Genomic DNA, 237,868 nt, shown 5'->3' with positions numbered 1-237,868 from the left:
GGAAGGGCAAAGTAACCTGGTGGTAGAGCACCTGCTTTGCATGTCAAGGCCCCAGAATCAATCCTCAACATCTTCAGGCATGTCCTGTCTGAAACCCCAGAGAGTTACTGCCAGTCACTATAGACAATACTGAGCTGCTTAGAGCAGTGGTCTGACTGGGTGTAAATCACCTTCCAATGAATAGCCCTCCTGAGGAGGCTTACCTATTGCCATCTTTGTGCTCTGTTTGCTCTTTTCTGTTAACTTGGGCCTTACTGATCTCCTAGACATTGGAACCTCCCATCCACAGAACCTCTTATCTTTCCAGAATTCAAGCGCAGTTTGCTAGCCTAGCCCTCAACCAGTGCACCCCTGCATTAGAACATCAATCCTTGTGTTCAACATCAGTCCAGAGCTTTCCGCCTTCTGGGAGACGATTTATAATGAAATGAAAAAGGTATTTAAATATACCTTCCAGAAGAAACCAGAGGCTTTTCTCCTGGGCATGGTCGGCCAATTGGTGCGAAGGGAGGATAGAACTTTTTTTTATGTACGCCACAACAGCAGCAAGAATACTCATCGCAAAGTATTGGAAGACACAAGAATTACCCACCCGAGAAGAATGGCAGATGAAAGTGATGGACTATATGGAACTGGCTGAGATGACTGGCAGAATCCGGGACCAAGGAGAAGAGTCGGTGGAAAAAGATTGGAAAAAATTTAAAGTATATCTTCAAAAATATTGTAAAATCAAGGACTGTTAGAAAGATGTTGGAAAAAGAAAATTAGGTGGTTTTGGTGAAATGATATAAAGGATTAAGTAAAAATGAGTTGATGAAATTGACGAAAGAGAAGACGTTAAATTATAATATATTAAATTAAATTATTTAAATGAAAATAAGGTTGGAAGGATTTGCTGAAATAACGATTTGAACTAGCATACAAAATTGGGAGGTGTGAGGAGGTCGAGGAAATAAGTAAAGGAAGAAAGTTATGTAAAGGTTTAATCTGTTTTTTTCTTTTTCTAAGTGAATGTATATTTATTTATATTTAATTTTCTTTTTTTCTTTGTTGTTGTTGTATTCTTTTTTTTGTATTTTGTATTGTTCTTTTTTCTTTTTGTAACTTTTAAACTCCGAATAAATATTTTTTTTTTAAAAAAAAAAAAAGTCCAGAGCTTTCCCAGCCTCTCGTGATTCAGGTGTTATGGAGAAGTAGAGCTGTGTGTAGAGCTTTTTATCTACATAAAAAGAAAAAGAAAAGTAACAACATCCAACAAAATTTCCTAAAAGTTGCATGAAAACAAAACACAACAGTATAACACAAATAAAACTGAGCATTGTAAAATAGAATTCCACCATTGCAAGGAGGCTTGCTTTCGTAGATGGACAATGTTGGGTGCAACCTGTGATTTCTTTTACTTTAATATCATTATTATTTTACTATTGTGTTATTATTTTACTAGATTCAGGTAGGTAGCCATATTGGTCTGACACAGTCAATATATATATAAAAAATTAAAATAAAAAATTGTCCAGTAGCACCTTAGAGACCAACTAAGTTTGTTCTTGGTATAAGCTTTTGTGTGCATGCACACTTCTTCATATTCACTGAAACAGAAATCAATATTTTACTATTTGTTGTAAGCCTCTCAGAGAGAAAAAAAAAATCCAAAAAAATAGTGAATGATATATAGATAGGTTTATAAGTGCATTTTGACAACCTGGTATCAGTTCCAGAGCAAATGACGTAGATTTAGTTCAGAATTTCATCAGGAAGTTATACTTCACATGAAGTTATGCCTGACAGTTATTCCATCATAAGTGAGTCCAGAGACAAATGGCTGAGAAAGAAATCTCCAAGTGAAAGAGATCAAGATGTGGTTAAATAAAAGTCATAGTCATATGGGTAATAAATCCACAGGAGAAACATAATAAACATTTCAGGTCAGAACTTGCCAATTCATAATCCATGTGTGCAAATGGTAAGTCAGTTTTAAGGGTTTGACGGTGGTGAAAACTGCTTGAATATGGGCAAATGTACTTCCCAATCCTTATTAAAATTTCTCATTAAAATCTCTCACCATGCCACCCAACATTTGACTTAGGAAACACCATAGAGGAGCACTTGAACCAATTTTAGAAGGATGTGCAACTGAAATGTCTTTGTTCTGGAGGGTTATGGAGAAATCAACTAGGAAAACTGCAGAAACTAATGGGCCAAATACCCCAAAACATTTTTGTGTGATGATTCATCCTGATGAATGTGGGCAACTTTGGTGTGGAGTTGAATTGTAAGAATTAGGGTGGTCAGACCTTTAAATTTGAAGTGTTCTTTTTCTTCCTTTTTACAACAACAACAACAACAACGTTGCTGCTGTTTTGACCAGCAGCTTAGTTGTGGTCCTAGGGCATAATCCCTCAAGAGAATGATCAGTGCTGGATTTACATATAAGCTAAACAAGCTATAACTCAGGGTCTCACTCTCTTGGGCCCCCCCCCAAAAAAAATAAAGAAAAAAACCCTGGATGTACATTTCCAAAATATAAGATAAAAAACAAATAAAATAAAACCTACACACAACAACAGTATTTTGTATTGTGTTGTGTTGGCTCCTATGATGTAAGTAATGGGCCCCACCTGCTTAATAGCATATATTCAACACAAAAAACAGCAACAGTAGCTTCAGTAGCTTAGGACCTCATCAGAGAGCCAGCGTGGTGTAGTGGTTAAGAGTGGTAGACTCGTAATCTGGTAAACCAGGTTCGCATCTCTGCTCCTCCACATGCAGCTGCTAGGTGACCTTGGGCTAGAATCATAGAATCATAGAGTTGGAAGAGACCACAAGGGCCATCGAGTCCAACCCCCTGCCAAGCAGGAAACTTCTCTGAAGTCTCTCAGCCCCACTCACCTCACAGAGTGTTTGTTTGTGTTTGTGTTTGTTGTGTTTGTTGTGGGGGAGGAAGGGAAAGAAGAATGTTAGCCACTTTGAGACTCCTTCGGGTAGTGATAAAGGGGGATATCAAATCCAAACTCTTCTTCTTCAAACCTAAATCCGGCCCTGGGAATGATGCTACATAGTGGGAGAAATGTTGACTGTCCTCTATTGGCCAATACAGGGATTATTTTTGCCCCACTACCCCCAGCAGAAATTCATCTGAAATCTTCAATTTTGACATTCAGGTGTCTCTTGAAGACTTTTTTTTTATGCATGCCAGCCTATGAAGCTATTTGAAGCTTCTTCTTCTTTGACTAACCAGTCATTTCTGTTATAGTTTTGTACAGTTTTAAACCAATTAATCACAACACATCCAACCTTTGCTGGCAGGAATGCACTTTACCTGACTCTCTGGTAAACAAGTGGTGTGTTTTCCCCCCTTTTGGGAAAAAAAGTGTTTCAAACAATTACAGTGGTACCTCGGGTTACATACGCTTCAGGTTACATACACTTCAAGTTACAGACTCCGCTAACCCAGAAATAGTGCTTCAGGTTAAGAACGTTGCTTCAGGATGAGAACAGAATTGTGCTCTGGCGGCGTGGCGGCAGCAGGAGGCCCCATTAGTTAAAGTGGTCTTCTGGTTAATAACAGTTTCAGGTTAAGAACAGACCTCCGGAATGAATTAAGTACTTAACCCGAGGTACCACTGTAATCAAATGATGGGACAGTCACTAAAACCAAAAACAAAAAATAGCCCTACTCTCTTATTTTACTCCTCAGATTAAGAACATAACCTGTAAAGACTTCATCCTCCATTTATTAGTTGCAACTGGATTAGAGATTGCAAAAAAATGGAAAACTTCAAATGCAAATCTTTTTGAAGCCTGGATTTCCCAATTATGTGTTTATAGAGAAACATCATATTTATGGACAGATTAACCATTTCACAAAAGGAATATTGATCAGGGAAGGGGGAAGGCTCACACCTTCTATACAATCTGGTATCCTTTTTATTGACTTGGTTAAGACAACTGAACGTGATTTTCACTCTTCATCAAACATGATTTCAGCCTTCATCGACTCATAGGACCTTATGGAGAAGCACTTTCATTTGATTGCCTTTCTTGGAATGTCTGAAACCACAACCATCAGCTGCTATTATTCTTTATTTTCTGTACAACCATTAAACTCTGTTTTCCATGCATGGGTATGCTTTGCTACTTGAAATTAAAAATCAATTTTAAAAGGGTGGAAAGGAGGAAAAGAATATGAGGGCCAGAGAAAGAGATTCCCAGGCTATAATGACTCACATATTTCTCCATTATAAGATTTAGACAGACTTGAAACAAGTGACAGCATAATTAATCAGTCATGCCTGTTCACCTAATTAGTGAATACAAAGAAGGCCAAACACACAGAATATACACTTATTTTTGCATGGTTAATCTAGTTTTAAAAATTGGGAGGGTATCAAATGAAATCCTATTAGGATAAAATATCAGAGTGGTTGGCATCTAGACTCTTTCATAGAAAGCAATAACTGCCTCTTGTGTAGGTTTAAACCTTGAGAACTTTTAACTGGGTCACCAATTTTCATACAGCAGTGTGTATTTTGGATCCCTACTCTGCCAGATGTATTAAAAACTGAAGTACTAGCATAGTGTTTAGGATTAACAAAATCCTGCTACTCGCTGATGATCAAGATGCTGGGTGGAAATTAAATGAACCTCAATAGCTTCCAAACCAGGAAAATCAGCCTTGTTATATAATTTCTTCTGCCAATACTCACTGTCTGTAGATTTACAGTGTTAGATGGGATTGGAAGGATTATCTAGAAGTGGCAATATCTCATAGGTTTACATTTCAACATATATGCACAAATTTATTCTTATCCAACCCCTCTTGTCTTATTTATTTATCTACCTACCTACCTAATTTCCTGCTTATACATCAGAAGTTTCCTATCCATGCCCACACCTGGTAATACTGCAGCTTAGGTGCACTCAGTCAACCCACTGGGTCCCCTTCAATATATCTAGCAAGGAAATTCCACACCTCTATGCAGATTCATGCCTGCATTTCCATGCATCTCTCTGCCAATCAGACTGTTTTCATTGTCAATCTTGACAGTGATGAACACCTGCTGTGGGGCAGTGGGGAAAGGAGGCCCACATTCAGTCACTCCAAATCCTATGCATTTCATTCCATTTGCTCAACTACTGTGAAGTTTGTTCTAGTACTGATCTATTGTGTATATTACTTTGTTTGTACATGTCAATTCACCCACTCTCAGAAATCTCAGTGAGGATGGGGCCATGTGGAATCATGTCAGTGGGCGGGGGATGGGGGGACGGACAACATTCCTTTCTCTTTTGGGAAGGAAGTTCCAATAAACCAGATCCAATCTTTGATCAGGGGAATGGAGAATAAGAAATACGTTGCTTATGGGGCTGAAGAAGAAACTGATTGCCATAGCCTTCCCTTGTTCCACAAGAGGCTTTGCCAGTGAGGAGGGCTTCCAAGCATTATTTTTAGTGTCTCTCCTGAGATTTTCTCCTGTGTGTTTCTTCTCCTTCTTCTTGATCATTCTCCATCAATTAAGAAGAAGAGAAATGGCATTTGAAAATGATCAAAGGGAACATTTTGACGAACTTCTTATGGGTGTGGTGTGTGCGTGTGTTTTATTTACCTTACCTTTGAGGTGGCTGAGGGGTGTTTGTGGGTACCCTTCATTCCACAAATCAGCTCATCTGTGGTCTGCACTGCAGCCTTCCCAGATGTCCATGCTTCAATCAAAGCCCAGGGGAAGTTATCACTAGGTAACTCCTCACATTGAGATTTTTCAGATCACAGAGTGCAGGCAGCCAGGAAGGCTGCAAGTGCTGGGGAAAGATTTACTGGGAACAAAATGAAATACTGTACACATAATCCTCAGCCACCACACAACAATAAGGTGAGCTTAAAACCTCACACCCACAGAAGTTCTAAAGTAGCCTAGGAATTCACTAACAATTTTTTTAAAAAATTAAGCCTGTTTCTCCAAGGAAAAAAAACTTTCAAGAAACTGTAGGACAGATTTTGGCACAGCACTATTCAGCATAGCAGAAAGCAAACTCAATGTTAATGAGTCTCCACATAGGACCCCACCTTTAAAAGAGCAGGTGTAGTGTATCGTGACTTCTCAGGAAAGGTGTTCATGTATATATGTTGCCAGTGAAACCAGTTAGCCCAAAACACTTAAATATGCTCTTCTTTCACCTTCATTTTGAGACAAGAGTTTTATTCATTGGCCTGTTCTACTAGATAAAAATGGCTGATGGGGTTGTAACCATTTGGAGAAATCATCTATTTAGACAAATTATCCTTGGTGAGATATGCATATGACAACCCTCCTGGTTCAGAAGGTAGCTGAGGTTAGAAATGAATACATCTTGGTTTGTGTCTGTATCTTTCTCATTCTTTCCTGACTTAAGTTCAGCTTTCCAGACTTATGTTCAGCTTGCAACAATTTCACATCAGTTTGCTTTTAAAAATAAAAGATAAAAAAGTCCTCGTGAAATATACAAATTTTTGTATGCAATTTTGCCTAATGTACACATGTCGGCATACATTTCCCCCCTTTTCTGTTATTTTCCTAACATCATTTCCCCTAATTTATGAATCTTTAGGTGTACTCCCCCCTAATGCATTCATTTTTGTATACATTTGTTGCCCGGAGAATTGCATTGCAAAATTCAGAGAAGTGCAAATTTCAAAGGGTAGTTGCATTTTGGTTCACATGTGGTTTTGGGAAATGCGAATTCCCATTAGGTTCACATAGAAATGTGAATGGAACCAATTTTTCCCCCATTCTTAGCCTAGTGATAGAAAGTTATACTAGCCTATCTGGTTAGTCTTTTTTCAAAAAAAAATATATCAGTGTTACAGTTCACATATCATGATCACAGTAATACCCCCATCAGAAGTGATTAAAGTGCAACTGCTTAAAACCCAACCATCAGCATGTGGTGTCCACTCCAATTAGCAATAGCTGATGCTTCTGCCTTCCAGTGGAGAGAAATGAGTTTGTGTGTGGGTCTTTTGTTGAAACACCCAGACAAAAACCAGACAGCTTCAGCCAGCAGATCTATACAAAGATTAGACCCTCAGTAGTAAATCCAGTTTAGAAAGACCCAAGTTTGGATAGCATCTCTGTGTACATTACCAAGGTATTTTCCCGCAGTGCCTCTTTAGGTTTGTATTGTTAAGAGTAAACATGGGCTATCATCTGCCTGAGAAAAGCGGGACTTTGATGACTGATCAAATGGAACCAGCAGCTCTTGATGTTACTGGTGCCACATATCAATTGAGCTCTGTAATATTAAAATCAGCTCCTAAATGCACTAAAAGGGACACCATCAATTTCCTGTAAAAATTGTAATTTTCCTTTTTAAAAAGTTTATCATTATTCCTAAAACCCAGTCTCTTTGAGTTATGTTATTTTATCCTGAGTAGGTGATGATCAAGACTGGCCTAAAATAGGTATCTTTTTGAATCCGGTCTCCTAGTAAATATCAGAATTGATTGTTTCATTTTTATGCTTTGCACCAGGCAACTAGAAAGCAGTGTGGAATGAAACAACAACAACAACAACAACAACAACAACAACAACAACGGACACTCTCCACCCTTTTAGCAAACTCTACAGCATGACCATAGCCAGGGAAGACAAAAGCTGTATTGCAGCACCATTGGGAGGGCATCACATTGCCTATTCCTGAGTTACAAGCCCCATACTATTCGCCAACACATCAAAAAGAATGAATATGCAGTCAAGAGATCACTGTTTTAACATTGGGAATTACAATTAGGTCTTTAAAACTGTAAAAGCATGACAGGTGGAATTTGGAAAGGGGAAAAAACCTATTTCCTTCCATGTATATCAGCCTTGGCATCCACTGTGAAGCATGGAGAACTGTTTATATGTCTTCAGGATCTCATCTGCATAGACTATAATATTATAAAGAAGGGCTGGAGCTCAGTGGAGCATCTGCTTTGTATGCAGAAAGTCCTAGGTTCAATCCCTGGCATCTTCAGGTAGGGCTGGGAGATACCCCTGTCTGAAACCCTGGAAAGCCATTGCCAGCCAGTGTACTGACAGGCCAATGGCCTGATTCGGTATAAGACAGTTTCCTCTGTTCTTATGGTCTTTTCCATTTAGCAGCAAGAAAGGGAAAGGGGCTAATCTCTTTGAGACTGTCTGCTTCATCAGCAAAGTCTCTCTTCCTTATCAACACAATTACTTTGGACACTTTGAGGCCAAGCTGGAGATGGATCACCCCATTGTGCTTCCAACTTTTGCAGAGGCAGAGGGCAGCAACTGGGACAAAAACCTAAAGCTATTACTCTGAGCCATAACCTTAAAAGTGAAGCTGCGGATAATAATGGAAGATAAATACATGCTCTGTATGAAAATTGAAAGGCAAAATTCACATTGGGCGAACATTGTGGCAGTAGACCAAAAATGATGGGGGTGGGTGGTCTTCCTTAAGTAACTTATTACTTAGAACAAGTGGGTTGCATTTGTATTATTTTGAAGCAATTTGAATTGTTTCTCACGTTCAACCTTTTGAATTATGGCTTTTGATGGATAGCATCCCTCATTTTTGGATGGCAATACTAGGATCCATCACAGGAGGGAGAGAACGGGGCATTGGCATGTAAACGTTGTGGTAAGGAATGTGGTAAGCGTAGGTCAACAGAAAGTTTCAAAAAATATACCTTTCAGCCAGACTGCTGTAAAGCCTTGCTTTTATAGCTACCCAGAATGCTGTGGAGGAAACTGGAAAAAATTGTGAATTATCACTTAATTGGGCAAGTTTTCAGCTACTGATTTGTGATGTTATCTGATCCCCTGTGCAGCTATGGAATAGATACTGCAAAGCTGCTTAATTCTGCTGGGAATTGCAACAATACTTTCTGGCTTCTCGAATATGCTTCTGCTTGCTAAGATTCTGTACTCCAGTGCTGCTATATCAACTGAGAAACTGACTTTGTCTGCTCTGCCTAGTAGTGTTTGCACCTTGGTGGAACTCTCTGGTTCAAGATCATTCTTGACGGGTTGGGAGTTAATGGTGATAGGCACTATAGGCAAGCAGTCTCTTGCAAATCCCATCACTACATTATTCCCAAGAGACTGGGAAAGACCCCAAAACACTTGAATAGGGATGGGTTTTAACTCAGCGATGAGCATTTGAAGGCGCACTCATGTCTGTTGAGAAAGCAGACGCAGTGTCCTCAGTGTGGCTTAATTCCAGGTAAGGATGCCTAGGATTGTGGACTCAGCCTGAGAGCAGCCATTGCTGTACTTAATCTGCTTATTGCCATGCAGTTCAGTTTCTGAAAACTGCAGTGCTTACAACACAGGCATGCCTTCAGCTGTATGCATACCATGTCTGGCCAGATGAGGAAGTCAGCATTCTGACTGGGGATGAACTAAGAGAGATGCACTTCATGTTCACAGGGATACACAAATATTTACTTACTTACTAACTAACTAACTAACTAAGTAAGTAACTTATTTTCTATACTACCCTTCATCTGAGGTTCACAGGTAAGGTACCCCCTGCCCGTACGGGCCAGTCTTGACAGACTCTAGGGTTGTGCGCTCATCTCACTCTAGAGGCCGGGAGCCAGCACTGTCCGCAGACACTTCCGGGTCACGTGGCCAGCGTGACGAAGCTGCTCCGGCGAACCGGCACCAGCGCAGCACACGGAAACGCCGTTTACCTTCCCGCTATAAAGCGGTACCTATTTATCTACTTGCACTTAAGAGTGCTTTCGAACTGTTAGGTGGGCAGGAGCTGGGACCGGAAGACAGGAGCTCACCCCACCGCAGGGATTTGAACCACTGACCATGCGATCGGCAAGTCCTAGGCGCTGAGATTTTACCCACAGCGCCACCCGCGTTCCGTATGAGGTTCACAGGGCGATTTGCAATATAAAAACACAAAAATATGTACCATAGTAACAACAAAAATAACACACACCCCACACAGTTCAAAAGGCCATAGATTGTTTAATTAGCCAATAATTGCTACCTATTGCAGTTAGCTAAATTATTATAGTAAAACTAGAGAGAAAGAAATATTCGTTTTAAGTGTCAGACATGATGCAAACACAGATCCACCACAAACATTACTTCGTTTAATATGAAAGATCAATCATTTTACAAGACTGTAATTAATGTGTGGACACATGAAGCTGAAAACTGTGTAGTAGAGTACAAGGTGCTTAGTGCTAAATGCCAATGTGCAATGATGACGTAGGCCTTTTGCTAATTCCTGGGCAAAACCATATTCTTCCTCATTGTTCTGAAGAGCCAGCCTGCTGCTACGAACTGAAGCACCTAAAAAGGTAGCAAAAGTTGGAGAAAATGCCCATGGTATTATTAATATTTGTAATACATTCTGTAACAGCAGGTCCCAGGGCAGGTTACAACAATTGAAAAGTCAGAATTAAGAAGACACAAAAGAGATTACATTCACAGGAATAGGGTGGGTCCTGAAAACATACATCTCAGGTGTCAAAGGCCAGGTTAAAGAGGTGTGTATTCAGCATTTGCCAAAAGCTATATAGTGAAGGGATGTGGGTGGTGCTGTGGCTTAAACCACAGAGCCTAGGACTTGCTGATCAGAAGGTTGGCTGTTCGAATCCCTGTGACGGGGTGAGCTCCCGTTGCTCAGTCCCAGCTCCTGCCAACCTAGCAGTTCGAAAGCACATCAAAGTGCAAGTAGATTAATAGGTACCACTCCGGTGGGAAGGTAAACAGCGTTTCCGTGTGCTGCTCTGGTTTGCCAGAAGCAGCTTAGTCATGCTGGCCACATGACCCGGAAGCTGTACACTGGCTCCCTCGGCCAATAAAGCAAGATGAACGCCGCAACCCCAGAGTCGGCCACGACTGGACCTAATGGTCAGGGGTCCCTTTACCTTTACCTTATATAGTGAAGAAGCCAAATGTACTTCTGTGGGGAGTGAATTCCACAACTCAGGGCTGCCACAATGCCCAATGCTGAGGGTGGTGGAACTACCAAAAGAGGCCCCTCTGAGGTCTGTAGGGAAGGAGGCCATCTCTCAGATATTTGGGGCCTAAGTCATTTAAGACTTTAAATATTAGCATGAGCACCTTGATTTGGACCTGGAAACAAACTGGCAGTTAATGCAGTCATTGTATTTTGGACCAGCTGAAGTTTCTGGGTCATCTTTAAGCCCTATGTTGAGAACAAACCACTGAAGGTCTCTTCACATTCAGCTTGTTTTAGACTCAGTATGGAGTCCCAACTCTCTGTAATATGTACCTATTTCATACACATGACTGGAATTTTTGTCCACGTGTGGTGTAATACAATTTTGTACCCACATGTGAAAAATGAAATAAAATAGCCACCATCTATTGTGAAGGTAATGTGGGACACACACCTTACTTAAGTGTCCTGTAAAAAACAAGTCACTGTCATTTAACAAAAAAAAACACTTACGTCTACTGTTAGCAGTCCAGTATTGATTGAAAGTAATAGCCATGTATTTTCTTCATACCACGTCTTAATATCTTCTTCGCAACCCTGAGGGAAAAAGTGATATTTAAATGAACGTATAGACATACTTCTGAAGTCGAACGCCTTGTGAGTTGAACGTTTTGGCTCCCGAACACTGCAAACACAGAAATGTGCTTTCCATTTTGTGAACGTTCTTTGGAATCCGAACATCCGACACAGCTTCTGATTGGCTACAGGAGCTTCCTGCAACCAATCGGAAGCCGCGCCTTGGTTTCTGAACGTTTTGGAAGTCGAACGGACTTCCAGAATGGATTCCATTCAACTTCCGAGGTACGACTGTAACTGTTTATTTCTCAAGTTACACTCAATTATTATCTTTTACCTAAGATTCAACAATTTTTGGGGGGTGGGGGAAATGCCAAAGAGCAAATGTATTCCGTCACTTACTAGAGGAATGGAGAATGCTCATGTATAGGGTGAGAATGTGTGTATCCTGTATGTGGACTTCTCATAGGCATCTTTTAGGCTATCATAGGAAACAGGATGCTGGCTAGAATTAGGTAATCTGCTTTTTATTCTTGGTTAACAGTTTTCAAATATGAACCTTCCCAGATACAGAGCATGGATGGGAAAGCGTGTTCTCATTAATAGAGAGCCCGTGTTGCGGTGGGGTCTGGAAGGCCATCCCTCTGTTCCTGGGCTTTGGATGACCATCTGCAGTGATTGGTCAGTTGGGTTGTTGGGCAAATTTTGGTGTTGCCATTTAGGGGGTTGGACCAAAGGTTATAAAATGAAGTCACGCAGCTCTGACTAGGCACTTTTGCTGTGTGCATCGGATCACTCGCCCACTCTCCCTAATTTTAGGAATCTTGGTTGACCTTGCTAAGCCTGTCATGGGGTCGCCTGCTTTTGGGGCAGGGGCCTGATAGGAATTTTGTCCAATTGGCTGATTGGCTGGTACCATTTGGTTTTTGCCTATTGCATAGCAAATCGTCACAACTTGTAAGGTTGCGGTTAGGCATTGGTTAAAAAATTGGTTGGTGGAGGGGTAAGGATTGGCTGTGCCTGCCCCTCCAATGCTGCTGCAGAAAGGGAATTCCATTAAAGGAATCCAGGGGCTTACCATTCTTTCGTCCGTACCCCTGAAGGGGGCTTAGGGCCGCCCAAGCCCCAGGGAGCATGGGGGAGGGGGAGGGTCTGGTGCCCGTCTCCATGCTCTCCCCAATATTGTTTTCCCTTACTGGCTTTTGCTGGAATCTGGAAGTCAGTTCTGTCCCTAGGCGTGGGGACAGATAGTCCTAACCAATGCCTAAGCAACCACTCACATTTATGTATTTTAATAAATTTATGGCCAAAAGTATGCCAAAAACCTTAAACAAAAATTATGTGTGAAGTGTGAATCATTTGGGGGTGGATTGGAGGACCTCAACACACAAAACTCCAGCCAGGGGTCCCAGTTTGGCCAGGGGTTCCAATTTGGCCTGCCCTACACTTGACAGCATAAGACATCAGCTTTGGGCATGTACAGCTGCAGCTGTAAAGGAACAATCCATATTAATACAGAAGATTCCAAATACAGCCAGCCCCTGCTGCAAGTAGTGTTTGCTTTCATCAGAAGCAGCAGCTAGCATTCCAAGCACACATAAGAAATTTTTCAAATTCTACTGGGAGTACAGAAACATGCCTTACAATACATTGTACTCTTACCCTAGTATATGTTGCATTTTTCAGTGCATCACAAAACCACTTCTTCATGTTAGATGTTGTGCAAGAACATGGTACTTGATTTGCATGTTCTTTATTCTTATTCCATTTCCAGTCTGTGGAGTTGTATCGCCCACAACAGTGGAGCTGGAGAAGGAGAAAAGTCCTCAGTGTTATGAGTAAGTCATGTCAAGTTGCATGATAAAGTAGTAAAGTAAAATCAACAATGAAGCCCTGTTGTTAACACAGGAGTTTCTTCTTACTTCCCCAAGTGATGAGAAAATCAGAGCACTGCTATGGGGTTTAATTTCCTATAGATATGAGGAAGGAGAGGAAGAAACAGTGAAAGGTCATGCATGCACCAGAGACTTTGCACTTCCTGTGTAATCTATGTCTTTAAATTTTTTACAAACAGCTTATTGGAAGAAAGCAGCTTCCTATAAGCAGGCAGCATAATGGCTAATCTAACTTTAGAGTCCCAAAGAATTGCACCTCAGTAATGCTTCAGATTTCTTAGCCAGCTTCAGCTAAAAATTCCATTCAGTAACGTATGCTAAATGACCTTTGAAGGAAGCACTGCAGGATTTAGGCATTTCATCTGATACAGAAAACAATGTGCTTGTTTGGTCTTCTACCACTATGACTTACCATACTCTGAATATTATTCAAAATAGTCCACTGATGTTCCTTTGCAGATAGATGTTTATTACCATAGTTAGAAATAAGCTCATCCATCTGAACTCTCCACAAGTCATTGGCCTGTTTACAAATAGTGTTAATAATTCCATTAGTGTGTCATCATTTTTTCTTCACTTTTAAGAAAATTGCAGTCATCTGCTATGGTCAATCAGTGGCATTCTAAAACATTTAAAGTGGAGTCCATTGTTCATTACATACAGTTAAAAAGAGCCTGGGATGGAGCTAGACTGCCATTGATTTCAATGTTTCTAGCTCCTTAGAAGTATATCTTTCTGAACTAAGGCTCTGTTCAGAAGGATGAGCTGAGCAAGCAGCACTTCCAATGCAGTCCCCTTGATATCCTTTGCTCTTGACAAAAGGTGATCACACACTGAATACTGAGAGTGGAAGGGACGAAAAAAAAATCATCTTTCTTCCATAGGATAGGAAGTTCACCTGCTGTTTAGAGAATGAGTGCATAAGAGTGCATCTGCACAGGACTCCATTTTATCCCTCACTTATAGAGGAACAGTGTTGTATGGGAATATAGATCCATAATACCTATACTCCAAAGTGGGAGTGCCGCTGTGATCTATCTGCTTGGTCTCTTTGGTATGAGCTTCAGGCTGCAACACTTTCTGACTCAACGAAGGTAGGTTGAAAGTCAGTTTGCAGCCTCTCCAAGGAAAGTTCATCACATGGAAGCTCCTCAAGTGACAACACTGAGCCTACAAGATGCATGGACTCCTGCTGATGGAAAGCCAACTGCGCACAGCTCTCAGCACACAGAAGGAATATGTTTGTCACATGCCAGAACCACAAAAAAATTCAGGTGGTTTTCCGTTGTGGTCAAAGAGCTGAACCCTGCACAGTGATGCCAGTGCTCATGACTGGCTCATTAGAGACAGGAAGCAAATATACACAGAGCTCAAGCAGCCACCACTTGCCCTCATGATGGTATAAGTCAATGAATATCTAGACAAAGAAGTTTTTGTATGCAGACAGACTTTCAGTTCTACTCATGCTCATTGTATCCTACAGTTCTCAAGGGAAATAAAAATAAACATGAATCGAAGAGCGCAGCCCTGCATGCAGCTGTTCTAGAATGAGGGTTCCAGAGCTTTCACATTTTGGAAAACCCTCCCTCTGCTTTCATCTTGTTGTCTAATGTCTGTATATTTTTCACATCCCCTTTTTAGCCGCTAGTCTGCTTCCCCCAAGGGCAGGCTGTGTCTAGGCTGCCGACACCCTTCCTGCCAGCAAGGAGACTACTGAAAAGAAGAAAGCAAAAAAGGGTGGGGGGTTAAAATAAAGTGACCCAGTCTCAAAGTAGCCACCAGGCAAGGGAAACAGAATCAACAAAGTGCATGTGACTTGCATGTTGAAAGGCCAAAACTTGAGGACTGTTAAAATACCTATTTAAAAATAGAAACAGATGACACAGCTTTCTGTAAGCCACAGTTTGTGTATATACCCTAAGTGCATACACCATAACAGAAGGGCTAAGCTATTGCACATGTCAGTCTTTATATCTTAACAACAAGCATTCACAAGTGATAGGTACAATCCAGCTAGAGTCAAGCCCCTTTTGGGTTACTGTCCCATTAAAGAACTTTGCTCATGTTGCCAGCCTTCTCTGTGTGTACATTTGACAGCAAATGCTCAGTAAACTTTGGGTACCTCCTCCTCCACCTCCCTGATGTGGCCCAAAGGAAAGCAGAGCAATATGTTTGGCACCAGCATGGCTGCAGGAGTTGCCGGAAGAAGGTGTGCAAGGAACCATCCAACTGGCTTAGGGACTCCACTTCAGATTTGTGTAGGGTTTACTCCTTAGCCTTTTCTTCTCCTGAAGATATCCCAAAAGGCCATGGAGGTTTAGGATCAGAGTTTTCCTTCTCTTAGATGGGCTACCTTCCTAGGTTGGTGAGCCCCATCTGCATACCTTCCAATATTTCTCTAATGAAAACAGGGACGTTCCATTCCATAATGAAAATTTTTACTATTTATGCCCCACACATCTTGCTCCAGCCTCTCTGGGCAGCTTCCAACATATATATAAACATAATAAAACATTAAACATTTTTTAAAAAATCCCCATACAGGATTGCCTTCAGATGGCTTGGGGGTCGGATAGCTCCATACCCTCCAACATTTCTCCAGTGAAAACAGGAGAACGTCCTAAGGAATAGCGGGACATTCCAGAATCAAATCAGAAACTGAGACAATTTCTCTAAATCAGGGACGTCCCTGAAAAATAGAGACACTTGGAAGGTCTGCATCTGCCCCTCACTTCCCTCTACAGCACATGCAGAAACCACCATCTTGACCACTCTTAGTCAGAAGTGGAGCTAGCTGCTCTGGCACCCAGAGCAGCACACATGCTGTGCACCCGGGGGAAGGGCAAGCATCTCAGGGGGGCACCGCATGCGGCAATAGGCGAACGTCCTAGGGGCAATCCGCACAGCGATTTTGTCACCCCCCCTCATGGATTATACCTGGGTTGGACTGCCCCCACCGCAACCCCCTTCCTCCGCCACTGCTCTTAGTTGCATCCATTCAATCTGCTGGAGCCTGTCTTTGCATGCAGGAGAAACCACAAAATCACTAAGGATTTGAGGCCCATTGGCTATCCTCACTTGGTTCATCCAGTCAGTCAAAGCCATTCCTGGGGTGTGGCCACTGTCAAATGCTGACAGCTTCCAGGAGCCACAGGTGAGAGCTGAGTGTAGGGTGGACAAACTACCCAAAGGTGGACAAACTACCCCAAAAGCAGCATGGTGTGTCCCCCAATAGAGATACTATCTCTCCCATCATACCCCCATAGGTATATACATATACACGGTATAAATGGTGCAAATAAATAAATAAGCAATCTTTCTCTATGTTAAAGTTTCTTTTTCAGATACATGCATACTCTTGAGACAAGTAAATGATGTGGAATGCTTGGAATCCCTCTGCATGATCATGTGTAGGATGGTTCCAGGGCACTGTGCACTTGGCCACAATATACTTTTGGGTAAATAATAGGTACATACCATTTCCTTTCCTGTATATAGAACCCCAAGTATTGCCATTTGGATAACAAGGACAAGGACAAGAAGACCCATGTACTGAAAATAAAAATAGACGTATTACTAGGAAAGCGGCACAAAATGGCATTAATAAACTCTGTGTGATTAATGTAGAGAGGAATTTCAGTTACTAGAAATGTTGGTACCTGCAAGAAGAATTTATGTGTATTATAGGAATGAGTCATCATTGTAAAACATACTAGCTTTATAGCTGAGCACCAGCTGCTGAGTGATGAATTGCGCTATCATGTTAGGAATGTAGAAAGAATATAGGAAGCTGCCTTATGGTGAGTCAACCCCTTGGCCCATCTAGCTCAGAATTATCTACATCGACTGGTAGTGCATCTCCTGAGAACTTTCCCAGTTCAACATGGAGATGCTGGGAAATGGAGATGAAACTTTCCACATGCTCTACCACTAAGCTATCGCATTCCAATTGGAAATTCAGATTTCAAGATACCATATCCTGTGTACATGCTGAGGGATGCATTTTGCCTTTCCCCAAGCATGTATATATTTACAATGCAATGCAATGACTTCATTTGTCAATGAGTGTGTTCTGAACCCAAATCTTAGCCTGGCAGCAAAGAAAGAGAACCTTATTCTTGACTGAGTAAATGTTGTGTAGTGAAAAGCAAAGCAGTAGTATGAGCATCTCCATAAGATATCCTAGCACCTTGGTACATACATTCATTTCTTTACAGAGATTTTGTATAGTATTAAAAATGCTTCCACAAAGAAACAATCTTCCCTTCCAGCTAGAAATCTGGGCAGAGCCTTTGTTTTCTAACCAAGCTGTTTAAAGGTCTTGAATGAAGTTTACCTCCACTGAACACCCTTTTGGACACACATAGTTTCTTGTGTCATCGTTAGATATGTTGTTGTTTTGTAGAGTCCAAGGCATGACCAGATAAACTGAAACAATAAGTTGCTCTTTTGCAAAATGTTTGTAATACAACAATTGTTCAGTTGTTACTCATTTGTTGCACAGGTTCCAGGTGTTTTCTCTCACATCTGCTTCAGAGAAATCAAATTTCTCTAATGCTCAAATTACAATATTGTGTAGAAAATGTAATAAATTGAGGAAGTCATTGTGATTTAGAATGCTGTAACCTAGCTGCATGAATATTATGGACACCCACTGAATAGATCCCATTAAATCACAGATGACAAGCAATATAACTTTTTTGTTACCTTTAAAGGCTACATAGCAGAGACAGATTTAGGGGAGTGTTTTAGCAGTTCAGCTGCACTGGATGCTGAGCCTCAGGGGTGCCAGGGGATGCCTCAGCTATTATTTAGAATGGAGTAAAAGAAGCAGGGGGAGAATTTTGGCATCGCACAGGGCACCACTGAAATTTGAGACCCCAACGTTTGCCACTGTGCATAGCCCCTTACCAACACACTCATTTGCTGCAATACTCTTCAAAATCCCTCCTCTGGGTGAACCTGCCCACTTAGATAAGGAAAGAAGCAAGCGTAAGGGCCTTCTCTGTGGTGGCACCCCATTTTTGAAACTCTCTTCCTTTGAAGGCTCATTTGGCTTCTTTGTTACTCTCTTTTTTAATGCCAAAGACATTTTTTATCTTCTCCACGTTTTAAATATTTATTTAATTATTTGATTAGGATTCTGAATCACTTCTGATTTTACACACACACACACACACACACACACACACACACACACACAACATCCTAATCAACGGGGGGGGGGGGAAATCATATATACAAAAGATTAAAAACAGTTTCATAATGTAAAAATGATTTTAAATCCAAGATAGACTGGAATCAAAAGCTCCACTTAACAGACTTGATGAGATATTTGATGAGATTTTAGTACTGATCTTAGCATCTGACTTCCCTCCCAACAAGTCCAGAATTTACCTGGTGAAGAAGGGACTTGCATTGTAGATGAATATCTGACCAGTTCCAAGACAAATTCAGTGGGAGCTATTGCCAAAGTGAAATTGGCATGCAGCATCTCTAGACTTTGACCTGAGTCAGTTTTTGCTCCTTTTCTGTACATTACTCCTCTGCAGGCTAAGCACTCAACCTCTCTGTGCTGGAACACTTGAAATACAGTATTCTATTAAGGATATATCCCTGTGTACATGCAGTAAGATCCCATCAATTATTGTGCATTTTGTATCACTCTATCAACTTTGGGATGCAGAACAATCTCAAAGGTTAAACCACTTCGAGGATTGTTGTGGAGAAAGCTAAGTGTGTGTTGCAAGCAACAACTTTGTGCTAAGGATTTTCACAAGTTATACTTACCACAGCTACTAAACACCTGTTTCCTCGAATGCTTCCTAAGTATCCCAAGAGTCCAATAAAAACAATGATGGATCCAACAGCAAGCAGCATATGAGAAACAGAATCTGCCACTGAATGTTCACCTGTGGATACTAAAAAAATTGTAAAAATTTATTTTGTACTTTTAAATTCTTAATATGTGACACTTAAAACAAAATGTCTATAGCCATAAGTGAATATGTGAAATTGCTTATATGAGACTCTGAAACAGGGAAAATTGCTTACATAGACTGACCTGTGCAAGAACATCCTTTCCTGATACAGGGGTACCTCGGGTTAAGAACTTAATTCATTCTGGAGGTCTGTTCTTAACCTGAAACTGTTCTTAACCTGAGGTACCATTTTCGCTAATGGGGCCTCCCACTGCCACTGTGCTGCCAGAGCACAATTTCTGTTCTCATCCTGAAGCAAAGTTCTTAACCTGAGGTACTATTTCTGGGTTAGCGGAGTCTGTAACCTGAAGTGTCTGTAATCTGAGGTACCACTGTATTAGGTTATTCATTCTAGAGATATCTATCCTAGTTTGCTGTCTGTGAGAAAATAAATCTTACTTTCATGAATTCTTGGATATATATATTTTTAAAGCCTATACATGTTTACTAATAGTAGTCATACTTGTTGTTGTTGTTTAGTCGTTTAGTAGTGTCTGACTCTTCGTGACCCCATGGACCAGAGCATGCCAGGCACTCCTGTCTTCCACTGCCTCCCACAGTTTGGTCAAACTCATGTTAGTAGCTTCAAGAACACTGTCCAACCACTAGTAGTTACACCACTGAAACCCTAAACCTACCTGGAGGCAATTCTTGTATAGATGAGGGCAAACAAGCTGATCTTAACTCCAGGCAAGATAATGCTGTGGGTTGGGAGATTCCAGCTCAAGAAGGATTACTGCTATTTCTAGATAGTGCCCCCCCCAAAAAAAATTCAATGTCTGCAGTTTGGGGATGCTCTTGCATTGGTGCTGGTTGGGGAAGCCCAGGTAGCATCAATACCAGATATGTGTTTTTGCAGCTTTGGTTGGTATACCAACTGCAGCCACAGTGTTCCATTCTCTAATTGCATTCAGAGTAGTACTTTATGTAGGACTGCCTTTAAAGATGGTCCAAACTCCAACTAGTTCAAAATTCAACTGCCAAAGCCCTGAGAGGTAACTATTTCTCTGTGAAGCTGTCAACTCCACCCTGCTATTAGTTACATGATCACTTATCCCAAGATGAAAGAGAAATAAATCAAGACTATGTCATCTTGCCAGGCTTCGGAACTGAACTCTCAGTGACCCAATTCATTCTTTGAAGCTGGGAAAAACAAAACAAAAAAGCACCGAGGTTGGACAACTCAATGGTATTTATCCTATGATGATAACATAAATGTACCCTATACAGTGCAGCAGAGTAGTATGTCAGCAGCCAGTTCATATGATAAAAGTGTATTTGAAGTCATGACTCATTGCTACATCAAAACCATTATTTTTAAAGGGTTTGGAAACATTGATAAAGTAAGCAAAATTTTGGTCTCTAAAACAAGCCTAAACCGAATCTATTAAGATGGAGCCACGATAGGGAATCCGTTAGAGGACAACCATGATACCTACCCAAAAAAGCTGATTATACTGCATATTGTGTAATCGCAATTATCTAATTTTGTAAAAACAATGTTTATATTCCATCTTGCTATAGGGCAAAGTGCAATCAACCACCAGTTGTTGCAATTAACTTACAATATCACACCATCACTCTAAATTAGAAGCCAGGTGTAAAAGAGTGAAGTGCATTTTAGAAGTTATGAATTGTGGTAGAACACACACACACACAAATGAATGTGCCATCTGGGCATCTATTGCGTTGGGGATGTGCCATTCCAGTCCACTTGAGTTTGATACCTCTGCCCTACCCTGTGTATATTAGCTATAATATAACTAGCTATCAAATAGCCAGAGTTTGTCTTTGGCAGAACTCCCTACTATCAGCCCATTACTACTATTTATTATAGCCCATATAACTGTGTTCTAGATAATACTGACCCTGCAGTAAGAGTCAGTGTACACACTATTGCTGCTTTGTTTGGGGCACCATAAATAGCACTCTTCTCAATTGCTGCAGTGGCACTGAGAAAATTATCTGGTACTTGTGATGAGTTGAGCCAAATAGCTTGCAATATGAAGTGATATAAAACAGCCTCCACACAGTGGCTGTAACATGTGCACCAGTTTGAATGATGGTTTTTTCTTTTCAGAATGACTGAATTGATTTCTACCTAAATGCTGGAAAAGCAAACCATTCACAATGTTGGATGGTTGGTATATTGAAGCCAATGGGGCTAAGTTAGTATAAATCCAGGTATTACAGCTTTACAATTTTCTAGTTCAAGCCATCTGCTTTCTTTCAAGTTTGTATAATGAAGGGCATCATAACATGACAGCAAGACTGATATTTTTGATTCCTGGTTTTGTACAATAAATGTTCTATGGCAATGCTGCCATCTTGTGGGAAGTCAACATTTTAATGGTTAAATAGAATACAGTACGCTTTCCTTTAAAGGTTAGAGAAAGTTCTGGGCAGGTGCTTATACTTACGCAAAAGTCTGAAAAACCTGTTTCTGTCTAGCGATATCCAAAGACCAAAAGTCACAAGCAGAAGACCTAACACCTGAAAGCAATACATAATGGCAGTTTGTATCTGAATTATGCTACAGAACTTACAGTTAATGTTTAATTCCTGTCTAACAGTACATGAAAACTTCTTACCAAGAAAATTCCATTGAGGATGTTTAAGAAGTATTTTAGTATGAAGAGTTTTTCACTTCTTCTCATTTTGCTCTTCATTTAAATGGCACCTGGAAACAATGGTTGCACATTGTGATATTTATATAAAACTGAAATGCGTATTTCACATTAGTTTCAAATGTATATTGCCAGTAAAATGTATCCATGTTTTCTAACACAGAAAATATTTAAGGACATAAAGGCTTCTGCAGTCCACTTTTCTGTCTTTCTTACTGACAGGTCAAGCAGAATTAACAGATACACATTTCCCCTGTGTCACTCTCCCAACAAAGGCCATTATACAGTGTGATCAAAGCAGTTTCTGTGCCAGAACAAGACCTAAACCTCAACTGAAAATCTAGGCACAGGTCTAGGATTTCCAGAGTTTTTCCTTCTTCTACCACTTTCCCTGGGGAAATCCACATTTTACCACAAAATCAGAGCAAATGGCAACCAGGTTTTCTGGTTATTGCCCTTTGTTCCAAATTAGGAGTAAAATGTGGGTTTTCCCAGGGAAAGCATAGGGCAGGGGTGGGGTGGGGGGACTCTGCTTGGACACTGACCTAGAAATCCTGCACCTGTGCCTAGAAAGCATGTTCTAGGAGCAAATCAGTTCTAGGATTAACTCTTTGTGTAAGCTCTTGCAACATTATAGAGAGTTGGAAGAAAGGAGCAACTTGGTGTAAGATTGTATTTGGAATAGCAGATTCTTCCAGTGAGGATCTTAAGGATTTTATTTATTTAATGTTACATGCTGTTGGATTGTAAGTGGTTTACAAAATATATTTAAAAAAATCAAAATATCAAAAAACAAAACAAAAACCACCCAACAGGTATTTAAACTATTGAAAAGATTGAAATTCAACAGTAGCTAGAAATGGATAAAGCACACGTAATTTCTGCATGTCTGGATATGATTGGCTTAACAAAAATGTTTTAAGCAAATCAAACTGGGTGGATGCATGAATAATTGTGGGTTTAAAAAATTGTATCCTTTTGTATGACACCCAGAGAGCTTGTTCTATAAGACATCTGACAGATATTAGTAATAAGTAAAACAAATAGGAAACTTCTGGCACCACTTATCTCATAATACACACAGCACAATATTATTTTCCTCTCACCTCTAAGGAAGCAAACCCACAATATAGTTCTTCGCAGATACTCCAATTTTAATGTTAATTCCAAATTCCACTGTTTAGATTTGCCACACAGTATGCTGTGTTGATAAGGATTTACTTCCTTGTTACTGAGGTTACTATTTACATGTCTTTGTAAATGATGTTTAGTTTGTTTGACACTTCCATTACACTTAATTTGCTTTCAAGAACCATTCTCTTTCTTTCTCTCCTTTCTGCAATTTAAAAAACAACAACTTAGAGACGAGTTAAGGTGCTTACAAATCCAGTGATGTGCCCAAACCATAGAAATGGCAAGTTTAGTCACTTGGGCTTAATTTCTACCTCTCGTAAATATATAGAATCCAGAGTCTCCCATAGTGCACTCACTTATAACATACCTTGCACATGAAGCCCAACCTCAAAAAAACACACTAGTGAGACTGCTATATTAGGGGGAAAGGTAAGAAAACAATGTTTATTGGATTCAGTTCAGTTCTCATATACATAACTTCATACATATTTTCCAAGGCCTCTTAAGAAAGCTTTTAAAAAAATAAAATAAAAAATCAAAATGTTTTATTGTTGTACTCTCTGTAAATGTTATCCTAGTCTTCGGAATGTTTTGAAATTGATACTTTGCTGAAATATAATTTAGGGGGAAAACTTAATAACCCTTGGGTGATATTACTTAAGAAATATCATGAAGCAAGAGCATTCAGTAATGACACACTAGAATAACCTAATGAAAGGAACAAAAAGGCCTCCCACTCTTTGCCATTTGAACTCTTGGCCATGAAAATCACATGAAACCTCAGAATAAATTATTGCAATTTTATCGAAGTTAGCACTGTATTCACCTCTGTGTGAGTGATATTGCTTTGTCAGTGACGAAGCCTTCAGTGCCATTTTACGTAGTTTCTAATGAGGGCAGATGATTTTGCTCTCACATAATAATAATAATAATAATAATAATAATTTATTATTTTAACCCCGCCCATCTGGCTGGGTTTCCCCAGCCACTCTGGGCAGCTTCCAACAAGGATGAAAAATACACTAAAATGTCACATATTAAAAACTTCCTTGAACAGGGCTGCCTTCAGATGTCTTCTGAATGTCAGGTAGTTGTTTATTGCTTTGACATCTGATGGGAGGGCATTCCACAGGGTGGGCGCCACTACCGAGAAGGCCCTCTGCCTGGTTCCCTGTAACCTGACCTCTCGCGGTGAGGGAACCACCAGAAGGCCCTCGGAGCTGGACCTCAGTGTCCGGGCAGAACGATGGGGGAGGAGACGCTCCTTCAGGTATACTGGACCGAGGCCATTTAGGGCTTTAAAGGTCAGCACCAACACTTTGAATTGTGCTCGGAAACGTACATAGCCTATAAGGAGAATTTCTGAAGTGAGGAGACTTGGATTTTTCATAATTTAACACCCTTCCTGATTTGGCTCCCTTCCTAACTCACATAGGTACTCTCATGTGGCTGAGAGTACCACATGCTCCCAGAGGTGTCCCATGTCTAGAAACAGAGCTTTTAGCTAAAATTAGAGAAGTGCTTAGCATCATGATGTTTACATGCCTACTAAAATGTAGAATCACAGAATTGTAGAGTTGGAAGGGCCAAATGGCCGTGCAGGAATCCAATGCAGGAATCACAGCTACATTCTTCTGATATTTAGTTGGAATCTCCTTTATTGTTATTTGAAGCCATAGGTTCGGGTCCTACTCTCCGGAGCAGAAGAAAACAAGCTTGCTCAACCTTCCATGTTAGATATTTAAAGATGGCCATCGTAGCCCCTCTCCATCTCCCCTTATCCAGGCTAAACATACCTAACACCCTCAACTGTTCCTCATATGGCTTGGTTTCCAGACCCTTGAGGCAAACTAAGGCCCAGGAGCCAGATCTGGCACAATCGCCTTCTCAATGTGGCCCGCGGACGGTCTGGCAATCAGCATTTTTTACATGAGTAGAATATATCCTTTTATTTAAAATGCATCTCTGGGTTATTTGTGGGGCCTGCCTGGTGTTTTTACATGAGTAGAATGCAGTGGCGTAGCGTGGGGGGTGCAGGGGGGGCCGGCCGCACCGGGTGCAACTTCTGCGGTTAGGGCAAATCCACGGGTTAGGGGGCGCAAATCCACGGGTTAGGGGGCGCAAATTACTTGCCTTGCCCCGGGTGCTGACAACCCACGCTACGCCACTGGTAGAATGTGTGCTTTTATTTAAAATGCATGTTTGCATTATTTGTGGGGCATAGGAATTTGTTCATATTTTTTTCCCAAAATATAGTCCAGCCCCCCTACAAGGTCTGAGGGACAGTGGACTGGCGGCCCCCTGCTGAAAAAGTTTGCTGACCGCTGCCCTTGAGCATCTTGGTCACCATCCTCTGCCCATGTCCAGCTTTTCTGTTTTGGTTTGGGGCTTTCCCTGAGGTGTGACTGAGTCACTTGTAAAATATTCATTGTACGCCCGTTGAAAGGGTTTTGTTTTCAGACTTTGTGGGAAAGTTTTTTGTTTTGTGGTTGGAATCTGTAGAAATTGATTGCTTTTTCAGGACTTCAAAGTACACTTTTCGTATTTTGCTTCATTGTTACCTTTTTGTACCGCTTCTATGGGCTTCGGGCTGCAAATCTTTTACACATTTGTTAAAACAAATAAATAGGTTTCATAGCCCTGTATTGCACCACTGTTGCATGTTTGGAGGGAGGAGGTTCCTAAAGGACCAACGAGGCTGCCTAGCATTTTAATTTTTTTCCAGGAGCTGTGCCACGAAGAAAAACAAGCCAAAGCGATGAATAAAATCGTCCTTCTCCCTAGCTACAGGCCAGCGTCTTGCATTTCCACGCACCCTAAGTGCAGCGGGCTCCTCTGCATCCCAGCGCCCTCCTCCCAGGGCATTCAAAAACCCATTGTTCCCTCCTGGGGGCTCCGATTGCAAGTCAATTATTTTCGAACTTTCTCGGCTTCCGTAGCTAGGACGTCCTCCTGCGTGCCGTTCGCGGTTGCCATGGCTACACTTCCTGTAACATTGAGGTTAGCCGCTCTAAGCTCTCGGGTTCTGAAGCAGGTCAGTGCTCAGCGGCGGGGAGAAGCGGGAGGGATGAAGCGGTCTTCGGCGCCGAGAGCAGGGACGGATCCCCTCTCCTGACAAGACAGGCGGGGAGGAACCCGTTTCGATCGCTAAGCTAGAGCGGGGCGGCCGTTGAGCGAGGGCGATGCCTAGAACTACAACTCCCAGCGTGCAACGGGGCGCTGCCCGCTCAAGGCTTAATGCTTTGCTTACCCCAATGCACTCTGGGACGTGTAGTCCAAGTGCTCTGAGGGCTTGGAGGGCACGTGTCGCTTGAAAGCTTGAGGCCGTCTATTTCTTTCTTTTTAACGACTTAAGTTGCTTCTCTTTGGAGCCAAGACGTGCCATTGCATTAGTGCGCAGCGAGTGTGCCTCAAACTTGGATATATCCTGAGAGTTGTGTGTACTGTATTGGGTAGATTTATTATTTGTTGGTGGGTATAACGTTCTGATTTTTTAAGGGAGTAACCTGTCATTTCTCTTTCATTTCTCTGTAAAATGCCACGTTACTTCATTAGGGCCATGTAGATAAACAACTAATAATTGCCATTATTAGTAAATTGTCCCTGTAAAAGATTAAGGACAGTTAACCCACAAGTGGGTTGTGGTTTTGTTTTGTTTTTAAACCGTCTCCCTATTACTATATATATATATAGCAATCCCTGAGTGTATATAAATAAGTAAAAGCAGGCACATTGTATCCCCATTTTTATTACCCTTGCGAAGTGTTGCTTTTGAAAAGTGGTTGGCCAACAGAAATACATTAGCTACAATTGTTATCAAGCCACAATGGTCTTTATGCATGGGACAAGGAAATGAACCAGTCAGGAGGCAGCACAGTTAATGACAGTGACAACTAGACAAAGGTAGGCAATGTAATGTCTCCACAACTTAAACCTCAGCGACTGCGTACCTGGCCCTTTCCTCATACTGTCAAGATCACTAGTTATACTTCCACCTTTACTTGAGATGGATAGCATGCCATATTATTTTAGAATGGTCTTAAACAACAACATAATGTTAACCGTAGAACTAACAGTTCGGCAGCACACGCATTTCTTTTCTTTTTGTCTTTTCCATGTTACAGTAAAAGGAATGGAGGAAGATGATGATGATCGACAAATTGAAGAAGAAATAGAACTTGAATTAAGCAAAATCAGTTTTTCATCCTATGAAATAGATGATCCTGATCTTGATCCTGATTTATCAGCAGAAGCTTCAAGTGACAGCGAACCAGTAAGTATTCCACAGGACTTGGTGGCATAACAGTGATCTTTCTGCATACTTGACAAACTTGGCATATACAATATACAGAGTTCTGGCAGATTGATATATTTACTAGTTTGGTTGATAATATATGCCATGGAGGGTACCATGTGGATGGCTTGTTTCTTAGTATCCTAGACCCTAAAGAAACTTGCATATAAGTTCTACAGTAACATATTATAACATAAATGTAGTCCCCCTGTTTGTAACCAGCATCTAATTCTCGGGGGGACTCCATCAGAGGGCTAAAGGTTTTTCACTGCTTTTAAGTGAATAACTGCTTTTAAGTGAATTAGCAGAAAGGTAATATGTAATAAATAAATAGGATTTGAGACTGCAGCACTTGTATTCCAATACTTCTACCTTACATAGTTCCACCTAGGGTTATAACTTAGCTGCAAACAAGCCTAATGTGAAAATAACACAGAATTTAATTTAAAATGTATATTAGATTTCAGATGAGCTACCAGAATCAGTTATCCAGTATTTGAATTTTGTGAAGAGGAGTAGCCACAATGCAGAAAAGCTCATTTTGCAAGATTTGGAAAATGATGAAATATCAAGTAAGTGAGTTAGTCAGTTTGTTCTGCTACTGGTGTACAAGTAAGATGCTTATGTTTTACAAGAGAAACTACAGCACTCAAACGTTTTTAGAATTATTTGTAACTGAAAAGTAAGTTAGCAGTATTCAAAATATTTAAATAGACAAATGTTAATACTCATTTTGGGTAGCAGTGGCTGTTTATCACTGTTATTGAGATTTTTTGTAAATATTAACAGGAAAATACCTGGGAGTGCAAATTTAGGAGATTGATAGAAACCCTTGTTTAACATTGGGCCTGCCACAAATTATGCTTTGATTATTAAGATATCCTAAGCATGATTTGTATAAAACACTTTCCTATTCCTTTCATTGGAATTTTAATGAGTCTTTTAAAGGTACAATAAGCAAGCCTGAACTTGTATGGAACTTATTTTTAGTGTCGGATGTGTAATGATCCAACCTAAAAAAAAATCCTGCCAATTTGGAAAGAAGTACTATCTTATTTATATATGTGCTAGTAGGATGTCTCACTGAAATGAGTTAGTTGAAGCTTTAAACAGTAACTTTTTCTGCAGTGTCTAAATTATAATTTCTTTATTTGCAGGTGATATATACAAGGTAGTTCCTAATAATGCTTCAGAATGCTTGGCTGAGTTGGCTTCTGAATATAATGAAGATCCAGAAGAATTAAAGAAAAGGGTATTCTCTCTATATATATTTACTAGGGCTACTGCTACTGCTCATTCCACTTGCCAAACATTCCTACAATCTGTGATATGTTGTGGGATCAGTGGTGTGCTGTGGGCTTGGCTTCAGTTTATGCAACGAGATGATGTGGACAAGATGTTCCTTCAGAATGGGAGTCAGCAACTTCCGGACCATGTGAAATAGCTCCACTGGCCAGCTGCTAGGGGGTGCAATGCAGGCTGCAAAATGTGCCTTAGTCTATCCACCAAACTGGCTTCTGTACTGGGTACGGAAAATGGATGTCAGCCCTCTCACTCACCTGCATGAATTTCCTGTTCAACTTTGGCTAACATGCTTATATACATGTTATTTAATAATAATCTGGTTATTATCTAAGATAGGTATGGGGAACCTTTGGAACGTGTTGCTGAACTACAGCTCCCACCAGTCCCAGCAAGCATGGCCAAGGGTCAGGCGACTTGTAGGCCAGCAACATCTGAGGGCCAAAGGTTCCCCATAACCTGATTTGAAAAAACCTTCGTATTTACCATTCTCTCTCTTTTTTTTTTTTTTAAAAAAAAAATCCAGTTCAAATATAAGGAAATAGTTTTAAATAGTTTTTTTTTTAATCCACCGTGTGTGTGTGTTTGTGTGTGTGTGTATTCTTATTTCTTTTTCCCCCTTGCACTAATACGTAGTTCAAATATATGTTTCCAGAAAAAACTGTTCCTAGTGACATTCTTTTTAGAAACTGGCTAGTTATGACAAAAATAAAATTTCATATGTAGAAAAAAATTCAGGATCTGATTAGATTTTGGCAGTAGAGAGCAATAACAATATAGCAGAAAATGTGACACATGTAGAGATAAGCTTACATTGATTGTCATAACAGAAATAATTTGATATGCTTGGTGGTTCCTCTAAACTTCCTTTAAAATTATATTTTGAATATATCTCTGATAAAATACAAACTGTAATACAAATACAAACCTATTGTTGGGTAGGAGGCTTGTCTCATATTTTGCTTGTGGTAATATGCATGTTGAAGTAGACTTCTATGCAGACATCCCTAATTCAATAAGAAGTCTTAAATGCAAGCTAGTGCTGTATTGCATTCACATTTCCTTTCACCAATCTAGCTGTGGTTGTAAACACAAACACCCATTCGAAAATCGGTGATATTTCTGATTAGCAGCTTAGGAGGGAAAGTAGAATCATAGAATCATAGAATCATAGAGTTGGAAGAGACCACAAGGGCCATCAAGTCCAACCCCCTGCCAAGCAGGAAACACCATCAGAGCACTCCTGACATATGGTTGTCAAGCCTCTGCTTAAAGACCTCCAAAGAAGGAGACTCCACCACACTCCTTGGCAGCAAATTCCACTGTCGAACAGCTCTTACTGTCAGGAAGTTCTTCCTAATGTTTAGGTGGAATCTTCTTTCTTGTAGTTTGGAACCATTGCTCCGTGTCCGCTTCTCTGGAGCAGCAGAAAACAACCTTTCTCCCTCCTCTATGTGACATCCTTTTATATATTTGAACATGGCTATCATATCACCCCTTAACCTCCTCTTCTCCAGGCTAAACATGCCCAGCTCCCTTAGCCGTTCCTCATAAGGCATCGTTTCCAGGCCTTTTACCATTTTGGTTGCCCTTCTCTGGACACGTTCCAGTTTGTCAGTGTCCTTCTTGAACTGTGGTGCCCAGAACTGGACACAGTACTCCAGGTGAGGTCTGACCAGAGCAGAATACAGTGGCACTATTACTTCCCTTGATCTAGATGCTATACTCCTATTGATGCAGCCCAGAATTGCATTGGCTTTTTTAGCTGCCACGTCACACTGTTGGCTGTAAAGGATTTTTAATTCAGTTCTCCTCATTAAACAACTGAATAGTAAGATTGCTGCTCTTACAACAAGACTCTGCACACACCAAGTTGGATTGTGGCCAATACAAGTGCTCCTAAACTTTTCATCCATAACAAATAACATCTGTTCATTACCCATAGTTCTCCTATTATATCTCTTGCAATTTTGAACGATGACTAGCATAGAACATAACTGCTTCTGTATATAGTTTGATAATTCCAAGCTCTACTACACTATCATGAAAATATTTGTTGCTGTGTAGGTATTATCTGAAATAGAAGATGAAGATGAAGAACAACAGATCAATGTAACTTCTGATAATACAATAGAGGCCAATGATAATGGAGACATTGCTTCCAGTGAAATTTCTGATAGATATTCTTTGACAGGTAAACAATCTTGTAAGATAGTGACTCACAGAGAATCACTCATCTTCATGACTTAGCCCAGGTCTCTCAGATCAATATTGTTTAGCCAGAGATTGTTTAGCTAGTTATTTTCCATACATGGTATGTTCTACATCTGCATAATGTGAGCTATATTGTTGGTGATGTTGAAGATGAAGCAACCTCCTCTAGTGCAGAATGTTAAAATAGATTATCACAGGCAGAAAAAAAAATCATACACCCTGTTTTTATGGTATAGTGCAAATTCTTAAAACCACCAGGAGCTGGCAACACAGTTTTATGGGGGGGGGGGGGCAATAGTATCAATGATTCCAAGTTCTCATGCCTGCATTCTTCTAGATGATGGTGGCACAGACCTTAGCTTTACTTTCCAAGAAGTTGAAGAAAGATGCAAGCGAGAATATGAGCTCTGGGAACAAAAGCAAAATGAACTTGAAAATGAAAGAATAAAACAATTGAAAATTAAGAAGTGCATGGAAGAAACGCAAAATGAAGAAGAGGAAAAAAGGAGGCAACTACGGCAGGAGGAACTGGAGGCTGAAAGAATGAAGTTAGAAATGTTCCATGCGGTAATATTTTAATGTAGATAATGGGCATATTTAAAACCTGTGGGTCGTATCTTTTATTTATTTAGTATATATTGTTTTTAGACTGAAATGAATTTGAACCCATTAAAAAACAATAAACATCAGAAAAAATAAAATATAAAACATACATTAATGAAATACATTAAATTTAATACATTAAATCATGCAAATATGGCATAATAATTCAAACATATATGTGCCCTGTGTAGCTAACCTAAAGGTGAAGGGACCCCTGAGCATTAGGTCCAGTCGTGACTGATTCTGGGGTTGCGGCGCTCATCTCGCTTTATTGGCCGAGGGAGCCGGCGTACAGCTTCCGGGTCATGTGGCCAGCATGACTAAGCTGCTTCTGGCAAACCAGAGCAGCGCATGGAAATGCCGTTTACCTTCCCACCGGAGTGGTACCTGTTTATCTACTTGCACTTTAAGGTGCTTTCGAACTGCTAGGTTGGCAGGAGCAGGGACCGAGCAACGGGAGCTCACCCCGTCAAGGGGATTCGAACCACCAACCTTCTGATCGGCAAGTCCTAGGCTCAGCGGTTTAACCCACAGTGCTACCCGCATCCCTGTAGATACAGCTTCAATAAAAGAACTGATTCTTCATAATATGCTAGTCATTGATAAGTTCTGACATGCTTTTCACTGACATTGATATATATATTATACTTCAAATGTTACAGGAAAAGAATTATACTGTAGCAATCAGCTCCTTTAGGGTACAAAGAGGGCCTTATTTCTCTTTGGTGCTAAACATGGTGCTAAGGGTGTGTTCAGAAACATTGCTTTATTGTTTATTATAAGAATACCAACAATCAAAAGACCAGTATGATTTTCTAGAAGAACAGAGTTTAGTAAATGTTTCAGCTTTTGTCATTTTTATAATTTTCCAGCCTTTTCTGTTACTTTTTTACATGCACCTTCTCTGTCATTCTTATATTGAACATTAATAAATTACATTGGTGCTAACATTGATGATCTATATTATGTACAGCAACAACAGGCAGTGATGGAAAAGGAGCTGATGAAAGAGGAGAAGTCTTGGAAAGAACAAATGAGACAGCATGAGGTAATTTACATACAAGAATGTTGACAATTTTTATAAGATTGTAGCATCGTAGTTTATGTATAGGAAAATAATCCTCAGCCCACATGTCATGCCCAAACCATCATAGGGTAGACTTAATGAAATTAATGCATCTAAGATAGTCATGTCTATTAACTTTAATAAGTCTACTTTGATTCTTGGCCCCATAACCATGGGTGCCTGGGGCCATGGGTGCCATGTAGCTTGAATGGCCCTGGCACTGAAATTTGAGGGTGCCTGGCCCCCCTCATTGGGAATTTTGTGGGTGCTTGGGCACCCAGGGCCCCAGGGAGTTGGCACCTATGATACTATCATTGAATATCACCCCAAGTTTATTCTTTCAGGATAGCAACATGCTTTTACTACACCTCCTGGGACAATTACAAATAGTTCTTTTCATATTATTATTATAACAGAGCCAATATAATAGCAATGCACTGAACAATAAATGAAACACAGTTCAATATATATGTTACAAATTGATTGACGTCACCTCCCTCTGACCTGCCTGTTTTAATATGCCTATTTAATATGCAACCTATTTAATATAGAGCCATTAATATCAATATTTCTGTTTTGTATGATTTGTATGTCATAATTTTGGTATTTCTTACAAATGCTTACTTTTTTGTTTGGGCTTAGGAATTGATTAATAACTTACAGATACAAATAGAAGAAGAAAAGAAGGCATTTGAAGAACAACAAGCTATGGAAAGACAACACTTGTCAGAACTGCAGAATATGGCTGCTGTAAAAATCCAAGCTACCTTTAGAGCCTTCTTGGTGTACAAAAAATATTCCCCTGTCTTGAAAGAAAGGAAAAAGGAACTAGAAAAAGAAAGAAAATTGCAAGAAGCGATGCAAAGGGAAAGAAAAGAAAAGCAGGAAAGATTGATGAAGAGGGCCCTAGAGAAGAAGGAACAAGAGGAGAAAGAAAGAAAGAGATGGGAAGAAAAAGAGAGGCAAGAACTTGAGGAAAAGATGAAGAGGCATCAAGAATATGAAAAGAAGAAAGAAATTTTGAGACTTCAGCGAGAACAACTAATATTGGAAGAACTGAAAAGGACAGAAAAAGGCCACCTAGAATTTATGATAGAAAAGAAAATGGAGTCTGAAAATGTGGATAAAGAAAAACTGTTGGCTAAAAACAGAAAAATAATTAAAGAAGTCAAAGAAGATGATGAAACTGAAAAATCAGAAAGGCAAATGAAACTGGACAATATTGATAATGTTACAAAAATAACAAAGAAATTTAAAGCAAAAGAACAGGTAGAAGAAAGGAAGGAAGAAGAAACTGCCAAAATAAAAAGGGGAATGGGCCCCCCAAATACAGAGAAGGCTTTAGAAATAGCATATAAGGAGGAAGAAATCAAAAAGGTAAAAGAAGAGGAGGAAGAACAGGTAGAAGAAAGGAAGGAAGAAGAAACTGCCAAAATAAAAAGGGGAATGGGCCTTCCAAATACAGAGAAGACTTTAGAAATAGCAAATAAGGAGGAAGAAATCAAAAAGGTAAAAGAACAGGAGGAAGCTAAATATGGAAGAATGAAACTAATTGAGGAAAAGCAACAGAAAGTTGAAACACAGGAAAAAGAGTATGAGAAAAAGAAACAAGATGAAATACATGAAATAATGCATGTAGGAAATGATGACAGATACCGTTTTTTGACAACTGTGGAATTTCAGGAAAATGGTAATACAAATGCTCTCAGTAGTGAAACTATTACAATAGTTAATCAGGAAGACAGCAGGCATAGCAGTTGCATCAGCATGGATGTTCAGCTAGATTCTGGAGGCGCTGGACAGATAGATGGGTCTTCTGCATCTGAAAATATTAAAATAGAGCTTGCTTTAAAAGGAATTCATGAGGAAGTCACTAGTCGTTGGGCCAGATGTGAGAATTCAGTCAATTCTTTTGAGCAACCACTCGTGCCTTCAGATTCTATTGAAAAGAAGAGGTTAGCATGGATGAAAGGATGTAAATCCTGGTCTAGAATTTATAGAGAACACCAGGGGAAGAAAATAGTTGAAAGAAGCAGGCCACGGAAATGCTCCTCTGGTCTGATGCCTCCTCTGAGTGCTGCCATGATAATGCAGGCTGGCCCTTGGAATTCTCTGCAACAGGTGAGTAAAAGTTGCAAGTTCAAAACTGTCATACAAGTGTCTTGTGAATCCTTTTAGTGCTTATGTATCACGAGCTATTCGTAGGTTCTTAGTGCTGACATAACATTCCCCTCAGAGGAAGTAAGAAGTGGAATCATAAAGTTTGCCAAAATGCTTGAATAATTTACTGACTTTTATAGAAACTCTTTCCCACATTCCTTGTTCACTGTGTGCTCTAGTTCTGTTGATGCAAAGGGTTGGGTGGGGACCATGGAAGTATTGTGCAGTTAGGCAACCTGATCACAACCTTCCAAGAGACTTTACACCTCTTACACAGCCTGCAGAGTAGTGGATGAGCAAGACGAGAGTTACAGTAGCATAGAACAATTGTTGAATTGTTGGCACAAAGAAGTATATCTTTCCATTGTGGTGTGTTGGATGTCATGAATTGTTTTCTATCCCCACCCCCTGATATGATTTTGGATTTTTCCAAACTTTTTTGTTTTGAGCTAGAAACAATATTTTGGATGGTTTGAAATCACAGTTTATATAATGCATTGCAAATATATTTCAAATGTTGCAAGAGTATAAACTTTTTCTTATTGAATGTGTATAGGTGACCACAGTTACCTTTCAAGATTTGCCGGGCTGTAGCCTCTCCACGTTGTCACAGTGTTCAAAGCTACAATTTTTGAGTCTCAGACGTTGTGGATTGCTTTCTTTGGAAGGACTCAGCAACTGCAAAGATCTAAAATACATAGATGCAGAGGTACTATGTATTTTTTTTGAAGTGGAAATTATTTCAAAAGGTGCTGTTACACATTCACGCCACATACAATAAGAACATAAGAGCCCTAGGGGATCAAATCAAAGGTCTAGCTAGTCCAGCATAATATTTTCAAATAGCAACCTTCATATGGATATCTTTCACCTTGCTAGTAACCAGCCTGGTCAGGGAGGCTGCTTATCAGCAGGGTGGTGAATACACTGACAGCATCCCAGATCTGTCTGTCTAGTCTAACACAGATGCAGTGCCTCTAAGCCCATCCTCAAATCAATAGGTTTTCTGGTAAAAGATTATATTTCTATGGACAATGCCAACACCAACACCTTTGACCATCTAGACTGGTCTGGTGCTGTACCAAGAAACCAGATGTGCACAGCTGAATTACCCCATGCCCACCCAGTTTATGCATGTGAGTCGCAGTAATACATGTCAGGTCATCCCCTTCTAGGTCAAATCAGGGATGAACATAATTTAGTTACAGACTGTGATGGGATGATGAGCTGCTTGTGCGTAAAAGCTTAGTCCCTCAGGGTTTGCTCAGCTTAGCAAAACTCTGTCTTTAGCGGAGCCCTTAAGCATGGCTCCCACAGTCGCTGGCAGAATCCGACAGTGGGCGTTTGCGGAATCTCTTTCAACATAAAAGCTCCTTAACGGAAACGCGTCTTCTGGACTCTCGGCGTGACAGTTTCCGGCGAGGTGTGGGTGTCCCTATAGGAGGTCCTGAAACCTCCTCACTGTTTTCGCTGGAAGTGTCCCAGAGCCCTTCTTCCGACTCCCTTTCCCTCGGAGCTCCTTCTCTCCCCCTGCTGGTTCCTTCCTCTGCTGTTAAGTCTCTCCTAACCTCCTTGAGCCCTTCCACCACCTGCTCTGATGGCAGTTCCCTGACACAGACTGACCTGGCAAATAGAGGACTAAGTGGCTAGCCCCATCAAAAACTGCTAGAGGAGCTGAAAAGGGCCAAACATCTAGATCTCCATCCCAGGTGGTAATCAGTTCCTCCACTCAAATATTCTCTTGCCTACAATGAATGGAATTGAAGCAGTTTTACTGTAACTGCCTGCCAAAGGCTCATCCAGACACGTCTTAACAGCTTCACCCAATAACCCTATGTACAGCACAAAGTTTAGGGGCACAGATGATAAACTAAAGCTCACAAGTAAGTGTATCCCATGTGGTAGACAGAATATAGTAATCTCATAAGTACACTCCTTTACCTCTCACCCAGGGGAACCTATGGAAACCAACCTCCCTCCCAATTCAGCCTGGCTTGAACTGATTTTTGTATCAGTTTTAATCAGGATCGGAGGCAATAGCTGCAATCCTAAACACTTACCTGGCAACAAATCTCATTCAATTTATTGAGCATTCTAAGTAGACATGAATAGGATTGTACTGTTAATTATTTTTAGTTCATTCAAAAAAAAGTAAGAAAACTTAATATTTGTTTGGTTTGTTTACAGGAAAACAATATTAAAGGGATTAATTGTGAGAATCTTGAAAATCTCTGCATTCTAATTCTGAACAAAAATGACATTTCATCCCTTCATGGTTTATATGGCTGCACTAATCTTTGGAATCTTGAACTTTCCTACAATAAAATCACTCGAATTGGTAAGGGACTGACTATTTCCATTGATAAATAGTAGAACTGCAACCATTAGTAGGTAAATAAATGTTCTTAATAAGTTATTTTTATGTGATTAACAATAAACGCGTCTGTTAATTGGTTTGGGTTAGTAGAATCTGTGGTCTGCTCTTTTTAAAAATATGGTGGTTGTCTCAGCACTGAGAGTCAGATCATAGGTGGGCAGTCTTGTGGTTCCTAGTTACACTTCAGTACAAGTAAACAACTTTCATTTACCAGGGAAAGTAAATAGGTGTCCATCTGCATATTCCCTGGTGCACTCACTGTCTGTGGTGGGGAGCAGATTATATATAAATGGCCAGTCTTGCTGATTAACTTGTTTCAAGGTAAAGTAAACAAGAAAGCTCACAGAAATTTGCGGACATAGTTGAAGGAAGACCTGTCTTCCGTTTGGCGCACTGTTGATCCCAATGTCTGCTCTCCTCCTTCCCTCTCAGTGCATCTCATGCTGCAATCTGCTTGGTTGTCTCATAGATTTCAAGTGGAGCATTGGAGAAGATTTTGCTCTTGTTTTCATAGTTTCAACCAGGGTTCCTTTTGTTGACCATGCTAGACAAAGAAACAAAATCCAGGCTGTAGTGTACTTGAGTATGGTTAGTAAAATAAGGTACATATCTGATTTGTGGTTCATTTAATGAAGTAACATATTAGGAAACTGGATTTCAAAACCTGAGGATTCAACTGATGAATCAGCAATGAAACATGCACTTGGCTGAATAAAAGCAAAAGCTGCCTTGGCTATCTTACTGTGCTAAAAAATAAAAGTAGCCAAAAAAATCCCCATGAGCAAATAAGATGTCTGCACATAATAAACAAAGGGGAGTATGAACCAAAGAACGACATTATAATTTATTTTATATTTCCAAAACTTGCTATTAGTCTCCATGTTATGCAAAATAGTGTCAAGGTAGCTGAATGAATGCTTCTTTCCAGTAAAGCCTCTTTATATGATGTCATACCAAAGTTTCTGCATCCCCCCCAAAAGGTTACAACATTGAAAATGAAAGGTTAAGAAGCTATTTTACTTCTAGTATATAAATCTTGTATATAAATATTAATTTAAATGTGAATATTTATAATGTCAATGCACCCAATCCAGTTGGTTATGTTTTAGATTGCTAAATTTTCTATATTAAAGTGACAGATTTCTTAGGCACAAGCTTCTGCTTGGAATAGTGACTGTTGGTGTTCATTAAATCTCAAAGATCAGTAATCCAAGGTAAACCAACAAGGTGGACTGATTGGTAGCAGAAATGCTGGAATCTGTGTTCAATCTGTCTTCGGTGCCAGTAGTACTGTAAAGGATTACTTGTTTCAGATGGATTTCCTGAGGTAGAATATCAGAAAGATTAATGTGAGAGTGACATAATATGAATTGATGAGTCTTGGATATGAAGACTACAGGGCCAATGAGGCAAAAGCCTCCTGTCCTGTCTGTATATACAATGAAAGCACTGTGCTTACCCGTAAATGAGATGAGTTTGAATGAGAAAGTAGATGTTCAAGAAAACCACTTGGAGCCTGCTTTTCTGTCCTCATCAACTGCTTGGGGGAGGTCTGGTTTGTAAGCTGCATTTCATGTTACACAATCACATATTGATAGTTTTTTTTTTTTTAAAAAAAAAAACACCTTATGGAATTACACAAAGATAGACTTGTGTTTTTAAAGATTTCCCCCTCCCTTTCCATCTCTGAGTCCTGCAGAGTTTCCCTAGGTAGATTTGGAAGTTGCAGTGCAGCAACCCCACCCCAGTCCTTATTACATTCCGTTCAAATGATTCTGTGGCTGTTTCTTTAAAATGAGGCTTAAATTGCTGTCACTTACCTGGTAGTAAGTCCCTTGAGTATAGTAGGACTTCCTTTTGAGTAAACATGCAGTGAATTGCACTGTTGGTATATAACATTTTAGTCCTTAGTGTCTCTTTTGCTTTCCACATCATGTAAAACTAAATGCAGAGAGAGTACATAGTTTAAACTCAGTTGATAAAATAAGGGTGTGTGTTTTTTAATTTATAAAAAATTGTATTGCATTCTATGAATACTGACTGCTCATTATCAGAATAATTTAAACTAGTTCTGGATTTACAAATATGCCCTGAGTTGGATACTTTCTGAATTTTTGTTACTCTTCCTCTGTCTTCATGGTTTTATAATAATTTGAAAACTAATAAAAATAAACTAAAAAGAAAGAAAGTCTAGGTTATTGATAATTTTGAAATCAGAAACATATTCCTTTTGGAACCAGCTTCAGTTAGTAAATATAAAAACTTTGTTACCTTCCGAGTTACGCAGAACCCTTAAAACAAAGCATCACATATTATTATACCAATAGAGACTAAGCTATTAAAAAAGCTGGGGGATTTAATAGATTTAATAACAACTTAACAAATCAAAGATAGCACAAAGATAATCTCAGTGTCATTGGTTCAATCCCCACATTGACCAAAGGATTCCTGCATTGCATGGGGTAGATGATCCTCGTGGTCCCTTCCAACTCTACAGGGCATCAGAAACAGGAAAGTATGCTATTTTATTTTTTTGAAGTGTTAGTCATTCCACACCTTCTTCAGTACCTGCAAACCATTCCTCTCCCCATGCCCCCCAAAAAGACGAGGCCAAACTACACATGTCACAAAATGTATAATTGGAAAACTTGTCAGATAGTGTGTACACATGCTCTTTTTTAAATTAATAGCAGGCAAGGAGCCTATGGGAAGGAAATGCTTAACCCTTCCCTCCCTACTGTTACTTCTGACACGCATACACCAATTATTAGCCCCAGGAAAAGAAATTCCTGTTTTCATTTTTAATAAAACACTGTGATGTGATTACTAATGGAACACAGGAGTGGGCGGGGAAGCATTGCTACCACTTACCAGGTAAGCAGGTGAATCCAGGACTGCACTGGCACACAGTCAGAACTAATCCAGTATTTCCTCTGGTGTGCCCACACAATTCTAACGCTTTCCACCCCCCCTGCATCACATGACACCATTCCAATAAATAGCAGCAAGGATGAGCACAACCACAACAGCCACTCCTGATGAAACATTTAGTTTAACCCCTTACAATGTGATTTGAGTGATCCTAAGATTTATTTTAAAAATTAACAGATAATGCACCAAGCAAGAGTTCAACCTGTTATTAGATATACTGTTATTATCAGTCCGCTGCTTTATGCCAGCAGGAGGGGATGATAACTGGACTTTCCTAAGGAAAAAAATGAATCCAAAGTGACAAGTCTAAATAACTCTTTTATATTCCATAAATCCACTAGGTGGTGCAGGTTAGCTTTCCAGATTATTTAACAGCAGATTCCAAACTGCTGTCTTGCAATGTTGCATTTAAATTTAGAAGTATATTTAAAATTATTTTTTAGTAATTGAGGAATGGTACCCAAATCCGTCCTAGTGGAAATCATATTTAAACCAGTAGTTTAGTCTGATTCTTAGTTTTAAAAAATCTGAGAAAAGTTAGTTCATTTAATGCAGAACTTGTGACATTTTAACAGTACAGTCTAATGGGTATCTGTTGAATTCACCACAATTTACTTTCAAGTGAGTAAATGCAGGATTGGTACTCAGTGTAGAGGCATTTGGTTATAGATAGTAGGATATTTGCTTCTGATTGCTATATTAATATTGGATCTATTTTTTCATGTCAGCAGATATATTTGTCGGTATTTTAAACTGAAATTCAAGGCATAGTTCCTGGTTTGAAACTTGGACCTCAGTCCAAATAAGCTTTCAGTAAACTTTTCAGCCTCGCAATTCCCAGAGCTGATGAGCCTATTTGTAGTTCAAGCTTAAGAACATCTTGTGACTTGGCAGTAGGAACAGCTATAGTAAAAGCAAGATGTCTCCACGGCACACATAGTTCTCTGCTACACATGCAAATTTCTTTGTTAGATCATGTCCCTAATTCTAACAAAAAAATCATTTTGAATAATGGATAATCAAAGTGTTATATGGAACCATATGTGGCAACATTTGTATTAGTGCATATTGCAGGCATGCACTATGGATTTTTTAGTCCATAAAACAGTCGGACTTCAAATAGAAAGGTTAGCGTACTGACTTTAGCTTCCTTCTCTGTCTCCATCAGTGTTTTGCAGACAAAAAGCAAGCAGTGAGCACATATGCCATGTCACAAAAAGTCGTTTTCATTTCAAAACAAAAAAACTTTGTACGTTATAGCTAGGTTTGCCATACATCAGGAATTTCCCAGACATAGACAGGATTTGGTCGTCGGAAACGGTGCCCAGGTGCCCAGCACAAAAGAATCATCAGAAAATAAATATCTTCCCTGCCTCCACCCTACAGATTTCTTAACAGTATCTGTTATTCACTGTTCTGTGCTTTTCCCACTCTGCTTTTTGTCTAATTAAAGTTGAAATTCACTCCCACAAGATGTAGTGATGGCCACCAACTTGAATGCCTTTAAAAGATGAGATGATTTTATGAAAGGATTGCTAACAACAATAGCTATGTGCACTGAGGTCTTGCTTATGGGCTTCCTGTAAGCATCCAGTGGGCAACTGTGAAAGCAGAACCCTGAGCTAGAGGGGCATTCAAATGGATCCAGCAGTCTCTTATTATGTTTTCACATCATATTTCTATAATGTAAGGGTGCACAAACAACATGCACACAGCTAACTTAACTGAATGTCATTCTCTAATTGGACCCACCAGGTGAGATGCTGCAGGTAGTTACTAGAGAAAGTGCCTTTTCTTTGGTAGTGTCCTGACCTGGACAATTCTTTTGCAACCTGACTTAGCACCTTTCTTTTTTTAAAAAAAAATACTTTTTTTATTTGATTTTTAAAAATATAAACACACAATGAACATCAATTCAGAATCCAAATACTGAGATTACTCTGAATCTCCTGACTTTCCCCCATCCCTTCCATGGGTCCCAATAAAAATAATTACAACTGCATATCAATATTTGGCTTAGCACCTTTCTTAATGTCACTCCAGCACTAGGCAAAGGCCATTTTATCAGTCCTGCTTTTATTTTCATTTTTTTTGTCATGTGATTGTATGTTGCTCTTATATAGTTTATTGTTAATATGTCTTTTAATTTTATGTATTTTAGATGTAATTTAAGCGTTCTGTATTTTTGATCATGCAAGCTTCCTTGAGAATTTGTTGAATGGAAATACAACATAAATATTCAGCAAAGAAATAAATCCACTTCCCTTCAAACAAAGAATACGGGGTGTTTATGAATGGTTTATGAATGCTACATGGTTTTAACAAATGGAGAATAAAATACAAAATGTGCTGATGGGAAGCTATTATGACTTGTTACTGATTTCAAAAATAAGTAAGATTTTGATAAACAATCATATTATGGACTAGATATGTTAATGCCTTCTCATGCTTAGTAACTGTTTAGTATGATGATGGAAACAGAGGCAACATACTTGTTTTTTATGTATATAATATAAGCCTGTTGTACTTCTCATTCCTTAAGTCAAAACCAATGTATCTTTTTATTTCAATGCTTTGAAATATTGTAACTGTACGTTTTAGGTGGATTGGAGTCATTGAAAAATCTTCAGCGACTTGTTATTGATCACAATCAATTGATCAGCACCAAAGGACTATCTCATACTCCTACTCTAGTGTATATAGATTGTTCCTTTAATCATCTTACTCATATTGATGGCATTGAAAATTGTGGCCTTCTTCAAATTCTGAAATTACAAGGGAATAACTTCAATGAGGTAAAAAGACCTACCACACCTTGGCTGTTATCCAATTAAAGAAGTCTTACAGAGCAATTCTAGGCATGGGGGAAAGTCTGCGGTAGAGGAATTGTTGTTTTCTAGGCTCATGCCAGGCACCCCGATTTTCTCTTTTTTGCTTTTTCATTTTTCTCTTTCCGTTGCTTTAAATGAGAAGAAAAATAGCTGTGCCAGTTTTAAGCTTGGTATAGTTTTTTTAAAAAACTTAAGAAGACCCATTCAGGGATCAGACCAAAGACACAGTTGTATTCTTACAGTGGCCAACCAGATGACTACATGTTCTTCTGAGGAGAATCTGCTGGATTGTTACGTGGTAGCAATTCAACAGTGAGCTTTCTCTGGTATAGCAGTCACCTCTAAATATCCTGTGCACTGTTCCCAAGACATCTCTGGTAGCAGATCTCCACCCATGGATTGCTCTATCCACTTGGTGGAAGGTCTGAAGCATCTAACACTATTAGTTGATTATATTTGCAGATGAGAAAAACCAGTAGTTCTGAATAAAAAGCACACTTTTGGGTTTCTAAAGATGTATTTATGTGCCTCAGCATACATTATTTTACATAATATATTCCTTCATGTTCAATAGAGAAGGTGCATTGCCTCTTCTAAGATGACACTTGGAGTACCCCATTCTTATCAATGCATAAGGTTTTGTTTCATCATCCTGAGAGGGAATCACATAGCGTCACGCCTTTACCTGTTTTATAAGACTTCAAATTTCATCTTATTTCTGAAATAATGTGTTGGGAAAGGAGTGTTGGGCAGATCCATGCACACACACACCTGTATGCACATGTATGGTACACAGAATCATATCCCCCCATTGCTGCTGTTGAATGGTCACTATATACATTAGTGAGTATACATTTCAGTTTTTTAAAGGAACATCAGAGACTGAAGCACCTTTATTTAATTTTGGTCCCATTTATATATATATTCTCTACCTGTGTGTGTTTGTAACATCATCAACTGTTTATTTGCATGCCATTTCCCCACAAAATTGTGCTCAAAGTGACTCACAGCATATTAAATGAACAATATTTCAAAAACCTATTAAGAACTTATGCTGCAGTAACTGCAAATAGGATTGCAGCCTTAGTCATTTTAGTATGATAGCCAATGTGCTGTAATAATATGTTAATATGCTATTGATTTATGTTTAGTTCCCCAGCCTGGAAAATCATGTTTTGCTAAGAGAATTATACTTGGAAGACAACAGCATCTCAACAATGGAAAAGCTTTCTACATATTGGCTGCCTTTGCTACAGATACTTTTTATCTCACAAAACAGGTAAAACTAATAACATTATATATATTTTTTTTGGGGGGGTGGATTACAGGGGTACCTTGGGTTAAGAACTTAATTCGTTCTGGAGGTCTGTTCTTAACCTGAAACTGTTCTTAACCTGAAGCACCACTTTAGCTAATGAGGCCTCCCGCTGCGCTGCTGCCGCGCGATTTCTGTTCTCATCCTGAAGCAAAGTTCTTAACCTGAGGTACTATTTCTGGGTTAGCAGAGTCTGTAAGCTGAAGCGTCTGTAACCCGAGGTACCACTGTATAAAGTTCAGACCCTTTTAAAACTGGAAATACAAGGAATCAAGTCTGGGTCCTTCTACATACAAAGCATACAGCCATGGGCCTTTCATACATATTGAACCCTGTTGTGTGACTTCTCTCTTTCCCCTCCCTTTGCTGCTGTATATTGCAGTTGACAGCTGGTGAAGTGCTTCCTGTTGTGTGGAAGGAAGCACTCTGTCATAATAGCTGAGTGGATATTTGGCTGACATTTCTAGCAGGAAAAGCTTCCCGTACCTCTGCTGTATGTGTCAACATCTTTAACATAAATCGTTTGGGCAAAAGTGAGAATGAGGATGAAGTGGATAGGCATGACTATAAATATAGCTGAAATGGATGACAATATCAGCAGAATGGATGATTAAAGTAGTAAAAAATGTAGTAGTTCAGTAGTTGATATTTGTAGTTTCTTTACCAATGTGGCCATGTTCTAAGCAGCTCCATATGCTTTTGCTATGGCATAAGTGATTGGATGTTCTGTACAGAAGGACTGAATGTAATGAAGTAAGCTGTTGAAAGAAAAGCTGTTCCTTTGCTTTTATCCTGCAGCTGATGCAGTTGTATGATTTCTTCTTAAGAGTGTGCAGTGAGTGTCATTTCCTTTTTGTTGACTGCTGGAAGCCCCTATGAATGTTAGGATTGTGAATCCATATATTCCTTAAGAATAAAGCTCCAGTAGGAAAGTCTAATTTGCAACTAATAGATGATAACAGGTCTTTAGTTTATAATAGGAATAATTGATTTTTAAAGGTAAACATGGATGCCTAATAAAGTTTTAGGAGACAAAATACTGATAGGTGACTCGTAATATTTTTTTAAAGCATTGCACGTATTAAAAATTAGAACAGTATGTTTATCTGGATGACTGCCCCTGTTAAAAGAATGAAGTACATTATATCTGCATGATGTGAGAAGAACATATTTTCATATTTCAAAGCTGTCCTTATTTATCTGTGCCTCAAGTCCCTATCAGGGGAAAAGCTGGGATAAAAATATATAATAACAATAATAATATTTCCATATGTACCATATATTTATTAAGCAGAATACCTTCCCCCCTTTTCAAAGTAGTTGTCCATCAAGTTTTATAAGTTGTATCATGTAGGAATTTCTGTGGTTAAGAGAGCAAGAGCACCCCTCTCCTGTTCCTTCCCTCTCGGGCTCTCAATACTTTTCCCTACCCTTCTATTTCAGCACCAACCATGGTTAGCTCAGGAGAGGGAGCTTCAAATTAAGCATTTGAAAACTGATTCTAACTGTGATTTCAAACTCTGTTTTGGCTAATGCTGAAAAGAGAAGGCATAATTAGAAAAGAAGGGGGACCGAGAAGCATATGAGGTTGAGAAGGGAAGGAAGTGTGCAAGTCTGAGGAGTTCTCCAGATCTCTGAACCATTGTTAAGAGATTGGGGAGCATTCTTCTTCTTTGGTGATCACTCATAGCCGAGTAAGATGGTCTTCCATGAACACAGTTTTAACAGTGAGTCCGTAAGTGACTGTGGAGGCCAATTCTGGATCCACATGTCCTTCCACAGCAGGGACAAGCTATAGCAAATGCATTTAAAACAAGACTAAACCCTAACAAATTAGACATACATGTGAAAGACCCATTTATCCAGCTGGGAAAGTCTGACGGTACAAAAATGTCTCCAGTTGTTTCCAGAAAGTGCAGATAGTGGGCACCTGTCAGTAAGGCTATTTCACAAAACAGGGGAAACCATAGTAAAAATCCTTCTCCGAGTTACTGTGGAGTTGACTTCTGAGATCTTTGGAAGTTGCAAAAAAAAAAAAAGTCCCCTGCAGACCATATCAATCTATTGGTTGTATAAGGGATAAGATGGTCTCTCAAGTAACCTGGCCTGAGCTTCATAGGGCCTTATATTTTCAGTACCCACACCTTGACCTGATAACAGATTGGCAGCTAGTGCAAATCCCCCAAGCAGGGTGTTATAAATTGGTGGTAGTTTGCCCCCATAAGCAACCTAGCTGCTACACTCTGCACCAGCTGCAACCTCTGGATCACTCCTAAGACTTGCCTCTTTTAAGTACCATTGACTGTTTAAGAAATATTCAGTGGAGTCTTATATATGTTTACTCAAAAGGAAGACCCATTGAGTTTAATGGGACTTACAGTATTCCCAAGTAAGTGGGCATGGGATCACAGCCTCAAACATATGTTTAAACTTCTCCTTGAATTTTTACTTAAAATGCCTTTGCTTTGTCTGAATCATGACCCAAGCAAATATTTTACAAGATGCACTATGTAATGATCAAGTATCATTTTATTTTATTACTTTTTATCAATATGAAGTGCTGCCTTTTTCTTTTAACACTTGTGCATCTTTAATTCAGCAAAAGTGGCTATTTTATTTTGAATAATAAACAAGATAAGTCAGTTGCATAACACAGAAGAAAAATCTGTGAGCATCCATAAAAAAACCTATCTGCTTTGCAGAGAAGTGCACTAAATGGATTTTGACAAAATGTGTGTATATTTAGTGTGTATATTTTGGAGTATACACTTCAGCACTTTGCTGCTTCTCCTCCCCGACCCCCACTACCACATGCATTTAACTTTCAAGTTTGTTTCAGTTTTGCTTTCTTCATATAAGTCTCCCAGACTGTCTTTGTCCTGCCTTTGCAACTGTTTGGCTTTAAATGATACCAGAAAAAGGAAGCTATTGGACTTAAAAAAAATATCTTTTACTTCTGTGTCGTCTTTGTAATTTATATCCTTTTAATGCCCAGGGCTAGTGGGACAAGGTCAAGTGGTATTAAGTTTTCTGTAATGTCCTTTGTCTTTCTGGTTTGAATTTTCTAAAAAGAAAAAGAAAAAAAAAAGACAAAGACCGCCAGTGAAAAGGAAGCTATAGAATGACAGACTGAAAAAAGGATTTGCCTTGTATAGTACAGGACAAGAATTTTAGATCTGAATGGCAAGTAAGACATCCAGTTCTCTAAATTATGACACCCTAAATGCCATTATTAACAAGCAACATAAGATGTATTGCATACAGAGTTCTTCTACATCTATGATTTTACTGTGTGCTCTGTTCTCATTCCGTTAGAGCATTTTAAAAGTTAGCAGTATACTGCCCAGAGATTTGGTGGGGTTTCCAACTCAGAGTAGATTCATTGAAGTTAAAGGACATGACTATCTTAGCTTCATTAATTCCAACTGGTCTACTCTGAGTAAGACTTAGCTGATAAGAACAGGAGACACCATTAAACCACAGTCTAACTTTTCTATTGCCAAAGCATTTCAAACAGACTAACTTCTGTAACCCAGGATGGCCACAATTTGAGCTTTTAGTGATCAAAATGTTTGTCAACTCTGTGTTCCGGAAAATGTTTAGCTGTTGCTTTGACCCATTACTGTGAAACTTCCACCAAAAATTGCAAAGCTGCTGGCTTGCAGCCTTCAACTCTAAATACTATGGTCAATAATCCTCCTTCTGTTAGTATAACAAGAAAGCCTTTCTCTCATGCAGTAATGAGACAAATAAAAGAAAGGCAATACGTATATTTTTAAATGGAATAACATCTTGGAAATTTAATGGCTGCAAGGTTGTGTTGTCATGCATTTAAGAATCTTTTGCATGGGAAGCAGTTTCTGAGAACTTCAGGTGCTGCTTGAGTTAAATATACTATAAAACAAACAGATGGTGCAAGGCGCAATATGTCTACAATTACAAATCTCTTTGGGTAGGGTTCTTTCTTTTTAATACCAAGCTTTCCTTAAAGCAGTAAATATCTGTATGAGGAGGTTCAGAGTGTCTCTAAGCTACAAGGGTGGGTGTTCTTGCTTTTATATTTAGCTGTGGGGTGGGGGGAGGAATCTTAAGAAAAAAGTAGGAATAAGTGTGCCAAATAGATTGCATATAATCAATGTATGCATCATTTATTTCTCATCCTAATAATTAAGATAAGAGTGCAGTATCTCCACTGCACTGATTGGAAGAGATCACCTTTGTTCTGTCCCAAGAGCAGCATCCACTAAAGGGGATTATGTGGAAACTAAACCTTCCACAGAACTGCTTGTTCTTCTCTAAGGAAGTTCATTTCATTACTTTTGAAAACCATAGTTCTTATGGTATTTCCTGAAGCCTGATAAATGTTATCTGTTATTACATGGAAAACTGTTACAATTACCTTCTAGCACCTTGGATAACTAACAGGCAGTTTGCTACCAAATGATACAAAAATATTTGGGTTTTGAAGGTATAGTTCTGTAATACCTGTTCCATCTTTTTCACTCCCATGGTTAAGATAGTTTTGCATTGACTTTCTATTAAAATGTTGGGTTTTTTTCTTTCAGTTTGACTCAACTTGCACCTCTTTTTTCGTGTGTGTCTTTGGAAAAGCTAGATATCAGTAACAACTGTTTATTAGGTGAGTTTAAAAGATAAATGGGAGGGACATTTGTTATCATGAGTTTCAGATGCTGCATTGTAAAATATAAGTCAACCCGATTGTTGACACATATACAGAGGGAGCTATAAAATGCCTATATTGTTTGTTGCACTGCTCTTAAGCATGGAGTTTAGAGCTGGTATACAAATTTTCTGTACTCCCAGAATCACATTGTCTCTTCACCAACACAAATCTTTGCTATGCTTAACCATGGCTGAGGCTGAGGTGCTGAGTAGTGCTGAGAGTTTCCTCTTGTGCAGGATTGAAACCCAGATATAACCCTGGTTAAGAGTAAATCCTGCTTAGCTTGAATAATACTTAATGGTGGTGCTGACAGAAGCCTTTATATGGTTAATGACAATGGAAAAGTAGAGAGCAAGTGGGCAATTCCAAGGTCTTCTCTTCAGCCATTAATCATAGATAGTTTATCTAAGTAATACTTAAATACGTATTACTACATAATTGACAACAGTTCAAATTAAAACGCCATTGGTTGTTTTTTAATAGCATCTACAACTTCTGTGTGTTCATTCTGATTTAGAGTCTTACTTTGATAAGGCAATCAAAATTACTTTGTATCCTTATATTGCTGTAATTATATATTTTTACTTTATATTAAGCCTTGGTTGGTTTAGTTTCTATGCCTTCATGTAGTAGCCAAGGGATTTTGAATTTGGTGAGTGACAACTGTCCTTAGCCAAGAAAAAAGACTAGTCGGGCATCTACCAATATAACAAAGATAAACAGCATACCAAATAGCATTCATGCAAATCCAGTGTTCAGGTAAATCAAAAGAAAAAAGAGCAATAAATTTCAGAGTGACTAAATGAACAAATGAAATTTGTCCAAATTAGGACCCTATAACAATCCAATATGGTGAACATAATCTATGCTGCAATGATTGGGTGGGGTGAAATGGGTTGGCATTTAGTGATGACATTTAATAATCTCTGGAACGATGAACTTGATTTAATTAATTTTCTTTGAATTTGACAATTATTTGAAAATAATTTGTTTTGATCCCAACAGCAATAAAAGAATTATTCCATTTATTTTATTTGCACTTTTCTTAACAAATGCAGATCTTAACAGTGTCATTCAGTGGCTTACTGGTTGTGATAGCCTAACAGAATTATCCTTGCAAGGAAATCCACTTCTTCAAGAAGAGAACTGGAGGTAACCAGATGAGAGTAAGAGATTGTGACAAGTGCTGAGTATCAATATGATCAATATGGTGGCTGAGATTTTGTTCTTTTTTCTTCCTCTAGGGTGGCCAGCTATGCCTTTAACCAAATAATAGTGAAATGTACTTTTGGGGAGCTGTTTCACTTCCTCTCTCCTTTTCTTCCTTCTTCCAAAGGTTTTATAGAAGCAACATACATCACAGATGAAAGGGAATGTGAAAACAAAACCATGATTGTCTCTTGTTCTGAAAAAAAGATTTGCCAATACTTATGATTACAATCATTATTTGCACAGACAAGAAGTCAAGTTAATTACAATTAATTCCTAGTGCTTTCTGTGGGTCTTGACTAACTTGTTCCACTGATTTCAACAGGACCTTAATTCAACTCACTTAGGCTGCAAGCCTGTGCAGACTTTTACGCAGGAGTTAATCTCATTGAACTCCGTTAGTCTGGATCCTTCAGTGCCAAGAAGTATACTGCCTCTGAAACTGGAGGTATTACATAGTGAGGATGGCTATTAGTCTTATCCTCTATGAATTTGCCTAAGCCGATTTTGTAGCCATCCAAGTTGGTGGTCTCCTCTTTCTCCAGTCGGTGGGGGACTTGGGCTCTCAAATTCCAGTGTTTCCCTATGCAACACTGCCTAAAATTTGGTACCCCCTGCCTCTCAAACTTGGTTCTACATTGTTGTTGCAGCACCCAATACAGCTCTGCATCCAGTGCTGCCAAACTGCTCACACTAACCTAAAACTACCTCTGCTGTAGTTCACCAAGAGGCAAAACTAACAACAACAAACCCTGCACATAATAACAGCACTGACAGGGTAGATCAGCATCTCATTAGGAAGCATCTTCTGAGCTTTGCTCAGAACATTGGATGAATGAGATGGCATCAGAGGGTTGCTCTTTGGAGCTCTCTCAGCAACCCAGGGTCAGATTCATAGCATCTAATCCAGGAATCTAGTGAAACATCAGACTTTCATAAATACAGTATCCCATCTCCTCAAAATCAATGCTATTAAAACTATATCCACTTCAAACATCCATTTTATTTAATTTATTTGCTTCTCCCTGGTGTCCTTACAAAAAAAAAAGTCATGTTCATTTTGGACTTCAAGTAGCTCAACAAATAGATCTGTAAAAGGGTATTTCCTGTTTCTTGGAAGTACAATTGCTATTGTATATGATGGTAGCTCTTTCTCCAATACTGATACTTGTTTATGTAGGTGATTTGCTAGGTGATTTCCAGTCTAATTTAAAATGCCTATCAAATTGGGTTCATGTGGAAGCAGACAATGATAACCAAGCTATACTGTTCATTTCCATTCTTAGTAATGATTTGTATGTCATTCTACCTTGTATAAAATTTTCTTTTGGTTTTCAAATAATTGTAAGATATCTCTAAAGCTAGAATGGTCTCCTTCCTTTTTTTCACATTCCTTTCTATGCTTGTTTTGGTTATGCTTTCAGATTCTTTTCAATCATCTCTTTTCCGCATGGAACTTGGCTGACTCACTTTGGAAAACCCATTTTTCTAAAAATGGATCAGCTCAGCTGAAAGTCATATTACACATATATGCAAACACACACAGAGAGAGACGAACTTCATTCCTTACAAAGTTGGAAACCCACAAAAATTTGGATCATGCTAGAAGTGTTTAGATCAGAGGATCAGGGAGATCCAACTTTTGAATAAACACAATATATCGGTCAGCTATTAACTGTTGTATGTAATTAGGTAACAGGCAAGGAGGGTACCATGAGCCCGAGATCCATTCCTGATCTCACCATGAGTACTGGTTCTAAAGAGCAGACCCTTGTTCTAAACATGTTTTATATGACAGGTGCAGATGAGGCAACATATATGCAGAAAAATGTAGAAATTGACTAGCACAGCATTACTTGTGAATATGTATTTATATTCTTGCATGATGAAGATAACTGGTACTGTAATTGTAAAAGACAAAGTAATTTTACTAAAGTAGTGCATGTTATATGACAACATAACTGTCTTACCATTTGTAGCTATATTGTTTTTAATGGTTGATATTACATATAATTAATTGCTGCTCCATGCAAGCCCAGTTTTAAAAATCCTTGAAATTCCTGAGCCATCAAGGTCCCCCGACGTTATTTGACCAACTGAGCTTTCATAATTGGACAAGAGATTAATTTATCTAACGGGATACTATAAAGTATGGATTTGTTGAATTCAGCATTCACTATAACTTCAGGCAATATGTTTCAGTGAACTTTACATAACCCCTTGATACCAACAAAGGAATTAGTTGTAAAATTTCCCAATAGGTTTCCTACTTTCATGTCCAGCCAGTGATAACACTGAGGAAGCTGAAGTACTAAGAAATCACTTTTTAGAAATTAAACCCTGTGATCAGTTTGAGCACTCCTAGGGGGAAAGTGCTTCATTGCAGTAATGATTAATAGAACCTCTTAAGTGACAGAATATTCACCAGGAAGTTTTCACTAAATGAAATATTGATTCAGCCGCCACTAGGAGAAACCCAGCTGGAAAAACTAGTGTTAAGATCCCATGGCTCTAAGAAACCTTACTTTCCAACATTAATCAACTTGATATGGCATCTTTTCAATATATCATTATTCAACATTGTTTCTAATAGACCTGCACATGCAGTGTGGACTTATCAGTTTAGTGCTATCACCTAATACTATTGCACAACAACAAAAAAGAAACATTTTGCTGTTGTTGTAGCTGTGCTGTTATTTATAGAAGCAAGGAATATGAGCCAGCCAAAATTAAGTGGTTTTAGTTCATTGTTTTTCCTTGGGAATCTGTCCATCAGGTTGATGGTATATTTCAGTTAAGAAAGTGTTCAACATATACTGATTGGCTAGATTGAGTCTAAATTTGGTGATATTGTAATTGTTTATAAAGAATATGGCTTGAATAGCTATTATTTGTAGTTACTTTTATGCTGGCCTGGGGGATCCTATAAGTTTGTCCCTACCATAAAATTCCCCTTCATGGATCACTGCCTTGCCGTGGCGAAGGGGCTTGAATAACTCAGAGAAGCTATGAGTTATGCCGTGCAGGGCCACCCAAGATGGACAGGTCATAGTGGAGAGTTTTGACCAAACGTGATCCACCTGGAGCAGGAACTGGCAAGCCACTCCAGTATCCCTGCCAAGAAAACTCCATGGACAAAGACAACAGGCATATAAAAGTTATGACGCTGGAAGACGAGCCCCTCAGGTCGGAAGGCATCCAACATGCTACTGAGGAAGAGCGGAGGACAAGTACAAGTAGATTCAGAGCTGATGAAGCGGCTGGGCCAAAGCCGAAAGGACGCCCAGTTGCGGATATGCCTGGAAGCGAAAGGAAAGTCCAATGCTGTAAAGAAAAATATTGCATAGGAACCTGGAATGTAAGAACCATGAACCTGGGTAAGTTGGATGTGGTCAAAAATGAGATGGCAAGAATAAATATTGACATTCTGGGCATCAGTGAACTAAAATGGACAGGAATGGGCGAATTCAGTTTGGATGACCATCATATCTACTACTGTGGGCAAGAATCCCGTAAAAGAAATGGAGTGGCTCTCATAGTCAACACAAGAGTGGCGAAAGCTGTACTGGGATGCAATCTCAAAAATGATAGAATGATCTCAATACGAATCCAAGTTTATGCACCAACCACTGGTGCTGAAGAAACTGAAATTGACCAATTCTATGAAGACTTACATAGAATTGAAGACTTATAGAAGTGACACCAAAGAAGGATTGGAATTATAGGGGATTGGAATGCTAAAGTAGGGAGTCAAGAGATAAAAGGAACAACTGGCAAGTTTGGCCTTGGAGTTCAAAACAAAGCAGGGCAAAGGCTAATAGAGTTCTGCCAAGAGAACAAGCTGGTCATCACAAACACTCTTTTCCAACAACACAAGAGACGACTCTACACATGGACATCACCAGATGGGCAGCATCAAAATCAGATTGACTATATTCTCTGCAGCCAAAGATGGAGAAGCTCTATACAGTCAGCAAAAACAAGACCTGGAGCTGACTGTGGCTCAGATCATCAGCTTCTTATAGCAAAATTCAAGCTTAAACTGAAGAAAGTAGGAAAAACCACTAGGCCCGTAAAATACAATCTAAGTCAAATCCCTTATGAATACACAGTGGAAGTGAGGAACAGGTTTAAGGATTTAGATTTGGTGGACAGAGTACCTGAAGAACTATGGATGGAGGCTCGTAACATTATATAGGAGGCAGCAACTAAAACCATCCCAATGAAAAAGAAATGCAAGAAAGCAAAGTGGCTGTCCAACGAGGCCTTACAAATAGCGGGGGAGAGAAGGCAAGCAAAATGTGAGGGAGATAGTGAAAGATACAGGAAATTGAATGCAGATTTCCAAAAAATAGCAAGGAGAGACAAGAAGGCCTTCTTAAACGAGCAATGCAAAGAAATAGAAGAAAACAATAGAATGGGAAAAACCAGAGATCTGTTCAAGAAAATTGGAGATATGAAAGGAACATTTCGTACAAAGATTACCATAATAAAGGACAAAAGTGGTAAGGACCTAACAGAAGCAGAAGACATCAAGAAGAGGTGGCAAGAATACACAGAGGAATTATACCAGAAAGATATGGATGTCTCGTACACCCCAGGTAGTGTGGTTGCTGACCTTGAGCCAGACATCCTGGAGAATGAAGTCAAATGGGCCTTAGAAAGCATTGCTAATAACAAGGCCAGTGGAAGTGATGATATTCCAGCTGAACTATTAAAAAGTTTAAATGATGATGCTGTTAAGGTGCTGCACTCAATATGCCAGCAAATTTGGAAAACTCAGCAGTGGCCAGAGGATTGGAGAAGATCAGTCTACATCCCAATCCCAAAGAAGGGCAGTGCCAAAGAATGCTCCAACTACCACACAATTGCACTCATTTCACACGCTAGCAAGGTTATGCTTAAAATTCTACAAGGCAGGCTTAAGCAGTATGTGGACCGAGAACTCCCAGAAGTGCAAGCTGGATTTCGAAGAGGCAGAGGAACCAGAGACCAAATTGCAAACATGCGCTGGATTATGGAGAAAGCTAGAGAGTTCCAGAAAGACATCTACTTCTGCTTCATTGACTATACAAAAGCCTTTGATTGTGTTGACCACAGCAAACTATGGCAAGTTCTTAAAGAAATGGGAGTGCCTGATCACCTCATCTGTCTCCTGAGAAATCTCTATGTGGGACAAGAAGCTACAGTTAGAACTGGATATGGAACAACTGATTGGTTCAAAATTGGGAAAGGAGTACGGCAAGGCTGTATATTGTCTCCCTGCCTATTCAACTTATATGCAGAATTCATCATGCGAAAGGCTGAGCTGGATGAATCCCTAGCCGGAATTAAGATCGCTGGAAGAAATATCAACAACCTCAGATATGCAGATGACACAACCTTGATGGCAGAAAGTGAGGAAGAATTAAAGAACCTTTTATTGAGGGTGAAAGAGGAGAGCGCAAAATATGGTCTGAAGCTCAATATCAAAAAAACGAAGATCATGGCCACTGGTCCCATCACCTCCTGGCAAATAGAAGGGGAAGAAATGGAGGCAGTGAGAGATTTTACTTTCTTGGGCTCCCTGATCACTGCAGATGGTGACAGCAGTCACGAAATTAAAAGACGCCTGCTCCTTGGGAGAAAGACGATGGCAAACCTAGACAGCATCCTAAAAAGCAGAGACATCACCTTGCCAACAAAGGTCCGTATAGTTAAAGCCATGGTTTTCCCAGTAGTGATGTATGGAAGTGAGAGCTGGACTATAAGGAAGGCTGATCGCCGAAGAATTGATGCTTTTGAATTATGGTGCTGGAGGAGACTCTTGAGAGTCCCATGGACTGCAAGAAGATCAAACACATCCATTCTTAAGGAAATCAGCCCTGAGTGCTCACTGGAAGGACAGATCGTGAAGCTGAGGCTCCAATACTTTGGCCGCCTCATGAGAAGAGAAGACTCCCTGGAAAAGACCCTGATGTTGGGAAAGATGGAGGGCACAAGGAGAAGGGGACGACAGAGGACGAGATGGTTGGACAGTGTTCTCGAAGCTACAAACATGAGTCTGACCAAACTGTGGGAGGCAGTGGAAGACAGGAGTGCCTGGCGTGCTCTGGCCAATGGGGTCACGAAGAGTCGGACATGACTAAACGACTAAACAACAACCATAAAATTACTGTGCTTCCAGAATTCCTGATTTGGAATCCCCAGTACATATAAGGAGCTCCCAAACAAGCAAGGGCTTCTTTATTTGCCTTAGGTCATCATGAGCATACCATCCAACATGTTGAGGTGAAAAACTGGTACACTGTATTCCAGGGCCATGCTCCTGCGTGAGTCAAGTGACCTGCACGAGATCGCGCGCCCCCCCAAAGTGACCACCATGCTCTCCCATAAAACAAATTTAAAATTCCAGCCCATGTATAAGAAAAAAGTGAGGCATGTACCTGTTGTCTGTTCTTCTCAGTTGACCTTCTTGAAACTACAGAGGGGCAATTTCAATTAGGGAAGTATCATAGCAGGGAAGCAGCCCACAAGAGAAAGAAAAAGATAGCGATTCACATATATTTTTCTCCCCTCAGTTGGATTTTTTGAAGCTTCAAGGGTGAAATTTCAACTGAGGAAGCAGCAAGGGGGAAGTAGGAGAGTTTAACACTCCCTTTCCCCAGTATCATCACCTAATCCAACTTGCGCAACCCCATAACTACTTTTCTGGTTGTTTTTGTTTTAAATGTCAGGAGACCCAAACTTAACTCTCCCACATCTAATCCCTTGTATTGAGCTGCTGCCTGGTTTGGCTCAGAACTTTATATATATGGTCCAATAATCAAATGAAGTGCATTGTTTCATCTTTAAAGTATCACAAAATGTTTTATTGTCTTTCAAGTAAATAGTTATGTAGTTAAACAAGAAAATGCATCTTCCTAACCATCATCCTTACAGCAGAGATGATAATAAACTGTGTTTATTCTAGCACTAACATAGCTTTCTTTCATCTTAAAAGGCACTCTTTACTTAAAGTTCTTCCCAGTTTGAATGTGCTTAATGATGAAAACATAAAATCTGATGCAGAAAATGCAGATGAAAGAATGATGAAAAAAGCACAGCCAGGAAGCTTTGCAGCATTTTGTCAAGCTCAGATTCAAAAAATTGATTTAGTCAGCAAAAAAGCCACAACTAGGTTAATGTAAGTATATTCAGCATTTTGATATGCCTTTCTGTGCTCCTAAATATGAGAATATGAATACATCAGAATCACATTAAGGTGAAAAGTTGCTAAAATATCTATTTCAGTTTTTCTTTTACTTAATTAATTCATGCCTTGTGACACCTTTTAAAAAACAACAGTCTCAAAATGTACCAGATGGATTTAGCTCTTCCTCAAGGCTTCATAAAACAAAGCCACTAGTAAGGTTTTTAAACTAACCAGATGCTTTACTGTCCCATTAAACTAATGGGCCTAAAAACAGCTTAATTGTGGCTAGATTGCACTCACTGTGTTTAAGACTTTATCAGTTGTTTTATGACATTACTTTGCATTGCAAGGATGCTATCTACTATTGTAGACATATATGCATGAGGAAATTAGTACTGTATTGTCAAAGACCGTGTCTTTACTTAAGTAGTCTTCTGTAGGTATGAAGTGCCCATGTGCTCTTACCATGTGTGCAGTGTTACTCCTTTCCTTGCATGCCTCACCACATGGATTAAGTGTCTGAACAGAGCCTAAAGTGTGCACCTCACTCAGGAGAAGCACATGAGTTCTTATTTGAAGCGCTGTAAAACAAAGTGGGAAAGTGTTTGCTTAGAAGACTTGAGACACATTTGCTAAATCTTTCCTGCACTAGACTGTTCCTTATTGTAAAGAAAAGGTAATAGGCAGAATTTCAGTTGTGTGATGTTGTCAGCAATGGTAATCTGGTCATAGGAGAATAGCATACAATTCTGAAGTGATGAGGTAAAATTCTGAATGAAAAGAAATGGGTGTGATTTATAATGGAAAGGGGGGAAGTTGTCTGGTTAAGGTAGACCACTTGTGTCTTATCTATCAGTTAACTGTTCTTCTTTTACATTATGAAAAATGCTGAGACATATTTTAATTTCTGAAATGGGCCAGCATTATTTATTTAATTTTCATATGTGTGCTTCTGAAAAGAATCCACAGAGACTAACAACAAAACTGAATAGACATGCATGGGACTGCACTGTAAAACAATCAAAACAACAATAATGAGAACCGTAATAAAAATAGTGCCATTCCACAAAGAAAATGGAATCCATAGAAAGCCGCCATTATAATGAGTTAGACTACTTGACCATGTAGCTCAGTATTGATGACCTGTGACTTTCTAGAGTTTCAGACAGCATTCTTCCTCACCTCTACCTGCAGATTCCAAGAATTGAACTTGGAACACTTTACATGAAAAACATGTGCTTTGCTACTGAGTTCTCATCTTTCTCTAATTTCCTGATGGTGTGGTATATTTTTTCTAAATATGGAAAACAAAATTCAGATAATAAAATCACACATGACCCCCCCTTCTATGTGTGCCTAAACCGATCTCTGTTTCATGTAAATTAAGTGTCATGTAGCATGATCCTATGTTTAAATGAAATAAGCCCTCAGGTCGTGCTGCAGGGCTTGTTCCCAGATAAGAGTGCCTAAGATTGCAGCCTTAATGCAACATGCCTAACGAACAGCATAAAAACTAAGCAAGCTTCTTGTCTGTTTGACATCTCACTAAGTTATGAGGCCCTGTAGGTATGACCTCAAGTATGTAAACTGCCAAAGGTAATCATTGCTAGGTTTCCTAATCCATGTTTCATACACTAGAGCTGCTCAATTAAATTGTGTTGTTCCTGCTTTCAAATTCACTATGCCTAGCCTACCCATGTTTAAGAATTATGTGCTTAAAAAAAAATTAATTACTCTGTCTGTCAGTTAATCTTTTCACACTTAGTTGTAAGTAGCTATGCTAAAATGCACTTCCGTTTCAGTGTTTTGGCTTTCAACAGGCTCTTGTACAGATGCCTGGAAATAAAAGACACTAATGGAAGTTGAAACCCTTTTAAACAGTTACTAGTTTAAACAGATGAAAATGGCATAAAAGCTTATAAAAGGAAATATAACTGAAGAAATATAAACATTAAAACTCTTTATGGAGTTAAAGGCCTTTTGCAAACTAGACTGGAACAATAATGATATTAAAGTATATGTCAATTTATATAGCATTACATTATGCTTCTTTGAATATGTACTTGTCACATCTTTTACTTTTCCTTATACAATACATATTATCTTTTTTAAAAAACAAACAAATCCAAAATGCTTTTGTTTGTGAAGCAAGATAATATCTCACCATCTTTCAAGTAAAAAAGCACAACATAGTAAACAATATTCAACTTTAAAGTTTGTCAGAATTTCCATAGGTATAATAAAAAATATCAAGTTCACTTAAAGTAATATTGCTTCTTTACATAATGATATAATTAATGTTGAATAATATGTATATTAAGCTGAAATGTTAGAATCCAGCATCACCTCTTGTCTTATTCTTGAATGGTGATGCGAATCATTCTCTCAGAACTATTTTGTATGGCAAAATTACCTGAAAGCTATATCCAGCCCTCAAGAGCTTTGGTTCTTAGCAATCCTAGAACATTACAAAAATTGAACCTGGGGTACTTTACATTAGAAACAACTAAAACTAGGTTTGTAATTCTAGAGATTCACTTGAGTGAAACCAGCTTTATAGTCGCTACATTACTGTATCACTCAGTAATGTATTCTGCAATACATTGGAAAGTAGAGAAGGCAGCAGAAGTGCTCCCTAGATAAGAAAAGATTGACTGATGAAATATTCTGTGTTAAAGCACCTTCTGCCACATTTGGGATGTTTTTAGTTGAAATTGCATCACTTAATATGTTTTCTAATACACATTCTAGTGAATTTTACAACTGTAATGCAAACTGACTTTAATTTCAAAGTAACATCCCACGTCTGGCCCCTTATAGAGTTCTTCTGTTTGACAGATAAACCTACTCCATTTTCCATCTCTAGTCTTAAAAGGCAGAGATAAGTGGAACAATACCATATCCTATTAACTGTTTATGAAAATCTGTATACTACCACAGACATTTTTTGCAACAGTGTTCCAAAAATAATAATACCGAATTGTTTCGGTTAATGCTTGATCTTGATAAAATAAAGAATAAATCACTGCTCCGTGTTTTCCAAAGGCAGAGTCTTTTTGGTTGTGCCGCAGCCTTTATGGAATTCTCTCCTAAAGGTAGCCTGACTGGCCCAATCTTTTATCACTGTTTGGCAGACATTTGGAAGCTAGCTTTGCAAATCCAAAGTTGCTACTGATTTTGCTTTGCACAGGAAGGAGATATAAAATGCTTTTAGTTTATTCTTGTCTGCTGATTTTATATAATTTATGTGATTCTCTTTTCCTGGTTATTTTAGTTTTTATATTTGTGTTTCTTATTTGTAAGCCACCACATTGGCTCCTTCAGACAAAAAGTGAAAGGTATATAAATAACTAATTAACAGGTATGGTGTTTTTTGAGGGGAGGGATAAACAGGCACAGTGACACATTATACCTTATTAAGACCAACCCAAGATTACATGTCATTAATTTGACATGTACAAATGCAAAGAGTAATATTCTAGCCGCTTTGGTGAAATAGTGCTATATGCACATTTAAAACCTACAATTTCAAAATCAAAGTATATGTTTTTAAGTTTTATAGAATAGATGCTACCCTGTGTATTAGAATATTTCACATATTTCTATCAGGAAGCTTAATTCTGTGAAATTTCTCAGGTCTTCAGATGTTTCTGTTTATGGCTTTAATCTCTAACTAAAGGACAATTTGTATCTATTGGCCCCATTGAGGGTCTCAGCAGGTCATACGTCCAGCTTGGACAGAAATTGTTCCAAACTGGCATTTGCGCCTGATATTGTTGTTGGGCTTTTGCTCTCCCCAGGGAGGCTTTTTCCCTTACCTTTGGCTAATTAGACAATCTCTGGTCTTTGAAACTGCAGGGAAGTTATTATTTTTGTTTCTTATGGGGCAGCATAACTAAAATGGGGAAAAGTTTGATGAGTCATTATTTTAGAACCAATAGATGCTTTTTAACATTTTCCCCTCCCAAAGTGAATTCTCTGCAGATGCTGTACAGCTCCAGTGTTGGTATCTTAAGAAGCTGATGAAGCTAAGTAGCGAGCACCGTTACGCACATGAATATGGAGTTCTAAACGCTACTGAAGGAGAGGAACCAGGAAAACAGACAGATCCTTTGAACCAAGAAGCCATTAACATCACAGAGCAAAATAACTTCGGTATAAGTGGTGTAAAACAAAATAAGCAGGACTCATTCATTATGGCTGAAAGACGGAGTGCTCCTAGCCACACTCAGGCTATGTCCGTTAACTCTTTCGTGAAAGTGTCTGGAATGGGGGAAAATGGAGAACACAGACAAGAGGACATTTTTCAATATTCCCGTAATCACAATGAGGAAAGCAAAGATAACGTATTAATCAGTCTACAGAGAAACAGCATGGAAAGCAATGAAGGAAATGAAGGAAATTCTCTTCAACATTTTGACAGTTCACAAAAGTAAGATTCAAAGGTCAAAACACTTTATTATGGAAACATAACCATAGCACTATGTAATCTTAATGTGGATAAGGGCATGACTGATTCCATGTACCAGATGATCTTTCAGAAATAATCATAATTCTAAAAAGTGACTGTCCAAACTTATTTCCCCCTCAGTTTATATATTTTTCCCTTAATAGATAATAAAAAATACTTTTGCTCCAGTACTCAGTAAATAATTAGGAAGGATTGTTATGTCTATTTTACCAGCACAACATTTTGATCTGTAAGCACAGAAGCAACTACCCTGAGCTAGGGCATCACTTCAGGGTCCTTGCTTCTGCATAGGACACAGCCATCTATTTTTTGTTGTAGATAGTCATTTCAGAAAATCACTGAAAATCCCAAAGGTGGGTATGTGTGCATGTGTCACTGCTGGTAGTGTCCCCTTCAAATGCTGTGCTAAAGATTTTGCAGAAATATGGGGCTAGTTTTGTATGGAAAACTGATGCACCTGAGAGATGATAATAAGCTGTTTCAGTATGGTCTCCTCAAAGTTTCAGAATAATAGGATGTACTTGCTCAGCTAAGAACACCTTCATAACTACATTGCTGTGTGATTATCTATGACTTACATTAAATAACAGATATTCATATCTATAGAATCTGGTTGCCTGTAAATCAACTTGGATTTCCTTTCAGAATCTTGTTTAACATTCTCTTCATTCTAGTTTGTAGGTTGCTTATCTGATAATCAGTTCACCTTAAATCAGCCTAGACTTATTCTCTCACAGGTTATCTTTAGAACTGTCAAAAGTTATATGCTATTTTATGTGAAATGGGTGAAGCGAAGTATCATTTTAAATGATAGTGTTAAATAGTGTTAAACTAAGCAAAGTAAGTATTTTACAGATATATGAACAACATATTCCGCCTCAAACATTCCATTATTGAAAGCATACCCAAATAGTAATCTAATGCATTGATTCAGTTGTCAGACAATCTCACTTCTTGTGTGTTTACCATAATAAAACCTGTCCAATTTTGAAATCAGTGGACTTTGAAATGGGTCAGGGATAGGCAGTACTATGGTTGCAATAAACCTTCCCAAGGCTTTTCTCTGAGTTTACACAGACCTGTGTTGTTGCCATGTGGTAACTCATCTATAAACGATTTTTTGTGTGGGAGGGAAAGCAGGGAGCCTTGGTTCCTTTATGTAGGGTAAAATTACAGACCCACTTACCATGTTATGGCTGCTTTAAAATTCCCCATCCTGTGGCTACCACCATATATAGATGTGAACACATGATGAACAGACAATTGTCATGTCCCATAAGAACTTGCAAATTTAGAGAGAAAGATGTGTGGGTCTGCTTGGGACACCCTGCGTCTAGGCAGTGCAGACAAATGTCCATGCAATTAGATCTGCCATACACACAGTTTAGAGTGTTTTTTATTATTTTACCTATAATAAAATATCAGTTTTTGAACTAACTTGTTAAAGTCTAGTTTTTAAGACTAAAACATTAAACTTAAACACCCAGAAGGATATAATGGCTAGTGATATCAAAAATTTCATATTTGATTAGGTTTGCCATACATCAGGAAAATTCCTGACATGTCCTGGTTTTTGGATGCAAGAATAGCATCAGCGGGGAATTGGCAAAGTGCCAGGAAAACCCAGATGTATGCCAATGAGATGAGAAAAGCAGTGAAAACAGCTCAAAAAGCTGTTTTGGGTGGAGGTTTCCCCAAGAAAGCTCGACAATTTGGGTCTATTCCCCAAAAAAGCTGAACAGTTTTGTGGTCTTCCTAACAAAAGCTCAACCTATACCCTATATTTCAAAACTAATTTCATGCAACTGATGGAATGAACTCTCAGTCACTTGTGCTTAATTGTAATTTATTGCTTTAAAAATTATTATTGGAAAAAATACAAAAAAATGTTAAAGCTTGTCTAATTCTGTGATTCTGTACTGTACACTTAGATTTCCTACATTTGCAATGCCTTGATGATGTTTATTATTTGTTTTTATGAGTTGCCTCTTATAATAAATTATTTAGGCACTTTTACAAAATAAATAAGTATAAAATATAGTAGGAATCATTGAATCATAGAACTGCAGAGTTGGAAGTTATCCCAAAGGTCATCTAGTCTAACCCCCTGCAATACAGGGATTTCACCACATGGTCCCCCACCCACTTTGAAACCTTACTGGGCTCTGCTTAGCTTTGCAAATGTGCTAGCAGTTTTATTGCCATATCGCTAATAATAAAAACATACTGCAGTTAAAATATCTGATAAGCTTACAAGAACAAATCAAATAAGAACCAAATCAGGCACTTCCATTTCTATGATTCTGTTAATATTTTGTCAGTAGTTTCTACCTTGCATTGGATTTTTTGTCCAAAACAAAAATATGTATTCTCAGGCTGTACTATAACCTTTATAGGTGGTGTGTGTATGGTAAATTTGTGCAGATGCCACAAATCCTGCCAATTTTTCTTAAAAGCAGTTATTTTTGAGCAGGTTTAAGATGTATAACATAATAAGAGTTCTGTAGTATCATGCTATTAGTCATTCTCCTTCTCAACCTGAAGGGCTCTGCTTGTCTTCATGACTGCTTTCTTTGTTGCTTTTCTAGTCACACCTCATACCATTATGGTAAGCTATATGGTCTTACTGTATCAGTAATCTCTATATGCTTGCTAATACAAAACTACCAGACTTGAGCTGGCTGGTGAAATTTCATTCCTGGGCAAAGAGAAGTCATGTCATTGTGCTTCCGTTTTCCATCTAACTGAACATTGACATATTTGCATTAAGTGATATATGAATAATATGTTGTTGTTAGGACCAAAAAGTGCCATAGAAAAACATCATTCAACGCGCCCCCCCCCCCATTGTGATAATGTGTCTCCAACAAAACAAACCCATCATACATGATATAATTCCCTCCCTTTCCACTACCCTGAAATTTTGTGTGAGTAATTCAGTATGTGCATGTGAAATATAATAGAACAGAATTTCATGTGCCAAATCAGACATAATATCCACCATGCTGACAGGCACATGGCCCAAGGGATTTAAATGTGGCTATTTCTGGTAGAAACAAAATGCTATGTGCACAGAAAGTCCAGTTTTCCATGTGCAAATCTGCTGTTGCAGCCATATGACTGTGGGCATATATTCTTAACTGTGAAATAATTTTCATTTAGAATATCTGACATAACGTAGATTTCCACTCTTATTATAAAAAATTAAATAGAAACCTCATGAAATAAGTGTGGATCATATTATGGCTCTGAACAAAATAATGTTAAAATAGAATGCCTTTGGAATAATCTGGCCATTTTGCCTCATCCTCCCTTTTCGCTCCTGCTGCTCTGCATGAAGAAATCCTCAGCCACCAAATTTCCTTTTCATCCCCATCCCACTCCCAATTTAGAAATAGTTTTGCTCACAGCAGGAAGTGCATAGAACTGGGCTAAATATTTCCTTCTTGATGTTATTCCTTAGTTATTTTGTCAGTCATTGTATCATCTTCAGCTGTTGTTCTTTATTGTTGTTTTCCTAATAATAATAACCATAACAACAATAATAAACAACCATCATTCTCCATATTGTAGTGGTTTAAGCATCAGTCTTTCTCTGTATTCTGTGTTGCATGTAAATGGTGGGTGGTGGGTGGTGGGTGGTGAAACAATTTTTTTAACTTCCAAAATCATTTGCTGTCATTGGCACTGGTTACAACTGCTGAGTACAGTCTGTTATTTTTCTGATATTTCTAGCTTGGCAGCCACAGTTATCCAATCACACTGGCGAAGCTACTGTGCTCGTAAAAAGATAATTTTTTATACGTGGCAACATCTGGCTTCAACTGTGATCCAGTCTTACTGGCGAAGCTACTATACCAGGAAAAAGATTGTCAACCTAAAGAAGGAAGATCACCATGATTCCATGGTCAAGCATAAAGCTGCTACTAAGCTTCAGGTCAGTCTACAGTCTTTGAGAATGGATGCCTAACTCTCTTACATAAGCTTGGACCACCACACAACCTGAAAAAAACATAAAGGCAAATAGAATCAACCTTAAAATATACAATAAAACTAAAAGATACTATAAAATACAGTGGTACCTCGGGTTACAGAGGATTCAGGTTACAGACACTTCAAGTTACAGACTCCACTAACCCAGAAATAGTACCTTGGGTTAAGAACTTTGCTTCAGGATGAGAACATAAATCGTGCTCCGGTGGCACGGCAGCAGCTGGAGGCCCCATTAGTTAAAGTGGTACCTCAGGTTAAGAACAGTTTCAGGTTAAGAATGCACCTCCAGAACGAATTAAGTTCTTAACCAGACGTACCACTCTACAATTTCAATATATATGTTCACATCAGTGGGTGGGGGAGCCCTCTCCTATTGCCTACTAGGGGCTTATATAATGGATCAGTATAGCCCAGGTTGGGTGCTCCTCGGTAGTTCTCCATGGGGGCAACCTGATCTAAGACTAGACATCACTCACAAAGAGAAACACAAAAACAGAAGGAAGTCTTGTAGTCCTTTAACGAGTAAAGCCCTATTCAGGCATATTATACCTATCTTGTTTTCCTCCAATAGGGCTAATATAAGAACTCCGTTATCCCTGATGATTTGTTATGCTGGCTAGGACTGCTGAGAAATGGAGCCCTGTAGAATCTGGAGAGACAGACCCATGAGTTGCCCATTCCTTCTTTAGGGCTAAGTTGTTTCCATTACGTGAAGGGTGGTGGGACTCAAAATAGTGGCTGGGAGCCACATGCCTGATAACTAAATGGTGACTTCATATTCAGTGCTACATGCTGGGGAGAGACAAAAGGTCTCATGTTCAGCCCTCAAGCATCTCCAGTTAGGAACAGGAAAGGTTCCAGTATAAAACACTGGAGAACTGATGCCAGTCAGTATGGACAAGACAGCTAGATGGGCCAATGTGTCTGACTTGGTACAAGGCAGTTTCTTTTTAAGTTTGCAATTGGGAGATCAAATCATGCTTTGTTAAGCTGTTGTTGGACTCCAATTTCCAGAAGCCCTATAACTCAAAGATAGTGGGAGCTGAAGTCCAACAGCATCTGGAAGGTCACTTATTATCCACCCCTGCTTTAGACAATCAAGTTTGCATTACTGGTTACTGGCACTAAATGATTAAAAGGGCTACTTGCACTGATTTAGTTCCACTGAATTTCCGTGACGTTTCACTAGTGTTAAGAGTTTTGTGAATCATTACCTTATGGTGCAAATAAAAATGTCATCCTGCCTTCTAGCCTTAAAACAACCTTTTGAGTATGCTAAGGCTTCTTTTAATCTTTTTTTTGGGGGGGGGCGGGAGATAAATTAATGTTGAAACCAGAACTTCAAAATATCTAAAACCCAGAATGTGTGTGATGGAAATTCAACTGGGTCCTAAAAGTGAAAGAGATATTTGAGTCCTTTTTTTATATTTCCCCCTGGATTCTGAATGTGAACTTTCAGAAGGACCAAAATCAAATGCACAGCCCCAAACTTAGTAAAGCACTACAGCTAAGCAGGACAACAGAATTTCTATTTAAGAGTTTCATTCTTAGTACTATTTAACAATATGTCATGCTACAATTAATATGCCCAAAGTATCATTATTTATATGCTATTTTTATACAGATTTAGGGAGGAGGCAACGGTAGTGCCTATTTTCAGTTATGCAACTAGAATGTTCTCAAATTCAGAGCCACATAATGTGGTTTTATGTTATCTCCTTTATTACAAGCCATTATTTGTTCTCTTATTAGTGGTTCTCTTGATGCCTTTCCTCCCTTTCATTTTTTTTGTGGGTTTGTTTTGTTCTTTGTCCTTTCCCCTCTCATAACTTTCTCCCATAAATTAAATTCTTCCTTTTAAAAAAATAGTCTAGAGATTGCTAGTGAAGGTGAAAATGATTGGCCTAAGTTAATTGCTGATACGTCTGCATACATTGTCAGGTGTAATCAGTGGAAATTTTTATTTAAGTGTGTTTTTATTTTTGTGAAAGTTAACACTTAATTCTTTTTCGTATATCTTCTTCCCCTAAGCTTATAGTAGGTCCTGAAGGGATTGTCAAATAATTAATTAGTTGACCTTGGTTTGTAGTTGAGAGGGTTTTAGGATTCCATTCTGCTTACTCGAGCCAAACCTCCAGAGTATTCTGAGCTCTAGACATATGCTGATATTTAATTTGTCTTGTAGTTTTAAATGTCACATAAAGTTCAAAAAACAGATCATTGAGCTATTACAGAAAAAGAACTACAATGTTTTATCTTCCTAATGGGATAACAGAGAATCTGGATTTGGATTTGATCTATGGCCTCATATAACATGCTTTACATTTTTGTTTAGGCACTCTGGAAAGGTTTCCGTCTGCGAAAGAAACTGGCCAGTGCTTTGGCAGCTGTTAAAACTGATGAAGCTGATGATGACTATAGCGAAATAGATGTGGATGACTTTATGTTTGATGAAGTAAGTAGAGTTGTTTAATATTTAATTTATAATTCTAAGTTATTTGATTGGTGCTAAATTGGTGCAGGTGCTAAAAATATGATTTAAATGTAAGAAGAAATGAATTGGTTTTAAAGTTTTGTCTCCTGGCAAATAACTGGAGAACAAATCTATTTATTTCATCTATTTGTTTTAATTTACTTTTAATTTTCTTTATTTTTATTTGCAAAATGTAGACTCGGCTTTTTGACAAAATCCTTCAAAAAGTGGTTTACATTCTTTTAAAATACAAACCTGTTGGTAATTTTTGAGCTATATTAGTTTCTTGCCCTATAAACTGTTCTATTGCTAGTCATGCTAATATTGTGACTCTTTTCATGGAATGCTGAGCAGTACAGCAAAATACCCATGTGTAAATAGGTATATATAGAAAAGCTGCTATTTTTATCATAAAAATATTTTCTAGCATCTCAGTACTTCAGTTTTGCATGTATATATTCACTGCGGTTTTGAAATTTTAATATTTGGGGTAAGGAGTGCTTCTTAGATGGGTGGCTCTGATACAGCCCCTTTTGTTTATTATTCCATTTTTAGCATATAATTATTTACAAGAAAGGATATATTGAACTATGGTGGATAACAGGTCTGATAGTTGTTTTACAAGCAACAATGATAAAATTAACAAATTCTACTAAACAGACTAAAACAAAGAGGTAATTGAATTCTGAGTCATTTAACTCTCCTGTCTCTTTAGACATGAATGAGTATAATTGCCTTCTAAATTTAATAAGTTTAAGGTGAAAAGAAAGTGGAATCCTGCAAAGTCAGAATATTTATGTGATCAAACAGTAATATGAGAGTTTCAGATGGAATAGATTAAAATTGCTATAAATTATTTCTGATGATGAAGGAGAAATAAAAAACATGGTCCCCGCCCAAAAAAAAAATGTTTAGGGAATTTCTTATTAATACAATAATGATCAACACACTAATATTTCAGTTTTAATATAAACAGAATATTTATGCAATATTGATAATATTTTTCTAGTATAACTAGAATTATAGCTAGTAGCTACAATTGAGTATAAATCAAAAATCAAAAATCAAAAATTCAAAACTACTGCCAGGTCTCTCCCCTTCCCTAAGTGACAACCTTTCCCAGCAACAGACTTAATATGGGTGTTAATTGTATAGTCAATGATAAGAGTGACATTCAAAACTCACAGCTAATTCACAGTGATGGAGTCTGACTAGAGGTAGCAAACAAACGAGTTTGGTTGGATTGCCTGTTCATGTAAAAAACATTGTACAAAGATAATATGATGATAACAATCTCAAAAATCTGGCTACTGATCATGTACACTATTTCCTGCCCTTCACCAGCAGGTTCCATGGTGGGTTGTAAAAACTGAAAATTCAGTACTAAAAGAATGTAAAAGAAAAGACAGTCACAGGAATATGGTGGGGCCTTAAAACACACATATCAGGTGTCAAAGGTCACAGTAAACATCATTCCCCTAAAACTATAAAGTAAAGGTGGCAGTCAAACCTCTGTGTAGAATTCCTGGTCACTGCCACCCAAACTTCTGAGGGAGGCAGAACAAGCAAAAGGACCTCCTCTGCAGATATTAATACCCAAGAGGCTCTCTACAGAATTAACTGTCCTGAATTCCTTTTCTAGACATTAATTTAAAAGACCCTTCAAAGACAGGTTTTTGGGGTTTTTTGTATTTGGATGGGAAAGAAGTTGTACACCTATGACTAGAATTTGAGGGCTTTACTCATGTCTAATTTAGGAGGGTGGGATCTCTGTCCCTTTAGATGGACTCTAACTCACATCAACCTCAACTAGCACGGCCAATGCTCAGGGACAATGGCTGCTGTAGTCCAGCAACATCTGAAGGACCACAAGTTCCCCACCTCTGGCTGAATTACTTTTTTATGCTGTGACTACATTTCATACTAATTATCTATTCCTTAGAGCCATTTTTAAACCAACTCTTTCTCATACTGTGAAATAAGTGGGATAGTTAGGTGCCCAGATATATCCAAGTTATTTCTATATTGGTCCCTAAATTTTAAACCCCTTTCCATTTTAATTCATGTGAATTTTACTTGCAAGATTCAGGCACCTTTTCTACCCATTTGTTGCAATACCAGTGGTTATTTGGGTATCTCTGGTGCCTTTCCTTTTTTCACACTATATCATTGGTGCCCTTTAGACCTTACAATAACAGCTTGGGAAGTGTCTGTTGGATGCTTGAAACCCACTGGGTTTAACCATTTGGCATGTTCTTACCATACAGTGGTTCCCTGGTTGAAATAAGGGGAAATTATCAGAACCTGTTCGGCTCACCTTATACACATGGTAGGATATATTTATACATTGCAGAGGTGCTTTGAGATTAACCCTCAGGAAGCAGCTCCCAAACCTAAGATATTAACTAATTTATTATAATCTCTGCTAAGAGTCTGTGATGACTTGTGCTTCAATTTTATTTCCTTTTCGTACCTCATGATTTCAGCCTCTGAGAAAGGGCCAGCAAAATGTGCTCTTCTTAAGTTTCTCCATCCTGTTGTCTGCCATCAATTACAGAGCATTTAACCCTATTGTAAATCCATCATAACGTATACCCTTGTAAAAAAAACCATGACATTTATGATGTCTTTATACACAATATGAGGTAAACTGGGACCTAGTTAATCTTTTACAGCACACGGCCTTCAGGCTTTATTTTAGCCACTTCCAAAAAATCAGGAACTTGGAGAGTCATTTTCTCACTAGTGTGCTTGGACAGCCATGTGCCAAGAATGCGTTAATTCTGTCAGCATTGACTTCCAAAGTGCTTTCTTTGTGAATAGGAGCCATCAGTGCAGCTGAGATCATACTTGACACATCTATCAGTCCCTTTAAAGGGACCAGTGCAAGGAGTGATGTGTTGATTTTTCACTTTCCTTCTTGTGTAGGAGAAATGTTATTTGAAATAGATCTGGGTATTTTATTCTGTTTTAATATTAAAATTCAGGAAAGCAGTACTAAAAATAAACTAGGGGGGTTTTCTTGTAGTAAAAAGCAGAAGAATGGCAAATGCATGTTTCCCATCAATTTCATCTTTGTGCCTTCTGACCTCCAAAAAAATTCAGAAGCATATTGAATGTCATTTAAGACTGTAATCATAACCCCACTGTCTGAATAGGCATTGTTAGAATTGTGTTGTAAATGTTATCCGGTTTTTATTTGTTTTTATTTGAAACTGCCTTGGTCGCACTGGTTGATGATCTCCGGCGGGCTAGGGACAAAGGTGAGAGCTGTTTCCTAGTTCTGCTGGATCTCTCAGCGGCGTTTGATACCATCGACCATAACATCCTTCTGGACCGTCTTGAGGGGCTGGGAGCTGGGGGCACTGTCATACAGTGGTTCCGCTCCTTCCTCCTGGGCCGTGTTCAGAAAGTGGTGGGGGGGGATGAGTGTTCAGAACCCTGGGCTCTCACTTGTGGGGTGCCTCAGGGTTCTGTCCTCTCCCCCATGCTTTTCAACATCTACATGCAGCCGCTGGGAGAGATCATCAGGAGGTTTGGGTTGGGTGTTCATCAATATGCGGATGATACCCAGCTCTACCTCTCTTTTAAATCAGAACCAGTGAAGGCGGTGAAGGTCCTGTGTGAGTGTCTGGAGGCGGTTGGAGGATGGATGGTGGCTAACAGATTGAGGTTGAATCCTGACAAGACAGAAGTACTGTTTTTGGGGGACAGGAGGCAGGCAGGTGTGGAGAATTCCCTGGTCCTGAATGGGGTAACTGTGTCCCTGAAGGACCAGGTGCGCAGCCTGGGAGTCATTTTGGACTCACAGCTGTCCATGGAAGCACAGGTCAAATCTGTGTCCAGGGCAGCTGTTTACCAGCTCCATCTGGTACGTAGGCTGAGACCCTATCTGCCTGTGGACTGTCTCGCCAGAGTGGTGCATGCTCTGGTTATCTCCCGCTTGGACTACTGCAATGCACTCTACGTGGGGCTACCTTTGAAGGTGACTCGGAAACTACAACTAATCCAGAATGCGGCAGCTAGACTGGTGACTGGGAGCGGCCGCCGAGACCATATAACACCGGTCTTGAAAGACCTACATTGGCTCCCAGTATGTTTCCGAGCACAATTCAAAGTGTTGGTGCTGACCTTTAAAGTCCTAAACGGCCTCGGTCCAGTATACCTGAAGGAGCGTCTCCACCCCCATCATTCTGCCCGGATGCTGAGGTCCAGCGCCGAGGGCCTTCTGGCGGTTCCCTCATTGCGAGAAGCAAAGCTACAGGGAACCAGGCAGAGGGCCTTCTCGGTAGTGGCGCCCGCCCTGTGGAACGCCCTTCCAGCAGATGTCAAAGTGATAAACAACTACCTGACATTCAGAAGACATCTTAAGGCAGCCCTGTTCAGGGAAGTTTTTAACGTGTGATATTTTACTGTATTTTTGGTTTTTATGTAAGCCGCCCAGAGTGGCTGGGGAGGTCCAGCCAGATGGGCGGGGTATAAATAATAAATTATTATTATTATTATTATTATTATTATTATTATTATTGCATCTGGTTAAAGAAAGAATATGTAAGATCTAACAGGTCTTGTTGGGGAGACCGGGATGCTGCAATTTCCCCAAATATATACTGTAAAGGGAAAACACAGCATACAAAACACTGTTGGTTGTGCTTTCAGTTCTTTTTTATTAAAAGAAATACCCTGCACACATAGGCAGATGCATATAGACATTCCCCTGCTTCTTGATGAGCAAGAAGGGAACTTCTATGAGTTTCCAACAACTCTACATACACTGCCTATAGACCGCAGTCATCAGATCACTTCATAGCTTTAAATTAGAGGAGAGACTTGAGATCACATAGGGACAACTTAATTGTCCTTGAAAATGGGATACGTGAAGCTCCTGCTTGTTTGAACCAGAGACTATATTTCTTTTTGCAGGCAGGAACTGCCTTCTCCATGCTAAGAGGGGAGAAGGCCTATTTACCCAGGTTCCTGCAGTTTGACAAGGCAATCAATATGCCTCTGAATTCCAGTTGCTCAGAATTACTAGTGGGAAGAGTGTTACATTGCTTCTCAGGCCCAGATTAAGAGACTCTAAGGACTTAAAGTATTATGGTGCCCCCATATATATCTAATTCAAAATAGAGACAATAATGAACTGTAAAATATATATTTTTTATTTTCCAAAACAAAACAAAAGCTACAGTAAGATGGAAAATAATGTTTATTTTTGTATATTTACATAAATAGTGTTTATTTTTGTTCAGCTGCACCATATGGTTTATGGTAAATCCAGCAATGGAAAATTTCCGTGATGCCCCTCTTCCCTTGATGCCCTAAGCACATGCTTATTTTGCTTAATGGTTAATTCAGCCCTGCTGCTTCTGAGCTTCCTGTAGGCATTTGGCTGAACACTATGAGAACAGGATGCTGGACTAGAGGAGCCATTTCATGATCCATCAAGTCTATTCTTATGTTCAAATAAGGGGTGAACTCCTCATTAGTATTGTGTGTACTTCTGATTCTATAGATTTTAAGAATGTTTCATTCTGTTTTAATTATTGCTTTTTCTATGTTTTAGCCGTTTCTGTTTTAACTGTGAGCCATCTTGAGTCCCTATCAGGGAAAAAGTGGGATATAAATAAATACAGTACCATAATAATAATCATAATTTGATTATTTTCTTCTACATTTTTAGTGTATGTATGTTTTCAGCTCTGTGTACCATATTGTTTTCTTATTTTTGATATAAATCATCCTCCACTGGAAGGAGTCTAGGGTGATGTACAACTAAATAAATAAATGTAAAGATAGTGTCAGCAAATTGGTGAGGTTTTCCCCACTCCTGTCATCAGGAAAATGAGGAATTGGTTATTCTCTTCATGTTTATAAGAAGCCTTTACCTGAGCAGCAAGTTCCCTACACTTGCATTCTCACCTTTTCTCTGTTGATCATGAGTATCTGAAGGAGAATTGTCTTCATGAAGTAGCTAACTCGGCTTTTCATCCCACAAGAAATAGATTTGTCCATAGTTTGGGTAGCTTAGCTCAAGAGTAGCATGAAGATGATGAAATAAGATTATGAACCAGATCAAAAATGCATTTAAGAATGAAGGGAGTACAGTGGCAGAGCTCCTTGGCTGGATAGGTGTATTCAAGAAAGTATGCAATTTATATTACACACAATATTCCTCTCTCCTCCATGGAGCTCAGAGAAGCATATAGGGGATATTATTTGTCTAAGACCACCCAGTGAGTTTTATAGCCATAAAAGCAGGGATTGGACTTTAGACATCTTACATCCTCATCCAACTTATTCTAGCCACACGCAACACTGGCTTTGAGGTTTAGAGTTTGTGAACGTCTAATTGTGAAGAACAGAGCTGTGCTAAATGTGCCTGACATTTGCAAGTTTCAGGTTTGGTGTTTTCGTACCCAAATAGAAAAGGTATATATGTTGGGAGGGTGCCTATGGAAATGTGTGTATATATGTGTGTGTACATGAACACATGGAGATATGGCTAGCTAAGCAAGAACCTGTCATAGTTCCCTAAGGATCATCTAGTCTAACTCCCTTTGATGCAGGAACCACAGTAAACTAACCCCTAACTGATGGCCGTCAAACTTCTGTTTAAAAACCTCCAATGAAAGAGAGTCTACCATATTCAAATGTAATCCATTCCACTGTCAAACAACACTTACAGTCAGAAAGTTCTTCCTAATATTTAGTCAGAATCTCCCTTCTTGCACTTGGAATCCATTGGTTCAGGTCCTACCCTGCAGCAGCAGAAAACCAGCTCGCTCCATTATCCATGTGACAGGGCTTCAGATATTTAAGGCTTGGCCCTCTCTTCTCCAGGCTAAACATACTCAGCTCCCTCAACCATTCCTCATAAGATGTGGTTTCAAGACCTTTTATCGTCTTGGTTGCCCTCCTCTGCACATGTTCCAGCTTATCAATATCCTTCTTAAACTGTGGCACCTAGAACTGGATTGGGTATTCCAGGTAGGGTCTGACCAACACAGAATTGACTAGTACTATTACTTCCCTTGATCTGGACACTGTACTTCTGTTGATGCAGCCTACAGTTGCATTAGCCTTTTTCTTTTGCTGGTACATCACACTGCTGACTCGTGTTAAGCTTATGGTCTACTAAGACCCATAGATCACAAATTACTTTTGATAGTTTTGGTCCAGTTCTTCAATCTGTTAACATCATCTTGAATCGTGCATCTATATTCTGAGGTATTAGCAACCCCTCTCAGTTTCCTATTTAAAGCTTAAATCTCTTTATCTTTGCTGTTGCCTAGCTTGCATCATGAACTGAACTAGAGAAAACCCATATTTTGTTGAAGGAAATCTTTATCAACTATCCTGCAGGCAATATGTGATTCCGTTCTCCAAAACTGCATGGAAAGGGACTCTGTGCAATCAGCATTCATGTAGAAGCCCTCATATGTAGAGGCATACACACACACACACACATACAGAAGACTTGAACTGCTCCTCCATCGTGCTATTTCCAGACTGGCTCCTAGTCACTGGGAGCCGTGTTTTTCAGGATGCATTAAACACACTGACTGACTAAAAAGCTAAGAGGTTTCTGAACTGAGAGGCTAATGTGGGAGTAGAGAATAATTAAGATGGCTGTTTTAATCTACTATGTATTACCTGACTTGATATGCTTGCTTCTGTGTTTTCATAATACTTAATCCATCTGTATATTGTAGCCCGACATTGTTACATACATCTCCACTGTTCTCCTGAAGTCAAATATCCTACTGCATTAAGAAGGAAGCATGTGAAACTGCAAAATAACAACAACAATATATTCTTGTGTCTCAGCACATTTTTCTTTCTGAATTGTGTTCAACAAGGGAAATATTGTTCATGCTGTGAAACTGAGAATGAAGAAAAAGAAAAAAGTACACATAGTACTTTAGGGAAAGTTGAACCATTTCTGTCTAGTTTTTTTTTTTAAATCCAGTCAAATCCAAATCTTTCCCCACTTCCAGAACTAATCTTTGTGATATTCACAATTGTAAATCTCAAGTAGTAAGGCTTGAAAAATCCAAATTTTAAAAAATACTAGTGGCTTCAGAATAACATGGAACTGTATAGCTAAGACTGATGATCCCAAAATCATGTAGCCTTTATTAAAATATGAGCAGTTCTAAAAATCAGTTTAATTTTTGACCAGCATCCAAAATGTAATGTCTTTCAAAATAGGTGAAATATGACTCTGTCCCTTTACTTTTCATTAAGGGGGAAGTAACCTGGTAGTCCCCCTTTTCACCAACATGGGTTGTTCTTAAATAGGTCAATATAGAATTTCGGTAATCCTATCTTCTGGTATCCAAAAGCTCGGATAATCATCTCAGAGAAATAAATGCAACCTAGCAGTAATGCATAAATGGGTGAAAGATGTTGTAGCCACGCCATTTAGAGACTTTTTATGTGGGAGAGAAAGGTGTTGAATCAAAATGAAACATCAAATTTTAGCTGACACAGAAACAGCCTCAGCCCCTAGGGGCAGGTACATACACTCTATGCAGCACACCCAATTTTTGTGGATACACTGGTGTTTCCCACAGCATATGCCTAAAGTGTTTAAAATTTCAAATCTGTCTCTCTCCGCCCCTCCCCCCCCCCGTGAAAGAAGTAACAACATGTTGTTTTGGCATTTTTGATACAGTTGCTGCTAATCTTTCCATATGTGTGCTCCTTCTCAAACCCACCCATCTCACATGTCTTGCTACCCCCAAAAAAGGAAGTGGGTCCACAGCAACAACAAAAAAACAGAAGAGGAAAAAATAATGGTGATAATGATAACCATCATCATAATACTATATAGGAAAAGGAAAATTCAAAATAGAAAATTCTCTGAAACTTTCAATGAACAAAGCACAGTTAATTCCGTACAATGATAGACTACCTGTGCTTTCTCTCTCCTTTTTTCAGGTGATCTTAGTCTGTAATTGATTTTATAATTGCTTCTAGTTTTAAAATACTTTTTGATGCAGTGAATGCCTGTAGTAATTCAAGCAGAGGAGAAATGGGTTACAGGGAGGAGAATGACAATCTCCGTTCTTCCCTTTCTCCCCATGTCCCTGTACTGGGCATCCTACTCTGAGCTGCCTCACTAAAAGGTTACTCCTTGAGAGAAGCAGCATATTGCTAGGATGCTACAAGTCCTTTCAGCCTCAAAATCCCCCAGATTAAGTGTGTTTACACCATGATTTGGCCCCATTGCCTTCCTCCTCCATGTAGAAGTTGGTCCTTGGACCACCTCCTTGGGGACTTGGAGAATATGTTTTGGAAGCAGAAGATACTTAAGGGAAGAGAAAAGGTATGGTGAAGAGAAGAGGCAAGGAGGCAGGGGAAGAGAGGTGAGCTGGATTACTTAGGAGACCTAGGAGAAGGAAAGTGGTATGGAGGCAGCAGGGACTTGAAGAAATGAGACAGAGAAAACTACAGACAGGGGCAAGGGAGCTAAGAAGGAAGCAAGGATCAAGGAAAAGGGTGGTTGGGCAAATGCATCCAGGAACATTTCTGTACAAATTTTCAGCATTTGTCTGGCATGTTCCTATACTGTAATGGCAATTACAGAGAGTGAGAGGACGTTCTGTATGCTTCAATAGTGTGTTTGGTGGTGCAACAGCAACCTTTTACAGGCAGAGTTTGGATGCCAGTTGGAAAGATTAGCTCTGCAATTCCAGATGTTGCAAAAATTCCATTTGCATTTAAAATTTCTGCAGAAGGCAGCTTTCTGTGTTTAATTCTGACTCTGCTGAATAGCACTTTGAAACAATTTAGTCTAGATTATTCCTATTGGAATTATTATGGGGGAAATCAAATGATATAAATTAATACAAAACTTCTTTTTAGCTTCATCATTACTGTCCTACAGGTGACTATTATATTAGAATAGAATGGCTCAGAATCACTGAAAGCAGCATGCAACGCGGTCAAAATGGTGCTTTATAGAAGTTATCAAAACGAAACTGATATTATCCCTGCACTATTGACTTCATTGGTTTGTTGTTGTTTTAAACCAGGCTGTCATAGAGAAAGAATGGCCAGCTTTGGATTCCACCCGCTTCCTTTCACAAACACTGCTATTCTCAGACCAATTGCCCTCGCCAAAGGTAACATGTCACGGAAACTTTCTTCGTATTTGGCCTTTGTTCATTCCTTAAGGATCTCACTACACTTGGTGTGATTAATATTGCAATTTATTGACTGAAAAAACATAATTACTTTAAGAAGCCTCTGACTTCCTCCTCATCCCCAGATGTAATTTTTCATGTTGCTTTTCTTTCATTTGCTTAATTCCCCCCCTTTATTTTTGGATTTCTTTCAACACTTTACTTCACAGTAGCAAAATATATATATATGATGATGTGCCTCAGCTGCACATTTGGCAGTGGATTAAAAATTGCTAGTTGACACAGCGCTTTCAAAAACACTGAAGCCTGCAATATATGGCAACAGCTGAAGATTTTCAGAGCAGCTAAAGATCATTGAACTGTAATGTCTGTTAGCTATTTGATAATCTTTGAAGTTTCAGCTTTCTTTATGTTATGTTTAATTCTCTTTGTTACATGCAATGTGTTTTCAACAATATTTGTACTAGCAATAAGATAGAGAATGGTCATAAATGGCAGACAGTAGTGTTAAATTAAATGCAAGCCTTACACTCTAGTCCTAAGCATGCTTCCTTCAGAGTGATTTCACTGATTTCAAGTAGGATTCCTCTCCAATTAAATGTGTTTAAGTTCAGGGTGCCGGCCATGCTTTCAGGAATGTAGTTTTAATTTGAATTTCAAACTGCTTCCAGATCATAACCTGCTCACGTCTTAGGTACATTGAGGTGGTTAAGTGCATTCCAGATTATTGCAAAATGACTGGATCTTGTTAAAGTCTGTGGCTGTGATCCAACTAAACAAAATGTGTGCATGGGGGAGAGCTGTGCACACAGACGGCTGTTTCTTTGAAGTTTCCACCAAGGATGCTTATGCTGCAACAAAGACCAGCTTTTTGGTTTAAAATGCATCTTCCTTTTGCAAGATGCAGCTGTGGTTGAAACCTCAAACAAACCTCCGACCTCACAGGGTTCTTTCCTGTGCATATAACTTACTTGGGCACAGCCTATGAATGCAGTCTGTGTAAAATAAAAGAAGGATGGTCTGCATGTTGCTATTCTCATGGAATGATACTTTTGTTTGCTAATTTTCCTTGTCCGGTTATAAGTCGACGTGGCTTGTCACATAGGTCTATCATACCATGTAGAGTTTCATTCACCAGTGCTAGATATTCATGAAAGCATCACTCATTCACTGAGAAATCTTTTATGTGAAATTTTTCTATTTCTCTGTATTTTCTATTTCTATATTCTGTTTTCTATTTCTCCATATTTTGCAATGCAGTGTACTTCTAGGACAAATCAAAGGTGCTGAATTTATCTTTTGAAAGCACTTCATGACGTGAGAGCCATATATTTCAGAAGTCATCTCTCCCTATATCTGCACTCATGCCAATTATATTTCTCAGATCAGCCCCTGCATTGTAATTTTTTTCTATGGGGAGTGAGAAACTGTGCTTGAAGCAAAGACTTTACAACAATTGTTCAAAAATCTGTGTTGTCTCAGAAAAAGCATCAAGGCTCTTATTTTGGTTGCCAGATTTTATGACTTGCATCTGTCAAATTCTGAAAGCAAATAGAAGTTGTTTTCTTCAGTCATGTTTTTCTTTGTTTTAGGCCACTTCTAGACTGTTGCTGTTATGTAGATTGGATCCAATTGCATGCTAGCAAATTTAGGTTGCACAATTAAAGTAGATTAAAGTAGACTCCTGTCCCATTTCACCATCTGAGGTCAAATGGAGAAGTCCTCACTCCCACCCATGCTGAAGGCTTGCTTAGCTGTGACTTCTGGATTCCGGTGAGATCTCACCGGAATCCAGAAGTTGCAACTGCTTCTCCTTGTTTGTCTGGTGGCAGCAGTGGGGGGGGGCAACCAGGCCCCCACCTCCATGCCACCATGAGAGAAGTGAGGAGAAGAAGCAGCGGCAAGAACTTGTGAGAGCTCCACGAGATCCCATGAGATTTTGCCAGAAGCTGCTGTTGCCTCACTTCTCGTCTCCTCACTTCTCTTGTGGCGGCAGCAGGGGCGAGAGGTGCCCACAGGAGCACTGCCCCTTGGGATTCCACCACCTGAGACAGCTGCCTTAGTCCACATCATAGAAGGGCTGGTCCTGCTCTTGCACAGCACCCCCCAACCACCACCATCAAAAAAGTGAGAATTTTTGCACTATGGAAAGTGATAGGAAGTTGCACTAGCAAGTGATAGAACCATTGCTTGATGTGACATCATATAACCTCCCCACAAGCTACCAGAATGAATGTGGATGCTGTATAACTTCCCTGCAAATTTTGTGCAAACAAATCAGGATAAATGTTCAATGAGCAGGTCGTTAGAAAACAATCTTAATGTTTTATTATGCATTGAGCATTTATTAATTTTCTTGTAGACTGCATTGAGGCTAAGGAAAACTCTCCTATAAATGTTGATGGCTCTGATTATATAGCACATGCCTTACTTCTGAGTAGGCATGTATACCATTGCTTTATAAATGTGTAGTGTGTTATGTTATTGTCCAAGAGAACTATTTCTTTAAACATTTCTATTCCTCTCCTTAAAAGTATAATGAACCTACAGGATGTGGGGACAATTCACATCATTTAAAGTGGCTTCCACATAAAACTCGGCAGCTTAAGGAAAGACCCAAATTATTCTTGTCAGAAAGCAGTCAGATTAGTAACAGGTAAGTAAATAAATAGCTTTTAATGTTGCTTTCTGTAACTAACCGATTTAATAATCACTGGAAGAGCAATTAGAATCTCTTGTTGCTGTTTTGCTATTTTTAATTCATGTGATTTAAGTATTCAGCACATGTGCTTGGCACTAAAATAACGCAAATCAAATGCAAACAGTAGCTCTTTAATGAGCCAGTGTTTGCTCACTAATTTTTTTTAGAAAGCATAAAATTAAAGTGCTATAAACTGAAGTCATAAAATAAAAAAGTAAAGTATGAAGTAGACATTAAAATGCAGATATCTGCTAGATAAGGGCAGAAGGATTTCTTACAGCTCTGCATTCCTTTGTAGAAATATCTTGAAATACGCTTTGAGTAATTGGAGTGTAAACATTTCATGTGGAAGTCTGACTTTTATTACTCTCCAAGATAAAGTTCCTGGTATATTAAAATAGATTTTATTTCTGGGTTTCAGAAAGCTTAGGTGCTTGGTAGCACTATAAAAAACTGTGGGGACTTACTTCTGTTACTGGGCTAGCTTTCAAGAACTTTTGCTTGTCTTCCTCAGGTCAGAGAAGAGCACTCTCTCACAGCTTTGTGACCTGAAACTCCCCCAAAGGTCATCACAAAGATCAGAAAAAGAAGAAAAAATTTCAGAAGAATGGTATGTTCAGTTTATCATACTTCCACTTTTAATGGCAACTGTATTTATCAGGACTTGCTCATTTAGGTGAAAGCTGTGTTAGTGGCTGTCACAGCTAATCTGAAACATTTGTGCTGGTGTGTCCGGTAACTTTGTACACCATCCTTGGATCATGATGGACACCATGTTAGATTTTCTGAGACTGAATCAGCATAAGTGATGGTAATAAGAACATAATGTGCAGTTGTTGGCAATGAGAATGGTTTTATTGAATCAAGTTTGTCCATAGTAATACATTTATGAAATATGGTTTGTGTATCCCCGAGATCAGTTGCCCGTTCAGCAGCCAGTATTGAATGTAATCTTGAGCAATTATGCACACACTTTTCTTAATTTTAGTGGGCTAACGTTATTGGAACCATATAGAGGTCTACAGCCCATGCCAAGGTCTCCACATATACTTTATTTGTAATATGTGCTTTGCTATTGTATTATAGAGAATCCAAACAGCCCTGCATGTGGTATACACATGTAATTCAACATTTTAGGTCCATCCCCTTCTCACATGTCCTTTGCTGTCCCTGAATTCACCCCTCAGTGTCAAAATGGCCTCAAAGACCAATATTCAATGTGATGTGAGGTCTGCACTGTGATGTGAGGAAAACTGACAACTCTTCTGGGTATGTACAGGAGTGGCTTTCCATGTACCTTCCTGTATATTCAGTAAATGCATATTTCTTGTTGCCTGATGACTAAAAATCACCTTTCTTTTAGGGGTTTTAAAGACATTTCTACTGCACAGTTGATGCTAAAGAGAGCACATAAAATGAAAGCAAAGAAATCTAATAAGCTTGGTAAGTAAACATTCCTGATGAACTATGTGATAGAAGTTACATGTCATAAATAAATCTGGTCTATTGATCTACATCTGGAAAGAGGCCCTCACCTCTTAAAAGCATTGAAGTGTATTGAAAGGTTGACACACCCAAAACTGATTGATGTGCATGGGATTGCTACTTAAGTATCATTGATTTCAAAATAGCTTGCACTTCTATGCACTTATGTGTCAGGTAACAGAATTATTTTGATTTTATCAGCCTTAATTTTGTTTATAATGTAGACATATTCATTTCATATCATCTGGAAATATATGTGGACAATGGTTGCTCTAGATTGTTTATTTAATAAGACAATTCTCAATTTTGTGGATTTTTTAGAAAACATTGAAATGCCAGTAATGTTGACTTCTAATTTCAAGTTATCAATGATGCCACTTTGATATTTGAATGCTATTTGAAACTCCCTTGCAGATGTTTTGATGTATCATCAGTGTTGAATTTTGTGTGGCAAAATCAAGTATGCCTTTAAGAAATGCAATTTAAAATCTTAAGCATGTGCCTGTGACAAAGAAAATGGAGAGAGCCCCCAAAGAGTACATGCAAGTCCAGGGATTCTCATGGCCTCCCACCCTGTTCTATCAAAATATCCAGAATATCTGGTGTCCAGCTGAATTTTTCACATACATACATCTTGGTGGCCTACGTATCATTTGTAATTAATGGAACCCATTAGAGTGTATCATCTTTTCTCCATATGTGGTCTGCTTTATGTTACTTATGATTAATCCATTCCTAAATGGTTGTTTCTTAAAGCATATCAAAGTCTGCTGTCCTGCCTTTTGTTGTATATAAAGGACTTCTTGATGTTCTAATATTAACAAGGTTGGGGAAATGAGTGTTTGTACATTTGCTTTCTAAAAAGTGTTAATTTCACAACTAACTGAGAATATAATCAGTATATAAACAGAGGGCTGATCTGGTATAATGGTTAAGAGCAACAGCATTCCTGACAGATGCCAAGTTCCCAAGAGATGCATGTGCATTAAGATAAACGCATGTGCAATACATATAATACACAGAGTTTTCCCATTGCTAGTAAAGGGTTGAGTAACAGCTCCACCAGGTGGTCAAAGGCTGGGTGAAATTGAGGGAATTAGGCAGCTCCCACAATTCAGTTTGCTCCTGCCTTCATCAAAGAAGTCAGCTCCTTCTCTTTTTCTCCTCAGGCTAGCTTTTTGCCTGTTTACCCCTCCATTTTCCCCCTCTCTGTCTCTGATTGCTCTGGTAATTTTTCACTTTGCCTTTTAGTGACCCTATTTCTTCCTTAGTGCAGCTTTGCAGTCCTTTTTCCCCCTCAGCTCTCTCCAGTCCACCACCACCCTTTTCCTTATTGGAAATTTTCCCACCTGTTTTCTTTTCCGGTTTACTCTGTTCTTTCTATTAAAAGAAAGAAAGAAAAATAAAAAATAAAAAGCCATTCCCTATCCCTTCTGTTGTCTCCTCTCCTTCCCTCCCCATATTCTGGCTGACTATTTTGGAATCAGAGGGTGGATAGTGGCAGGAAGCCTTCTCTTAGCTTCTTTGGTAAGAAGCCTTTTAAGCTACTTCACATCCACCTTCTTACCAGGCATGTGTGTTGTACACTGCTTCAGTGTCTGTAGCCTTTGTACCAGGAGGGGATGGCATCCAACAGCCCTCCTAGTGTGGCCTCTGGCAGCTCTGGCTGTATTGTTATATTGACTTCCCCCATGTTCCTCTCTGCCCGTTGCCCTGGACCATAGACTATGTATTGATAGGCTGCTCGGTAACTCTGCTGTCCATACTCTATGGCTCAAAGCAGCACAATCAGAGAGAAAGGAAAGAGCAGGTGATGACTATTGTCATCTTACTACTCTGATTGTGAGCTTTCCTGGGGCATCTGTAGAAAACAGAATGCTGAACTTAATGGGTCTTTGGATTCATTCAGATTCTTATGCAAATTATAATGTTTGGGTTTGAAGGGACTGCTAAATTCTCCATTTTCTGAAGTCCACCAAATTTGCCTGCCAGTTTAAAGCCCCACAGACCCAAATTATAACCGAATCATACCCCAAGTTTGCTGACATCTGCTATATATTCTCTTTGAAAAGCATTTCTCCATTTCAAGCACAATATGGAGTCGTTGTCTGGGTACATAGTGAGTACTATCCTGAACTCAGATTAGAAAGAAGGCAATCCAGGCTATTTGCATGTTTGTATTCTTTTACAAAGTCTGTCTGTGTTGATGTCTGAAAGTTTGCATGAAGGGAAATTAGGTTCTGGCAAGTGCCCAAGTCTTGTGGCTTTTATCAAAAGGAAGGACTCAGGATTAGCTTTCGATATATGCTGTGCTGTAGACAACTGGTGTCTGAGTACTTTGCTGGACCAGTGCTGTCAGGTAATGGATCAGAGAGGGCTGTTCTGCTTTAATCCATTACAGTTATGAATGTTTATTCAAGCAGTTAAATAAGTTGTGGCCACAGTTTAACCATACCAAATGTGTGCTGTGATTTATTCATCTACTGTGTCCACACCAACTACTTTTCTCTAATATGAGATAATCGGAAAAGTGTGGGCATGATACTGGAACACTTTGCAGCCAAGGAGAACTGGCAGAACGTCAAAAGATTTCCAAGTGTGGAGAATGCACAGTCTTAATTAAGCAGTAGTCCACAATGTAACACTTTGGTTTTAAACTACCCATGGTCACAAAGTGTTATTTGCCATGTCTTGACAAGATAGGAACTGTGTTCCTCATTATACTTTGATTCTTGAAGATGCAGTATTTATCCTCTTAAGCCTGTAATCCTAATCCCTGGCTGGCAGTGGCTGGGCATGATGGAGTAGCACAGTAATCACTGCATCCACAACCCGACTCAGAGTGGAACATGGGGATTTTAAAAAGCCCCTTTCCTACACCAGCACTCAGACTGGTGCTGCAAAGACGCCTAGTTGGAGCCCAGTGCTATCATGTGACTGTAACAAGGCACACTTCATAACTACAGGATCAGGTGTGTTACCTTGCTGCATTTCAGGGTTTTCCACTGGCCACTGTCAGTGGAGGGTGGTGAAGCAAGGCTGGGCTGGGCTGGGCAGAGGAACACTTCCTCTCTATCCAAATGCCTGCCAGCACAGCAATTCACAGATTGGATTGGTCTGTAATTCACAAATACTCTGTCATAGTTCTTCTCCCACACAACCCCCCCCCCCATTTAAACAAAGTTTAACCACTTAAAGCTTTCACTAAAATCAAACAATATATAAATTTTATCAAGGGCTTGTGTCTCGTTTTACATTACAGTGCTAAGCACTTTTTCTAGAGCCAAGCCAACTTATCTTTAATGGCACATCATCCAAATGATAGGGTTTAACATTCTAGTCTACATCATATGTAATTCCAGTTTCTGTTACCAGTGCATAATATAATAAAACACACATTTGCTCCGTAAGAGTAAACCATAGGAATAAAGGCATAGATAGAGTAAACCATAGGAATAAAGGTACAGTTCTGCTGATTTCAATTCCCTACAGGTATTGATCGAGTGGGAAAGGTCCATACAGTTGGCCCCACACACGTAACAATTGTTCACAGACATGTAGTTCTGAACAATGATGGAGACTTTTCCACACCATCGGGTTTTTTTGTGTGTGAAGGGAGCTTAATATGTTTAAATGGAGACACACCATGGGCATCATCCAGGTGTCCTTGTCCATAGGAGTGTGCTACATGTACAGTGCTGTGTATGAAAATCTCCCATTTCCAGATGATTAATGCTGGCAGATGATTGAAGTATCTGTCACGGATGCGTTAACTGAGATTTCTGCATTGCTGGGAGTTGAACTAGATGACCCTTGGGTCCCTTCCAACTCTACGATTCCATAATATATTTGATAGCACTGATCACCTATTGAGATGGGAGGCAGTAAGTGGAATCAGCCACCTTCCCCCTGAGTAGCCCACAAGCAGCAGATAGCACTGACCATCTGTTTGATACTTCCCACACTTCAGGTACTGGATGTAGTGGAAGTTTTTTTTCCCTCCCCAAAATGAGAGATGTTGCCATTGTAGCACCTTTTCATACGGCAAGGGGATGTAGAATTATGATAAATGTAGGGAAGCCTGTTTTCATCGGGTGGATTTGACAAGTAACACACTTTATGCAACACATTATTTGAAAACATTTATTATAGGTCTTCTTTAAAGTTAGCACCAGATTATAGGATGCTTATAATTTCCAATTTTGAAATAGACACCATTATTCAACATCCTCGGCAGTCTCAACAGGTCGGTCTAGTTATAGAATATGTAGGCTGGGCCTACTCAACAGAAAGTGCAGCTTCCAGCTAGAAAATTCAAATATTATTTTAAATATACAGATTTTAATTGGCATTTTGCTTTACCATGGAAACTGGCCCAGAGAATAATTGGGCCATGGAATAATTGTTTAAGATATGTCACACAAATCAAAGTGATTTCCTTTCTCCTTTCTTTTTAACTCTTTAATGTTAGAAATAGTATATTTTCCCTTGATAATGTAAAACCTACATAGATCTCTCTCTCCTCCCCCCCTTAATAAATGGCTAAAAGGCGAATACTTCTTTTAGGGAATGAGTGAGCAAGATCTGACCTTTTGATTTTAACTTGTTCATGTCGTCTAGACCCAGCTGTGCGCCTGGCGTTGTTCAAAAACAATGAAAATAAACATCCCCCTGTGAAACCACCAAAGAAGGCACAGACTGCAAAAACTGGTTACTTTGAAGGTATGCAAAGGAGTTTTGTTTTATGTTTGACTTTTTTCTCAGATCTTTCGAAATTATGAAAGTCATTCAGATGTATGGATCAATTTCCTTAAAATGCTTCTTTTTAGGTTGACAATGACAAACAGTTTAATTCAGATAATGCAGATCTGCTGTCCACCCCCACCCCCTTGAACACACACACACACACACACACACACAGAGAGAGAGAGAGAGAGAGAGAGAGAGAGTACACCCAGGTGGAAATTTTAAACTTCAGTTTATCAGAGAGCCTAACGAAGTGATATCTTCATAGAAAATATATTTCCTTTATTTCTTGAATGTTTGGAATCACAGGAGGCAGGGTGGAATTTAACATCAGCAGCAAGTACACATATGTTATCTGTTAAAAGGGTTGCTAGTTTTGAAAGGGGATGCCCTAGGAAGTGAAACAATTAGAACACTTTTTCATTTTTGTTAAACTGGAATATATCACAGTAGTGAAAAAGTATAAGGAATGAGACTACCAAATACATAGTATGTTTCTTGACTGCTTCTTCTCATTTTGACTGAATTATCAGGGTTAAAATAAATCCTGACACAATAAGGAAGAGAAATAATATATACAAAATTGTATCTGGCTACTAGATATGCAAGGGTTTTTTACGGTATTCATAATCAAATGTGGCTAACTTGTTTTGTTATTTTCATATTGCACACATTTGTGTTTCATATTTTTAGGATTTAAATATTCTTCTTCTAGTAACAGATAGAAATTGTAGTGGGGGACATTTAGTACCTGTACTAAAAAGTCCAATGAATGGATCAGACTAAAACTAATTTTAACTTAGATTTATAATATGCCAAAATAATTATTTTGAGCTGACATCCAGTTCTTGCCTTGCTTCAAATTTTTCATACTTTAGGTTTTGTAGGATGATAGCAGCAAAACTCAGTAGGAGAATAGAGATAGCTGGACAGGCATATTTATCCTGAAGAGTTTAAACAGTGTGTGATATATTTATTTATTTATTTATTTATTTATTGTCTTACATAAATATTGCATTTTTCTCACTTTAAGCTGAAATAAATTTCCAAAGAAGTAATTGAAAATTTGTTTCCTTAAAAGGCTACTCAAAACTTCATGAAAAACTCTTTATCATTGTTTTCCACATATTTACCCTTATTTTTCAGATTCTGTGCACGTTTAGGCCCTGTTGCAAAGCAAGACAGCATGAATTAATTGCTTTGTTTCTTTAAGACAATGCTTGTTTTTTATATTCTAGAAAATAGTATAGTACACAAACTTCTAACTGGGGAATTGACACAACAGGGAAGTATAGAAGCAAATTATTTCCGTAGGTATCTTTCTCTGACAAGGACATAAGAAAGAAAGTGATGCAGGTGGTATCCATGGCTTTAAATCCATATAGTTCCTGTGCACGTGCAGACTTTTGAGTATGCAGAAATAGCAATAGAAGTCAATGCAGCAACTTCAATATAAACTCGTTATACTGTATGGCACAGTATCCTTTTGTCTGGGAGATGCTCTTACCATGGCCATTTTTTTCACATTGTTATGCAGTTTAGTTCAGCATATACAGCTTCTTATGGTAAGCAAACATCATACACATGAAATGCATTGTTCTTTAATGATGGGGAAATGATGGGGGGAAAGACATCTCTGGTGTTTGTTTGTTTTTAATGTATTGTCCAATTAGTGAATTATGAAACATTTTTATAATAGATAGAAAGGATGCTTGTAACCCAATTTATTGGGTCAATGAGATCCTACTTTAATAATAGTCTGTATTGTTTAGATTCTGGTCTGATTTACACTAAGCCAAACCATGGCTTATTATGAAAGAGTGAGTGTGTGAGTACTCAGATTCAAAAACATTACTCCTTCACTCCTCCCCAAGTCCTGCTGCTGTCATGCTGCCTGGAGCTAAACCATGGTTTGGCTTAGCATTACGTCTGAACGTAGGCTTGTGGTTTGTCAAACCACATCAAACCACGAGTTGTCATTCTTGGTTATTATTCGTATTTAGCCTGAGGGAGAAAAATGATGAGCCTAGGTTTGCTTGTCACTAAGGTGAACTATAGCTGCATTCCAGGAAGCATGGCAGCAGCAGAAGTAGCAGCAATTTTTCCACTGTTCATTCGTTCACAATTCACTATAATTTGGCCTACTTTTAAGTGTAAACTGGCCCATTGTATTCTTTATGCAAAGAAATAGAATTTTCATTTCCAAAGTACTTCTCTTCCTCCTCCTTTTCTTTCAAATGTGAGGTCAGTGGTGGTAACCAGAGATGAGGCCTTTTCCATTGTCTCTCTTTGGAATCCCTGGAGCTGCATCTATATCTTGTTGGTGACAGATGAAGACTTTTTTATTCACCTAGGCATTCTTGATCAGTGATCTATCTTAATTTTTTTATTTTATTCCTTTAACTTGTATGGAGACCACTGGTTGTTCTGTTTTTTTAGAAGCTGGATATAAGTATTTAAAATAAACGTAATTATGTTTTAAAAATAAAAAAGCTTATTCTGGATAGGCAAGATTGAAACACAATGGAAGGATCACCTCCTTTATTGTTGGAAAATATATGGAGTATAAAGTAGCAGAAGTGAAGAGAAAAGGTTTTACAACTTTTGTCCTTTGGGGTCAGCAAAGAGGGCTAATTTTGGGGGGAATACTTATTCAGTATATAATGTCAATTACATGTATGAGATCCTACTGTTTAACTAATAACTATGTGTATACATATGCATTATATACGTAATCAGACTTTGATGATGCTGGATATGAAAATGCACCACAACTATGTCATGTACTGCATCTTTTTTACATTTGTTAGAATAGGGGAGGATAATCATTGTAATGAGAAGCACATTGCAACCAACAGTTATAGAAATGAATTTTCTGTGAAGATCTACACAAAGAATTTCTGACAAATCCCAGCCATCTACTGTAACAGCACAGATAGTACTTGAAACAATGCACCAGTGGCTCACTAACAGCTAGAGATAGATGCCAAGTCATACTTTCACAGTCTTGACCTCACATTGATTCAGCTAAAGCTGTTTCAATGTGTATGGTAAGCCAGCAAAACTGCCATATGGGGTGTAGTGCAAAACGTTGTACAGATAATATTAATTATGGGAACGGCATGCTTTTACCATAATACCAGGTTCGTACTGATCTCATATGATGGAACATCGCAGTTTACCATTTCACCAGCACTGTTACTGCCCCATCTGATATTTAACTCCATTCATTGCCGGTACAAGACCCACAGCTAAACTTGGTATCATTGACATGTGGCACAAATATACGGTACCTTTAAAGATATAAAAGCCACTGGATATTTTATATCTCTCTAAGTGATGTACAATATAAAAACAAACAATATCATACAAATAAATGTACAATCTAAAATAAATAAAGTAGCAGTATAAAAGCATGCAAAACCAACAAAAAATAGGAATTTGGGTGATTCAAGTTCACAGACACACATGGAGGGAAAACAATCTATTTTTGAATTCCACTTCTGGCCTGGTTTTGAACTGAAACAGCTTTGGTTGCCTTGGTAGACAATCCAAGCTGGGAACGAGGGGGAATAAGTCCTGGTAGGTTCTCTTGCTCTCATTCAAGACCACTGACCATGATATCCTTCTGGACTGACTGGCAGAGATGTTTTGCAGTGATTCTGGTCTTTTCCCCCAGAAGGTACTGTTGGAGGATTCCTGTTCAGTGTGCCGTATGGTGTCCCTCAAGGATTAATTCTGCCCCCCATGTTGTTCATTGTCTACATGGAACCACTGGGAGAGGTATTCCAAAGATTTGGAGTATATTGTCATCAATATGTAAATGACACACAGTTCTATTTCTCCTTTCATCTAATATGAAGCAGGCTGTTACGGTTCTGAACCCATGATGGGGTGGTATTGGGCTGGATGAAGACTAACAAATTGAAGCTCACTTCGAATAATGGATGTGCTTCTGGTCAGGAGAGAGCTACCCTGGAATAGGGATTCAACCTGCCTTAGATGGCTTGAAAAATCAGGTTTGTTGCTCGAGCAAACTCCTGGATTCAGCTTTATATCTGAATTACCGGTTGGTAGGTGGGCCAGAAGAGCCTTTACTCAGCTTAGGCTGATATACCAGCTGTGCCAGTTCTTGAGGAAATCAAACCTGGCTTCAGATGAAAAACCATGCTTTATACTCTGCGCTCCGTTGAAGAAAGGAAGGATAAAATGGTAATAAATAAACAAGTTGATGTTTTGGTAGTTGTATGCTATGCAGATATTTTAATCTCTCTTGCTTTTAAGTTGAACTATGCAAATATTTAGCCTCCTGATCAGAAAATATAATCATTTTCCTGGGGGACCACAGTTTGCTTGGTATTCTAAAAATTTCAACATTCGTATTTTCAAAACATCTAACCTGTTAATGACTGCACTGTCTTCCACAGGCAGACTTCTGCTTACATGTGGTTTTTAGGATTACATCTGCAGCAGCACTGCATTGCTCTAACAAAGTTTTTGCTTGTTTGTTTTTCACATTCGAGCTTTTAAGAACAACAGATCTGTCCTGCTGGATCAGACCAAAGGATAGGCTACGTGTCCATTCCCAAACATTTAGCTGACCTTGGATTTAGTTTATTTACTTATACTAGCCTCCTGCCAACTGGCACCCTCCAGATCTTTTGGCCTGCAGCTCCCATCAGCCCCTGGCATCTAGAGAGCACCTGGTTGGCAAAGGATGGCTTATACTGCAGTTTCTTGTTAAGACAATCACAGTGCCTTAGGTTCAAGATACAACAGAGAGCAAGAAACCCATTTGCTTTGTTTGCAGTTTGACAGCGAAACAGATTCCCTCAGAAGGTGGTGAGCACTCCATCTTTAGAGGTTTTTCAATAGAGCTTGGATGACCATCTGCCAGGCATTCTTTAGCTGTGATTCCAGCACTGCAGGGGGTTGGACAAGATGACCCTTGGGAACCATTCCAACTCCAAAATCCTAACAGTGTATGATAACTCCTTGGCAAGACATGAGTCTTGCTCTTTAGACAGAAATACCAACAACTGCCCATATTGCCAGTGAGAAGTTACTTAAAAATTTAAAAAGAGTGGAATCTTTAGTACATTTGTACCCAGTGATCTTAAGTACAACAAGATACGGATTGAAGACTTGAAGCAGATCTGAGCTTAGGATTTCTTATAGTGATCTACCCAGGACAGTGGGCATGTAGATCCTAGAACAGGCTTCCTCAACCTCAGCCTCCAGATGTTTTTGGCCTACAACTCCCATGATCCCTAGCTAGCAGGACCAGTGGTCAGAGATGATGGGAATTGTAGTCTCAAAACAACTGGAAGGCCAAGTTTGAGGAAGCCCATGCTAGAACTTTCTCCAGAAAATGAAGGCATTAGAGCAGTGGTTCCAGAACTTTTTCCCCACGTGGACCACTTGAAGATTGCTGAGGGTTTTGGAAGACTATTTACTTACTTACTTACTTACTTACTTACTGTTGTAGCAATTGCTTTTTAAAATATTTATATTTTATTGAAAATTTTCGGGAGAGAAATAAAGTGAAACGGGTGGAGAGAAGTTAAAACAAAATGAAAGAGAAAAGTGCTTGAAACTGTGGTACAATACAATATATGGATATATAGGTAGTATGATTGTTCTAATGAGTATAAACTGTTGTAGCAATTGTAATATGTGTGCTAAATGTTATTTTTATTGCTTCTTTTATTTTCTGTATTGTATTTTATAGTATTACAATTTGAATTCCATAGAATATAATTTAAAATCAATATAAGCAAAAAAGAAGCAATAACAATACAATAAAAAATCAATATGAATATTTAATGTGGACTCAGACTAGCTGAATGAATCTCTTGGTGGTTTGCAGACCACCATTTGGGAACCCCTGCATTGGACTGGCAAAATAAGAATACTGCCCAAAGTCTTGACTTTTTGTTTTGCCTGAACCTTCTGCCTGATGAATGTATATATGATGGCATCTTCTAAATGTAGACCATTGGAATGAGACCATTCTCATGTTTTGTTGTTGTTTAGTCGTTTAGTCGTGTCCGACTCTTCGTGACCCCATGGACCAGAGCACGCCAGGCCCTCCTGTCTTCCACTGCTTCCCGCAGTTTGGTCAGACTCATGTTTGTAGCTTCGAAGACACTATCCAACCATCTCGTCCTCTGTCGTCCCCTTTTCCTTGTGCCCTCCATCTTTCCCAACATCAGGGTCTTTTCCAGGGAGTCTTCTCTTCTCATGAGGTAGCCAAAGTATTGGAGCCTCAGCTTCACGATCTGTCCTTCCAGTGAGCACTCAGGGCTGATTTCCTTAAGAATGGATCGGTTTGTTCTTCTTGCAGTCCATGGGACTCTCAGGAGTCTCCTCCAGCACCATAATTCAAAGGAATCAATTCTTCGGCGATCTGCCTTCTTTATGGTCCAGCTCTCGCTTCCATACATCACTACTGGGAAAACCATAGCTTTTACTATACGGACCTTTGTTGGCAAGGTGATGTCTCTACTTTTTAAGATGCTGTCTAGGTTTGTCATTGCTTTCCTCCCAAGAAGCAGGCGTCTTTTAATTTCGTGACTGCTGTCACCATCTGCAGTGATCAGGGAGCCCAAGAAAGTAAAATCTCTCACTGCCTCCATTTCTTCTCCTTCTATTTGCCAGGAGGTGATGGGACCAGTGGCCATGATCTTCGTTTTTTTGATGTTGAGCTTCAGACCATATTTTGCGCTCTCCTCTTTCACCCTCAATAAAAGCTTCTTTAATTCCTCCTCACTTTCTGCCATCAAGGTTGTGTCATCTGCATATCTGAGGTTGTTGATATTTCTTCCAGCGATCTTAATTCCGGCTAGGGATTCATCCAGCCCAGCCTTTCGCATGATGAATTCTGCATATAAGTTAAATAAGCAGGGAGACAATATACAGCCTTGTCGTACTCCTTTCCCAATTTTGAACCAATCAGTTGTTCCATATCCAGTTCTAACTGTAGCTTCTTGTCCCACATAGAGATTTCTCAGGAGACAGATGAGGTGATCAGGCACTCCCATTTCTTTAAGAGCTTGCCATAGTTTGCTGTGGTTGACACAGTCAAAGGCTTTTGCATAGTCAATGAAGCAGAAGTAGATGTCTTTCTGGAACTCTCTAGCTTTCTCCATAATCCAGTGCATGTTTGCAATTTGGTCTCTGGTTCCTCTGCCTCTTCTAAATCCAGCTTGCACTTCTGGGAGTTCTCGGTCCACATACTGCTTGAGCCTTCCTTGTAGAATTTTAAGCATAACCTTGCTAGCGTGTGAAATGAGTGCAATTGTGCGGTAGTTGGAGCATTCTTTGGCACTGCCCTTCTTTGGGATTGGGATGTAGACTGATCTTCTCCAATCCTCTGGCCACTGCTGAGTTTTCCAAACTTGCTGGCATATTGAGTGTAGCACATTAACAGCATCATCTTTTAAAATTTTAAATAGTTCAGCTGGAATACCATCACTTCCACTGGCCTTGTTATTTGCAGTGCTTTCTAAGGCCCATTTAACTTCACTCTCCAGGATGTCTGGCTCAAGGTCAGCAACCCCACTACCTGGGGTGTACGAGACATCCATATCTTTCTGGTATAATTCTTCTGTTTATTCTTGCCACCTCTTCTTGATGTCTTCTGCTTCTGTTAGGTCCTTACCACTTTTGTCCTTTATTATGGTAATCTTTGAACGAAATGTTCCTTTCATATCTCCAATTTTCTTGAACAGATCTCTGGTTCTTCCCATTCTGTTGTTTTCCTCTATTTCTTTGCATTGCTCATTTAAGAAGGCCTTCTTATCTCTCCTTGCTATTTTTTGGAAATCTGCATTCAATTTCCTGTATCTTTCTCTATCTCCCTCGCATTTTGCTTGCTTTCTCTCCCCCGCTATTTGTAAGGCCTCGTTGGACAGCCACTTTGCTTTCTTGCATTTCCTTTTCATTGGGATGGTTTTCGTTGCTGCCTCCTGTATAATGTTGCGAGCCTCCATCCATAGTTCTTCAGGCACTCTGTCTAGCAGATCTAAATCCTTAAACCTGTTCCTCACTTCCACTGTGTATTCATAAGGGATTTGATTTAGATTGTATCTTACCGGCCCAGTGGTTTTTCCTACTTTCTTCAGTTTAAGCTTGAATTTTGCTATAAGAAGCTGATGATCTGAGCCACAGTCAGCTCCAGGTCTTGTTTTTGCTGACTGTATCGAGCTTCTCCATCTTTGGCTGCAGAGAATATAATCAATCTGATTTCGATGCTGCCCATCTGGTGATGTCCACGTGTAGAGTCGTCTCTTGTGTTGTTGGAAAAGTGTGTTTGTGATGACCAGCTTGTTCTCTTGACAGAACTCTATTAGCCTTTGCCCTGCTTCATTTTGCTCTCCAAGGCCAAACTTGCCAGTTGTTCCTTTTATCTCTTGGTTCCCTACTTTAGCATTCCAATCTCCTATAATGAGAAGAACATCCTTCTTTGGTGTCACTTCTATAAGGTGTTGTAAGTCTTCATAGAATTGGTCAATTTCAGTTTCTTCCGCACCAGTAGTTGGTGCATAAACTTGGATTACTGTTATGTTAAAAGATCTGCCTTGGATTCGTATCGAGATCATTCTATCATTTTTGAGATTGCAACCCAGTACTGCTTTCGCAACTCTTTTGTTGACTATGAGGGCCACTCCATTTCTTTTGCGGGTTTCTTGCCCACAGTAGTAGATATGATGGTCATCCGAACTAAATTCGCCCATTCCCGTCCATTTTAGCTCACTGATGCCCAGGATGTCAATATTTATTCTTGCCATCTCATTTTTGACCACATCCAACTTACCCAGGTTCATGGTTCTTACATTCCAGGTTCCTATGCAATATTTTTCTTTACAGCATTGGACTTTCCTTTCGCTTCCAGGCATATCCGCAACTGAACGTCCTTTCGGCTTTAGCCCAGCCGCTTCATCAGCTCTGGATCTACTTGTACTTGTCCTCCGCTCTTCCCCAGTAGCATGTTGGACGCCTTCTGACCTGAGGGGCTCATCTTCCAGCGTCATAACTTTTATATGCCTGTTGTCTTTGTCCATGGAGTTTTCTTGGCAGGGATACTGGAGTGGCTTGCCGGTTCCTCCTCCAGGTGGATCACGTTTGGTCAAAACTCTCCACTATGACCTGTTCATCTTGGGTGCCCTGCTCGGCATAGTTCATAGCTTCTCTGAGTTCTTCAAGCCCCTTCGCCACGGCAAGGCAGTGATCCATGAAGGGGTCTCATGTTTTACTGAATCTCTAAATCAGATGAAAGGAGCTTGTGCCCTTTAAAATATTCTTGGGTATTTTGTAACATCTTAAAGGAGCTAGGCCACTGTTTTTAGCATTTTTTCTGTGCTATTTATTTGAGCTAAAGCTTTCTGGGCCTGTGTTAGTGCCAAAGGTCAGCCCTGCAACATGCAAAAGCTCAGATAAACTATCTTATACCTCTAAGGAAGCAAAACCAACCCCCACATGTCTGAGATTAGTGCATTTCACCCTTTCTTTTCGTGAAACAGTTTGAGTTTCTCTTGAATTTAGGGCTCCAATCTACCTTCTCTCTTTCTAATAACATTGGCTGAGGCTAGAATTCTAAGCACTCTTGTTGGATTTACAATATAAATATCAGTATCTCTGGACTTTTTCAAAGAATGCTATGGTTGATTTTTTTAAAATATGGAAAGACAAAAAGTATCACTAGTCTAGATTTTACATTATTTTTGGATGTTAGTTTTTTGTTTCATTTTGTATTTTTAGAGAATGTATGAGATGACCCCAGTGACATTTATTCGTGTGATTTGAAAGGAATATATAGCCATATTGGTTTTGTGTCTTTTATAAATCAATAAACATCATTTTATAAAAGTATCATTGGTATCACTTCAAAGAGCAAATAAAGATATTAGGTTGTATCCAACTAAGTTATACTCAGGGAAGACCCATTGAAATCAATGAACCTATTTTAGTTATGTCTGTTAGCTTCAAGTATGTCTGGCATTGGATATTACACATTATGGCTCCTTTCAGCTATTGTTTTCAGACATTAATAACTAGACTTCCTAAACTATTATTTTATCTCCTCCAAAAGCAGAACTTGTTTTTGAATCTTCAAAATCTAATTTTACTTAGAGATGGTTCACAAAATCTATAACATACAATTAACTACTGGAAACTGCAAGAAATGCATTCTTTGTTGATTCCAGATCTGTGTGCCAAATTGCATGAAACTGGCCATCTATAATATTGCAGTGGCAGCATTTCTATAAGGTTTAAGATCTGTGCCATGGAATGTGATGAAAAGTGTTTTTAAAGAAACCTTCCAAGACAGAAGGGAATCTTTTACTCAAGAATCACAGTCCTGTAGCTTTGTTTCTTATTATCTAGTGTGAGCTCACACAACAGAGCCCTGCACATTGAAATATTTTCTCATTTTAAGGAATTAATGGCTCTCCACCAGCCCTTTAACATGTAAAATGAGTAGGCTACTTGTGTCCAGTACATCCAAAAAGAGCCAGGATAAAATAAACATAAGGAGTTAGATATCTTGGAAAAAATCTGTCATGGGTTTGGGTTAATCATCTCCAGAAGAAATTCAACTTGATGCCTGAAATGTAAGACTTCTTGGAGAACGCAGCAAAGCCTGAGGCAGTGTTGATCTGAAGGAGTGCTCTCCATGGGTCAGAGCTGCCTTGCTGGCAGAGTGCAAACCCAGTTCACAACAGCAGTGCTCTCAAAAGTTGTAAGACAGCAGGCACACACTGGAGCTTCAGTTACATAGTTGAAGTTGTCTGCTTTCTCATTGTTTAAAACAAAATTTAAAAATAAAATCTGTGCCTGATTTTCTAATCTGGCCGTGAATAATAAATATATATTCAGATAGCTATTATTAGAGAATAGAAGTGTAGTTTAAGCACCAAGTTCAAAGTGAAGGGATGAAATATCATCATGGTATGCTAGAGGTAATAGTATAAAACTGTATTGTGATTTGAGGAAAAAGTTATTTTAATCAGTGCTCTAATACAATGGTTCCCAACCTTTAGGAGTATGAGGACCCCTTTTTAACCTCCAAAAATGTTTGTGGAGCCCTACATGCTAATTCTTGTAAGTTAAGGCTCTCTGTTTTGGAGTCTCACGCATTTGTCTATAAAACAGGTAATTGTGTCTGGTTGTTTAAAATTTTATGGGACCATTTATTATCTTTATCGGTGATGCAGTTAGTGATCTTAGTACTGCAGTTTTAGGATTACTAGGGTTCTTGCAAAAGCATTTTCATTCCTAAACACTCCCCCACCCCCGCTCTGATCAGGTCAGTGAAGCTTATAGACTCCTGTGTGTTGTTAGGTGCCTGCAGACCTTGGTGACCTTTGCACTTCGTTGCTCTCATGGGCAGGATCCACTTTCCTCAAAGAGGGGAGGACAACTAAATGTCTTAGGCTGTGCAGCACCTCCAACCGGCCCATAAGAGAAATGAAGTCATAAGTCATAAAAAGTCTGTTACAGTGTGTCAGGGGTGAAACTTGGGCAAAAGGTAAATATGGGGAAGAGAAAGGGCTGACCCAAGACTCTCAAAGTACTATAGAGGCTAATGGAAGACCAAGAAGAAAGGGTGACTGCAACAAATATAGGAAGTAGAAGTTGCAGTTTGACTGCACTGAGCCTGCAAAAAACAATGCTAATACAGATGTAGACTGGGAAAGATATCTGCTTAAAAGTCTTGTTGGAAATGGAATGTCTTCCTATGCAGAAAGATTAGATAGATAGATAGATAGATAGATAGATAGATAGATAGATAGATAGACACGCTGTAGTTAGACGATGAATTGGTTGGTTCTTCCTTGTTAGTATTATGATATTTAGCTTTTAAATTCAAAACCAAAATAAATTCGCCTTCTATAGTTCTTTCCTATGTTACTGGCTAGTGACACAGAAGTACTTCCATGTTTGAGAATAAGGAATGGCACATGCAGCCTAATTGTTTTCATATTTACAGGAATATATAAATTTAGTAGGTCTTATTATCTCAACAGTCTACATGAAAATACATCAGAGAAGTCACAGTATTGTTCACATGTACCTTTCTATATTACATTTTCAGATATCAGACTTGGGGAATGCTCCCATACCTCTTATTTTATAATGTGATACTTGGTTTTCAGGTGCATGAACAGTATAAAGATGGTACCTCTCATTGTCCCAGGATCAACTTGCAAGATTGTGTCTGGGAGAATTCATAAGATTAGTTAAATCTGTCTTAATTATAGTAGCATATCAGTCAAGCTAAGACAAAGACTGCTTTCAGGTGTAGTAATGTCCACTGATTGAGCACTTCTATCAGCACTGAAAGCCCAGCATGCATACTTCTGCATTTTGCAATGGCTTCACCATCAAATGCAAGATTGGGCATGCTTACTCAGAAGTAAATCCAGTGTTGCCTTTCCACTTGCAGAATGTTTTTTGATCGAGCAGAAGTGCCTACAAGGGAAGGCATTTTTTGTCAATTTCTAGTGCAGCCCTCTATACTGTTCTATTGTGTTCCAGACAGTTTCCCAGTTGTCTGGAGCTTATTTTCATGTGTGGGGAGGAGACTGTAGCAGAAAGCAGAAAGCTTTCTGCCTACTCTTCTCATATACTAGTAGAGGTCTACTGGATCAAACAGAATGGCAGCATTTGATGTCACCCGCTAAGTCCAGTGAAACTTACTCTCTTAATCAGTCGCCTGCAATCCTAAGTATACTTAAGCCAGAAGTTGCATTTTTAAAAATGAATCATGCTTTTTTATTTTTCAGTAAACAAGCTGCTATGTTCATTGGTAGGAGTGTATGTGGTTTTTCCTGCCACTACAGATCACAGTTTTAAAATTTAAACATTGTAGATCAGGCAATACAGAAGATTTGATTTTGATTGTTTTGAATGTACTTCCTTTTTCACCAATTTGTTCCTCATGGTATGAAGTTCAGTGATTTTTCCATACCCCCACACGAAGAATAGATGGAAGGGAAGGAAGAATGTTAAAATATTTTATACTCCATAAGGCAATCATTTGGAGAAATAAATCGCTGAGTGCTGAAGCATTTCGAATCCTTTTCATCTGACCAGTCGGTGACCTGATAACTATTTCCTGCCCCTAAATAAGGTTGTGACCTAGGTCTTAGAGTGCAAAAGACAGATAATTTTAGTAACAACTTAAATTCAAATAGGTTTGGCTCAGGGGAGAATGTGCAGGGGACAGATGAGGAAGGATAGGGTGTTTGGCAAGAAAGATTGAATAAAGTATTACAATGCTTGGACTTCTTAAATACAAATTCTTAAGTTCTTCTTAAATACAACTACAAATGTCACTGTATTTTTCCTCAGCTCATTCATTGTCTTTTCTTCCTACATTCTGCACAGTCTCAGTGAATGAAGAAATGCTTTGATTAGTCATTTTAAGTCCTTTTTTCCAACATAAAGGTCAGTTATGGAAACTCCTAGAAAACAGCTAGAAAACTGAGGGCCAAAGTAGACGGGACATCATTAATGCAGTTAGCAATTCTTTGAATGGTGAGACACAGGTCCTAATCCAGACCATCATCCTACTGCATGGAATGAGGGTGCTTAACTCCTTTGCCTTACTCTGATCTAGTCTGGATTGGAAACCTGTGCCTGCTATTTGTATTGGAAGAAAAGCTCCTGTTTGTGGTAACTGTTGTTGCTTAGTCATTTAGTCATGTCTGACTCTTTGTGACCCCATGGACCAGAGCACGCCAGGCACTCCTGTCTTCCACTGCCTCCTGCAGTTTGGTCAAACTCATGTTGGTAGCAGATATGTAGGGCCCATGGATGGGACTGTAGCAGGAGCAATGGGTTAAATTCTCATTACCAGCCACACCAGCACATGGGGGTGAGGTCATGTCTGCTATTTACTTTTTAAAACTGTTCACACCCAGTTGCTAATTATGTGAATGGTGTCTTGTCAAGTTTGGCCCCAAATATACATTCATATTTAAGAAAGACATATACTGTAGTTCCCAATAATAGATTGGGAACCCTAGCATTCATATTAACTATTATTTGGCATTCATAAAGAAGCTAAACAGTAGTTTAAAAGTGGAACTTCGCACACTCTTTTAATCTGCACTGTGTGAAGCATGGTTGTGTGGAATGAGAATTTTAATCTGCATTGGAGATTGTGGATATAGAACTATGATGTGGATGCTGCACTAAATCAGTCTGGAATGGAAAGCTATATTCTTGTGTGTAAACTTTAATTATTTCACGTAGAAAGTGTTGGCAGATGGACAGGATATAAATGATGAAAATATATTTTGCAAACACATGTTGGTGTGTACAAATTCTCAAACAGTTCATATATTATTGAGATCTTATTGCTGCCATTGACATGTTGCTGCTGCTGAGGTTGTGTCATTTATCATCCCACTGACTTGGTCTGTGGTCTGTTTTAGATACACTTACCCTGTGACCATGCAGCACAGAAAGAAATGTCTGCCTCCCACTTAAGAACACTTAACTTCCTCCAACATGCTTAAATTGACACATCGTATTTTACATAAACTGGAACATCTTTGTATTCAGCAGTGATCAAACATGGTCAGCATTGTCTTCTTTCGTAGTGCTAATCATCTGTTCAAACACATATGTAAAGCGAATGGTCAGCTGACCATCTGTCAGGGAATGCATTCAGTGTGGCTCATGTTTGGGTACTAGATGCCGTGTCTTTACATGATCCAATCCTGATCTCTTTTGCTAGAACAATCCTTCTATGTAGTCCTCCTACCTTACCTCTTAATATGCTCCTGCCTTAGTACCTACAATAATGTTAAGTGAATGGATTAGGACATGGACAATCCTTATATGGGCATATCATAATGTGATTGACTGCAAGTTTTATGGGGGGGGTCTGATTTTTCTATCCCCTGGATGATAACTATACCATTATGAAGGACTGATTGTCCTAATGAGGTCAGAGAGCTACAGCATTCCCAAAAGGTTGTTTCCTTTTGACATAGTTTTTAATATTGAACACAAGCTAATGCTCTTTCTTTTTGTAACTAATAAAGTTGTGGAACACCCACATATTATAATTCCTTTTGATGATGTGAAATGTTATTTTAAACAAAACACTGTGAGAAGACTGCAAAATTGAAGCCTAGATATTGAAAATGTGGTGCTGTTAAATAAAAGGAACAAAGTCATATACCTTTTACACTTTTCAGTTAATCTGCACAAATAGAAAGTAAGTACACTAGATTTAGAAACTTTTATGAGAAATTGTAGGCATGGTTACAAATGATTCAGATATTTAATAATGGGATTGTACAGCAGTATAACCCCTTGACATTTCTCTAATAAGTGCTAGTGCATGTATTATATCTAATGTACACTTCCCAAATTAAAATTCTTTGCATTGGAAACTATTAACATGTGCAGTCTGCAAACTACTAGCAAGTCATGCCAAATCAAGTAGTTCATTTGCACCTGAACAGCCTTTATGGCCACTATCTACCTACAGATCTTCAACATAAGAATATGCAAATAAAAGGTGTAACTTCTGCCGCTGAACCCTTTTCATTGATTGCCTGTTATATTTTAATTGTGGTTTAACATAATTGTTGTTGTAATTTTTATACTGATCTAAGGTCCTTTGGGGTCAATATAAGGGCAATCTAAAAGCAAAATAAATAGATAAATAACAAAAAAAATCCAAACAAACCAGGGCACTAGCAAGGTCAGCTTTGACTTCCATCACATGTTTAAGGGTGGGGAGGATAAGGAAGACCTGAACTGACTTTGCCTCTCCAATCTGGTGATAAGCACTTTCAACCCTTAGTGTGTACTATCCATTTATTACGGCAGGGATGGGGAACTTGTGGCCCTCCTAGATGTTTTTGGAATCCGTCTCCTGTCAGCCATAGCCAGCATGGTCAATGGTTACAGAAGGCCACAGGTTTCCCATCCCTGTGTTGGGAGATGCACACATGGACCCTGGTCCAACATGAATCATATTATGGCAGGTCTATCACAGCTTTCTAAATTTGAGGGTATCTGACCCAAGATGCAGAGTATCAGATCCAGTTCTGTGTGCAGAACCCTGCTTCCATATGTGGATTGTTTGTGCTACATCAGGCCAACTGTCAATGAGGTCCATCGCAAAATATATTGAGTATATCAACCATGTTTATTGTCCTTTTTCCTCCACATCACTAAAACCTTAACTACAGATACACATTTCTTTTTAAATAGTTGCCTAACAATTGTGCAGATGGTGAACCGTCCATTATAGTAAGGAAATATTTCTTACTGAAGTGAATAAATTAATCACAAATTCATATATTTTGAATTGTTTGCTTGTGTCAAAGTAGAAACAAAGAATATTCATTTTAAAATGTATGATACAGGTAAGAAAATTAAAAAGGAATTAAAGAGAATATATGGTTTATGCTGTCAGCAAAGGTTTCTTGTTTAACCTACAGATGACCTGGCCTTGTTTGTTCAGATGACAGCTCTAAAAGTGTACAGGGAATATTCTCTTGTAATACAATGATTTGCCGCAAGCCCTGACCTCAGTGACTGTCAGGGAGCAGGTCTGAATTGGCCCTTTCTCTGATATCGTGACACTGCTTCTGTTGCCTCGATTGTGACCTCTGATTGAAAGATACCCCTGGGACTTCTATATAATAAGCATGACTCCTGACTCTTAGCCAGGTCTGCTTTCTTAGATTTTTGTCAGACTTTCCTAGTAGTCCAGGCTATATATGCTACAATTTACTTGAGCTGTCACGGTGCTCGGTAACCGGTGCGCTCTTTGAAATTGAGGAGGTTTTAAAATCTGCATTTTGCAAATGGGAATATATCATAGTCATGTAATATATAAACAACTTTCTTGTTAGGTATCCATTGCAAAATGCATATTAAGATTTCAATGTGTGTGTTTGTTTGTTTTTACTTTTTCCTCAAATACTGCATAGAACGCATTACCTGTACCTTTAACAGCAGTCATCCAAGTATTATAGTTCAAATGTTGCTAAATGCATCTTTTTTTTGCATCCATCCCCTCTGGTGCCATGCAAATTATCCAACTTACTCCACTGTCCGTAGTAAATCTTTGAGTATAGTATAGCTAACCACATTGCCTAAGTAGCAAATTACAATGTTTTAGCTACACTGCCACTCATTCATTGTTTAACCTTGTATCATAAAGTGCTTCTTTCTTGCATAATGAAAATGGTTCCATTATGATTTTCTGCAAATTTTTCTCATCATGACTCCTTCTGCTTCCACCATATGTGCTCCAGTTTCACACTGGCTCTTCCACCACAACAGCCAAAGAATGCAAGGCATAAACAATACAAATATGGATGCTCTGGTGTTGTTGCAAATCATAAAACTGGCATGTAAGTGTCATTGGGCCAGTTCAGAGATTCATTCCCTTCTTGCTAGACCATAGCATACCCCCTCCCTTTGCCTCCTGTGGTCTAATGTCTGTTCTCTAACCAGAACCATAAATCTATTCAAACCATCGTAAAGTGACACTAAACAACAGTTCCCTCTTACATAAAGGAAAACTGTAGTTTAAACCAACCAGAATTGGCATGCCAATGAGGGGAGAATGAGGGGGGAGCCCATGTTTCTGGTGATTACTCACAACTTTCTAGGTCCTGATTTATCAAGCTGCACTGCGGTCAGTTTGGCATGAATGCTTTCTTTATCAAAGAAATTATATTTAATAAACAGTTATATTTTAGTCAAGTCTTTATGCTTTTCAACTGGTTCACTTATGCTTTGGCTGTTCCTCCAGGTACAGGAGTCTTTCTGAGCCTTTGGATTGGGTACACTACAACAGGGGCATTATTATGTGTAAAGAAGCAGCTCCCATATTTTTCTGCTTTAATGAGACCCATGATCTCTGAAATTTCAACATGAATATTCATGATCAGGGATCTATCCACAGATAGTATTCAAAAGTTCCCTTACAAGCACACTGCATGTTTCTTGTTTACTTAGGCACAGGAGTGATTCCTGAAAGTGCAAAAATGTGTACCGTTGCAAAATCATTTGCACTACATGCTTTGTACATGAAGTATCCACAATTGTTGTTTTAACTTGTGAATGGCTAACACATGGCCCTTCAGATGCTTTGAATTCTAGCTCCTAGAATTGATCAGGGATGGTCACAGGTTAACTATTCCTGGTTTAATTATACATTAACATATATTGGACTAATGGGAGTAGCTGTTTGTAATAAGCGTAAATGATGTGCATGTATATACCTTATTGTAATTGTCCCTATTTCACAGTATGCCGTAATGACCCTGAAAAATTACTGTATTTTTCTGTCTGTAAGACGTCCTCATGTATAAGACGTGCCCTATTTTGGGGGACTCCGATTTAAGAAAATGGGGGGAGATGTATCTATGTATAAGACACGCCCAAAATTTTGAAGTTATTTTTTAGGGGGGAAACTAGCTTTATACACAGAAAAATAGGGTAATTTAGAAAGTAAAGGTACAATAGAAGAAATACACTGAGTCGATCTGATTTTCCTTTTTATATAAGCACTTTCCTTAATGTATGCTTTGTTTTCTAAGACTTCAGCCTGGTGCAAATCACTATGATCAAAGTATAAGCCACTTACCTTTTTAAGTAAAAATCCAAATTACTATGCATTGCTTTCAGACCACAAATAAGATTGCCATGATACCTGTCTTCCATTTTTCTTAATGCAACCTCAAGCCAGTTTAAACAAAAAAAAACCAAAAAAACCTTGAACATTAGATCTGAATGCTGGCACAGTGTTAGAGAGATCTGAAATTCATCCAGGATGCATGGACTGAATGACTACTTTCTTTATTAATCTTACCCTGGCAGCAGTAGTACTGATGCTTTGTGTGGGAGGTGAATTATACTTATAAATCAGAAAAGTTAAACAGTAGTTGAATTTAGAGCATTTGTTCAGTCTCTAGCATATATGCCCATTTTACTCAACCCCTTTTTCCACAGTCACATTATTTGGTCATTTTATTAACTACTTAAGTTCCATAAAGACTCTCCTCCCTGAAAGAGAGGGGAGTGGTTGTGGGCGGGAGCCTGAACACCGCCCCTAGCAGAGGGCGTAGCCCCCTGCCTCCAGCTCACCTGGCTGGCGCCCCCCCCCCCCCGGTGGCCGTCCAACCAGGTGCCATGGGGGGGCGTGTCCAGCAGCCTTGATGCTGCAGCGTCAGCCTCTCCCCGGCCTCATTTCTCTTTGTCGTCCTGTGCGAGTCACCCACCCTCCACTCCCATTGAGTTAGGGCTTAGGTCATTGGCCTTGCTATGGACCTTAGGTTGGTCGTCCCGGTTGCACGGGGGGCCTGGTAGGAGTTTTTCCATTTGGCATTAGGCTTTTTGGTTTTTTCGCCTACCTCGTAGCAATCGTCACAACTTTTGTGGTATTGGTGGGTAGGTTAGGCATTGGAATAATGTGCTGTGGTGTGTCGAAGTGCTAGGTGTGGCCATCGCCTATGCCTTCAATGTTTAGGGGTATTCCGTTAAAGGAATCTGGCGGTCGTGTATTCTGTCCGATGCCTGCTTGGCGGGAGGCCATGACACGACCCTCGGTGACAGCAGGGGTGAGCCTATAGTTGGATTAGCATCAACAGGTGATGAACCCCTGGTGAATAAACCCACTTGTTTCGCGATCCAATGCCTAAGCCAATACCTTTTCATTGCTGTAATCAATAAAGTTGTGGCCTTTTCTAGCCCATTAACCTTATATCACGTGTCCCTGTGTCTTCTTTTCACGTCGCGGTGGTCGAGTCCTCGAACCACAAAATATTTTTACTACTATAGGTTCATATTTAACTGTTTGTCCTATGTCACAAAATACCAGTACAGTGGTATCTCTGGTTACAAATACCTCGGGTTACAAACACTTTGAGTTACAAACCCCTCTAACCCAGAAGTAGTACCTCGGGTTAAGAACTTTACCTCAGGATAAGAACAGAAATTTCGTGCCAATGGCACGGTGGCAGCAGAAGGTCCCATTAGCTAAAGTGGTACCTCAGGTTAAGAACGGTTTCAGGTTAAGAACTGACCTCCGGAACGAATTAAGTTCGTAACCAGAGGTACCACTGTAGTTAGAATGGTGTTGAACAATGTTTTTTAACCTATATGCTAGAAGAGTTAATTTCATGAGAGAGGCAGCAAAGCAGGCTCTCTTCACTGCTACCATAAGTAGGCATTTGTTGTTGTTGTTGTTGTTTAGTCGTTTAGTCCGACTCTTCATGACCCCATGGACCAGAGCACGCCGGGCACTCCTGTCTTCCACTGCCTCCCGCAGTTTGGTCAAACTCATGCTGGTAGCTTCGAGAACACTATCCAACCATCTCATCCTCTGCCGTCCCCTTCTCCTTGTGCCCTCCATCTTTCCCAACATCAGGGTCTTTTCCAGGGAGTCTTCTCTTCTCATGAGGTGGCCAAAGTATTGGAGCCTCAGCTTCATGATCTGCCCTTCCAGTGAGCACTCAGGGCTGATTTCCTTAAGAATGGATAGGTTTGATCTACTTGCAGTCCATGGGACTCTCAAGAGTCTTCTCCAGCACCATAATTCAAAAGCATCAATTCTTCAGCGATCGTAAGTAGGCATACGTGCACTAAATCAGCTGCACTTTTATTTGTGAACTGGTCTATTTTTCCACGCACAGTTCCCTAGTATGCCAGGGGGCTGAATGTGCTTCGTAGCATCAGAGGGGGTGCTATGGGGCAATTGTGTTGCTAACCCTCTGCATTTCAGCACCATACAGTGAGACAGGGGCCTTGACAGGATCGCCGGCTCTTCACTGGAAAATTTCCAGAAAATTAAAGAATCCATTGAAATCCATAAGACTCTTAGGAGAGTCCATGTTAATTGGTCTCCCACCCCTTGCAGGGGGAAATGGATAGAGTTGCCCTAAAGTTCAACAGGAAGTGGTCTGACCATGACATTGGAGTCGTAGAGCCACCAGCACTCCAATTCCAGACCACCAAATCCAGGGAATGTCCTGTCCTGTGGGTCAGGCCAATGACCACATGAGACATCACTGCATTTTTCTGTGAAAGTGCAGTTTGTACATATTTAAATAGAATATATAAATAATGAAGTCTCAAGCTGGATTGGGGGAAAGTAGCCTTGCAAAGGCATGGGCCTAGAGTTCTCCATCACCATACCAGAGACTGCCTCTGCCAGTTCAGTCAGGGAGGCTACTGGTCAGCTGGCTGTGCAGAACAGAAGCAGCACAGTCAATCTCTTTTGGTCTGGCACCAGGTAAAAACTCCAAAGGCCAGCTGCCAGATGGAGATGTCTCCTGGTGAGTCACTGTAAGAACGGCATTTGATCATTTAGTTTTTGAGATGTAAAATCAAATAGAAAGACTATTACAATTTGGTTTGAAATCTGGATGAACTGTTGTACAGTGTGGTCATGGTCACATCTTAAAATACTAAACTGAAGCAAATGTTCCAAGGGTTTGCCTGTTTAGATAAAATTCATTTAGGGCTGTCATCACCATTGAGCTGTTTAAAATACAGCATGACAGGAAGCTATAAAAGGTAAAGGTAAAGGTACCCCTGCCCGTACGGGCCAGTCTTGACAGACTCTGGGGTTGTGCGCCCATCTCACTTAAGAGGCCAGGGGCCAGCGCTGTCCGGAGACACTTCCGGGTCACGTGGCCAGCGTGACATCGCTGCTCTGGCCAGAGCCAGAGCCGCACACGGAAACGCCGTTTACCTTCCCGCTGGTAAGCGGTCCCTATTTATCTACTTGCACCCGGAGGTGCTTTCGAACTGCTAGGTTGGCAGGCGCTGGGACCGAGCAGCGGGAGCGCACCCCGCCGCAGGGATTCGAACTGCCGACCTTTCGATCAGCAAGCCCTAGGCGCTGAGGCTTTAACCCACAGCGCCACCTGCGTCCCTTCTCCTTGGAAGCTATATTGTTAAATAATTGATATTGTGACAACTATTGACTAACGATTCTGAAGAAGTGTGCATGCACATGAAAGCTTATACCAAGAACAAACTTAGTTGGTCTCTAAGGGGTTAGTGGACTTTTTTTTTTTAATGTATTTCGACTGTGTCAGACCAACACGTCTACCTACCTGAATAACAATTCTTTAGTTAGATAGATTTGCTGGTTAATACCCCAGACTAGTCAGCTGATTGGAGCAAATTGTTATGAGATAGTTGGGAATACATTTGATTGGGATATCAACTAAGAGGAGGGGGCAGAGGGGTGTGTGTGTGTGAACGTGAGACAGAAGGGGAAAGCACGCTGTGAGTTGGCATCTCTGCAAATCTGATGTGGGTTACCAGATCAGCTTTGCCTCCACTTAGGGTTTATTTTTATATTTGTAAATAATTATTTGTAAATAAAGCCAACATTCTAATGATACAATAAGTCTCAGCACTCTCATCAAAAGTAAACCAAGCCCATTTAGCATTGCCTATGCAACTTTTCACCACTGGGGAAGTGGGGAACACAATACAAGATGACTAATATGTAAGCCTGCACATGGGGTATATTATACTTCTAAGCTTGCTAGCTTTTCTTCTTTAGTCAATACAATACAATCCTGTGTATGTTTCCTCAGAAGTAAGTCATTCTAGAGCTTCATTCCAAGTAAGAGTGCATGTGATTGCTGCCTTAAATGTCCGTGTATTTTGTTACTCTGTTAACAAAATGACTGGGAACATTCCCAAAATGTCTTGAGACAGAACAAGCATTGCTATGAAAATGTTATTGCTGGTGGCAAGAGAGAAAAATTAAGAGCAGGCTAAAATACAGAGAATATGGTTTCTTTTTGCTCTAGAGAATCAAAGTGATCACAAAGGGTACTTTCCCATGGCACATAATCATCCCAAGGGATTAAATGCTCCAACAGATCATCCTGATAATACATAGATTTTAGGAAACAGGTGCTGGAGATATGACTTGATTACATTCAGTGCTCTAAGTTCACAGTATGAAAAATCGGGAATGAATTTGGAAGTTCATTCCACCACCTTATACTGAGTGTTTCTACACATCACAAAATCAGCCAGAAGCCTCAGGCTTTTCTGGTCTGAAAAGGCCAGAAACAAGAGGTCTGCACTACGTATAGAGATCTTTAACATATAATATAACATATTCCAATGTGAATTTCTTCTTTCTAAGTTGACTTCTACCAGCTGCTGTGAGTTGGTAAAGTAACTTTTTGAGTGTCTGCTGCATTTCTGAAGCAATGTCTGCACAGGAGATTACCTCACTTCTGTCTGGTACTGTATTTGGTTCACACATGTTTGGATGTGATGCTCTTTTCTTTCTGTTCCTTCTATATTGCAGATTCATCTTTTTTTTGTACATGTACTGAGTTTGACCAGGATTTAGTTTCTGATATCAGAAGCTATCCCCATCTCCCTCCACTTTTTTTTCTTTTACATCTTCGTAGAACTGCAATTGCAACACCTTCTAAATAAGCTCTGTCACCGCAGTCCATCATGTACATTCTACATCCCAAGCCACCCCAATGCAGAGTCCATCTTATTTAGCCATGGCCCAGGTGCACATGAAAAGTAGAAATGATGTCACTCAAGGGCACAAACATAAAATAGGAATAAGCAGAATAGAGTAAGGTCCTGGATCCCTTGAGAATAGCGCAGCATCAGGAGATAGAAGCTCATCAGTAGTAAGGTTGCTGGGTAAAAAGTTAAAGGTAAATGACCCCTGGATAGTTAGATCCAGTCAAAGGCGACTGGAAAGAAGAGGGAGAGGGCCAGGTCTGAGTGCTAACCACACCTTGGAACCAGCTAAGGCTCATAAAATAAAGCTGACCACCAGTAAAAACTCAGAAATGGCACAGTGGGCATATAAGGAGGCAGCAATTCCTGTCCCATCCAGTGTTCATCACAATCAGAGCTTTCTGTTCTGTTACAGTTAGGCTTCTATTAAAACCTGGGTTATTTGTCTTCCTACCCACTATGGCTGAAAGCCTGAAACAAACATAATTACATGCAATTAATTGTGCAATTAACTTCAGGGCATTTCAGTGAAAAGGAAACACAAAAACTATTCAGAAAATAATGTGATAATTTGTGTAATGTTTGTGGATTAAAAAAGAAAGCAGCAAAAAAGTAATGCCACTCATATTTGCTTGCTTCATTTCCATTTCGGACTTCAGGCAAGCATGAGAGTTGTGGCAATCCTCTGCCATCCCTAGGCAGAAGACACAGTTAAACCCCAGCTATTTAGTGCCTCCACTAGGAGGGGACCTGCCCTTTGGAATGTTTTTTGAGGAAATCTTGTGTGGATATAATCAAAGGGAAGGCAATTATAGAAGCTTATTTACATACCTGTTTACTTAACTGGTCTTTTCTAATAGCCCTACTAACCTTCCACAGACACATTTTGTACTTTCTGTTTCTATATGGAGCCTTATTTTGCAAATATTCTGTGTGCTACAACGTACAGAGAAAGGAAGTAAGGGAGAAAATACGGGCTCTGTCTTTTTTTCTGTTTTTACTTACCACCTTATCTGCCCAATCCTATATTATTTATTAAGAAGTCTTTATTAAGAATATTTATTAAGAAGTCTTGTTGAGGCCATTTTGTCTCACTGCCACATAAACCTGCATAGCATTCTGCTGTAAATCAATGCTGTTTGTTTGGCATTTGTTACAACAAAAGGTTAGAACTTGAAAATATCTCTCATCCACAGGTAAGGAAGAAGCATTTGCTTATTGTTCTACAGATAAGATGGAAAGGAACAAAGAACGTACATACCAATGGCTTCATACACAGGTTTGGGATTTTGAAGCAACTAGCCCCAGAAATGAAAAATGGTGAGATCATTGCCTTTAAATTAGATTTTTGGATTGTAATAACACATCATGTAACATGAAACTCATCTTAATTGTCCTAAAACAAATATGCTTTTTTTTGCCAAAGGCTAGATTGCCAAGTTTCAAACACACTCCTGTTGAGAATTAATTTAATAAATTCTGCATCTCATTCTGCCACAAACCTTAGTGAATTGCTATGACATGCCAGCATGAAATATCACTTCATAATATCCATGAATATTTTTTCTGTCAGAAACCCAAATAGTTGTATTTATGAAAAATGCAGGAAAACATATATTTTTCTTGTATTCTTCAAGTTACAGAATGCATTCAAAATCATTGTAATTTAATAGCTAACCAGGTACACTAAATAGTGCACCAATATGTGGAGACATGGCAGATGGTATTTTGAACTAGGCATGGGCTAGAGTGGACAATATATTTTACAGAAATACACAAGGAAAAAGGGAGCAGAAATAATACGAAGCTTTTGATTGTTTTTTTAAAAATATAACAAAATTTCAGGTCTGCACATTTGAGGAAATGCTTCCCTTTAAACTTCAATGATTTATCTTTGTGTAAGTGGTGGTTCTTCAGAAGTCAAAAGAGAGTTTCTCTGAGGATAGTTATCAAGGCTGTCAGGCAGATGATACCTGCAGGTGCGAGGCAATTCTGCCCTCAGATCAGGAAAAAAACAACACTCCTCAGAGTTTTCTTGTCAGTGGGGGGACAGCTGAATGACAAAAAGCATACAGGTGGACTTTTTAAAAATGTTGTCATGATTAATAAAGATGCTAAAGTGCAAGAGACAGGATCCAATTGGTGGAATATCAGAGGAACTAGTACACATAATTGGCATCAGGCCATAGCACAAATTCTGCCCCAGGAAGCAGGTGTGCACTATGATGCAACACTACTGGGATGCAGGTGGCACTGGGTTAAACCACAGAACCTAGGACTTGCTGATCAGAAGGTCAGCGGTTTGAATCCCCGCTACGGGGTCAGCGCCCATTGCTCGGTCCCTGCTCCTGCCAACCTAGCAGTTCAAAAGCACCCCAAAGTGCAAGTAGATAAATAGGTACCGCTCCGGCGGGAAGGTAAACGGCGTTTCCGTGCGCTGCTCTGGTTCGCCAGAAGCGGCTTAGTCATGCTGGTCACATGACCCGGAAGCTGTACGCCAGCTCCCTTGGTCAGTAAAGCAAGATGAGTGCTGCAACCCCAGAGTCGGCCACGACTGGACCTAATGGTCAGGGGTCCCTCTACCTTACTGTCACGCAACATGCTGTCCATAGGCAGCCTGGCAGTCCAAGGTTCTCTGTGCCTCCCAATTTTGGTTTATTGTTATTTAACATCATTTATATCCTACTTACTTGTAATAATAGCTCTAAACAGATCCCTCCCTTCCCTTATTTGCAAGCTATTTGCATTGAGATCAATGGTGCAGTGGACCCAGGGACAAAGTGCCACGATTGATTTCTCAGTAGGGATGTTAATGGCATGATTTTGTAGGGCGCTATCTGCCAATCCCATGCCAAATTGAATTAAACATTGTGAGGAGCTGCTTACCTAACAGCAATGGTAACCACATCAAGTGGAAGTCAGTGACAACAGATACTCCCCAAAATATTCTTATTTGGAACAAGATAGTATATTTCAATTAATTATGTTTAGGACTGAGATGCCAGACAACATTAGAACATCTTAGAAATGAATTTCACTTATATTGAATATTATTTAAAGCAACAATCCTCAAGTAATCATAGAATCACAGAATTGTAGAGTTGGAAGGGACCCTGAGGATCATCTAGTCCAACCCCCTGCAGTGCAGGAATATGCAGCTGTCCCAAACAGGAATCAAACCTGCAACCTTGGTGTTATCAACACCACTCTCCAACCAACGGAACTATCCAGGCTCTCATGATATTCTTCAGAAAAAGATAGAAATTCAATTCATAGTTTAACCTTTTAAACAATATTTTATATAATGATGAGGTTTTTTATATACAGGAGTACCATACTTACCCTTGAAAAATATGTGTTTTTTTAAAACCAGGTGAAAAGAGAAACCCATAAACTATAGTATTTTTAATCTTGAGCTCTGTAAGTTAGCAGAGGGGCCCAGATATTACAATTTAGTTTTTATTTTATTCCCTGGTTTTAATTTTCATAAAAGCATTTAGAGAAGATAAATACAATAGTTTTTTAGAATTAAGGTCAAATGTCATTTATGCAATCTCAGTTGTTTCTAACAACACACTCCTATATATGCCTACTCAGAAGTAAGCCATAGAGTTCAATTGGGCTTGTTTCCAGATAAGTAGGTATACTGTTGCAGTCTAAATCATATTAAATCACTTCTGTAAATGTGTGTGGCACATTAATGGTAATAGCATTTGTTAGGATAATTTAGGTATTATGACTGATCCTACTTACCCTCAACTTGATGGCAAAACATCAACTGGAAAGGAATCAGAAGCCATGTGGTCAAATAACTGATAGACTTATCTAACCAAAACCAAGATTATTGCTATATAATAGACTGCTTGAATAAGATTGAATAATGATAGGTGTAATTTATACTCCTTCAATACACTAGTAAATTCGATAAATTTCTAGCTATTAAAGAACTTGCATTTTGAGAATTTTATCTTAAACTTTCTGGCAATGAATGACTTCCTTATCTGTTTGAGCCAGATTGTTAAAAATAATATTCCTTAAACCCACTGAAAATAAGAGCCAAAATTCTTAATGATATTTAGCTAAACATTTGACGACCTGCAGTTTCTAAGCAGTAGGTGTCATACAGCCCAATGCTAACTATCATAGAATCATGGAATTGTAGAGTTGGAAAGATATGTTTATCCAGAAGTCCTATTGATTACAGTGAAACTTGCCAACAGGTAAATATGTACACTTAAGGACAGGACCTAGTAATTGCCTTAAGCGTTTGTTTTGTATTGTTCTCAAACCGATATTTAGTTGGGGGGGGGGGGTTATACTATTAAAATACGTTTAGCTGTGTTTATGGTATTCATACATTGCCATGAGACAATTGTAAAATGCTCTCCATAAATTGTTTAATAGTGATATTTATGTGTGCCCAAGCAAGCTTTAGGTTTGTCATACAAGACCCCACTTGACACGCCTAGGAAATCACTTTTGAAATAGGGAGGAAGTAGTGTGTTGTGTGGTTTAAATTTGTTGCTCAAAGATAAGGCAAACAGCTCACTTGGTATACCAAAGCCCTTAGAGCAATTGAAATAGTTCATTGGATACTAGCTTTAGTATTCTGATACATTTTATTCTGTTACTGACATATTTGTCATTTTCCATTCACTGTATAGCAAACATTTCTTACCTGAGATAGATCCAGAAGTTATCAAGGGAGGAAGAGTTCAACATGTGGTAAGATGTTTTGTTTTGTTTTGTTTTTACCATGGTAACTGGTTTTTTAAAAATCTGGACATTTTTATTTATATTGTTGTTGTTGTTGTTGTTGTTGTTGTTGTTATCATTACATTTATATGCCACCCTTTATCAAAAGATCTCAGGGCACAACATTAACTCAGTGTACAACATTAAAAAAACGATACCAATTGCAATCCCGTGCATTCTTAACTGGCAGTGAGCCCCACTGAACGCAGTGTGACTTACTTTTGGGTAAATATGCATATGATTGGCCTATAAATGCTTCTGAGATCAGGGTGAGACCTTTCTTTGAATGCTACAGCTGTGTAAAATCAAATCTGCATATATACATAATTCATAAGCCCTTTGCATTTGCCATCTGTCCCTCAATTGTGGGTTATCCCCTTGCATGCGTCATTACCAGTCCGCCAGGAGCTGCACTGGCTTTTGATAAGCTGCCGAGTGCAACGTAAGGTGTTGATTTCAAAAGCCCAGAATGACCAGGAACACAAATACTTAAAGGAGCACCTCTGCAATGCTCAGCAGGGATCAACAGGGAGGCCTTACTTTTAGTCCCACTGTTGTGTGGTGACACAAAGCAAGGCCTTCTCTGTGATGGCAGCCCAACTGTGGAAAATTACAATGAACCCCCTCAGTAACTATTTTTTGGCACCAGCTTAATTTATTCATTAAGACTTTTTGAAGATAAGGGAGAGTGTCTGACTGGCATGAACATTCAGGTTCTTACTAAATTACTGGAAGTATTCTATTGGGGAAAATGTTTTAGCTGCAATTTTAGTTTTTTATTATATTTTACGTGATTGCTTTGTAAACCAGCCTGTGATCTATATAGGTAAAGGGCTGTTTAGAAATAAATGTGAGTTGTGAGCCCTTGTTCCACTTGTTCAATTGCACATTGACTTTCAGCAGTACCTCAGATTTCGAGGTGCAGGGAGAATAGACAATGTACAGTGGTACCTCAGGTTACATACGCTTCAGGTTAGATATGCTTCAGGTTACACACTCCGCTAACCCAGAAATAGTGCTTCAGGTTAAGAACTATGCTTCAGGATGTGAACAGAAATCGGGCTCCGGCGGCGCAGCAGCAGCAGGAGGCCCCATTAGCTAAAGTGGTGCTTCAGGTTAAGAACACTTTCAGGTTAAGAACGGACCTCCGGGACGAATTAAGTACTTAACCTGAGGTACCACTGTGTTAGGGTGGGTGCTGAATCCAGTTGTGTGAACAGCAGAGTACCACTCAAAAATAATTGTGTATGAATAGCAAACTGACTTTACTCAGATGTATGCTACATCCCCTCTGACGAACAACATAATACACTAACAAAATATGTGGGTGGGCTTTGTTCACAGTATAATACAGATTTATCTCTGAATTATGTTTGAGGAATGAATTTTACCCCCAGTCTGAATGACTAGTAACCCAGATTACTTTTTTGTATACGCCCACAAAGAGATCAAGACCTGTTTGATACAGCCAGGCATGTTAATTGGTAGCTTCTGCCTCATGAATATATTAATTTCAAAACATTTATTGAAAATTTGAGATGAGTCCCAGCAGAATAAAAGAATAAAAACCAGCAATAAGTGTTTTAAATAACAATCAGTACAGTAGACTCTGCAGCAGCAGAAACGCAGCACCACAGTGTCCACTTTGTGGCCATAAGCATTCTGCCAGAGGTATGTTTTAGTGCTAGGACTGGGAGAACTCAGATTTCAAACCCTATTATGCCATAAACCTCGCTTAATGACCTTGGGCAGGTCATGCAAACTCTGTCTAACCTAGTTCACATAGTTGTGATGAGGACTAAAGTATCCTACTTTGAGGTCCATGGAAGAAAGGCAGGATGTAAATGTTGCAAATAAAATAAATAAATAGGACACAAGGCCAAAGTATCTCATCAGATAGGTTGTTCTTGGGTTCATCAGCATGGCATCCATGGCCAACAATATGCCCACCAGGACCTCATGTGGTACAATGAAATATTTCCTCAAAAGTCCACAATAATTGATAAAGTATTTTCTCTTTCTGCTCAGTCCCTGTCTGCACTGTCTTGGCCTCTCCTATACACCCTCATAGCAGCCATTTTGTGAGTGGTGCCCACGGCACTTTCTCAAAATTCCAGATTTTCCCACTGGTTCAAAAAGGTTGGTGACTCCTGTTCTACAGCCTCAAAATCATTAAGATAAAAGTATGTCTTCACCTCACATGTGTGCACATGGAGTGGGAACAGCCTTGCATAGCTAGGGCAGTAACTCAGCTAATCTAGCTAATCCCTTTAAGAAACCTGTAGGTCCCAGACTATAAAGGGATTTTAAAAGAGCCACCTTAAATTAAGTCCAGAAGGTGTCTACTCTTTGCAAAGTAGGATGAATATATTCCCAAATGTAAGCTTCTTCCAAGAGATGGGCAATAGAATTCTGCACTAGTTGAAGCTTCTGGTCTATGTTCATGGACAGCCTTCAATGAAGCACACTTCAGCAATACATTTTAGAGATTACAAAAGCATGGATCAGCATGGCAAAACCTCTCTTCTCCAAAAGGGGGCAAGACTATCGCAGATGAAGTGGATAAAACAGATGTTTGTCTAACAGATTGGGAGAACTTAGATCAGGGTCAACTGGCAGTTAGATTTCTGGCAATTAATTGTTGATCAGCAAGGGTCTCCTATTTTTGTTAGGAACAACAGCAACATAATTACTTTTTTCTAGCTAAATTAGGCTGCTGAAATGTGTCCACAAGTTCATAGGCTCAGAGTGTGCTCAGAGGCTCCCTGTTCTTTAATTCCAACTGTCTTCTGCACATGGTTCCAGTTTGTAGGTCTTGGGGTTCTATTAAAAACCAAAACCAAACTAGATCCAAGAAACATGAAGTCTACTCCAGTCTATAAGAGTGGACAAACACTGAATGACTGCATTAATTTGTTCTGCCAAGATCTTGGAATCACCACAGTCATTACAGATACACCAGAAGCTGAGAGCACTTAGTCCATTGAAATAATTGAGAAATAAAGACTGTACTGTATTCTTAGGTCCTCCATCAATGAGATGTAAGTGTATTTTAACTTTCTTGCATATGCACCAACTAATTTCACTAAAAATGTTAGTACATTTATGAATTGTAATTTTGTTTATGTTTTAAACCTTAAATACAGCATTGCATTCACAAATAACACATTTTTAAACTCGGCAAAATTAAATTCGTATGTACATTTCAGTTTCATAGGCTGTGATCCTTACATGGAAATAAATCTAAACATAAATAGTCTTACTTACAAGGATTTATGGTTTATGGACCAGTATTTGTAATGTACAGATATGTGCATTGCTGAAACCATTGAATTAATTTCTCTATTCAATCTCCATTCTAAATCTAAAAACATACTGACATGAAAGAACTTTTTTCTGTTCTATTCTTTTAAATCCATCAATATGTTACATTTTAATATAATTATCTTATGCAAGCTGTACATAAAAACTCTTCTGAAGGTTTAGTTAGGTAGCAAAGATGAAATTACTCAGTGTTTGATTGATATAACTGATACTTGCTCTGGATTAAGCACAAATATGGCAAAAAAATAATCAAATATAACATTTCTGGCTTTCAACTCTGACTTTAAATTATAGACTGCTCAGTAAATGATCTTAAGCTGTTTAAGGTTTCATCAGTTGTCTGCAAGATTTATTTTCTTCAAAATTACTGTACTAAAATGTTGTCTTTTGTTGCTGCACTGATTCTGATCACAAACCACAATTTTAAGATCGCCTCCTATTTACAAAAATGCTTTGACATAGTGCATTTGTTCAGACTGGGCAGCAATAAAGGATTGTGGGATCATTCTGAAGAAGATTGTTTGACAGAGCCGGCTTGTTTATTTGAGAGTAATGTGAGCTGCATTCAGAAAATGTCATATTTTGTTTCTTGATTGTGTACATTCTCTTTCACTGCTTCCAGACAAGCCCTGTAAGGAGAGAAGACACGGATTTAGAGCTTGTTTCCATGACCAGTGGAAGTACTTTGACTCAGAACAAAGAAAAAAATAATCAGCCACACAGACACTCTGCAGGACCTTCAAGTAAGTTGTACTTTCCTTTTAATAATCAGCTAGATAAAGCTTGAATCACCTGACAGGGCTTAGCATCAAATGACACAATCTTAGCAGGACAGTGGTGGTTTAGTCTCTACTTCTGCCCTTATTTTGAACTTATTTAGAACTACCTAAATGTGTGTGTGTATCTGGCATATCCAGAACGAGAAATATGTATGTATGTATGTATGTATGTATGTATGTATGTATATGTATATACATGTGTATATGTATAGACATATACATACATACAGTGCTTTTTCTGGGGGTACACAGGTATGCATACCCCTAAACATTTTGTGAATCTAAGTTTGGCCTTATTGAGGGGCAGTATTTCAATATGAGTAGGAAAATGAGAGTACCCCTAAACATTTGGGGGGGATATCATTGCATATATATATATATATCTAGATGTGTATGAATGGGAGAGTGATTGACAAATTGATTTAAAGAGAGTGTGTATGATAATGTGTGTGCATAAAACCATGTGGAAAATTAGAATCATCAGAGATTTTGTTTAACTAAAACCTATAATTTAGTTACTTATTCCTCTAGGCCCTACCAAACCCTTTGATGTTTCCTGAAGATGGGTATTTGTTTGCCGCTTAAGGCCTAATCCTGAAACCACTTGCTCATTGGTAGCTTTCAGTGAGACAAATGGCATGGTTTCATTCACTTTAGTAGTGCAGCTTTGATTTAAAATGAGAGTCTTCTGTCTTTTAAATTGTTTAATCCATAAGTATTAAATCAGTAATTTGACATGAACAGTTTAGTGTACTTCTTTTTACAGAAGGTGAAGGCAAAAAAAGAGTATAGTATGCAATTAATCCACAAACAGCAGTTAAGCACATACTGCAGTAAGTTTAACACTAAGATTTGCTTTGCTACCATACAAGTTGCAAAGTTTGGGCATACCAAAACTATACCAGTATAGCATCACACTACTTGATGTTATGATTCCTTCATAGAAAATGTCTAGTGGAGTTGGCACAAATGCTTAGGATGAAAGTGTATGTTGAATACAAGAACCAGGCAGCCTTTATTCAGAAACATATATTTAAATAGCACTTTTATAAAGAATTGGTGGACAGGTAGAAATACGTGGTTTACCAGAAAAAGTAATCAGAAATATTTTAGTATTTAAAAACTATAAGAAAAATAAGATTGAGATATAATAATGTTTCAAAGGTACTTATTGGTGAATAAAGCTGAGGTCTGTTGCATTACTATGTTCATTTATATTCTAATTTTTCTAAGAAATCTGGAGAATCAATTTTCAAGCTTAGTGTAATTTTGGCTTAGAGAGTCAATTAGCTGCTTTTGGCATTCAAGAGTTTGTATGCCCCAGTGATTTTTGCTAATATTTTTAATTTGATTCCAAAGATGAATGCTTTTATGAAACTCCTCTTGGTTTCAAAAGAGAATTCTTGCATGGCAACTCTAGACTTCCTTTGTTTTTGTTTTTGTTTTTGGTCTGGGCTATTTCATATTCTAAAAAGTCTAAGACTGCAATCCTCTGCATACTCTCTGGGAAAGCCCAAAGTGGGGCTTGCTTCTGAATGAACATGAGTAAGATTGCAACACATGCAACAGTCATGCTCTGAAACACTTTTTCATAATAATATAAAGGACTACAACACTTTTACATTTTTCCTACCATGGTAAAATAAATAATTACAATAATAAGTAAATCTATTTGAAAATATCATTCATTGACTTGGACCTGAAGAAAGGCACACTCTGCAAACTGAATTGAAAGAAATGCATAAATTAGAAATTCGATGAGTTCCATTATTTGCTTTTTTAAAAGATAAATGATGCATCCTTCTCGGTAAAAGTTCCCTTTGCCAGTGAGGGGGGACAGTTTTTCATTCACTGAAAGATTGTGAGGCCTATGCTTCCCTTCAGCCTAATCCTCTCCTGTGATTATTTCTGTGTGTGTACACATGTCGTGTTAACAGGCTTACAGTTGTTGATCATACATTATCTTTAAAAAATCTTTCACCAATTATCATTGTATGCACATATGATTTAAATATTTAAATAAATGATTTCAGTACAGACCCAAGAAACATTGTTTAAAGAATAAAAATAACAAAACAGTTACTTCAACTCCAACCTGCTAAATTCTGCTTATTTCATATAACTTCAAACTGATGTAAACATTTTGCAGCAAAAGATTTGTTCTGGTCACTGTTGTTAAATAGCTGATTTCCTCTCACACACAACCGTGCTGTATGTGCTGCTAAGTAATACAATATGGTAAAGGATTTGGATAAATTATAAAATACATCACACAGTTCTAGATAGACTGGTGAAAATTCTATGACGTCTTAGCAGACTTTATGGTATGCCGATACACTGATTTGCAAAGTCTCTATTTTTCTTTCTTCCTGCCCCCTCCAATAAAAGTTCCAAATATTTCCTATACTGCATTACTTATCAAAACAGAGTTGTATGTCAACTTTGACATCTGTTAAAGAATAGAGGATTTAGTCGGGGGGGGGGGGCAGAGAGAGAGAGAGAGAGAGAGAGAGCGCAGAATAAATCATTAGCAAAGAAAATAGATTAAAGAGAAGAGAACTTAATGCCTGGGGGAAATGAGCATTTATTCAAATTTAAGAAGTCTTTTCAGCACGCATTTAATTCTGCACCTTAAAAATCTGTCTCAAAATATTATTGAAATTTTGAATAGCTGGGTACAAATAATTTAAATCACCTGAGTGTCTAGCAAACACTTTTTTCATTGTAACGGTCACAAAATTTTACATTGTAATACTAAACACACATGCAGTTTGCCAGGTGCTATAGATTATAAAGGATGCTTCCATCCCAACCCAAATACCTTGGACTTCCCAATTCAGGCAGAAGTATTCCAAGAGCAGACTCAGGTTGTTTCATGCCAGCTCTAGGGAATGCATATGACACAGATGTAGAGCAGCCTGGGTACATTTTGAGGGCACCCTTTTCTATACTGTAAGGCCTCTGCTGTGGCATCTGACTGCTCTTACTGCAACAGAGTCCTTGGAGCATGCAAGGCTCCCACATTCCATGCCTGAAACTTCTGATCTGCTAAAGGGATAATAATATCATTGCCCTCATGTGGCACCAGAAGCCTCAGAACCTTTGCTAGGTCCACCATGTATGCAATTTCTGGAATGGTGCTTCAAGAACATGGTGCTTCTGTTCCAGGAATTCAGCTTCCAGGGTTATGGCTTGCTGCTCCTGTGAAAACATATCAAGGCAGTAATGGTTTATATGCACAAAATATGATGTAGTACTAGGTTGAACTGGGGAAAAAACCAATTCTGTATTTATCTGTTATTGTAATTGTGGTTTTAAAAAGAGTAGCTTTTGTGTATGAATGTGTGGTTGTTGTGGCATTAGTTTGACAAGAACAGGGCTTGTGATCTCAGAAACATTACAGTACAATGAAATATTGGCCTTTTGGTAATAATCATAAGCAGAGAACTCTGTTCTTTTTTGTTTCCTTTTGTCTCCTTCTAACACATTTGTTGACTTTGAAATTAAGGGTTATCCTACATGAAGAACTCTCAAGAAAAACTAGAGATGGGAAGGTTGAGGGCAGTACCAATATGTTTGGTACTGTAAACTTAGCTAGGAGCCATGCAGCAAGTTGAGATTTGTAACAGAATGTTATAGTGTGAAGTGTTCAGAGTCCAAGCCAGCCAGTCTTTCCTTATTCCTGGGTACTATATTCCACTTTCCTTTTTCCCACCCCATCAATTGTGAATCTTATATATTATTAGGCTATTTTGGAGTTTTTCCCCACAGAGGGTTTTTTCTTCTATTTTTCATCCCTGCAAACCTCAGTGCTACACCAAGAATGTTGGTATCTCTCTTTGTTTCCCAGTAGCCCAGTTAAGCTACATAGACATCGGCACTTAAGATTGCTGTTTGATGAAGTAGTGATATGGCTCTGCTGCGGCAAAAGTATTGTGTGTTTCTATGGAGTTCACACAGGAGAATTTACAGATTGGTTTTTCCCAGAGTTCCTCGACTTTCTGTTAACAATGATGTATCAGATAGGAAGATAAAGATCACTAGAAATCATTATTCTCTTGCTATACCTACTTACACCCATATTATGCTTGGTACACAACATACATTTTCTAAATGGCAGAAAGGAATAAGGCAATGATTCCAGAAGACATAACCGTCCACTTAAGAATGTCCTCTTTCTTCTCCATCAAAAATATATTTATAAAAGCAATGCAATAAGAAATTATCCAGCACCTGAATAACGCTGCTGAAGTTATGAGAGGCAATGCCACATCATATATACATACAGTGAAATCTGTTTTTCAAATGCTGGAACTTATGTAGCCAAAATAACACCACAGGGAGGGGAGCAAAATCCTTAAAAGATGGCAAAATGAAGCCCAGTGACTACTGGTGTTTGGTGGGCACATAGCACTAGCTGATGGGTGGAGTAAGGGCACAGAAAACCAGGGTATAAGGGGAATGGAGGAATGTCTGTCTGAAACATGAACAGGAGCATCCCAGGCTGCAACATTATGTTACAAGTCACACTTGCACTTCCCCATGTAGTTCTGTGTGGGATTTTGAAGCTACAGGATACACTGTGGCTGTTAACATCAAATTTAATAATACAGGTTCCTTTACTGAGGATACAGTTTATGAAATAAGTAAGCAGATTGGTGGGTATCTTTTAGGAAAGATAATGCTCATAACATTATTAAATAAAAGTAAACATTTTATTTTATTTATCAAATGAAAATCACATTTTGAAGCTCAAGTCCCTAATACAAAGTTTTAGATACAGCCCAGCAGGATTCCTTTTGTTGTTGTTGTTCTTACCCAAGCCATATTAGAATGAAAGGAAGCTTAGAGCACAGTTGCACTCTTGCACAATTCACATTCATTTCCATGATCTTTTTGAAAGAGATGCTCAGGATAGATTGCATCCTATTGCTATTTAAGTAGTAGTCTTGTAACACTTTTCACCAAATCTCTCGAAGTGCCAAACCACTTCAGAACAATATTTTTATAAATGAAAGCAGACTCAGAGATACAAAGGCTGGGTAGGAAGTAAGGAAGATAAGAAAATAGATTTCATAAAGATAGACAAAGAAATAGTTCATACCCTCATAAAATTTATAAGAGGCAACAACTTAAAATGACAATTATTGGATCAAGGATGTCATACCAAAACAATAGCCCTGAGCAGTTTCTTCAGTCTAAACACAAAATGAGGGACTGACTCTTTCACAAGAAAATTACAGTTTCAAAAACTCTAATGCTGTTCCTCCCACCTACCTTTTCCTCATCACAATTTTCCAACCTTAAAGTTACGCCTCCAGTTAAGGAAGCAGACAAACTCAATAATGTTGCTTTCTCACTTGGCTTAATTAGAAACCTCACCAAAGGCATAACTGGATTAACATCAGTGTTGCTCTTAGAATAGAGTTCCTTATCTGGTTCTTATAATTTTAATGGGGAAAGTTCACTATAAGTCCAGAGTTATTTCTGATTAACCAAACAGCATGGGTTGAATCCAGGCTTGCCTGAAGAAGAGTCTCACTAATTGGGGACTTCCGAGGGTGAAAGGGGAGGAGACAGTTTTCAGCAATTCCTTCTTACTTCTTCAGCCCTCTGCTCCATAGGGATGGGGGGGGGGACTCTGGAACAGTGTGGGCAGTGGCACAGGAGGCTGCAGCAAGGAAGAGATCAGCAAAAATTGGCTCCTGCAGGAGCATCCAGTGAGTGGAAGCATCCACTGGATTAGAGTACCGTTTGTACAAGAAGGAATCCTTCCATTCACATAGGGAAATGTCTAGATGCAACTCAGTCACATAAGATGAACCACATTTATTTTTTTTCCTTAATACTTCTGTTCTAATCTTAAGTGCAACTTCTTGTAATTGGTATAAGTTCTTGTGAAAGCTGTTAAAGAAGCAGGGTTATAGAGTTTACACCAGGCGTCAGCAAACTTTCTCAGCAGGGGGCCGGTCCACTGTCCCTCAGACCTTGAGGGCAGCCAGACTATATTGGGGGGGGAATGAACCAATTCCTTCTCACGCTGCCCTACAGGGGCCTGGGAAGCACCCCCTGGCCTGCCCCAGAGACACCATTCACCTGGGAAGCTTGTAGCCAGGGCTGCTATAACAACCATCCATGCAAGCCTTTGGGAGGCAGAGATGTGAGAGGGCATCAGAGGAGGGAGGGAAGGAAAGAGGGACAGAGACCAGTGTTGCCCACAGCACCCCTGACCATCATTCAAAGCACCCCAGGGTGCCATGGCACACTGGTTGAAAACCTCTGGACTGATCCAAACAGCTCTTCTTAATATTTTTAAAGTCATTGAATTACCTTCATTTATCGGACGAAGCCATATCAGAGGTTTTGGATGATTTTGACTATAAACACATCCATCTAGAGGCCATATCCACGTTTAGTAGCCGTGTTGTATACACTGCAAATGTATAAACAAAACTCATACTGTGAAATATACTTGCAAAAGACTTATGCATCTCAAGGAACTGAAGTTGGCACCAGTTGGTGTGTACTCAAATGGAAAGATGCATATTTTCCTAATTTAATATGTGGAATTACATTAAAATTACACATTCCTTCTAATAGTGAACCTAAGTAGGCAAGTGTCTGTTTGAAAGCATAATGAGACCACCTAAAAGCAAGTGGCTATATCCAACATAGACTCACTAAGAATGATGGGCATGACCAGACATTAATTTTTATGGCTCTACTCTGAGTTGGACTTACTTGGATACAACCCATGATTCTGGTTTTCACATACTTGTCAATTGGGTATGCAAAAGTTTATGTGAAAGGTTTTTGTATAAAAAAGGGGGGGAGCCTGTGAGCTTCCATGACCTGTAGAATGTCGAAAGAATAGTGATGAGAAAAATATGAGCAAGACTTCTAATTGCCTGGAGAGGGAATTCTGGGCTCACATTAAAAATGAAAGACAGAAATTCCTGTCTTTTGCTTTTGGGGGCAGGGCACAGTACAGCTTAATCACAACTATAATGACTCATTTCTGCATTGTTTTCAATGTGCACTCTAATTTCCATTTTGGGAAGTGCTGAATGTCTGCACGAAGCAGAAACTGGGGACGCTGTGTGAAATGCACAATTAGGCTATGTTCACAGTGTGAAGCACTTTTGTAGATAGTGCTTTTTAATTGTACACCTCTTCACATCATTATAATACTAGGCAAAGCAGCCACCACTGTCCATGTTGTCTGTACACACAGGTGGGTATGTATACCAACCAGTACATGTACACCAACACATTGGTGTTATCCACTCCCCTAAATTTGTGTTCCCATGCCTCCTGGCTGTGGGCAGAAATGATGTAATGCCACACTGCAGCTGAGCACATGTTGTTCCATAGTACTTTTTTGAAATTATTTTTGGTCATTCAAAATGCTAGCTGTCCCTAAAAAGAGACTACAGAAACTGATGTACTGATTTATCAATATACAGTCTGTTCCATGGGTGTAGCCAAGGGAGGGCAAGGGGGCAGCTGCCCTGCTCCATCAATCTAAATCAATACAAATCTGAGGTTATACCCATGGTCTGTTCCCTGCTTTTCCTAGTGCATGTAGCTAGACTGGAAAATGTGAATTGGCACAGGCCTTGCAATGTCAGAAAGTCCACCCCAATAGAAGATGACATGAAAAAGCGCTCTCTGTGTACACAGGGAGACAGAAAGCACTTGAGAAGTTCATTCTTGGTACAAAATGGATTATAACCGTTCCAGCAGGATGAGCCTTATATATATGAATGGTGCAAGACAGGAACGATATGTGTGTGCAGCACCCCAAAAATGTACCTGCATCCCGCACAGAATGCACATTATCACAGTGTGGTTGTGGGCAGATGGACTGTGGAATGACGAACGTATCAGTTGAAGCAGATGAAAATGGAAGAAGAGGCTGGAGGAATTAGTCAAATTAAGCTAAGGTTACCCTGGAGGCCAGGAACATTTTGTGGCAAGCGACACACACACATGCAGTGCTATATTCAACCACCAACAGTAGCAGTTATAGAGCAATGAAGCACTCAGATTCAGAATGGGCAGCCAGCCCTCATCCTGAACCCATTACCATGATCACTATATTGTATAGTGGAGGGAAGTGATAAAACTACATCTGACAAGCCCCAGAGAGTGCTATATGGCTCCTGTTTGAGCTGATTGGAGCCCTACGTAGTACTCAGAAATTTCTGAAGGTGTTATTGACAGCTACATAGTTACCATTGAAGACTTAAGATTTGAATAAAAATTCAATATTTAGGTCAGCTTTCCCCATTTCTTATTCAGTGGAGTAAATGGTGACTTCCTCTGTCTTTCCCTTGGTGGAAGTCTGGCTAGCGTATGTTGGGCTGAGAAATTAAAATAGTAACCCGTTGGCCCTATAAATCATCTGGAATTTTCTTCATGTGGTTAAAAAATGCCAGAATCCATAAAAATGATATCTCTGTGCCACTTATGTGTTCATGAAATACGGTATGTGCAAATGACGAAGAAATAATTGGACACAAAAAGGAAACAATGAATATGTAAATTATATGTCTGGACTTTCTCAATTTGATTCTAATATTCCTAAAATACTGTCCCTGCCCATGCTTTTTACAAATCTCAGTTGCGAGATAGCATGTAAATGTGAATGAATTATCATTGCAATTTGTGAATGTGTTAACTATGTGTTTAAAATGTATATGCTTAATCAGAGGCATTCCCTTGTGAAATAGTATTCAGTGCTGATCACATTGTTGTCACTCTGCACATCTCTTATTTCCACCAATGTGGTTAGTGTGATTTCCCGGCCAATGAATGTTTTATCTGCATTTATTCAAAAGAAACACGTGTGTGAGAGCACGCACATATTAAATATCCACAAATTGCCATTGAGATCAAAGTTTTTAATTAGTTAATGGCTTTAAAGTAGCTTAGATTTCCTGCTAAAACTTTTTGAATTAGGAACTAAGTAACAAAATTAGGCATGATGAGAGGCTGCTGTTTTGTTATTATTATTATTATTAAAGATGACTTGAGCAACAGCATTTTAATAGCAATTTCTTCTTGTGTAGAAAAGGAGGCACCTGTGCCTGAAAGATCACCTTTGGGGCCCTCGCATAAAGAGCGGATATCATTTCGAGACCATCCAGTTCAGCTCAGCGGTGGATGGGGAAGTGGCAAAAAGAAGGCAAAAGCTTTGAAATAGTCATTGGACCTTCAGCATTTAAAACATATGGTGAGCCTGTGCATTGCCGTTCTTTTTGGATTCTGCAGCTGGAAAGTTCCTCAGCTCCATGTATGCTGTGTTTTATTTTACGCTGCATGATTTCCCACCTTTTCTTCTTCTTCTTCTTCGGCTAAGTTCTTTTATAAATATCAGAGAAATTACAGTATTTGTATCTGAAATTTATTTTTGCAGTATGGTTTAAAAGCATGTATGGAATTATTATAAAGTGGCTGGTGTGATCCGGTGAACAAATGGATGTATACGTACAATAATGGTTTGTGATTGTGCAGTGGTATGTGACTGAGATAGCCTGATCCACAGTTGGATTTAAGTACATGTGTTTAAACTCGTTTCCTGTACCTCTCAATCAAGCAAAACAAATCAAAATCAAATTGGCCCAAATCTAGGTATTTTGCCTCTCTGTTTTGTAGATTGGAATATGTATCTGTTAAAAAGTAAAATGTGGAATGTCCATCTTATTCCAAATATATTAATAATGTAAATATGTTTTGTGTAAAAATGCATCAGTTCCTTCCCAAGAGTTGCACACCCCGGTGGGGTGAATGAATGCACATTCACAGCACATTAAAATTCAGTAATGTGATATTAAGATCCGTTTCATAATTCCAAATTATGTTTATTATTTTGTGGTACGTTGGCAGTCTTCTTACTTTTCAGGTCTGCTACCCTATTTTCCAGAATTAAAGTACCGTATAACTTTTAACATCGCACAACAATTTTGTCCTAGCCTATTACTTCAGTATCCGTCAAAATCTACCCTTTTGTAGCCTCATGATGGGTCCGTCCCTTCCATGCCACTGATACTAATGTTGTTTGCATTACTTCACTGCATGTATGCTTTTCTTACTGAAGCAATGTTTCAGTTAGCATGGTACAAATTGCTGACAGAATCTGGAGAAACAATTCTTTGGTTTTAAACTCTTCTATTTACTTTGGTGTCATTATATCCCACTGGAGCCTTGACCCACTCAGAAATACTGTTGAAGTAGAAAAGCTAAGACAGAACTCAAGGCTTCAGTCAATAATAATAATAATAAAGATGTATTAGTATGTTGTGGCTGTGTTTAGAATATATTATACATTCCCTGACACAGTAAAGTTCCTATCATGTTGTCTGTTTTCATTAATGTCTTCAAGTTAATATGGTTTGGAAATGTTTCTCTTTGTCTAAGACCACTGTAGGGAAAACCAAAGCAGTATGGACCTCTAATATATTTTATGGCTGGGTTTGCGATAAATAGAAAATTGCACATTCGTCTTGCCAGCTATTTACTGCACACAAAGATTTGGGTATTGAATTACAATCTGTATTTTAATGTCTCATGTCATAATTCATTTTTTTAAATGAAAATGCTGCTAAACAGATGGTTTCAGCTTTCAGACTTACCTGCCCAACACTTGGATTTAAGAAGATGCAGTCCAAAACCATAAGCACACTCACTTGGAAATAAAGTGCAGTGAAAATCAGTTGTGCAAAGTTGCTAGCTGTAAATTCACTGATATCCAAGTATTCTCATTTTAAGACATTTCAGAACTGAGCTGTCCAGATGAAAATCTCAGCAGTGGAATTCTGTTCAGGAAGAATGCCATTTCTACTCTGAAAAGTTTCCCATTAACGGTGTGTGTCTTGTCACATCCACACCATATGTTTAAAGCAGTCTTATACCACTTTAACAATTATGGCTTCTCCCCCAAAAGCCTGGAATCTATAGTTTGTTAAGGATCTCCAATGACTCTCAGCACACTTAACTAACTATAGTTCCCAAGATTCTTTGGGGGAAGCCACAACTATTTTAAGTTGTATGAGATGTGGATGTGACCTTAGAATGGGGAGCCTTGGCAACAAAGCATACAGGATGGCCACAGTCCACTTGCTCAACCTACCTTCCAGGGATGGAAGAAGAAGAAGAGGAGGAGGAGGAGGAGGAGTTTGGATTTGATATCCTGCTTTATCACTACCCTAAGGAGTCTCAAAGCACCTAACAACCTCCTTTCCCTTCCTCCCCCACAAGTTAAAAGAAGACAGGGAGCTATATATATACTGTTTTGAAGTCCTTGGGGAAAGTGTGGAATATAATTTTGATAGATGTCCATCAACAGAAGTGCCCATGAAGAAGCTACTAAATTAAAATGGAAAGAGGTAACCCTCTTTCAGACATTACTTGCTTGAAAGGGGAAAGCATGGGGAAAGACAGTGCATGTTTAACCCCATTCAACAGGCTTCTCACACGAGTAATGCCTGAAGAGAGCTTCAGTGAAGCTGCAATCGTAGAGACACTTAACTGAGAGGAAGGCCCACTGAATTCAGTTGGATTTACTGCTGAGTAGACCATGTTAGGGACGTGGGTGGCACTGTGGTCTAAACCACAGAGCCTAGGGCTTGCCGATCGGAAGGTTGGCGGTTTGAATCCCCGCGACGGAGTGAGCTCCCATTGCTCGGTCCCTTCTCCTGCCAACCTAGTAGTTCAAAAGCATGTCAAAGTGCAAGTAGATAAATAGGTACCGCTCCGGCGGGAAGGTAAATGGTGTTTCCGTGCTCTGCTCTGGTTCACCAGAAAGTGGCTTAGTCATGCTGGCCACATGACCCGGAAGTCATACACCAGCTCCCTCAGCCAGTAAAGCGAGATGAGCGCCGCAACCCCAGAGTCATCCACGACTGGACCTAATGGTCAGGGGTCCCTTTACCTTTAGACCATGTTTAGGATTGCATGCATTATTGCCATACCTTGAGCTGAGCCCCATTTTGGCTATAAGCCTAATTATGTTTCTAAATATGAAAACTGAGCTTCATGTAGGCTGGGACATTGAAAGTCAGTGTCTTTGACTCCAGGTAAAGTTACTTCCAATAAGTTGTTAATTGCATATTGTGTGCCTGTTTCATGAGTGATTACAGTTTGACATGTTTGCTCCTCTGCAGCCTATTTATGGCAATGGCCTTGATTCTCAGTGCAATCCAAACAAAACAACAGCCGTGGGAAGGGGGATAACAGTGGCAGGCAAGCACTTCCCATATGGGAGTGATTGCATGATGCACAGGCATTTGTGTAGTCATGCTAGCGCCCTGTGTTGTGGAACCTCAAATCCCTGGACTTCAGACCGTGTTCAGCAGGTTTCTAGTCCTCATAAGCAAAATTCTCAAGAAACCTATATGAATTGTGAACCACAGAAAGCAAATCACAGCCAAGAAATTATTTCCCTTTTCACTATGCTTACTAGTCTTTGCCTCCTTTTGCCTTCATCATTCCCTATTTAGCAGACTGGAACAGAAATATATATATATATATATATATATATATATATATATATATACGCTTTAACTCCTAATGAAATAATGCTGAGATGTTAAAGTACAAGAACTTGGTAGGACTTACATCAGAGAAAACAACTGAATGGAAATATCTTGCTACCAGAATTGCACAAGAAGCCCAATATCTGTTGCAGAAACATCCTAGACTGGGATCTTCAGCATATGCACTGTGGGGTAGGGAGAGGCAGATGCTGGCTTCAAGTTTTGCCCTGACTCTGCTACTGGTAGGTGAGATGAGCCATCAATATCCTTGCATATAAAACAAAGTGTTTTCTTTGTTACTATGTTATGCATTTTTTGTGTTTTTATATTTAGACCACCCTGTGATCCTCATATGAAGGGCAGTATAGAAATTTAATAATTAATAATCACAGACTTGTCACTCAGAACACATTTTAAGTAGTGCTAAAAGCAGCTGCTCATTCACGTGAAAGTGATCCAAATGAGGTTGTCCGTTACCTTCCATTGCAATTTATTTCCCAAACCAATACAGTTCTGGACACTTGGCTATTTTCTAGTTATAAAATCTATTAGTTCACTACATCTCTGGGAGGAGAAGGGCTGGAAATTGTGTGAGGAAGTTGCCACTGACCTCAGTAGTGGCAGGATACAGTGTAGACACGCACACAATAATCCTTTTTAAATGCATTCCACTCGTGGCGAAAGGCGTTGTTTTCTTTGACCTGCAAAACTAGCCTTAGTACAAAGATTCAGACTCCAAGTACCCTAACACCTTCCCAGAGGCTATAACGCTGGAGGTGGCTGAACTGCCGTTCCGGTTAAGTTCTTAATATTCTCTGCAAATCAGGATTGCTGATCCCAGATCCAGTCTCTCTTCGTTCAGGGCGCTGTTTTATGGGCCTGGCTGGGCTCCGATTTGGCCCCAGGTGGGTCAGCTTCGTCCAGTAGCTGCGTATTCGTGTTTCTAAGGCTTCCTCCCTCCCTCCCTCTCACACACACACGTTATTTGTACCTCGTGTAAATATTAATGAACAATACGGTCTCTTGAACAGGATCCGGCTGAGTCCATTTTAAAGAGGATAGAGATACCAAAACAGGTCCTCCTCTGTGTTGTTCTGTGAAAGCAAATCTAGGCAGCGCTATAAACTTTGTTCGTTTAAATGATTGGGATTCATTCATTGATGAATCTATGTGGCGGTCAATTTCAATTGATAGGTGCAGTTTGTAACTTAGGAGACGTGAGTTTTCAAGACTCACCATTATAGTGGGAATTTCCTTTAGCATCTCAAACCAGGAGAACTTACAAATAATAAGGTTTGGGGATTATGCAAAGTGATATCGGCCCACCCAATACATTCAAAGCACATTTAAAGCATGACCTCCTCCCAAAGAATCCCGGGAAATGTAGTTTTTAAGGCTACTGGGAATTGTAGCTTTGTAAGACAAAGCTGCTTGTTTTGTGACTCCTCTGATCATACAATGAATGCATCCTTCCCTATTTGTTTTTCAACATTATCATCATCATGATAAAACCTCGAATGACAAAGATTCACATCCAAAACCAATAACGCTACACTGTGAACTATGACTATGGGCGCCTTCCCAGGAGCCTGATCCCGAAGCGTCCGGCTGAAATGGCTGGGCCTTCTTCCCAAGGAAATGGGCTTGGAGATCGGAAGCTGAAAGAGCCCTCAAGCCCCCACCCCGTCCCACTCCCTGGGGCTAATGAACTAAATCTGGGCTGCTTGAAATCCGTTGCAAACCTCTGTCCCGCAGCAAGTGCCCCTTTCAGTTCCACGACAGAGGCGCCTCTGGAAACGAAGGACTCTCCAGCTCTGATTTCTAAGGGCACATGCTTCGGATCACGCCGCTTCCAATTACATGTAGTATATCTTGACCTGAAGACATCAAAAAGAGGGGGGGGGGGTCTAATATTGGGAGTATTTGTTTTATTTATTTATTTATGGTTTACTTATCTGGCCCGCCTGCCGAAGCCCAGAGAACTATGCCAAACATATAGCACAGATACGACTTTCCCCAAAATGCAGCCCAGATGTCCAAAAACAATAACAATGAAAGCCAAGTAAAATTACCATCAAATCAGGGCAGAAGAGAGGATCGCGCCCCAGATCTTAAGCGCACTGGGTCTTAAGCGCAATATTCTACCTGCGTTGAAATCGGGGCTCCGATCTACCGCAAGCCGGTTACTGTAGAGGAGCTTGTCAGTGAGAAATCCTTTACCCTAACGGGTCAAACCTCAGTCGTAGGGTCGGGGAGCTTCGAAACCGCCCCGGTCTGCTTTCCACGCCTTGCGTGGAAACTGACCCAGTAACTTTCCCTCCCCCGCTTTGGAGAGCTGAAACCGACCCGAGTGAGACCTCGGCTGCTTTGAAACGGACCGTCGAGGAGCAGTGCCTGCCTGCTGACGAACAGGCCTTTTGATACCACAACAAATCTGAGAGTTTGGGGAGCCACAGGATTGCTTGTTGGGATTTGCTGCCCAAAAATCAACGTGGTTGTATCCCTCTGGCAGTCTGCCGTGCGCGGAAAAGCGAGAACAGCGCGCGGTGCACTCTGGGATGGATGTCTTCTTGTCCCATTGAACTGAATGGTTGTGGGTTATGATTTCCCATCACGGGGAGGGGGAACCGCCTGTTCATGTCAGTGGAAGTTTTTGTTTTGTTTTGTTTGTTTTTTCATACGCACACACACACACACACACACACACACACACCCCACTTAGAGCCCTATCTTCTGAGCATCATTCTACTATTCGGTAAATTCCAATGCGCTCAATAGGACTTGCTCCCAAGTAAGTATGCATAAGCTTATAGAAAGCTTATAGAACACAATCTCCAACGAGCTGAAACAAAACAGAGAGACATATAGCAAAATGGGATGGCTTTTCAACCTGAATAACAAAAATTCCAAGCAAGCCATATTTTTAAAAGGATAAAGAAAACACGGATCCTAAACATCCGGCCACTCCACCTCAGTTTTCCTGTACACATCTTTATTTGGACGCAAATAGGACGATCTTTTTTTAATACGTGTATAAGTACCTGGTCGTGTGAAGCCTGAAGCTGATCAACCTTGCGCAGCTCTCATTCAAGTCCATCGGGCTTGCACAGGAAAAAAACTTTCATAGGATTGGACCTACGCAGTGCAATGTTTACTTAGGAAAAGGAATCCCAGGTAAACATGTATAGGATTGCAGCGTATGTGTGTGCCCCTTTTAATTAAGTTTTAATAGTGTGCATGGTGACAAGTCAGACCCTTTGCAATAAAACCCAGCTCGACATATGAAGTCTCAAGTCAACAATGGAATCCGGGAAGCGCCAATGGTCAAAGAGTTTATCTCGGGTTTATTTTTAGGGAGATAGAGCATCTACTTCCGTCGTTAGAATTCACTGGCTCTTCCGCAGTTGGGGAAAAACAACAACACACTGTCCCGATTTCAAAACGGGGCGTCATTTGTTTCTCTTGCGCTTAGAAAGCGGCCGGAACATTAGGTGCCTGGCTGAGAATATGCTAATGGCCCAGTCGAAACGCTGTTTGGGAACTGGGGAATCAGTTCCATTCAAACCAGGGGCGGCGTGGATGTGGGATGGGTGACAGCAAAGTATTCGGCTTTATTGGGTGAAGCTGAGAGCGGGAGCCAGTGCGCCACTGCTAGCCAGCCCAGCCGACTTTGATCGCAATGGAACTGGCGTCCGAGGGAGCCTGTTTAGGATCTGGGTGTACCTTTCGGACACCTGACTCCCGGGAGGGAGGGGGGAGCTTTGCTTTTGATCAAGGGCTCGAAGCAATGACAGTATAAACAAGCAGAGAGGAAAAAATTCTCTCCTACTGAGCTCGCCCTTTTCCGCACTGGAGGGGATCTACAGCGAAGAAAAAACGACCTCGCCAGACAAACGAAAATATGATCGCATCTGGTACCCCACCTTATTCCTAACACGTTTCCCATGTGATTCAACTTTCCTGTCAATTACGGTTAGAACTGAACGGCCAGACCTGCGCAGACTGTGTGGATTTATTCAGAAATAAGTTCCAGGAAGATCGTGGGCATGACAAGAAGAACCTGTTCCTTAAAATTTTGCGCCGCGCCTAAATGCATTTTATATTAAACTATATTGTATTGTATGTCATCATTATTGGCATTCACTGTTCGACAGGCTCACAATCTATAATAAACAACTCTAGTAGTATAGGGAGGGACATACTTGCAGCAGGTCAGTCCGATCCTGGGCATATTTCACCTGAAACAAGTTTCACCAAGTTGAAAAGGATGTATTGCACTGCACTGCACTGCGTTATGCTGAGTTGCATTCTATTGTATTGTGATTAAGGACTAAAGCTACAGTCCTATGCACACTTACTTTGGAGTAGGTCCCGTAGAAATCAGTTGGCCCCTGAAACAGGAAGTCTCAGCCACGCCGGGTCCCCTCTCTACCAGTACAAATGCAACACATTAAATAACTAACAATTTGCTGCGCTTTTATGACGCTCAAAATCAGAAGCAGTCGCTTTACTGTTGCTAATGACAGGGCCGGCGCTACCGCGCCAACCCCATAAAATCTGTTAAGTCTTCTCCGCGCCACAGCAACAAACTTAAGGGGGTTCAACAAGTTGTCACTTTCTAGCAAGTGTAAACAGGATCGCAAACTTGAAGGAAACACACGACTGCCTTGCAGATTTTAACGCCTTTTCAAAACTTACGTTCCCCGCAAAATCTTGGGATAGTGTTAACTATCCTCTCTCCTGCTTCTAGGGTCCTACCTCACCGAACTGGATTCTGTCCCTGGGCAGTTTTTATTTTAGGATAAAACAGCACGCTCGCTTACAGTGCTAAAGAGGCCGCTTTGTTGCCACCTCCGCAGAGCGCTAATTTCGGGGTCTCCCCTCGGAGACGTGTGATTCCATTACAGCCAGTGGCGCAGCTTCGCGGCCGAAACCCTTTCCAAACTGCGGCGGCTGCAGAGCACAAAGGCAGCTCTTGTTGGGCTGGGGACAGGCTGAGATGAATTCGTTCAGGTTCTTTTGAAGCAGAAAACCCCCGATTCCGCGTTGCTGGGCTTTGGCCCGAGCCTTTCAAATGCAGCGAAGCGGGCTTTGAAACTGCGTGCGCAGGGCACTCCAAAGCTTCGCGTCAATCCAAATTGATTGCGGAATTAGAATAGCAACCGAGGGCGCGTGGGTGTCTAAGGCGAGTCCAGGCTGGGCAATGGTGATCTGATCAGCTTCTATGCTCTTCATTGGCATGTCAACATCTCCTCTGACCTCTCCCACCCCCACCCCCCACCTCTAGGTATGCAGAGTTCCTCCCCAAAACACTAACACGGAGCTTTCCGGGCCCAACAAAGGTTGGGTCAGTCGTGCTGTGACCAAACTTACTCGGCTGAAATCTAAGGAGCTTCCTTGTAAAAAAAACAGGGAACTCACCAAATACACACCCCGGCCTTTGAATTAACCAACGTTTTGCACTGCATCACTCAGGGTTTGGACACAGACCGTAATGGGTGCGGGTCTCTTACAGAAAAAGAAAAGAAAACACCATTGTTTCCTATACAATGCATGTCTACTAGTCCAGCTGAGTCCCCTGGTCCTCCTCCCAGAGCAGGTTTTGTTCCTCTGTGCTGTTTAACGAGGAAACACTGCAGGAAGCGAGGAGGGCCAGCTCTGGAGCAGTCCTCGTGAAAGACACACTTTACAGAGCGGGGCTGCATTCACACGACAGTTCATTCTGTTTCCGTCCCTTTCCCCTAACTGTTAAGTTCTGCGTTATATTTGAGCTTTCTCGCTATGTAAAAGCCCCTTCTGGAACTATAGTGGAACACAGTGCGACTTTAGCGCTCGTTTCCGTGTTATTTGCTTCCAGGGTCAAAACGCGTTTTCAAATAAAATGGAAATGAGCGCTAAACTAGCGCTACATTCCACTACTGCTCTGGAAGTGGCTTTCACCTCGTGTGAGAGCTCAAGTATAATGCGGAACTTAATGAGGAAATGTCCTGAAAATGGAATAATGTACCACGTGAGTGCAGAGTGTTGAACTGGGACCTGGGAGACCGGACTTCAAATCCCCACTCAGTTACGAAACTCAGCGGGTGACTTTGGGCCAGTCACTCAACCTACCTCACAGGATTGTTCTGAGGATAAACTGGGGAGGCGGGGAACTATGTACGCCGCCTTGAGCTCCTTGGAGAAAAGACGCGCTATAAATGTAAAACTAAAACAAAACTCACGAGTTAAGCCCAATTACTTTAATGGATCTCACTCCCAGAAAAGTAGGCATATGAATGCAGTCTTACGCTGATACTGGGTTTCACTTCGCTTGCTTAATCCTCCAGTTCTCATCCATCGACTCCTTCGTGTGGATGTGTGAGAGAGACAGGGTTCACTGTATGGATGAACTACGGGACCCGATCATGCAGCAGTCTTAACGCCATCCTAAGCAGTGTGCTTAGAAACGCAGCCAGGCAGTCTAATGGACACGTCAAGGACTAATCCCACTGAGACCCGGTTGTCACTGTACTACTGGTCTGTGTCTGGCATGCTCCACAACAGACCGCAGGTAGGGGCTCACACGTCTGAAAGACCATTCATTGCATACATTTTTAAATAAAATAAAATAAATTCCTCCACACTTGGGGTGGAAGGGTGGACTACATCTCTAGGGAAAGTCTATGTTAGAGCCCTGCTTTTGGTCATGGTGTTAGGTGGAGAGATTTCACCCCCCACACATACCCTGCCGCCCCCAAGCATTGTGCAGTGGGATGGTCCAGAAACATGTTTGCCTCAGTGGTACTTCGCTTTACACGAAGTTTGCCAGAGGCCGCAATCCATGCTGATGCGGAAGTCAATCCCATTCAACTGGCACCGAAGTAAACCTGGTTAAGAACACATCAGATATACCGCTTGCACTTTTTAGCATCTTTGTTGCACAGTTTCTTGGATTTCAGCAAGATCTGGATGGAAGAGGTCGCCAGACTGAGTCCCATTCGCTTGGGGCCGCTTCTCAATTCGCTTATAAAATGGGGGGAGGGCTGTCTTGAAAAAGGCTCGCGTCGCTTTCCTAGCAACAACAACGATCAGTGTGCGCTCTGCCGCAGAAGAAGCCCAGAGGCTTTTCCTGGTACCTCGAAGGGAGCCTGTAACGTCAAGCATTCATGGCGCTTCCCAGACAAAATGAGCAATAGCTACCCGACTGTCCACGTGAAAACGTCAGTATTTAAACGAAGGGTTTGAAAAATATGTTCGACTCGGCGGAAAGCGAAAGGAGGCACGCTTGCTCAAATATTATGAGCAGACCTGGTGACCGCAAAGTCCCTTTCCAGCATTCACCTCCACGCTTAGGGTGTATTTTCAAAGGGCAGGCTCGCCTTCAAGGGGGCGGAGGGAGAGACAGAGCCAAGAATAGGCACGAAACCGACGGCTTGAAACTGACCAGGATCCCTCCGCTGGAACACACGCGCCCCACGCCGCAGGTACAGAAGCCCACCCCAAGCGCACCATGGCGCGCACGCCCGGCAGAACTGCGCCAGACGCTTTTAGCAACAGGGATAGTATCACTTTCCCCTCAGCCTGAGACTGGTTTACTCGCGAGTCAAGGCACTTAGGCTCACAGCCAACAGACCTGCTCCTACTACATTGCATCATTTTCTTAAAACCAAAGGTTAGGCGGTTTACGTGTGTGTGTGAAAGAGCAAATATTTCTCTCATTTTTAGCAAGAGCCAGCCAGAATTTCAACTCAATAAAGTTCTCTCTTTCTTTCTCTCTCCCCTTCCCACTCTTCCCCTCTTTCTCTCTCTCCCGTTTGCCTTTCTCTTGCTGTAGAACCTTAGCATAAGTTGGACGATCGTTGTACCTTAATCCTAAACATGATGGAAAAACTAGGCAAAAAAACCCCTTTTGCAGCACGACCTTCTGTCTGGTTGACAGTGAACTTCGCTGCACACAGCATATCGAAGCACTTAAACACAAAGGCAATTTCTTTGGGTGTCTCCCCCTCTTACCCATTGTAACAATATTTGAGAGAAGAATGTTAAAACTGAGCTTTTAAAAATCAGTGCTGTTTGGGGCAATCCTATGAGCAGTTTGCAACTCCTATTTAGCCTTGACCAGTGTTCAGTATTCATGCTGTCACTCTTAGAATTTATTCCAAGGCAATTTTAATGATACTGGATATTTCAGTGGGAAAGTGAATCGTGTGCTTTTCTTCCAGTGAAATGAAGAGAATTTACAAATGCTGAACTGGATGTTATCAGTCCTTGGGGTTTAGCACTGAGAATCGATCTGAGGTATTGTAGTATCAAAATTCTGGGCTCAAATCCAGTCCCATGCAGTTTCAATCGGAAGTAACTCCCACTGTTTTAGCGTTGCAGTCAAAGAATCATAGGGAAGGGACCCTGAGGATCATCTAGTCCAACCCCCTGCAATATAGGAATATGCAGTCCAGGGATCGAACCTTGACGTTATCAGCACCACACTCTAATCAGTTGTTCTGTGGGTTTTACTTTGGAGAGACGTAACACCTGAATAGGATCAGGCTGCGCAGCACCATCAGACCTAGCAAATGAGCTTCAGTGTGCTCAAGATAGGATGCATATCATCAAAGAGAAGAGGAACCGGACATGGAAAGGGCAAATGGGCCGGGGGAGGATGACCTACAAACTAAGCGGGGTTAGCTCAACCAATCCTGCACCACGTTTGCATAGATCGGCCTTTGAGAGAATGGGTTGTATCCAACTATGCTAAACTCAGAGTAGACCTATTGAAATCAAAAGGTCTAAATTCGCACGCCCGTTAATTTCAGTGGGTCTACTCTGAGTAGGGATGCAGGTGGCGCTGTGGGTTAAAGCCTCAGCGCCTAGGACTTGCCGATTGAAAGGTCGGCGGTTCGAATCCCTGCGGCGGGGTGCGCTCCCGCTGCTCGGTCCCAGCGCCTGCCAACCTAGCAGTTCGAAAGCACCTCCGGGTGCAAGTAGATAAATAGGGACCGCTTACCAGCGGGAAGGTAAACGGCGTTTCCGTGTGTGGCTCTGGCTCGCCAGAGCAGCGATGTCACGCTGGCCACGTGACCCGGAAGTGTCTCCGGACAGCGCTGGCCCCTGGCCTCTTAAGTGAGATGGGCGCACAACCCCAGAGTCTGTCAAGACTGGCCCGTACGGGCAGGGGTACCTTTACCTTTACCTTTTACTCTGAGTAGGGCGAACATTAGACAGGACCAGATGGGAAGCCCCAGGGCTTTGATTCCTCTAGAAAATATTCCTTCAGCCATCATGGGGCAGCTTAGGATGGGTCCAGAGTCCAGTGGAGCTAGAATCCAATTCCACTCCGAGGTAAGTTTCTATTCAGGAAGCTGCTTCTTCCCAGCCCTGTCCCACTGTTTCCATACGAAAACAGCAATCGTGGGAACAAGCCCGTTGAATTCAGTGAGATTTCCGAATTCACCTGCAGAGTTTTGCAGTGTCCTGACCCCCACTTGCATTTTATTGGAAGGTTAAAGAAATCCGAACTTACTTCCAAATAAGCTTGTGCGTAACGAGTTTGACCGCATGTACGATTATTTGGGAGTAAGACAAACTGAAGGCAAGGCTTTCTTGGAGTAAACCTGCATAGGCTGCATGGCGTCCATATGCATACTTACTGAAGAGTAATTCCCATTGCACTCCCGGGGAACTTTATTTTGGGTAAGCTCCTGCTGCGTAAAGGGAGATTGCGCCCTTAGCGCTTATTTTTTTTGGTACCACGTGTGAAGGCTCTCGATGGGGGATAAATCAAATCGAGTGGGCTTTCTTTCCAGGGCTGCCATTGTAATCGCGTTGGTTGCAAAGCAGGGGGCCTGATGATGTTGACCCGGCATAGGCAAACTCGCCCTCCAGATGTTTTGGGACTACAATTCCCAACATCCCTAGCTAACAGGACCAGTGGTCAGGGATGATGGAAGTTGTAGTCCCAAAACATCAGGAGGACCGAGTTTACCTATGCCTGATGTTGACCTTCAACTTCTGAGGGTTGACGGGATTCGTAGTTCATCAGTATCTAGACTCTCCATCTCTGCAATGTAGACACAGGCCAGGTTGAAGCCTCAGGTGTGAAGCGGGATTGAAAGGTGAAGCCCCAAGCCCCCCCCCCCAACTTCCAGGAAAGGGTTTTTTGGGTCGCTGCCTTAGTTTGCTCTTCCTTTTGAAAATATGCGCGAAAGTCGTTCCTTCTTATGTCCGTTTCATCAAAATAAGCGCACATCTCCTGGGGAGCAAAGATTGAATCCACACGAGGAATATTAGCTCATCTCTCTCTGTTTGGAAAGAGACCTTAGATCCTCGCGCAAATCCGCATCCCGGGGAGGAAGTCATCAAAAAGCCGAACGTGCTTTGAAATCAACTCGGCTTTTTGCAGGAGGCGAAAGCAGGAAAGCGACCGCTGCCAGGCACACTCCCGATTTCCCCTCGTAATCTCTCTCCTGGACGCGACATTGACAGGTTTATGGCGCTCCGCGTTAAAGTCGGCCTCGAACCGCTTTGTGCGCCGAAAAGCGCACAGAGCTGCGCGTAATCGCCCTGGTAATCAACGGCTCGTCTAGAGAAGCCTTTGCCATGGTTTTAAAAAGAAACATTCTCTGTTTTCTAGGCATGTGTCATGAATGGCAGCTGAGCCAAGCAGCCCCTATGATTAGGGCTGGGCGAGTCAGTCGAGGAAATAAAGCGATTGTTGACACCAGGCTTGAGAGCCAAGGCAGGCTGGGAGCCTCAGCCATGGTCTCGCATTCCTCTCTCCAAATCTGGCACCCCCGTATCACGCGCAAAGGTGCTGAGAGGCGGCCTTCGTTTTCTCTGGCTCAGATGCGTAAGAGCGCAATGTTGCAATGCTGGCGATCTATAGCTGGGAATAAGTCAAGGCGACCTGCTTTTTGCTGCTGTGTAAACAGGATCGGGGTGCACGTGGTCCAGCTTGGGCTGGGTCGTGCCTCAGATATTTAAAATCTAGCTTCCCACTGGTAACGTGGATTATCCTCACCTCAAGTGCTCAGAGGTTTTCCACGAAAATGAAAATAGTATATTAGCAGCTTAAAGGGTGCAGGGTGAAAGGAATACGCAGCTAGGTCAATTAGGATCGAAGCTGGTTTGGGGGAAAACGCATGAAAACTCACTATTTCCTAAGAAACAGAATAGGTATAGGCTGGGTAGGAATTGTTGCTAACGTCGTGTATGCAACGCTTCCAAATCCAGGGGTGGCGGCAGCGCAGTGGAGGCAGAGCAAACGACTTTTCGGCTGTCAAGTTTTGCCCGCTTGTCAGGGAGTAAGTCCCACTGAATTCGCTGGGACTTCGGCGGCTTTTCTGGGATGCCCTCTCGGTTCCTTCCACGTCTTCGATGATCAAAGAGCTCGGGCGATAGTTGCAATCAGCTGAAAAAGCTATTAGACAAGTGATTGCAAAGTCCACCAACACCTACACAATGGAACATCCATGTACAGCCGCAGTATACCCGATTGGAGGTGGGCAATCGGGAGGGGTTCGTGCTCTTCCTGTGACCTTCGCGGCGCATCTGGAGGACTGCTGTTTGAACCCGAGTGCTGGAGGAGGTCTCCAATCCTACGCACGCTTCCCTCGGAGTAAGTCCCATTGAACCCCACTGGGAGTCTTGTTCCTGGGCGAATTGGCCACAGGGTTGGCCTGCAGGTGGACCTTCGGTCTGGTCCTGCAGTGGACAGTTCCACCTTTTCTTCATTTGACACTCTCATCTTTTCAGACTCACAATCCGGACTCAGGCAGTGGCTGAAGACTGGAACCATGACTTTTGACTTTATTACAGATCCGACGCACGGGGGTGGGAGGGGGAGGGAGGGAGAGAGACAGAGAGAGAGAAACGGTTCGTGCTGGGCAGAGGCTGTCGAGAAAACGGCAGGAGCCTTTTGGACTGGTGAAGCAGTCGGCCCCAAGTAACGCGCTTACTCTCGGCGTCTTTTGCACGGCTGGAGAGCGTCCAAGCTTTGCTGAGCTGGCCTTCCTCAGCCCGTTTCCCTCCTCCCGACCTGGGAAAGCGACCTTGGCTTGGAGACTAGACTGCAGAGGCCGATTTCCCCCACCCGGGCAAAGGCGGAGGCTTTGCTCACCCTTTCCCAGAGCTAGTCCCGTACTCTGCACCTGGACAACAGCGAAGCAGGATTAGTCCTGGGAAGGTTACTCGGCGAGCCACCAAGAAAACCTGGGTCCATCAAGACTTGGACTTTTGCCAGGTTGGGCAAGCCACCTGGGGAGCCTCGATCTCTTGAGATCCTCTGACTGCTGCACTTCCAAAGAAGTCGCATCTGGGCTCCAGGTGATTTTTAAAATGTATTTTTTGGTCGTTTGTTGTTGTAGTAAATTAACAAAAAGGAGGCATCGTGAAATTGGCCATCCTGAAAAGGAGCTTTGTTAGGGAACCGTGACATTTCAGGATCTTGGCCCAGAGGGAGAATGTTGTGCTCGCCTCCCAAGAGGCTGCGAGGAGCTCCCACATTCCTCCAACGCGACTCGGACCAATGAGGAGCGCCGCCCTGGCTCTGCTGGCGGAGATCCTAAACCGCTGGCTTGGGAACAAGCTCCAAGCTGATTTCAATGGAATTTATTTCCAAGTCCGTGTTGTTATTTCCGATCGGGGTGTTCCTGTTGCATATCCAAGACAGGAACACTTCATGCCCATTAGCTATCCCGTAACACGTTTTAAGCAGCCGTCCATGCTCGCAACTACTGGGTTTTTCTAGACGTCGCCAATGCGTGGCAAAGGGGCGGGATGCGGATTCCAATCCGCCTTAAGGGCTTTGGCTACGGAGCCCCACAGTGCTATTTACGCACAACAAATTAACACCCGAAATAAACCTCTGTGTTTGCAATCAACGTCTTCCAGGAATTAGATTTGTGCCTAGAAATTCTAGAAAATAAGGCAGTCGGACGCGCCACTAATATGCCCCCAAACACAAACAATTATTGCCAGTGGGATTTATATCTTACTAAAAAGTTTTCAAGGCCGAAGTACGCGGACTAACTGAAGTGATGCTGAACTCACTTACTTGGAAGTAAGATCTTTTCAAAGCAGCTGAGCTTACTTAAAAGTAAACCTGCGCATGGTTAGATATATGCCCACTGAAGTCGAGGGTAGAGACTCTTTTTAAATCCCTGGAGATTTAACAGTTTAACTGTGCTATGGAAGAAATCGGGAAAAGTGGATCGCAGCGGCCTTTGCCGTTTTTGGCAACGGGATCATGCGCCTCTTTACTCGTTTGAGTTTAGGATCAAAACAAGGGCTATTCTGGCAAAGCAGACAGACAAATCCAGTTAGATGCGCCATATATATATATATATATATACACACACACGCACCCGATGAACAAATCAATAAATGCGCCCAAATATATTTTATACCAGTAACAAAATTTAATAACTTACAATTCATTGGAATTTAGTATTTCAGGAAGTACTTTTTCTCACCAAGCGAACTTGATCACGTTTCCTCAGAGACACCCCCCCCCCCCCGCCACTGGGTTCAATAAGCAAATGTATTTAAGGTTGCAGCCTAAATTATCCTCTCCGTACATTTCGCGACCACAGATTCATACACAACCCAGTTCAGTCAGTTTTGAACTCTAAACATCCAAATATTTCGGCTTAATCCATGAAAGTCCCGTTTGTTCCTCAGGCCTCCTTACCCTTGTTCCCAAAATGTCCTTTGGGTTTGAAGAATCCTGTATTGTTTGAATAGCAGGGTTTTTTTGTTTTTTGTTTGTTTTTTTGTTTAAATGCATTTTAATATTGTTATAAAAGGAGCAAGCTCTGTGGTGGAACCTAAACAAGCGGAGAAGGTGCTAACCCACCTGAAACTGGTGACACAACCAACGTGCTGTTTAATTGTAGGAGCGTTTTTGTCATTGTTTGGACAAGTCGATCAAGTTCAACGGCAGATTGGCTGCTGACTTCCACGTCTAATTCGCTGGCTTATTTCGGGACCCGTTTGGAAAAGGAGCATTTAAAAATATCCACCCGTCTTCCTTGGTCAGGCTCAGTCCCTTCTCCGCGGATAATCGCAGGCTTACGTTCTAGCAAACCACCGGTAACGAGAAATGCGCTCTTTCCCCGGAGTTCGCCTTCAATGAAACAAGAAAAGAGGAGAGCTGTACGCGCGCATTTTCAGTTCCATAAATACTCGCGCCACCCTGGAAAGGCAAGGCAATAAAATCAGTTCCTTGTCTGTAAGGAATAAGTCGAGGGGAAGGAGATGCTAAGCAGGCAGGGCCAAAACTATAGCCAGAATGCTAACCAGGATGCTAACCTTGCTGCTCAAGAAAAGAGTCGTTGAAAGAGAAAAGGGAGGAGGGCGCCGGCTGGGAACGCATTTTAGGAAATTGACACCAAAGAGTGCCTGGGAAAGGCACCTTGTCAGTTTCATACAAAGCATAGCCACAGAACACCCTAACAGCTAGAAACTATAGACTTTTCTTTAAAGCTGCAAGCTTGCAAGGAATTGCTCCTAAAGGCAGGAGAATGTTCTCAGATAGCGAGGCTGCACGAATATGGAGGAGGGGCGCTTAACGGTTGACCCTAAAAAACCGGTATGATCCTCCCCATATGTACTGCTCTGATCAAGACGACTTGCCCTCGAAAGTACAGTTAACTTTTCAACTATATCTGGTGGTGGGAGGAATTCGGTGCAATAATAATAATATCGAGAGATACGTTGCTAATCATACGATTCTTCCTGGGAAGCTCAGCTGTTGAGAAGAGGGATCGCAGGGAGCATACGCTACAGAAAGAGGCAGTGACTTCCTTCTGACAACAACAACTTTTGCTCACCTGGAAAAGAGGTCCTTATGGGACGCAAGCCCCCTACGGTGCCCCCTAGGCTGCCCGGCTGCCTTGCCCTCCCTCTCTCATCCTTGCTTCCTGTTCCGTTTCCCTCTCACGCGCAGTGCGGATCTTTCGCCCTTTCTTTCAAACAACCTTTTCTCGAGCCCCTTTGTCGCCTGTGGGAGTCCTCCGCCTTCCCTTCTCCACTTGCCCCCCGCTCCCCCGGCGCGAGGCTCTTTTCTTTTCCCTCAGAGCATTAGCTCCGTCGATGGCCATCTCCAAGGGCGCCTAATCGCGGCGGACCTGCGAGCTGAAGGGCTGACGATGCAGCGCAGCAGCTGCGCTTTTCAGCGAACTCAGATCGGCGCCCCGAGCCCTCCGCCGGCCTCGGGAGCAGGGGAGGCCGTTTGCCCGGGAACTAACTAATTCTCTCTCTCTCTCTCTCTCTCTCTCTCTCTCTCGGGGTTATCTCAGGGGACTGTCTCTCTCCCCTCGCGCACACGCTCCCCCTGGCCAAGAGCCGTCTTGCGATCGAGCCGACACCCTCTCGCAGCCGGTTCAGGGACGGCACCATCTCGCGAAACACAGCGAGACATCTGCAGCCCGGACCGTATAAAAAAAGAAAAAAAGCGCGCGGGGTTGGGTTGGGTGGGGGTCTGGCTGGTTGCCTGTCATAGCCGCGGGAATCCGTCCTGAAAAAAGAAGCTTTTCAGAGCTATCTCACCTCCAGCCTCCTCTTGGAAAAGGAAGCGGCCCCGGCTCGCCTCTCTTTGCAAGAGATCTTCTGATCCCGCTTTGCGCATCTCCAGGCTGCGAGAAATGGACATCAGCGGCCTCCGCTTGCCTGCTGGGACCATTTGGGGACATAGATGGAGCAAAGCCAGAGAAAAAAGAAAATAAATGTGGGGTGGGGTTTTTTTGGAGGGTGGGGGGCAAGCAGCTTAGGTCCCGGGCTGATCCGTCCACCCCAATACAGCCAGATGATATTTCCCCCCTTTCCTTCGTAGCTCCCCCTCTCCCTGGTGTAGAGGATCTTGTTTCTGCGCTGCAAAGTCTCTCTCCCCGGCTGTACACCCGCGCGGCCCGATCTTATCAAGAGCCGAGGCCTATAAATCAGGGGAGCTCGTCTGGCGATGGTGGGGGCGCTTTCCAGCATCAGATCCAGGGCGAAGCACAAACTGGGAACGATAGGGCGGGGTGGGGGCTCAAACACGCGCGCACACGCGCGCAGGAGGGCGGAAAGGGGCGACCAGCCAAGTGAAACTGACCAGAGGGAGCCTTGTATCCGTTCTGTTTTTGACTGGGGGACGCGAAAGGGAAATCCCATCCGGGAAGCAGAGCGCGCAGAGCGCAGGCCGTGGAGAGCCGAAGAAGAGCCCCGAGGCGCCCCTGGGCGCGGGCAGGGGTATCCTTAGGAGGCCCGGTTTGAACCACGTCCTCTAGCTCGTCCCGGCGGTCCCGGGGAGCCTATCTTGTGTGGTGGCGCTGAAAGCTGCGGCTGAAGGCCGATTCTCTCTCTCTCTCTCTCTCCACCGCCCCCCGCCCTGCGCAATCCCCTTTCCTTCCTCCCCTGCAGTTTTTGCTAGCTGACTGCCTTGGCTTGTATTGGGAGAAGGGGCGCGCCGCGACTGCAGCAGACCCGCACGTGGCTTTCATTTAGGAGACACCGAGCAAGCCAGCAACTCGCCGCGCCGAGCGCGCTTTCTCTCGGATACCTTCTCCTAGCTCCCTGGCAAGGCGAGGCCGAGGGGCCCCAAGGATGGCCGAAGGGCCGGGGATCTTCAAGCCGGGCCCACCACTAAATTAGATGGAGTTAGGATGATAAGTAGATCGAGGAAAATATAAACCATTTGGAGAATGATTAGATTATGCTTAAAAGAATGGGATTTAGGAATATAAATAAGATGATAATTTGCTGGTTAAAATTTAAGAAGATGCAAGTGGGAGCGGGAGATGTGAGGGAGTCCAAAGAGGTTTTGAAAATATGTCATGATATATGCTATATTGTTGATTATTTTTGCATTTGTATTCAAAAATTCTTAATAAATATTTATAAAAAAAAAAAGAGAGAAAGAGGAGGAGGAGTTCAGCAAAGGCCGATTGGAGCTCCTGACTCGGCGTAAGATAAACGCCTCCAAAACAAAATAAAAAAACCCACCCACACCATTATTTTGTGTGCCGTGTGTGGCTTTCTTGCTGCAGTCCCAACTGCTAGATCTCTTTCATATCTGATTCTTTTTTTTTCTTCCTTTCTCGATCAGGACTTTTCACAGTGGAAGAAGGCATTCTTCAACCTCACCTCTCCTAAACATGCCGACTTGGAATGAAGCCCGGCCCCCCCCTTCCCCGGTTGCAATTATTTCGCTCCTGCACACGGAAGCAGCTAGCTTCTGGTCGTAAGCCGGACTAGGTGTGTAGAAAGGGTTGGGCTTTGGGAAGTCAAGCGTTGCCAGCAGCTGGGATACAGATATCGATCTGCACACCATTCAAAGTGGTGGAGTAAAATGGTGTGTGTGTTTGCGTGCGCGCTCACACACACACACCACCACCCAATGAAAACCTCCGTTGGAGAATATACAGTACGGACACTAGCAGGAGCCAACCGGCTAATGCTCAGGGCGCCTCGCATCTTGAGCCAATGGCAACGTTACCATGTGCTGGAATAGACCTCGAAATCCTGTAAGAATCTCCGGAAAATGGCAGTTGTTTATAGTTTCATAAAAGACTGAAGAAATTATTATTATTATTATTATTATTATTATTATTATTATTATTATTACTGAACACAACGCACGCAAACCTGTTCTACAATCCACCTCCTGCGCGAAATCCACTGCAGTGATGGATGCGAAAGGGGGCTATGAAGGAAAAATTATTTATAGGCTGATTGTGGCCATTTCTGCTGGTGGATCTTAATGATCCCCTAACGTGGGTCTCATTTTTTTATATTGGTTTATATTGGTCATTTCATTAGAATGGTGTAACAAAAGCAAAGCAAAACACAAGCAAACCAGCCCTGAGGACTTTACAATATTGATCCCCCCCCCAATTTTAAGTGCATTGCCTTGGATTTCTATTCTCAGTCTACTCCGAGTAAAAATCTTAGCTAAATATTATTATTATTATTATTATTATTATTATTATTATTATTATTAATACCCCGCCCATCTGGCTGAGAATCGCCTTTAGAATTAATGAAAATTCAAAGGGTCTTTTGTGAGTAAAACTTAGTTGAATACAAATGATGGTGATGGTTATATAAAGAAGAAGAAAGGTGTTAGATGAAGGCTAGGTTTTGAAACGACGAGCAAAATGATTGGCGATTTGTGCCTCAGGCAGGCCAGCCCCCCCCCCCCCAAGCAAAATCCTGATCGCCCGTGTATCGCTTCTGACGTCCACACAACAGCTGTTCCCAAAAGCCTCTCCTATACATCTCGACTTCGTCGCAAAGTGCGAGGAAGCTTGTGATGGACGTAATCAGTAGTACCGACCCGCAGGCGCTTCTGATACCCGCTTAAAACGAAGCAAACAAAATACAGTACTCCAGCGACTTCCAATGAGGAAAGCAGCCTCGGTTATTTATTTAACCCCAGTCCCTATGAAAGAGGGCGAGGGAGAAAGGCAGAGACATAGGGAGAGATCTTGGCAGGTCAAACCCATCGATTCTGCGCTGCAAGAAACGTTCCAGATAGGAGTCCAGGCTGCTAAGAAAGCCCGCAGGGAGACGAAGCGTCACACGATTCCGACGATCATTTGACACGCAAAAGATCGCTGCTGGCAGATTAATTATTGGGGGGGGGCGGGTTGGGTAGGGAATGAATGGAGAAAAGGGAAGGGGGCAGCATTGGAATGTCAGCCCCCTCCTAGCAGACACTTCTGAAAAGAAAGAACAAGGGTTAATATTGGACAAGGTTGTTTTATAGATGAACGATTGTCAGAATTATGTGCATTTCCTAGCAATAAATAATAAAACACTTTGGAGGCGTTTTGTGTGTGTGATGGGGGGGGGATGAGCTTTCCTACTTGCCCATATCTTAATTCAATTGGTTAACCTTTAAGGTACCACAGGACTCTTCAATGTCTTGGCTGCAACGCAATAAAACAGCTAATAAGAATTAATAGTAATTTAAAAATCGGTATATAAAGTGGTTAACAATTTGTGGCTCCCTTATCTGCAGTTCCTGCTGAAAACCCTGATGCACACGCATACTTGAAATATATCATATCTCAACTTGAAACACACATGTGAGCCGATTTAAAAATATATATTTAATATAAGAAAAACGCCTCCGCCTTTTGGTTGACGGAGCCCTGCTATATTATTAATAAAGAACAGTATTTAAACTTTGGGGGTGCTCCTTCCCCTCCTCCTCAAACTATCCGGATTAAACTGTTGCTTTCTATTGCTTACTTTGAAATATTCCCTTTGAAGCCAACGGGGCTCCTCTGGAGTCAGTGACTTGAGAACGCGTAGTAGCCCACTGCAGTCCTCAACGTGTTTCCTCCCGAGGAAGCAAACGCCAAGGATTCTTCTCCTGCAGGCTTACACATCTGCTTCCAGCTGTAGGCCGGGTCCTAAAAACGTTTCCTCGGAAGTAGAGAATATATTGCAGCCTTGTATGGAAATCAGACCTGTTGAGGGGATCGATGCCCCACAAGCAAACGCCTATCGGACCCGGAGTTGCAATTGCGGATGTAATGAGACCAAGGGCGACTTACTTCCGAGTTAAAGGCGCTTCGCTCCGACTTCCCGACTTTATTTCTCCGCATCCTTGAAACCCGGGCTTTCCAGACGCTGTTGGCAATTATTACCCTTCTTCACCTTTCTCGCACCCAGCCAGGACCCCTTTCGGTTCTCTTGGCGATTCCCACACAGGTCCCCAGCCCCGAAGTGTAACTTCCCGGAGCTGGCGCTGCAGTTTGGCACCGCGTCGCGGGACACCCCCCCCTTTTCTTCCTCTTTTCGTTTACCGCGAAGTCCAGGGACCGCGGCGGGACACCCTCCCATCCCGCCTCCTCCGCAACGCTCCTCTGCCTTCCCTGCGCTCCAGATCGCCGGCCCGTTTCCTGCTGCCCGTTCTTACGGGCCGAAAGCAGACCAGAGTCCCTCCGGATCGCGGCGACGTCGCGGGCGAGGGAGGGGGAGAAGGCAGGAAGAAGGCAGGGGGTGGGGGAAGACGCCTCTCGACTTGCAGAAGTCAGGGCGAAATGTGAGTTGGCTGCGGTTGGCCAGGGGCTCTTCTCCGACCCCCTCCCTCCATCATTCGCTTGTCTACCCATCCCCTGTGGGCCGCCGAGGTTGCGGCGGGGAGTGGAGAGCGAGGGGGCCAGAGACGGGGTGGAGCCAGCGGAGGCCGCAGTTTGGAAAGGTTGCGCAAGAAGCCCCCGCTGAGCTTCAAGATATAAAAGCGCCGTCGAGGCGCCTCCGCCGCAGCACCAGCAACAACTGCAAGAGCAGCAGCAGCAACAGTAGCAGCGACGACGACTGGCCAGGCGCGACCGCGGCTCCGTTGAGGATTATGGAGTTCCTGAGCGACAAATTCGGCCTCAAGAGCCCCCCGGCGGCGGCGGGCAAAGGAGGCGACTTCTACCTGGCCTCCGGGGCCCCCCTCGAGCACGTAATGGAAGCGCTGGACGGCGGAGAGGCCTTCTACGGCAAAGGCGGAGGCAAATGCGTTGCCCAGGCCGCCTATAACCCGCACGCCAGGTTGGACAGGGCGTCCCCGGGCAGGGACGGCTCCGGTGAGTGAAGGGCTGGCCGACACCTCGACAGTCCGCCCGCACTGCGGCCCAGGATCTGGGGCGAGGGTGTGAGGTGCGGGGTGGGGAGAGGGTGTCCGAAAAGCCGTCCGAGATCCGCTGCTTGGAGCGGCTCTCCTCCGGAAAGGGGTGGCTTGGCCTTCTGTGTAAACGGGATCCGGGTCGGCGAAGCGAAGCGGGTTCTTTTGGGCGTCTGCATGCAGAATGTTTTTGGAATTTTTTTTGGGGGGGGCAGTTCTCTCCTCTCCAGCAAAGCTCCCCCCCCCACACGCACGCACAGCAGGCCGGGCAAGATTGTGGCCCAATCCACCGCAGATTTGGAGTGTTCTTCTCGGGAGAACACCCCCCTCTTTTTGATCTCAGAAGAATCTGGGGCGCAAACGCGGTTTCCTAAAAGGTGATGGCGCCTTGGAGGCACCTCGAGCGGGGACGCTTCTCCCTTTGTGGAGAGGCTTTGCCGAAGACGGTCGCCACCTTAGTTATAGAATTTAGATTAGTTTCTCCGCAATCCCAACAGCCCTGGCCAGCTAGAAACATACCGATCCGAGGACTTGGAAGCCCGCAAAAACCGGATAGCTATAACCGGTTTCCTTCGGGGAGGAGAGTGTATTTAGACGGGCCGCTCATTAAATGATGAAAACAAGATAAAAGTTGACAATGTGAAGGTGATGCTCCTCTTCTGTTGCATTCCGATTTGACTTTAACTGACGCCCGTGCCTCCATCGGAAGTTGCGGCAGACGCCAAGATCCAACGTCAATTCATCCCACCAGCAGCCGGCTGATTTGCAAAGAGGATTTTACCTTCCGACGGCCTCGGGCTTTTCTTCTTCCTCTTCTTCCCCTTTTAAAGTCCTCCTTCGAGTGTCACGCAGCTTGGAGGCGTTCAGCTGCCCTTGCTTTTCTATTATTATTATTTTTTGCCAAGGGCTTTTTACTCGTGAGCTCTGAAGCTGCGTCCCGCAGGACCTCAGATCCGCTTCCCCGCTCACCCCTGTCTTTAGGGATATGAGAAAGAAGGTAGCCCCCAAAGTCAGTATTTCAAAAAGAAAACACTCCCCCGACTCCTTTTCTTCTCCGTCTCTTCCCTGAAAGCCAAATCTGTGGAAGGATTTACAGCCGGAGTCTGGGAGCAGAAGGAGGGACCATAACGCAAAACAGAGAGAGGAACCGCGGAAGGACGCACTTTTCGGTCTTGCCCTGCTTTAGATGGGCCTTTAACTTTGCGCGTGTATGTGTATATAGAAAGAGAGAGAGAGGTTGCAAAGGCTTTGGCTACAACTGTTATTACTCCTACTACTATTAATAGTACCCCGCCCTTCTATCTGGGTTGCCCCAGACACTCTGGGCGGCTTCCAAGATATTTAAAACACAATAAAACATTACACTACAATAATGCCTTTATCTATCTAGTGTGCGAATGCGTTTACCCACGTATTATCTTGATCGTCTTTTAAATCCGTCTGTCATCTATGGGTTTTAAGCATATGTAATAATAAATGTTGGCAACACAAACATAAACGGATAAATTAATAATCTCATCATATAGACTAAATTATAACGACAGGCAAAACGGCGGCGCGCAGTTTAATTACACAACAGAAGGAAACAAGGAAGACATTTAACTGTCAGCAACAGAAAAAGTAACAGCCAAGTATCGCAGGGAGTCGCGAATAAGCCAAAATGATCCTTCGGGAGCGGCTAAAATGTCCCAAAGCAACAAGAGAGCTCTAATGAGTGTGTATGTTCATTATGAATGCTATTAGGTATATCAGAGCATTTTATATCTTTATGCTATTACTGAGGAAATTGGAAGCCGAAATGTTTAACTGCCCGACTTACACCCCCCCTCAGCCAAATATTAATATACATATTTTCCCCTGATTGGCTGCATTCGTCCAGGATCCGGAGGGTATTTGAATGCAGCACCATTTTTCTGATCTTCTCTCACACTACATTATAGCGACAATAATCTGACTCCAATGATTTTAAATTCAAATATTATATCTGCTTTTTGGAGATCAGTCGCCCGCCCTCCCCATCTTTGTCCTCTGCTACGTTCTTTACTTTAGACTTTTCTTGACTGAAAACAAAAGAAACGAATAAACAAACAAAAACTACTACGGAAGGAGCAAGTAGGGGACTGCTTTCTCCCAAAATTCCGTCGGCTCATTTTACCCTTTCGCTTACTTTTCTACTCACCGGAAGTGCTGGCTAAGTTTGCTGGAACATCTGGTCGTGTCTGTAGAAACCCTCTAGTCTGCCAGAGCTCCAGAAAAACGTGAGTTCACAAACCAAAATGCCAATCCAAACCGTCTTCAAAAGCACACAAATTTTCAGATCGTTCTTGGTCAGTTTCCTCCTCTTCCTCACCGTCTGAAATGATGATAACAGTACTACAAAATATGCAAGCCATTACATTTGGTAATAGCATAGAATCTTAGAATTGGAAGGAACCGGCCAGAATCACCTAATCCAACCCCCTTCAGTGCAGAAATATTTTGTCCAACTTGGGGGTCGAAACCACGACCCTGATATTAAGAGTCTCATGCTCCACCGGTTGACCTATACCACTTGGTGTTAAAACCAAGGGACACGTCGAGTAAAATGAAAAATCTCGTGTCTACTCGGAAGTAAATCTCGTGGACTTCAATGGGGCTTACTCGTCGGTAAGTGTGACCGTTTAGTTGCTGCCGCGGGTCATGTCAGTGGCAATTATACTTCCGCCCCTTATTTATAGATGCCATTTATACTTCCGGCTCTTGATGAATTCACTTGCCTATGGGCATCTTCTGTATGCTTTCTTACACCTTCCTGACCCTCGAGGCAATCGTGACTTGCAAATAAACCCCCACAGATTTCCATTAGCATTGGTTGGAATGGGGCTCGTTAAATGTTCCATGGGGCGGGGGGGGGGGGGAGAAGACTGTGCTGCGCGTGGTACATTATGTAGCAAAATCTATAAAAACTGTCGCAAAAGGCACAACAACAAAAACCTGCTTTCAAACACCCAGTTTTTCATCTCGGAATGCAGCGCGACGTTCTCTTCCTTCTTAACCTGCTCGCTGCCGTGTGTGCTTTCAAGCCGACAAACCAATGCGATGTGAAATGTTTATTGCAACCTCGTTGAGTTTAACGAGGTTGGAGATCTTTCCCATTATATATAGCGTAAGTTAAAGCAAGGCGATTAAAAAAGGAAATAAAGCCAAACGATAAAAGAAGCCTGTCTGAAACTTTTTTTAAAGTCTTGTAAAGTGGGATGGATTATCTTGCCAGCAAATGTTCCCGGGCCAAAGATTTCACAGCATAATTTTGATTCTGTTTGCTTTAACGTTAGACTCAACATTTGCCTGCCCTTTGCCGTGACTGTGAAATCTGAAAACGATCAGCTCTGTTTATAGTTCAATATTTGGAACAGTAATGAAGAATATAAAAATGAGGGAAGCGTAAGGAAATTTTTGTAATTCCATGCGTCAATCTGTCTAAAAATGTCTAAATAGTAACAAACGACACATTTATTATCCTGCTGCAAGAGGTCTGTAAATACAATTCTTATTCTGAATTATTGGAATGCTGCTTTGAACATTTTGGAATAGTAAACCTAAAATAAAAAAGAGAATCAATACAGTAGGAAGCACAAGCACAGCACAAACCTATGTGGCAGAATATTCTTCTAGGTAAGTTTTTAGTTCACAGCCTTAAGAATCAGGTTTTTTGAAATCAAAATGCAATATTTTCCTTGGTGCTTATAATAATGGAATCTGTTTTTTTAAAAAAATAAAATAAAAATACTCCCATTTTAATATTGTTTGACAGCAAGTTCACACAACTTCCAAAGGCAATTATTTTAAGTGTGTAGGACAAAAATGGGAGAAAAGACCTACTAGATCCTTAGGTATAGAAAAAGTGAAATAATCCCTGGGGAATCTAACATTGCATGTTTGTGATAGGTTTGCCATAATTTGTATAGGTTTGGTTCTTATTTCAATTTGGGTCAATGCTGGACGACAGTACTGGAGCATTTAACAGAAAGTAATACTAGTGGTAGGGTGTAAATCGTGGCCCGTTAGCTTCCTTAAATTGGGTACCTTAACTCTATATTTTTAAGAACTTATTGCTGAGAAGACTTGACCTACTGTGAACTCCTGTTCTGTTTTATAGCCCCAAACTACATTTACTCAGAAGTAGAGCCCTATTAAAGTCAATAGGAAATATGTTTGCAGCCTTACTTGGGTGCTAGCTTCACTGATTTCAAAGGTGCTTACAGTTACAGATAGGTAGCCGTGTTGGTCTGCCATAGTCAAAACAAAATAAAAAAATTCCTTCCAGTAGCACCTTAAAGACCAACAAAGTTAGTTCTTGGTATACCAAGAACTAACTTAGTTGGTCTTTAAGGTGCTACTGGAAGGAATTTTTTTATTTTGTTTTGAAGGTGCTTACTTCTAAGTAAGTGGGCTGTTATGGGTTGCAGTCTGTGTCTGGTTAAAATTACAGAAAATGAACAGGAGGGTGTAAAGAAATTACAGGGAGTGGCAGAGAGCGTTAAAACAATCTTGAAAGGGCAGCTTGGGTGCCATCCTTTGTAATGTTTTACTGCCCCCAAGGACTGGAATTTCTCTACTCCCCACCTGTCAAAAGAAGGGGGGGGGAGTTGGAGATCATTCAAATCTTGTAGCAGGCTGCATCAGTTATCTCAGAAATATTTAGCAAAAAAGGCTGGGAATTAGTTCAGAAGCTAAAGGGGGAAAATACTTTAATCCTTATCTTGGGCAGCAAGTGTTTTTTCAAAGATAAATGGTTCTTGTAGGACGAGTGCAAAAATATAGGAAATAATCTCTTTGACTGAGTTATGATTTTGAAGAGAACCCCCACCACTTTGTAAAAATACTCCTTAATTAAAAGCAAAGCCGCTATATAAAACCAAGAGCATTAAAAAAAACAAAAGTGGGGCGTTTTTATTTCTTTTCACTCCCTTCATTATTCTTGATTTGCAAGTGCGCTTCTTTTCCACATACATTTCTTACACACTTCCCTCCCTTAACAATTTAAAGCTACTATAATGGCTTAAAAAATGAAATAGTTTGGAAATTCATCCAAACAAAGCACTTTATAGAAAGTTTTCATATTCTCTTGGGTCTCTGCATATTTAATCAGATGGAATTCTCTTACTCCCAGGTAAGCATGCAAAGGGCTATTGCTTAAGTACTTGAGGGTGAAAGCTGAAATAGGTTTGGAAGGGACAGAAATGAACCTAAACACACTTCTAAGAACAGATGCATAGGACTGCAATGTGCCTTTGCAAGTCTATTTTGATCTGATGTTTAATACTACTACTAATGATGATAATAATAATAATAATAATAATAATAATAATAATAATAATGTATATGCTGCCCCAGCCACTCTGGGTGGCTTCCAACAAATTGAAACATTAAGCACAGTAAAACATCAAACATTAGAAACTTCCTTATACAGGGCTGCCTTCAGATGTTTTCTAAACGTTAGATAGTGGTTTATTTCCTTGACTTCTGATGGGAGGGCATTCCACAGTGCAGGCACGCCTACTGAGAAGGCCCTCTGCCTGGTTCCCTATAACTTCGCTTCTCGCAGTGAGGGAACCGCCAGAAGGCCCTCGGAGCTGGATGTCAGTGTCCAGGCTGAACCATGGGGGCGAAGACGCTCCTTCAGGTTTACAGTGTCTATTATTTGGTTTGCTTGCACTGCAAAATGCATAGTTGTGATTTGAAATATAGGCGTCTCAAAGCAAATTCTCTTTGAATCTCCATGGGACTGACTTCCAGGTAAATGTGGTAGCCGGCACTTTGCAAGAATGTATTCCAATAGCATGACTTAGACAGCAACCCTGTAGATCGGGGCTAGCCAATGTGGTGGACTACAGTTGCCACCATCCCTGCCCATTCCCCAATCTGGCTGGCGGTGATGGGAGTTGTAGTTCAACAAGATCTGGAGGGCACCACACTTGGTGGGCACTTTCCCTGGGAGTAAGTCACATTGAACTCCAGTAGGCATGCTAAGGTTCAAGAAAGGCATGGCTAAAGGCAGTTGTTAATATAAGCAGTCTGTGATTCTGGCATGGGCTCTTCCTCTTCAGCTGTAGCCATTTCAATAATAATTCCATCCCCACTTCCCCGCAAAATGCTTCCAAATTTAAAAACGAAAGGAACCCCAACCCAAGCTTGTTTCCCCTTTGCTGTACAGTGAACTATGGAATTACCAAAGTGGAAGGTCAGCCACTTCACACCGAGCTGGGGAGACCTCTGGACAACTGCAACAGCCTCCGCATGTCCCCCGCCAAAGGGATGCAGGAGAAAGGCGAGATGGACGAACTGGGAGATAAGTGCGACAGCAACGTTTCTAGCAGCAAGAAGAGGAGGCACCGGACCACATTTACCAGTTTGCAGCTGGAAGAGCTGGAGAAAGTGTTCCAGAAGACACACTACCCCGATGTTTATGTACGGGAGCAGCTGGCTCTGAGAACAGAACTCACCGAGGCCAGAGTTCAGGTAGGAGCTGCGGTTCCATCCAAAAACAAAGCCGCTCATTCTGGAGGCTAAAAAAGCTCATTAGGCTGAGCAAGAGCCTTGTCTGAATTATCCCTCAGACAGAGGAGGATGTTGTGTTTCGATCTGAGGCTGGGCCAGCTGACTGCACGTCTATTTTGGTAGCTTTGCTACTCAACCAGTAAGGCATGTCAGCAGTTGTAATACTGAACAGATTGTTTCAAGGGCTTCACATCATTTCAAGTCCCACACAGCTTTAGGTACCTGACTGGATGCCTCTTTCTGTAGGTGCCTAGCTGGGTCTTAAGATCTTCCAAAGTGGCTTTTATCCTCTGAGTATGGTCTCCTTTTGAGGCACGAAATAGACAGAGAGGGGTCTTCTCAGTGGTGGCTCCCCATTTCTGTGGAATGCTCTCCACAAAGAGGCTAACCTTGCAGCAATATTAATGTCATTGTGGTATGAGATGAAGGTTTTCATATTCTCCTAGGCCTATTTAAAACAACAAGTAGTTTTTTTTTAAATCTAATATCAGCAATCTTACAGAATATTATATGTCAGTTCCTCTTCTGGTATTGGGGAAAGAGGGTTAGCAGTTCAGTGCATTGCCATCTGTTGAGTAATAGCCATTGTTTATTAAGTAATATTTGTAACTGTTACTTCGGCTTGTTTTTAATATTTTGTTGTGTGTCACCTAGAGGCCGAGGTATTAGGTGACAAATAAATTTGATAAGTCATAGCCATCAGCACTAGCAGCTGTTGTTTCAGCAACTCTCACAACAGTCCTGTAAGGTGGACCAGGGTCAACGGGCTGAGACTAAAGCACAACGGCTTGCTTAGTTAGGGACATCTACCAAATTTGTGGGTTTTGAACTGAGCCAGACTAGCCATATTTCACATATTCAGGTCTTTATTTTTGCATGATGCCAAAAGTGCCTTTGTGCCTTTGCTGCACTGTTTGCATTCTGAATGTGGGTGATGTTAATGAGGGAAAGAGAGCGGAAGAGAGGAACACATAGTTCATGCAATACATTAACATTATGGGCTCTGGAAATGCAAAAGCCAGTGTAAGCAATCACACATGACAAGGATTTGCATCTGCAGAATGGTTATACAGTGTTGCACAAGAACTATCCACAGTCTCTAAAATGTTATAATTGCAGTTTCTATGTCTCCGAACCATTCTGGACAGTGAGCTGACACTGCTGTGTGGCATTAGCAGTATTTTACTGCTAATTTACTTCTTCTTTGGCGATCACTCGTAGCTGAGTAAGATTGTCTTCCATAAACACGGTTTTAACAATGAGTCCATAAGTGACTGTGGAGGCCAATTCTGGATCCACACGTCCTTCCAAAGTGGGGACTTTGGTTTCTGGGTGGGAGTTGAGCATGGTGAGGGTTTGCCAAGCTTAGCACATTTCTCCCTTTCATAATATCAGTATCAATGAGGTGTTTTAAAAAGGATGGAATCTTGTATCCTATGGTCTATTGCATTAACCTGACAGGCTTCTATGCTTTGTTGTTAATCCCCCATGCTTAATGAACAATGCCATGCTAATTGTTGGCTTAAATATCCTTGTACATCTTTGAATGGGAACATTGGTGACTAATTAGGGCTGTTTAACATATTACCCCCACCCCCCTCATTTTAAGCTCCACACATCTAAGCTATTTAAATGGTACACTTAAAAATGCAAATTATGAGCCATGTACATGCAACCATCCACACAGCTAGGACTGGCAGCCTGTGACCTGTGAAGCATATATGGTACTCAGTGGCCAAACCATTATGTAATGTATGAAAAGGCTTCACATTAGTTATAGCTATGCTCTTCAGTGTACGTTCTCGGAAGCAAATCCCACAGAAGTCAGCGGAGGCATGTTCAGAAGCTTGAAAACATAATACACACTGATGCTTAAAGGAGAAATGGGTGTGCAGTTTAGCATGGCTACATCACTGGGGTCATAAACATAAAACAGTTCAAAGTAGAAGTTTTTTTAAAAAATACATGCCGTCCAATAAACTCTTGCACCTACTGTGGGTGTATTGGTGGAGACAAGATGGGAGAACATTCTTTGAATCAAAGAATGAGATGAAGTCAATAAAGAAACTGAAAATTCAGAGACCAAAATTTGTTCTGCAGTACATTACATTGATTCCAGTGGAACTTACTAAACATGCATGCTTTGGCTAACTTTTGTAACTTAAAAATAAAAGTATTGGTTTCCTACCTCCACCCCCCAAAAAAGATTAATCCATGGAAGTTTTTAGAAATAACTGCTGTCCATTTAAAGCAGTCTTCCTTGAACTGGCATCTTCTATATGTTTTGGATTCCAACCCTCAAATATCATTTCTAAAAAGTTGGAGTCCATAGCATCTAGCAGACACTGGGTTGGGGAAGGTCATTTTAAAAGCATTTGCATCTAGAAAAACATCCCAAATACCGTAGCTAAGACCACAAAGAGTCTTGTGGCACATTTAAGACTAACAGATTTATTATGGCATAAGCTTTCATGGACTATAGGTCATGTCACTTCATCCGATGTATGGAGTGTTATCCTGAGTTGCAGGTATGTATAAATACCATGGGGTTTTGTATGTGGGGGTGTTAGCCATGAGGTCAGAGGGAAATTGAATGCAGAGAAGTACAGACAGTGATAAATACCTAATTAGCAATAGTAATTCACAAAACAATTGTTGATGACACAGAGATCCTGGCATTGGTCAGCCAATTAACATGCATAATGTGCTAAAATCCTTTGTCTCAGTCCAGTCCTCAATCCCGAGGACTGTGGGTGTAAAAGATGCGTGCAAAAACATGAAGGACGGAAATCTGGATTATGTCTTTTTACTGTTGCATATGTATGTACGTGGGTCTTTCTTTTCATTTTTTGATGGGGGAAGCACCACCCTTCCTCTAGGCTTTGGCTGTCTGGATCACTGCCTAGTACCTATTGGCCTGGGTCCAAAGAACTGCTTAGACTCAGGAAAGGGATTTGCTTGTTTCCCAGTGGAATTTTTGGCTTTTCTGTCAAATAGCTGACTCCCCCATGGCCATATCGCAAGCCACTCTTTAAACTTCTCTTAGTTTGCCATGTGCCAGGGGAGAATATAGCAAGTTTGAGGCTGCAGTCCTAGACCAACATACCTGGGAAGAAGCCCCTTTGAATTCATGGGCAAGGGCTGTAGTTCAGAGATGGAGCATCTGCCTTTGACCTAGAAGGTCCCAGTTTCAATCCCTGCTGTCTCCAGGAAGGGCGAGGAAAAGCTCTTGCTTGAAATCTTGTTGAGCAGCTGCCAGTCAGAGCAAGCAGTGCTGAGCCAGATGGACAAATGGTCTCTGACTTGGCATAAGGCAACTCCCAATGTTCCATATCATGTTCCTTTCAGGCATGGTGAGCTCTCACATTGCTGTTAACAGGGGCAAGGAGTGGGGGTTGTGCTGAGCAGTCTCACCCGCAACATCGTGCTGTTCAGCCTGCCCTTCCTCTGATGTCTACACTAACAGCACCAACATCTGTAGAGAGGGTGCCATGGAACCGGAATGCTTCCAGATTCCATTGAAAGCTTTGGGTGCACAGCTATGCACAAAACTCTCTTCACTGCAGACCTTTGTAAAGTAAGTGCCACCCAGTGGTGTAGCATGGGTTGCCAGCACCCAGAACAAGTATTGTGTCTTCTAAGGCAAGTATTGCACCTGCTCAGGCTGGGGCAGCACCCATGCCACGAGTCTTGCCAGCCATCCTCTCTCAGCTCCTGCCTGGCATGCTGCTCAGGTTTGATGAGCAGGTGGGATGGCAAGCACCTCTTGTCAGGGCAGCAGCTGCAGAGGCACACCCCTAAAACTTTTTGCACCCGTGTTTCGCAATGTGGAGGCAACCAATGTCTAAAGGGAGCTTCCAAGTTGACATGGGTAGGATTGCACTGCAAAGCTTTCACAACCAGCCTCTCCATTCTTTGGATCCTGCCCACTGAGCCGAATCACGTCCCATTGAACACCACAAGATAAAAATGGGAAAACAGTTTGCACATGCAAAAAATGCTGCAGATCGTGATAATTTGCAAACCAAATGAACCGTCAAATTCAGTGAAATATTTTTTCATTAGGAGGTAATAGATTTTTACAGTCTCCTCAATGGATGCCTGCCTTTAGGAAGTTTTGTACAGTGCTAAATCGGGAGAACAGCTACAGAAGCTGGATTTTTTTTTTTTTTTAAAAAAATCTGAACAGAGTAACTGACAATGTGAGGTTTACTCTTCAGACTGAATACAATTTTGTGATTTGAAAAGGCCTTGCTAAGAAATAATGGAGACAGATATTGAAGCATGAGGAACTGAACAAAGGTGTCTGTTTCTGAACTTTCCAGGGCACTGGCACTTATAAAAAGTCAGTTTGACAAGATATGCTCCTTCACTAGCAGATCTGCACCCAACAAAACAAACAAACAAAAGATATGGCTATTCTTAGAATTCTAAAATGACATCCCTCCAATTGCATTCCTTCCCCTTAAATCCAGAATGTTCAGCAACTCTTTAGAGTCTGGATTCTCTTTGAAAGTCTTGGTGCCAAAAAATAAACAAATTGGAGGTTATTTTTAAGTCTGTTTCTGAGAGTAAGTTCACAGAATCCAGATATCATGCTTTCAGATTACCCACCCCCTTCATTTGTACCTTGATGTTGACATAACTGCAATTTCTGCCCATGCTCAACATCATTTTACACTCTTTGAGTAGAGTCAAGAGATCTGGCCGTAAGTGGGATGGAGCTTGGCTCAGTTTTATCTTCTGGGTTGCAATAAGTTTGGGCTCTCTCATGCCACATTGTTGTCCAAGATGGGTAAAGGTGCCAGAATCAGATCTGTCTAGTTTTGTGTGGAGCACGATAAAGAGAGCGTGGATTTACAGTCTGTATATATTATGTGCTCTCCTTGGAACAAAATTGCTGGTTTCAGTTTCCCCCCTTGAGAATGTTTATTTTATGCTTTGTGTACACAGAGATTTCCGTGCTTATTGAACTAAATGCCCTGGATTTTTGCATTTCTGATCAGCCTACTGAAAAAGGCCAATGCAAGAAACTGGGGATCTTTCTTCCTCCGAGTCTTCCATCACAATATTAAGCAATTTTCAAAGGCCTGACATCATTAGAGACCCGCATCTGGCTAGGCAGGGATAACAAGCAGCAGATTGTTGCCTTGTTTTGTATAGGCAAATGGTTACTTTATCTTTGCCAAGAGCTGGCTTTGAGTAAATCGATGTAAACAGAAACATTTTGGGGGAGTGTCAGCATTAAAAAATGTGGGTTTCTTCCCCGTCAGTTCCTTTAAATTCAAGCAAATTGTTTTATTTAGTTTAGCCAAATGACTGGCTGGATATGCTCCGTACGTCTCCCTTCCGCGGCATTTCATCAAGATCCAATTTAAGTTTCGTCCTGCATCCATGCCGAGAGAGTCAGCCTGAACCTAATTTATCGGAGTTGTTCTCTTTCCTGCCGCATGTCAGTGGATTAATTGGCACCCAGCTTAAGGAGATTGTCAAGGACTTTTTCAATGAAAGGGCCTCATTACTAAATTCCCATAATATGTTCTCTCTGCCTCCTGCGGAGACAGCAAGGGGGGAGGGAATGGTTTCTTGTAGCCTTCGGCACAATAGATAATACAAATTTGCCCACAAGAGGTGCAATCCTGCAATTGGTTAAGGACTGGAATAGCCCCATTGACTTCAGTGGAATTTCTGCACGAATTGCTAAGGGCAGGATTGCACCGGCAGCCTAGGTTCATAAAAAGAAAAGAAATGCTTAACAGGTTTAAGCCGGGGTTGTGCTTTGATTGTTTTTTGGGGGGGCATTTTTCAAAACTGACGCATTAAATTTGCAACGGGTCTATGGAAATTAAAAGGCCGTCCCTGCTGCTTTGGGCAATATTAGGAAGGGGCGGGTACATGTGTGTTTGGGTATCCTGAAGGGCTAAAAGCAATAAATAACCTCCACAAATGATTAACACTCAAATCAGTTTCAGAAACATTTCTGTTTAAAGTTCCTGCTCCGATATTAGATTTGAAATGCATTAAAGGCTTTAGTTCTTTCCTCTTTTGCTGATCTTTAAACATGAGCCAGGGGGAACAGCACTATTTTTGAGCTGAGTTTAATGCTGTGTAATTTGACCAGAAATGTTGTGGCACAGAGGAGAACAACCTCCCTGCCATTTGACACCACAATGCTATTTTGATATTTGTTTCAAGTTGTGTTTCGTTGTTGTTGAAAGAAACAGGATCCATTTATTTATTCAGGGGCTTTGAAATAGGGTGAGTGAGAGGAGGGAATAGCTTTGGCAACAAATGCTATGGTAATAACGTGTAACTCACATGAACAACCTTTTGGCAATGATTTATATAAATACATGACTAGTGATACGATTTAAAGTTTCAAACACATTTGTCTGGGTGCAGGAGCTGTGTGTGTGTGTGTGTGTGTGTGTGTGTGTCTGTCTGGAGCTCCTCTGATCACAAATGCTTCCTCTTTCACTTCAACAGAATGTAAGTATTCTTTGATATGTGTGGAGCTTCCTCTCTCCAGAAGTGAACAAGGGCAAAGCACAAGTACAGGAGCTCCACATCATTACTGTGGACTATTGTAACATATTAGGCATGGTGCTGCCTTTGGCGATAGTTTGGAAACTTGTCATTCCTTTTAAGAAAGCACTCCACTCTTCTGTTTTTCATTTTCAATGGTCACTGTGCTCAGCATGCTTAGTCCTCCCTTCTAGGTTGCCCCCACTCAATCTTTTTTAAAGACTCAGGGCACTGCAAAGTGCCTTGCTGATGAGACTCTAGAGTTCCACCACCTTAATTCCCCATACACGTATTTAGCATATGCAGATATTATGCCATGGACCTGTGCCCCCAGGTTCTTTAAGTACCTAGGGACTTTCCTGATCCTGGTGGCACTTACTAGCTGAGTTCACTATTTGATGGAGTGAAAGCATCCTTTGTATGCATCAGAGGTGGGGAACCTGTGGCCCATTGCTGAACTCCAACACCCATGATCCTTGACTGTTGTCCATGCTGGCTGGAGCTGGAATCTAACAACATCTGGGTTCCTAATCCAACAACATTGTTGTTGTTGTTTAGTCGTTTAGTCGTGTCCGACTCTTCGTGACCCCATGGACCAGAGCACCCCAGGCACTCCTGTCTTCCACTGCCTCCCGCAGTTTGGTCAAACTACAGGTTCCTAATTCCTTTCCTACTTTATGCAATTGTCATTGGCTGCAACTATGTTTCCATTCTCAGTTTTTAAAAAGTGTAAAGCCCTAAATAGCTTAAGAACCACGTCTTCTTTCACCTGGTCTGAATGCTGAAGACTGAAGGCTGTTCTCCTACCTTTGGAGATATGAGGGGCAGGAGCTTTCCCATCATTTACCATTATGGTAGCAAAATTAAGGTTGTGTCTAATTTTTTTAAAGTGACCCACCTGGCTCCATCTTTGATTGTCTTTGGTGGACTATGAAATAATGTTTATTCCAGTTTGCTACCCCCCCCAATGTGTTATATGTGAAATGACATCATGCTGAGGGGTATATTCACATTTTGTAAATGTTACTGCTATGATGATATTTTAATCTGTAACTTTATCCATTTTGCGTACCATTTCAAGCATTTTTCTTTTTAAAAAATGGATAACAATACCTGAAAAACAATAAATATAAAAAAATATGTAAGTCACAGACCTAGACTAGAGAGATCACTATAAAGTATGCTTGGCCCTTAGATAACTTGCTCTACATTTTTTAAAATTAGCTCATCCCCTTCCACCAATAACATTGTTTAGGAAGCCATTCAGTCAACTCTCCTGAAGGGATTTTGGAAGTAACCAAGGGATGCCCTTTTTAAAGTGTGGCGGTGATAGGTTAACCTGATCCATCATGAACATATGGGATGGCTGGAACTCAGAACAGGGTGACTCAGAATATGAAATCTGAACGAAGCCAGGAGACAGTGGGCTGCCATCTCAGCATCTGCCAGAGCATTCAGATAACTGAGTCCTACACAAGACAGTAATCTGCTGCTGCTTTTACTAAATCAGTCACAGTCTCAGAGTTCTCCTCTAGCCAAACACCACAAGACAATAAAAATAAGAAGCTTGTTACATTAGGATTGAATGAGCTGTTTTATTCAGAGTTAGACGATTCATCCAGCTAATCATAGGAGCCAACTCCTAGGGGTCGAGGTCCCTTTGGCCAACCCAATAAAATATTTGAGCCTCCCCCCTAAGTTGATAGGCATTGCCATTCAGATGGTGTTTGTGTGCACTGTGTCTTGTGATTGAATGTGGGGTGGGGCTTACCTTGCCCCACCACATTTTATTCAGGTTGACACCCTTGCAGTAATTGGCACCAATTAATTGATCTCTTTTGTGTCTGGTAGCAGATTCTAAGTGTTTCTCAGTGTCAATATTGTATAATTGACTTGGGCCAACTCCACCATTAGGCAGTGTGAGGCAGCCTCCTCAGGCAGCAGGAGCTAAGGGGAAGGCTGTGGAGGTTAGATGCTGGAGGACAGAGCTGTGTGTGCCATGCAGCCAAAACAGCACCTTCTTAGCCAGTTTGCTGTCCTCAGTTGTGGCAGAGGGACATGGTCACTGGTGATAAGAATATAAGAATAGCCTGCTGGATTGGGCCAATGGCCCATCTAGTCCAGGACCCTGTTATCGCAGTGTCTAGCCAAATGCCTGCGGGAAACCAGTGAGCATAACATGAGTACAAGAGCACAGTCCCCTCCCATGGTTTTCAACAACAGGCATTCAGAAGCATTGCTACCTCTAACTGTGGAGGTAGGGCATAGTCATCATGGCCTGTAGCCATTGATAGCCCTCTCCTCCATGAGTTTGTCTAATCCTGTTTTAAAGACCTCCAAATTGCTGGCCATCACTGCCTCCTGGGGGAGTGTGTCCCATAGTTTGACTATGTGCTAAGTGCAGAAATCCTTTTGTTTATCTGTCCTAAATCTTCCAATGTTCAGCTTCATTGGATGCCCACAAATTCTAGTGTTATGAGCAGAGGTTGGCTGGCCACCTGTCATGTATGATTTAGTTTAGATTCCTACATTGCAAGGGGTTGGACACGGGTGGTGCTGTGGTCTAAACCACTGAGCCTCTTGGGCTTGCCAATCAGAAGGTCGGCAGTTCAAATCCCCACAATGGGGTGAACTCCCATTATTCTCACTTGCAGAGGAAGAGGAGTGAGGGGGGAGCACACAACCCCCGGCAGCACGATCCTGGTACGGTACCATCGTGGCTGCCCCCCCGCCCGCACTGGGCACCACACCTCTGCAGGCGGCATGCCCCGCCCCCAGGACACGCGCCCCGCCCCTGCGGGTGGCGCATCATGGCCCTGGGACGCGCGCCATCCCCGCCCCCACCTGCTCTCTGCCCCCAGTGCTGGAGTATGAAGCTCCGCCATTGGTTACTCTGTCTCAGCTCCTGCCAACCTAGCAGTATGAAAGCACACCAGAGCAAGTAGATAAATACAGTCATACTTCAGGTTCCAGATGCTTCGGGTTGCGCACCGCGCCGAACCCGGAAGAACCGGAATGGGTTTCTTCTGGATTTCTGTGCTTGCTCATGTGCAGAAGTGCTAAATCGTGACCCGCTTGTGTGCAGACGCGCTGGTTGCAGGTTGTGAATGCTGCGGGTTGCGAATGTACCTCCCGCACGGATCATGTTTGCAACCCGAGTGTCCACTGTAGGTACTGCTGCGACGGGAAGGTAAACGGTGTTTCCATGTGCTCTGGCTTCCGTCACAATGTTTCATTGCACCAGGAGCAGTTTAGTCATGCGGGCCACATGACCTGGAAAGCTGTCTGTGGACAAACACCAGTGCCTTCGCCTTGAAAGCGAGATGAGTGCCGCAATCCCATAATCGCCTTCGACTGGACTTAACTGTCCAGGGGTCCTTTACCTCTTACCTTACTAGAAGACTCTCTGGGTCCCTTTTAACTCTACAATTCTAGGATTCTATGAGTGGGAAAAAACCTTTTCTCTAGCCACGTTCTCCTTTCCGTGCATATTTTAAGAAACTTATATCATGTTGCCTCTTACTCACCTTTTCTCTAAACTTAAAAAGTAAGTCTTGAAGTAAGATTCAGCTGCCAGTCCAGTTGTGGAGGGGTATGTTATCTTGCCCTTTGCCTCAGGTCATCCCTCTGAGTAGTCTAACCATTGTTGTCTTCTCTGATGTAGGTCTGGTTCCAAAACCGAAGGGCAAAGTGGAGAAAGAGGGAACGGTATGGGCAAATCCAACAAGCCAAAAGTCATTTTGCTGCCACCTATGACATATCTGTTCTACCGAGGACTGATAGCTACCCACAGGTATTTAATATAGCAAAGCTCTGGTTCTTTAACTGCAAGCTCTCTGTGTTGACACTTCTGAAATCAACTCATATTTTGGCCATCGTTGGCACCCAAGCCAGAGCCACACGGGGCACTTTGGCGTGTACCATGGGGTTCTTGCATGGAAATCTGTCACATCCACTGGGGAGAGAGAGAGTAAGCTCAAGATGTACTTTTTAGTTTGAGAGGAACTCTGATCTTCCTTCCTGATCTGAGGCCAAGAAACAGCCCTACATGCATTAAAATGAATGGGAGAACCCTGCATGTCAGGGGAGCTGAGCTCCATGTGTTCATTGGAGTTTCTCCAGCTGTAAGGAGTTTCAGTGACTAGGATGATTGCTTCCTAATTTGTAGGTATGATTTAATTATAATATATATTAAGTGTTTTAATAGAATTTCTAGATGAGTACAAATTCTTGAAAGGCAACCAGATGGTAAATGTGTTACACTTATGATCAAACCATTGTACAATTTTGCTCTTTAGATTCAGTGCATTTGTTAACTATTAGAAGAAATCTAACCTCCTGTAGTATGATAAGACAATATTTCTAGTTGGTTGTTTTTTTTTTTTTTGCAACTTATACTCTGCTTGACTAAGAATTCTATAAAAACAGTAATTGCAGCCAACCATCTGTTTTCTTTTTATTCCTTTCTATGCCGATCGTTAATTGTATAATTTTATTTTCCTTAACACACATTTTTTATTTCCCCCGCCTTCGTAAATGTCACAAGGCATTGTAATCAGAGCAGCTGAAGTGTTCACAAAGATAAACAAATAGCTGTTGGAATATTGTGGAAATGTATTCCTATTAAAAAAAAGACAGTTTGGAGGAAATTCATTAAACTCTTTCCAAAGTCACAAAGTTGGATAGCTAGTAAAATGTCAGGCACTTGCTATTTGTCTGGCATTTGAACCATTTTTCTCTTTGGCCAATTTGGCCAATTCTTCAAGGTGATTTAGGCCCTCTCACATGTCATAAAATTAACCAAAAGTTAGCTACCTCTACCTCACACTAAAACAGAATTTAACTTTGCTGTAATCGTAAAGCTAATGTTGTGGCTTTATTATTGTTTTTTAAAGTCTGAAATACATGAGATTTACTTCCAAGTAGACGTATTTAGTCTGGGAAGACCAGTGGGGAAAATGGCAGCATAATTGGTGGCAACTGGGTGGCACTTGCCAAACAGCAGGTGACTTTGTGATCTCAGTGTGAGCTTTGAAATTTGGCCTGCAATCCTATGGCCCCTTACATATGTATATCCACCTTACTTCTGAGTAGGCATGTATAGAATTGCACAGTTAGCTTGATTTCCTGAAATTTCTAGGTGTATGTATATTCCCCCTGCCACATGTGTATACTAAATATGTCGGGGGGGGGGGAGTAGGGAAATTCCTACGGGCTCCACTGTCCCTAACATCTGGATGCTCAGTGTTAGTGTGAAAGAGACCTACATGTCTACAACTGTGTGTACATAATCAGGATCCCTGCTGTATGCACACTAATGCTTAACACTGGGATAGAAGACCTGCATCTGCAATATCACACCCTCTGCCATCAGTGAACATGTGGCAGAGCGAGCATGCATATGCATCCATTTTATATGTTATATAAATCACAGCCTGAATTAGCAGCAGCCAACATAGCAGATTGTCAGGTGAGCAACTCTCCAAATGCACCACCTTTAAGGAACCCAAGTGAACTTTAGGTTACATTTCTGCAACTGGGCAATGCACAGAATAGCTCCCCATGTATTTAAATGCAAAGTGGTTATTTGAGTGACCGGCCTGGGGCTATTCAACAGGCTCCAAGTCCAAGAACAGGGACAAAGAGCCTGTGGTCCTTGAGAGATGTTGTTGGACTACAGCTCCCATCATCGCTGATCAGTGCCCTTGCTGGCTGAGGCTGATAGGAGCTGGGGCTTGGGAACGTCACAACATCTGGAGGGTCACAGGTTCCCCATTCTTCTCCAGGCGTCCAGGCAGCCATTGGAATCCAGTTCATTCGTTCATTCATTCATTCACCATCTGTTGAGTACTCAGTAGGAAGAGCAGGGGCCCTGTAAACTAGATCCCAAGGTTCTGGGCACCTGGGACATTGCCATCAGCCTGCTCAGAGGTGCCCCAGGTGTAAGGAGTTGTGGGACAAATCATTTCCAGAACACTTGGTCTCTCAAACACTTGGACACTCAAAAACTACATTTCCCATGATCTCTAGTATGTATGATACTGTTTTTCATAATAATTATAATAATCATCTAATTTAAAAAACAATTATTATAACATGCTTAACATTCTTAGGAGCTATACAAAAAAATAAAAACAGCTTATAGATGTCAAAACATGAGCTGCTTAAAGTTCTGGATTTCTCAGTCTCTCAGTTGCACTCTGTCTCTGTGTGTTTCCTTCTCTCTGTGTTGTTGGCATCCATCTCAAGACACACACACAATAATAGACATTGAATGGGGCCACAGAATTCAGAGTTGTTGCTGTGATTGCTGTCAAGCATTTAAACACTTGTGATCACAGCGGATCTATTTAAATTAACGGGCCTAACTTAGTCATATTAATTCATTTCAGTGAGTCTACTCAGAATAAATCTTAGTTGAATTTCACTTACTATTATCTCATTTTCTGTGGGTGGCTTACAAAACCAAAAAAATGTGCAAAAATAACACAGCATTAAAGAACACCAAAACCAGCACGAGTGAATAACGGTAATATAATAGCAAATGCAAAGCAATTTGTGCCCAGATCTAAGTACACTAAAAACATATAATTAAGGGCCCTGTGAGAATGTGTTCTTAAGTGAAGACGTTCAGGAACAATTTTTGTTATTTTATCTGTTTATGCCTGTGTGTCCATCCTTCCTCCAAGTAGCCAAACAATAAGTCAGATGGAGAAAAGGGCATGCCAATGGCGACCTGGTAAATGTTGTGGCATAGGAGAGAGTGGAATCCAGAGATCCTCTCAGGAATGGCTGAAGGAACTGGAAGGGAGCCATAGCTCTATGGTAGAGCAACTGCTTTGCATGTAGAAGGTGCTAGATTCAATTCCCAGCATCTCCAGGTAGGGCTGGGAGAGACTTCTGTCTGAAACCCTGGAGAGCCACTGCCAGGCAATGTAGACAGTATGGAGCTGGATGGACCAATGGTCAGAGGCAGTTTCCTGTGTTCTCAGGGAATCTTTGCTTGTGTCTAGGAAACATGGGTAGTTGCAGGGAATCAAAAGTGGGGGAGGAGAAGCCGAGTCCCAAATCCCTGAGTTTAGCAAGGGGTTGTGGCAGTGGGAGCTCTAGATCCATCTAAGCAGAGTTCTCAGAATAGCACAGTCAACAGCAGCATATTTCACTTAGATCACCAAAGCCTGCAAAATCAGTGGTTTGCTGATCCTCATCATGACATGCCTTTGTATTTAGCTTGTATTTAGCTATTTCTAAAAAATATTTAGATCCTGCAGTGCCCTGGCCTAAATGGGATCTTCAAGGTGCCATTAGTCTAGCTCAATATTGTCTGAAGGGACGCAGGTGGCACTGTGGTCTAAACCACTGAACCTTTTGAGCTTGCCGATCAGAAGGTCAGCAGTTTGAATCCATGCAATAGGGTTAGCTCCCATTGCTTTGTCCCAGCTCCTGCCAACCTAGCAGTTTGAAAGCATACCATCATGAGTAGATAAATAGGAACTGCTGCAATGGGAATGTAAATGGCCTTTCTGTGTCCTCTGGCTCTCATCATGATGTTCTATGCACCAGAAGCAGTTTGGTTATGCTGGCCACATGACCTGGAAAGCTTTCTGCAGACAAACGGCGGCTCCCTCACCTTGAAAGCGGAGATGAATGCTGCATCCCATAGTCAAATTCAACTGGACTTAACCATCTAGGGGTCCTTTACCTTTTACCTAATATTGCCTACACTGCCTGGTAGTGGCTTTCCAGGATTTCAGGCAAATGTCTCTTCCAACCCTACTTGGAGACCCCTGGCATTGAACCTGGACCTTCTGCTTGCAAGGAAGATGCTTACGACTGTGCTATGGCCCTTCCCCATTTCCTGGTATCCTGATCTTCCCAGGTCCTCAAGTATACATGCAGTCTCCATGGATGCTAAAGGCTGCCCACTGCCAAAGAGACTGGGAGGAATGTGCAACCTGGGATGTGAGGCTAGATCCATGGTCCTCCAACCCTGTTGCCCCAGCTGTCGGCTCTACCTTCCAGTAAGCCTGAACAGTTCTTGTGTTACACACACGGATGTCACAGGGCATGAGTTTCTTAGTAGTGGATGCTGATAAGAACGCCATTTTGACTTGTCCAAAGGGTGGCAGAGCCCCATTAGGAACATGGTGTTGAATTGCTGCAACCTCTCCAGTGTTAGTTGCATGATGTGACTTCATGGTAAGGGTATTGAACTAAGTGTCAGCAGCTGGAGGAACCTGGGCCAAATCTCCCTCACTGAGAGATACCATCTACTGACCCCAGAGGCAAAGGCGTTGTGATGAAATGGGCATTAGCAAGTGACTGGAGGAAGGTAGAAGTTGAGCTACTGCTCTTACTCCTCACTCCTGTTCAAAGTGGCTAAAGCAAGAAGATGGCATCTCCTCTGAAAAGGGCAAACAAAACAGAATAGCTGGCTTTGTGTCATCAGGGACTGGGGAACATGCTCATCTAGTTTATGTGCACTGGAGGAACGGCTGCAGCTCAGCAAAAGAGTACATGCTTTGAAGTAAAAGGACTGAGGATCAGTTCTTGGTGTCTCCAGGTATGGCAGGAAAAGGCTTCAGACTGAAGCCCCGTAGAGTAGCTGCCCATCAGTGTCAACAATATTGAGCTAGATGGTCTGACTTGGTAGAAGGCATTTTCTTGTATTTGATGTATTTAGCCAATGGCAAATTCCCAACAGTGGGGCAACTTTGGGGGCTCCTGATTCACAAAGCAAGGGTGTGAGGAACTATATAAATCTGCATGTGCTATTTGTTAAACCTTGCATCTTAATTCCACATAGGGGCCCTTTATGACCAGAGCACACATGGGGGACTTCCATTAGCAATAATCAGAGTTACATGCTCAAATTAAATACTCCATATGGTGCATATTACACACCACATGGCATTTGACTAAAATATGTTTTTGTTCTGCACAAAGCTGACAAATAACCACAGAGGCGCCCCATCCTTCTTGGAACCAACCATTCTGATTTGTGCTGACCACAGCCCTTTAGTCTGGGTAGGGTCATACAGTGAATATTTTGCACAGCACCCGTCCCCCAAGACTACTCATATTGCATAACACTTGACTCTGCAAGACACACAGGCTACTATTGTCATTTTAACTCCCAAGTATGTACTGTATAATGTGCCTTTGCATCATTAACCCCCTTGCTAGTTTTGTTAGGAGACTTGTCTATACACTGAGCATAGGAAGCACTGTATACAGTCAGACCATTGGTCTATCTTGTAGCTTAGGGGTGGGGAACCTCCTGTTTGTGTGAGAAATATGACCTTCCAGGCATCTCCAAGTGGCCCATGAAGCCATTTTGGGCAAGTCACAGCCACTTGCTATACATCCGACATCATACATGATGGGGTTCAGAGGTTCAAAGAGCAATATCGGGCTCTTTGCAACAGGGCTTTCATACAGCCCTGTGCTGTGTTTTGAAGTCCTGACAACCTGGGCATCAAATCCCAGTGCGATCTGATGTCATAGTGACATCAGGGGTTTGACAGGTGGTGGTAGGGAGATGAACATCTGGCTCATCAGTCAGAAAAGTTTCCCCACCCCCGTTGTAGCTCTTAAGACCCTACCAACCCCTCCGCCCCCTATTGCTGCCTATCAGAGATTTCTCCCCTAATGCACCCAGCAGGGATTTTCTTCAGAACAGCCTCAGGGGAGGAAAGGGTTTAATTTCCCTCCATTCCTGCTGTGATCCTGCTCATTATTTGTCCTACGCCTCCAACAGCAGATGCTATTTGCATTTTTATTTTATTTTAAAGAAATGTGTACATTAAATGTGTGTGTTTAACATCAAGCCTGACTGGTCCCGATTCCTGGTCAGAAGAATGGCAGAATCCTCAGCCTGTGTCGCACTGAAAGGACCTTTCAGGAGATACAGCATAACATAGATACACGGGAAGGGGTCATACATCTAACCTCTAACTTAAAAGACTCCTTTGGATGAGTGGGGCAGAGCCCAGGTGCTCAGGGGCACAGCTTTGTAAACAGTGGCAGAGCCAACAGAATCCAGATTCTGATGTTCAGCAAGAGAAAGGAGGAATTAGAAAGGCATGGCAGCCGATGGTTTAGGTGGCAAAAGCAGTCTAGCAAAGCAAATACATATAGCACACACATGTGCAGAATAACTGGAGGGTAGTTAAAATTTTGAACAAACAAACTAAAAATACATTGTATTTAAACAACTTTGACCTTGTTGCTCCTAATTCACAGATGAGAAAACACTGAGGTACAGCAATATGCAACCATTCTAAGTTCCAATAGTGAATCCACATTAGAGAATTCTTTAAAATAAGATATGCAGAATGTTTTCCCTTCACCACTGAGCAACTGCAGCCTCACCCTATGCTCCTCCTGCGTTCTCTCCTCCCAAACCTTTTCTTGACGGGGTCTCTCCCTCCTCCACTTGAAGTAGCGTGGGAGAAGCAGAGAGAACTAGGATCTGATTTATATTTAACAATTAGGCTTTGGGAAGAAAAAGCCAGAAGAACAACAAAGAAGCAACCTACCATGCTAAGAACTGGAGTGGATATTCCTTCATTTATGTAGATTTTCTGATCATCTCTCAGTTGGTTATGGGTCCCTGTTTCAGTTTCCCCTGCTTGCAACTCCAGTTATCCTGCATTGCTAAATTCTGCAGAGAGAAGGGATGTTCAATATCTTCAAAATCGCCATAGTCGTATCACCATCAACATTTTCAGGAGGCTGCAGTAAAAGTGACATAAGCAGGAGAAGTTGGCAGTCAGAATACCATTGGGGGTTAAGTGTCTGCTTTGGAATGCATTTTGCACATATCATAGTTATACTCTGCTTGAAAGAGCTGTCCATCCATGTTTAAGGCACTTCAAGAAAAAGGCAGAGAATGCCAACTATTTAAAAGAGGAGAAACTGAAAGCACTGCACAGTTCAAGGGCAAGTCAGGACTGTGTACACATCATACGTTTAAAGCACATTAACCCCCTTCCCCGAATCCTGGGAACTGTAGTCTACCCATCACACAGCTATGTTTCTCACACCCTTTGGAAACGACAGTTTCAATGTTTCTTTGGGGAAGGAAATGTGCTTTAAATGTGTAGTGTGTACATAGCCGCAGTTGAGAGTCTGCAGTGGTAACAACAAAGCGTGGTTATTGTATCAGCGACATTTTTAAAGGGCCATAGCTCAACAATACTGTTAAATCTGCAGCGCTAAGAATAGAGATAAGCCTCTTTGATGTTAAAAGAGTAGCAGCTAAATTGGACTGGAGATAAGCTTTTTAAAGAGCAGAGAAAGGCTTTTTGTGCCTGCTGGCTTTTGAGGAACAGGCAGAAGTTTTTTTCCTGTGTTCCTACAGTGGTAAGGTAAGAGATGGAAAATGTTACCTGCAAAGGAAAATGCTTCCTGCTAGGTACCAAAGTGCAAAGAGAGAAAATAAACTCTGAAAATAAGATCTCTGATCTTAGTACTGTGGTGCTTAGTGCTAAGACTGGAGCTAAGAGATCCTTAGTGCTTAGATCAGAGATAACCAGGGCTTGGAAAGTTTGTTTTTAAAAGGCCCATCCTTTTACAAAACAAATAGTTCATGTCCATCCAAATTTATAACGTTTTACAGTTCATAAAAAATTAGTATCGCCCTCCCCCCCTGCATTCTGAATGTTACAAAGCAATGTGCTGAAGTTCAGGGTTCAAAAGTAAATCTAAACCAAATACAAGTAAAAAGAAGTCTGACCAACAGAATGGCAACAGATGAAGCTTTCCCCATAATTGTATTTTCATACTAGAAAAGACTTATCCTGTTTAATTTCTGTCTGTCAGGCAGCTGTTAAAAGCTTTGTTCCTGTTCATTTGCTTTGTTCCTATACTTGTGCTTTTTGCTGCAAGCTGTTGGAAGTCAACTTTGTTCAACTGAACTAATTCTTTCCAAGGGCTGGAGATAACAGATCTCTGCACCTGACAGGCCAAATTCAGAAGCCTAACTGGTATAGTTTTGCTAGTGTTTGCCTATTTATATTGTCCACTAGCAAATGAATCAATTAGCGCTAAATATATTGTAGTTGAGGGACGCGGGTGGCGCTGTGGGTAAAACCTCAGTGCCTAGGACTTGCCGATCGCATGGTCGTCGGTTCGAATCCCCGTGGCGGGGTGAGCTCCTGTCGTTCGGTCCCAGCTCCTGCCCACCTAGCAGTTCGAAAGCACCCCCAAGTGCAAGTAGATAAATTGGTACCACTTTATAGCGGGAAGGTAACGGCGTTTCCGTGCGCTGCGCTGGTGCCGGCTCGCCAGAGCAGCTTCGTCACGCTGGCCACATGACCCGGAAGTGTCTTCGGACAGCGCTGGCCCCCGGCCTCTTAAGCGAGATGAGCACGCAACCCCAGAGTCGGACACAACTGGCCCGTATGGGCAGGGGTACCTTTACCTTTATATTGTAGTTGATTTAATCGAATAAGGCTGCAATCCTTATATCCACTTACCTGGAGTAAGCCCAGTTGAATTCAGTGGGACTTGCTTCTGGGTTGGCATGTATACGATTGCTCTGATCAAATGCATCTAAATAAATGTGCAAGTTACCACAACGTAGGTGGCCATCTGAGATACTGAAGGAGGTGATAATTTACTAGCTAATAAGAAAAATTACCGCCTTGTCAAAAGAAAAAACAACATCTTTAATATTTTCTGTTTCATTCCTGTTATCGTAACACATAGGTGCCGAAACAGCTTCACAAATTAATATGTGCCCTCACAGATTAAAGTTACCTCTGTCTATTAATCAACTAAAATTGTAGTTGATTAATGTGTTTGCTAATCTGATTGAATTTTACAGTGCTTCCACCCCACCCCCACCCCCACTGCCACTCACACACATGTACTATAGTAAGGAAAAATATTGAAGGGCTCTTTAGTGATTTCACATTAACCACAAGAGCAAAACTCAAGATGTTTGTGATGTTAACAGAAACCAGAGATGAGATCTATGTATAGGCTTATTCAGAATCGCCTTGAATTGCCTTTTATATATTACACAGATCACAGGAAAAATATTTTCTTTAAATTCAAGTACTGTCTCCTTTCTGCCCTACATTCCAGGAGAGGCACTGATGTTTTCTACGTATTGTAAAACAGGGCTGTATTTATTTTTAAAATTCCAATATATATTTTACACTTAGGAATTTATTTAGTGAAACTTAACAGCATATATCTTGTTAAACAATCAACCTGCTGCAAAACTTCACCTATCCACTTAAAATAAAGAATTGCTAATTTGACGAACAGAGAATTAGGCTTTTAAGTAGTGCTGTGAAACAGACAGGATCACAACTTTTAAAGTTACATCACGTTTGCAAACCAAGCAATGAGAGTTCTGCTGGATACCCTTTTGTTATCAAATTTATGATTGCGTTTCCCTCAAGTAAAGAAAAGCTAAACAACCTACTTGCTAACTTTATAAATTTCCAGTATTATTTGCTTGACATGACTTTTGTGGTTAAATTCTAGCATTTCAAGACAAATTAAATGGATAGGCAGATGATGAAACGGAAAAACATTCGCCTGGCTGCACTTAAAGCACACGTTGCTACAGAAACTTTTGGCTAAGGATTTAGTCCCCTTTTACTTTGGCATGAAAATAATTTGGTCCACTGATCCATTTTTCCCCCTTTTAATTCTCCCCTCACATGCTTCCGACATCTTCCCATTGTTCCTTTGCACTCCAAGTATCCCACTTGACAAATACTTGGGATGCAACATTGCTGGAGGAATCGCGTCATATGAACCTAGGAAAGCTGCTTTCACACCACATTGGTCCAATGGTCCAATTAGTTCAGTGTTGTCTACACTGACTGACATCTCCAGGCAGGGCTGGGAATGTTGTTGTTGTCTCCACCCCCACCCCAGTCTGAAATCCTTAGAGCCACTGCTGGTCAGGATGGAAAAAAAAAAACAAAAAAACCAGGTTAAATAATGCTAGATGGGCCTGTCGGCTGTTCATATGCGACTGCAAATATCCAACGTCAAAAGCTTTCTGAAACAGGATTTGTAGGCTCTGCACCTGTGCTTTGGAATCCCAATCATGCCAGAAGATTCAGATTTTGGTTTTTCAAATTCCAGTGGTGCTCTGTGGCTCTTGCCTTCCGTTCTGCTTAATTCACTATGTCATAGTTGCAATGCCCTACAGAGGCCCCTCAGTTCAGTGCCCAGTGTGGTGGAGCTGGTCACACTGTCCTAATGCCCCCAAAGCCCCTATGAATGGGCAGTGGTATGTTTGCAGAGGCCATCTCACCTTTATCTAAATATGTTGTGTGGGGGGGCACTCCTCCTTTGTGTGGGAGACTAGGAGGGTAGCCTTTCTCAACCTGTGGGTCCCCAGGTGTTGTTGAACTACAACTCCCATCACCCCTAGCGAGCAAGGCCAGAGCTCAGGGATGATGGGAGTTGTAGTCCAACAACATCTGGGGACCCACAGGTTGAGAACCGCGGTAAGGTGACCCTGGCTTGGAATTTTGTCCCCCACCCCACCCCACCCCAGACAATCTGCAAAAACAAAGGCTTGAGGGCATATGTGTCCTGCCACAACTGTAATGAATCTGCGTTGTTTTGCTTTTAGACGAAATGACTTGGCATTCCTCCCACCCCTCCGTCCCCATTCACTCTTTGGTCCAGGCCTGGGTCTGAGGCCAGATCAGAGAGATAAGCCGTCCTTTCATAGCTCTGCTTGGACTTTTACAGCTTGCACCTCCACGCAGAGATCAGAATATAAGGTTGCAGCTGCACACATACCTAACTTTTTGAGCTAAGGAATGAGGCCCCTTTCATAGGCACACTCACTAGGAAAATAAGGGGTAAGAACAGTTGCAAACATCCATCAGGAAAAAAATGGTAGAAGGCATTTAGCTCCTCATAAAGCAAAAATTTAACTTGGAGAAGATTTGACACAGCAGTAAAGCACACACTATTTCTCTTTCATATATCCTTTTTAAAAAAATAATGAGGAAGGGCTCTTAAATTTTTCCTTTGACTTTCTATTAAAAGCAAATCAGATTGATGAAGTATAATTCCCATGGACTCTCAGAATATATTTCACTTTACACTTGCTTTCTTTATGTGATGAAGCAGAAATTCTCCGTGTTGCTTTCGTAGCCTGCCTGGCAAATAATTCCCACAAAATTAGAGCTCATGGTGTTTTCAGTTTGGGGGGTATACGTGAATGTTGGTGCACATGCATGCACACACATTCTCATCAGCCTAATTTTATTTAGAAAACAACAAGTTCAAACCCTCACCCAGCCCTGAAGTCCATGGGGGTCATCTTGGGTCAGTTACTATATCTCAGTCTAGCCTACTTTATAAGGTTGTTGTGAGATAAAGCAGGGTGGGTAGTGGGAATTCATGCATCTTTCGTTCATTTGGGGAAAGGTCAGATAGAAACATCGTTAAGCAATAGTAACAGGAGTGGCAAGGGATGCGGGTGGTGCTGTGGGTTAAACCACGGAGCCTAGGGCTTGCCTATCAGAATGTCGGTGGTTTGAATCCCCACGACAGGGTGAGCTCCCATTGCTCGGTCCCTGCTCCTGCCGACCTAGCAGTTTGAAAGCACGTCAAAGTGCAAGTAGATAAATAGGGACTGCTTCGGCGGGAAGGTAAACGGCATTTCCGTGTGCTGCTCTGGTTTGCCAGAAGTGGCTTAGTCATGCTGGCCACATGACCCGGAAGCTGTACACCGGCTCCCTTGGCCAATAAAGCGAGATGAGCGTTGCAACCCCAGAGTCAGCCACGACTGGACCTAATGGTCAGGGGTCCCTTTACCTTTAACAGGAGTGGCACGTGGCCAGTGCAAGGCAGGATGGAAATGTGAAACTTGAATTTTGGTATGGAGGGGAAGGGGATGGATTGGTTCCCCAGGAGCTGTGCCCGTAGGAGTGACTGGCATTCCAGGAAGCAGAGCATTAAGTCTAAACAGAATCACAGCACTAGTTCAATTGGATGAGGAAAGCCCTCTAACTCAGGAGCATCAATATCATGTTCGAGAGCCACATTGCAAAATTGTTTTATTTTTGTTTTGCATGTCAAAAAGCAGCAACAGCAGAGAGGATACACGAGTAATTCTTGTGACATCTCTGCATGCTTACAGTGTCATGCACAATTTAGTCAATAAAGATGACTGGCAGAAGGTGCAGGACTGACATCTGTGTCCCCCAATTTGACGTGATAGAGGTTTATAAAATGACAAATGGGGAGGAGAGCACAGACGGAACTTTTTCTCTCTCATAATTCTAGAACTCGGAGTCACCCAAAGAAGTTGACTGGCAGCAGGTTCAGGACAGACAGAAGGAGGTACTTCTTCACACTGTGCATAAGTAGCTTGTGGAACTCACCACCACAAGATGTGTTGATGGCCACTAGGTTAGGCAGCTTAAAAAAATTAAGGAAATTCATGGAGCATACTTCTTACTGGTTGCTGTCTATAGTAACTCCACGAACCTCTGAATATCAGGTGCTGGGACTGATGCCCTGATGTAAAAGTCCAGAGGATCTGTTGGAGACTATTTGAAAAAACAAGATGCTCAGCTAGATGGCTCTTGATGGCTCTTTTAGGTGCAAAGGGCAGAATTATGCATCTCTTTCACACTGAAAGATGCACAGTGAACTTCAACTCCCTGTACATTTGGAACTGAAAGGGAACTGCAAGAACAGTTTGGGATGTTGGATGCAGGGGTTCTCTAATTCAGCTGACTTTTGAGCACACAGGGCTTATTCTCAGAAGACAATCTGATGCCCATAAATCAGCTTCCATGGACACATTGCTCTCACTGGAGCCAGGTGAAAAGTTGGTTGTCACACAGTCTTGTGATTACAACCGCAAAACCCCTTTCCTTGAAAACCTATCCCATTTGGATTTTGAACATTTTTGTAGAGGGCATGCAAGGTGCTCCTAAACAAGCAAACCTTTGGACCCCTGTTGGCACCAGGTTTGTCATTTTCACATAAATAAACGTTCTACAGTTCCATGAATGGCAGATGTGTCACCCAATTGCCCGAAAATGGACCAAACGAAGCAGAAAGCTATGTTAAGGAGGGGGGTGGCGGCGATTGTGCACATTTAATCTTCTTTGTTTCATATGTTCCAGATTCAGAATAATTTGTGGGCAGGAAATGCAGCGAGCGGTTCGGTGGTGACTTCCTGCATGCTTCCACGGGAGACCTCCTCTTGTATGAGCCCTTACTCTCATTCGCCTCGGACAGATTCTGGGTACTCGGGTTTTTCAAACCACCAGAGCCAATTTAGCCATGTCCCCCTCAACAATTTCTTCACTGACTCTTTACTTTCTGGAACCACCAATGGACATGCATTTGAAACCAAGCCGGAATTTGAACGGAGGTCTTCCAGTATTGCAGTTCTACGAATGAAAGCCAAAGAACATACCGCTAACATCTCCTGGGCCATGTAATGTAAAAGAATGCCCTTCTTTTTCAGAGTTCAGGCAAAAGGAAGAAGAAGAAAAACACCCACCCACCATCATTTCTTATTTCCCATATTTAAAGGACCCGATCATAAGCTGCTGTGTGAAGGATTGCTACCGATCAGGAGATAGAAAGGAGCCTGCTTAAGCCAGATGCCTGATATGCTATTTAACAATCACATTTTTAAGCATAAACATGTAGGAGGACTCAAAATAGAACCACCATGTGCCAGTCTCCAGAAGCCCTCTTAAAAAATAGCCAAATATGTTGTACTGTACTGGTTGATGAAATATGATTGTAAAACCTGCAAAAAAGAATAAAACCTATTAAAGAAGCACATCTGCTATACGTTGCTTGGTGTCAATGCTGTGTCAATGCAGAGTTCCTTATTCACAGCATAGCAGGAAGTCTTTGGTGGAAAATGAATTTGTTATGACAGTGCTGCAAGGGAAACATTTTAGCAAGCTGTGTAGGGAGTCCGACCACTTTTGGGGTATATAGGGGGTGCCAGGGATAGATAGACTCCAGAAAAATCACCTTTCCTTTCATCCATGAGCAGGAGTGTTCTGTGAATCCCATGGGATCTTAGAATTAAACCCATAATTTATTAAGGAATGATACCTTTATTGTTTTGTACCTTCACCAGTATTAAAGATACCTCTATGAAGTTATTAATTATTGGGCATCTTTCTTCGAGTGAAACCCATATGTGTCTATCCAGAATGATGTCCTGCTAAATTCAATCCTGTTTATGTATCAGAAAAGTAGGTAAAAGGATTGCGCAACCTTAATCTGTGCCCCAAGGCAAAGGTGGAGGATTCAGCCAATTTCAACCTGAGCTGAGCTGGAAAATGTTTGGGGAAGTCTGAAGCCTAGCTGCTGCAGTTAAAACTGAGTTACAATTTTAAACGGACAGCAGTACACATTGGTGTGTGTGTTTTGAGTTTCAGTGATCACTGCAAGGACTCAAAGGAAAACTCCCACTGATTTTTTTCAGCAGGAGAGAGAGATGGAGAGCAAGAGAGAGAGAGAGAGAGAGAGAGAGAGAGAGAAACCTCTGTTTCTGAATGACATGTCAGTGCCTCTGAAAGATGAAGGAAGAATTAAAATGTCAGCAAACATTCTGAAATTTCTGATAGTAAAAAAAAGAAAAAGAAAAAGAGAGTATGTGTGTGTTGGTGATGAAGGGAGGTGGGGAGGAGGAATGAAGAAAAATACTTTACATCTGGCAAATTGCTATCTGCTTTGATTTATTTCTCCTCCCTTTCCCCTGCCACATTCCAAGCTCCGTTGGATGAACGAAATGTTAGCCTCTTTGAAAGAAGCACTCACGCTCCCAAGTTCATAAAGGCAAACTCAAACTTAATTGAAATAAAGGAAGGCTTGAGACTGAGTCGGACAAGATTCAGTCAGGCCTGCTCCTGCTGGCATTTTCCTCACAACCCCATACTTGAGGCAGGAAGTGAGAGAAGTTCATGTGCAATAAAACTACCACCTGGATCCAATGGGTGTTTCTCTTACTGTTTAGGACCCCTCTAGACTGATATGTTTTCTCTTGTTTCATATGTTATATTTTGCAACATGTCAGGGGCATAATTGGTAGTGGATTTATACTGGGCCATCCATCCATCCTTGCCCTTTATTAGTTGTTTTGTGAGGCTTTCCCAGTGCCATCACATTGTTGCCATTTGGAAGGGCACTCTTGTACAACAAAAGTGGGGCACCCTCCTCCCCAAACTTGGAACATTTGTGGTATGAAAAGCTACAGGATTTCAGCAGGAAGTTATGAGACATGCACTTATTGGAAATGAAACATTATGTCTACCTCAAAACTTTTTCAGGCATCAACAGAATTGAAGGCAGGACCAGGTGTAACTGCTCCAAAACTACCACGAACCTATCATCATAAATGTACAGTTGTACCTCGGCTCCCAAACTCCTTGAAGGTCGAACGTTCCAGCTCCCATGAAAATTGGAAGTGATTGTTCTGGTTTTCAAATGTTCTTTTGGAAACCAAATGTCCGATGGGGCTTCCGCAGCTTCCGATTGGCTGCAAGAGCTTCCTGCAGCCAATCAGAAGCCGTGCTTTGGAAGTCGAACGTTTTGACAATTGAATGGACTCCCAGAACGGATTCTGTTCGACTTCTGAGGTACGACTATATAGTAAAAAGGATATCTGGAGGCGCCCTCAGTGTGAAAGGCATTCCGACATTAAATTAAAAATAAATAAATAAACATCCTTTGTTGTCAGTCACCTGTTTGTGGTATCTCAAGGATCCATTTGCAAACTAGGCACCCTTTTGAAAGTGCCCTGAATGAAAACAATAACACCAAGCATTCACCATCTACCAGGACCAGCACCACCACAAACAAGGACCACAGATTTGTTATTTTATTGCATTGCATTTATATCCTGCCCTTTCTCCAATAACTTCAAGGTGGTATACATGGTTTGCCCCCTGCTCCTGGTAAAAGCTCATATCAGCTGAGCTTTAAAATCTCAGAATCATTTTCCTGTTCAGATTTGTTAAAAATCATAGCAGCCCTTGGGTCAGGACGGGGGTCGGGGTCAGGTGAGTAATAACTCATGAGATGTCAGGGAAGTTAACCCTTCATTCAAAGAAACAAAAACCAGCTCAGGCTGAGTGAGCATGGCCACTCTTACCAGTAGATCTTGCCCCATTGAGGCAGTTGTAAGGACTGAAGGTCCTTGCTTTCCCACAGTTTCCTAAGTCTTCTCCTCCCCAGCAACCTGAGGCTCCTTCATCTTGTCTCTCTTTGCTCCACCCTCTTCATTCCTCTTCATGTTCTGGGAGACCAGGAGGGTGAAGAGCTGGCCATACAGGAGGGGAAGACTCCCTAGTTTCCTCAGCAGCCCGCCTGATCTCTTTATCTTGGCACTCCTCCTCTCCAATCTCCATTCCTGCCTCTGACTGCTCTCTGTCACAGCTTCTCCCTGCTCACTAAACCCTGTTACTTCTTCAGCTTCCAACACATCTTCCTCCCAGTCTGTTCCCTCTGACCGCTCATTGTAGTCCCACAACCAACCCACTGGCTCCGTGCCTTCCTCCTCTGGGGTTTCCTTTGGGGGTTCCCCAGCTAGTGCCTCCCACCACTCCTCTGTGTCTAGCCAGTCCATGAAACCTTGAGAGAACTACATCTCCCACAGTCCACTGTTACCCACAGGGCTGTCCTACCCATGAGGCAAAGTGGCTGGATGCACGGGGTAGCTGATCTTCATGTCAATCTTTCTTTCCCTTGTTCCTGATGTAGATTTTCCCTCACCCTTTCTACCATGGTTGGGAGGGAGGCATCATTTTGGAGTCTGGCTCAGGTGCTAAAATGTATTGGACCAGCCCTGGTTGCCCAGTTTATCAGGGCAATGGAGGTGGGAAAAAACACCCTTCTTCTCCTTTTGCCATCTGCTCTTTTAGAGAGTACAGTGGTACCTCGGGTTACATATGCTTCAGGTTACATATGCTCCAGGTTACAGACTCCACTAAACCAGAAATATTACCTCAGGTTAAGAACTTTGCTTCAGGATAAGAACAGAAATCGCGCGGCGGCAGCAGGAGGCCCCATTAGTTAAAGTGGTGCTTCAGGTTAAGAACAGTTTCAGGTTAAGTACAGACCTCCGGAACGAATTAAGTACTTAACCTGAGGTACCACTGTATACTTTAGAGCTTGGGTTGAGTAGCAACAGCTTTAGGGATGTGACAGAGCTAGGGGGGTATTTCTCCCCCTGACTCCTCAGATTGGCTAAAAAGAGAGAGACATGAGTTCTGTGTGTTTTCAGTAAGAACTTGTATCATTTCCAAGTTGATTTGGTGTGTGGCCCCCACCTGCGCAGTAGTACCTGCTGAATTTCAAATGGTCACTCTACCTTTATAAGTCTGGCAATCCATAAATGTCTGCCATCCACCCAGGGGACTATGGATTTAGCAATCATTCACCAGCCTCCCTAACTTCAGGCTTGGAGCTCTTTCCATTTTTTAAGACAACCCGGTAAGTGAGAATGGCGGCTTAAAAAAACAACAACAAAACTATTGCAAATGGATTTTTATTAAGCATCGTTTGCTTATAAGGCGAGAGTCTTTGTCCCTGCTTGCAACCGTAAACTCAACACTGATATGCCTTTGCAAACTATTCACTAATTGCACCTCACTTCTGCCAAAAACGTGTCCACAGTTACTTTGGAAAACTGGGAATGTTTGCACATGGGAGGGGGTGGAGAGAAAGGAAAAGGAGCCTGAAGAATAGTAGTAACTTGTAAAATGCTTTAGTTTTAGTTTTTTCTTTTTATTGTAAAATTTGTGGGCTGAGTCATGTGGAAGATGTTGTTTTGAAACCATGATTAAGAGAGAATGGCTGTAAAACCATCAATTTGTACATTAAAGAGGGCTATTGTACCTACATGCAAGCATAATAGAAAGTACTGGTATTCATATGTGTAAATATAGCAGTTTTCCAGACTTCCTTATAAGACATAGAAGAGGAAAGGAAAAGACTAGAGTTATAAATTTAAGACAGTGAAACTCTCTTATTGAAAAATGTGTTTTTAATCTTTTGGAAAAAAGTTTCCCCATACTCATGTTCAAGGTGTAGCATGTGGTACATGCCAAGTCAATTTCCAGATAATTTTTATTAGGGATTCATCAGTAGGGAAGTAGCTCAGGCTTCACTTGGCAATCTCAAGTCCTTTTGATGTGGCTTCCGCTTCCATTTTCGCATATATTGCAATAGCAGAAATTCCTCTGGTCATCCCATGAAATTCCGCGTCGTGCTGTTTTTGGCGTTGTTCATCATCAGCACCGAGGCATTTTATGCTGGAATTGAACAGCACAATCCCCGCCAGCGGACGGCAGCAGTGGACAGTTTGCAGCCCAATAAACGTTTATGTTGAGAACACACACTATAAAGTCATTTCAGCTGGAGCGAAGAGGGCATGGAAGCAGATTTCCTGCCATTTACACATAATTGGAAAGACTGTGCTTAAATTAAACTTTTCCTCCCTGCATTTACAGTGGAAATTATTCCCATTACACACTGCAGGCATCCCTCGATGCACTTAGACAAACAGGTATTCACGACCTTCTTGAAGGAGAGGTGTGACGAGATACAGACGCCGTATTAAACTTGTCATGCCTTTGCGCCCAGCTTTGGACTTGCAATGAATGAGAGTCTTTAGAAGCAGTGCTCTGCGTGATGAAGGATAACTGAGCTACCCTGGGCTAATGGCTCCAAACTGACTTGGGTTATCTGGTTCCCCATTCATCATGTGAAGCGCTGCCTCTGTTGCTTAGCTCTGTTAGTTTCAATGGCCTAAAGACACTGTGAAACTAGAACCACAGCTTTGGTTCAGGTCACTAGTGACAGGCAAACTAAGCCACAGCTAGGGATCATGCAAGAACATGAGAAGAACCTGCTGGATCAGGCCAGTAGCCCATGTAGTCCACATCTTGATCTCACAGTGGTGAATCAGATGCCTAGAGGAAACTCACAAGGAGAACCTGAGCACAACAGCACTCATTCTTCTTGGGGTTTCCAGAAACTGGTATCCAAACACAAACTGCTTCCAGTTTGTGGGGGAGGTGGGGGGGACATAGCCAACAGAATGGTGGGGAATTCAAATTTAGTTTGATTTTATTTCAATATGTTGTGAAACAATGCACAAACTAAATGCAACTCACCTTCCAAATGTTGAACCTCCCAAATTCTGCAACACAGTTCTCCAACCAAAACTGTGAGTACAAAAATGCATATATTGATACATGTGCGTGGAAAAGGTTATCTATCAGTGAAAACAGCATGCATTGTATTCAGGGAAATTGCTTGCAAAAATGTGCAGATTAGGCAAAGCTGCATTAAAAATGTGCATATTTCGGATGTGCATATACTCTAAAATGCTGACATTTTTTAATGAGGATTTTTTGTTGTTGAAAAAAAAAAACAATCTCCGAGTCCTGCAGGAAGGAGGTGAACTGAATATAAGATTGGAAAATTGATAAAGCAACACAGATAGATTCACTCATCCTTATGGCAATGCAGTGAAATGAATAGCATCTTAGTGAGCAGGGGTCCTTAATGCTGAAGCTTATTTCAGTCTTAAAGGAGGTCAATTCTGACTTGCACAAAGTGGCATGGTAGCCACTTGGAATGCAAATGCATGTAGGTTTGTGGCATATGGACATAATTTGCATGGCATGTAAACACCACTGTCTGCTTGCAGCAATTTAATGAAAACTGCTGCCATCCCTCTCTCAAGGCTGAACATTTCCAGAGAAATCAGGTGTATGCCTCCTGCCTGATTTGCCATGTGAAGCCATCACCCTGTGGTTGTGTTTCAGGTTGCTTCCCTATCAGGACACAGATTGCAAATGTGAAAAGGGTCTCAGCTGTAGTAAACCTCCGCCATCCCCCAAGCAGAGTGCCCTAACCATTTGTCTACCATATGCTAGAAGATGACTGTGAATATAGTGCAGCCCATTCATACAGTGCACATCTGTTTCCATCAGGTACAGAAAGAGATATAACTTCCCTTCTCCCTCCTCTGAAAATATTAAGGTTTACAGTGCACTGGGCAATGATGTTATTTTGACTAAATACATACACTCCACACCTTTCCCTCCCAGAGCCCCTTTTACTCACAGTTTATTTTTTTTTCTTGAAAACCTCCATGGAAGACAATACGAGGGCAACAGATTGCTGCAATATCAATTGAACTTGCCTTAGTTCATTCCTAACCAGAGCTTTACTCATGGCTCATGTTTAATTTCCATTTCAGTGACTTCAACTGGTTGCTTCCAGTCCTGTCCTGAAAAACCAATGATTTATTTATCACTCCCTGGGAACAAGTCCCATGAACTCTGTGGAGTTTACTGCTGTATTGGACCGCACTGTAAGCCCAGGGTTGTTCTTACTTCCGGAATCTCTCAATTGACCTAGGTTCTGTTACTTATTCAATACAGTATAAGCCAGGCATCCCCAAACTCTGCCCTCCAGATGTTTTGGGACTACAACTCCCATCATCTCTAGCTAACAGGACCAGTGGTCAGGGATGATGGGAATTGTAGTCCCAAAACATCTGGAGGGCAGAGTTTGGAGATCCCTGGTGTAAGCCTTCAATCTCTCATTCAACACAGGTCCAAAACATCTCTCTTTTTACCCAGACATACATTCAGGTTTTCATTTGATGTTACTTTTAGTTTACAACAGATGCATCCACCTGTAGATTATTCTTCAGCACAGAATTGTTACCCATATCCCAGAACCACTATTGCCTTTCCTTATCTAGACAGGTTAAACAGTATACTTTACAAAGAAGGGAGTAAGTACATGTTCATTCTCTCCGTAACCCTTTCACTACTTTCTGTGCTATCAGATAATCTTGAAATGAGATGGAAATTTATGGGAGTGAGGCAAGTGCTCTCTTATCTTACTGAAAATGGCTGTGGTGAAACATTGCTGGAAAGTTTCATCAAGAATTATTTTATGACTGGGCCCTCTCTTCTAAAATGAATCCGTGTAAATGTTTAAAGCTAAATGTAAAATACATTTTTGTTTGGGGAAGTATTGTTTTCCACAGGTAAATAGGCAATACTCAGTTGCCCCAGTCCATAGATGGCAGATCAATGAGCACGGGTAATGAATGAATGAATATTGTACCCCATCCATTTGACTGGGTTGCTCCAGCCACTCTGGGTGTGTTCCAACAGAATATAAAAGAACACAACAAAACTTCAAATATTAAAAGTTTTTCAATACAGGGCTGCCTTCAGATGTCTATGGAAAGCCACATAATTGTTTATCTGTTTGATATCTGCTGGACATTCCACAGGGTGGGCACAACTACTGAGAAGGTCCTCTGCCTGGTTCCCTGTAAGTTCACTTCTTGAAGTAAGGAAACTGCCAGAAGGCCTTCGGAGCTGGATCTTAATATCTGGTGGAGATGCTTTAGGGCAGAAGTTGTGTAGGGCTTTAAAGGTCAACACCAACACTTTGAATTGTGTTCGGAAATGTACTGGGAGCCAATGTAGATCTTTTCATGAATGGTGTGCAGGGCTTTTGCTGCACTTGCCTTTTTTCCGATGCAGCAATGAAGCTAGTATGTGTGTCCTTTCTTTCATCTCTATAGTGGTCTGCAGTCTTCAGCCTTCTCAGCTGCCCAGGATTCAGTCAAAGGCTAGTAGAAAGCAATAAGTGAAAGCTCCTCCCAGGGTTCCTTTTCCAGATCAGAAAGCACAGGCAGCTGAGGAGGCTGCAGAGTGCTGGGTAAATGTTTCCAGGAAAGAAAGGCATATCCACCACCCTCAACCACATCACACTGAAAAAGTAAGCCCTAAACTGGGGTCCACAAGGTATATCTTGCCTGGGCCGGAACGGTCCCACGGAGATCCCTCTGTGGGCCAGATCGCACACACCCATGTGATTTTCGGCCTCTGTGCATGTGCAGATGCGATTTTCAGCACTGTGGAAGCGAGTCCCCGTGCTGCACTGCACTTTTTAGTGCAGTGCGTGGGCGGGCGGCTTGGTTCGGGGGCGGCTCAGGGGCCTGTCAAATGACCTCCGTGGGCTGCTTCTGGCCCATGCCCTAAACCCTTCACCTGCTAAAATTATTAAAAACAATCAAACTGAAGTACCATCAGAATGAGATAGGGAAATGAGAATCTCTCTCTCATTGTCAGAAAACCTCAAAGAAATCAGAGGACAGATTTTTGCACAGTGCTAAAGGAGGCATATCAGAAGGTATAAAAATAGTAAAAATTGTGAGACACATGCTCAGATCTTTGCTGCGCTACCAAGAATTCCTCAGTTGGAGGATTGGCAGTCAGCTAGTGCAGCAGCACACATAGGCTAATTCTATGAGCCATGTTATTTTTGTTGTTGCCATTGTAAAATTCATTGAAAGAATTGTTTTGTCCTGTAACCAATTACGTTAATGTTTTAGTATCTGTCTGCTCAGAGGTTCAGCAGCTACAATTACTGCCTGTTAAATTATGGATATAATGGGAAATGGCTGTTACCTTCAGCTCAGAAACTCAAGGCATTTACAGAGCAATTCACAATCTAAACAGGATATCAATGAATAAATGAGATATTTTCCCACTAGTTTTAATAAGAATTTAAATAAACCAATGAAATGCATATGCTTGAGGTGCTGGTTTGGGTAGCTGGGTAAGTAATATACTTACAAATAACAACTCCAGCACTTTATGAGGTATAAACATTATGGAGAGGAGAGTTGCAAGGAAGCCCGTTGCAACAGATTTAACAATCAGGGCCAATGCAAGAAATCTAGAAAGACCAAACCAAACCAAACAAACACACAAACAAACAAACAAACAAAAACACTTTCTGGAATATAAACTATTGGTTATACAGGCTTAGGAACATGTTTTCTTTGCTGTTAAAGGCCCTTCCTTCAACTGAAAGGGATGGGAATTAACAAGAATTATCAGACTGTAACCTAGGCTGTGTACACACAACACTGCAGACTACATTCACTGCACATTGAGATTGTGTGTTTTTTCTACCTCGAAAGCACACGATCTAAATTAGTTATTAAAAATAGCAAAGAATCCAAACATTAGAAACAAAAAACTTGGTTTAGTTAAAATAAAATGCTAAAGTTACATGTAAGTTAACCCTTCTAACGTCATGAAGTGAAGCATTTCTCGTTCCTTACTCCATGGTGCTATACTCCTTGAGCTCACTTTTACCCTTGGCAAAGGGGATGATCCCCTCAGCTCAAAGGCCTCTTGATTTCAATTCCTGCAGAAAACCCTGAGGGTGAGGACACAGTGTCTTCTCTTCCTGCCCCATGGACTGCAGCAAGCAAAGCTCAGATTGTGGAAAAAAAGTAGAGGAGGCAAAAGAGTGGGGGAGGGGGGAGATGAAGAAAAAAGAAGGAGACCCTGTTGTCATATCCCAGTTAGGAAGCAAATGTAAAGGTGTGTTGGAATCAGGGATTCTTTAGCTGTGATTCCTGCATTGAGGAGACTGGACTAGATGACCCTTGCAGTACCTTTCATCTCTACAATTCTATGATTCTACGATACTCAGCCTTTCCATAACTATCAACTGTTTCAGAATGTTGTGTTGCTTTACATAAATAATGTGCTTTGTTTTTACTAAATGAGACTGTTTTAGCTTGGCAAACACATACATATAAGAGGTGTTGTGCTAAAATAGTTCTCTCCATTGTTTCTGAAGCACACTATTTATTTATATATTTAAGGCTATTTATACCCCTTCTTTCTCCTCATACAGTTTCGACAATAAAATTCAATGGCTTATTTAATTAGCTGTCCCCCTCCTCCAAGCTAATTACTTGCAGCGGTTCCCAGTCTTGTTCCCAGTTGTAGCTGGTAAGATCCACCAACGTGGATTTACAGTGTGGCTTGGACAAGGGATTTGCCTAAGCTTTTAAGGAGGGCCAGCTCTAGGAAATAATATTGACTCCCGTTTCCTTTACCGTTTCCAGCATATTCCCTCTGTTCTTGGACTAGAAGCTGACCTGAACCATTAAATCCATTAATTGACTTAATTCTCCCCTGGACTTTAGGCAAACGATGGAGCAGAGATAGACAGAGAGCTACTTAAAATCCCCACGTTTATCGACACTTCCTATTTATACTGCTAAATGTTTAAAACAACACTGGCTCGGCTTCTGCGTTAGCTTTCCTCCTTTTCAGTTCCTTTTGGCAACACTTTCTACAGGGGTGGCAATTGGCCTCCACTCAAATAAATAGAGAAACAAAAAAATTAAAGTGAAATAAAAACCTACAGCTACAAAGTAGTTCGGATCCGTTCAATGCAGATGGCGCACAGCGGGGTTTAAATCCCCAGGGAGTGAACACACATCCCGCTGAAATATAGAGCTGTTTTCTATCACTTGTTACCACTCGACTGTCTGTCCCAGGAAAGTGAATCCCATATATCTTCCTGGCCATCGGTTGCACTCTGCTTGCTCCTTTTCCCTCTGATGTAGCGGGATTCTCTTATAGGACATACAGAGATGAATGAGCTCTTACAACACGTCGAAGTGAAAGAAAACATTTCTTTCTGCGCCAGAGCAGATGAGATTCATCATTAAGAGAATGGATTTGACCTTGTCAAGTGGACCAAAGTAATTTATAAACAACGCCTCTGGAGGAGGCTACTTTCAGCCACATCCTGAGCTAGCAGGGTTTGAGCTGGGCCCGTGGCTAGCTGAACAATAACTGTAACAGCAAAATAAGTTGCCTGTGAAAATATGTGCTGCTGCTGCTGCTCAGTGGTGCCTTTGATTGCGTTCCCAAAGAGACTCTCAGGATGAAAATCCACAAAGAGCTTTGAAAGTAGGTGTTTCATTTCATAGAATCATAGAATCTCAGAGTTGGAAGGGACCCCAAGGGTCATCCAGCCCCCTGCAATGCAGGAATCTCAGCTAAAGCATCCATGACAGATGGCCACCCAACTTCTGCTTAAAAACCTCCAAGGAAGAAGAGTCCACCGCTTCTTGTGGAAGCCTGTTCCACTGCTGAACAGCTCTTACTGTCAGAAAGTTTTTTCGAATGTTTAGTTGGAATCTGCTTTCTTGCAACTTGAAGCCATGGGTTCGAGTCCTACCCACCAGACTAGGAGAAGACAAGTATGCTTCCTCCTCCATGTGATAGCCCTTAAGACATTTGAAGATGGCTATCATATCTCCTGTCAGTCTCCTCTTTTCCAGGCTAAACACACCTATCTCCTTCAAGTGCTCCTCTTAAGGCTTAGTTTCTAGACTCTTGATCATCTTGGTTGCCCTCCTCTGCACACATTCCAGCTTGTCAACATCCTTCTTAAACTGTGGTGCCTAGAATTGGACACAGTATTCCAAGTGTGGTCTGACCAAGGCAGAATAGAGTGGTACTATTACTTCCCTTGATCCGGACACTATACTTCTGATGAAGTCTAGAATAGCATTAGCTTTTTTCGCTGCTGCATCACACTGTTGACTCATATTAAGCTTGAGGTCCACCAAGACCCCATGATCCTTTTCACATGTACTGCTAGCAAGTCAGGTGCCCCCCCCATCCTAGATTTATGCATCTGGTTCTTCCTGCCTAAATGCAGAACCTTACATTTGTCCCTATTGAAGTTCATTTTGTTAGCTTGCACCCAGTTCCCCAATCTGTTAAGGTCATTTTAAATTCTCATTCTGTCTTTTGCAGCATTAGCTACCCCTCCCAATTTGGTGTAATGTGCTAATTTGATGAGCATCCCATCAATTCCTTCATCCAAGTCATTTATACAGACCCTGAACAACAATGGACCCAGGACCATAGCTGTCAACTTTTCCCTTTCCTTGTGAGGAATCCTATTCAGAATAAGGGAATTTCCCTTTAAAAAAGGGAAACACTGACAGCTATGCCCAGGACAGAACCCTGAGGCATCCCACTTGTCACTTTTTTCCCCAGGATAATGAGGAACCGTTAATGAGTAATTTTTGGGTTCAGTCAGTCAACCAGCTACAAATCCACCTAACAGTTACCTTGTTCAACCCACATTTTACCAGCTTCCTCACAAGAATATCATGGGGGACTTTGTCAACAGCCTTATTGAAATCAAGATATACTATGTCCACAGCATTTCCCTGATCCACCAAGTTTGTAATACCATCAAAAAGAGAGAGAAAGAAATCAGATTGGTTTGGCATGACTTATTTTGAAAAACCCATGCTGGGTCTTAGTAATCACAGCATCCTTTTCTAAATGCTCACAGACCGACTGTTGAATTATCTGTTCTAGGACCTTTCTTGGTATTGAGGTCAACCAATCAAGGTTGATAGTTACCTGGGTCTCCCCCCGCCAGCTTTTGAAGATGGGGACAATATTTGCTTGCCTCCAGTCTGTAGGGACCTCACCTGTTCTCCAAGAATTCTCAAAGATAGTAGACAAAGCCTCTGAAATTACATCTGCAAGCTCCTTTAGTACCCTTGGATGCAACTCATCAGGCCCTGGAGATTTGAATTCATTTAAAGTAGCTAGGTGTTCCCTTACTACCTCCATTCCTGTCTTAGGCTGCAGCTCCTTCCTTACATCATTTATTCTGTTATCACCAGATTGGGCATCACTTTACTTTTGGGTGAAGACAGAGGCAAAGTAGGTGTTGAGTAGTTCCACCTTTTCTCTGTCACCCAATAGCATTTCTCTGTGTTCCCCATGCGAAGGACCTACCACTTGCTTGTTCTTCCTCTTACTTTGGACATATCTCAGTACTAGAGAATCCACAGGCAGTGGAGGGCAAATAGGGCATGAACATCACTCTGCCTTGAGACAGCCCCCATTTGCCCACTTTCTTACGTACAACCATTCCAAAGAGAGGCACTGCCTGTCACCTTCCTCCACCTTAGTCCTCGAATCGTAGGAAGGAGGTTGGAACTATGATTGGCTGGTTCTGCCTATCATTGGTTCTAGCTCCACCTATGATTGGGCAGGGAATGAGTCATGGGTCTCCTCTCTGTGAACTGGTAGTTACCTTCAAAGCCTTTAAAGTCCTAAATGGTTTGGGACCTAAGGAATCTGATGGACTGTCTACATCCCAACAAACCTCCTTGGGCCTACCGTTTTGTCTCACAGGGCCACCATTAAATAGTCTAGTAAATGGCTTTTTCAGGGGTGACCAACAGCAGCCCATATGGTGGGGTGGAGCCACGGAGCTGTCCTCCTGCCCCTTGCATTGCTGTAGCATTTCTGGAAGGGGCGGGGTGGCAGCAGTGACAAGGCTAAGTGGGCTCACCAACCAGGGGGCTGGATCGAGTCCACTGGCTTACTTGCACAACCCCATTTTGCTGCCACTCCATTCCACTCCACCCCTGTCCAGGTAAGCTGAAGGAGGCCTCACCATATGGACTCACCTTCCTAAATAGGTATGGATGAGTCCTACACTGATGACTTTTAAATGGGCCCTGAAGACTTTTGTTGTTGATGTTCTAAAATGCTTTTAATTGATATTTTAAGTTCTGCCTTTAACAGCTGCTGTTTCAAATGCTTTATGCCCTGTTGCTTGTTTTTGTATTCATACTGCTTCTCCGCTGACATTGTCCATCTGCTGCTATTATAACATTTTTTATGGGTGTTTTAGTGCAGGGGTAGTCAACATGGTGTCATCCAGATGTTGCTAGCCTTCATCTTCTATCAGCTCCAGCCAGCATGGCCGAGGGTCAGGGCTGAGGGGAATTGTAACAACATTTGGAAGTGTACCCCACTGACCACCCCTGCTTCAACATATTATAGAATGCATTTTATGACTTGTATAATCTTTTGTTTTTAATATGTTGAGAGCCTCCATGGGAGGACGAATCCCTGAATGGTGGCTTAGGAATAGTACTGAAATTAAACAAAGAAACAAAATAAATAAACAATCCTTACTCTGGAGCCCTAGATGAAAATCCTATATATAGACCCTAAACTACAATGCAACTATTAGCAGGGGAAATATGGTACTTTTGACTACTTTGTGATTAAGAAGGAGTTCATTGCTGCATAGATAAAGGGATGTGACCTGCAGTTATCCCATGGGAATGTTTCAGATGCACAGCTTGTTATCTTAGAAGGACTCATCAAAGAGGGTATGAGAGAAGAGGTGACCTCTATTCTCTGCCACTGGTATGCTATGAGAAACTATTTTTTATTTTTTTAATATGGTAGACCATCTGTAAAGTGCGTAGGAGAGATAGGATCTAAACTCTGCACTGTGACCAGAAGATGACACTATTTACTCCCCATATCATCGGTTGGGACTGGAGCACTACCAAAAGAAAGTTTCCCAAGCAGATACACAGGACCACACGGAAACTGTTCATAGCTCTTTAGCAGATTTATGTTTCAATTCATTAATGGGTCAGATTGTCAAGTGCAGTCAAGCTAGGGGAAAAAGAACAGCGAAAGTTCTCCGGTGACTCTTCCCTGCTCTTATGAATCATGCACTCTCAAGCTATGATAGGCAATTTAACCCTCCTAAACCAGTGGGGTTGTTGTGGACCCCAGCTGCTGTTGAAATATTTGTAGAACTCTTTTTTTTTAAGCCAAACCTTAGTCATTTATTATTCTATGTATTCCTCTGTTGTCCTGTAGTGCTCCCTTTGTATGTGTGTGTGTGTGTGTGGGGGGAGGATTGTAAGTTATATGCAAATTTATCGGGGTCCCAATTTACCCCAAATGGATGGGAAAGTGAAACTATCAGAAACATAAGCCAACTGGACTCCATTCAGTCCCCAGCAACTGACCCAGAAAACAATTTAGTAAATTCTAATTGTTTTTGGTGGTTATACCACTTCAAAAATGCTGGAGTAGATTTTTGTTCCATTCTTGCATTAACCCTGCCCACCACAGTACATCCTCTATTATGAACCAAACCCACAAGCCAAACCACATTACAAAGACTCCAGAAGTAAATTTTACCCCGGGGCTTAACTCCACTTCAAATTCGCTTTATGGGAGTTAACATACTCTGAGTAGTGGATGGCATGGCAGGGCTGCACCCCTCCCCTGACCTCCCCCTGGGGTACTTGCTGCTCTACACAAGGATGAAGAGCAGGAGGGACAAGGTGGTGGCAAAGTCAGCATGGTGCGAGTGCACTGCTATGGGAGCTGGATTGGCTCTGCTGGCATGTTTGCACCACACCAACCCTGCACTGCCCCCATTTCATTTTTTCTATGTTAATAATAATAAGGCTGGGAGTTGTTTCTGTGTATCTTTTAGGAATTGCTTGTCTCTTGCGCAAGTGGGTCCTGCATAATATGTTTTGATTATGCTCTCAATTATGTTGCAAGTTGCTTGGAGACCTTGTGTCCGTGTGCCTGTGCGACGCTTCAAATCTTACAGGTGAGCCGTTCTCTTGAAAGATGCTCATCTCTATCCTTATGTAATTAATCCAGTGGGGCCTGGGTGAGTATTGTGATAAGGATGGGGATTTGCCTCTAGATGTGTATCTGCATCTGCAGCAGCTGTGCAAACAGAAGAAAGACTGCTTCCTGGGCAGATCTCCCTTACTGGACTGGAGCAACTGTGAATAAAGTAAGCAACTGCAATGATTGTTGCATTCTTTCTGCTTTATAAGGTAGGAGGAAAAAGCCACCTTGACCCATGGTATTGGTGTTGCTTTATAAGCACACATAGCTAACTCAGGGATATTAATTATAAAGGGCCTATTCTGAGTAGGTGTTAGACGTATACAATGCAGAGTGCCTGCCCTCTGGAGAAATGTAAACTTGAAGTTGCTTGCGTGGTAGGAAGCCTGAATGCAATATAACTAACTGAGGCTGTGCAGCACGTCCTACCAGACTGCCGGCGTATCAATAACTTTGCAGGATAAAAAAAATGTTACTAAAAGGAACATGATGGGTGTCGACAGGGGAAGGAGCAGGGGAATGCACATTAACCACAGAGGACACACCCTCTGTGTGTGCAGATGACAATGATTCAACAGCTGCTCATGCTGTCTGCTTAGGGTGCAGGTATGGACACTTGCAAAGTGATGTCTGCAAAGCAGCTTTTAGAAAGATAATAACCACAGCACTTCAAATGCTGAAGTGTAGCTACAACCTTACAACTGTGAGAGAGAAAAGGGTGGGGGAATAAGGATGAATGAAGATGGTGTAATATTGCTCAAGCTCTATACATTACAAACTGAATCTATGCTACAAAGACATTGGGTGCTTCCCCATTTTTTAAACATAAGCCACACAGCATCAAGATACCAGCCTGTATCCCCCACCTCAGTAAATCTTGTAAGTTAAAAACAAAACTGCCAGTTACTGGTTTGTGATCTCTCAAGGACCGGTTTGCACTTTTAAGCTTCTATCGAGAGGCACACATGGTTTCTGTGGAAGTTTTTCTTGTTCCCCATTGAGCACTGTGCAATTCTAGAGGAGTTCCTTCATAAAATAGGCATGCTGTGACACAGGGAACCACTAGGATGGCAATAATGAATTGATTTGTCCAGCAGCAACCCTGCAAATGGTACTTTACAGGTAACAGAAGCAAGGAAGCTCTTTGCATCAGTGAGACTACAATCTACATTTCAACTGGATGCTGTGTTCAGTTCAGGCATTGTTTCAGAATGTGCAAACTAAGTTAATTGGCATTTAAATCTGCAGTTGATGGAATCTATTCCCCCCCCCCCCAAGGTGAGGCCTGCATTCAAAACAAGTGCAGTTGTATAAGTTTTAGTTTCAGTCGAGAATAAGGACTAATGGGTTAAGATAAAGGCTTGATCAAAGTGGTGGATGAGATGGTAAGCTAGACTGTATGGACTGCACAGCCTATGCTGCTCTCCATCCTAACAAGATGGAATGCACTGGGGAAGTAGACGCCAGCAGGACTGAAACCCACTGTCCTGACCATCAGCTGATATCGTCCAATGATGCCAGTTGATGGACAGATGACTGTGGTTTTGGAGAAATGGCCTTGCGAGCTAACTTGGACCCTTTAGTACGCCAATATAAGTCTGCAGGCTGGAAGTTCTCAACCACTGCTGTGGTGTAGAGGACCAGTGTAGACTCGGTTCCAAGCACACAAAAATAGGTGGCACATCTGAATGAAACATGTGTCCAAGAAAATCCCCAGATAAAGACAAATATATATCTATATGTCTCCAACGGCATAAACTTTTTGCGTGTGAGCAAGTTGGGTGGAACAGGGAAGACATTGGAGTAACAGTAAAGCAAGGTTGAGAAAGCTCTAAAATATAAGCAGCAAATGTTGACACGTGAAATTATTTGGAGTGCAGAGTGTTAGATCTTTGGTACCTCTGACCCCCTGCAATCAAATCCAGGAACCATAGTTTGAAACACATCATTTTGAAAATGTTACAGAGAAGGGGGGGGGGAGATTTCGGCTGGAATCTGGTTATCTCTCTTTCAGTGGACAAGAATCAAAGAGGGAACGGCACACATATAAATGTAGCTTTCTGCATACAAGTCATTTAGCATGTGGGGGAGGAGGCTTCCTTCCTTTCCCTCCTTTCTTCTCCCCCCTCACCAGAGCAGTTTGCAGATGTTTTAATGGGCTCTTTATTCTTTTGTTCATCCTGAGCTCAATGACCCTCACTCCCAATGGATTGATTTTTCCCCCCTGGTCAAATTTTGCTTTCTTCTGAGCCTTTGATCCTGAGCTCTAACTCCTGTAACAACTAACGCCACATTGCCATGATAATCTTTGGATACTGTTGCCTGCCTCGTTCCTCAGGATGATCAAGCACTCTGCCTTCCCGGTTCCTCATCTCCTCCTGGCTGGTGCTGCTGCAGAAGGCAGAGGAGAAAGATTTCTCACCTTATCAAATCTCTGACATGTGATTGGAAAGGGCGCAATATGGCTCACGAAAGCAATGAACTCTGAGAATGGAAGCATGTGTGCAAATGGTTACCTCCTGGATGTAAATTCTGGGTTGTGTCTCAAATGAAGCTCTTAGACACTTCACAATGTGCTGCAGTCATTAACAGAGGCAGGGAGACACAAGAACTTCGAAAGGCCTGACACACAGAGAGACTTATTGTTAGGCTTGGATATTAAAGAAAAAGAAAGAGGTTAGTTCCTTTCTCGGGTTGATTTTCCCCATCTCTACTTTATAGACATGTTTTCCATTAGCGAAACCAGAGGTTAGGATTTACCTTGTGGGAGTGGAGAAAACCTCACACATATTTGAAAACTGGGTTTGGCACCTGCCCCCTTCTATAAAGTTTATAGAACACAGTAATCCGTACTCAAAATTTCTGTGCTTCCAGCCAGTACAGCTAGAGGCTGACAATGGCAAAACCAAACCAAGCACAAATGCATTCAAACCAGGCTAAAAATGGTAGATATTTAAACAAAACCAATTCCAATTACAGTAAGCAAGATGACATGGCAATGGCTATAAAGTGGTGGAAAATCCACCTTAAAGTAAGTTAAACTGCTTTTACTAATTTTCTCCAGAAAAACTGGTTACTGGTAATTCCTAAGCCAGGTGTGGGGATCTTTTGGTCCACTAGGTGCACTGAACTACAACTCCCAGCATCCCTGGCCATTGCCTATGCTAGTTGAAGCTGACTGGGGTTGTAGCTCAACAATATCTGGAGGGCCAAGGCTTCCCAGTCTTGCCTTCAGCAGATAATAGAAATGGATTTGGGCTGAGGATGGCGTGGGGATGATTTGGCATGATGGTTGTGGAGAAGGCAAGGGATGTGGAATCATGGCTCATGATGTATGATAAAACAATCTTTAAAATATCAAATATCATTTTTTTTTAAAAAAAATCAAATACAAAATACAAAATTCCCATTGCATTCTGGTTATCATCAAAATAAAACATAGTTAAAAACAATTAAAATGACAACATTTAACAATGTATAATACAAAATGCCTAAAATGACAAGTCGTACTGATCCTGCTTAAATATGAGCACCACTGTAGCAGCCATATAAGAATGTAATTATAAACAAAGAAAAGAACACATAAAAAGCTTTTTACTTCAAGATTCCCAAGGAAACAATTTCAAAACCATTGATCCAGCCCACAATAGGAATGTATTCATGCTAAAGAAAGGACTTTTGATTATTTGAGAAACTGCCTTATAAATACCACTCTTAAAACATTGGTGTAAGGAATCTACCAGACCTTGTTGGTATGACATGTTGGAACCACAGAGCCACGAGTCCTCTGGTTTGTGCGCAGGTTTCTGGTTTCGTCAGGACATGCAAAAATTGGCACTTCATCTCCTGTGACATAATCCAAATCAGCAGGAAAGCCAGTTCACACATTTCTCGAGGGTTTTCATAGAAATATATCATTCCTCGTCAGCCTCAATTTGTGTGCCAGCGTCCGCACAGTTATGGCTGGGAAGGCGAAAGATTGGTCCACTATCATGTTGCATTTTTAATCCTCATCATGTTCCAGCTGAGCATGATGGATGAACTGTGAGCAAGAAGTGGCATGAGCTCCTCTTTGAAAACTGCAATTGCCCTGACATCAGAGCCCGATAAGTTAAACCAAAGGAAAAGCATATAAAAACAGGAGAGATTATGAAGGAAGCCCAATCCCCACACACCGGAGAAATTTATATTTAGCAGAGGAAATAAATGAAACAACTGAGGAAAGGAAAATATTTTAAAACACTAATTGAATGTCTGAGCAAAGAGCAGCCTCTTCTGGATTTTAATGTATTTTTACTCTTTTGTTGGAAGCCACCTAGAGTGGCTGGGGAAGTCTAATGTCCTAAACATGATGTTCATGAAAAATACGTATCAGGGATTTGGGTGCCAATAGATGTCAGCTCATAGGGAGACTCATTGCTTTGTTGAAATGCATATGATAGGTCTGCATATGATCTCAGGTTCACTTTCAATATCCTTGTTGTAGCTGTTGTTGCAACCCAATCAGATGGGCAAGGTATACGTAATCATCATCATCATCATCATCAACAACAACAACAACAACAACAGTAAAGGCACATTTGTCTTATGGAACACAAGCCCAAGTAGCCAACACCACCTGTCTAAAAAGTCAACCTGATTCCATTGTCCCAATGCAGAATAAAATAGGTGAAATCAAAACCTAAAACCTCACACAACAACGTTTTATTTCCAAAAGGAGCCAGTTTTAATGCATCCAGTGACTTCACATGGCACAATATTAATATCTGCAATAGCCCCTTGTATGGTCAGTGCAAGCCATTTGTTTACAAACAATTATTTGCTTTGAAGCTCTACATTTCATTTGCACCATCACTGCCCCGGGAGTTGGCTATGTGAGCTGCCTGATGCCCATTCTTCAAAAGTAAAAGCCCAAATTTCATGGGTAAAATCATTCATCTAGCCAGATGTCCAGGAATTTTTCCCTGGAGTGCATTTTAAAGGCAATCTCCAGTTTATAATAAACAGAATCATTGCACTGCATGTAAGATTTATTTTGTTGCAGATCATGTGATTGTTGTATTTGTAAATAAAATATGGGTCCCAGGCAAAGCTTTATTTTATTCCTCCAGAAGGGAGGCAGGATCTGTTTCACTGCCACAATTATAAATGATGGGGGGAGTGAATGTTTGCATTTCGGTTTCTTCAGCCAATGTAAGCTAGACAACAAGGCAGCCGTTGATCTCTAAGGATTATCACAAAACAAGTTTGCTTTGCTTTGGATGGCCATTTATCATTCCAGACAAAAACCCGATTGTGTTTTGAAAATACTTGAAATTTGGGGATTGGATGAGAGAGTTGGGATGATGAAATTCTCGTGCATGAGAAAGTAGCCATTTCCTGCCAGTTCACAGGGATCATGTTGAAGAGAAGTATTGCTTGGTGCATTCAACAGTTTTGCTCTGTACAGCCATTCCCATTTTACCTTCTCTGACTTCTTGCTGGATGATAGAGATTGTCCATTTAGGTTTTTCTCTGCTATCTTTCTGTTTCCCTGCTTTCAGAGATCCACCTTATGCACCTTCTATGTCAGTCAGCCTCTCTGTTTTCAAATTAGGAGACCCTGAGAGCCATTTTTATTTCTAGCAACCTGCTGACCCCCTCCCTAAGGTCAAATACCAGCAATGAACAGTTTTGAGGGATTCCCTTCTCAGATCTCTGTGTTCCTGCTGCTTACATGTGACTAAATGCATGAATAGGGGGATAGACTCACCAACCTTAATAGGGTCATTCCGGATTCAATCACAGATCTGATGACTGTGCTCCAATTCAAATTTATTAGTGATAATTTCCAGATAATTCTCTTCAATTGATAGAATATGATTTGATTCTGATATAATTCTTCTTCTTCCGACTCTGCTGTGTTCAGATATAAGGCGATCAGAGTGCATTGCAGACGTTTGGTGGTAAATTGTTGGTCGATGAAGTAAGTTAAGTACAATAAGATAAGTGTTCATTTATTCTGTTTTCAGGGTATATTATTATAGATGCATTTCTGCTATTACATAAATAGGAAATGCATTTGTGTGCATTGTCCTATTTATTTAAAAGCATTTCCAGATCATTTAATATTGAAAACAGATAAGCAGTGTACAAAAGTGCATCTATAAAAACAGTGAAACAGTGTGATAAAAACAGAAATCTAGTAATAAAAAGGCCCAATCTTATAGCTCAGGGAAAGCCTGGACAAAAAACTATGTCTTTATGAGACACCTGAAGGAGATGATGGATATGGTGCTTCCTGCATGGCATAGGGAAGGGCATCCCAGGGTGCAGAATCAAATAGAAGAAAAGCCTCATTTCTGGATCACTACCCTGTTCTGTAGAGTGTGGGACCACAAGTACAATTTCTCCAGATGATCTAAGTTACCTTGCAAATAAAAACACAGAATTATTATTATTATACATATACAATGTATCATTTCATTATCATGAGTTGCTGTAAAAAATACTGTAATTGATTTGAGAGCTGTTTCTTCCTGCAATCCATCTCTCAATCACAGTACTGTCATCCCCAGCAAAGTCTTGGTGTGTGTTCTTTTTCGTGCATAAAATTGTATTTGCCTGACTGGTATTAGGGCATAGAACATGACATTTTCTGCGGAGTTCTGCTGGGTTTATTACCCACAGGAATTCTTTTGCACTGTTCCATTCATTATAACAGGGAATGTGAAGAAGAACTTCCAGGTGGTTGATTGTGTCCCTTGACCATCGATTAAGCCTTTTACTCGCTCCCTGTTGACGGGAGTACTTATAACATAAGTAGACTGAGCAGTGAAACCAGAGCTCTTTCCTGCTTCCTGCAAACTCTGTAAGACTTTTCAGTAGATGACGTGGTTGTTACTTCCACATACTCTCAGTCAGATTTTTAAGGATTACTCTCTGTGAATTTTCAGTGATTCCTTCCAGCTGCCTGCTGTCAAATCATACTCTCATATACTAAGTGTTCTCTCTCCAGAGTAGACACTTGATCTTAGGGTCAGAGGTCCTTTGGCTCTTGACTAATGCACCTCATTAGACGAGAAAAGCAGAATCTCTCTAGCAAGACAATTGTCATGAGATACAACAGAACCATATAAATTTTGATCGTGAACCATGCATTTTTGTTGAAGTCCGACTACAAACATTCAGGGCTTAAGTTCAAGTAAAAGTATGCAAAACTTGAGATGAATTTAACATCAAATTGTAATCTTCATCTAAAAATCAGGGGTGCAACCCAATTAATGTTTTTTCTAGTTTGCATAAAATTGAATAAGTTTGCATAAAATTGTTTGGATAAAATTGTTTTACTGTAGCTAGAAACACACTTATTTGATTACAGGTGTTGAAAAAGACCTCTCAACAACCACACCAGAAAGACAGAAGAGGAAAAATGTCTCTTTGAAAATGCTGCTTGTTTATTAAATGTTCTACCCAAATAATCAGAGCACTGTTTTAGTCAAATTAAGTCTGGGATCCTATACACCCTAACCTGGAAGTAAGCGCCGCTGAGTGCAATAATAATAATAATTTAATAATTTATTATTTATATTCTGCCCAACTTACTTCTGAGTAAACACATATAGGCATGCAAAATGCACAGTGCAATCCTGTAGATGTCTGTTCAGAAGTAAATCCCATTGAGGTCAATAAGGCTTTCTTCCATGCTTCCATCCTCTATTGTTCAACCTAACCAGCCAGTTAAACACTGCATCCCTGCTAAAAATCCAGTGTATAAAAATGAAGCATGCTATAAATCCTGAGTGCCCAGGACAAGCTGTGGGCACAGGAAAGAATCATATTAGGGCTCATTTGAGCCCTTTGCCTTGCTGGTCCTTGATCACAACTGCTTTGCCATGTGCCATACATTATTTCCTATGTAAGGCTTGGGTGTCTCTCCTATATAAGCTTGCTTCTCAGCAACCCAGGTCCCTAGCACACGAATACTCCAGCCATGTAATCTTCCAAAGGCCACCTACCAGTATCCTTACCTCGCTACAAGCAAAGTCCATGCAAATAAATTTGTGAGAAAGGCTTATTCAGTGAAAGGAGAGCTTGGTAGGATCGGGCCCTCGTAGGCTATAATTGGCCGATTAATGTAAATATTATGGAGCCTGGCTTTGGCTACTGTCTCTGCTCTCATATTTTCCTCTCACTTCCCTTTCTAATGCACTGGCCCTGTTTTTGATTTAAAAAAGAGGGGCTGGGGAATGATTGGATTACAGAGAACATATTTTCCCCTGCCCTTCTAAAATGTGGTAAAGCAAGTTCAATGGTTCAGGCTGCCTGATAGCGAGCACATTTCTTTCCGAAAGTGTGCTGCCCTAGGAGATGGCTTATGGCTCACATGCTGGTGCTAGTTCAGCAGATGCTGTTTTTATGGAACACCACAAAGCAGAGTTGCAATAAAACCCACGTTAATGTCTGGGGCACAAATTGGGAGGGCCCTTTGATTTATGCACTCTCCTTTGGTCTTGGTTTTTTTTTTTTTAAATGCATGTGACTTGTGGAACTGGATAGCCTGTTAGCTACTTCATCCTTACCTTTAGCAGTGCTCCCAGCCCAGTCAATTTCTGCATGTAGAATTGTGGGGAAAGAGGATTCTTATCTGCTTCAGGCAGCAAAATATATTGAGCTGACCCAGCATTATCGGAGGCAGCAAAAGATGTAATCAGGGCAGGCAGAAACCACTCCATTCAGAGAAAGTAAGCCTCAGACCAGATAGACATTGTGCTGCATGTTTCCCACACCTGTTATCGATTCACTGTGGCTATCGTTTTCTTCTATAAAAGCATATGAAGGAAGTTTCTGAAGTGTGATTGATCAACCTGGCTCTTGTATCCCAGAGCATAAAGACCAAAAGCAAAAGCCCAGCAATCTGCAGGTACTTTCCTGTCAAAAAAAGGGCTATGTTTATATTTTCCTTTTTGAAACTCGATGGGAACCCCCGTCCTGCAAAGCACCCATTGAAACAGAGAGGCTTAGAGAGGTTTTAAAGGACTATGATCACGGGAAGGCGATTAAGAATAGTCAAGATTGCATTCCGCATTGTACATTATACTTGTCTCATGAAACAAGGCTTAGGGCGGGGAGTCATTTTTCAAATGTTATTAATAGATAAAAAGTAATCCACGAGTAAATGATTCCAGACTGTAGCTACTGTGTGTATCTAGGCTAGACATATATATCTCTGCATATTGTTTTTCTAGTCTGACTAATTGTCTTTGCTTTTAATGACTCTCCTTGATACGTCTGCTTTATGTTTTGCAAATACTTAATCATGGCATTCTTTGTCACCAAGGGCTTCGATCCAGCCATTTGAAGGATTGAAACCACCATCTCCTATGTAGCCAGCTTTACAAGGGGAAAACCTGTTCCCTGTTCATCATTAAGGTGATGATTTCATTGTTTGCTAGAAGAGTGGGTCTCCCAGAGCTTTACAGACTCCAGCGAAGGACATAAATCTCTGAGTGCTGATATATGTTTATATTAGTATTGCACCATGTAGTGCGTAACTTTGTGTAAAGAATACATGGCCAGTATTCCTCACTCATGGGATGCATGCCTCCTAAGCATTGTACACTGGGTTGAGCATTGGACCAGGAAGACTCAGTTGGCATGCATATTCAGTCTTGAAGCTCGTGAGCTGACATTTATTTTATTCAATTTATAGTATTCCTAACCTGCTTGATATTTTTAAATTGTTGAAGTGGTGTACTTCAGTGTAAGGATGTCACTATTTTGTTTTTTTTTAATAAATTTTTTATTAAGGGTTTTTTCTTTAAAATACAAAAACAAAAAACGACATATGCAAATAACAAGAACAAACATAATAATTAGCATCATGTAATAACCAACTTTTCTTCATCTTTGGACTTCCTCACATCTCCCGCTCCTGCATTCCATATTTAATAAAACTTTAATCAGCAATTTGTCACCTTATTTCCATTCTTATTATACACATTTTCCATAATTTGTCCCTAACTTTGAATATAATCTAAGTCTTAAATACCCAATTTTAACATATTATTTGTTCAAAATTTATTATTCTCATAGAATCCACTCATTCTCATACTCTTTTCGACTAACTTTATGGTGCCCTGTTGTTTTCAAATCTCTCATCCTTCTTAACATTCATATAGTTTACAGTGTCTTTGTAAATAGTCCTTAAATTTCTTCCAATCCTCCTCCACTGCTTCTTCTCCCAGGTCTCGGATTCTGCCAGTCATTTCTGCCAGCTCCATGTAGTCCATCAGTTGCATCTGCCATTCTTCCAGCGTGGGCAAATCTTGAGTTTTCCAATGTTTCGCTACAAGTATCCTTGCTGCTGTTGTTGCATACATAAAAAATGTTCGATCATTCTTTAGCACCCTCTGGCCGACAATGCCCAAAAGGAAGGCCTCTGGTTTCTTGGGGAAGGTATACTTAAATACCTTTTTCAGCTCATTATATATCATTTCCCAGAAGGCCTTAACCTTAGGGCAAGTCCACCAGAGGTGAAAGAACGTTCCTTCAGTTTCCTTACATTTCCAACACTTATTATCTGACAGGTGATATATTTTTGCTAGCTTGACTGGGGTCATGTACCACCTATATATCATTTTCATAATATTTTCTTTCAAGGCATTACATGCCGTAAACTTCATACCGGTGGTCCATAACTTTTCCCAGTCAGCAAACATGATATTATACCCAATGTCCTGTGCCCACTTTATCTTTTTTTTTTTTTTCCAAATACATTTTTATTGAGGTTATACACATAACAAACATACAAACAGATACAAAAGAAAAAATTATAACAAAAAAAAAAACACATACAAAAAAAAGCGTCAGGATATACAAGCCAACTTTTTCCTCTCTCTAACTATACAAAGATAGATTAATCTGGCTGTTTCACAAAACAGTAAACGATTTAAAAAAAAAAAAAAAAACACACGCAAAAACCACCTCCTGGACTTCCTTCCATCCTTTTGGTAAGTATCAAATATCTGCTTCCATTACGTATTTGATTTTTAATCTATAGGCCTAAATTCACACGCTGGTAGTATTGTTCTGACCCCGCCAATCACATTAAGCATTTATTCCAATATAGTTCCAGTATTTACTCCAATTATTCAGAGATTTCTGTTCATCGTGGTCTCTTAATTTACCTGTTAATTTATCAAGCTCAGCATAATTTATCATTTTAATTTGCCAATCATTTATATTGGGGATAGTTTCCACTTTCCAATATTGTGCCAATAAAATTCTCGCTGCTGTGGTGGCATAGAGGAATATCGTTCTATCTTCTTTCTTAATATCTTTACCCGTCATTCCCAGCAAAAAGGCTTCGGGTCTTTTGGGAAAAGTGTATTTAAATATTCTTTTAAGCTCATTGTAAACCGATTCCCAAAAGCCTTTCACCTTTTTGCATGTCCACCATAGATGATATAGGTCACCCTCCACCTCCCCACATTTCCAGCATTTCTTATCTTTTAGTCTATACATTTTGGCCAACTTCACAGGGGTGTGGTACCACCTATATAGCATCTTCCAAACATTTTCTCTCAGAGACATACATGCTGTAAACTTTATATTACAATTCCACACTTCCAGCCACCTTTCAAAATCGATATTATAACCAAAGTCAATTGCCCATTTAATCATTGCCTCCTTCACCTCCTCGTCCTTTGTATACCACTCTAAAAGTATGTCATAGATTCTAGATAGGGTTTTGTTTTTACCTTCTATTACTTCTACATTGAATTTTGATTTTTTGTCATCAAAACCCAACTTCTTCTTGTCCTCTTTTAGCAAGTCATTCACCTGGTGGTATTGTAACCACCCAGTGAATAGATTTTTTATCTCTTCATAAGGTCTAAGTCTTGGCCCTTGGTCTGTTTTTCTTAACATTTCCTCATAGGTGGCGTTTTTTTCCTCCATGTTTGTTTTCTTCACCGTTAAAGCCTCAATTGGTGAGATCCACCATGGGGTCTTTCTTTCAAGGAGATTTTTATTCCTTTCCCATGATTGGTATAAAGGTCCTCTAAAAATATGATTTAGAAAGCTCTTGTGGACCTTCACTTTCCCATACCAAAGGTACGAATGCCATCCGTACCAATTATTAAAGCCTTCTAAATCCAGTAGATCTCTATTCTCCAGTTTTATCCAATCTTTTAACCAAAGTATACAGGCCGCTTCGTAGTATAGACTTAGATCCGGGAGAGAAAAGCCCCCTCTTTCTTTTTTATCTATCAAAATTTTCATCTTTATCCGTGGCCTTTTCCCCTGCCAGATATACTTTGCCAAGACTCTCTGCCACTCTTTACATTGTTTTAGGTCTTTAAGTATGGGGATGGTCTGGAATAGAAATAGCATTCTAGGCAGAATATTCATTTTGACAACAGCTATCCTCCCCAAAAAGGAGAGTTTCATCCTCCCCCAAAATTCCATGTCTTTCTTTATACTCCTCCAGGTGACATCATAGTTATCCTTATATAAATTTATGTTCTTAGCTGTGACCCATATCCCAAGATACTTCACTTTCTTAACTACTGCAATTTCCGTCCTTCTCTCTAAATCTATTATTTCTTCCTTTGTTAAATTTTTAACCAACATTTTGGTTTTATTTTTATTTATCTTAAGTCCTGCCACGGCTCCAAATTCGTCAATCTTTAGTAAAGCTTCTTTTACACTCTTTTTTGGGTCTTCTAAAGTTAGTACGATGTCATCTGCGAAGGCCTTGATTTTATATTCCCTCTTTCCTACCTGCACTCCTTTTATTTCTGTTGCCCCCCTCAGTCTCTCATTCAGTATTTCTAGTACCGTTATAAACAGTAAAGGGGACAGGGGGCAACCCTGTCTAGTTCCTTTATATATACCAAAATATTCTGTTGTGGTGTTGTTTATTACCAATTTTGCCTTCTGTTCCTTGTATATTGCTTCTATCCCTCTTCTAAATTTCTCTCCCATTCCCATCGTTTCCAGACTTTTCTTCAAGAACTCCCATGAGATGTTATCAAACGCCTTTTCAGCGTCTATAAATACCAAGGCCGCTTGTCTGTCTATACTCATATCCAAATATTCAATAATATCTATCAGATTCCTTACATTTTCCCTTAATTGCCTCCCTGGAAGGAAACCCGTTTGATCTTTATGTATTTTGTTGTTCAAAACCTTTTTTAGTCTTTCTGCCATTATATCTGTGAATAGTTTATAATCATTATTTAATAATGAAATTGGCCTATAGTTTTTCACTTCCAGAGTATCTGCATCTTTTTTAGGAATCAAAGTAATATATGCTTCCTTCCAGGTGTTCGGGATCCTTCCTTCCTTTAATATATTATTCATCACTTCTCCTAGCACTGGGGATATTTGGTTACTTAATGTTTTATAATATTTGGCCGAAAGGCCATCTGGCCCTGGGACTTTCCCACTTTTCATCCTTTTAATAGCCTTTTTTATCTCTTCTTGAGTAATTGTCTGGTCTAATATCTCATTTTCTTCTTTTGAAATTCGTTTTAGGTGATGCACTTGTAAAAAGTGGTCTATTTCTTGCTTTGTTTCCTTTCCTCTTTTATATAAATCCTTGTAATATTTTTGAAATATCTTTCTTATCTCTTTTGGCTCTTCCACAATCCTTTCTCCTTCCCTTATCCTACTAATCGTATTTTGTTTTCTTCTTTCTCTTATTTGCCACGCCAGGTATTTTCCTATCTTATTTGCTGACTCAAACGTTCTCTGATTCATCATTTTAATTTTCCATTCTACCTCTTGGTCGATTATTGTAGAAAATTTAGCTTGTAATATCTTTATATTCTGTTTTGCGATCTCCTCATTGGGGTTGATAGTCAACTTTCTTTCATTTTCCATAATCTGTGTTAGGATCTGTTCCTTCTTTGTCTCTTTTTCTTTTCTTACTTGACTATTTTTCTGTATTAAGAAGCCCCTCATAACTGCCTTTCCTGCGTCCCACACAGTCTCTATAGCAATTTCCCCATTTAAATTCCATTTAAAATAGTCTTCTATTGTCTCTATTGCCTTATTTACAATCTTCTGATCATTAAATAAAAATTCATTCATCCTCCATCTAACCGTTCGGATATCTCTACCTTTTAGCTCAATGGAGACCGCATTATGATCAGATATAGTTCTTGGAAGAATTTCCGATTTAGTTAGATTTTGAGTTAGTTCCTTCGAAATCCAAATGCTGTCTATTCTCCCCCAACTCTGATTTGGGTTTGAGAAGAAAGTATACTGTTTTGTAGTGGGGTTTTTAAGTCTCCACGCATCAATCAGTCCCAGATTTTTTACCATATCAAAGAAGGATCTCGGTAATTTACCTTCCTTCTTCTCCTGTTTTTTTGTTGACTTATCTAGGTTTGGGGACACCACCCCGTTAAAGTCACCCATCAATATCATTTTTTGGTCCATCCATTCCATCAATTTGTCTCCTAATTCCAAATAAAAGGCTGATTTTTTATCATTTGGGGCATATATTCCCACAACAATTATTTTTTCTCCCTGAAACACCATTTGAACAATGACTACTCTCCCTTGGTCATCTTTGTATAATAATTGTGGATCATATTTTTCCTTTATGTATATTACCACCCCTCTTTTCTTCACTCTATCTGATGTCACAAAATCTATTCCCAATCTCTTATTGCTTAGTAATCTCTTATGCTTATTTATTATGTGCGTCTCTTGGAGACATATTAAGTCACAGTTCTTTTTCAGTAATATGTGAGTAATCTGATTCCTTTTATTTTTATTGTTCAGTCCATTCACATTCCAGTTTAGTATTTTTAATGCCATCTGTTATATACTATTTAATTAACTTATTAAACCTATGTACAATTTAGTGTTCTTTGTCTCCTTCCTCTAGTTCTTCTCTTTCTCCTATTGAGCTCTCCTCTCTTTCTTCTTCTTCACTCCCTCCTTTTTCTTCTCCTTGCTGGTTCTCTACCTCCTCCTCCCCCATCATTTTCCCCAGGTCCTTCTCGTATCTCCTTGCAAATTTTTGAAGTTCTGAGATAGTGGACAGTTTAAACTTTTTTTCTTTGAAATAGAATGAAATACCTTCCGGAAACTCCCATCTATACAAGATCCCATTTTTCTTCAGTTGATTTGTTAATTTTTTATATGGGTCCCTCCTTCGAAGAAATCTCGAAGGAATCTCTTTGTAAATAATAATTGGGTTTTCTTCAATATATAACCTTTTGACATAGTTCTGTTTCAAAATTTCGTTTCTTATCTCCAATGAGTTAAACATGGCTATTACATCTCCTGGCAATTTTTTCCCTCTGGCCTTGGCTGATTTTGTTCTTATTCGAAATATGTTTACCAAGCAATGGTTTATCTCTTCTTCTTTTCTATCTAGCCATATTGCCAGCTCTTTCACCACTTTAACTCTAATATTCTCATTTAAATCCTCTGGTATTCCTCTAAGTTTTAGGTTAGATTGATTTTGACGCATCTGCGTCATAGCCATGTTGTCCAACAACTCTTCCTGTGTTGCTCCTATTTCTTTAACTTCTAATCTAATCCTGTCCATCTCTTTCCTACTGTCTTTTGTGTCCTTTTGAACCCTTTTCACTGAATCCTCCAAAACCTTAGCTTTTACCGAGAGATCCTTAACTTTCCCTTTCAGTTCCCCTACCACTTCCTCCAATTTTTTGTCTAGAGTATCTTGTACCTCCATCAATTTTCTCTCAATATACTGTTCATTATTTTTAAATTCTTTTCTTATTTCGGCCATCAAGCTGTCATAATCTCTAATATCTCTTGCCTCCTTCCCCTCTTCTTGTTTTGAAGGCCTCCTTTCCGCTGGTGTTGCCACCCCCTTCTTAGAACCGTTCGGCATTTGTATATTTAAGTTTAGTTCTTCCTAGTATACTGTATAATGTAATATACTATGTGGGTAAGATATAGAGGTAACAAGGTTAACAAGGTTAACGTCTCTCAGATATTGCAACAAGAGTCCAAAATTGACTAAATTGGTACAGCACAAAAATTAACCCTTAATTAAGATCAGATATTAATAATACAGTTTTAACTGTACCTAAATTCAGACACGTATTTAAATCCTCAGAGTCTTATAATTAAATGTAGTAAACACCTGAACCTCCAGAAACACTTCCAGATTCAGGGGGTTCTCAAACTCATAAGCAAGGTCCTGCGAAAACGTATTCTTTAACTTTGCATCCCGGGGTGTATGTCTCTTTAAATCCCGAAGAATCAAGAGAATCACAGCTGTCTCTGAAGCTCAAAAACGTATCCGGTTGGGGATGAAGAAGGCGGGTCCCCTTTAACTCACTCAATATGGCAGTCCTTTCACAGTCTCACCATCTTTAAGCAAACTTTAAACAAACTTTAAACACAGTCTCACAGTCCCTGTCTTTAAACACAGAGCGCTGCTAAGGCACCTATATTCCACACTCCGTTTAAGTCCCAATTCTCCCCAATCCTGAGGTTTAAAAGCAAAAGTCCTCCACCGAAACCCGTGCTGGTTAAAGCGCTCTCCGTCCCGATGAAACAGAAAAGTCTTTTTCCCCTCTCCCTAGTCAATATAGTAGTTCAACTGTTACCTTGCCTCTGACACTTTATACTTTGTGTCTGAGGTCTTTCCACCACACACTCACTGGCAGCTTGTTTCCTCTTTTCCTCTTTTGTTTCCTCTCTGCCAGCGTCTTGCTATACTTTCTTTTCACCTTACTGCCAGGAATGGACTCCTCCTCCTTTTCACCAATTATTTCTTCTCCGCTGGGTTCTTATCAAAACGTTCCTTTAATCTTATCTAAGTAATTTCCAGTATTTCTTTATCCCCACTGCTTTTTCCACAGTGATTTATAGCTACTTCCCAGCTTCTCCGCTGTTGTTGGAGGTCCGCCGCTTTCCCTCGGAGTTTGAGGCTTCACAGCATGGAGTCTGTTGCCTCCCCTTTACACTGCAGCTCCAGCCTTGTTAAACGCCGGCAACACAGGCGAGCACAGGCAGCGTCGCAGGGTACCTTGTCCCGCAGGATTCCCTCCTGTGGTTTCAGGGTTCACGTAGCCTTCGCGACCCCTCTAAATCTCCATGCTGTTTGAGACTCCCCCAGAGGAGTTATCTCACACTCCTTTTCAGCGGCCGCGGCGTCCCGGAAGTCCTGGAGAAAGGTCATTCTCCTGTGCCCACTTTATCATAGCTGATTTAACCGTTTCATCCTGTGTATTCCACCTCAGCAGCAAGTTATACATTCTTGAAAGTAATTTAGTCTTAGGTTCTAACAGTTCTGTTTCCAATTTCGATTTTTCCACCTGGAATCCTAACTTTTTATCCAGTTTAAAAGCCTCTTTAATCTGACTTCCGGCTCGGCGCCATCGCCGAATGGCGGACTCCCTCCGAGCTCCAGAGGGAGTCGGCTGGGTAGGGGTCGGGTCCTGCCGTGCCGGCGACGCGGGGACCCTCAAAAACCATGGGCGGAGATGCCCATGGACTTGGTGACTCGGCGGGCACCGTTTGCGCCCCCCGACCCGCGAAGGAGCCTTTTTAAAGGCTGTGGAGCGGGTGACGGGGGGGGGGGTGTGGTGCTGTGAGTCCAATGCTTCCCCTGCCCAGTGAAGCCGCATGCCATTCGGCGGAGAGCAACGACTTCTTCTTTGAAAATTTCGGATTTGGACTAAAAGGAACAACCCGTGAGTAAATTGATTGGACTTAAAAGGGAAATTTGATCTTTGAATTTGGAGCGAGCGGGGGGAGTGCAAAAAGGAAGTCCGCCCCCCCCGTTGTAGATGGCTCAACGCAAGGATTTGACAACTAAGATCGAGAGATGAACTTGTTTACCTGAAAAAATTTTTTAACTTCACGAAGGGAAATTACAATAATTGTGCTGGAGGAGAAGACTGATTTGTGGGAACTAAAATGCAACCCCCCCCCCGGGAACCGGGAACAATCCGCTATGAGAGACTGGTGAAGAGACACAGAAACTTTGACAGCTGTCAAAGTAGCTGTCAAAGCAGGAAAATAAAAGAGAACTTTGTTACGATGGCTTTGCTGGTTAGATTTGTTACAATTTGGACATAAATTATTGGAAATAAAGGCAACAAGTTATTTGACTTTTGGGTCTGATTTTGAAAGAAATTAAGTTACCATATTCCCTCTAGAGGGAGGCTGGGACATTGCAACAGTAGCAGCAAGTGGAAAAATACTATGAATTTGAGCAGGATCTGTTATCTCTTGGGAAAGCTGCAAAAACGAAGCATTATTTTGTCTACAGAGGTTTCTATACTAAAGGAGACAATGGATTTATCTATTGAAGAAAGGAAGGGACTTGACGCAAGTTATGTTCCTGAATAACAAAAGCCTCTGTGGAGAACAAGAAGTTTCTGAATTAGAAGGTTTCTGCAGCAGAACAGGAAAAAGCAACCTGAGGAATAAGAGCTGGACCAAATTTGAAGCCGGAGTATTTGGAACATCCAGACTTTAAAAGGACCAAGAAATAGAATTTAAGTTAGACTCTTAAACATAGAGGTCTGGATGGAAGAACAATGACTTTTTCTGAGAGTTTTTTCGAGATTGGACTTTCTGAAATTAAAAGCTATCAAAAGATGGCAAAGTGGAGTTGAGATATAGACGTGGATACACCAGGCTGGCAGTAGACAATGGATGAACTTTGGGGATTGGAACCGGGGAATGGGGGGGGGTGGGGGGAGAGATTTGGAATCCAAAGGCTGTAAAATTATATATTATTTCTTTCTTTTCTTTTTTCATGTTTGTTGTTTGAAAATAGGGGAATTCGTGGAAGGGAAATGGGGTCGATCTTAGGGAATTATATAAAATATAAGGAGAAATGGTTCATTAAGATAAATAAGATAAATTAATTTGGAATAAATGGGTTATTTAAAATTACAAATAAGGTTTTAAAATTTGGGGTAAGAATCTGTGGAATCAATTTAAGGGAAATGGAATACAAGAGGGGGAGGGGGGGAAAGTCCGGGAAAGATGCCACTGAAACCAAGTGTAAATCATATTTGTTTTTTCTTTCTTGCTTGCTATCTTTCCTTTTTATTCTGGAAAATTTTTAATAAATATTATTAAAAAAATAAAAAAATAAAATAAAAGCCTCTTTAATCTGAGCATAATGTAGCCAATCTCGCACTTTATCTTTTAGTTTCTCCATACTCTGCAATCTCCAGTTGTCTCCATCTCTTTCTAATATTTCCCAATACTTTGGCCATTTGACCTCCATATTGGGTCTTTTCACTGCTTTAGCTTCCATAGGTGATAACCACCTCGGGGTCTTGTTTTCTAATAAGTCTTTATATTTTGTCCAGACATTAAACACTGCTTTCCTTACAATATGGTTCTTGAAATTCTTGTGAATCTTAACCTTGTCATACCACAAATATGCATGCCATCCAAAAGCATTGTTAAATCCTTCCAAATCTAAAACATCAGTGTTTTCAAGAAGCAGCCAATCTTTCAGCCAGCAAAAAGCTGCTGATTCATAGTACAACCTTAACTCTGGCAGGGCAAACCCCCCTCTTTCTTTAGCATCAGTTAGTATTTTAAACTTAATTCTGGGCTTTTTGCCCTGCCAGACAAATTTAGAAATATCTCTTTGCCACTTCCGGAAACACTCCATTTTGTCCACAATCTGTAAATTCTGAAAAAGAAACAGCATCCTTGGCAATACATTCATTTTTATAGCAGCAATTCGGCCCAACAAGGAAAGTTTCAATCTTGACCAACTTTCTAAGTCCCTCTTGATTTCTGACCAGCACTTTTCATAATTGTCTTTAAATAAACTCAGATTCTTTGCTGTTATGTTCACCCCTAGGTATTTTACTTTTTTAACCACATTTAACTCTGTCTCTTTCTGAAACCTCTCGGACTCTGAAGTTGTCAAATTTTTTTCCAGTACCTTAGTTTTTTGTTTATTTAGTTTAAATCCCGCCACCCGACCAAAGTCTTGAATCAATTGTAAAACCCTTTTTGTACTAGATTCTGGCTCCTATAAAGTCAAAACTAGGTCATCTGCAAATGCTTTAAGTTTGTACTGTTTCGCTCCGACCTGGATTCCTTCCACCAACCGGTCCCCTCTGATCATATTAAGGAGCACCTCCAGGACCGAGATGAATAACAGAGGGGAAATAGGGCAACCTTGTCGTGTTCCTTTTTCAATTTTAAACTCTTCTGTCACCACATTGTTAACTATCAATTTGGCCTTTTGTTCTCAATAGATTGCATCTATCCCATTTTCAAATCCCCGTCCCACTCCCATCCCTTCCAAATTTTTCTTCATAAACTTCCAAGAAATGTTGTCAAAGGCCTTCTCCGCATCTATAAATATTAACACTGCTCTTGTGTTAATATTTGTTTGCAGAAGTTCCAAAATGTCAATAATATTCCTTGTGTTAGCAAACAAATGTCTTCCTGGGAGAAAGCCTGCCTGATCTTTATGGATCACCTCACATAAGACCTTTTTAAATCTATTTGCTAAAATGTCTGCAAAAATTTTGTAATCCACATTGAGAAGGGAAATGGGGCGGTAATTCTTAAGTTGTGTCTTTTCCAATTCTGATTTGGGTATCAATGTGATGAAAGCTTCTTTCCACATTTCCGGTGCTTTCTTCCCCTCCATGATCTCATTGCAAACCTCCATTAGTGGGTGTATCAAGTGATCTTTCAATGTCTTATAATATTTGGAGGTAAGCCCATCAGGCCCTGGGGATTTGCCCAGTTGCATGTTCTGAATAGCAACTTCAATCTCTTGTGGTGTTATTTTACAATTCAGGATTGATCTGTTTTCTTGAGACAACCTTGGTAATCCGTTCTTTGTCAAAAATTGTTTTATCTCCGCCTCATTTTGCGGCCCTTGGGTATATAATTGTTTAAAATATCTCTGGAAAGACTTCCTGATTTCCACGGGGTTCTGAATATTTCTTCCTTCAATCTCTAGATTAGTGATCGTATTTAATTTTTGTCTCTTTTTCAACTGCCATGCTAGCAGTTTCCCACATTTATTTGCCGAGTCAAATGATCTTTGTTTCATCAACTTAACTTTCCACTCCACTTCCTGATTTATCAATTTGGAGTATTGTGCTTGGTGAAATTTAATTTCTTTCAAAATCTCCTTTGACTTCGGTTTCACTCTTAACTTCGTCTCACAATCTTTGATTTTCTCCAAAATCTTGTCTTTTTTCTCATTTTGAGCTCTTTTCTTTGCAGCATTCTGTTGTATCAGAAACCCCCTCATGACCGCCTTACTTGCATCCCAGATGATTCTTTTTTCCACCGTAGTGTTCAAGTTTATCTCAAAATAGTCCTTCAAAGCTTTTTGGGCCTTTTTGGTAATCTCCTGATCTCTAAACAGGTTGTCATTCATCTTCCATCTGAAGGATCAGGTTGGGATTAGTCTCATGTCCATCTTTACAGCGTTATGGTCGGAGCAGGTCTTTGGGCAGATTTCCACCTTTTTCATCTTGGGTGCCAGACCTCTAGTTATCCATATTTGGTCAATTCTTGTCCATGTCAGTTGGGCTTCAGAAAAGAATGTTCCCTCTCTTCCCAGGGGGTTCTTTGTCCTCCAGATGTCAATCAAGTCCATATTGTCAGTCAGTTCAAAAAAAGTTTTAGGTAGTCTGCCGTCTTTTGTCACATTTTGGTTTTGAGACTTGTCCATGTTGGTTGATGCCACCCCATTCATATCTCCCATCATGATGATGTTGTCATAGTCCAGATAGTCCAGCATTATCTCATGCAACTTCTTATAAAATTCCGATTTCCCCTCGTTTGGTGCATAAATTCCTAATATCAAAAACTTTTCTCCCTGATTTTGTATTTCAATTGCCAAAATTCTTCCTTGCTCATCTTTAAATAGAAATTTTGGTGACAGGCTCTCCTTTGCATATATCACCACTCCTCTTTTCTTAACTCGATCCGAAGAGATAAATTCTTGGCCTAATCTTTTATTTATTAGCACTTTTCTATGGAGCCTAGTCACGTGAGTTTCTTGCAAGCAGATTATGTCCAATTGTTCTTTTCTCAATATATGAAAAATTCTCCTCCTCTTTTCCGGGGAATTACAGCCATTAATGTTCCAACTCAGAAGTTGCAGAGACATCCTGAACAAATCTGTTATTGCTCTGGTGGTGGTATCTTTTCCGGTTCTTCAGATCCCGAAGGTGCAGGTACAGGTGGTGGTTCAGACCCTGAAGGTCCTTCAATCCCTTTCTGAAGGTTCTCTCCGTAGGCCCTCAAAAATTTATCTTTGTCCTCGGCTGTTTTAATTTTAACCTTCTTCCCTCTAAAAGTAAAGGATAATCCTTGGGGAAATTCCCACCTAAAAACAATTGAGTTACTCCTCAGCAGTTTTGCTAGTTCAGTATAGGTGGATCTAAGGTCCAAAAGTTGTTTCGGGATATCTTTGTAAATTTCAACCCTTTTGTCCAAAATATCCAGTGACTTTGCGTAGTGTAGGCCTAATATTTTGTCTCTTTCCTTCTTAGATCTCAAGGTAATCAAGCAGTCTCTGGGCTTATCTTTCCTTGCTACTCTTCCAAGTCTAAAGGCAGTCACAATCTTAAAGTCCTTTTCTTCCTCCAAAGGCCAAAACTTGGAAAATTCTTTTGTCAGGAACTCAATTAGATTCCCTTGTTCAAGTTCTGGTATCGACCTCAATCTCAGATTATTTTCCCGATTCCGCAATTCAATCATAGACAAATACTCCTGCTGTTCACCGACCAATTTGTGCAGTGGTCTTACCTCTTGTTCTAATTCTTCTGCTTTTTGGCTGGCTTCCTCGGCCAATTTGCGGTTTTCTGCAGTGGTCTCAAATAACCTTCCAACTGATTGAGTGTTCAAAGCAACTTGTTCAGTTAATTTATTTACACTGGCTGTGTTTTGATCAAGCTTAGCCGACTGTTCATCCACTTTCTTGTCCAAAGCCTCCAGTTTTTCAAAAAATTTCTCTAATATTGAGCCAGTTCCTCCTGAAGCCATATCTTCTTGCTGTAGTTGCTCAGTATCTTCTTCCTCTGGCAACAGAACAGTAGAAACAGATGATCTGTGCGGCTGTGAAGTTAAATTTAAAGTTGTTTGTCTAGCTTTCACTTTAGCCGCTCTTGTTCTTCCAGTGCCACTCATTCCAGTTTTGTCTACAAGTCAAGGTCAAACTAAGTTGTTCCCATGAGAATCCAGCAGCCCAGAGAATAAACAGTCAAATAGGAGGAGAGGAAAGAAAGAGCAAAGTCACGTACAACTGTAAATCCAAAGACCTCTAGGGGGGGTTCAAATATGTCTTGAGGGAAAAAGCCAAATTGTTAAAGTCCAATTAATTTCCACAGCCCCACTAAATTCCAAAGAACCTTCAATTTTTCTTGCAGTTAGCAGAGTTGGTTTAAAAAGCACTACAATGTCTCTAATAAGTGCCAGAAAGGATGTTTCAGTGTAGCAAATTCACAAAAACTCAGATTGTAACAAGTCCAAGTTGCAAAGTATCCAAATCTGCACTCTGACAGTTCTATTAATCAGGCAGCTCCACTACCTGGGTTCTCAATAAGATTGTAAATTCCAGAAGAAGAGGTAAAACACAGTCCATAAAAGAAATAAGTCACTTAGAAAAATTAAGTCCTGATTTATCTTAAAAGCAGCTTCAATGGATGCACAGATTGGTTGTTTTTTACACCTCTTCAAAGGCTCCAAACATCAAAGTCTTTTGCTTTAGATCTTAAACAGAAGCGGAAGACGGACTTCCTGTTTACGTTTTTCGCTTTCGGCCGAATTTATAAGAATTTATTTATTTCCAATTGTCTTTTCTTACTCACGGGTTGTTGCTTTTCAAAATTGGATGTTTCCAGGAAGAAAGGTCAGCGCTCACCGACAGCAGCTATGCGGCTTCACTCCAGCGGAATAGCGATCGACTCACAGCGCCGCGATACCCCCTCCACGTTCAGAGACCCCTTACGAGGTCCCCTCTCCGTTTCGGGGGGCGCTTCTGGCGCCCGCCGAGTCCCACGGCCACAGGCTCTTGCTGCCTGTGGTTTTCCGATGTGGGTCTCCGCTTCGCCGTAGCGGACGACCCGTTTCCACGGAGCTCCCTCTTCGCAGTTAGAAGAGGGCAGCCATTGCCGTTCGCGCCGCCTCCGGAAGTCCAGGATGTCACTATTTTGTAGGAGCGACTCAAGTGCATACTGGGAAATTTCAGTGTGAGCAATTAAGGTGGTTTAAAGCACTTTGTTGCCTGAATGCAGCAAATAATCTTTTTAAAAAAGAATAAGACTTCTTTGCAGTTTGGAAAGCGATGGAGAAATGCAGCGAAAAGTGTGGGATGAAGGAATTACCAGTGGGAAGATGTATAAACATATGGCAAGCAAATCAGGATTCATGACAGACGAATGCCCAATGTTTTCCCTGCAAACAAATCACTGAAGACCAGATATACTTCAACCTCTGCATAAACTTTGTGCAAGCAAAGCCAGATGACTATCCAATAAACAGGAAATCTGTAGGGGTCCTAAATCAGCATCAAGACACTATGATAATACTGTAAAAAACACACCAAAGATTAAAATGCCACCCAGAATTACAGTGGCACAGGATACAGTCTTATGGATCAGGGAAAGCCTGTACAGATATCTAGTCCTAATAAGACATCTGAAGCAAATGATGGATACTTCTTCCTGTGTGGCAGAGGGAAGGGTATTCCATACATGAAGCAGCCACAACATCTCAACCTGTATTGCAAGGTTGTTCTGGGGGGTAAAGGGGTTATGGCAGCGTATGTGGAGATGTGTTCACCATCATGGACACCTTGGACAAAGGGTGGAATAAAAATGAAGCATGTAAGCCTTACCCGCTGGAATGATATTTTAAAGTCTGCCCTGCTGATATTAGGGTAGCATGATGTCAATGGAATGGCATGCACCATTTTTCTTCATAGAGAAGCTATTACTGAAAAATTACATTCCGTTTTATCCACATGCCGCCTCTGTAGTATCAGTTCTTTGGCCAGTCAGAATAATCGCAGTTTTGTCCTTGTCACTATCTTACAGAAATATTTTTTCCCATTTTCTTAATCAATCACATAATATCAGGATACATGCTTTTGATATTAATGCAAGAGGGTTTCCCTGTAGCTAGAGTTTTCAATATCTCAAAATTGCTGATAGATCTGAATGTGTTTTAAGAAGAATGTGTCCATTAGTTATGGTTGTGTCCTTTCCATGGGGTCTGGTCCTGGGCTAAAAGACATGTCTAGATTCTGAAGAATTCTGGAAATGCTGTGCTGCATATTGCTCTGAAAGGCACGTGGTAGAAGAATGAATCTTGCCTAAAGCCATCTGTTGGCCATGGGGTGCCCATTTCATCTGACTTGTGTTTGTCATCTCAGTGCAGAAGTAAAGCACATGTTTGGTGCTGCAAGGTTGTTCATGTGAAACTCCAGAGTTAGGAGATTGTCATCTCTCCCTCTTCTTTAATTCTTTCTTTAGGGAAATGTTACAAAGGCTGCTCCTTTGAACAAAACAAATCATCTTCCTGGAGAAGGGTGGATGGTTCCATAGCATATGAGGGAGTGTTTTTTTTTTAAAAAAAATCCTTGACAAAAACTACTCAAAGGCTTGACATTTTATATTTCACTTGTGTAAGCCACTGGGAGGTTCAGAAAAGGGCAACCAAAATGATGAAGGGGATGGAGCAATTCCTCTCTGAAGAACGGTTGCAGGGTTTGGGATTTTTGTGACATGCTAGAAGTTTTAAAAAACCTATGCATGGTATAGAGAAAGTCAATAGAGAATAGGATTTCTCCCTCTGTTATAACATTACCCAAGGAAGCTGAAGTGGAGATTTAAGACTCACTCAGAAGCATATGTATATCTCTCCACAGTTTGCAGGCATGTAGGGGAAACCTTAGGGCCTCAACCACTTGCTGGTCCTCTTCTAAAAATGTTGCAAAAGGGGCAAACCACTTTTGGCCCTACTGACATTACAGCTCCAAAATCAGTTGGAACAGGCCATCAGTGGCTTCAAGCAGTAATAAGCAGCGGCAGTGCAAAACAGAAGTTCTGTCTCTGATACCATTGGAGAGAACAGTGCTTTTATTTTTAATAAAAAAATGAAGTGCTGATATTCATAAGGGTGTCATGGGTGGCAGCACAAAATGGCTGCCATGAGCAGCAAAAAAAGATGGTGGTACTCTGTACCAGTGAGCATCGTTATAAGAAAAAACCCTGAGAGAGGATTATGTCTTATGACCCCTGGACACCCTTCACTACTTATATTAAGAGTTGTTCAGTGTGTGAAAACCAGTGAGTTGGTGAGAAATATTGGTTCTTCCCTGGAATGATCATGCATGGTGTGAAAACACAGGGGTGATCTTTGCATGCATTTTGGGGTGATCACACTCTCTAAACCACATCCTGAAATACATCCCTTACAATGTCAGAAGCCTTATCTTCTTTAATTAACACCCCCCCCCGAACTTATACTTCCCTAGAAAGTCCAGTTCTAATAACCACAGTAGCCACGTCACCATCTGCTGGTAGTGATTGCAAGTGACCATTTGTTTTGCCTATCATCCATATTCTCAGCAGTTAATATGGTAACTTCTTTTTCAGTATAATTCCAGGATTGTTCCTGTGATGCATTGAATAGACTGATGAAAGATAACTTCCCCAGTGCAGCTTCTTACCCTAATAGAGAAAATATTTCCTGGCAATACATCAATTGTATACATTCAGGGCTTTTAGGTGAACTTTATAGAGTAAGACCTGGTTCAAATTGAGTGTTTCAACCTATTTTGCCGAGGGCCTCTAAAATTCCTCCCAGCTCAGAGAATGTGAGTTGTTCTTACTATTAGATATGATGATCATTATTTTTATTATGTAGGTGCCCCAAGAGACTTATAATTTCTCAAAACATACACTCAAGGAAACATAGGAAGCTGCCTTCTACTGAGACAGACCATTGGTCCATCTAACTCAGTACAGTCTACACTGACTGGTGGAGGCTCTCCAGGGTTTCAAATAGGAGTCTCTCCTCCCAGCTATATCTGGAGAGGCCATAGATTGAACCTTGTGCATGCAAAGCACTTACTCTCCTACTAGGCTATGTTCTTATGAACTTTCTTCAGCAGTGGTTGGTGAGGCAGCTCACAAGGCGATGCCACCAGCACCTGCTGCATCACAACAGTGAGGAAGAGGGAATTAGGAAAATAATAAAAGGAAAATAATAAATCAACATAGTGACAGACTCCCTGGAAAAGACCCTGAGGTTGGACATGACTAAACGAAGAGTTGGACATGACTAAACGACTAAATTGGTGAACTTCACACCATTAAATACTCTCAAGAGCTCTTCTTCAAAACTCAGAACTATTGGTTTCAACATAATAGTGAATGCATTTTTTTGCATATTAATTTTCAGCTTGTGGCAGGATATTTTAAATTTTCTGTGCAAGTGATAATGGGTAAAACATGCCCTGTTGCCTAAACAGAATATGTTAGCTGGAAAACAGGTCATAAAACTACATCTTGTTCTACTTAAATCAGTACCCAGTTCGCTTTCCCCCATAACTTCTCCTTTTGGTTTCCTGCATCTTCTGTTGGACATAGTTCCACATGCCACATTGCATATATGGTAGGTTAGTTGTTGCCAGGAAATAATAATCTGAATCCCTGGCATTCAAGCAAACTTCCAAAATACAACATCACTTTTTGATATTTGCTGACTGCGGCAATAGGATTATAAACCATTGCCAATAAAAAGGAGAATGAAAACTGGTTAGAAGCACATAATTTCCAAATCCTGTGGTCGGGATATTATGTCTTTACCTAATTGACGATTCTACTCGACTTGTTCTTGTGCCAAATTTCCTCTTTGCATCAGAATTACAGTTGATAGTGATTCGTTTGATTCTAATTATCCTGCTTATATAAAAAACAGGCTGTGAATTATAGAAACAGTGTGATCCATTGGTCTGGGCACCGTCCTTCCTTTCCTGTCACAGATAACGTTTCAGCTGTGCAATGATTTCATGCTGCTTCCATTGAAAAGCTCCAGTCTTCGGAGATGAGCCAAGACCGCAACACTTGAGATCCAGCATTTCCCAACAAAGCAGAAGCTTTTCCTCCATGCAGGACTTTAGTCAAGAGCTGTGCTTTTTCCTTTAAAAAATTGCAGTGAGATTGAAGGACACAGACAAAATCGTTCTGTTTTTCTCTTCACCCTTTCCTACACCAAGCAGAATTGCAGAAACAAAGGTCACATGCACACCATACATTCAGAGCACATTTAACCCACATGGCTGCCCCCAGAATATCCTGGAAACTATAGTTTGTTAAGGGTGTTGGGAACCATAGCTCTGTGAGGTTGTAAAGTACAGCTCCCAGGCTTATTTGGCATAGTTCCCAGGATTCTTTGAAGGAAGCCATATGCTTTAGATGTGTGGCAATTGTGCTTTAAGTGTGTGGTGTGGTTGTGACCTAAAGCATGCTCCTTGTGTATGAGTCAACATATGAAATAGGAACAAAACCTATCTGCTTTGAGTTCCGTTAGGAGTGACCCACTGGGGATGAAAATCTGCCCCAGTGAGCAGTCAAGCTACGGCATTTTGCAACAGCTGCAGCTTCTGGACCAACTTCAAAAGTAGCGCCACACAGTAATCAGGACAAGTGGTTGCTAGCACATTGGTGAAAGTGGTTAGGCTATCCCAGTCCAGAAACATCTGTAGCTGTTCCACCACCCTAAGCTGACACACCTAGTTACTGAGGTCACCGGAGCCTCTAGTGATAAAGATGGACTCAGGAGAACCCCCAGACTATGAACTTACTATTTTAGGGGGAGTACAACCGACTCCTAGGGACCAAGACATTTTGACCCTCAATGTTTTTGAGGTGGTCTGTGGCCCCCATTGTTCAGAGGCCAAACACACAGCTGGGTGTAGCATGGCTCAGTGGTTGGTGGCTCCTGCTGGTGTTGCCACTGCTGGGGGAAGCTTCCCCCATCTTTTCCTTGCATGGCAGGGGGGAAGGAAGGATGGGAGCCGCCGGCCACTGGAGCTGTGCTGCCTCTGCCTCCACCCCCTGGCTCTGTGTGACATGAGGACATTGTGCAGTGTTGTGCACATGACATCTGGACCTTGTGTCGGGCCCCAGCAAAGTTTTTGAGAAGTTTACCCCTGTAGGCACTCCCCACTACCCAACCTCATCCAAGTTGGTGGTGGTGGGAATAGGAGGGTAATGCCCTGAGTTTTGGCATTCCCCAAGGGACACCCGAAGTGATGACTCCCTTTGACTGTTTCCCCTTTGGTGGCAACCCTGCCAGTGGCAGATCCAAATCCTAGGGCTGCAGGATGCCCCCATGACCCAGCCAAGAGCTGCAAGATTGAGTGTATTTTCTCCCTCTGGACTCTGGGTTAGGCAAGTCTTTAAAGCACTTTTTAGGGGCCTCAAATGATAGCAATTCTGGGCACCAAGCAGAGCAATGAGATGCTCTGATGCTCACTTTCAGGGAAGATCTTCCTCACCCCCAGCGATTCAGCTGTTAGCAAATTATTTTATATATCGAACTGCACTTTTCCAATGTAATTTAAACTCCTCAACCATTTCATTTCTGAACATTATTATATACCATATATTAAGGCACAGAACATATTTTCATATAATAATCACTCCTTGAGAGATGAACGGAACAAATTTGCTTGGTTTAATAATCAATTGGCAAATCTAAATGAAACAAATATTATCAAGATGACGAACCTGTTGATGTCTTGGAACTTTTAGGTAATTCAAAATGGCTACAGATGATATTGTGACTGTGGTAGACTCATCTTTGGCTGAAATGGTGGAAATATATTTTTGGGTTATTTAGGGGATTTTTTAAATTTATAAATAGAAAGTCTACCATATGTTTCCTGGCTAGTTTATTTATTTATCTATTTGGGTAGACAAAGTCAGCATTTTGCACCTGCCAAAGTCATTAGAAGGAAAAGATGGTGCCAAGGACCACAGAGCGCTACTGTATGAGTAAAGGTTTGAAGACAAATAGCGGTGTGCAGGTATTGGTTAGAATAAAAATAAAGATAAAATCTCTCTCTCTCTGTGTCTCATTCTGGAGGCTGGGAGTTAACATCAGTATATGGCTTTGTGCCCACAGCTGAATGAAAAGGAACAATATGAAAACATTTTTCTGTATTTGTTATTCGATAGCGTATCCTAACTCTGCTTTACCAGGGGTCAAATTAGACTGCTGGGCAAAGTTTCAAATGGTCTCTAAAATTTGAGAGAAGAATGAAAACAGGGGGGAAAGGGTCAGCTTTATGCCTTCATTCAGACTGCAGAATTCTTTATTTCCGGTTCCTTTGGGAATGGAATTTCCATCTGTGGAAACCTACATGTTTCATTTGAGCATTTCATTAGGTACATGCTGATGGATCTGGCTTTTCTGAGTTTCTCTTGGATTTTTGAAATAAGTGTTTTAGACTCTTTATTCTGTCTTGCTGAAGTGTGTGTGTGTGTGTGTGTGTGTGAGAGAGAGAGAGAGAGAGAGAGAGAGAGAGAGAAGAGCTCAGTGGTTGAGTATATGTTTTGGATGGAGAAAGCTACAAGTTCAATTTTCATGGCATCTCTGTGAAAGACCCCACTCTGAAATCTTGGATTCCACTGTCCATCAGTGTAGACCTGGGATAGCCATGATGGTGCTCTCCAGATGTTGTGAACCACAGCTCCCATCTTTCCTGACCATTGCTGGTAAGGGCTTTTAAGAGTTGTGGATCACAACATCTAGAAAACACCACATTGGCCACTCCTACTGTAGACCAATGAGATGGTCTACTCCTCATATTGTTGGACTCCAGCTCCAAGTCAGCATGGTCAGGAATGATGGATGTTGTAATCCAAAACAACCAGAGGGGGCCAGGTCAGTTGGGGAAGGTTTGTGTAAACCAGAGGTGACTGGACTACAGATGTTGCTAGATTACAACCTCCATCATTCCTGAGTCACAGCTTTCCTATTCCTGGTGTAGACAATGCTGAGTGACATTGTCCAATGATCTGACTTGGTACGAAGCATGTTCCTATGCTTTGCTGAGCAAGAAAGCAACTTGGAGATGTCTTCTCTTTCCATTGATTTAGATCTTTCATCATTGTTTTCATCTGAACCATTTCCCCAGTACAGCACAACCCAAAGGGTGTGTCTCCTGTACATATTTAATTGAAAAGAATGTGAGTTGTGCATCCTCCATACACTTTTTCTGGACCCATATTTTCTCCTTCTAGTCTATGGGTTGAATTTTTTTATTATTAAATGAAATATTTACATGCTGATGTATCATAAAAATATAAATCACAGTCGTTTACAGCAATATAAAAAAATAAAACCAAACAATATAATCATAAAAACAGTGAGAAACATTAAAAGTAAAAAAATATATCCAATCCAATTCAAACTTTACTGTACTAGCTGTTGACTGTGACAAATCTGAATCAAAAATAAAAACAAGCGAAAGAGATGTCACGCCACAAATAGTTTAGATGCAAAAAGAAATTAAAAACAAACATCAGTAGACCACTGTGGGGGATGTTCTCTTAATAGCCTGCATAGGCCTGCTGGTATTTAGTCCATATACATTAGCCTGTTCTCTAGTGACACAGTTTTCTTGTACCCAATAGAAGGCATCGTGATACTAGCAAGTCAGAAGGCTCATATCAGCAGAGGTTGAACTGGGTAGACTGTACATCTAGCATCTCTTTGCAAGCAGAGTTCTACTCACGTAATAGGACTTCAGTTTCTTAAACTTTTGCTCTGGGGGTCCCCTCAACCATTTGGCGCTGGTGGGTGGGTGGGTGGGTGGGTGGGACATGAGAGGAAGAAGAAATTCTGTTGTGCCAGCAGAGCTGCAGTATTGGATACAATCCGATGTGTCCATGGATATTATTTCAATAAACCATCTGTTCAAATCTGCAGTACAACCAATTCAGCTGTGAAAAGGAAACCACAGCTACCACTGGAATTATTTTCAGGAGAATACTGAGTTCAATATGAGGACAACAATTACAACACTGTCCAGTTGATATTGGTCTATAATTTGTTGCTTAAAAATAAATAAATCTCTTCGTACTGTAAGAGAGGACCATATGGGCAGCTTACTATGCAGGCAAATGTTGGTTACACTGTCCTTTTTGAAAAATTAGTTTAATTTTGTCAATCCTCGAGAAGGGAAAAATTCTATGTACTTGGAATGTGTTGGATGGCAACACACCATGATTTATATTATCGAAAGTAAATAAAGTATGCATCATAAATAGCTCATCCAGGCCTAGTCAGGCAAAAAGCTCTGGATGCTCTCCAGACAGATTTCGGCATGCTCGCATCCTGCTGCAAAAATTGAGGGGATTTATGCACTTCACCATGCATTTAAATTCTGTTGATTTCATAAGGATTTATTTGATGTCCTTGAGATTTCATAGTGATTGAAGAGCACTCTCTTGAATTACGCTTGCATTTGAAAATACATGCAAACATAATGGGAGAACTATTGCTATAACAAACACCAGTTCTTTGCAGGAAAAGATATCTGCATAATGAGCTGCAGCCTTGGAATTTAAAGGTCTGGTTTATTTTAGAGGACTGGCACCTTTTAAAATGGCAAAAGTATAATGTTTGCAGTCGCCACTGGGATTTGGTTTTGTGCAGAAAGTCCAATGCACAATTAACTCAAAAACAAACTAATAAACAACAATTGTGGCAGGTAAAAACTGACAAATTTATTTTGGCATGTATTTGGGGTTCAGTCTGACTCCCTCTCCCCTTTCATAAGAACTTGCATGAAAGTGGCCTCCCAATTTTTCTCACAGGCCCATATAAGTTCAACACAAACAGTTGGGCCTGGTGAGCATTTAAGGTCCCCAACCCTAATCTGCGGGTTGCCATCTGACTGGATTTTATTCTGATCCTGATCTGATTTGAGGATGTATTTTAATTGATTGTCTGATTTTATGTTAATGTGTTATCCATTTGATGTTAGCCACTCTGAGCCCGGCTTCGGCTGGGGAGGGTGGGATATAAATAAAATTATTATTATTATTATTATTATTATTATTATTATTAGTACTTTCATGAATTAGAGATGCCTGAAATGTTATCATCATCATCATGTGATGAAGTGAACTCTATGTTTATGCTATAATGCATTTCTCAGTGCTTATGGTGACTGTGCTGGGCAGTGCTATGCATGTTCACTCAGAAAGAAACCACATGGTGTTCAACAGGGCTTATAGAACCATAGAATCATCTAGTCCAACATTCTGCAATGCAGGAATCTCAACTAAAGCATCCATGACAGGATCCATGTGAGGATAGCTCAGTCAGTAGAACATGAGACTCTTAATGTCAGGGTCCTGGGTTTGAGCCTCGTGTTGGGCAAAAAATTCCTCCATTGCAGGAGGTTGAACCAGATGACCTTTGAGGTTCCTTTCACCTCTATGATTCTAACCTCTCCTTAAAACCTCCAATGAAGGAGAGTCCACCACCTTCTGAGGAAGTCTGCTTAATTTCTTGTAAGGGTGTGGAACGTCAGGGCAATTCTGTGCATGTCTAATCAGAAGTCAGCCTCACTGAGGCCAATGGGAGTTAGCGTCAAGAGGGTGTGGATCAGGATCAGTGAGGGTCATGGCCTGGTGAGAACCCTTAGGGCCAGATAGTGAACCCTGGAGGGGCATGTTCAGCCTCTATGTGCCCCACCTCTGCTACAGACATGGATCTAGGAATAAGTCCTATTGATCTCCGTTGCCTGGATGGAAGATAGAGAGATGAGTAGAAATCTCAGATTTTCTCAAGGCCGTAATATAGCCTACTGTACAAAACAGTAAGAGCTGTATCCTCACCCTGCCCACTTTTTGGGTTCTGACCCTGTCAGTTTTGCCTCGAGCCCCTGTTCACCATGCGGCCCCTGGAAGATTGCCTGTGTGGGAATGTGGTGCTCAGGTAGATAAATGTATAGAATTGCAGCCTAAGACACCTTGTTGGTTTTGCTGCAACAGGCTTCTATCAAAGGCGGATTTAGGGGAGTGTGACTGGTTTGGTCTCACTGGGAAACCAGTGGAATCTTGGGGTGCCTCAGGGGGCTCTACAAGTTGTAGGTAGAATGGAAGGGGAGAGGTGGGGCACAGAATTTTGGCATCACACTGGGTGCCACTGAAATTTGAGACTCCAAGGTCTACCACTGCATCCATGGCTACCCCTCCAGATACTATTAACTCAGTAGCTGTTCCACATTGACCAACCAATATTTTGAATGCATGGTGACCATAGAGCCCATCATCTGTTCCTCAGCCTCAGCCCTCCAGATGTTTTGAGACTACAATTCCCATCATCCCTGACCACTGGTCCTGCTAGCTAGGGATAATGGGAGTTGTATGCCAAAAATATCTGGAGGGCCAAGGTTGAGGAAGCCTGTGTTAGAACCTTTCCCAAAGGATCCCACTGCATGAGGTTGATAAGCAAGAAAACTAGAACACAGTAGGATACCAAATGAATTGATTTTGAGATGTGCTCTAACGAAGGGAGATTTTTTAATGTCCTGGATTCAGCCAACTAGGCTTCCCTACTCTTGAACTGATTTTTTTTTACCGTTATTTCTTTTACAAACACTGTATCCTGTTTTCTCTGTTAGTAGAGGCTGCTAATATGTGTAATAAGATATTTCACATTAGTTGTCCCTTGAGAATGCTTGAACCACATCCCACAGGAGCATGAAGTCTATCCAGGCCTGGGGGTGGTATATTAGATCCCTCCCAGGTGGTGTTTAACTTTTGCCTGAAATGAATTAGAAGACACTCCTTAGTGTTTTCTTAGTGAATTAAGGGCAATGATAGTTTCCTTCTGTAATTGCAACTAATCTTAATGGAAAGCCAGGAAGAATATGATGGCCTGCTGAGCCCAGGTAGTCACCCAACAAATATTTTGACACCTCCTTTCATTCCAGGATTGCCACTGAGCACTCAGCACGGCTTCCCACTTGTGAAAGGACGTGCTAATGCCTTTAATCCAGTTTTGAAATTCTCATTAGCATACATCTAATTGGCAGCTGATCTCTTGGAAAAACAGAGACCCGCAGCAACACCAGTCGACTTCTGCACTGCAAAGCTAGGGACCAAACAGAGCTATTGGAAAGGCTTAATCTGAATGGCTAATTTAGAAAACCTGCCGATGTTAAATGTTTGCAGATTTTTCTCAATTAGCAATTAAGAACATAAGAAGAGTCTGCTGGATCAGGCCAGTGGCCCATCTCGTCTAGCATCCTCTTCTCACAGTGGCCAACCAATTGTGGCCAACCAATTTAAAAAGAGATACGTAACATGCATCCACACATCATACTTTGTTGGCATTAAGGCAGCAAAGGTCTGCTGTCTAACTAGGACTGGCTCTACCATTAGGCAAAGTGGCATTGCCTCCTCAGATGGCAGATGCTCGAGGGGCATATAAGTTAAGGTTACCAGACTTTTTTCAATGAATCCGGGGACACATTAATTAATTAATTAATCAATCACTACACGTTCGGGATGTTGATGCTGCAGCGATGGCACTGGCAGAGGGGCGGCAGCTGCCTTGACCTCAACTGCCATGTTTCCCCTTCCTCTGAGGCTTCTATATCCTTTCTCTATGAGCCTGGGCAGCCCCTGAGTTGTTGGTTCTTTGGTGGTGGTGGAGAAGCAGTGTGCGGTGGGTCAGGCATGGAAGGTGGAGAAGGAGGGCCGAGAGTGGCGGTGGCAGTGAGGCTTGGGCAGCGCGATGCCTCCTTTCCCATCGGAGCAGCCCCAATCCCATTCCTTCTTGCATGCAAGCAGGAGGGGGCAGGGATCCCTCAGCTGGGAAGGGAGGCTTCCCATTGCCTAACTGAGAGATCCCTTGCATGCAAGTAGGAGTTGGGAGGCTGCTCCGATAGGCAGCATGAAGCCTCTCTTCACAGCTTAGTTGCTGGGGTCAGGGAAGGTGGAGGCAGTCCGGAAGCTGCATCTTAGAGCCTCTGCACCACCATCATATGGGTACTTTCGAGCAGCTCCTGAAGCCAGCCATAGGCAACTGCTCCGGGCTGCTGAGACTGCCACTGCTGCTTTTCCCGGGAACATTAGATGAAATCTGGGGAAATTCCGGGGATGTAATTTGTCCGGGGAATTATTCACAAATCCGGGGACTGTCTCTGGGAAACAGGGATGTCTGGTAACCCTGATATAAGTGCCCCACTGCCTTTCCTGCAACCCCCTAAACCAGCATGCTGGCATCAGGTGCAGTGGAGAATGCTGCCATTACACCAGTGCTGAAGTAAGATTTAGCTCCTAGGCAAGAAGGCTTCTAAATATGAAAAGGAGCAGGGATTATTTTTTCTTTGCCTCAGGCAGTGAAATGTCTTGAGCTGGCTCTGTTTCTAAGCATGGAAATTTAATTCCATGGATCCTCTGATTTCAGAGGTTTTAAGTATATCTTCAAAACCATAGGGATTACAAACTTTTTTCATTTCATTTTAAAAAGAAAGTCAAATTCCTGGGATGCTGAATTCTATAGCTAATATCATATTCTATGCCCTTTGCAGGGGAAAACACAGCCCTGGCTCTGGTTGTGACATTTTGCCCAAGGGTAGCCATTATTCCCTAAGCATTGTGTTCCTTGTACAGTAAGTCTTAGGATCCAGCTGTTGGAAATATTTTCCATGAGTGCAGACATCCTATTGCTTTACATAGTTCAACTGAGTTATAATAATAAACACTCTCCACTGATATGGGCATGCCATCTTATGCACCAAACACCTTCATATTCCACCGCCATCTCTTTTAGATTTGCAGAATTATTTTCGTGAAACAGATTCCAGAGGTTGCTAATTCATTGTGCACAGGAATGAAAAGCCAGCTGCTCATGGAAAAAGCGTGAAATCATTTGTATTAGTTCTGCTGAATTGCCTCTTTATAAAACTAATTTACAGTTTTTCTAAAGACAGATGTTTTGCTCTGCATTGCTAAATGCTTCAGCTCTCAAATAGGATTTGCCAATTTATATGGTGCAGGTAACAGAGAAATCAGTAACTGGTGCTAAAATGTTTATAGTGAAAGCAGCAATGGAAGAAGAAGAAAATTAACCAAGCCATATTTGAATCCAATAAACAAAGCTGCATGTTGTTTAAAAATCATGGTTTTCTTTATCTGCGAAAATGTGGAAATGCAACTAACCTCAAAAAGGCAGCAAACACCACTGTAACATTGAAAACATATACTCTTGTCGTCTGCTATAAATAAAGTTAAGCACTGAGGGTATTTAAAGGAATTTTGACTTCTAATTTTATTGTTGAGTCCAACTCAAGCACCCCCCCCTTCTTTTTGGCTTGAAGTATGGGCATAATTGGCAAATAAAATTTAATCTTGATTCAGTCCTGTCTTCAGATAAGTGGGGGTGTATTTAAAGGGCCCACATGTTTTAAGGAAAGAATGAGGTTTGATGTATATTAACTTATTCATTACATATGTGATGAATATTACTGCCACTTAAATTTCAAACAGTTGCACGAATGCTTTTGAAGGCAACATCATGGCAAACCTCACATCTTGCCGTGCCGTACTGAGGCAACCAGCGCTAGACTGACACCTAAGCCCAGATTTGCTCACACAGCAAATTGAAGGAGACTATTTATTTATATATTTTTGAAAATAATTTAGGATTTTTCAAAATCTCAAAATGAGAGAATTGTGCTTTTGGAGAGCGGGTTATATCCTTCTGAGGCTGCATACACACCATACATTAAAAGCAGCCCCCCACAAGAATCCTAGGAATGATAGTTTGTTAAGGGTGCTGGGAACTGGAGCTCTCTGAGAGGCAGACTACAGTTTCCAGAATTCTTGGAGGGTGTGTGATTGAGACATACTCAGAGCAGACCTGTTGAAATCAATGGACAAGTTAGTTGTGACCATTGATTTCACTGGGTCTTCAACTTCCAGATGACCTATTTATTGAGCATTAATTCTGATTTGTTCATGGGGAGGTTAGATGACATCACAACACTTTCCTGTACAGTTGCCTAACACCTTCCTTATACACATTATTATTTACTAGATGGGAAGTTCGTGTTTATTATAAAATTGTCACAGACTGTATTCTAGCAATGAGAGCTTGGTCTCTAAGCTTATATACAAGCTTACATATAGAAATCAGCCTTATACAAGGGTCGACAGTCCATTCATCCCAGTGTTGTCTTCATCAGGGATAGTCAGATGTTGTTGGTCCAACAGCTGGATTCCTAGCATCCACTGTTATTATGGCTAATGTTCAAGGGTGATGAATGTTGTAGTCCAACAGCATGTGAACTGCACCACATTGACCAGTCCCGGTCTTCACAGACTGGCAGCAGTTCTCAAACAGAGGCTCTTTCTTACTACCTGATCTTTCCCACTGCAAATGTGGTAGATGGAACCTAGACTTTCCTACAGGCAAAGCATATATATTCTGCTCGATTGCTGAGCTAGGCTTCCCCTTGTATGTTTTCTAAAGCAACCTTCAACATCTGGCAACTTCCAGATGTTTCAGGCTACAGATCTCATCAGCCCCAGCTGTATTGCAAGGTACCAGGTTGGCAAAGGCTGTTCTAAAGTATTCTTGGGGATGATCATGACAATTATGGAAAGTATCTTGCATTT

General features: G+C 41.0%; 3 protein-coding genes across 7 annotated transcripts; 2 read left to right on the top strand and 1 right to left on the bottom strand.

Annotated features, from left to right (window-relative positions):
- Positions 1 to 9,954: 9,954 nt before the first annotated feature.
- TSPAN19 (tetraspanin 19) lies at positions 9,955 to 23,214 on the bottom strand. Its single transcript, XM_079991861.1, has 9 exons — positions 23,106 to 23,214; positions 21,964 to 22,052; positions 21,793 to 21,865; positions 19,182 to 19,312; positions 16,869 to 16,943; positions 13,804 to 13,914; positions 13,159 to 13,302; positions 11,434 to 11,517; positions 9,955 to 10,304 (listed from the first exon to the last, which is right to left on the bottom strand). Exons 2-9 carry the CDS (start codon positions 22,039 to 22,041, stop codon positions 10,233 to 10,235), a joined length of 768 nt encoding a protein of 255 aa, XP_079847987.1. The 5' UTR covers positions 22,042 to 22,052; positions 23,106 to 23,214; the 3' UTR covers positions 9,955 to 10,232.
- A 2,854-nt stretch (positions 23,215 to 26,068) lies between these two features.
- LRRIQ1 (leucine rich repeats and IQ motif containing 1) lies at positions 26,069 to 129,075 on the top strand. 4 transcript variants are annotated; one of them, XM_079991803.1, is made up of 27 exons: positions 26,071 to 26,167; positions 27,258 to 27,406; positions 27,888 to 27,999; positions 28,585 to 28,679; positions 30,797 to 30,923; positions 31,281 to 31,510; positions 32,520 to 32,594; positions 33,255 to 34,733; positions 35,329 to 35,481; positions 36,960 to 37,110; positions 42,682 to 42,875; positions 44,063 to 44,190; positions 48,792 to 48,865; positions 49,969 to 50,062; positions 57,102 to 57,284; positions 61,264 to 61,725; positions 65,500 to 65,701; positions 68,093 to 68,212; positions 78,274 to 78,363; positions 80,919 to 81,040; positions 81,600 to 81,695; positions 82,449 to 82,528; positions 87,191 to 87,292; positions 112,024 to 112,147; positions 115,492 to 115,552; positions 119,529 to 119,649; positions 128,760 to 129,075. In XM_079991803.1, the coding sequence occupies exons 2-27, from the start codon at positions 27,266 to 27,268 to the stop codon at positions 128,891 to 128,893; spliced, it is 4,950 nt and encodes a 1,649-aa protein (XP_079847929.1). In that variant the 5' UTR covers positions 26,071 to 26,167; positions 27,258 to 27,265; the 3' UTR covers positions 128,894 to 129,075. The 4 variants fall into 4 exon arrangements, 3 of the variants coding, with proteins under 3 accessions (XP_079847929.1, XP_079847930.1, XP_079847931.1); XM_079991804.1 differs by lacking the exon at positions 26,071 to 26,167 and adding an exon at positions 26,955 to 27,045 and having other exon boundaries at positions 27,264 to 27,406; XM_079991805.1 differs by lacking the exons at positions 26,071 to 26,167; positions 27,258 to 27,406; positions 27,888 to 27,999; positions 28,585 to 28,679; positions 30,797 to 30,923 and having other exon boundaries at positions 31,351 to 31,491.
- Positions 129,076 to 152,476: 23,401 nt separating this feature from the next.
- On the top strand, positions 152,477 to 183,637 carry ALX1 (ALX homeobox 1). 2 transcript variants are annotated; one of them, XM_079991856.1, is made up of 5 exons: positions 152,477 to 152,767; positions 159,002 to 159,306; positions 169,535 to 169,663; positions 182,152 to 182,208; positions 183,003 to 183,637. In XM_079991856.1, exons 1-5 carry the CDS (start codon positions 152,545 to 152,547, stop codon positions 183,321 to 183,323), a joined length of 1,035 nt encoding a protein of 344 aa, XP_079847982.1. In that variant the 5' UTR covers positions 152,477 to 152,544; the 3' UTR covers positions 183,324 to 183,637. The 2 variants fall into 2 exon arrangements, with proteins under 2 accessions (XP_079847982.1, XP_079847981.1); XM_079991855.1 differs by lacking the exon at positions 182,152 to 182,208 and having other exon boundaries at positions 152,483 to 152,767; positions 183,003 to 183,634.
- The last annotated feature ends 54,231 nt before the right edge of the window (positions 183,638 to 237,868 follow it).

Source organism: Podarcis cretensis, assembly GCF_951804945.1.
Source record: "Podarcis cretensis genome assembly, chromosome: 10".
Lineage (NCBI taxonomy): Eukaryota > Metazoa > Chordata > Lepidosauria > Squamata > Lacertidae > Podarcis > Podarcis cretensis.
The sequence above is the reverse complement of the archived record's forward strand: the minus strand, read 5'-3'. Positions and strand labels throughout refer to the sequence as shown.

Coding starts and splice junctions, on each gene's coding strand:
- TSPAN19 (XM_079991861.1), bottom strand. CDS start 22,041: ATGAAGAGCAAAATGAGAAGAAGTGAAAAACTCTTCATACTAAAATAC. Junction 21,866..21,963: donor TCCTCAATGGAATTTTCTTG/GTAAGAAGTTTT, acceptor TATTGCTTTCAG/GTGTTAGGTCTTCTGCTTGT. Junction 16,944..19,181: donor ACAGGTGTTTAGTAGCTGTG/GTAAGTATAACT, acceptor TTTTATTTTCAG/TACATGGGTCTTCTTGTCCT.
- LRRIQ1 (XM_079991803.1), top strand. CDS start 27,266: ATGGAGGAAGATGATGATGATCGACAAATTGAAGAAGAAATAGAACTT. Junction 32,595..33,254: donor AACAAATGAGACAGCATGAG/GTAATTTACATA, acceptor GTTTGGGCTTAG/GAATTGATTAATAACTTACA. Junction 48,866..49,968: donor CAGTAACAACTGTTTATTAG/GTGAGTTTAAAA, acceptor TAACAAATGCAG/ATCTTAACAGTGTCATTCAG.
- ALX1 (XM_079991856.1), top strand. CDS start 152,545: ATGGAGTTCCTGAGCGACAAATTCGGCCTCAAGAGCCCCCCGGCGGCG. Junction 169,664..182,151: donor GGACTGATAGCTACCCACAG/GTATTTAATATA, acceptor TCATAATTCTAG/AACTCGGAGTCACCCAAAGA. Junction 182,209..183,002: donor TTCAGGACAGACAGAAGGAG/GTACTTCTTCAC, acceptor CATATGTTCCAG/ATTCAGAATAATTTGTGGGC.